The sequence below is a fragment of the Arvicanthis niloticus genome, chromosome 9 (genome assembly GCF_011762505.2).
Source record: "Arvicanthis niloticus isolate mArvNil1 chromosome 9, mArvNil1.pat.X, whole genome shotgun sequence".
In the NCBI taxonomy this organism is placed as follows: Eukaryota; Metazoa; Chordata; class Mammalia; order Rodentia; family Muridae; genus Arvicanthis; species Arvicanthis niloticus.
The window spans coordinates 79435859-79697656 of NC_047666.1; the positions used below are offsets into that span (position 1 = coordinate 79435859).

Consider the following 261798-nt stretch of genomic DNA (forward strand, 5'->3'; position numbering starts at 1 on the left):
TATAGCTATATTCTCAAAACATGAAAATCATAGGGCACATTCTGACTGAATATTCTGGCACTGCCTGGAAAGTGGTTACAAGGACGTAGATGAAATATCAAAACTCTTCACAAATCATTAAAGAAAGCAGAAGGTGAGCCTGTAATCTCAATACCAGGAAAGCTACAGCCAGAGAGCTCAGTTCAAGACTAGTGCTAGCTACGCAGGGAGACATCATCTCAAGTAACCAGAGAAAAGGCATGCAGAAGTAAGCTGCAATTGCTAACTTTATTTGTTCAGGAGCTCCTAGTACAAACATCAAACAAGCCTGGGCTTTGATCTGTGAGCTCATATCACATGTCAGGGAAGAAGCAAACTGTGACCTATGTATAAGGCTGAAGACTAAAGGTTCACAGTCACTTTGGAGGTTTCTACAGCCTAGAGCCTGGCAGTCACAGGTCTTTGAGGTCTTTCTGGATGTCCCACAGGGTGTCCGCACTCTTCCTGAGCTGAGCGACCTCATCATCCTTCAGCTTCTGGTTGATGACGCTGGTCAGCCCCCGAGCATTAAGGATGCACGGGAGACTGAGGAAGACTTCATTCTCAATGCCGTACATTCCCTGTGAGAGCAAAGAAAGCATCTAGTTAGACAAGGCCATGGTAAGAATGATCAGAAAAATTATGTTGGATCCAAACAACTGTAGAAGTTTGATAAACACAAATTCTCTAGTTTTCATCTAATTGGCCCATATGTCCCATAAACTTAGGTTTTTGAGTTCAGTTTTATATTTATAGACTGTGTAAACTTATTCTATGATAAAACTGGTTACAAGAAAGTAGCCAGTAGTTAGTTTTTAAGTCAAATGTTGTTTTCTGCTTACATACAATTTGCTATATGAACCTTTAAATGGTTTCTAATTTATTGCTCAATGGATAACTTCCCATCAACTCATTTTAGTTAAGATTTTATTTTATTTTAATTTTATTTTATTTTATTTTATTTTATTTTATTTTATTTTTGATGCCTGGAGTGATGGCCCATGCCTTTAATCTCAGCACTCAGGAAGGCAGAAGGAGACAGATTTCTTAAGCTTGATTCTGGTCTACACAGCAAGTTCCAGAACAGCCCAGGCTACACAAAGAAACTTGTCTTAAAAAACAAACATAAAAAATATTATATTATATATTTATGAGTGCATGTGTACTACATGAGTATAGTTGTCTCCAAAGGCCATAACAAGGCATCAGATCCCCTGGAAGTGGAATTAGACTATCCCAAGAGGTGCTGAAGAAGTAGTTAACTATTTAATTGCTAAACTATATTTAGTTAACTATACCAAATGTTCTGCAACTTTAAATAAGGGAATTGATTTCCCTATATGACTAGTGGATTAATTTATTTAACAAGTTATCTTAATATTTAAAGTTATTAACCTCAAAAATTTTTGTATATACACCAAAGTAGAGAAAATTAAAAACATTCTGTATGCGCCCCAAACGTCAACAATTACTCACCTTGTAAAAGGTCCATAGCACTCTAACCTAAACATCTGCTACCATGTTGTTCTCAACTACCTTTCTATATGTGTGGTATGCATTTGTGCACACATGTTTCAATGTGTGTGTGTGAGTGTGTGTGTGTGAGAGAGAGAGAGTGAGAGAGAGTCTATGTGAGTGTCTGAGTGTGAATGTTTGTGTCTGAGTGTGTCTGAGTGTGAATGTATGTGAGTGTGTGTGTCTGTCTCTTTCTCTCTGTGTGTGAGTGTGTCTGTCTCTGTGTGATTAAGTGTATCTCTATGTGTGTGTGTATGCATGCATACCTGCATGCAGAAATCAGAGGTTGTCATCAGGTGTCTTTTTGATGGTCTCCACTTTATATATTAAGACAGAATTTCTCACGTGAACCCAGAGCTCGCCAATTTAGTTTGCCTAGCCAGCTACCTTGATCTTGGGGATCCCACACCTACTATTTCCCATCATTCTTTCTCTCACTCTTGACACTGACATGTGGAAAGGACTCACTTGCTACATTTGATGTTTTAATGTAACGTTACTTTTACTCAATAGATTTCATTCAAAGGAGGTAATGTAGCCCAGGTTCATCTCACACTTTCTACATAGCTGAGGGATGACTTTGAACTTCTGATCCTTGTCTCTGTATCCTCAGAACCACACGTGATTTAAACAGTGCTGGGGAATGAAGTCTGGAGCCTCATGCACACTAAACAAGCACTCTCTCAAGTGAGCTACGTCCCAGCCCTCCGCTCAGGTTCTTTTTGCCCCTTTTGTATGTTCACTCCATAGCTTTTGATTTAAACTAAATTTGCTGTGTCATCGGGTGCTACATGAAAGACTGTGTAGCTTACTACATAAAGCTCACTACATAATGAACCTAGTATATTTAATGGTAATACTAGAGAAAAATACTGAATAGGATTCATAGTCAATAGTCTTTATAACCCACAAGGATGACTTCTTAAGAAAAAGTTCAGACATTCTAGCTCCCACAAAATAAAGTTCTCTTATCCTAATCTTGTTCGAAAGAATAAATAAACTTATATAAACCCTGGATGCAAAAGTTACTGTGGACTAGAAGTTTCCCTGTTTTTTTTTTGGGGGGCGGGGGGTGAATCTCTTTACACAGCGTAAGACTAGACATCCTGGTTCTACTTCACAGCCAGGTCTCTCACCTTCACCATTGTAGACACGGGGTGAATCCGAGAGAGGTTTTTCAGCATGGACTCGATGAGGTCAGCCACACTTAGGCCAATGGCCCAGTTGGTGTAGCCTTTTAGCTTGATGACTTCATAGGCACTAGAAAACAGACCAAGGAGAGACCACTGAAACCTGACAGTGGGTGGCACCTGCTCTTTCTCGGTCACCTTGGCCAATTAATGTTTTTGGCTGTAGTTCCTTTCCCCCCCCCCCCCCCATGAGACGAGGGAGGAGAGACGTGGTGGAATTCAAACGTGCGGGTAGAGAGAGAGCGCAGAGGGCCCCGTGCCCTCTGCAGGCCGGCGCCTTACGCGCTGCACCACCGCCGGTTCGCTTATAGTTCCTTTTCTTAGTAAAAGAGAAAATGTACCTGTTTTGTAAGACTTTTAAGAATATCAAGTGAGTTAATGTACAAACAAAATAAATCTAAGGATAGCACAACCGGAGACACACAATGGCGTGTCTACAAAGCCACGGTGGTTAAGAATGTACATTCTCTTTCTTTTCAAGATTTTTTAAAAAAGATTATGTGCATGCATTGTGTGTCTGCATATCTGTGTGCACGTGGTGCATGTGCACATGAGTGTTAGCATCAGGGCACCAGAGGCACCAGAGGCTCATGGAGCTGGAGTTACATGTATCATGGGCCACCTGATGAGGGTACTAGGCACTTAACTCCAGTCCGATACAAGGCCAGGACACACTCTTAATTGATATTGAATCTCTCCAATCCCTAAAAAAAGACATTTTTAATCAACATTAATTTATATTAGAGTATACTTCCAAATATATTAATGAACACAGGAAGTAACGAAAGGCAGGAGAAGTTGTCACTCAAATGGGCACTCATCTTCTCCCTTTAAAACTGAGGCCTTCAGGGAATTGAAAATCTAAGGACCTTTTCAACTTTCAGAGCCTTTTTGCCATATGCGAATCAAATTCTTCGGGAAAAGGCATTCTAAGCAAAACTTCCATATTTGAGGGAGCAACCTTCCTACAGAACCTCTTTGTAAACAGTAACCCCTTACTGAATGCCTGTCAGTGAGCACTGTGAGGCCCAGAGTGTGCTATGACTTCGCACTCTGACACTCACGACTTCATACTGTGACAAGTCTACGTGGCTTACATTTTACACACACTAAAGAGTCCACAGGAAAACGGGCTAAGGGCCATTATGACTTCATCTTAGTGCATCTGGGAGAAACCAGATGATAGAAAACCCTGAAGGTAAAATGACCTCCAGTCGTTATTGTCAGCTTCACTGTCAGGATGTGCATCCAAACCTGAATGATGAGACGTATTTCAAAATGACCTATTATTTGCGGTAGGAAGATCATAACAGAGGATGGTTGATAATAAAAGAAACAGCTCAGAAAAAAAAGATTAGGATGGGAGACATCTTTAACAGGGTAGGGGGATAAAAACAAAACTGATTAAATACTTCCAGAGAGATCTGCCCAAGTGTGTTGTGTGACTAAAGGGGCCCAGGATTCCTTCTGTGGAGGAACTGCGCCATGGTTGTTGACAGGTGGCAAGTTGAGCCCCTCTCACTAGGGAATTTTATATTTGTCTCTCCAGTCACCTGTTTTCTCAGAGAACACACATTTGCATTCTCTAGAGACTTGCTTAGCAAGTCTGACTGGTCTAATCTCCCCACATCTCAGGGACAGACTCATCAGGTGAAGAGTCACCTGAGCAGAAGTGTGGAAACAGCAGCCTAGGATTCCATCTACCAGGACAGGACTCAAACTCTGAGTGGAGTCGCCGGCTCACTCACCTGTCCACCACCATCTTATGCACCTCCTTCCAGTTCTCACTGTCGTGGTCCGTCCCCATTTCTGGATTTAGTTCCTGGAGGGAGACTCCTGCCACGTTCACCCCGCTCCACACAGCCACTGAGAAAAAGCAAGACAAAACCTTTTCCCATCTCAGATCTCAACTCTGATGCAAATTATCCCAACACCAGCTGGTGCTATTCTAATGGCAATTGTTTCTGGTAGAGTTCCCATCCTTTTTGGAGAGATATTTGCTCTGATATTTGACTTCAACTAGCAATAAATAACTTTCTCGGACACAGACAGACAGGCAGGCAGGCAGGCAGGCAGGCAGGCAGGCAGGCAGACAGACAGACAGACAGACAGACACACACACACACACACACACACACACACACACACACACACAATGTATATATGTTTTGGGGTATGTGCAGGTACCCAGAGAGTCCAGAAGAGTGAGTCCAGACACCTGGGGCTGGAGCTGCAGGCAGCTGTGAGCCACCTGATGTGGGTTCTAGGAACTGAACTTGGGTCCTCTCCCACAGCAGCAAGAGTCCTTTCCTGCTGAGCCACTTCTCCAGCCCCTACTTCTGACCTTTTAACTTTAAACAAATGTGGCTCAAAACAGTCAGTTCATCATTTACAGAGAACATGAAATTCTTTCCCAAATCTCTAGTTTGGTAAAAATCACAAGTAATTATAGTCTGGGACCATTCTAAACACTTAATTTTAGAAATGTAAACTTCTTCCCCGGGGACTGTTTGGTAACAAAAACCCCTCTCTTAAGAAGAAAAAAAAAATCTAGGGTAATTATACCCAAATACAGTTATCATTATGGAAGTACACTAATATATAAATGAAGGTCTTCTTAATTTAGGGGAGAATGTCTACAAACAAACATGGGAACTGGCTTTGAAATCCCAGTCTCATGGTCCTTAGGAACTTTTAGAGAACACTGGGTACTCAGAGGGTATGAACAATGGACTAGTTACAGTCCAGGGCAGTTACACAGCTATGGTAGTTAACCTGCCAGTGGCCAAGTAAGACCTCCTTGACCCACAGTATATGCCATGCCAAGCTTGCTAGACATCCTTGAGGTCTTAAAGGAAAACCATGGATCTGTCTCATCACGCCCAAGAATGAATGACTTTTCTCTCATACTGTGGACATGACCAATTCCTACTTAACAGAAGAGGAGAAATACAGTGAGATGGGCAAGATGGTTCAGCAGGTAGGGGTATGTGCTGCCAAGCCGGATGACCTGAGTTTGATCTCTGTGCTAAGTTCAAAGCCAACCTGGTCTACATGGCAAGTTCCAAGATAGCCAGGGCTATAAACAGATACTCTGTCTCTGAAAGAAACAAAAGATAGCCAGGTGGATCAATGGATAAATGTCAGAAAGATAAAGCAAACTGGAATAAAACCCAAAATGTTAAATACTTCTGAACCCTTTCTGAAATATAGTAACCTGTATGCAACTAACGTTTGAAATAAGGAAAAGAATTAAGAACATTCTGTGTAACCCAGAGGCACAAAGGAAACTCTTACCACTGGAGTCGCCATGCTCGCCCAGGATCCATCCGTGGCAGCTGCTGGGATGAATGCCAAGCTTCTCAGCCATAAGGTAGCGGAAGCGAGCAGAATCCAGATTGCATCCACTTCCAATCACACGGTGCTTAGGTAACCCGCTCAGTTTCCAGGTGACGTAAGTAAGAATATCCACTAAATATCACAGAAAGAAGTTAAGAAAGTATATTGGAACCGCTCGGCCAATTAGAAGGTTCTCTGGCTTCTGCTTCCCCATGTGAGATGTGATCAGAAAGATTTTCATAGCTGGGTCAGGCAGATATAATTGAAGCATTTGTAAAGAAGCTGTAAACGTGTAAACATGTGCAAATGTAGCATTATGTGACATAAGGAGACTCGGGAACATTATGAGTCAATTAGCTTTACAATGAAAGAAAAAGGCAAGAGCAGCCTTCACTGTGATGGTTTGAAGACAAAACGGCCCCCATTGGCTCATAGATTTGAATTCTTAGTCACCAGGGAGTGACAATATTTGAAATGATTAGAAGGATTAGGAGGTGTGGCCTTATTGGGGGAAGTGTGTCACAGGGGGTGGGCTTTGAGGTTTCAGAAGCCCATTCAAGGCCCAGGCTCCCCATCTCTGCCTATGGATCAAGAGATAGGTCTCAGCTATTGTTCAGTGTCTGCCTGTATGATGACACGTTCTAGCCATGACGATAATGGACTAAATCCCTGCACCTCTTGGCAGACAAATAAACCTTCTTTTATAAGAGTTGTGGTGTCTCCTCACAGCAATAGAAGAGTGACTAACACCCTCACTCACATTGTCACAGTCTGGGATTGTGATGGCTGTCATCACAATGCCATTCATGAGTTAGTGAGGTGTGCCTGTATACATTTTTTTGAGTGTGATTTGCCCAATAAACTATCATGAAGTCCATGTCATTATCATCTCATGGTTAGATCACTGCTACATGATCTTCATCTATGTGACACAGTGGTAACATTTCTGTGACCTCAGAAGTTACAGGCTGTGTTGGAAAGAGAAGGAAATGTACACCCTGGGAGAGAAGAAGCTGACAATGGGTTAGGAGGGCCCTGCGCTCCTCTGTGGAGCCTGGCGAAGGTATTTTTGGCACACACTCACTGAACAATGCCTTTCATCTGCCAACTTTATGCACCACATGAGCTTCCCTGGAGACTCACACTTTGAAGCTCTACCTTGTAGGTGATGTAATCAGGCCCTTGAAGCAGGATGTGGACACGTGGAATACGGCTAGCTGCCGGCCATCTCTGTTCCACACCTAGTGTGTTTACATACATGGCTGAACCGTTCAGGAAGCCCCAATCCAGGCTCATAAAGAAGGAGAATACGGAAATAATCTCCTATCAGGCCCCAGTACTAAAGGGACTGCCATGACTCCCCCCTACCCCCGGGCAGATTTAGCCACAATCCTCCAGGTGACAGATCAGCAGATCTATCATCTTATCAATATGCTCACCATTACATAGTAACTCTAATGGTAAATGAGAGAGCAAAGATGTGTGACACAGAGCTGGGTGACACGGCTCAATGGCAGAATACTTGCCTACCCCATAGTTCAGTGCCCACCCTGTACATCCCAAGAGAAGGGGGGTTAGTAACGGACACTAGACTTTTAATCATTTGGTCTAGCACATGACAAAAATATTTAGTTACAAAACCTTAATTATTCTTAGAAAACTTTTCCTAAACAGAGAAAGAAAGGCTAAGGAGAGAAAATCTGCAAAGTTACTTTCTTTGCAAGATAATAATAGAAAATCAATCAGTCAAACAAACAAAAAGGAAAAAAAAATGATACTAGGTTATAAGAGATAATTCCATGCTTTAAAAAATGTTTTTTTTTTTTTTTCGTTTTGTTTTAAATCTGCCTATATGTCTGTGTGCTACATGAAGAGTTCAGAAGAAGACATCAGGTTCCACCAGAACTACAGTCACAGAGAGCTATGAGGCACCATGTGGGTCCTGGGAACTGAACCTGGGTCCTCTGCAAAGAGCAGTCAGCACTCTTAACTACCAAGTCATTCTCTCACCCTCTGACTTCCAAGCCCCTTTCAGAAACATGGCTATTGCATCTCTTGTCGTGACTTATTAATTCAAGTGAATGGCTCAGAGGCAGCTTGGTGATATGGACTTTGTGAATTCACTGATTATTATCCTGGTCTGTTAGGATCCAGCAGAGTGCAGGGTGGTGGCGGCGCACGCCTTTAATCCCAGCACTTGGGAGGCAGAGGCAGGTGGATTTCTGAGTTCCAGGCCAGCCTGGTCTACAAAGTGAGTTCCAGGACAGCCAGGGCTACACAGAGAAACCCTGTCTCGAAAAACCAAAAAAAAAAAAAAAAAAAAAAAAAAAAAAGGATCCAGCAGAGGCTGTAAACAATGGCCTTATACAATTTTTATTCATCAGGCTCAAAAGGTAGTGTCAGGCACTGCAGTGCGTTGTATGTGACGTACACACATGGTGTATACACACGAGAGTACATACGTGTCTGTGAATGTGAAGGTCGAAGGCCCATACCGAGTCTTCTTCAGTTGTTCCCCACCTTACTTTGAGAGGGGGTTTCTTAACCAACCCAGAGTTCACCAATTAGGCTAGACTGGCTGGCCAAGAGCACCAGGGATCCTTTCTCCATCTCCCCGGCATGGCATTGAAATTAAAGATGCATACTCTCAAGCCTGGCTCTCTACGAGGATGCTGAGGATCCAAACTCGGATCCTTAGGCTTACACATCATGTGCTTTACCGAGCCACGTCCCAGCTCCACCTACTACCAATTGAAAATGTAAAGCCTTACAACTCTACAACAAACACAGAAGAAACCAGTAGATAAAACCCACGATACAAGGCTTCTTGCATTTTTGAACCTGTGGCCTGGGATGGAGCCATTTGTTTTGCAGACACCATTTTTCTTTACCAGTAACAAAACACATGTGGACTGCGGACTGCCTCGGTCAGTGAACAAACCCAAAACAACGAGATCTCCCAAAGGTTTGGAAGCAGACGGGCCACTGCTACAGTTAAGGCATGGCATTAGTACCTGGGTTGGAAACCACAACGATGGTGCAGTCAGGGCTGTACTTGACGATCTGAGGAATAATGAACTTGAATACATTGACATTTCTCTGCACCAGGTTCAGTCGGCTCTCCCCCTCCTGCTGGCGGACTCCTGCCGTCACTACCACAATCTTAGAATTGGCTGTCACAGAGTAATCTTGAAGAAAGAAAACAAGAGAGTGAACCTTAAATTCAACTCCTGGGCCAAACACACTATCTCTAGTATGTTCTAGAAGCTTCAGCTTCCAGAAGTAATGAGAATTTCTTATATTAAAAGATTGTGTTTTTAAAAGATGTGTGTGTGTGTGTGTGTGTGTGTGTGTGTGTGTGTGTGTGTGGTCAAGGAGGCCAGATGAGGGCCTTAGACTCTCTGGAGCTGGAGTTTCAGGTGGTTGTGAGCTGCCAGACATAGGTCATATAAACCGACATTAGGTCATATAAACCCACATTAGGTCCTCTGGAAGAGCAGTATACACTCTTGATCACTGAGTGATCACCAGCAACTATTAGGAGGTTTTGAACATCAAGCGTCTGCAACTGCATTTTTCTTCCTTGAGTAACAATGACCCAACCTGACATCAAAACTGACAGATTAAGAACCAGGAAAACAATACCCTAAAATATGTTTGTGGCTAAGAAATCCACTGAATTTCCAGGAAAAGCTCAAGCATGTCAGTGAACTCACAGCTCAACAGACAGGCTTTCCACAATCGCCATGAAATGGTGGGTTTTCACATTCCTAAATTAATAACATACAGCATAGAAAATACTCATTTTTAATTCTGTTTTAGCCATGTAATGCTACCAACATCTATGAAGGAAAAGAAAGGCAGTGTTTCCCTTTGATTGTAAAATTTTGGCTTCTAACACTTTGTATATTTGTATTTTTAAAAAAGATGCATCCAAACTTTTACTTCAGAAATAGATTTGTGTTCCCAGGCAGAGATCACACACTAACAATCCCAGCAGTTAGGAGGGGCTGGCCTCAAGTGCATAGTGAGTTCAAGGAAACATGGATTCTATGAAGTCTATCAAAATGACCACAGGGCACATGCTTGGGAAATAAAGCCAACAAAGATAGCACTTGGCATGTGGTGCACAGCACTACATGGATGCTCATGACAAAATGTTCACATGCTGTGTGCACGTGTTGGCAGAATCCCCAGAAAGTGGATTTCTAGAAACTGATGCAGAAAACTGTATCTGTATGAGGAAGACGCAGACGGCAACCACCACCACCATACATCACAATTTGTGATTTTCTCCTGGTGATACGGCCAGAGCTGGAGAAGAATCTCATCTTAAATGATCGTACATTCTACAAAAAGCAGAATTGAGAACAAATTTTAAATTAAAAAAAAAAAAAATAAGGGACCATTTCTAAGTAGATGGAAAACTTGTAGTCTTGGAAATTACTAAAGTAGGTCATGAGTATTTGTTGTTAGCAATTACTGAAACAACAGCCCCACAACTCCAACTTTTTCTAGCTAAAAGAGAGTTATCCGGGCAATGGTAGCACATGGCTTTAATCCCAGCATGTGGGAAGCAGAGACACACAGGTCTATATAGATCAAGTCCCAGGATAGCCATAGCTATACAGAGAAGCCCTGTCTTAGAAAACAAATGAAAACATGAACAAATGAATGAATGAATGAATGAATGAGCAGGGAGAAGTTTAGGACAGAGTTGTCCAGGGTACACTGCATCCTGCAGGACCCTAGATTTTATCTACAGCACCACAGACAGTAACATCAACAAATGAAAAGTGACTGATCAGCTTGTCATGCTAGAGGGTACATGGCAAATATCCATTCATGATAAAAGGACTTTCATGTCAGATCCCTTCGAGAATGCAGAGAAGCAACCTACCTTTATCGGCCACAATTTTGGGGGTCTGGAGGAATAAGCTCCCGTGCTGCAGATCCATCATCTCTCCTTTGAGCTTGTCTTCTAAGACATCCACCAGGGCCAGTTCATCAGCCAGAGACTAGAAACACAAAATCAGGCATTCATTTCTCTTGTGGCTTGAATGTGAAGTGTCCCACAGGCTTATTTCTGGACACATGGTTCCAAGCTAGCGGTGCTGTCTAGGGACACTATGGAACCATTAGGACATGAAGCCTCACTAGATACATGAGTCCCTGGGATAGAGACCCTGAGGTTTACAGTATAGCTGGCTTTACTTCCTGGCTCATTTTCAAAGCCTAATCTAAGAGGATATTAGCAGGTAGCCTTACCATCTTGCTACCATGCTGTCCCTGCCATGACAATCTGTGCAGGAAGATAAAGCACCTCCTCGTTCAAATTGTTCGCCAAGTGTTTGGTTGTCACTACTCTAGCACCCGAAATCATGCAAGGACGGCTTAGCACCAGTCTACCCCCCAGAAGCCTTTTACCAATGGCTAAGCACCCAGTGACCAAAATCCTCAAGACCTTTGGAGTATGATATTCAATCATCTACAACCTAGATGCTAAGGTTGGCTCTGAGCAGCTCAGTGTCTTGGCATCTAAGTCACAGGATGAAGAGTTATGACTTCATGAACCAAATCCCAAGCACAGGGGGGGATGAGAGCTCTTATCAAATATGGACGCTAATTTTTATCTACTTTTTTTTTTTTTTAACTTAAACATGTTTGGGGGAATAAAAAGGTTCTTTTCCTTCTTCTACATGGAGCATTTAAGAGCCCACCAAATTCTTATTTGCATTTTTAAGACCATCTCACTTAACAGCCTAACAGTGTGTGCCGGTGCCCTGCCCCAGGACCTGCATGTCCAGTCATCTTTTAGTATCGGCACACGTGAACCACGGCAGTTAACAGGGCAACACAATTCAGAGGTTAGGTAGGAAACCACATCACAGGATGTCAGGGTCTCTGTGTCAGTGGGTGTGGAGAATTAGCTTGGAAGTGCACGCCTAGCTGAAGGAAAGAGGTGAGCCAACATTTAAAATAAATAAATAAATAAATAAATAAGCAAGCAAGCCAGCGGTGGCGCAGCGGCTAAGGTAGCCGCCTGCAGAGGGCGAGCCTGTGCCCTCCGCTCTGTCTCTCCCAGTTCGAATCCCCCTTTCCCTGTGTGGCTCCGCCCAAGTTTAATGGAAAAAAAAAATAACCAAAGAGCTGCTGAATACAGCTGGCTGTGGGTAACGGACACCCTCTAAGAGTAGTTATACAGACAGACGCATAGCGACGCTGCTGCTGAGTGCCTCACGTGTCCCCACCTACACATCCATAGCTTATGCATTCGCTAAATATAAATATATTATTAAGGAGCAAGGCTGGTTGAAAGCCAAGAGTGTTACTGTAGAAATCTTTTAATCTCAAGTCTCAAAGTGGAACAGATACCATTGTGGATTCTGCCTCTCAGTTAATGAATGACTGCCATCAACGCGTCGGTATTTGAGGCCGGTGGTTTTACATTCGAGTGCTTGTTAAGCATGAGAATTTTGTGGGAGAGAAAGATATAACTTTTCAAATAATTAACCAAATGGGTAAGTGGCATTAACTCATTTGCATTTTGAGCTTTTCCTAACCTAGGGATATGTAGGAAGGTATTCTGGGCGGCAGCAATGAGCTGCAAGATCCAAGGCGGCAGTTCTCTCCAGTGCCCTATGCTGCTGTGGCACTGAGTGGGTTACGCATACTAGACACATTGTTTTGTGGTGCTGAGTACTGAATCCAAGGCCTTGCGCATGGCAGCCATGCTCTCTAATGAGGCATATTTATCTCTGTTGTCAGCTTCTGGGTTATGGTCAGATATGTGGAGGACAGCTGCCTGAGCCTCTCTTCTTTCTGCAGCTGGAAGACACTGACAAGTGACATCACTTCTTTTGCCTCAGTTGCTTTGTCTTAAAACAAGGATAAGAAAAGTTCCTATGAGGAGGATGAGGTGATACAGGCCAAGAATCTCAGCACCAGAAGGTTGATCGGATGCAGGAGGACTGCCAAGATACTGAGGCCAGTCTGGTTTTTAGAGGAGACACCAGAGCAAAACAGTAACAATCACCATACACACAAAAGAAAAAGTTTAAGTCGATCAATTATTTAGAATAAAGCACTTTGTTGCTTTTGAGATTATATATATTATAAAATCTCCATATCACATACTGGCCTCAAACTTGTAATTCCCTCCTGCCCCACCTCCTGAATGTTGGGATTACTGATATGTACCATCATGCCTGACCCCAAACTTTAAATATTTTCTTTAATTTTAATGTATATATATATATATATATATATATATATATGCCTGACCCCAAACTTTAAATATTTTCTTTAATTTTAATGTGTATATATATATGTGTGTGTGTGTGTATGTATATAATATATATGTACATATATTATATACACATATATTTTTAAAAGAAATGTAAGCTCAATTGTTTTTGTTTTAACCAAAGTAAGAGTCAACACTAAATAAAGATCATTTAAAATCCCTACAATTCAGAAAACTATCACATGTCATAGGTATCTAGTCAATTTAAAAGTAGCTAGAAAAACAAGCAAAAGAATACACACTGAGGAGTCCTTTGATAATTGTGTCTCAGTTAAAAAGATTCACACTTTGATCCTTGAGAACTTAAAATTCACACGCTAGAGAGGGGACACAGTGGCTAAGAGCACTGGCTGCTCCTATGGAGGAATCAGTTTAGATTCTCAGAACCCACATGGTGGCTCAAGACATCTGTAACTCCAGTTCCAGAGCAAATGGCATCCTCTTCTGGCTCCCAGAATGGCATCCATTCTGGCACGAATGCACAAACATCCATTCAGGCAAAACACCAAACTTAAAAGTTTAGAGTCAGGCATAGTGGCACATAGTGACCCCAACATTCAGGAGGTGGAAGCAGGAGCAGTCACAAGTTTGAGGTCAGCATGAGATAGACAGACTCTCAAAAACAATAAAAATAAAAGGGGCAGAACTCAGGAGTTTAGTCTAGAATGGCCTAGCATACAAAAGAGTTCCTGGGCTCAATCCCCAACAAAACAACACATTAAATTCACAAACAGAAGGAATGTGCTGAGTGGGAGGAATTAAGCAGCTACCACACAAAAGGGTCAGTGTGCTCTACCAGGGGTGGGGGAGGTATTGCCAGCTTGCTTTTTCTCTCTTCCTACATTTAAGGAAGCTCTTAGAACAAGCAAGTCCTCAAGCCACTAAAACTAAGAGAAACAAAAAGAAATGGTGGTGTGAACTCCAAGGGGTGTCTGTAAGGGCAGCCAGTAGTCTAGACAGGTAGACAGCAAAGAAGGTCAAGCCTGGAGACACCAAAGCAGCATAAAACTGATATTGAGAGCTTCAGATGGAAATGATTATGGGAGAATCTGTCCTGTTCCAAGGAAACAAGCTTGGAGACCTTAGAAGTTTGATCTCGCCCAGATATTCTCAACTGGCTTAAGGAACACATATAAGCATATGCATGTACATATGCAGAGAGAGCAAGAGAAAGGGGGTAGAGAGAGTACGAGACAAAATGAAGCAAAATGCAAGCGGGCTGATAAATCCAAAAGATGCATACGTGGAAGTGTTCATGATTAAAATAATTTTTTATGAATTTCTATTACATTTGAAATCACTTCAGAATAAAGCCAGAGGTTCAAAGTTTGAGGCTAGGAAGCCATTCAACAGTGTGTCTCTACAAAACTCTACAAACATGTTCTAAGAAGGCAGAGGGCGCTGCATCTAAATTTTCCAATCAGTCTTCCAGCCATGGACCTCAGTTTATCACCATGGAAATGAGGCAAGTCACTATGCTATACATTTTAGTGTGGGACCCACCCAACAGATACAACTAGATAAATCACAAGAGGAGACACCGGAAAAGCACACACTGAAAAAGATACCATGAGACTGACCTAGACCATTAAAAAAAAAAAATCAAAGGCTTGCAGAACAGAGAAAAAAATATAGTAAGATATAAAATGCATGTCTCAGATTGAGGCAAAGCCAGCTATAAGAGGTGTCATTTTAACAATATGGAGAATTTTAAATGTGAATATGACAGGAAGACATCACAATACTAAAGCGGTGTTAAAAATCCCTGAGAGTAGTTCCAGAGTGGTCACACAACTCGACCAGAATCCTCCCGTCCATGTGCAAGTACTGAAAGGTAAGTGTGATTTCTCCAAGTTATTTCAGACACCTGAGGGGGTCTAAAGACAACACAGGCCTCAACTGCTCAGACAGACTACGAACTCCTGCAGAAATAGTGACCTACATTGCTATTAAAACATACCTTTCCCAGAATGCTGATAGCACATGCCATACCAACTTGCCCAACGCCTACTACAGTAATCTTGTTGTTCGGGACGGCAGCCTCCTCTTCTGCGACTGGCACAATGAGCTTCTCCTTAAGGGTTGCCATCTTGTCCTGCAAGAAAAGGGTGATGGATGTGTTTTACGTGGATGGGATCTGATGAGAAATAGCCTTTTAAAAGCCACAGCTTCAATTCTGAAGTTAAATATAGCTCAACAGAAGCCTTAAAGGAACCATATCTCTCTGAATGTAGGACTTAATCAGTGCAAAATTCTCCACAAGCCTAAACCAAAAATGCTTCCCCTCCGTGCCACACCCCTCTGCTTCCCCCCTCCAGGTCCATGCAAGCAATTTAGATCCCACCATTACTTCTGTGATGTAATTTACATTACCATTACTTTCTGTTGTAACTGCATACTACTGGCTAAAGATACAGATATTTATACTTAAATAAGCTCTCTTTCTCTCTTTTGTCCTTATTAAGGAATTTATGTTCAACCAGCTAATTTAAACTTGTTTAAAGCCAATATGTATACTTATAATTCTCATTACAAATTCGTGGAGGACAAAGACTGAGTTTTGTACTTTAAATCTCACAAAAGTTACCTCCCTGCCCTCCTTACAAAGGTGTCTTCACAATCCATGTTAGTAATCAATGCCGATTGTTCTAGTTTGTTTCTTTTTAGCAAGGTTTATCACAGCTGAGGTTCCACTACCCGTTCACTTCTAAGTAACAAAACCTGGCTTAGTTGACGTTGACTGTCTTGTAAAGAACCCTTGGTTGTCCAGAGTGAAGTACCTGAAGGCAATCACAACTACTTTGCTCCATGACTTACTTTTGTTATTTTAAACCCTCCCCCTCCGACCCGGCCCATCTGTACCGCTTCCAGGGTAAAGAATCACATCTGTAGTTTTTCCGTGGATCCGAAGATGAACTGCCTTGGGAGGGCTTGGACAAAGCAACGACCTTAAAATGGATTCACACAGGCCCAGTATCTTAAGGAACTTCAAATGAGTAGCTGTATCTCTTTAGTTAGAAAAGCACAGCCTCCCCAAAGCCCGCCCACACCAAGTTTATTTTTGTTAGTTGGCTTAGAATCTGTTAGGTAGGTTCCAGAGAGCATTAGGAAGGCCTGGAATCCCAGCGTTTGGGAGGTGGAGGTAGGAGGGTCAGGAGAGCCCAAGGTCACCCTGCATCATCCTGGGATTCTGTCTGAAAAACTGGAAAGCTAAAGCCATGGCTATCTCCAGCCAGGCTATCCTGAAAACATTTTAAATTAGTTTGGGGAATTTCAAAAGCGACAGTGTTGAAGATCCAGCAAGCACAGGCAGACTTGGATATCTAGACTGAAGTTCAGTTCGTATTCTCCTCCCACCCCCACCTCCCACAGAGATAAAGGAGAAGAAAATAGTTTGCATTGTAGCAGGCCTGTGTCAAATCAGGGAGTTGGCTGCAGGGAGTTAACTGGAGGGAGAAAAAAACAGGGAAACCACCCGAGCTTCAGGGTACCCTCACAGTCCCCTCTCCTGTGGATATGAACCATTAGACATGATCCAGTCATCTAGGTCAGGGACTAAGGTCTACCTACTTCGCAGAGAATCTCCTATGTTAAATGTTAAAGCCCGGGTTTGGCTCCAATTTCTCCATTAAAACGAGTCAGCTCCTCCACCCTACCTCCACCCCAGGTCCGGTCAGAGCTTGTGCAAAGCAGGTCTCGTGGGAGATACCAGCGCGCACACCTCGAATAAGGTCTCCAGGGGGAAGCCTAGGCTTCCACACTTAGCACAAGAAGTAAACAAAATCCTAGAGCATCTAAAGAGGCCCAGCAAGTATCCGGCTGCAGGGCGAGCAGCGTGAGAGTGGACGAAGCCTGGCGTTCGGGGCTGAATTTTCCTTTATCCCCATTGATACAATAGCTGGGACCTTTCTCCATCACCAGGTGCAAGCCTTCCAACCTTCACAGGGACCCACCTAGACCCGGCTTGGTTCTCTGGCACCTAGGCGCGCGCCCCCAGCATGAGCCTCAGCCCTGCTTCGCAGCGGGTGGGTGATGTGCTACCTGCCGACCAAGGACTTGATGAGACCCGGTTTGACTTACTTTATGTTACAAGTCTTTCCATTGATAGCACACAGGCCCGAGACCAGCTTGTGCTCAGGTTACACCAAGGTGCAGACCGAGCCGGGAGCTCAACTGCGCACCTCCGCTCGCTCGACTTGCCACCCAAAACCACAAGGAAGAAATCGGTCAGAGAGCGGATGCTCAGGGGCAAAGGCCCCAGAGAGAGGATGTGTCGCATCTAGCTCCTCCGCCTGTTCTGACAATTACCCCTCTGTACTCCATACTCCCACAACACACACCCTGACGTTCTGTAAGTCAGGCTTTGGGATCTGTGTTCAGACCTACCAGACAAGAGAAGGCTCTGCGGCCGCGCTGATGCAGGGGAACCACTGCAAAGTCAGCAAGCTGCTCTGCGGACGGCCGACTCTGGCTCTAAAGAAGGAGGAGGAGGAGGCGGGGCCGCAGCCCTCCAGCCTCCCAGCTTTCTCTATTGTGATTGGAAACCCGAGCCCGGTCTACCCCTCCCCTCGGCTCGCTCAATCTCCTTCAAGGACAAGGTTGGAGTGTGCACGCGCTCTCTCTGGCTCTCTAAAGTTGGAGGTCACCTTCTGGCTGCCGTGGTATTCTCAAAGCGTTATGGCTGGCCCTAGCTGAAGCACTTATTCCGTAAACCTGCCTCTCTGGCCTTCTGTTCGGTCTCCATCTTGTGCTAAGAGAAATTTATGTCTAGCTTGCATTCCGGATCAACTTTAGAGCAGTTATGAGGTTAAGATGCTGCTGCTGCTGTTGCTGATGCTACATCACTCCAAAAGGCTTCAGAGCTTCTGAACTCTTTTTGAAGGCGCACTAGAGCAGGGTCTTATATGTGCCTGTTATCCCAGCACTGGGGAGGCTGAGTCCTGGGGGAAATCAGGAGTTTGAGACCAGCCTGGGCCTCGCTGTTAAGACTATTTCAAACAAACAAACAAACAACAAGAGAAGAAAAAAAAAAAAAAAAAAAAACAGAAGACAGAATTTTGATCTTCATTTTCAAGTTCCTTCGATAAGACAATAACCTCCCCTCCCCTTCTCCCCACACCTAATTCAACTAATGGCTGCCTAACAAGATCGAAGATGCCCGATTTCTGCCCTTCACAGTTCCTCTGGGAAACTGCAGGGTCCCAAGAAAAGGCCTGGCCCGGAGGGGGAGAAAATAAGGATCCTAAGAAAGGTGTAGCTTCTCTAGGAGTCGCTGAGCTGGTACGGGGTGTGTGTGTGTGTGTGTGTGTGTGTGTGTGTGTGTGCTTCGGAATAGAACCCAGGAGCTCACACTAGGAGAGAACAGCAGCCCAGCCCTGTGTAATTCTGTCTTCCCACATTCTTAGCTCTTTTGTCTCATCCAACCCAGCACCTGGTTCCTTATTCCAGCATGGCTTGAGCAATCAGAAGTGTTCTGAAGATTTAGGGCACTTGTGTTTTCTTAAGATAAAATTGTTTCCCCATCTAGCGGCCTCACTGACGCTGGTGTGTGAGAATTTGCCTTTTGTTTTTTTTAAGTGTGTAGCTCTTGTAAATGACAGCTAATTCTATAAATAGCACTCTCCTCTGCCAAGCACTGAGTAGAAGTACAAGCATGGAGTGTAAGTATGAATAAGTATAAATATAATATAACTGTGTTCTTTGGGTGCTGCCCCTAGTCCCAATTTTACTGAAAATTTGGGGGAGTCTGGGTGGAGCTATCACATTACTGGGGAATAGAAGGAAAAAGCTAGGAACTGAAGAAAAGGAGATGCTGTTATAGAAGTGTTAGGCAGCTATGGGTGGGACTTTGGGGTACAGGCCTAGTGTCTGCCTGGGTTTGAATCCCAGCAGTGAAAAAGAGTATCAGGTACCAGGAGCTGAAGGAGAAGGGGTGGATACTGGAAAATGTTAGGGAAAGAATTCAGCTTTTCATCTGTAAGATAAATGCTTGCTAAACATCTAGGTAACAAGGGCTAAAGAAGTTTAAAGTAAATCATTCTCGAGGAGTGAGATGGGTAATAAAATGGAATACAAATGTAAAAAGGAAACAGTCAGAAGAGAAGTTGGGATTTCCCCCTTGAAATATATGTACTGAGAACGTTCCTATGTAGGAGGATTGCTTCAGGGACCAAGACACACAAGACAAGGTGCTTGCTAGTGGGAGTGTACATACTACTAGAGGGTTGCAAACATAATCAAATGAGTAAAATATGAGACACAGAATGTGACATTGACCGGGCAAGGTGGCACATGCCCTTTGTCCCAGCACTCAGGAGTCAGAGACAGGCAACAGGCAGATCTCTGAGTTCAAGGCCTGTTTGGTCTACAAACATTTCTAGGACAGCCAAGCCTACATAGGGAAATACCAGCTTTAACAGGAAAGAGAGAAAGAGAGAGAGAGAGAGAGAGAGAGAGAAAGAGAGAGAGAGAGAAAATATGAATGTGGATCACGGCACAGCCGCTCTGTGCAGGGTTGTATGGCTGAGGGGCTCACCTCTGCAAGGAACACCTGATGGTTTTATTTTTTTGTTTTGTTTTTCTCTTGTATCTGAAAAGGCTTATCTCCCATTGTAAGGGCGTCATGTTTTTGAACCAGAACAAGTGAATTGTAGAACAGAAAAAGAAGCTTTAGGACTTTATTATAAGATACAATGTAACGAACTCTGACTCAGGGTTGGAGCCTTCAGTTCTCCTTAGATTTCTCTTTTAATCCGGGGTGCCACACACAATCACTGTGTTCTGAACCCTGAGCTACACCCTACACTCTCTTAGGGGAATAGAATCCCAGGCAATCAGCAAAGAGTACTGAGTGTTTAACATCTCAAAGGAACTGTTTTTAGATTCTAATTGTCTAGACATTTCTTGTGAAGGTTTAAAATGAACTAATCTTTTTGTGGGATCATTAACTATATTTTTTGGAAGGGAGGTATTTATAGTGTGAATTATATCAGCAGTTTTGATTTGACTCATGATATTACCTAGCTGTTGAGGTCCAAACTGGGCTGTGGCAGCCCTAATATCTTAAGTATGAATACCTGTCCTTTACTGACCAATTAGAGAAGCAATTAAACGTGGCAATTAAAACAGAGAAAAGAGACTTTCCAAAGGTGCCACACTGGGAAGAAGAACAAAAAAAAAAAAAAAAAAAAAAAAAAAAAAAGAAAAAAAGAAAGAGAGAGAGAGAGAATGAATTCCAATTCCTTGGGTTCCCCTCTCCCCAAATTGTTTCAATGGTCTGATGGCCAAAGAGAGGGACAAGAGTATCTTTCCTGCGACTATGATCAGTCCTTTGAGGACAAGAGGACAGGCCACATCAGGGCACCTAGCTGGATAGAGACTGGTTTGTGCTATGCTCTAGAGCAGAGGTTTTCAGCCTTCCTAATGCTACGCCCCTTTAATACAGTTCCTTATGTTGTGGTGACCCCCGGTCATAAAATTATTTCTTTGTTACTTCATAATTGTAATTTTGCTTCTGTTAGGAACCGTAATGTATATATCTGTGTTTTCCAATGGTCATATCACCCCTAAGGATGTTGCAACCAGTGGGTTGAGAACTCCAAAGTGCTCTAGCAGCCACAGTTTAGAAGTGATGTTGTTGGTAACACATTCCCGGGACTGAAACCAACCAGTGTGCCTCTGGATTGGATTTCTCTTTCCTGAGGGTCTGAAAGCAGCAGACACATCTTTAGTGAACACTGAGCCTTTAGTGGAAAAACCTGTGTAGTAATTACATCCTAAAGTTTGCTCTCTTCTTAGGAAAAAAATATGAACCTTTATTTAGTTTTATTTTCTAATTTACAGGGTTAGGAATGGAACCACGGCTTTCCATGCACTAGACTGTAGACCCCTGTTAGTCAGACTGACCTCCCTCCTCACCACTCCAAAACCTTCCACTCCAAAGGAGGGGGTGGGAGGGTTATGAGACCCTCACCTGACAGCCCAGCATGCACCCCTGTTTCTCCCCTCCCCCTTCCCCCAGCTATAATTAATTCTGCCTGTCTGCACCTGATCTTAGGAAGGGTAAATGAAGGAGACACTGTGCAGCCGGACAGAACTTCCCATGCTGGTGTGAGACTTCTCGGTGATGCAGCTGTTTGGGGGTAACTCCCACTTCCACAAGCACCCTCGACTCATGCTTTTGTAAGTAAACCCAGGGGATACAAGCTGGACCATTCCTTTGGTCATTTATTGGTGCTTGATCTGGGGTGAACTCGCGTGTTTGTTCTCTCTTCCGCAGGGCAAGCGTAACAAGCCTGGCATTCACATCCTTGGAGCCCTGAAGGAGTGAGTCACCCACCAGGCATGAGGTCTTAGTTGTTCTTGAAGGTGAACTCCCAAACAGGTGCGCTCCCGCAGAGCTGAAGGGGAACAACTTTCCCACACACACAGCACATCCACTGTAGTTCCAGTGACCGGAAGTCGGGGGCACTCTCCCGACTTCCATGATTAAGGTGTTCACAGGGTAAAGGTCCTGACATCTTCCACACTGCACGTCCCTAGACCCATAAGCTGACCAGCATGACAAGCTGTTCTCCAAATGGAGAAGAGTTTTTGTTATTTTGTTGTTGTTGCTGCTGCCGCCGCTGTTCTTCCTAGCCTCATCTAACTCCTGTTTCCTTACTCTCTGACCCCATTCACTATTAAAGCTTCATTTTGGCCAATCTGTCAAAAAAATCTTTTTCTTTCAAACATGAATAACCATGATGATTCATAGAGACATAGACTTTGTTATAGATATATAGAGATAAATACATGTATCAACAACAGAAAGTTTTTAAAAAAGTATTTGTGTGTGTGTGTGTGTGTGTTGTTGGTCTTTCCCAGTGGTCATGTACTCTGTGTTGTCTGTACTTTGAGCTGCTCCATTGTGAAGACTGGCATTGGTACCCTACAGGGCAAACCTACAGACTTTGTACAGATTTCTTGGTTTTATGTGTATGAGGTTTACTGAAATAGTTTTCTTATACTGAACAATTTTTGAAACGGGCACAGCATAATTTCTAGGTAAAAATAAATACAAAATGCTTAAAATTATAAAATCTATTTCCCACCCCCTTTTCTCCTATCTTTTTTTCCCTCCCCTTCTTTCGATCTTCTCTCTTCCTCCCTCTCCCCTCCTCTCCTTCACCTCCTGCTCCCTTGTGGTTTAAAAAGCACCTCCTATTGAGCTCCTGGCATCTCTTTACAGCTACTTTTGAATAGACTTGGCAGAAGACTTACACTCCCTTAAGCTCAGGGGGGTGATTTGCATATCAGGGCAACCTGAGACAGGTGTCTCCACAGTGAGTGTTCCACTGGCTGGGAGGAGGAAAGGCCAAGTTCAGGAGGCATTCACACTTACAAATGCACCAAGGGGAGGGGCAGGAATGGCACAGAACTCAGGCTGCATGCCCAAGTGTGAGCCTAGCACTTTGTAAACAAGGTGTGGTAGTGCACACATGCAACCTCAGCCTTCAGGGCAGGAGGCAACCAGATCAGATATTAAAGGTGATCCTTAGCTACATGGCAAATTTGAGGCCACCCTGGGTTATAAGGGGCCCTGTTGCTGCTGTTGCTGCTGCTGCTGTTGTTTTAAAAGAAACAGACCTGTATCCGTTGCTTCTCTATTCCTGCATCCTCAGCACGTGCATTTGTTCGTCTCACTTTATTAGCAACACCTTTTTGTCCCCCTCTTTCCAGCATCCTGAGGGCTGCCCTCTGGCACACTCCTATATGAAAACAGCAGGCTACAGAATTAGGACTTACTTTGATGTTGAAATTGATCACCGTAAACTCCCCCCTTATCCTTCCTGGTTTGGGTGTGAGCTCTTCCAGCATCTGCCAGGATTCACTGTGCAGCCGGCATCTCACCCCCTCTATCCGTGCTGTGTGGGCTGCTGCCCATAACTTTGGCATCAATAACCTATTACCCTTGATTTCCACCTCCTGCCCAGACCCCTCTCCTAAGCCCCAGGTCTCTATTTCCAGCTGCTTCCTGGGTAAATCTGCCTGGAAACCTTATAGATGCCCAACACTCAGCATGCCAGTGGCCACCCAACAAACTTCCTTTTGGCAGCTGTCAAATGCTAATAATACTTCAGCCACTATATATATAAACAAACTCCCTCCATATGTATATATGGGACTACAGATATGGCTCAACAGTTAAGAGCATTTCCAACTCTTGCTGAGGACCTGGGTTCAGTTCCCAGCACCCACATGGCCCCCTCATGATCATCTGTAACTCCAGTTTCAGGGGTTTTGATGCCTCCTCTGACCTCAGAGAGCTGTGTGTATATGTTATGGTGCACATATATACACTCAGGCACACACACACTCATGCATATAAGATTAAATAAAATTTAAACAATATTAAATATTAAAAGTTTAAGATGCCTTAGCTCCCCAGGAAAAACTTGCAGTTGGGACAATGGCTTGAAGAAGAAAACTGAGCAGCTGGGGGTGGGGTGGGGGCAGGGGTGGGAAATTGCTTTTCATTGTGTTGTCTCCATAGTTTTCAAGTTTTACATACATGCCTATTTAAAGAATAATAATTAAAAGTCATGAAGAGTTGAGATGACTGAGTATGTGTGTACATGTATGTAGATGTATGTGTGTGGGGGTATGTGCATGGATATGTGTCTGAGCATGTGTGTACATATGTGTATGTGTGTTGTACCTGTATGTACATGTGTGTGTATGCAGAGGATACCTTTCAGGAGCTGGCCTTTTCCCTCCACCACGTGAGTCCTGATGACAGAACTCAGGTGTTCAGCCATTATGAAAGTGTCTTTATTGGCCAAACCATCTCACTGGCCCTGAAAAATCCTTATAAAAATTTATTTATGAAAACCGCTTGAGTACTCAGCCATACTCAGTCATGCAGGAGGTGTCTCTCTCTTCCTTTATTTATTCATAGGCACTGGCTCCTTCCAAACAAGGCCACTGGATACTATGGGATTGTTCCAAGTTCAAGGGTTTCTAACTAAACTTCCTGAGTTCGCACTCACCGAATGTCCGTGTCCTATGTGTATGTGTGTGGGTATTCACACTTACACAGAGTTCATTTCTGTCATTTTTTAGGTGCCAGACACTGTTTAGACACAAAGAGTCAGAGTTACAATGCTCAGGTTACTTTGAGTTCACGTCACATGAATCCATATGCTAATGAGGCAGAGCCATCTCAGGCACAGGGCTTGTGAACAATGAGACCTTAAGCAGCCGGGAGAAGCTTTTTACCTACAAGGTTGACTTGAATTAGAAAGGAGAGGGAAAGAGATGAAGAGGAACAAAGCAAATGGAATCCTGAATGGTGGGCATGAGCCAGGCTAAATGAGCAAATCACGGGGGAAAGGGGGGGCTGTGGAGGGAGGAGCCAAGGATGACTTGAGGTGCAGATATCAGACTGAGTGTGCATGAATGTGTGTGCATGTGCAAGTGTGTGCCTGTGTGTGCGTGCGAGTGTGTGCAGGTTTGTGCATACTTGCTTAAACTAAGGAATGCCTTCTTGTGTTCCAAAGTTCCTGAAAGATGTGGCTTATCCTCACCGCCTAAAATCACACCCCCTGATGTGCAGCTCCTGACCTTCCTCACCTCCCTGACTTCTGTAATGCAGCCATGTCAGCAGGGCTCCACTACCCTCTCTCACACACGTGCGCACACACTCAAGACACAGATAGTTCTGTGTAACTGATTGTGCTACACGAGCTCTTAGACACACATTCCAGCCATTCCCAGACACTGGCAATCAGTGGACAATGGAAACCTCATTTCACCCATCTGAATACATTTCTAGAGGCTCCTGGTTGTTCAGGTCTCTCTGGGGGGCAGATTATACCCAGTAGATATTGCATTAATCCACCCCAACCTTGGGCTTTGTGGTCACAGAGATACATGATCCCTGGAAAACCTTCTGTCATTGTGTTGTTTCTTAGATGAGGTCTTGTGTACCCTAGTCTGGTCTTGAACTTGCCATATAGCCAAGGATGTGATTCAGTTTCGGATTCTCAAGCATCCATCTTCCACATGCTGCGATTTTGGGTGTGGTTTACTGCTCTCTGTCCTCTTTACTAGACCAGGAGTACCCCAGAAGTCCAAACATTTCCTAGACCTTTTCACATGCAGTCAAGGATGGCCTGTACAAACCCAGCCCGTTAGCATCCTTTAAAAGTGTCCCAGTAACCCTGAGAAAGAAGACCGTGCAGGACTGGTTATGTCAGTTTCATTTTCTTCATGTCATTCATTTCATTGTTGTTTTCAAGGTTAAGGTTTGTTTGTGAATGTTGAAGAGTTGCTAAACCTTTCCTTAGAGGAGAACTGGGGTTTCCTAACATGATATACACACAGGAAAAGAGAAAGGAGAATGGGTTATTGGCAACAAATGATAAGAATGAGCACCTCGTTAATTGATGGCATTTATGCCTTGAGACTCTGGCTAATTTGAGTTAGCTCACTCTGCTTCCTGTTCAGATGTCGCTTTCAGTGCCATGCCTGCTGCCGGCTCCCTCCTACTGTGATGAGAATGGATACATCCTTCCTTCCATCAGTTGTCTTGGTCATGATGTTTCATCACACATTAGAAAAGGAACTAATAGTTACATTCTGCAACATGACTCAAGCATTTCAAAAGTACATGTGGATGGATGGCTGTTGTAAGAAGCCAGGGTGGCGTTCTGATGGAAGTTGGTCAGAGTGGGCTGTCTGACGAGGCTTATTCTCTGGAGACAAGTTTTAGCTATGAAGGATGTTTGCTGTGTGAGGCTACCTTATCCTATACCCGTGATCTGCACCCTTGCAAGCATGTATCAATATACTAAATATGTCCCCCTCTAATTAGTAGCTTTCATAAAGAGTAGCAAGAATGGGGTTGAGATGTAGCTCAGGTGGTAGCCTGCTTGCTCAGCATGTTGAAAGTACGGTAAAATGCTATGGTGTTCCACAGCTGTAATCCCAGCACCTATTTAGGAAGCCGACTCGGGAGGATCGGCAATGCAAGATTGTCCAGGGCTGCGTATTGAGTTCAAAGCCATTCCAGGCACATGAAATTCTGTCTGGGGTGGGGGGGAGGTCTGACAAACTTAACTGTTATACACATCTTTGGGAAGAGTTCTGATTTAAAAGGCACGGGAATTCTAAAGTGACTGAACATGAGCAATGGATAGCATGTTAAAGATGCTCCAAGGACCTCAGATGACTTTGAGTATATAGGATCTTAATGTAGGCTGTGAGTGTAGCTCATGGAAGAGTTGAGGCTTACCTTGCCTAGGCCCTGGGTTTAATGCCCCGTATTCCCGAATCAGGGAACAAGTAAAGACCAAAACAGCTCTATAACCATTGATGGGGGGAAAAAAAGGCAGGATTTACATATACAGAATCTAATTTTGAAAATATTGTTTTCAGGAGTTCTGAGATGCACCGGGAAGTTGAAGACTGGAGAGGACCAATATCAGTGACTACTTTGTAATATAGCTGTTTCTTGAGAGCATCTGCCAGAGCCTTATTGATACAGATGTTTCCGATGCTTGCAGCCAGTCATCGGACTGAACACGGGGACCCCAGTGGAGGAGTTAGGGGAATGAGCTGAAGGCGTTTGCAACCCCATAGGAAGAACAACAATATCAACCAAACAGCCTATCTGGCATCAGTGAGAGGGGAGGGTCTTTGTCCTGTGAAGGCTTGATGACTCAGGGTAGGGGAATGCTAGGGCTGGCTGTAAGGTGGGAGTGGGTGGGTTGGTGGGGAAGCATCTTCATAGGAGCAGGGAAATAGGGTGGGATAGGGGGCTTGCGAAGGGGAAACCAGGAAGGAAAATAATATTTAAAATTTAAATAAATAAAATAATAATTGCTTTTAAAAAGGAGCATTTTGAAAGAAGGTGGGGACATGGCTTGAAACCGGAAGAGTAAATGGGGAGACCAAGGTTACAATATAGCAGTAAGAATAGGTGTGGTGAGCTCAGGGGACTTGCTGCTGTTCAGCTGAGATAAGGATATGGTTAAGTGATTTGTACAAGGCCTGATAGCTCGTGATGGGTACTTACTTGTTGCTAGGTAACAGATACCAGGAGCATTGTGGTCTCTTGTGTGCATTTCAATAGTGGCTAATCCTGTGTTTATGCATGGCCAGGCCAAAACACTGATGATCTAGCTAACACAAAGCAAACAGCAGCGCTCTGAAACTTACAATGCGCCAATGTAGGGAATGTAATGCAACGCAGCAAATGTAGCAAATGCTGTTTCAGCATTTGAGCTTGGAATGCACCATGGCTCAACTGGTCCAGTGTTCACTTCAAATGTATCAGATTTTGGGTTTGTCCTAGCACTGCATTAAACCAAGAATGGTGGCTACACCTACAACTCCAGCCTTCGAGAAGTGGAGGCAGGAAGATCAGACGTTGAAGCTTCAAGTCATCCTTGGCTACACAGTGTGTTTGAGACCAACCTGGGTTACAGGGGACCCTGTGTGGGGGAAGGGAGGCAGGCTGGAACTTGAAACATAGTTCAAGGATCTTACGCAAAATTTCTCAAACAAGGTTAATCAAACTTACTGTAGCTTACTAAAGCCAGTATTCTGGGTCTGTGATTTGAAGGGCAGCCCCACAGGAAAAATTTATCAGCCAATGGTGACACAGAAAGTTCCAAAGACAGCAGTACAATAGCCAGAAAGGCAGCTTTACTCAAAGCTTAAAGGCTCTTGTTTGTTGCCATGAAAGGTGTGGCTGAGTGGTGGCCCTGGCTGGGCTCAACCCTAGCACTAAACCTGGGCATCTGTTTGGAAATTATTTGCGGTGAAGTTGTGGTATTGTAATATTCATAAACACTGCCACCTGCTGGAAGTTCTGTAGACCTGTGCACAATTTAAACTAGCGCTGCTCCCCACCCACCTCTTTTTTTTTTTTTTTTTTTTTTTTTCCCTCTCTCCTCCTCCTTCCTGCTTGTATTGCGCAGTACTGGAGATCTAACCAAGGACATACCGGGTACTCGCTCTACCTCCGCGGCTAAAACCCTGCTCTTCACCAACCTATTATGGTTTGAAACCAACCATGTGGCAGGGGAAGGGGGTGTATAATCATGGGTTCTTTATTATTATTAAATTATTTTATTATATTCCAAAAGTTGGCCCCCCTTCCCGGTACCCCCCTTTTCTAATTCTTCACCCATCCCCCCTTTGACTCTGAGAGGGTGCTCCCCCACCTGCCCACCCACTCCTACGTCACCCCTCCCCCCCCAAGCATCCCTCTTCCTGGGGCATCAAGTTTCCACAGGATTAAGCACCTCTTCTCTCACTGAGGCCATACAAGGCAGTCCTCTGCTACACATGTGCCTGGGGCCATGTATGCTCCGTGGTTTTTGGTTTAGTCTCTGGGAGCTCTGAGGGGTCCAGCTAGTTGAAACTTGTTCTTCCTATGAGGTTGCCGTTCCCTTCTGCTCCTTTAGTTGTTTCTCTAACTCTTCCATATTCGTCCCTAACCTCAATCTAATGGTTGGCTGTAAGGATCTGCATCTGTCTCGGTCAGCTGCTGGTAGAGCCTCTCAGAGGACAGCCTTGCCAGGCTCCTGTCTGAATGCACAATATAGCCTGAGTAAGAGTGTCAGGATTTGGTGTGCACACATGGGACGGATCCCAAGTCAGGCCAGTCACTGGGTGACCTTTCTTTCAGTCTCTGTTCCATTTTTGATCCTGTAGTTTCTTTACATAGGAACAATTCTGGGTTAAAAATTTTGAAGATGGGTGGGTGGCCCCCTACCTCAACTGGGGGCCATGTCTATTTACTAGAGGTGGTCTCACCACTGTTGGGCATTTTGGCTAATGTCATCCCCATTGAGTCTTGGGAGCCTCCTACATCCCAGGTCTCTGGGACATTCGAGAGGTTCCCCCTGCCCCCTAACCCTCACTGCTGCATATTACAATTCATTCTCCTGGCCCTCTGGGCATCCCTCCTGTCTCTTCCCACACATGATCCTGCCTCTCCTTTCCTCTGCCCCCCATGATTATTTTGTTCCCTTCTGAGTAGGTTTCAGGTATCTACCCTTGGGCCTTCCTTCTTGTTAAGCTTCCTACAGTCTATGAGTTGTATCATAGAATACTATTCAGCCATTAAAATTGAGGACATCATAAAATTTTCAGGCAAATGGATGGAACTAGAAAGTATCATCCTGAGTGAAGTAACCCAGACCCTAAAGGACATGCAGGGCATGTACTCACTGATAAGTAGATGTTAGCCAATCATGGGTTCTTTGGTCTGAGGCCTGTTCAGTTCTGTAATAGCATGTCTTCATAGAGAGTAGAGCTACAGTGATCTGTGAGTCAAGAAAACAGAAAGGAATGAGGAAATGGTTCAGGGGTTAGGAGGGCCGGATGCTCTTCCAGAGGACCTGGGTTCAATTCCCAGCACCCATATCATACCTTCCAACCATCTGTAACTCCACTTTTAGGGCATCTAATGCTCTTCTCAGGCCTCCACGGGTACCAGGCGTGATTATGTACACAAACACAGACAAAACACCCCCACAAATACGATACAAATAAATTTTAAAAAGAAAGGATTTAAGGCTTATTTTAAAAATAAAGTCATTCCCTGTTGCTTTGACTCTTACAGGAACAGAGTGAATAAAGCCGTTTTGTATTCTTCATTCCAGATCAACTCCTTGCAATAAAATTATTTCTGTATTATTTATTGGAGATTAGATTCAGACTATGCTATAATATTTTGCTAGGATAAAATTCCGTTTAGAATTGAGGCATTTTATCAGGCAACAGCCCCAGGCAACAGTACCACAGTAAAGAACAAGCCGTGAACATCACAGTAAAATCAACTCCTGGGCCATGCGCTTCAGTCTGTGATGTGGGCTAGGCCACTCCATTTGGCTGACTGTCTTTGCTGTGTTGTTGACAAAGAGGCTTCCCTCTTTGATCTCCCAGCCACAGGCTCAGAATAACTCACTCTCTGATTAACATAGTGTCAAAGGAACAGAAAGAAGGCATCATGCTAGGACGCGTTGGAGGGATCCTGAGAGCCTAGAGGGATCATGCTAGAAGGCATCATGTTGGAGGGATGCTGAGAGCCTCTCTACATGCAAGGCAAGCACTTTCCCACCGAGCTCCAAGCCCAACACCAATCTGATTTTTAACTGTGAATGATACCCCCTTTTCAATGCTGTATAAAATTCAAGCTATAATAAAATGGTACTCTTTATACCCTAAAGATGGTCCAGAGCAGGAGATTTCATCCCTTAAGTTCCTCTGACCTGATTCTGCCAGGAGGATGGATTTTGGGTCATCACTTTTTTTTTTGGGAATGCTCCATGCTCACCATGCCAGGTGCAGTCTGCTTCCCAGTCAGCTGGGAGTCACATGTGGAGCTATTCTGGGGTTTAGGGACTATTGGTTCTTGCCAAGGTGAGGAGAATGGGGACAAAGTCTTATAAAACATCTGTATGACTCAGCGGTACATGTGCAATGTGCCCTTTGTCTTGTCCTGTTTAAGGCCACACTTCTACAATGGGCCTGAAGCATAAAAGTGTATGTGTGTGTGTGCATCTGTGTGTGGCTGTGTGTAAGCATGTGTGTGTGTATGTGTCCCTATGTAGGAACACCTGAGGACACATAGCACACTAGTCTGCAGTTTTCCCTGTTCTTTCACCCCCCAGCCACACATTTCTCAGATCTTTCTCTCTGCAGACCGTTGTTTTGTTTTGTCTAGCCACTGCTTCTGTCTCCATTTGTCTTGCAATAAAACCATTTGAGAACATAGTGCATCTGGGGAACCACGGCGAATCTCTGCTGGCCTTCCCCTCCATCATTCCTGCTGCAGAACACCAAGCGAGGGACTTTTCTGTCTTGTGGGTGTGCCTCAGCCCCAAAGGCTCCACCTGCATTTGCTATTAGCCTTAAAGGCTGGCCTTGTTACTACTGGTGTCTGGGGTCACTCACACAGGGTGACATTGTTTACAGTGTGACTGAGACAGTTTTCTCACTTCAGGCACTGAACCCCAGGGATCAGCTGTGGATTTAAATTGACTTGGAAGCATCAGACCACCATAGACCGAAGTGGACGAGCTGCACAGAGTAGAAAACAGAATCCACAGGGAAAGAATACAGAAAGCAATGGCTTCCTTTCATGTCTGATGCTTTCATAAATTTAGGAAACTTCCTGCTACTATCCCTCAGATACTTATTTTCTCCCCTTGTCTCTGGACAAAGAACTTACTGTATTCATGGAAGAGAAATGTAGACACAGTCTTAGCTCAGATTAGCTAAATCCTGGGGTGGAAGAGACTGGAGAGGTGTGTGTAGACCTGTAGATATGGATCCTGCTTGGTTTGCTGTAAAAATTCATAATTTCTTTTTTGTTATGGAAAAGCCAAAGACATAAAAAAAAATAGAATTGTAGAATATTTCCTAAAAAGACTCATGGACAGTTTAGAGAATTACAAATCCATGTTCAAGCCGTTCCCCTTCACACTTGGCTTCAACACGTGAGATCACATTATGTTACAGTTTTGGATTCTTTTCTTGTTTCTTTTTATTTTGGAGATGTCATTTTTATGGATCCTTCGTTATTACTACAAGGAGCTTTGATTAGTCCGGCCACCATCATAGTCCCATTATAACTCATGCTGATGCTGTGATTACATGCAGATGCGTAATTCATATGTCTGTTATATAAGCTGAGTGTGTGTGTGTGTGTGTGTGTGTGTGTGTGTGCGCGCGCGTGCCTGTGTGTGCGCGTGCACATGCTTGCACACATGTCCACCTCAAAGTGAGCTGATGTAACAATTAGGGACAAAGAATATGTTTAATTACAAAGAAAGGAGTTAGGGGGACGGAGCCTGCATCTGAACCTGGTTTCTTCTCTCTCTACCTTAGTTGAGATTTGCCAACTGTTACATAAGGTCATGATCTCCCATGTCTCATTTTTCTGAAGATTAAAAAATAAGGCTACCCATGCAGACTGCTGAGAGCAGAGGCTGATGGGTGGAAAACGACTTCTATGTATATATAAACTTCTACATCTAAATTTTAATTAGCTTTTGTTTGAGAATTTCATGTGTGGGTCCTGTATTTGCATTCTCTCTACCTCTCCCTCTCATCCATATACACACCTCTGAGTCCACTTAGTGTTGCTTGTGTATGTGTGTATAATGTGTGTGTGTGTGTGTGTATATATATATATATATATATATATATATATATATATATATATATGTGTGTGTGTGTGTGTGTGTGTGTGTGTGTGTATAATGTGTGTGTGTGTCTGTGTGTCTGTGTGTGTCTGTGTGTCTGACCATTCAGCCATTCAGGACTGGGTAACCAGCCTATCAGCTATCAGGAGCTTGTCACTAGAGAAGACTGGTTCTCCTCTTCTCAGCAGCCATCTAGAAGGATCTAGATGCAGGTCCATCGAAGGCCTTGTGACCTTTCCTGCATCTGTGTTGGCATGCCAACAGGTGTTGCCATAATGCAGATCTTGTTTAAGTGGCCACGTTGCTGATGTTTCATGGATATAGTTTCCTGTTTTATAGAAAAGCTACTGTCTTGAAGTGCATGTCCTCATCCTCTGGCCTTTGAACTTTCTTGAGTTTTAAAGTTTGGAAAGAACCCGGGTTGTTGAGCAGAGAGCATACTTGCAGCATGGGTGGGAAGAGGAGAGACGCTGGGCTAGCTGAAGCCTTCTCCTTCAGCTGGATCCTTAACAGTATAGAAAGAAGGAAGAGGGAGATGGAGAGAGAGAGGGTGAGAGAAAGAGAGGAGGAGAAGGAAAAGGAGGAGAGGAGAGGGGGAAGGAGGAGGAAGAAGAGAAAGAGGAAGGAGGGATGGCGGGAAGGAGAGGGAGAAGAGTCAACTAAATCTCCGAATAAATTATGAGTCACTGAGAACCTTTGGTTTTCTCTGCTGAGGATTTACTGTGAACCGAGGTCCCAGAGTCAGGTAGAAGCTTGCTATGAAAGAAGCTTCCACATAGAGAAAGGCTGTAGATGTGGACAGCTTTCTAGGAAACACACCTGAAGAACATGCTCTCAGGTAAGCACGAGAGGAGGCATTTCTGTGATCGGTGTGCCACCTCAGTGTGCCTTTCAACTTTCAACTCTGGAATGATCCTGGGAGGCAGAGAAAGACCATTAAGCATTTTATATGGTTCTTGGGCCTGAGCGTTAGAAACATCACTTTATTCCTGAATGCATAGAAAGAAACAATGTGAATCAAAGCATCTCAAATCCCAGCTGGAGCCAAACTCTAACCACTTGGCCGTCTTTCCTCCCTCCCTCTCTTCCTTCTTTTCTTTTACATTTTTGTTTGTTTTTTTGAGACAGGGTCTCATGTAGCCTAGGGTGTCCTTAAATTCACCGTGTAACTGAAGATGACCTCTGGCTTGCAGTGATGCTCCTGCATCTACCTGCCAGATGCTAGGATACAGGCATGAGCCACCACACCCAGCCTTAATATCTACTTGACATCATTTAAAATAATGAACCTTTTATTGATTGATCGGCTTACTGTGCAGCCTTGGCTGGCCTCCATCTTAGCATCTTTCTGCTTCTACCTCTGAGTGCTGGGATTCCTTGACTGTGCTGAATTCTGTTTTTACTTGATAGTTTTGAGTGCTCAGAGTGTGTGGTCTGTATATCTGTGTTATTGCCACCAGATGGCACCACAAACCCAGTCATTCATTTCCTGCCTGCAGTCCTGGAAATGAGCCAAGGGTCTGAGGAGAGACAGTAACATTTACTCACAGTGTTTCTTATGCGTCAGCCTCCTGGAGTCACAGTTTCTTGTGGGGAAAAAGATACCAACCAGTGGAAACATACACTGAAGTAGACATGAGAACTATAGTTAATAGTGTGTGTGTGTGTGTGTGTGTGTGTGTGTGTGTGTGTGAGAGAGAGAGAGAGAGAGAGACAGAGAGAGAGAGACAGAGAGACAGAGACAGAGACAGAGACAGAGACAGACAGACACACAGGTGGTATTGTATATATACAACTTTTTAAAAGCCATAGTGGCTGGAGAGGTAACTCATGTTTTGCATGTAAGCACTGCTCTTCTAGGGGACTCATATTCAGTTCTTACACCCAAGTCAGGAGGCTCACGACCTCCTGTAACTCCTGCTCTAGAGGCTTTAAGGCCTCTGGTTTCAGTATTCACATGTGCAGCTTTTCCTTAACAGGCATGCACATATACACATAATGAAAAATAAAATCTTTACAAACCCAAACCACCTAGAAGCAGCTGCTGCCACACCCTAGGCACAGTTGCACCAAGAACGAGGGGACAGTGGTATCTAAGGGTGAAGTCGGCTCCCACACTGCAAAGATTTCACCAACACTACTTTTTCTCCTGTAAGTCATTGGCTTCCTTGGTCAGTTTCTCCAAGGTGGGGGGGGGGCGTGGGAGAAAAACAAAACAGAAAACAAAAACAAAAAATGGTCTCTACTGGACTTCTAAGTTTGTCTCTCAGCAGAGTGATTCATTCTGCTTTTAAGAAGTTTCTCCCTTCTTACAAACAACTATGGAAATGTTCTAAAGACTGAGAAATAGCACCTGTGACCACACTGCACACGAAGGTTGTTCAGGCTCCCCTCTGTCTTAATGAGGGCTCTTTAAACAAAACTTCCAAGTGAAATTTCAGGAGATCAGGGAAGGTGGTTTGGAATGATGTGTTTGAGGTTGTTCTAATTTGTTGCACGCTTCATTAGTGGGGTTTGTGTGGCCCATTTTCCAGTGACGAGGCTCATTACTGATCTTTCCACTGAAGCTGCTGAGAATAAAGCTACAGACCAGCGAGCCTGGTTTTTATCGGTGAGAAGTCCTGGAGCGTAGAGGCGTTGTCTTGACCAACAAGGCTGGGTGGAATTGTACACTTTTACAGCTGAGTGTCTGCATGTGGCTTGGTATTCTCATCTCTAAACTGGGACTGATGGTTTCTCTATGAGGAACAACTTAGGGGCTGTGGCATGCATGCAGTATTGAACAGGATAACTGTTCATCACCTGCTTCCTGTTGCTGACTTTGTCAAAATCAGAGGGGCGCAGAAGTTGGAGGTTCTATGAGTACTGTTGTTTATTTAAATAAACAAAAAATTCTTTTCTGAGCTGGGGAGACAGCTCAATGTGTAAATCACTTGCCAAGCAAGCATGATGACCAGAGTTTGGTCCCCAGCTCCCATGTAAAAACTATGTGGATACGACAGGTGCCTGTAATCCCAGCACATCCCAAAACAAGCAGGCTAAACTGATTAGCCAAGATGGCAAGGTCTGGGTTCAGCAAGGGGAGAGTTAATACCTCATTATGTAAGTTGGAGTGTAATTAAGTAAGATACTCAGTGTAAAGTCAGCCTTGCACATACACATGGGCACATGTACTTGTAAACTCACACGAGTATGCATACAAGAATGGTTCTGAAGCCTCAGAATAATCGACCTACTTCAAAATTTCTTTCTGTATCAGCAAGAGCTTCTCTGGAAATGTAGACTGTGCTGTACAAATGCAATAGTTATGATGGTCAGGGCTGGGTCCCCTCTGGAGCAGGATTCTTACATGTGTGCATTACGAGATAGAGTGCCTGCATTTGAATCCCAGCTAGCTATGGAGTTTGGCCACTAAGCTTAAAAATATTGTAATTTTAAATTAAATTAAATAAAATTAAATTAAATTTAATGTCATCTCAACTTTAAAATTAGAATGAGACTCGTTTTTGTGCCATGGAACTGCTGGGAAAATTTAACATATTCGTACATATAAAGTCTAAAGGATTGTGGGGAAAGTGCCTGGTCCGTTGAATGTTGGTCATTATTAGCATTAAAGCATTAACCGTGTGTTTACAAAAGTTTATCTTCTAACCCTCATTTATATCACTGTATAGTTGATACTGATTGTCAACTTGGCAGTATCTAGAATTACCCAGGAGACAAATCCTATACATGTCACTAGGGAGATTTCTAGTTGGAATTAATTGAGAAGCCCCACCCTGAACGTGAATTCTGCTACTGTATGAGCTGGGGTCCTGAGTGCCATCCCCCCATCTCTTGCTGCTTCCAGATACAGGTGTGGTTTGCTGAGGTCCCTCCCAGCTCCCAGATATGTAAGTAAAGCAGATGCCTCCTTTCGTTACTCGCTTTGGTCAGGTTTTATCACAACAGTGAGAGAGAAAAGTTAAATTCCTCAATGAGGTAATTAGATTTAGAGATTAAAGGTCCTTCGATGATTACCTATCCCAAATAACAGTCAAATCTAAGAAGCCTAAATTCACAAAGGTAAGATTATTCACTCCTAATATTCCGGACCCTGGGAGCAATCCTCAGATGTAACCTGTCTTTGTCTCTTATCAGATTGAGGAGAATTGTGTAGTTTAATCATAATCATGTTTACAATTGGCAGAAAATGCACACTTAGAGTAAGTGGTCAGACACTTCATAGTCAGTTTATGTTCCACTCACAAGCACTTTCTTCTGTGGTCCCCATTCCCTGCCTTTCACATTACACAGAACACACAATAGGTCATTTTTTTCATTTTGGTGGCTCTGGGGGCTCTGGAACACCAAGTTTCTTCTTGCATGATGATTTTTATTTTTCCTGGAAGGCTGCCAATGCTGTGTGTTTACCCACCGGCTCAGGGGAATGCATACCACAACCTAGAGAAAGGACTTTGTGTCCCTCAGGTGTTCTGAAACAGCACCCAGGAAGACTCCTCCATGTCTCTTGCTCTCTTTCCTGAAACATAAAAGCTACGACAGAGAACATAACTAGCCAGGTCCTTGGAGGCCAGGTGGAACACTTCATGGGATCAAGTCGACTCTTTGGACTTTGAAATGTCCCGTGCATCTTGCTCATGCCCATTGAACCTGTTTGTGCTAGGGTTTTAAATAGTGGTATCATGGTTTTCATAGTGGAGTTATGAAGATGCCACTGTCCTCAGGATGAAGCTATGGTCATGACCACACTATACAGTTTAAACCCTGCAGCCAGGGTCAGTGCTGGCCAGCTCTCTCACAGTGGCCCCTTACCACTGCTTCCTAAAATCTTCTGTCTGAAATGCCATTCATTTTGGCTTGCTTGTTTGAGGTTGTTTTTTGTTTATTATTTTATTTTATTGGTGACTGGTGGTACAGGAAAAGATTATGTCATGGCTTCCACACCAATATTTAGCATCAAAGAGAAGACAGACATCAGAAGGTTGTGTCTTCAATTATTCAAAACATTTCCATGAAAATGTCAAGCCATAATATAAAAGTGTGCACGTTAGCTAAGTTGTTTATGGGTCGTGTCTCACTCCCCCTTCTGTCTTCTGTACTGTGCTTCTGCTGTCGTTTTACACTGTTAGGGAGAGCATTCCAAGTATTCACTTGGAGACTGCTTAACCACTCTTGGCCCCAGCCTAATGCCAGCCCCGTTCCTGTCAGAAGTAAAGCAAAGTGCCTAAGCTCCTGGCGCTGGAGAGAGGGCTTGTGCTTAACTCCAGCTCTGTCAGCGACTTAGCTGTCACTTCCTTAAGTTGGGTCCTCTATGCCTTGCATTCTTTTTACCTGTAAAATATAGCAAGTGCCAGGTCAGCTAGGGCTCTGTAGTGAACACTGTGGCAAAAATCAAGAATAAATAAGCAAACAAGAAAGTTAAAATATATATACATATATATATATATATATATATATATATATATACATATATATGTCCATATACATATATATGTATATAGAATAGATAAATGATAGATCAGTAGATGGATGGATAGATAAATGGATGGATGATACATGATAGATAGATAGATAGATAGATAGATAGATAGATGTTTCATTTACTTGAAATTGTTTGTTTAAAAATAGAGCAAGGCATAGTGGCAAATGTCTGTAATGTCAGTACTCAGGAAGCCAAGGCAGGAGACAGTGATTTCAGGACCAGTCTGGGCTATGTTACAAGTGCTAGACTTGCCTCATAAACAAACATAGTGAGACCCTGACTCTAAACAGAACAAAACAACAATTGCTTACTTTGCCCTTGGTGTTATTATACATTCACACATTCAACATTAATATGACACAGCGAAAGGGGTTGTCCAGGTTTCCGGGCCAATGTATAACTGATGATCTTGAAGATTTTGCCTCATGCTCCACAGGGTGTGAGTACACACACACACACACACACACACATACACACACACACACACAAACACACACGTGACTGTCCATCTGTGCTGTACTAGTGCAGATGCCAGGAGCGTCAGGTGTCCTTCCTGATTACAGTCCACTTTTTCTTTGGGGCAGGGTCTCTCTCTGACCCAAGGGTTGATGCTTCTGAGGCCAGACGAGAAGCCAGCAAGTCCCAGTGACCCTCCCTGTTTGTTTCCTTGTAGCTGGGGTTGCCGTGCACACAAGACAGCTGCTTGTAATGTAGGAGCTGGGACCCAAACTTTGGAACTCCTGACTATCCCAGTGCTCTTGACCACTTAGTCACCACTCCAGCTCATGGGTCTCTCAGGAAGCAGGTTCCCAGCTTGTTTAGGATGCTGTGGTAGTCTCCGTTTACAGGGTATTCTACCTTATATACAGCAAAATGAAAATGGAAACCCTGTGAGGGTAAGAATTGATCTTGTTTGCTTTCTGTTGCTGGGATGAAACATTCTGACCAAAAGCAAATTGCTAAAGGGAAGGGTTTATGCTACCTTACAGGTTAAGTCCACCAGCAAGGAGAGTCAAAGGAGGACCAGGAATGCTGCCTACTGGCTTGCTCCCCATCCTCTGCTCAGTGAGCTTTCTTACACGGCCCAGGACAACCTGCCTAGGGATAGTATCACCCCACAATGGGCTGGGCCCTCCTGGAGCAATTAGCAATCAAAAAAATATCCCACAGATATACCCACAGAGCAAGTCGTTGGAGGTAATTCCCCCACGTTGAACTCTGGGCTGTGTCGAATTGACAGGTGAAGCTAAAAGAAGCATAGTCTCCTGAAGTCAGTGCAGGATCGCTTCAGCACTGGTCACCCACCAGGATTCTTCTGGGCAAATTGCCTGGCTTCTTTATACAAAGATCTGGTGACAAGTCATTACTTTGGTACATGGAAACATTTATGGAAGAGTCTCCATTAATCTCCCCAGTGTGTGACAGTGGGAAAATAAACCTCGGACCCTGAGCTCATATTGGTTCCTGTCTTCCCTGCAGACTTCTTCCTGCCCCCCCCACCCCCGCTTTTTTTATTGGATATTTTATTTACATTTCAGATGTCATCCCCTCCCTAGAGCCTCCCCATCCCATCCCCCTCCTCCTTTTTGCTTTTATACTATTGTAATTACATGCAAATATTAAGGTCAGTTCTAGGTTGAGGAACTTAGCAATACAATAGATGCAAATAGTCAAAGAACAAGCAAGACAATAAATAAAATTCCGTGAACACTCCCATGATCACTGTTTCTAAGAGTTTATCAGGATAATCTGAGCCAACTTCCCTGTCCTAGCCCAAGGTCATTTTCATCTCTGAAGCCTACTTCCTTGTTCTAGCCTAAGATTTAGATTCCTGCCTGAAATTACTTCTTTGGTCTAGCCTAATGTCTGACTGCTGCCTGAAGTCTACTTCCGTGTCCTCGGCCAATGTCGTATTCCTGCCCGGCAGGAAGTCATCCTCCTGCAAGCAGTCCCACCGAGGCAGACTTGGAGCGAAGCTTTCCTTCGGAACTGACCGACAACCTCTTATTTATTTTCTTCCTCTCCTTAATGTTCTTTCTAAACTTAGATATTTTTCACAGGCCTTGGTCTGATTTTTCCGGCTTTTATAGCCTAAACCATCTGCGGCCATTTTGCGGAGTCTCTTCAGGTCGTGGGAAGGTACTGTGTTTCCTGTGTACTTAGCACACAGGCAGGCCCACCCACCACCACCGCTGTGAGAGGGTCACTCCCCTCGTCTCAGGCCCACCCACCACCACCGCGGTGAGAGGGTCACTCCCCTCGTCTCTAAGAAGCACGTAAATACAATGCAAATGTGTTTCCCATCTGTCACCATGGGAAACACAGAATGCCTTTACATTGAAGTAACTCAAGGACACCTAGAGTTTAAATGGTTTTCTGCACAGGGTTGTAGCATCTTTATGAGAGAATTGAAATTTTCAAATGTCGTAGTGGACAACTTCAGTATAATTATTGAACAGATGCAGAACATGGGCCTAGAGAGAGGGCTCGCTGGTTCAGAGTACTCCCCTGCATTGGCGGAGGACCAGGTTTAATTCCCATTACTTGTGATAGTCACGACCATCTTCCTGCCCCAGCCTCCAGAGTGATGGAATTATGAGCAGGGAGCAGATACTTGATTCTTCTGAGTATGAATTTTACACAAAAGTATCATCTTAACCCTCATTGCTTATTTGATTCGTTATCTGCTGTTGGACTTTGGACTTACTTCTGCTTTTATATCACCAGTAAAAGGTGATTTGGTAGATACACATTCATGTGTGTTCACTCTGGCTTTGCCACTCTGATTTACAGATTCTGATTAAGTATTGCTGATAAGTATTCACATATATAGCTTTTAATTTATTTTTATTAATAGTAGTAGTGGTGGTGGTTTGTCTTGAGACAGGATCTCAAATATAATTTTAAAATAACATTTTTATTTATTCTTTGTGAATTTTATATATGTATACAATGCGTGTTAATAATATCTACCCACTGTTTTTCTTATTAACTCCCACCAGACCCCCAGAACGTGTCCCCTTCCTAACTTTATGACTTTTTCTCTTACTATCTTGAGTCCATTCAGTGTTGGCTACGTGCACAGAGCCAATGCATGTGGTGACATCCATCAGAGCATGGACAATGTACTACAAAAAGGACTCTTCCTCCCCCATCACAGCCAGTAGCTCCTCAACTAGGGCTGGGGTTTCACTACTGTGTCCCCATTTGCGCTTGAGTGGAGGCTGGCTTAATCTTGTGCTGGTCTTCTGTGGGTAACTACAGGAAGTTCACCAGCACAGTGGCCATGTCATGTCCAGAAGACAGCAGCATGTCACAGCACTCTTCACTCTTTCTGGGCCTTGCTAGCTGTGGTGGTGGTGGTGGTGGCGGTGGGTGAGGTGGCTGCAGGAGTGGTGGTGGTCGTGGCAGCATGGGTGGCAGTGGTGGTAGTGATAGTGATGGTGGTGTTGTTTGACATAGATGTACCATTTAAGGCTGACCTTTCAACAGTCACTTTCAGCAGGTTGATCACTTGAGTCTGTGCATTGACCTCTGTCTGTTACAAAAAGAAGCTTCTTTGGTTAAAGCTGAGGGCAGAGCAGATGTGGGGCATAAACATAAATATTTAGGAGGCCATCCTCCTAAATATTATCTTCCATGAGGATAATTTTTAATTTTAAAGTGAAAAGCTGCCTTACTTCCCACCAGATTGTTTCATAGGGAGAGGACCAGCTTCTTCTGCTTGGCAGACATTTAAATTCTTTCCCTCGAGAACTGCTCATTTGTCATCCTCCCCAGCTTAATTTGGTGTGTGACATGTTACTATTAGATACAGGAAAAAAAAAATCACACATTAAAGACATTATCTAAATTGATCTTTATTGGAAATATTTTTTTTTCCATTTTAGTGTGTTAATCCTGAGATTTGCCAGAGAAACCTACTCCACCATTTCAGCCAAATTTGAAGCAAGCTTTATTAAATATTAAACACTGACCAAGAGATGAACTTTACTCAGAACCATTCCCTGGAATTTCTACCCGATGTGGCCTCAAGAACTGTATGTTGCTGGATTTATAAGGACAAGCTTATAGGCCATCATGCTTTCCCACGAGGCTTTGTTATTTCCCAAGAACTACAATTCCCAGCATTCCTCCAAGGGGTTACCTGGTTCCTGAGAAGGTGGGGCTTATAGGTTAATTTTGGGCATTACAAGTGTTTGCCTTTTAATTTGATAATGGCACTACTTGGTTGTTACTGTAAATAATTTACGTTTTTCTTGTCTTTTTCCCCCCTATTTCTTATAGCCCTGCTTTTGCCATATAAGAAATTGAAATACTTAGTTTTGGGGCTGAAGATGGCACATTGGTCCAGAGCGCTGACCTGTGTTTGACTCCTAGCACCCACAGGCAGCTCACAACCATCTGTAACTCCAGTTTAGAGAACCCAATGCTCTTTACTGGCTTTCATGGACACAGTGTGAACAGAGTACCCTTTCCTTACATGCAGACAAAACACTCATATGCATAAAATAAAATAAACACATCTTACAATTAAATAAGTTTATTAAAACGTTAACAGAAGTGTCTGCGGCATGCTTTGTGTTTGAATAAAGGGTTAAATTTTTATCACTTGTAAAAAGCTTGAAAATCTATCTGAAAGTTTCTTTAAACAACAGCAAGGACTGGTTTTCTCTCATCTATGCTTCTTTAGCTATTGTTCTTGGGTTCTGTTCAATTTGTTTGTTTTTCTTTTCCCTTTTCCGGTCTCAATGCATGTGTCCTTGTTTCTGGTGGGAAATCTTGCTCAGTAATATGTGTGTTTTCTCTTCCTTTGGGATTTGAATGATCCCAGAACCATCTTTTCTCTATTTGTTTTCACCCATAAATTCTGCTGCTCAGATGACAATATCCGGGTTTGGTTTCACCCACATCTGAATGAAACCTCCTTGTTTTCTTTTGGAACTACGTATTGGAAGTTCAGTGTGCTTCCCTTTATAGAAACCTACAAGGTGATAATTCAAAGCCTTGTGTGAAGGGTTTTTAAGCTCAGAGCAACTTCAAAAAATGCAGCTTCCTTGATAAAAATACAAATCGAGAACAGCCTCGTCTTTAGAATTTTGTTTTTTGAGTTTTTAATTACACCATGCTTCCCTTCCCTTTCATCTCTCCACATTCTCCCATCACCCCTCCCCATTCCCTCTCAAATTCATGAGCTCCTCCTTCACTAATGGTCATTGAATGCATCATACATGTATATTTCTAAATATAACCTGTTAGGTATATATGATGCTACCCACATGTATGTTCTCAGGGATAACTATCTAGCACTGGACAGCCTATCAGTGTGCTCTTCTCTGGGGAAGCTGCTCCCCTGCTCCTAGCTTTCCTTAGTTTCCCGTAGTTTTTTGTGTGTGTATGGTTGAGGCCTCACAGGCATAACACCTGCCCCTCTCCTCAACCCACAAGCCTCCAATCCACTTAGGCATGGAGAGCAGCCTCTATGTCAGAAAACAGCCCAGTTTGTTTGGGTTTTCCAGTGAGTTTGCTATTTATTTATTTTAATTAATTTTTTTGAGATTTTCTATGATTAAGGAAGATGATTCATTCTTTTCTCTATTTAAGATTGTGTTTCATATGGTCCAGTCTCTTAGGGTTTTACTGCTGTGAATAGACACCATGACCAAGGCAAGTCTTATAAAGGCAAAATTGAATTGGGTCTGGCTTACAAGTTCAGAGGCTCAGTCCATCATGGTCTTTAAGACTGCCTGTCTTTGATATGGAGGAACAGAACAGGCATGGCTATCCTAACAACTTCTTTCAGGAAGACCAGGCTGTGTCATTTAAGACATCATTAGGGACACAATAAATACCATAAAACCACCATAGGCCATGTGTTGCTTTCATCTGAAAAGAAGGGTTCTGAAATATTCTGAATGGATCAATTACAGGCACAGTCACTTGGCCATACTCTAGAGGCAATCACAGGGCAAAGTTAGACAAATGCCAAAAAGTGGGTGGCTAGGAGGAGTCTCCACCAGCTTTTGTTTGTTTCATTTTCATCTAAGCACCTTAAAGAATTGGTACAGTGAACACAGGTGATCTTCTTCTGGAAAAAACTATGAACATACCTGGGGCTCCTGAGCAGTGGTGTTTAGAGTTTGTGTGTGTCTTCTATGCTTTGGTCATTTTCATTGTTTCAGAAAGAAATTATTCAGGTAAAAAAAAAACCCACTAAATTAGGGACTAGGGAGATGGCACAGCTGTTAAGAGCACTTGTTAATAATCCAAAAGACCCAGATTCAGTTCCCAGCACCCACATGGTGGCTTACAACCATCCATAACTCCAGTTTCAGGGCATCTGACAGCTTCTTTTGGTCTCCAAGGTCATGAAACACACATGTTCCAGACATACATATAGGCATACCCATGATATGATACATCTAAATTAAAAATAGTTTTTTATTTATTTTGTGTTTTTGTATGTATGATGTATGTATGTGTGCATGCAGGCACATACGGCATTGTGCATACATGTAGATTAAAGACCAACTTTTGGGAGTCAGTTCACTCCTACCATCTGGGTCCTGGGTATGTACCTCAGGTCACCAGGTTTTGTGGTAAGCACCTTTATTAACTGATCCATCTTGCTGGCCCTTAAATATTAGAGTTTGTTTTCCTCTATCTTAAATACTCAGACGTAGATTAGGCCAAGAAATCGTTGGACTTAAAAGGAACATGATATTTCTTGTATTTCAAAAGAAAAATAGTTAATTTAGCACAAAGGTAAACAAGTAGCAATTTGCTACCATCTGTTTGTCACTCCAGTGATGGTTTCCAGCTGGCAGCTTCCAGCTGGTGGCCTACAGCTGGCTGCCTACACCTGGCAGCTTCCAGTTGGTGGCAGCCTAGAGGGAGGGAAATGCAATCAGACATGAGGTGAGCCCCTGGCCCATGGCACAGACTGCTGAACTGCATGTGATTGATTTCTTAGAGCAAAAAGCAGCCAAAGACTGACAAGAAGTTTTGTGCTCTAAGCAAATGAAACTAGCAAGGTGTAACTTACAATAGGTATTATCAGGGTTGAATTTACTCATTTTTTTTTTAAAATCTTTCCATACCTTTTTTTTCTTTCAGTTTAACAAATCGACAGAGGTTTATCATCATCATCATCATCATCATCATCATCATCATCCTCAGTATTATTATTTTAAAAATGGAAGAAAACAATTTCTTTCAGACGGTAAAGTAATTTCAGAGCTGATTGTTTTTACTAGACACCATCTTTACTACCCTTTGTTCTCAAGTGTGCAGTCAAGAGCCAAAGCCTCCTGCCCGGACAGTTAAGAGTTTACACTCGAGCATACACACTTTGAGGTTGTTATTAACATCTACATAGCAATTGAAGATGAGTCCAGGGAAGTAGCCTGGACTGAGAACAGCAGCAGCAGCATGAGATGAGATGGAGCAGCACTTAAGAGCACTGGGTTCTCTTCCAGAAGACCTGGATTATAATTTCTAGCACCTATCTGGTGTCTCACAAATATCTGTAACTCCAATTTCAGGGGATCCAATGTCCTTTTCCAACTTTCTTGGGCACCAGAGGTCATGTTTGCACAGTGCACAGACATACACGCAGGGAAAACACTCATGCACACAAAATGTTTTTTTTTAAATTTAAAAAAATTGAGTGATTTTGTCATAGAAATCGTAAACCAGGGACTAAGATGACCCGAGAGTAAGTGACAAAAGACAGAGAAAGATAAAAGAAACCTACAATGTCCAACACTGAATGACTATGAGGAAGACCCCACGACAAGACTGAGAAGACACAACGGCAAAGAAGGATGTTGGAAGGGTGTGGGGTCCATTGGAAAAGCAGAGGGGGTGAGGAGTGAGGAGTGAGGAGTGAGGAGTGAGGAGTGACGAATTGCCCAGAACACTGCCAGGTCCAGAAAGATGACATCGGAGACTCCCTCCATCTTTAGGTCTTTGTATTAGAATTACATTGGCCTCTAAAGAAAAGACATTTCAGATTGGGGACAGTAGCTCAGTTGGAGTGTGTCCAGTAGAAAATAAAAGATACTCAAGGAACTGACATGACTATGAACAGAGAAAAGGACAATGGCCAACTCAGGAGTGTGCTTCACTAGACACAGGAAGGACAGTGGGTAGAGCCAGAAGGACAACCTACAGAAAGTTTTTTTTTTCCTTAAGGAGGATCTGCCCTGGAACCAGCATGTTTTTATACTGATTGGAATGATCTCTTGGGAGACAAGTGCTACCTTAAGCAAGTGAGAAGTGCAAGGGCAGGAGCAGCCCAGGTAAGTGTAGGAGGGTCCTGCATAGAACGGAAGGTGAAATCAAGTTCAGGACTATGGATGAAGACTCTAATGAATCATGGCAGAGTCTTGAAGGTTCTCTCCAAACCCATTATCTTCTCAGAAAAGCAAAAGTCTAGGTCGTCACCTCAGAGCCAGGGGCTAGGACAGCAAAGGCATGAGAGTTTCCTGGAAGCACCTGTGGCCCAGTAGAGGCTAAGAGTCATGACAATGAACCCAGTGACCATGGCCATGAATGAATATATTTAACTAAGTTTGGAGTTTCCTGAGGACGTGAGAGCGAGGAAGAGAGTTGAGAATGATTATACTGAACATAAGCAAGTCTATCTATCAGTAAATACAAAAATCTAAACTAGGAGAGAAAGCTGTGAGTCGAAGAAGAAGAGATAGGAGAATCAAAGGTTTAAGACAGTCAATTGTTAGCGGCAGAAAAAGCAATCTGGAAAACACAGAACATGGTAACTAGAAATCGGCAACCTTGAACAGGTTGGGGAATTGTGTGGGATTTCTGGGAAAAAAAAAACCAGAAATATGACCAATCAAGAGCCACCTTAGGTAGAGTGAAGGATATCCACAAACAAAGGAGACAGAAATGAAAGGATTGGGTGGTCGAGGAGTTGGGGACTTGAATGTTGTTGACATTCCCAAGAATTTCTGCAGTAAGTTTTTTTGTAGCATGACCAAAGCTAACACCTTCACGGACAGCTAACGGAATCTCAGCTGTTTTGTAAGAAACAGAGATAGTCCGTCATTCAGTCTGATGGCCTGGACAAGGAGCACTGGAGATCCCAAGAGAGACCTAAACGACTCAGAGAAGAGCAATTCCCAAACTCTGCTGTGTTTGACCATCACACAGGAAGCCTCGACACACATGGATTCCCAGTTCCCAGCGCATATGGAGTGTCAGCAGGTGGGAGCCCAGCGTGGGAATGTCCTTAAGGTCCCTAGATGATTTCAGGGTCATCCGAGTTTGAGGACTGCATGCCACAGAGTCAGCCTATCTTGTGCCGTCTGGTGAGAACTAAGACGATCCTGGCTAGGAGGCACCATCCTGAAAGTATCCTGTCTAAGTGTGAACAGGAAATGACAACAGCACCGGGAACAATAACAGAAACAGCTGCGGGAAGACAGGCGGAAGAGCCAGTGGCTTGTCTAGTTCATTCAGGGCCACAGGGCTCTGTGCCAGGTCCTCTTCCTCATCCTCAGCCTCCTCGGTGCTAAAACGAGGTCAAAATGTGTGCGTTTCAACAACTGGCAGAACACAAACAACCTTGGCAGAACGCCTTTGACAAACACAATTCCGCCACAGAAAACACTTCTGTGTCTTCCTCATGGATGCTCGCACGAAGCTCTTTTATTATAGTACCTTTGCATCTTTTTTCCTTTGTTCATCAATAGCGTGTGGCATATAATTCCCCCCACCCCCACCCCCCACGGGTAGATACATACATAGAAACGTGCTTTTCAACTTCAGTTGAAAATATAGACAAACACCCATGTAATCATTTAACTTGGTAAATATGCTACCTTCCCAGTACAGTTGGCTGAATAAAGTTATGGTGGTTCCTCCTCATAGTGGCATGACTGGCTAGGAGTGTCTGTGGGTGCTCAGCATTCTTTAAATGTGTAGCTCTGTGTGATAGTTTGTATATGTTTGGGCCAGGGAGTGGCACCATTAGGGACTATGGCCTTGTTGGAGTAGGTGTGTCACTGTGGGTGTGGGCTTAAAACCCTCATCCTAGCTGCCTGGAAGCCAGTCTTCTACTAGTTCAGATGAAGATGTAGAACTCTCAGCTTCTCCTGCACCATACCAGCCTGGATGCTGCCATGCTCTTGCCTTGATGATAATGGACTGAATTTCTGAACCTGTAAGCCAACCCCGATTAAATGTTGTCTTTATAAGAGGTGCCTTGCCCATGATGTCTGTTCACAGCAGTAAAACTCTATGACACTCTGCCTGTTGCCGGTTGGGTGAACTTTCATTATTCAAAAATTGGAGCATGGTTTCAACTGGCTGTATATGGCTCTCATGACACTGTAAGGCTGAAAAACTGTAGTCAAACTGTGAAAGATTGAGATTGTCCACATTCAAGAGGTTACAAGCCAACAAGCAACCTGCCTGGCCAAGGTCTACTCCTCTCATAAAGTCATTACATGAGCAGGGTGTGGTACTGCCTCCTGCAATCCCAGCCCTTGAGAAACTGAGGCAGAAGGAATGCCATGGGTTTGAAACAAAGAAGTCATTGACACATGCCTGCATCAACACTGCGGTGACTCTTCCTGCCTTGTGTGAAGACTGCCATTAGTATCTTCAGAGAAGGAAAGAAGACAATGGGCTGTATGGTTTCCCCTTTTGCTCTGTGAATCCTCTTTTAGGGTTGTCGAGATAACACACAGTCCCTGCCCACAGTGAGTGTTAGAATGACTTCAGTAAGTGGTTGTCATTATCCGTCATCAATAGTCACTGGAATTGGGGTTGTTTGTGGGTTTATGAGTCAGTGATATTCCTAGTAGAATTAAAAACAATGTGTAAAAATTCAAGCATTGCTTATACTGCATGATTCTGACAGCTTTCCTGATACTGTTTATGTGGGATTCGAAAGGTTACAAGGACATATTTCATTTCCCCTGATAAAGGCAGGAAGTTGACAAAAGGGACCAGATGGCTTGTTCCTTGGATCCCTTGTTACTGGAGACAAAAAAGGCATTAGGACAGGAACCTACCCAGGAAACGCTCCTCATTTTGCTCTTTTTATACCAGGATGACCCCTTGTCTTATAATTTGCTGACTGTGAATCTGCTGAAGGTGAGTCATGGGGAATCAGCAGCCTCCCACGGTGACAAGCCAACAGAGACAGGTTACAGTACTCCGTGACTGCCATGGCTCAGTGGGAGAAACAGTCTTCCAAAAATATCTTTAATAGGACAGCCTTTCTTGGGGCCCTTTTACTCTGATTTTTCAGACCATTGTACAATAAACATATATAAATCCAATTTGAAAATTTTCAAGTCTTGTCAACAGGCCAGAAAATTTCAGGTCAGCTAACAATAACTGTGCTGAACAGTCCTTTGGCACCCTTCTCTAATACTTAACATCTTTCCCTGGGCAGTAAATTAAACAGAGTTCATAGGATTTAAATAGCTGATGTGAGTTTGCTCTTTGACTTGAACAGCATAAGCTGCTGTGTAGAGGGTGATCGAATGTCTTTTATTTCTCAGAACTATGTGCTATATCCCAATGCTACTATAATAAAAACATTTTCATCATCAGAAACTGATAATGCTCTATCTATTCTGTGATATTTATAAAGGGCCTCTTACAAGTTGTCAGTCACAGCTGATGTGGCTTTAAAGGGCAAGTAACATGGTTTTCACTCGAGCATCTAAGTTCTTGTAGACTTGACCAAAGCTAAGGTCATCTGGGAAAAGGAAAGCTCAATTGAGAAAGTTAGTGCCTCCATCAGACTAGCCTGTAGGGAAGTCTGCGCCTCCATCAGACTAGCCTATAGGGAAGAAGTCTGTGGGGTCATTATCTTGATGAATGATTATGTGACAGTGTGGGCAGCACCATCCCTTTAAGGTGGCTTTTGTTGTACAGGAATGTAGGCAGAGCTGAGCAGGGGATCAAGCCAGCAACTAGCTTTCTCCATGCTTCCTCCCCCTGCTCCTGCTTTGAGTTCCTGCTCTGACTTTCCTCGGCATCCTGGGCTGCGATCAGGATCTGTAAGCCAATAAAGCCTGTCTTTCTTAAGTTGCTTTTGGTCACTGTTTTATCACAGTAAACAAAGTAGGAAGCCACTTTTATTATAATATATAATAAACGTTTTAGAATCTTGTACTTGACATTCATGTGGGAAGGAAAAATTTAAGTTGTTTTCATTGGTTTGTATGTGTGCTGTCTGTGTTCATGTGTGCATATAGTGTGTTTGAGTGTGTGTGTGCACACACGAGTGTGTGTATAGAGGGCAGAAGATAACATTGGGAATTGTGATGGTTTGTATATGCTCAGTTCAGAGCGTGGAACTATGAAAAAGTGTGGCCCTGGTGGAGTAGGTGTGGCTTTAATGGAGTAGGTGTGGCCTTGATGGAATAGGTGTGGCCTTGATGGAGTAGGTGTAGACTTGTTGGAGTAGGTGTGCCACTGTGGGTGTGAGCTATGAAACCCTCATTCTAGCTGCCTGGAAGTCAGTATTATATTAGCAGCCTTCAGATTAGAATGTAGAACTCTCACCTCCTACTGCACCATGCCTTCCTGGATGCTGCCATGCTTCCTGCCTTGATGATTATGGACTGAACTTCTGAACCTGTAGACCAGCCCCAATTAAATGTTGTCCTTTGTAAGACTTGCCTTGGTCATGGTGTCTCTTCACAGCAGTAAAACCATAACTAAGACAGGCAGCAGTAAAACCGTAACTAAGACAGGCATTTTTCTCAAACATTTGCTACCTTACTTACTTTTTTGAGAGAGGATTTCTCATATATTCTGGAATTTTCTGACTCTGTTGGAGAGGCTGGACAGTGAACTCCCAAGATGAGCTAGTCTCTCCTCCCACCCCCAGCACCTCCTGCTTAGGGTTGATCCTAACTCAATCCCAGATTGGCCAAAAATGTGAGGCTGTTTTGATCCATTATACGTGTGGGAGGTTGAGTCTTTAGGACTGTAACTAAAGATGAAGACCAGGATTACAGATTCATCTGATACATGTGCCTCGTGCATATGAAGGTCTGGGGATCTAAGCCCTGGTCCTCACATTTACGTGAAATCACTTTCTCTGAGCTGTCTCCAACTCTCCTCATTTGGTTTTTATAAGAACAATACATTACATCCCTTATCCTTTCCCATGTGGCAATTCCTCTGAATTTTTTACTTATAAGTGGTGTGAAATTGGCCAAATTATCTCAGATCTAAGATGATCTTTTCAGAAAAGCTGCACAGGCAGAATGCCCAGAATTATCATTTGTTTTAAAAAACATCTACCCTCCTCACCTACTTTAGGCCTCATGGGACTAACCAAAATAAGAATAAGGAAGGTGCCTTGAGGGTCCACCTTCCTTATTCTTGTTTATCTTCTGATTAGTTTATCTCCTGTTCAAGCAATTTTTTTTTGTCTTTGTTTTTGTTTTCCAAGAAGGAAAAATGAAAGTGGGAACCTGAGCTTCTGCTCCGGTATTTGGTTCCTAACTCAATCCCAGACTGATCAAAATGCGAGGTTGTTTTAATCCATTATGTGTGTGAGAGGTTCAGTCTTTAGGACTGTGTCTAAAGTTGATGACCAGCATGCAGGCACATTAGACAGTGCCCGTGGAGGAGAAGGTAAGAGAGCACACTGGTGAAGGAGAAATCATGCCCAGTCTTATCCTGGTTTGCTTTCTATCAATGTAGCAAACACCATGACGCAAAACAGCTTTGTGAAGAAATGGTTTATTTATCTTCAGCTTCATGGTTCATCATGAAGTGAGTCAGGGAAGGCGAGGCAGGAACCTAGAGGCAGGAACTGAAACAGAAGCCATGGGGAAATACAGCTAACTGGCTTGCTCTCAGACTCATGTACAGCTACTGTTTTTATACCTACCAGAACAACCTGCCCAAGGTGGCACTATCCAAAGTGGACTGAATCCTCCCACATCAACCATCAAACAAGAAAATGTCCCATAGTCACGCGTACAGGCCTATATGATGAAAACATTTCCTGACTTGAGATTCCAATTTCTTTCTAGATATGACCGGGTGTGTCAAGTTAATGGAAGCTAACCAGCACAGGTGCCAGCAGATATTTTGGCCAACCTCACCAGAAAGTTGCTGACTTCTAACTCACTGTGAGACCAAGAATGATCTCACCTGATTCTCCTTCACTACCATGCCTCTCCCTCTGAATTCTGTAGAAATAACATGCTTGTTTTCACGCAGCACAAGGAGGGTAAGGGTGGATCAAACCTAGGATTTCCTGCATGCCAAGCAAGAATTCTGCCTACTAAGTTACATCCTGAGCCCCTCATCAAAAGTTTTGAAGAGAAGATAGTATCTAGGTCAATAGAGACAAGACAATATATATATATATATATATATATATATATATATATATATATATATATGTATGTATGTATGTGTATATATATATGCATATCAAACAGTTTTTTTTAGATAGATGCAGGTCAGAAAAACAAAACAAACAAACAAACCAAGCAAACAAGAACCTTGATCTGGGCCAAGATGAGGACCTATAGGTCCTTCCATCTTTCCCTCCCTACTTCTTTCCCTCCAGAACTTTCTTTCTTCCTCTTTAGTAATGACATCAGTATACAAAACTGCAGGCTTGGAAGTGACTGTGGGTGGCTTATGTCAATGCTTTGATGTCCTGAGAAAGATGGGCAAGGGCGGGCTGGAATGCCCTGCCCAGGCAGAGGGTTGGCAGCGCCTTGGCTTGAGAGGTCTTCAGTTCTGAGGCTGCTTCCATTACTGTGTCTCTAGTGTGCTTAGGATCACATGCATCACCCATCCTCTCAGCCCGTGGTGCACATCTACCAAGAGATATTACAAACTCAAACACACAATATTTTACTTTAACCCTGAACCGTCATCCCATGGCCTCTACCTTGGCTTCCAGACAGAACCAGTGGATGAGTTTTTCCAAAAATATAAATTTCAGAGTACATTCTGAAAGTTCCAAAAGATGTTTTATTGCCCCCAAAGAGCAGTTGAAAATGTAAACATGCTAGGCAGAAGTAATAAATCGAGGTTATTAAACCCCCAGGACGGATGTCATGAAGTTTGTGAACACCACACAGAACGTGTTTAACATGTACGTTGTTCATCCTCTGAAATTCTTTGCTCACTGATGGTATGTGGACGGATCCTGGCACATTGAGGGCCCTTTGCAGATGGACACAGATCTGTTCCGAATTCTCCTTCCCAGCTAGCATATGAGATCAGGACTGAGGACATTTGAGACCTCCACAAATGCAAAAGATTAAACGTTAGTAAAAATAGCCTATTCGTGTAAAAATATCACGTACTACAAACATTTCAGTTGATGAATATTTTAAGATGTGTTAAGATTTCCAATATTCCTGAATATTTTTGTATCTGACAGAGTCAGTGTGTTTTAACATAAAACAGACGGGACATTCTGGGGAAGATAGTCTCCATCTGTTCACGTGAGTGAGGGCGGAATGTAGAAGATCTGCCAAGAGTAATGTCGGGCCTCGCACACGCTAACAAACACCTACCCCTGAGCTACGTCCCCATTCCTTACAGCAGACAATTTGGTTCATTTCTGTTATGGTTTTAGTAGGAATTATGACCCATAGGCTCATGTTTGGACACTTGGTCCTCAACTGGTGGTAATGTTTCAGAAGGTTGTGGAACCTTAGGAAGTGGAGCCTGGCTGAAGGAAAGGGGCCAGTGGGGGGAGGGAGGGAGGAGAAAGGGGAGGAGCTTGAGGCTTTCTAGCCCCACCCACTTCCGGTCTATTGTCTGCTTTCTGATCAAGGATATAAAATGACCAGCTTTGTCACACTTGCTGCCATGCCTTCCCCACCATCACGGATTGTAACTCCGTGACCTGTGCTCCTCAATAAGCCCCTCCCCTTAAGTTGTTTCTTGTTGGATATTTGGCCACAGCAATAAGAAAAGTAACAAATGCGGTTTTCTCTCGAGGACTGAACCAGCAACAAGGATAAGGTGCTGGGAAAGACTGCACAGGAAGGAAACGTAGCTTTCTTCTTCTCTGTGCAGGGGAAGAGAAAACAGGAGCACATACACATGCAACTCCCACTGAACAAGTCAGAGTACAGAGAAGTGGAGAGAGATGACGATAGGTCAGAGGAGCAAGGGCACATGCGCAGTACCAGAGTAGCCAGGAGATGCTGTGCCCCTGAAAAGATTGTACCTATTAATTATGCCCATTGTTGATTGATTAGACCCTTATTGAGTATCTGCTCTGGTGTCCCTGGGAACAGAACGATCTATAGCATTAAGTATCTGGCACAGGATAGAAGACTGACCACGTACAAGCAAGTGAAGTTCTCATGTAAGTGGAAGTTAAATTCCAAATGCGTGACACAGCTGTTGGAAGGCTTCAAACAGCTACATCTGAGGAGATATTTTTTCCTGCAAACATTTGTTAAAGATAACAGGAAATCCACTTCCAGGAAGAATGGCAGACCGGATCCTGTGAGCACAGGAGGTTGGGGTCAGGGGGAACAACGACAGTATCAGGATATTATATCAAGACCAGAGAGCAAGGAGTAAAGCCAATCAAACGTGCAGTTACAGAAGATGCAGTGGTTTCCCAAGGCTAAGCAGGTCTATGTGTCTGTGCATACGATCAATAATGCCTCTGAGCAAAGGGCACGAGGAAGGAAGCACAGAAGGGAAAATGAAGGACACACCTGGGCTGTGTCCAGGGTCCTTGAGAACACAAATGCATGGAGATTCCATGAGATCCAGAGCCCTGAGAGACCTTCCCGGCTCTGTTTATGTCATGTCTCCTTTTCCTGTGCCAAGTTGTTCTCAGGACCCAACCCTTCACCGGTCTCTTTCTTAGGTACTTACTCTGTCAATTTGTGATTGTGTGGTTGTGGCTGTGTGATGGTGTGGATAAAAGCAGACAAGGCATAGAAAGCAGGGCTGTTTGTGGGTACACTCACCACAAGTGGAGGTCAGGACTATCTGTTGAGTGCCTCCCTCCATTGCTCTTCATCTTGTTTTTAGGGTCTCTCACTGAACCCCACTTTGCCCATATTAGCTGTCCAGTGAGGCCATGGGATCTCCCTATCTCTTCCCTACAGAGGTGTACTTACAAACACCTGCTACAACGCCTGCTTTTTACCTGGATGCCGGGAATCCAAATTCGTGTCTTCATGCAAGCATTTATCCCCACTGGACCATCTCTCTATCCATCCCCGCCCCCTTACGAACTTCTATATATTAAACAATTGTGCAATTTCTGAAAGTCTTCAAAGAACAGTTTAAAATGAAAACATGGTGCTAAGACATAAGTAATAAAGCAAGAATATTAAGCCCCCAGGAAAATTTGTGAACACCCCACAGAATGTGTTTAGCGTGTACATTGTTGATCCTCTGAAATTCTTGAAGAGCATCCCCCAGTGACTTAACTTCCTTCCAGCGGGTCCCACCTCCTGGAGGTTCCAGAACCTTCCAGTACTTCCCTGGGACTATGTCTTTAGCAGAGGGGTCTTTGGGGGACACATAAGGTCTCAATGAAAACACCACCCTTGGATTAGGAAAGCAACTAACCCACCTGGGCTTGGTCACTGAGCTCTGCCCCAGTGAAGACAAAGTACTGCTGTCTTCCAGAGGGCTTCAGGAGCAGCCTGCAAAGATGTACAGGCATGGTGATAAAGCAGACGCAGCACCTCACGTCTGGAAGATTATTAGACTTGTATACTCAAGCAAATTCTTTCCAGTCCACTTTTAGCCTGGCACTGCTCATACCACTAACTTTCAGGGTTGAGCATGGACATGAGCCAATGAAAATGAACTGCAACTCATGGATGCAGGGATGAGAGCTCTCTGCGGGCTCCGCCACCTTGCTGCTATTATGAAAGCTCTCTGAGGGCCAGGGCTAGCGCACCTCTGTGATGCACACGTGGTGAGTGCCTGGGATTTTGTTTCACGTGCATTCTGCCCGTGTGTGAAATACAGAAGGTGAGGTTTTAGGTAGCTGATCACAGCTTTTTCTCACCTCCCGGTTCATTCACTGAATGGTCAACAGAATCATTTTATGACTTTTGCTTGGTGTTTTAGAAAATATATTAGGGGAAGCCCAACCATCACTAAATTTTGCTTGTTTGTCTGTTTGTTGTTTTTTCGAGACAGGGTTTCTCTGTGTAGCCGTGGCTGTCCTGGAACTCACTCTGTAGACCAGGCTGTCCTGCAACTCAGAAATCTGCCTGCCTCTGCCTCCCAAGTGCTGGGATTAAAGGCGTGCGCCACCACTGCCCGGCACTAAATTTTTTAATTTGGCAGAATAGTTGTAAATTTGAGCTCAGGGTAGGCTTCTAATGTCAAAGCTGGTGACTGACCATACAATTTGCATATGACTATTGAACTATTCTGTAATTGTGGGTTGTAGAGACATCTATTTTAAAATCATAATAATCTCATTTACTCTAGGTCTGTGTCTTTCTTCTCTTTTCCTGTTGATTCTTGCATCCCTGATGGCGACTCCCCAAATGCCTCCTTAGTAAACAAGTCATATTTGTTGGACTCAAATAAAAAAAATCTAGTGTTAATTTTTCCATATGTCTGCTTGTGCACTTTGTAAGTCACAGGACTTTGAAAACTGGGTCCTCGTTGTCACTGACATGAAACTTGCCAAGAGAAAAATGTGATCTTGTAGATGCTTGTCGCTGTGACATCAGAACGAGTTTGCCCCAGAAGTAGTTTTAGTCGTAACTACATACACTTAGTTTGGAAATGCAATCCCAGAAAGAAAGGAAAAGCACAGTTTTGGTGGTCTCTCTTGGCTATTTAGTTCTGGAAGCCAAAACTCTTACTTGATTTCTAAATTTGCCTTTCTACTTTAACACAAAACACTGGATTTGGACATCAAAGGACAGCAAGAAAGTTGATCACTCAAGCCATAGTGAGTAAGGACCATAAGCTTGCCTGACTGCAGTGTCCTCTGTGGAGCTTGAGCAATATTTATAGGTGAAAAATAACCTGTGTTAGATCAGTGAAAACTTTATGGGTACTTTTAAGTTTTCTGCATTCCTAAGATCCTGAAATGCAAACTTTCTATAATTATCTAATTATAGTTTTTAAAAGTCAGATTTTTAAAAAGATTTTTTTTTTAGCTAGGTTATAGTACCAAAATCTTTATATTGTTTATCTTTACATGCATATAAATTTATAATGACAGAGTTGGCTTAATGGTTAAGAATACTGGCTGCTTTTCCAGAGGACCTGGGTTCAGTTCCCAGCAATCACATGGTAGTTGACAGTTCCAGAGGGGCCAACGCCCTATTTTTGCCACCTTGGATACTGCACACATGGTCTGCAAAAACATATATGCAGAAAAAAATACACACAAAGAATAAATAGGTGATCCTCCCCTGTCACCAATCATTAGGGATTGGTGGAGTTTAGTTATTGGTTTGACTTGGTGATTTTCTTTTCACATTACTGGGTTTCAGTAATTTCAACTTATTCCAGCAGCTTCTCAAGATTGATACGTTTAATATTCAAAGACTATCAAAGCTAAGAGGGAAAAGAGTATATCATAACACACGGTATTTATTGTATATTAATTATTGCGTGTTTTAACTTAATTATTTCTATATTATTATATAGAGATGTTTAGAGAATGTTTAGTTTTTAATAAATACAAAAATTTAGAATTATGATTAAAACACCATTATAATTTCCATAGCACGCCCAAGCATGTTACAACATATGATTTGACCATAGACCTGTGTCTTGTTCCTCAAAATATCCTAAAATCTTATGTATTTATTTCTTTAGGGTAGGTTTTGTAAGTGTTAGTTTTGCTTGTTTTATGTTAGTTGTTGGTTAAGTGTTTGTTCATTTTTTGAGACAATGTCTCATGCAGCCAAGGTTGGCCTCTAAATTTTTATTATATCTGAAACTGTCTCCAAACGCTTCATCCTCCTACCTCTGCCTCCTGAAGATCAGGATTGCAAGCATACACTGCTCTGCAGGCTCTCGTTAGGTTACATTTTAAACAGTGTTGTTTATTTTTATTTTATGTGTATGTGTGTTTTGACTGCATTATGTTCATACACGCCCATTCCTGATGTCCAAAGAGGTCGGAAGATGTGTCAGATCTCTAGAACTGAAGTTATGAATGGTTGTGGTGCTGAGAAATGAACCTGGGTCCTCTGCAAGTGTAGCCACTGCTCACATTCAGTGAGCCCCTCAGACATGTTTTTATTTCAGTATTCTCTTCTCATGATTACCTGCCTACCATCACATGCTTTCATTGTAACACTGTGGACTTCTCATCCTCTGTCAAGGCTACCTACTTCTGCTGCACCATGGGGGTGTTAGGTCTTGTCATTTACTCAAATGCACTGACTTCTGTTGTCTTTTTTAAAAATTTACTTATTTTTATTTTATGTATACTGGTGTTTTGCCTGCCTGGGTGTCTGTGCACTACATGTGTGCTGCATCTGGTTGTGTCCAAGGAGGGCATCAGATTCCTTGGAACAGGAGTTACAGATGGTTGTGAGCCACCATGTGAGTAGTGGGAATTGAACCAGGTCCTCTGGAAGAGCAGCCAGTGCTCTTAACCACTGATATAGATCTTTCTAGCCCAAAAGTATCAAGGTTTTCTATTTTAAACTATCTGTCTGTCTGTCTGTCTGTCTGTCTGTCTGTCCATCCATCCATCCATCCATCTATCTATCATCTATCTATCTATCATCTATCTATCTTCTATCTATTTATTGGGGTGGGGGTATATATACAAGTCAGAAGATAACCTGTAGAAATCAGTTATCTCCTTCTACAGTATGAGTCCCAGAGATCAAACTCAAGCCATTCGCCTTGGAAACAAGCATCTTTACCACTGAGCTATCTCCCTAGAGCCCAAGGACCATTACCTTAAAACACCTTTGTGATAACTGTAGCATCTGTGGATCTGTTCCTGCTACCTGTTGTTTGGCTGAGTTGTTAGCATCCTGTCTTCTGATGTATCTATGCTGGGCACCTATTTTTCTATGTAGGCCCGCCCTGTGTTACAAACTGCCTGCTTATGTCTTTGCAAGGTTTATTTGCTGAACTTAGAATCCCCAGTAGCAAGCATATAATATTACTAGATTGGGTCAATGAGACTTGGTGAGGTTATGATGATGGAGCCTGAACTGAGATATCTTACATTTGCAAAGTATTCATAGAAATGACTGAAGACCCAGGGTGAGGCTTCTTCCTGCAAGGACTTGCTTTTATTTCTATAAGGTAGGATTTACTGACAGCATACATTCTTACTGCCCAGTTCTAAACACTGAAAATATTTAAAGCTTCTTAATTTTTCATTCACTCTTACTTCCAAGAGATTCGGCCCCTGGGAGTTATGGGAAACATTTTCTGAACCCTTGACCTTCTAGGGGCTCTTCTCACATTAGAATGCCTGCATAGGCTTAGTGAGCCCTCTCTCTGACCCTTCACCTCTCAGTGGATCTTATCGATACCTTATCAGTGTTCTTATACTTTGAAGCATGGCGAGAAAGAAGAACAAACAGCTCCTGGGTGAAGTTCCTGCTGTGTGAGTTTGAGGACCTGAGTGTGGGCCTCCAGAGCTCACACTGAAGCCAAATTGAGCACCTCTGTAATCTCACACTGAAGCTGAATGGAGCACCTCTGTTATCCCAGTGTTCCTCTGGTAACACAGGAAGCAGAGAAAAGAGAATCCGCAGAAGCAAATGGGCCATGTAGTTTGGTGTAGAGCATAGTGAACAGCAGATCCTGCCAGGATGGAAGGAGAGAGCCACATCTGAGGTTGTGACCTCCACTCATGCATGTGCCTGCACACACACATACACACAAACACACACACACACACACACATGCACATACACGCACACACACACACACACACACGCACACACACACAAACACATACACACACGCACATACACGCACACACACACACACGCATGCACACACACACACAAACACATACACACACGCACACACACATACATACATACACACACACACACACACACGGGGTAGGAGGAGACAAAGAGAGAGAGACAGAGACTGAGAGATAGAGACAGAGAAAGTGAGACAAAGACAGAAGGGGAGAGAAAAATCTTAAAAGAAATGTTTTACTATTTTCCATTTTTCTCGTTCTACACAGGAATATGGTTCTGCATTAGTATGTATTATTCAGAGACAGAAGACTTCAGCTGCTTCTCTGCCTTTCCATTTACCTAGTCTGTTTTATAAAACCGTCTACAGCATTCATACATAACTAGTCCTAGATGCATAAATACACTCACTTTAAAAGTGTGTTTAAACTTGTTTGTTGGAAAGGCACAAGAGGCTAACAAAACTCTCATACCTGTTGACTAAATGATTTTATTTTGTCCGTGTGTGGGGTGGGTTTCCTAGAAATGAGCCTGATGCTAAGATTCTTCCCCATGGTTTTTGTTTTTTTATCGAGGAAATCATCTCAGGAGAGAAGCCTGTGAAAACTAGGGGAAGCAGGGCCTGGAAAAGACAGACAACAACAGTCAAAGTGTGGCTTCACCTACTGCATGCATCATTGTTCCGAATGAGGGTGAGGGAGTTTCACTTCTGTGCCCTTGGATCATTGACCACAGGCTGTTTCTTCACAAATGTTGAAACTTCCTAGGCAACTCTATACCACAAAGTAGCTCCTTTCCAGTCATGGAAATCCCTGGGGAGAGGAAGAACTTTGAGCCTTTAGCAACAGTTACAAAGAGGAGACGGGCGGACTCTCTTAGTGAAGAACTTCTGAATAGAAAGCCAAAGGTATAGTCTACAGCCCCAGAGTTACCTGAAACATGAAGAAGTGGTGTGTGTGTCTGTGTGTATGTGTGTGTGTGTATGTGTGTGTGTATGTCTGTGTGTTTATGTGTGTGTCTGTGTGTGTATGTGTGTGTGTATGTCTGTGTGTGTGTCTGTGTGTGTGTATGTGTGTGTGTATGTCTGTGTGTGTGTCTGTGTGTGTCTGTGTGTATGTATGTCTGTGTATGTGTGTATGTGTGTGTGTCTGTGTGTGTATGTGTGTCTGTGTGTATGTGTGTGTGTATGTCTGTGTGTGTGTATGTGTGTGTGTATGTGTGTGTCTGTGTGTGTATGTGTGTGTGTATGTCTGTGTGTATGTGTGTGTGTCTATGTGTATCTGTGTGTGTATCTGTGTCTGTGTGTGTGTCTGTGTGTGTATGTGTGTCTGTGTGTGTCTGTGTGTATGTGTGTGTGTGTGTGTGTGTGTGTGTGTATTTTGCTGGGGATGAGACCCACAAAGCAAGCACTTCTACCACTTAGTGACATTCCAAGCTCATTATTATTTTATATAATGTACTTTATTCTCTGAGAACAATAGTGTTTATTTGAGAATATGAAAATACATTTAAATGTTGGGTTTGGGATACTTCTCTCTCTCTCTCTCTCTCTCTCTCTCTCTCTCTCTCTCTCTCTCTCTCTCTCTCTCTCTCTCTTTGTCAGTCTCCCCAATCCCCCCTGTAGAAGGTAACAACTTTCCCACACTTCTGATATGCTAGGCAGAGAAAGAATGACTCCTTCAACTCTAAGCCTTGATGCTTATTCCAAAAGACTGACAGAAAATGTCTCAAGAAGAAGATGACAGACAAAAGAAAACCTTAAAGGGTTAGATAATACATTTATCTGTGCATTGTGATGATCTGGAGAGTTAAAAGCTTTTTTTAAATTCTACTTTATCTTTTAGTTTTGTTCCTAAAACTTTTAGTTTTCTGGCACTGTGTGTTCTAGTGACATCTTCACTGCCTCCAGAAAACACCCTGACATAAAGCAACTTAGGGAAAAAGGCTTTATTTAGGCGACATTCTAGATTATAGCCCATGAAAGCGAGATGGTAGGAACTTAACACCACATCATAATCAACGGTAATGAATCCATGCTTGCTTCCCACTCTGGTCAGTTTCTCCAATCTCATGTAGTTCAGAACCCCCCTGCCTTGGGAATGGTGCCACCCCAGAGACCCCACTCATCTATTAATTTAACACCACCCCTATCCCCAGACATACCTAAAGACCTAATATGATCAATCCCTGATTGATGTTTTCTTTCTAGTTGATTAGAGGTTGCACCAAATTGATAAAGCTGACCATCAAACCCCACCCTTGTCCACTTGACACACAAACACATCACTTTTAAACCATGATTTTCCACTCCTTATCTCCAGGTTTCACGCTTTGCCTACATGTAAAATATAGTCTAATTTTAATTATCAGAAGTATAACGGGCTGGCAGATCTTAGCATAACTGACATCGTGATGGGCGTGCCATTCAGGCCTTGGAACCCAGCACATGGGCAGCAGCAGCTGCCAGGAGGACAACAAAGGCCTAATCCATCAATGTCCATTTTTCTGGAAAAGTCCCTAAATATACTAAGTCTGCCTTTTGGCTTCTGTAGTTCTGCATTTGGCTAACTGCTCTTGCTGACTGAGTTGTATCAGCACAAGACATGTTTCTTGTGCTTAAAATATCACCCCGAGAAAGGCTTGGAACTGCCCTGGGACCCTGAACACCCACTGCAGTTGCCAACCAGCACTCTGTTGGCTTAAACCCATGTCCAAGTGGTCTTCTCTAGCAGGTACCTCACAAAAGAAGTCTCCTTAAAAGTCAAAAGTTCTTTAACTGTGATTCCTTATACAATAGAAATCGTTTATATCCTTCCACCACATGATGTTGCAGACTAACATTCTTATTCCAAAATGAAAGAATCAGGGCACCATAACAATCAAAACCAAATCAAAATCCAACATGGAATCAAATATCACAGCCCAGTGTCCAGTGTATGGGACTCATTGTCTGGTTCTGAAGGGCCTGGCACGCCACTACCCCTCTAGATTGTCCATGCACAGCTCACACAGGCTCTCTCTTGCCCTCAGGTTGGCCTGTTCCACACGTGCAGCTCCCATTGGCAGCTCTGCCATGATCATGGCATCTCTGATATTCTTGAGTTTCCATTGCAAATGACACTTCACGTTCATAGCTCCAGGCAATGATCTTTCAGGAACTCTTCCCAGTAGTATATGACATGCTGTGTGAAATACACCAGGTCTTGGTTGCTCTCTCACCCCTTGGCTAGTGTCTATTACTCTTTGGCTAGTCTCAATTACCCCTTGGCTTCTCTCTATCACCCCTTGTCTAGTCTCTATTACCCTTTGGCGTCTCTCTATCACCCCTTGTCTAGTCTCTATCACCCTTTGGTTGCTCTCTATCATCCCTTGGCTAGTGTCTATTACCCTTTGGCGTCTCTCTATCACCCCTTGTCTAGTCTCTATCACCCTTTGGTTGCTCTCTATCATCCCTTGGCTTCTCTCTATTACCCCTTCAATGATTGTCTCATGCCTTTATAATCAGTACCACATGGACAGCATTTACACTGATAAACTGCCATAGTTTAAGATGTAGCCTGGCCCCTTGTACCACAGCTGTACCATCTTCAGTGGACTGACCCTGAGGAAACACTTTCCTATTGTCCCAGTGCCAAACAGGTTTTTATGGTGTTGATCTCTGAACAGACACAGATGTTTCTCCAGATTGATTAGCACAAACAGAGCCATAACTAAAATATTACACAAATAACTCCTACCCCTGTTCCTGACAGCCCTTATTCTCCTCTATGAGCTGGGCTTCCACTGTTCATATCTCTGCATAGCCAACTTCTAAACTTCATGCAGAATGACCCATTAACCTCCTCCCATAGTGATCAGTGGCTTTACCAGGTCAAAGTTCCAGATCCTTCCACAAAAGTCCAAAGGCATGAAACCCACATGCCTGGGTTTACTGATTCACTAAGTCCACTTCCTCAGCACCACTTTCTGTTGCTGCAATAAAATACCCTGTCAAAAAGCAACTTAGAAGAGAAAGGGTTTATCCAAGCTCAAAATCTGGTTGTAGTCCATGATATAAGGGAAATCAAAATGGCAGGAACTTCAAACAGCTCATCATACAACATCCACAGTCAAGACCAGAGGGCAACAAATGTATACATCTCTCGCTTGCTTGTTTGTCATACTTAGTTTGAATTTTTCACTCATATATTGAGGAGTCTTTTGGTAGGGAATGGTGCCATCCACAGTGGGTTGTGTCTTCCAGATCAATTAACAAGGTACTTTACCCAATGGGCACACCCATTGGCTAGCCCACTGGGGACAGTTTAATGGGCATACCCATTGGCTGGGCCAGTGGGACAGTGTACATTGAGACTCTCTTCCCAGGTGATTCTAGGTCATGTCATTGACATTTAAAGCTGCTACAGTATATAAATAAAATTATTTGCTCAATGTTCAAAGAATCTCACAAGCTTAGACCCAGGGTTCAAACAATTCCTGAGCTTTTTTTTACACTGTTGGGCTTGTCATCTCTGTCACCTCATGCAAACAGTATAAATTGTTTCTCATGGCTATGAAATGCCTCACAGAAACAACCTAAGGAAAGGATGACTTATTTTGGTTTATAGTGTCAGAGGTATAGTGTCTCCATGTTCCTGTCTCCACTGCTCATAGCTCCCTTCTGAGACAATGGCAGTGAGACTTGAAATTGAAGGAACAGAAGTTGAGCAAGACTGCTGTTGGGGTGTAACTTCAAAGGCAAGTCTGTATTGACCTACCCCTTAGAGTAAGCTCAACCTCCTCAAGTTTCCAGAACCTTCCAAACATTGCCACTCACTAGGAACTAAGCATTCAAACAAGAGTCAAGGGAACATTTTATATCAACGTACAACGTTCTACCTCTGGACCCCAAAGGTGGGTTCTTGGTCATCTCATAATTGAAAATGCATTTAATCAATCCCTAAGAGTCTTAAAGTCTACCTGACACATCCAACCTGTGGTCTGCAGGTTACATGCATTTTAGAATAAACTAAATATGAATGAAGTTAACACATTTGCAGAAGACAGACAACACCATGTCACAGGGCCAAAGGCCAGATACTATTTCCATTATTGAAAAAAAAAAAAAAAGAAAGAAGAAAAAAGAAAGAGAAGAAAATTCCAGGTCTCCTGCAAAACAAACTCTTAGTTGAAGCCTACTGAAAACAAAAAAGTAAATTACCGACTTCCATTATACAACAGTACAGAGTCTGATCAAAATCTACCAGGGTAATCCTTAAATCCTGCAGGTTTGTGTTCAGCATGTGGACAAATGGTGTTATGATATCAGTCCCAAAGGGCTTGGGCAGTACTACCCTAGTGACTTGCTGGTTTCAGCCACAGCTCCTGTCTCTGGGCTGCCTGGGCTTTCCACCTGTTGGTTTCTTTAGTAGACATGCTTGCTCCATTCCGTCCTCATGGCCCCACACAGCACTCGCTTGGGAACTCCCTACAGGGAATCTTATTCTGCCACACAGGGCCTAGCTTTCTGGCCCTTTTGCATCTTTCCTGTTATCCAGCTGCAGAGTCTGAGCTATATCTCCAGTCTTTGGCAGTTTAGATTTTTCACCACTTTTCAGACAGAGCCTCACCATGTAGCTCAGGTTAGCCTGAAACTATGCACTGGGGCAGGCTTTGAACTCTTGACCCTCCTCCTCAGCCTGGCAAGTACTTGGGCTATAGACATGAACTACACCATCTGTATCCTTGGCTTCTTCCATGTAACAGATTCTTCAGAAATCAAGCTTGATTTGGCTTCAAGTTTATATGATCCTGTTAGACCAAACTAAACTTTTTCATGTCTTTCTGTTGTTTGCTCCTGATTCTTGCTTATACCATTAAAACCAGAGAGTGACAACCATGCTACTGCCTGAATGCTATACAGTCTTCACCTTCAAACTATCCTTCCTCAAAGTCTCAGGGCTTAAATGTAGAAAAGTTACTTTCCAGAATGTACATGTGTGTTCTTGTCTAAGTCAGCAGAAGGATCCCTGTTCTAGTAGGAACTTTATGCATGTTCAGCACTATGTTCATCTTGATTGACACTCTGCTCTTGTCATGTTTTCAACTCCTAACAGAATTACCTATTAAGCTGTGTGCAGAGCATGTTAGGTTGTTTTAAGCCTCCATCTACAAACTGTCTATTTTGTACTCATGCAAACCATTTCCCAAGGCATCTGCCAGGAATAGTCGAAGCAATAACCCAACTCCTGGTACCAATTTTCTACTTTTCTCATTGCTGTGATAAAATACCAGACCGAACTAATTTTTTCTCTTTAATCTTAGTTATCTCAATTACATGTATCACAGAGATTATACGATTGAAACCACAATATATATGTGAGCTGTTATGTTTTTATAGATTTTTTAAAAGATATTCTAATTTTATAGGTTATACATGAATTGGGCTTCTAAGTTTCACAGATTTTGAGATCAGATCTCTGAGATGATGCTTACAGAGTCTCTTGTTCTTTTGTTATACTGTTCAGTGACTCAGGGCAGGTGGGAGGACTTATTTCAGTTCAAGGTTTCACAAATCTCTGTCTGTTGTCTTGCACTCCGGCAGAATCCAGGCAGGGGAGCATGTGGTGATACAGTTTTATACTTCAAGGCCAATTGGAAGCATAGACTGAATAATTGATTTGGACCTGGCATAGCCCTCACAGTCTCTGGTGCCTCTGCTGGTCTACTTCTTCTAACCAGTCTCCATTTGCTAAATGTTCTAGCCCTCCTAAACCAAGCATCCAACACATGATCCCAACGGGGGTGTTTTCCCCATTTACACTGTAAGAGGAGCTGCAAGTAAGAAGGGATGAAGGGGTTTAGATAGCTTTGAACAATTCTGTTTTTTGATGAACAGGAATGGGGATGGCCAAGGAGGAAAGGTTAAAATTTCAAGACCTTTGTTCATGAAGTACGTGAGATGATGCTTGCTGAGTATGGGCTGCAAAGTTTGGCTTTTCAGACACGTTCTAGAGTAAAATTCCATAGTACAAAAAGCTTTTCTGGGTTTTGAGATGAAAACAAGGTCATTTTCCCAGGGGAGTGACCCTTCAAGAGAGCTTCTAAAATAAACAAACTGCCTGACTTTTACTTGAAACAAGCAACAGTTAACTAAGATTTACTGCAATCAACTCTGGATCCCATCCAGATGTTGAATTAATGCAAACTTCTTAATGACCCAAACAGAATCTCACTTTTGGAGGATATGGTACAAAAGATCCTCTGCTAATTCCGGAAGCCAACGGACTGCCCTCTGACCTCCTAACCCTGCCCTCTGACCTCCTAACCCTGCCCTCTGACCTCCTAACCCCGAGTCACTGAACATTATAACAAGAGATCAAGAGTCTCCAGTCTCAAAGCTTGTGAAACTTGGAAGCACAACTCATTTATGACATGCACAATTAGAATGGCCTTGCAGATAAATATTTAAAAACGCGACAGCTCACATATATAATGCTATTTCAATTGCATGACCTCTGTGATAGATTTGAGATAACAATGGTATGGTATTAATGTTTTTGTCTTTTTTCCCAAGCATTTATATACTACAGTATAGACAATACATCTCCTTGTAAACAAGGAGAAAGGGTTGGACTCTCTTCTATCAACTTCCTCTTAAGATCCTCTCTTGGAAAACGAAGAGGCTTGACTTATGTTTTGAGTCCAAGTAAAGGAGCAGAAGTGTTGATGGATGACAGCTTGGGAGAGGAGGAGGGGTTGGCAGGTTTCTCAAACAAGTTGATCGCAGGCTAGGTTAAAGGCAGGCCCCAAAGATCTCAGCTTTAACAATCACATCTGAAGCCCTGTGTTGTGACAAAGGTGTTTCTTCCCTGGCTATATAAATACGACAGTGGTTTATATCCTGCCACCTGGCTCTCCATTGCTAAAGCAGCCTTATAGGAAGGCTCTGGTTACGATAGATCATCATTTAGGGACTCTCAAGGAGCTGTACCTGCCCCTTAACACATGACCCTAGAACAGATCCTTTTCCCAGGCAGTTGTTCACAGGAGGCTTTCTAAAGCTCTGTGAGGGGCCCTAGCTGATAACTACTTTGCTGAGAGAATCTCTAGTACAGGATTATATCTGTCATTCTCATTGCTGTATAGAATATCTGGCAAAGACAAAGGAAGGAAGACAGGGCTTATTTTGTCTCATGATTTGAGGGGATAGCCAATCATGGTGGTATATCATGGTATCAGGAGCGTGAGGTAGCTGGTCATTTGAATCCATGGTCATGAAGCAGAGAGATGTGGATGCAGATATTCAATTCTCTTTCTCATTTATTTTTCTGTGGCCCCAATCCATGAAACAATGTTGCCCACATTTAGAGTACATCTTTCTTCAGTTAATTCTTTCTGAAAATGCCCTCACAGACACACATAGGTGTATGTTGCCAAAGTGATTCAGATCTGGTTAAGTTGACAGTGAAGATTAGCTGTTACAAATAACCTGGTTCAATCATATCTGGATTTCTGAACCCCCGAAACTGTGGGGGTAAGGAATTAGCATTCTTAAGTCAGTGCCTTGTAATGATTTGTTACACAGACAGTAATGACATAGCCCCTGCTAAAGGATGAGCAGAGAGACAAGGAAATGTTCACAGGTTGGAATGCACACCTATATATCAGTAAAGCGGAAATTACACCAATGCAAATACATGCATGTCTGTGGATGGGGACCATGACAATGGCAGAGGCCACCAGTAGCATAGAGAAGCACAGTGGGCTCTATTTACAAAGTATAGTTTTAAGATTTATCTTATTTTTAATCATGTGTATGTTTGTATATATCTCTGTGTGTGGTATTCCACAGTGGTCAGAGGACAGCATGCTGGAGTTGGTGCTCTCCTTCCAGTGTGTAGATCTTGGGGATCAAACTCAGGTTGTCATGCTTGGTGTTAAGTGCCTTCACCCACTGAGCCATCTCAATGACCCCTAGAATGGATCTTGAATTACATATCTGCAAGTCTACTAGGGAACAGAATCATTTTAAAATAAACTTGCAAATAATCACAGTGACTTAAAGAGATTGATTTTTCCCCTTGTGTTTTATAATGCTTCAATACTAAGTGTGCCTGCTAGTTTTATGCCAACTTGACATAATCTAGAGTCATTTTGAGGAGAGAAAGTCAACCCACAAAATTTCCCATCAGACTGGCCTATAGGCAAGTCTGAAGGGCATGCTCTAGTTTTATGATTGATGTGGGAAGACCCAACCCATTGTGGGTGATGACACCCCTGGGCTTGTGGTCTTGGCTTCTATAAGAAAGCAGGCTGAGCAAGCCATGGGAGTGTAAGCGTTCGAAAATGCCGAAAATGCCTTCCTTCCCCCACCCCATGCTATAAAAGACCCTTTAACCCACCACTGGGGCCAAAACCTTGCTCTTGGAGCTAAAGAGCTTGTTGTTTTGACCTCTGGCTTACTTCCCTAATAAAGCCTCTGCTGATTGCATTCAGGTATGGTTTCTTGTGATCTTTGGGTGGTCTCGATTTCTGGAGGCTTGAGGAAGGGTCTCCTGACTATGGGGGTCTTCAGGAGGAAGCCAGTAAATTTCCTGGTCTTATGGCTTTTGCTCCAGTCCTTGCCTTCAGGTTCCTGCTCTCATGCCTTCAGTGGTGGACTGACTTGCAAGTATGAGACATCAAGGCTCTTTCTGCCTTTGGGCATGGTGTTTTATCATCACAATAGAAACCCCAACTGAGAAGACACCACTAATCCCCACACTGTGAGAGACCTGTCCTTTCGACCTTCTGTGATCTATTTTTCTGTTTTCCTGATTATCTCTGTCTTCTTTCAAGATGTTTCCTCTCCCTGGCTCTCTGAAATTGAGCAATTTTTTTCTGGACTCTACTTAACATTCTCTATTTTCCCTCTTTCCCCCTGTCAGGCTATCTATTTCTTCAGTTCTTCGGAGTTTTCTGTGTAGAACACACACACACACACACACACACACACACACACACACACACCTACACACACACACACACACACACACACACACACACACACACACATGCGCTCACATAGACACACACATATACACATAAACAACTGGCATGCACACATATACACAAACATGCATACACACACACAATGATGACACTGTCTCATTGATTCTAAAGTAAGATTGGAGACTCTTTGTGCTTTGCCTCTCAATACACAATCCCCTACCACCCAGGCACATGCCTTTGTCCCACTTAGCACATAGACTGTTCCTTAAACAAGTCTGTCAGGGATTTTGCCTTCTTAACACCTCTGTCTGGCTACCTCTTGTCTAACTGGCTTCAATAAAAGCACACATTTTCAGAAAGTCTTTTGCATAACTTCCTACCTAAAAGCTTGCTCCTGTCCCCCACATGTGTCCTACCAACCATGACACTTGTTTATTTCTTGCATCTCATTCTATCTCTGTCTAAGACAATACAGTGATTTCAAATTTTGCTTCTGGGTTTGTTGTCTCTTTCTCTTCCATGAGATCATGGAACTTCTGCCTCGTTTATGTCCATCTGGTCTACCACTGTCTTCCCAACTTTGTACACAGTGTCATCCTTTACTTAACAAGTAACATTGGATGAATTAAGGAATCAATGTCTCTTACTCTGCTTGCTTTTTAAAATGTGTGTGTGTGTGTGTGTGTGTGTGTGTGTGTGTAGTTGTGTGTGAGTGTGTGTGTGGTCTACACAGAAAACTCAGAAGAAACAGTGATCACAATTCAAAGGTCATCTCAATGTCTTCTCATTCTTTGACCTTTGTATTTGAACATTAATCTTATTCTAAAAGCTTTTTACAAATTTTTTATATTCATGTGTATGTGTGCCTATGTGATGTTATGTACACCACATGTGTGCAAATGCCCATAGATTCCAGAACAGGGTGTTGGATCCCATGGAACTGTAATTACAAGCATTTTGGAACTTGCTGGTATGAGTGTTAAGAATGAAAACTACTTTCTTTTTAAAAGCAGTAACCTCTGAGCCATCTCTCTGTCCCCATAAAGCATCTCATGTCATCTTTTGTCTGCATACTACTGTGATACTCGTTAAGTTGTACTTCACTATTTTAAATGTTTCATTACCCCTTAGACTATAATTTTCCTTATAAATGGGTTTTTATTAATTCATCTTTACATAAGATTACTGAACCAAGAAAATGTAGTTGAATACATGTGTCTCTGATAAGACAAACTAAAAGGTAAAATACCACAAGAAGTAAATGTTTAGGAATTCCAAATGGATTCTTGTCTTATTGGACTTAAGACCCATGAGCTGTCATTGTTGCTAAGGCTAGCTATTGACAGGATTTATTTGATAATTTCCACTGTACTGGTGAATAGTTGCAGAAATCAGACAATGCAAAGCAGGTCAGTCTATGTAACACTCAACATTAAAATTTCCCTTTCTACTTTTAGAGGAAAATAAGTGGCTCTATGTATGTGTATTGGCTCTAACGGGACTCTGGGAATGGTCACACAAGGCAGACTTGAATGCAAGTCAAGAAGTAGATTTTGACCACTACAGTTCGAATTAACAAATTCTGAACTGTTTTCAAGTCTGACTTGTTACATGCCGCCAGAGCCCATATTCAAGACGTGTCTCTTATATTGATGCGGTTTCATTTCTGCCATTTCTACTTGGATTTTATTGTTTAATTATTATTTTATTGTTTTACGTTTTTGGATGCTTACTTGTATGCATGTATTCTCTCTCTCTCTCTCTCTCTCTCTCTCTCTCTCTCTCTCTCTCTCTCTCTCTCTGTCTCTCTGTGTGTGTGTGTGTGTGAAGTGTGTTCATGGAGGCCAAAAGGGGAAGTTCCATCCTATGGAACTAGAGCGTCAGGGTTGAATGCTGCAGAAGGTATTGGGAATAGAACCTGGGTCCTCTAGAAGAACAGCACATGCTCTTAACTTCTGAGTCATCTATACAGCCTCTTTATCTGGATTTTAAACTCATCCCTGCCTCTTTGTAGTCCCCTAGTTGTCTGGATACACCCTATCATGATTGTATTTTCATTTCTCTGTTACTGTTTTCTAGTTCTGTGAACTATAATCAGGAGCCCTGTGATGACTTTTTTGACAATGAGCCACAAGTACAGCGGATCCCAGGAGATTAGGAGGGAGCTGACAATTCTTGGTGCCTAGAGACATGTTGCAGTTCCTTGGTATGTCTTAATGAAATGTGTTGGGTGTGTTAATGCAATGCACCAATGCATTGCTCACATGTTTGTAGTGCTGCTACAAGCTAATCATGCCATCTAAAAATACAGTGCATGCAGCTGTGTGCAGCACATACTACCAGGTGACTCTCTAGTTTAGGCACACACACACACACACACACACACACACACACACACACACACACACACAGGAAAGCAAGCAGAGTAAGAGACATTGATTCCTTGATTCATCCAATGTTACTTGTTAAGTAGAGGATGACAATGTGTACAAGGTTGGGAAGACACTGTAAGATAATGTTGTATGATTTCTCCTAGGGAGACATGAATAAGTGACTATTCACCCCAGATATGGTATTAACAACAAAAAAAGAGAAAGGATTCCATCCAAGTCTAGGTTGGTGAACCAATCATTTTATTGAGATTACTTATTATATGTGGGAGGGGCTTATTATTTGCTGAAGCATGTGGAGGGGCTTCTTACAGGAACACGGGTGACTGAAAAGCCCACTTCAACGTGGATGAAGACCCAATTTGAACCCAAGTGCATACAAAACCACTGACATGTCTCCTTGGCAATGGGTAACAGCTTGTAGAACCTTGGGAAGGGTCTTTGTGAATCTTATAATGTGTATCTTTCTTTACCTTCTTATGGACTTCTCTTCTTCATCCAAGAAGAAATGTTTCAATTCAGAGGGAAGCACTGGGCGACTAACATGCTGAGCTGTGCTGTGACCACTCGAAGCTGGGGTTGACCTTTGTGGTGGATAGCCCTAGCCTCTTGTTGTCATGGTAACTCCACTCCTGGGAGGGGCTGCGAAGGAGGAGTGAATCTTGTAAACCTTCTGTCCAATCAAATTTGTTAAATAAAGGCTACAGCCAGTGATTGGGCAGTAGAAGAGGAGTGGGAGGAGCCAGAGGAGATAAGAGGAAGACCAGAGAGCCGTGAGGAGAGGAGAGAGAATCCGCAGAGTTGGCAGTTGATCGAGGCAGAGGGAGTTGGCGGAGAGAGAGAAGACAAAGAAGACCTAGGAAACCGCAAGTTGATAAGAGCTCTCATAGCCCGGGAATAGTGTAGTTTAATGGTAAATCTGCCCAATCTAGGCGTGCAGCATTCATTTGATACTTATTGACTTGTGTCGTTATTCTATGGACTCCCTATGGGCAAGAGATTTACCGCAACAGACCTTGGCTCTGCTGATTAAGAGGTCATAGTGAGGGACTGGAGCACAGTTGTGCAAACAGAAGAACCGCACTTGTCAAAGCATGTCCCCTTCCTTTACTATCACATAACTCTGTCTATGTGCAAAGTTATTACTGTAGGAGTATGAATATCACAACTCTTTCCTAGGAAGTCCCAAGAACAGATAGTAGTAATTTCTCTTCAGTACAGTGTCTTCACTATAGGCATTAATGCATTTTATACTGTAGCCATAGTTACCACTACTAATATTTTATTGACTGCAACAGGTGATGTCCTTCCAGCAATCCTAACCAACAGGTAGAAAGGAAGGACTCTGTAACAGGTAAGGCACCAAGAGTCTAATGACAGGAAGAGCCAGTGAGTTTGTTCTAGAATGTCCATAGATCCCTAAGATAATGATGGTGCCTACACAAGAAGACCATGAAGGCTGGACCTCAGCTTCTTCCACTGCTGCTGACCATCGAGTCAGTTCCTGACGTTCCACTCTTGCTTCAAGTACAGTGCCCTAGTCTTCCAACAACAAGAATGTCTTAACACCAAGTGATTTAATGCAGGGAGAGAAGTTAAGGGAGAAGGTGCCAGCCCCCCATTCTCTGATGTTACTCTTTCCAGTTATGTATCATTAAGCAGTTTCAACTGAGCGAATCAGAAACTGTGGGAGATTCGGAGTAGAATCCCTCACTCACATGGGCTGCAATGGCTTTATCTGACCCTCTTGCATCTGTAACAGTCAAAAAATTCCACTCCACATTAATTTCCTGTAGCCTTGCATTGTTATTTTTTTTAAAATTAGTATAAAAGAAATTCTGAGGAATGCCTGGAAAGATAAGGAAGATAAAAGGAGTTGTTGGAAAAAGAAATCTAGGCTGTCTGAGATTTGTTACCCAAACTCATCCAAGAGACTTGGAGTGAGATGATTGATGGCAACAGAGCTCAGGAAACCCCCTGTTCAGGGATGGGTAGCAGGGGCAGACATGGAGACAGGGCTGTCACAGAGCCCTGGGTTCAGGGATGGGCGGCAGGGGCAGACATGGAGACAGGGCTGTCACAGAGCCCTGGGTTTAGGGATGGGCGGCAGGGGCAGACATGGAGACAGGGCTGTCACAGGGCCCTGGGTTTAGGGATGGGTGGCAGGGGCAGATGTAGAGACAGGGCTGTCACAGGGTCCTGGCATCCTGTGTTCTTTCAGGTTTAGGCAGTGATTCACACTGGGGGATTCTTGGACCTCCAGATTCTAGGAAGGCTTGTGGCTTCAAGCCCATAGATATTGCAGGTCACCCAGAATGATGCAGAGCAAAAGCAGAGGGCACTGGTGGACTGAAGCATTGCAACTGAAGTTGTATTCAACATTCTTTTAAAATTTAAGTTTAATTCAATGTTTGTTTTTAATTTTTAAAAATAACTTTAAAACTTTTTATCACATTTATTTGTAATTTGTTTTCAAATTGCATATGCTGGCATATTTTTTAAAAAAATGTATCTGTGTTTTTCTGTGTGGGTTTGCACACATGCATTTGGATACCCATGGAGACCAGAAGAGAATGTCAAATTTCCTGGAGCGAGAGTTACAGGCAGCTGTCAGTCACCCAACATGGGTGCAGGAAACTGAAGGCAAGTCCTCTAAAAGAGCAGGAAGCACTTTTAACTCTCGATCTACCTCTTCAGAACTTTGGCATACAAATTAAAATGTTGGCATTCTCAACTTTGACATAAGCGTCAAATACGATCAAAAAAAAAAAAAAAAAAATCCAAACAAACCCGGAACACAATTTCAATTATGAAAGTTCCATTTCAGGCAAAACTAACCCTAGCTAAACACAAGCTCTTGCACACTATGGGCTTTTCTCTTGGTTGCACTCTGCACTTAGAAAACAGAGGGTGATTGCCAGAACAGAAATAAGCAGTAGAGAACATCACAATAAATCTGAAACTATTACCTAACGGAGGCAACACAGAGAAAAACACACAGAGAAAGCTTGGTCTGTGATGCAGGAGGCTAAACAAGGGAACTACAACTAAGGAACAAGCATTTAAGATTTACTTATTTTATTTGATTTTTTGCCCGTATTTGCAGGTATTTTGCCTGCATGTATGCAACTGCGTTAAATGTATGCAGTACCCAAGGAGGCCAGAAGAGGGTGCCAAATTCCCAGGAACTGGAGTTACAGATGGTTGAGGGCTGCCATGAGGATCAAAACCCAGGTCTTCTGCAAGAGCAGCAAATACTCTTAACACGGAGCCATCTCTTCAACCCCCAATCAGATTCTTAGTACAGAGCAAATTCATTACACTTTTTTTCTCTAGGACAGAAATAAAATATCTTTCAAACCTAATTCCCAAATCTTTGCAGTGGAGATAGTTTATCTGCCCACTTCACTTGCTTTTTCTGACCCTTTGGCCCTTGAGAGGTACGTGTCTTTGAGACTGTCATGTGTGAAACAGACATGAGGCAGTTTGCATACAGTGGAGATTTTTGTTCTGTGTGTCTATTTATCCTTTTAGTGCCTTAAATGCAATAGTTACTATTTCTGACATTGACCACTGACCAAAAAAATAATCAGGTATGTTTGTTTTCCCTAAGAAAAAGCTGAGATGTGACAATTCTACCCCAAAGAGATCGGATGGAAAATTTGGGACAGAAAAAATAAAAATAAACAAACAAATAAACAAAAACCTGTGCCGCATTCCAGAAATGAAAAGGGAACACTTTCATTTCAAAATCGAAATCACACCCGTCCCCTAGTTACTTAGGCATAGGAAGACAGGGGCTGTGCCACAGCCATGACACCACTGCCTTGCCAACTTCTGGGATAGCAAGCACCACACTGCCCACCCTCAGAGCTGTTCCGTTTTCTGGCTTTTTTCTCTCCCCACCACACACTGTTAGTCCACAATTCCTGGCTATTCTTTGTCACTTAGTCCAAGGCTCTTTCTGAGTGAAATTCTAGGATCTGAGAGAGCGACTCAGAAATCACAGTCCTCCAGTGGCCCAAGGAAATGACCTCTGGAGAGGACATTGTCACCAGTAAGCACAGTGAAGTATTGCCTCCCCTTGTTGATTTTATTCTGTGATTTGCAATTTAGAGAGAGAGAGAGAGAGAGAGAGAGAGAGAGAGAGAGAGAGAGAGAATTTTCCTCTTTGATGAATAAATTAATCTCAGATAAAGAAGAAAGAACGAAAAGACTTCTGTATCTACGTCTTTTCATTACTTCCAGGATGTAGAAGGCAGAGAAAGGACTGAAATTTGTGTCTCCAAGGAGCAGTGTGTGAAAGTATCCACAACAAATCCTACAGGCGGCTCAAGAGGAAGCTCTGGGGCCACGCGCTTCCCAGGATCTTTCTACACGATTCTCATCAAATGTGATGGGAATTCCCCAGAGACCTTCAGAGGATGTGACTCCAATTACACTCGTTGGTAATTTACTGCAAAGATTCAAGTTCAAGTTTGTGAAAATCCTAATCAGCCTTTAATGTCAGGTCAAGCTAAGTCATTGGAGCCAATTCTGATTAGAGGACTTACATCTTCATTAATCCTCTTTTGCCAAGTGGCTCCTTCCCCCAGACAACTTTGCTATCTATACTGTAAGCCATACTTCTGTCCCTCTGATGCTCTCTGGGGTAACTGAGGTGAAACTGTTGTATCAAGAACAGTTTGTTTTACTGATATAAAAATGGATACTCAGCAGTGAGGACATGGCTCACTGAAGGGGGAAGTTCTTGCTCTGCAAGTGTGCAGAACTACGTTTGGACCCAGAACCCACATGAACGCCCGTCACAGCTTCATGCATCTGTAACTCCAGTGCAACAGGAATAGCAGCAGGTGCTCCCTGGAGTTGTTGACCAGCCAGCCAAAACACAGTGATGAGCTCCGGGTCAGTCAATGAGAGATTCTGTCTCAAAAAATAAAACAGCAAAGAATAAGGTACCTAGTATCAGTCTCTGGCTTCCACATGCATACTGACACGAGTGCACACCTACCATATGCACCATCTTCACACACAAACATGTATGTATGCACACAGACTGAGGATAAACATCTACACACTGCTGAACTGCTTCAGTGTGTATTGACAAAGCAAAGGACGAAATGATTGTATGCAAAATTAAGTGCACTATGCACTTCTCAGGTAACAGTGCTGCAGATCAGTGGAGTTCTCAAAAGGCTTCAAGTATTTGACGAGAAAACCTTTTCAGGAATGACAGCCAAGGCTTTTCTAGCCCGACTCCAATGTGACGTTCTGGGTTCATTTCCCTGCTTCATTCCCAAGACTTAATATCTCTTCAAGTTCACCTCGGACTGCATTTGTCTGTCTGTGTCATCTATACCAATAAATGTGTAGTATAAATGATGGAGATATAAATGATATAGATTATTATATAGATATAGATTATGGTATATATATATATATATATATATATATAGGCAGAGATAAAGATGGAAATGGGGGGAAGAGAGGGAGGGGGTATCACACAGAGCTGTATGCTACTGAGGCTAAAACTCTCCGCTTTTACCAAACTGCTCTTATGAACCATTTCAAACCTCCCATCACCCCACTTATTGGTATTTCATAATCATTCATAAATTGAAATCATAAATCATTTCAATCCCCCTGCTCTTGTCTCCGAGCTATTTATCATAGCATTTGCTTAAACACTTGGTGACAGGAGGCCCTCTCTTCCCAGACCCCTTCTTTTAGTTCATAGCTACAGTTTTTGCTTTTCTGGGAATGTGACCATTCGGCTATAGACGTGACATTCTCCATCAGCCTTTCTGATGGCCATGTGCTTAATTTTAAATGAAAAGACTTTGAACAGAAGCCAATACTTGACTTCCAATCCCTGGCTCCAGGACAATTTTCCTAGGGGCTGGAGAGGCAGCTTCGTGGTAAGAGCACCTGTGGGCTCTCCCAGAATTCATCCCTCACGTGGCAGTTCATAGCCACCAAGAACTCCATCTCCATGGGATCCGATACCTAGGTCTAATCCCTGTGGGCACTGCACTCATGCGCATACACATGTGTGGATGCAAAATGCATATAATTAACAGGATATACTCCATCGTGGCGAAGAAGGCACGGCAGTAGCAACAGGACGTGGCTGGTCAATGCATCCACAGTTAGCAAGTAGAGAACAGACAGGAAGTGGGACCATGCTCTTAGACTTCAAGACTGGCTTCTTGTGACTCACTTCCTCCCACCGGCTGTACTTTCTAAATGTTCCACACCTTCCAACTCCAGCTAGGGACCCAGTATTCAAACACATAAGTCTGTGGTGGACATTTCACATCCAAGTCACCACCGCAGGGTAACAGACATAAAATAGCCACTGTTGCGCCGTTATTGAGGCAAGTGATGAGCACATAGTATTCATGATAGTGATACCTGCACTGTTGTGCCTGTTTGAACTTCTCGGTGACAAAAGGGTAAAAGGAGCAGAAAGCAAAAATTTCCCCTAAAGACACACAGTTGTTTTTTAATGATTTCCAAAAGGAATCCAAACACAAGACAGGTTTATTGGATAATCACATGGATTTTTGTCATTCAAGTGGTAGATGTGTTGTTTAAGTATCTGTTGGTTTCCTTGCTTACTAACGATAGCTCCTGGAGCTGGAGAGAACAGCTCAGCAGTTGAGAGTGTTCACTGCTCTTATAGAGAACCCAAGTTCCCAGGACCCACGTGGGGACTCACACATCTGTAACTCTAGTTCCAGGGCTCTTAAAACCTCCTCTCCCCTCCTTGGAAACTACATACATGAAGAAAATTGCTGTGCGTCTGAAAGCCAGCGAAGTGAGTCCCAGGCCAGCAGAGGCTACACACACACACACACACCACAATCACAACCCCCCCCCCCCCAAGAACAGAAAGACATGTGCAGGTGAAATTGCTCATCTTTAGATGTAATGCTTTATGGACCTTGGAAAGAATTTTCATTTTCATCCTGAGAAAAAGGGAAAGCCATATGGGTCTTTTGAGAAGAGTTATGGTGTGAGGTAACCCAGACCCAAAAGGACATGCATGGTATGTACACACTTATAAGTGGATATTAGCCATAAAATACAGGACACCCATGCTACAATCCACAGAACCCCAGATGCTAAATAACAAGGAGGGCCCAGGGGAGGATGCCTGAATCTCACACAGAAGGGGAAATAAAATTGTCATTAGAGTGGATGGAGGGAGGGAACTGGGCCGGAGAAAGGATGGGGAGGGGGAGAGGGAGGGAATCAGATGGATGGAAAGTGGTTGAGAGAGGACAGTGGTTGAGGAGGGTGGACAGAAACCAGTGGCTGGCAGGGCCAGGCTGGGGAGGACGTCTTTAGGATGTGCCAGAAACCTAGGATGGAAAGACTCTAGGAAGTCTATGAGAGTGACTCTAGCTGAGACTCTGAGCAGTGGGGAATATGGAACCTGGGTGGCCACCTCCTGTAGCCAGGCAAGACTTCTAGAGGAAGGATGAGGACACCAACCCATCCACAAAGCCTTTTACCCAAAATTTGTCTTGCCTACCAGAAGTACAGGGACAGAATGGAGCAGAGACTGGGGGAATGGCCAACCAAACTGGTCCAACTTGAGACCCATTCTGTGGGCAAGAACCAACCCCAGACACTATTAATGGCATTCTGCTGTACTTGCAGACAGGAGCCTAGAGTAACTGTCTTCTGAGAGGCTCTACCAACAGCTGACTGAAACGGATGCAGAGACCCGCAGTCAAACATTAGATGGAGCTCAGGGAGTCTTTTGAAAGAGTTAGCAAGGAGGATGGAGGGACCCACAGGGAATAGGGACTTCACAAGAAGACCAGCAGTGTCAACTAATCTGGACCCTGGGGGTTCTCAGACACTGAACTAACAACCGAAGAACATAAATGGGCTGGATCGACCCCACCCGATGCACATTTGTAGAAGTACATAGCTTGGTCTTCATGTGGGTCCCCAAACAACTGCAATGGGGCTGTTCCTGACTCCTGCCTACCTATGGATCCTGTTGCCCTAACTTGGCTGCCTTATTTGGCCTCAGTGGGAGAGGATGTCCTTAATTCTGCAATGACTTGATGTGCCAGGTAGGGTGGTACCCGGGGGGGGTCTCCCCATTATCAGAGAAGGGGAGAGAGAAAAAGGGGTGGAGCTATATGGAGAGGGACTGGGAGGTAGGTGAGTCTGCAGTCTAGATGTAAAGTGAAGAAAGAAAGAAAGAAAGAAAGAAAGAAAGAAAGAAAGAAAGAAAGAAAGAAAGAAAGAGAGAAAGAAAGAAAGAAAGAAAGAGTTATAACATGATTAATGATGTGGAAAAGTATGGCTGTTGTATGAAGACTTAAGTGGAAGGAAAAACTTAAATATTAATATAATTTCTAAATATATTAAATATTTAAAATTATAAATATAGTTAAACTTAATATAGAAGTAAGATTGTGTATGCATAAGTATATAGAAAAGCATACACACATACAGAAAAAGAGAGCAAATGTGTGTGTGTGTGTGTGTCTGTGTGTGTATGCTCTCCCATGTTCAGAGGCTAGAGGACACCCTTCAGAGTTGTGTGTTTCTCAGGCACCATTCACCTTGTTCTCAAGACAAGGTCTCTCACTGTCCTGAAACTCACCAAGCATAACCAGCTGTTAGGCTGTCTGGCCAGTGAGTCAGATATCTGCCCACTACACCTCCCAGCCCCCTGGGATTCCAAAAGTGTGTTGCCATGCCTGATGCTTTCTGGTCTTGATCCCAGGTTCTCAAGCTCTTTACAGAGTAAGCTGTCACACTCTATGATATTCTAGTTGCCTGAAATAAAGGGCATTGTTCTCCAAATCACTAATACAGTGGATATAGTTCAGCAAAAAAGAGGCCACAGGGTCTCATTAATTCTAAAGGGTTTGCAGATTTTAGAGGTTGTTTTGTGAGCTTCTGATTGATGTGGCTGCCATTCTCTAAATTGCATCATATTCTAAGCTATGACTTGCCACAGAGAGCCCCATCAGACCCTTCTGTTGACTCCCCCATTAATATGATCGCCATTATGTCTTTGGTATCCAGCAATGACAAGTGATCAGAAGAATTGACCACTGTTCGTAGGAGATTCTGTATCACCAGGCTCAGAAATCCTACAGCACACCCTCACTGACTGTGGCCAGCATTTCCTACCCTGCAGCCTGTGCCCTCCCAGGGACACCTGCCTTTCCTACAGAGCAGGTGGCACTGTACATATTCCTGTGGCCAACGTGGCAGCTGCTTGCTGGGTTTGCTTAGCTACCTTGGGATATCAACATGACAAACCTTACCTAGAACTGATACAGAATCTGCAATTGCTGTTAAAGACTGTTTTATAAAGACATTTTCTTCAGTTACTGCTAAAGAAATGTCTCCATATTTCAACAGTTGTCAGACTTCATATGCAACCTGTGGGAAGCAGGCCTTACTGGACCAGGAAGGAGGCAGTACAGGGAGACAGTTGCACTCTGGATATATTTACCAGCAAATGGCATAGAAGCCATGAAGCAGACATCAAGGCTGACCTCTAAATATTGGTTTGAATGACCTGAAAGCTGGAGAAAAGAAGGGGTGTTTGGGTGGGAATAAAACATTTGTGGGGTTGTTTTTGTTGCTCATTGTCTTCCTTTCCTTTACTTTTCTTTTGTGGGTGGGGTGGTCCAGGCTGGCCTCAGATTTGATTTGTAGCTGAGGCTTACCTGAGCTTAGACGCTCTTCTTCACCTGCTCAGGCTAGGGTAACAGGTGCTGCAGCAGCATATGCTTGGCTCATGCTGAGAGGTGCTGGAAACCAAACCCAGGCCTTTGTGCACACTGGCCTCTGAAGACACAATAGTAGGTTTTGAGTATTTTATTAGGCAGGCAAGCAGAGCTTCAAGCCCCTGTTTGATCTCTGAGTCTAGAGTTCCAAGTCATACATTTTTTTTTTTTTAAGGAATAATTCACTTAACCCAGCAGGTGCTATTTACTTGGTTAGAATCATGTGTCTTTTAAGGTTAGATTTGAACATATTGGTGATGACCCATGTGATTCAATGACTCATATAAGAAACAAATTCAAGCCCCAAACTCTGAATAAAAGGCTTTCCAGCTGCCCATGTTTTACCACACCACACACTGTGTCAACCAAGGACATTTCTGTCCTCTGCCCTTCCTTGAAGTTGCAGGCATTAAGGATGATAAAACTGGGCTTTGGGAGAAGATCTCACCTCTGCTAAGTGACAGAAGCTCAAACATGCAGGCCAACTGAACCCGACTGCAGAGATTGCTGGGAAGAAACCCAGAGTTTTAAGATGAGAGGAGAGTCAGAGATAAAGATCTCAGGTTTCCCTGACATCTCCAACTCAGAAAGACATGCTGAAGAATGTTTCAAACCAAAATTCAAATAAACAGCAAAGGGAAGAGAAGGTCTGTTGTCTTCGGCAACAGACCTGAGCAGGAATTGTAGAAGGTGCCATCATCACTGTGTGACTCCATGTCTCTCAAAATGTCTGAAAGTGTCACCTTGGAATGTAGCAAGTGTCCGGGTGGGAAACAAGTGTGAACCGTGAGTCCTCTGCTTTGTGTGTTATTGTTTATTAGTACAGGAAGTTTAATTTCTCCAATATGAATATTTTTCAGTGCATTAAAATATGAATACTGTGTTCCAGCCCTGAACTGGTGATGAGTCCAATATTTCTGTCATCAGAACTCAATGAACTGTCTCAGGATTGTCAGTCATCAGGACTCAGCGAGTGACTGTTAAAAGGCTGTCAGTCATCAGAAGTCCCGCCCTCATGACTCTGATGGACACTGGTTTCCTTCTGGAGTCATGAACTGCACCTTGGGCACCATGAGAGAAGAGTTATTTCTCCGGATGGAGTTGCTTCTCCTCATGGAGTTGTTTCTTCTCATGGAGTTGCGCTTCCTCAGAGAATTCTGGTGTGACAGTTCACTCTTTTGGAGGGTCTGAATCAGAATGGAAGGCTTCTCGTCTAGCTCCCGGGCACTGCATCTTGGCGCAGCCACCCTTACAGTATTACCAAATTTAGAGTAGTCCACAGAGTACACTCCCTCCTCCTCAGTCACAATTGATACGAAGCGGTGTCCCCACTGGATCTCCTCTGCAATGTAGGAGGTCCGCGCCTGCGTGGTGATGCCTGTGGTTTCCACCACGCCCTCGAGAATCACTATGACCTCCAGGTCTTGATTGGCAAGGTCGGTTGCTGAGATATCATACAGGGGGCTACGCTTATCAATCACATGGCAGATGATCAAAGGGGCCACTAGGAAGATATTATTGCTCTCGAGGGGATTATCGACAGGAATGTCCTGCTGATGGATAGGCACCACCTCCCCTTCTGGTGTTGTGGTTTTCTTGACCACCTGGATGCGCACTGAGGCGCTAATGATCATGCTCTTTCTCAGGTCACCCACCCGGAACATGAAGCATAGCTTGCCATTGCGGACAGCAATCACAGCATGGCGGCTGAAAATCAGCGTCTCTGCCCTTCTGTGAGCCTGCGCCGTTTTCATAAAGATGCAGCCCAACATGACCGCGTTGATGATCAGACCCACAATGTTCTGCAGAATCAAAACCGTGATGGCCAGAGGGCATTCCTCAGTCATCATTCTCCCTCCAAACCCAATGGTCACTTGAACCTCAATGGAGAAGAGAAACGCAGAAGTAAATGACCTGTAAGGAATGATATCAGATATAATGCCAGGTCAGCGTGTGGGTGGTGAAAAGAGCCCAGGAGGAGCCATGCCTGACACTACAGCCTAGTGATTCCGGAAAGACTAGTTTTAAATACAAGCATCCTCTCTGCGCCTGTCTCCCTCCCTCCCTAATCCCGCTACCTTCTGATATCCTCCTCTCCCCCTCCCTCCTCTTCATTTTCCATTTATATCTATATATGTACCTCCAGATTTGGGGATACGATTTCACTAATGTTTTCTAGATCATATACTGTGTTAAGACATTCATAAAATAAACAACTAAATATAAATTGTAGATATAATTTCATTTTTTAACAAAGCCTAACTTTCTGGAATTTTCTACCAGGTAGGTGTTTTTTATTTATCACCTAGTCGTGTTTGAGAGACTTGAGTCACATGGAAGCTACTGAGTACTGGCTGGATGTTTTATTATTTACTGCTTCTAGAATTATAGTCATTATCTAGTAATTGATTGTTCTGTAGACAAAATTTAGTATAACGGTAAAACACGGTATAAAACACGTCATCCAGAAAACAGTATTTTAATAAGGAGAATGTTTTTTTCCATTTGGAGAAGTTTTTCCTTGATTATCTTGTTTTCCATGTGACCCAGAAAACTTAGAAACTATTGAAGGAGATTCAAATGTCGATTAGTAAATGACTCTGTCAAGACTCTATGTATAATGACTACATCCGTGAGTCCTGTCAGATCTGGCCTGCTGTTCTCAAAGGAGCAAGGGAAAAGAGCCAACCAGAGTCAGGATTTTCTTGGGAAGGTGTTCTTTGTGGTTGCACGTCTCCTCCCCATCTTAGTGAATAGATAAGGGTTTGGAGGGCTCCTCCTGGATCTGAGTGAGTCTCAGAAAGTTGCCTGGGCAATTCTGCTTTATGTCTGGCTGGGAAGAATCACATTTTGTTATTAGCAAATTCTTCACCTGGCTGCATACCCAGTACTGCTGTGGCTTCTTCACAGCCCCTATTCCCAACACTCACCCCAATTCCACACTTCTTTGACTTCATAGAAGAGAAACCACACATTAGTCTGTCAAAATATTATCTATGAATGTCAGGCACAATGAGCAAACAAAACATTTGAACTTTGAGCACTCAATACACACTGCCCTGAGGCAGGAAGCCAGGAGAGTGTGTGAGCCCACACACATCCATCAGCTTTCAAGTGGAGGGTAGGAAAGGAACATTTTTTTCTCTGTTGTGGCTAAAACAGTTTGTGCAAAACTGTAAGAACTGCAGGAGTGATAGCAGGACTTTGTTTATCGCCTTTCTTGTTCTTTGACTATTTGTGTTTATTGTCTTGCTTGTTCCTTGACTATTTGCATCTATGGTATTGCTAGTTCCTCAACCTAGAATTGACCTTAATACTTGCATGTAATTAAAATGGTATAAAAGCAAATTGGGAAAAACAAAACTATAAGAACTGACTTCCGCCCTACCTACACACCTTGAGATATATAGCATGGGTTGAAAATACCACCAACAGTAGACAAGGGTCTCAGAAGAGGGCACACGTATAGCACTGAGCTCTAACAATGGATTATATGTTAGAGAAGAGGCCAATGTCTGTCTATGGCTTGGTAGATGGTTCATGAACTGTGTTTTTATATGGTTTATTTTAAAATGGAATTCAATTTCTCTATCCAGTATAAGAGTTAATCTTTTCTGGACACCTGTCTTGCTAAACAATCTCAAGTGAAAAAAAGTCTTCACTGGAGCAGGGCTGAGGGCGGGGCATCAGCTGAATGATAATAAGAAAAGTAACATAGTTTCTATTTTCTGACTCACGTGGGAAAGTCATCTGTGCAAAGGAGAAAGTGAGCCACCCTAAAGTGAGAGCAATTAAGCGATGTTGGAAATACTGGTGGACAGTGGCTGAGGAAAAAAAGGTGCTTCCAAATTTGATGATTTGCCTGGCACTGAATTTATAAAAGAAACGAAAACACAAACAATTAGACATGCTGCCCATCTTTAAAGTTCTCTAGGAAGAGAATAAACCTTTGTGATAAGAAGTGAGATTTAAAAGCTGGCACTGTTATGTTGATAAAGTCATCTTTGCTTCACTGTAACATTGACACCATTTCTCACGGCTCAACACCATTAGGGATGCATCTAGGAGATAAATATTCTTCAGAATATCTTGTTTGGATAAGAAGTAACAAGAAGCAGATTTTAGGAACCAGTGAATGCTATAAAATTCTCTTCCTAGAAAATGTCCTAGAAAGAATAATCTCTTGATGATATACATTTAAAGTTACTAGATTATTTTTCATGAATAGTGACAATAGATCGTGAGTAGAATTAGTTTATTTTCAAGGTTGTCATGATCATTTTTTTTCTACTTCTCTTTGTCAGGGCCTTTTTCCTTCCTGTTTACTGGACGCTTGTTTAAATGTGAATACCCTCCCCAGCCATATCAAAAGCAGTAAGTCACTGAGAGATACAGTATTAAATAGCATATTAACTTCAAATCTCTTAAACACATTTGAAATGTTTAAACACAAAGAGGCCTTTGTTCTCTGTGTCCCTGATTGCCTGCTCACCTGGGCTTCTTATTCATATTGTTTTTGAGCCAAAAGCTTGAGAAAAGAAAGTTCTATCTGCCCAGTGGTAAAGCCCTAAATCAATCAAGTACATTGCTCTCTTGCAAAATCTGAGCTGGAATCTGTGTGTGGTCTAAGGTGACCTCGCTCCTTGGCATGATGGCCTGGCAGTTACTTGACCAAGTGGAAGAGTGAGTAAGATCATGAGACGCTTTGCCTCCAGCTGTGCCATGCTCCGCTACTTTTATAGAGTTCAGGACCACTGAAAGTCTCATTCTTAACAGTTTCCTGGCTGGATGATGCTTCTTCAGTCTCTCTGCTTTATGAATTATGTGAATTTGGAATATGACTCAGAAAATACCCTGTGTTATTACTGTTTTATTTTTATTTTTTATTTGTATTATTTTCACAATTGGTATAAATTATGTCTCCACCCAAAGAAACAAATTAAAGAAGTTGCCCCATTGCAATGTTTGGGGCCTCATTGGAATACAAAAGAGAGCAATGGGAACCAAGTGCAGGTTAGCTGTCTTTGAAACATCCCTAAATGCAGAAGTCAAATTTAGGTCTTGTTTCTGATCTGTGGAAGCATTGGAAGGAGACTTCAGTCTGCACTTGCTGTTACTCAGCCCCCTTTGTGAAAACCTGGACTAATTTTCACTAAGACTGTCTCTTCTAAATTTTAGAATAAGCTTTAATTTTTAAATCTAAAACAATCTGTCAGAAATGCTAAAATAAACTTAATAAAGAAGGGCTTTTATTTATTTCAATTATTTCAGTTTTAGTGTATTTTAAAATTAAGAATGCTTTCCAGAAAAAAATGTTTCTTGTATTTGCACAATGCTTTTGATTGACTGGAGATACATTCTGGTGCACATTGGGCATCCTTGTGGTAAGAATGAACTGTGGTTTTGGGAAGTCAGGAATTCTTTGAACCCATCCAAGGTTAGCACAAAGAGGCAATCGCACGTTTTCAGAAACCTACCCATAAAACTACATTTACAAAGACTTTAATGTGCTAGCCTCATCCACGCATCTCATATTTGCTTTTTGTTTTTGAATTGTCCAATGAAAACCCTTTATTTCACAATTGACTAGATGAAAGAGCATTTTATTTCTACATTGATGGTAACCGCTGCCTCACCCCATTTCATTCCTACCTGACATTGGTCACACAGACAGTGGACTCCAGGCCACTCTTTTCCAGGGTGCTTTTCTCCATGTAAGCATAGATGTCCCCGTGGGCGAAGGCCACCAGCCACCACATGATAGCGAAGAGCAGCCAGCTGCAGAGGAAGGACATGGTGAAGATGACCAGCGTGTGACGCCACTTTAGGTCCACTAAGGTGGTGAAGATGTCCTGCAGGAAGCGACCTTGCTCTCGGATGTTCTTGTGCGCCAGGTTGCAGGCTCCGCTCTTGGCGATGAAGCGGGCTTTGGGGAGGCGGTCTCGTATGCGCGGCTTGCGCAGGTTCTCCGCTGCGATGCGCGCCAGCACGTACTCCTCCGGGATGATGCTCTTCCTGGCCAGCATCTTCCTTGCACCATAGCCCGCCTATGCACCTGCACGAACCTGTGGCTCCTTGCCTCCACACGTGTCCTCCTAGACTACAGAAACGCTTATTTAGAACTGTCAACTTCATTTTCTCTTCTCAGGTATTTGTACAAAGAGATGCTGCTTTACACACATACTGAATTAAAGACGTGATCTACACGAACGAGACCTAATTTGTGTCTGAGGTCTGGGATCCCAGAGAAAACTTTTGATCAGAACCAGAAGAATCTTCTCATCTTCCTATTCTCATTCATTCATTCATTCTCTCTCTCTCTCTCTCTCTCTCTCTCTCTCTCTTCTCTCTCTCTCTCTCTCTCTCTCTCTCTCTCTCTCTCTCTCTCTCTCTCTCTCTATCTCTCTCTCTCTCTCCTTATCACCCTGATTAAGCATTTTCTCTATATACAGAAAGACTCGGAGAGAATCCTCTTGTGTCTCGGGATTAGTTAGGGCAAGGATACCTACAAAAACCGCTGAGGGAAAAAAATTAAAGCCAGCTGGGTTCACCATCTACTTGCTAAACTATTTAGATAAAGTATCAAGGTTAAAAGTAAAGATGGCGGGATTCTTATTTTTAGTAGCAGCGAAGAAACTGCTTCCTGCTCATTAAGAAAATATTAACTGTGATTAACAAGGTACCAAACAATGCGTTTTCAAACTTGAAAATGATTGATTTTAAATTGGAAGGATTTAACGAGATGCGTTTTAAAAGGCAACGCAGCCTCCCCTCCTCCCCCCTCCCTCTGGACCTATCATACTATATCCTGGAAACTAACTTGCGACATGGGGAATCAGAGACCCTGCTGAGGACTGCAGTGGAGTTGTAAAGCTTGAGCCGAGCTGGGTACACCTTGGCTGTTTGGCTTTTGGCTGGGCTGTAGCCGGCTTCCCCTGTTCTCCCCGGAAGGCACAATGCAACTTACAGACTCGGGGTTGTGCCCCGGCGGCGGCTGGAGCTCCGCACAGGGCGGGCTGGTCCCTGGCTCTCACATCCCGGGAGCAGGGGCCTCCCAAAGTGCAGATCCGGGGGACGTTGGTCCTCCAGAACTGAGTTAAAACTCTAGAAGGTGCAATCCACAACGCACGCCGGGGAGGAGGGCTGGAGGATGAGGGATGGGTTTGTCTTTTCTCCTCCTGCTGATGGGCAGTGGGGAGGGCGGGGTAGGAGTTGGGGATAGTGATGCTAGTGGCAGTGCTCCTCCAGCTCCTCAGCCGCCTAGCTGGGGCCAGACCTCCGAGCGAGCCGTGGAGGTTGAGGCCAGTCCGGGGGAGACAGGGAGCCGGCCAGAAGGGAGGGACCACTGGGGGAGGAGGCACCAGCCAGCTCGGTTCCCAGTAGCCCGGACTCTGCTGCCAGACAGGCACACACGTCTTTAAAAGGCTTGCTGCTCAGAGAACTTTGTGAGCCCAAGTTCACTGACGCAAAGAGATTTTAATTTATTATTTTTTAAGTGTAACTTGGGGCTATCACTGGGTTACTTCAGATGGAATAAAACCAGATGGAGAGAGTGTAGGTGTTTTGGGTGGGGTGAGTGTGGGGTGAGTGTGGGGTCCCTGAGCTTGTAGATCTATTCACGCTAGAATATAGAAGGGGTGGGAGGGCTAAAATCCTTTCAAATAATGATTTCACCAACTAAGACCTGTTTTCAGGAACTTAAAGACACACAAAGAAACAAAAATGAAAACAAAAATAGAGAATAACATCAAAAATCCCATCAATAGTCTCTTCCAATAAAGAGAATTTACACCCAGCAGAACGTCTGTCCACAGCCCAGCACCGCACTTGCCTTGGGGCGGGCAAGCACAGTCAGGGCTCGTATGTCTCGTAGCCACAAGCCTCTCCCTTGTCTAGATTTGCAGAATGATATGCCTGCTCATTTGCGCACAAGAGAGATTATACAGTAAATGTCTTTCTATAGCTTTTGAGAAGGAGCCACGGGGGACAAATGTGCTTTCTCCAGCAGGTCAAGCCTCTGTTTTTGGCACTTGTATTAATGGAAACTTTAATTCTTGGAAATTTTATGTGTTTTCCGAGACTTGAGGGTCGAGAGTATACGAAGTATAAACAACATGTTCATTTACTAGAAAGACCTAAAATTAGTCTTTAATGAAGGAAAATGAGGAGCCCCTCTCCCTTCCTTTTTCCACTGTGGGTAGACCTGTTTAACCCCTTACATGCTGGAGGTACTGTCCTGTCTGTCTTTTCATTTCTTTTGTTTTCTGCAGTAATTCATGTTGTGGCCAGATGGCAGCCACATAGACGTCATTTGTGTTGTGAATTCCGCCACTGAAGTGCAGTTTGAAGTGCACCTTGCTGTGCAGTTTACTGTCTATTAATTTAACAGCAAAAACATTAAACTTTTTTCAGAAGACAGGATGTCATATGTTCTGGGCTGGCCTCAAACTTGCAGGGTGGCCAGCCTATGGTAACCTTGGACTTCTGACCGTCCTGCCTGTGTCTTCCTTGTCCTAGGAGTGCAGGTGTGTATCATCACGTCTGGTTTTTGTTTTGTTTTGTTTTTTAAGAGCTTGTGCGTGCTAGACAAGCACTCCACCAACTGAGCTCCACCTCTCCTCCTCTCTCTTATGTGATTTTATCGTTGTCCTTTGAAATAGTGCGTTGTTGTGTAACCCAGGCCAGCTTATAGTTTACTATATAGCCAAGACACAGCTCAAATTCAAGGCAGTCCTCCTGAGCCAACCTCCTGAGTGCTGGGATTAAAGAGTCAATGTACTATGCCTGGTTATTAAACATCTAGTTTGTGTTTAGATAGCCAGGGTTATATAAATATGTGTCAGTGTTGCTGATCTTACGGGACAGTGATCGTAGAGATGTGATACTGCTAAGATCTGACACAATGATGGATGTAATTAAAAAGGAAAGGAGGGCCTGGAGAGACGGTTCAGCAGTTAAGAGCACTGGCTGCTCTTCCAGAGGACTTGGGTTCAATTCCCAGCACCTACAGGGTGGCTCACAACCTTCTATAACTCCACTTCCAGGGGATCCAATATCCACTTCTTACCTCTGTAGGCATCAGGGATGCACTGGGTGCTCCGACGTTCATACAGGCCAAAAAAAAAAATGTTAAATAAAAAAAATACAAAGAGTTCCATGATAATTCAGTTCAAAGCAGTGAAGGCTCAGATACTAGGAGGATATTTGTGAATTGTTTGGTATCCAATCTATTAGTTGAAAAACTTGATCTATTTGGAGCACATTGAAAAGTAGGGGAAAAAAGATATTTCATAGACAAGCAGAGAACTGCGAAATGTGGGCAAGAGCCTTGGCATAGCAGAAATGAATCTAACCAGCATCCAGGAAGCGCCCCCCCCCCCCATAAACCAACAGGCGACAGGCTGAGCGTGATGCTCCTTGCACAGCCCAGCAACATAGTTCTTAGCAACATAATTGCCAATGTCAAGTGAGTATCCTCCAGGTTCTTTGTAGGCATTGCAAGCTATTATTTACAAATAGAGTTTGGTGGCTGGGTTTAATTGTTAAATTGACTGGATTTAGAAACACCTAGGAGACACATCTGTGGCTGTGTTTGTGAGCCAAGGAGGAAAGACTCATCCAGAGGATAGACGGTATCTTAGCAGTTGGGGATCCAGACTGAGCAAAGAAAGAAGAAAGGAGAAAGGGAACTGAGTTCCAGCACCCATGTCTTCTGCTTCCTGGCTGCAGGTGCAGTGTGGGCCACTGCCTGGAACTCCTGCCGCCGCCGCTGTGCCTTCCCTCCATGAAGGGCTGTGTTCCATAATACCAACTTCTCCCTCCACACAGTGTCCCTCAGGTATTTTATCTCAGCAACAAGAGAAAGAATGAATACAAGGAAGTTCTTGAAGTCCCTACTCTCTAAAGAAATAAAGTTTGTCAGGTGCTTTCAGACACAGGTGTGTGTGTGTGTGTGTGTGTGTGTGTGTGTGTGTGTGTGTGTGGCTGGTGGTGTCTTTCTCAACTGTCTGCTGTTTTGATTACCAAATAGAGATTGGAGAGGCCCCGAAAAGGACTTCTGAGATGCAGGGTGGGGTCTTTGTGTTTGATGACTTTGACCTGACTTGTAAGCTTTTAGGCATCAGAACTTAGAAAAATCTTCCAGATGACAGCTGGAGAACTCATGTCAATAGCAGGGATGACAGTTGGCCTAATTTTTTGGTGTGCTTCTTTATTCATGTCCTCATCTAAACCATTTGGGAACATATTGCTTTGGAATCGGCTTAATAAAACATTACATAAACTAGTAATCAAAAGAGCATGTTAGAAACTCACTTTCAAAGTGTTATCATCAATTGAGAATGACAGTTTAACTCTTCACAGTTTTCTCTTTCATGAAGTTCAGAAAATATTTTTTTTTCAGCTAGGTGTGTGTGTGTGTGTGTGTGTGTCTGTCTGTCTGTCTGTCTGTTTGTGTGGCTGTGTGTGACTGTGTGGTGTATACACATACATAATAAGTATTTCGCTTCTTTTAATTAGGTCATTTATCTTGTCAAAGCGATCCATCAGAATTGCAAATTAAAAGAACTCACCTCCAACTTGTGCATTCAACTCAAGACGGAGTGGGAGTCAAAAAGCCATGATGGGAAGTGGTTAATGAAAATCAATCCCTTTTAATTATATCTAAGTGGATAAAAGAAACTCTGCTCTTTCCTAGCAAGCAAGAAAAAATATTATGAAACATAAGTGCTTATGAACAATCAGCCTCAGTCAGGATGTTGGCCTTCAACTATGAAGACTAAAATTCAATACTCATGTAAAAATCGAAGCTGTCCTGGGCTATATGTAACCCTAGCACTGCAGAGGTAAGAAACCCTGGAGTTCATTGATCAGCTAGCCTAATCTACCCTAATCTGAGAGCTTCAGGCCAGTGAGTGAGTGGTTCTCAAAAAACAATGTGAGCTCCACCTGAGGAAGATATGTGTGGCAAACCTTGTATATACAGGTACCCCCCAGAACCCATATGGTGGTGAGCAGTTCAGGGAATGCAAAGACTCTTGGGTAGGCTTTACATAGGAAATAGCTTGACATGCTTGAAGACGACCAACAAGAGCAGTGTGGTTAACTGAGGTGAGGAAGGGTGGAGAAGACAGAGATAAGATGCATCAGTGGTCCATCCAGCCCTTCACTTACCTAGTAAGGACCAAGGGTCTGACAGTGACGAGGCTGTGACAACCATCCAGTGAGAACTGGCTTATCTTTCTTGTGTTATTTACAAGTTTAGAGCACAGTAAAATAACCTACCTAAATTAACACGCTTAGTGAGTGAAAAGGTACTGCAAGCTCAGAATGTCTGTTCTCGTGTCCGGTGTTTTCCCACTGTGTACTCTTTCTGAGGGACAGTTTTCTGTCCATGGTCCAGCTGCATGAAAAAAAAAATGCCTGGGGATGTGGTTTTATGCTCCTCTGAGGTTTTGCTGGGCAAAGATAGAACATGAATAAAATCCTTGACCACAAGTTAAAATGTCTGTAATGAGAAGGCATAAATTCTTTCAATAAGATGAAACAAAAACACACTATCCCAGAGATATGAGAAGCCTCAGACTTATGAGGAGAGTGTTGTGCTTTGGATTCAGTCTGTATGTGTCCTGCAAGAGTTTCTGGGGCCCAAAGCTGGCCTCGTATGGGACAGTGTGAGAGATAGTGAAATACTTTGTGTGTGTATGTGTCGTGCTTATGTTGTGTGTGTACACATATATGTGCAGGTGCACATGTACATGGGTATGCATGTGACTGGAGATCAGAAGTTAATTTCAGGTGTTGTTTCTCAGACTCAATTCACCTCATTTTTTTTTTTTTTTTGAGATCCATCTCTCAATGGTCTGGAGCTGACCAATTCGGCTAGACTAGCTGACAAGCAAAGTCCAAGGATCCTTCAATCTTTGCTTCCTCAGCACCATGATTGCAGCCTGGCCTTTTAGCCGGACACTGGGACATCTGACACAATCTGCATCACATTTTCACCAACTGAGTCATCTCCCTAGGCTCTGAGAGAATGGAAATTTTAAGAGGTGAGTAAGTCATGCAGACATAGCCCTCAGAAGTTATTAATGTTGGTCATTGTTCTTAAAACTTTTATGACTGCATATTCATTGTACAAAGAGATGGGTCTCACAATGGCATATTCACTCTCATCTCTCATATGTTTTGACCATATTGCCCTCTCTCTATGCCCCTGTTTTCTGGGTGAGAGAGCAGGTGGTATTTGTTTTCCTAACTCTGTTTTATTTCACTCAGTATGAAATCTCATTTTTACCCATTTCTCCCTCTGTAGGACCGGAGAAAATTTCATCTTGTGTGTACACTATGTCCATCCATCTGCTGACAGACACAAGGCCAATCTTGAGGAATAAGTTAGCTCCCAAGGGAGCAGGTTGTTACGTCTGAATCACTGGCTTCCTGTTCCATGTGATCTCTGGCACTCCTTGCTCCCTTCCGTGAAGTCCTCTCCACACATGAGGGCAGGAAGTAAACTCCAGCTTCTCCTTTCAGTCACTAAACCAAATAAAGCCAAATAAACCTCCTCTCCTTATAAAGTATCTAATCTTATGTGTTTTGCTATAAGAACAGAAGAAGATGGACGCACTCAGAGGCAGGACAAGTTATGCTGCATACAGTGCCGAGGATAGTGCCTACTCTGTGATATGCACTTATTAGGAGCTCTCACTAGTATGGGAGGGTTGGTTTTGACCAAGAAGTCAGAGCAAGAGGTGATCACAAGAAGAGGGGAGATATAGCCCCCAGATTACCTTACTTATTACCCAGCTCGCTTCCTAACCTAAAATAAGGGATCCATGTCATCCTTATCAGAGCTGAGTGTTAATTCTGAGACCTTACTAACCTTCAGAGTATGGTACATAATCAGTATAGTCATATTGGTGTCTGTTCAGCTCTTAAATCTGGCTGATACCAGATAATGAAAGGGAACCAACCAACACACTATTGCTGCAACAAGAATTCAGGTAGCCTACATCTGTTTTACTGGAATTGTTGAGTGTCATCAAGAGAAAAGTGACTCCTTCTACAAAGGAGAGAGTATCTGGGAGCCTTTTCTACAACGAAGCTATAAAATTCTAGTTCTGAATAAAACAGACAACCACCATCCTCAAGATATGAGGAATAGATGCTGTTAGCTGCTGGTTCAGGACCTGAAGTTGTTGGGGGTGGGGGGAGAGACAGAGACAGACAGAGACACAGAGACAGACAGATAGAGACAGAGACAAACAGACAGACACAGAGACAGAGAGTGAGAGAGTGAGATAGAGGAAGAGTGAGATAGAGGAAGAGAGAGAGAGAGAGAGAGAGAGAGAGAGAGAGAGAGAGAGAGAGAGAGAGAGAGAGAACCCAGTCTCTGCTCTATTGCTGAGTGCTTAGGAAGAGATTTCCAAAGATGTCCTGCTCTATCCTGTGCTTTGAAAGGTCCCTGTGTTTTGCAAACTCAGTGACTCATGCAGTGCTTGGAAAGAAAAACCTGACATTTCCCAGAGCTCTTTGTTGAGTGGTTGCTTTTTACCACCTTTCAAAAACTGCCAGCTGCAGAGGGATTATAAAGGTTGAAAATTTCCTACCTCATCCTCGAAATGTCCCCCAATTCTAGTTGTTCTTCCCCCCCACCCCATCTGATCCAGCCTGTTCCCAACCCCACCTGCCCCCAGTCCACCTACAAAATCTATTCTTCCCAGGGAGATCCTTGCAGCCCCTTCCACCCCTCCTTGTTACTTAGCCTCTCTGGGTCTGTGGACCTTAGCATGATTGTCTTTTACTTTACAAAATTGAGTGCATACCATGTTTGTTTTTCTGGGTCTGGGTTGCCTCACTCAGGATGATATTTTATAGATCCATACATTTGTCTGCAGATTTCATGATGTTTTTAACAGCTGAGTAGTATCCGATTGTATAACTGTACCATGTTATCCATTCTTCAGTTGAGGACATCTAGTCTGCTTTCAATTTCTTGCTGTGATGAATACAACTGCCATGAACATAGTTGAGAAAGTATTCTTGTGGGCTGGTAGAACATCTTTTGGATATATTCCCTGGAGTGGTATAGCTGGGTTTCGAGGCAGATGGATTTCGAATTTTCTGAGAAAATGCTGTATCGGGGAAATGCCATATAGTGACTATATAAGTTTGCTCTCTCAACCAGCAGTAAAGGGGTACCCCTTGCTACCCATCTTCACCAGCATGAGCTGTCACTTTTGTTTTTGATTTTAGCCATCTGACAGGTGTAAGATGGAATCTCAAAGTCATTTTGATTTTCATTTCCCTGGTGGCTAATGATATTGAACATTTCTTTAAGTGTTTCTCAGCCATTTGAGGTTTTTTTTTTTTTTTGAATTCTGTTCATATTTGTCCCCATTTTAAATTGGATCATTTTATTGATGTCTTGTTTCTTGAGTTATTTATATATCTTTTGGAAATTAGCCTTCTGTCAGACGTGGAATTCTGTGAACCTAGTGCAGTGGAAACGCCCTGGGCTTTATGAGAGTGATCCTACCAGAGACTCCTTGTAATCGTGGGACAAGGAGCCCGAACCAATCATCTGTAACCAGGTGAGGCCTCAAGTGGAGGGATTGGGACACCAACCCAGCCACAAAACCTTCATCCTACAGTTTTTCCTTCCTGCAGAATGTTCTGGCCTGGCAGAATCATCATCAAAGAAACCAGAGCGACTTCATCCAGCAACTGAGTGCAGATGCACTCATTAGGTGGACTCACGGGGGGGGGGGGGGGGGTCCAAGAGACCAGGGAGCCTGTAGGGGTCTAACCTAACTCCTTGGCATATACACTATGGATGAGTAGCTTGGTGTTCTTTTGGAAATCCTAACAGTGGGAGTGAGGTGTTCTTTTGCCTACTTATGGGGGGACGTTTTCCTCCTACTGGGTTACTTTGTGTAGCCTTGATGTGATACACGCCTGGTTTTATTGTAGCTTGTTCTTTTAAAAAAAATTTGAAAAATTTAAAGCGACTTTTAGATTTAAGCCCGAGGAAGCTGGAGGGTTTCTTTTCTATCATTAAAGCAGTGGTCTTACTTCAGGTAAAGATTACCTGAGCCAAAACCTTTTCACAGGGTCAGTTTTTCTTTTTTCCTAAACAGGTTCACACTGGAATTAAGTACTTGGAACTTGTTTCTAACTTAAAATATCATAAAGCTTATTTATTTTCAGAAAAAAAGGAATATAACCGCTGCCAATCCACAGACGCTTTCTATGCATTTGAATGGGATCTTCTCTTTTATTTCTAAAACAAATGAGTGAATATGAAACTTTCAGGTAAAGTACTGATTAAGTTCACAGAGCCTTATGGGGGAGAAAGATTTGTAGGGATGGTGCTGGGAGTATAGCTTAGTGGTAGAGCAGTTGCTTAGCCTATGTGAGGCCATAGGTCCAAATCTTAGCACTGTGCTAAAAACTCAATTCTGCTACTTCCTTTGGAGGCTAAGCATCACATCCTTGAACATATCTGCCTCTTCTTGACAGCTTCCTAGCTCTTTCTCCCTTTGCTTTACTTGTTGAGCTGTGTGCATATGGAATCCCAATATAACATATGATGTAAATACATATTTTGCCTTGGTAGACTCTTCCAGATCCTAAATCAGCTATGTCACTTCTCTTCCTTCCACTGGTACCTTGCCCACTTTCTTGGTAGGTAGTTATTATTGCTTGTGTTTCTGATGAAATGTGTTGAGCACATTTTTATAAATTCAACAACAAACACTCATGCTTTTAAAACCCCCCCTTAGAGGTTATTATTTGTGTTAGTTCTTATGCTAACATTTTCAGCTATTTATATATTTTTATTAATTATTTGAGAATTTCATACATGAAATTTTGTTTATATTCACCTCTATTCTCTAACTCCGAGATCCACACCCTCATTCCACACCCATTCAACTTTGTGTCCTCATTTGTTCCTTCTTTGTTTCTTTCTTTCTGTTTCTTTGTTTCTTCCTCCCTCCCTCCCTCCCTTCCTTCCTTCCTTCCTTTCTTCCTTCCTTCCTTTCTTTTTATTTCATTGTTTCTTTGTTTCTTTCTTGCTTGCTTTCTTTGTTTCTTTCTTTCTTTCTGTTTTTTTTTTTTTTTTTAAAGCCAATTTAATCCAGTTAGAGCTACCTATAAACTCTTGGCTATGTCGTCATCTACTATTGTGGCTGAATTACCACGAGCCATACTGTTGATGAAAAATAACTTTTCTGCAGCATTTATCAGTTATCAAATGCCATCTTAGTTAGGGGTAGGAAGAAGATGCTCACTCTTCCCCTTGACACTGGTGTTTTGGCTGGCTTGACCTTGCATGGCTCTTGTGTATTCTGTCACAAGCACTGTGACTTTATATGTGAAACTAATGTGTCTGAAAAACGTTGCATTAAAATACACATTTTTTTTTTAAAAAATTAATCTAGGTTTTTAATTTCCTCAAACAATTTAAATTTGAATGTGTGATAACATTTTACTCTTTTAAATTTCATTAATGATCTACACTTTACTGTAACACAGAGATATTATTTGTCTTTACCAAAAACTCAAGGGTCTTCATTTTCTGAGGTTACAATTATACAATTTCTCATCTTGAATATATAATTTCACCATTACAGAATTAGAATATCAATTTATTTTTAAAGGGAGATAGATCTTGTGATTTTTAAAAAATATGTAGTATACATAAGATGTGGCATTTGTCCTAAGATCTCATTACAAATATTTCATACTGGAGTCTGTTTTGTAATCGTGTAATCAGTTTTCTTCATTTGTGGTGAAAAAAACTCAGTCCAGCATAGAAGCAGTTTGTACTGGGCCTGTGTTTGGCTTTTTACATATGAAGAGACAGGAACACATCACTGAGTGATGGATGCTAAGTGTTATACAGCCCAGACTTCTAATTCCCTTCAGTTCCTAGTCAGTAACATCCCAAATATAGTCACATAGTTCTTCTTTTATTGTACACAATATACATGATAAATTGCTTATTCTCCAGAGACATTAACTCACCAGTCTGGTCTTCAGTGAATCTCACAGTTAAAAACACAGCCTGGAAGTCAGCTTGCTTAAATTCACCTCGAAGGTCCACTGAAGCTCAGGTAAGTTGGATTCATTGGCCCTCAATTTTAATGGGAGATAAAGAATTTGCTTCACAATTTTTTAAAGATTAAAATAGATCATACTTGCAGTGATTTCATCATATCCTTAGTGTATGTCAGCCCTGGAGGAAAATTTTAAAGGGATGATTTTTATCATATGTATTCTATTAACGTGTGAACTGATGTCATATTATTTTCTGTTCATTCTCCCAATGATTTTATTTCCCTCCTGTTGTTTGATAGAAGATGATACCAGAAGTTACAGGGGTTATATAATATTTAAACCATAAATCATTATTTCATCCCGATATTTTATTGGCAGGCATAGTTAAGCTTTATTAAAATACCATTTGAGCCAAGAATTCCTCATGAAATATTAGGCTTGCTAATTTCCCCCCTACATTGTTGGACAAAGTTCTAGATGCCTTGTGCTCCTAATATAACCTTTTTTCACACTGACTATATCCTAGAATTAGGAATCAAAAGGGCAGTCCCATTATCACACACATCACCTCCTTTCCACCGTTTCCTCTTTTCTCTGCCAAGGACACAGACATGCAAAGTTTGGGTTAAATGTTTGGCACTGTTGAGTGTCTAGGCTTGAAGGTTGCTGTAAGAAATGAAGGATACATGTAAAGTCTATGGGTCTGAAACCCTAACACGGCCGGTGAAGACAGCTCTAGATGAATGTTACTGCTTGCTTGAATGGTTGTGAGAAATGTCTCCTGTAGACTGTGTGGCATTAAAGTTATTTCTGTGGGAAAGTAAACCATGGGCTTAAAAGGCACTATCAGGAGGTGATTCCTTATAGCAGATTTTTGTTTTGATTTCTTGTTTTCAAACAAAAAAACCCCACCATCCTTCTTTGACTTTTCCTTCAGCCATGGCAGAGGATGGCTGGGAGACGTTGGAACAAAAGTTTTGTTGGCCAGCTTATTTGGTCATGCAGAAACAGAACAAGAAAGATTTTCTTTCTCAAATACCCCTCCCCCTAAAAATAAAAATAGTCATTGTTCAATATAATGCATCAGTGCCCAGTGCAGTGCATCAGCTCTCAGTGCAGTGCATCAGCTCTCAGTGCAGTGAATCAGCGCTCAGTGCAGTGCATCAGTGCCCAGTGCAGTGCATCAGTGCCCAGTGCAGTGCATCAGCTCTCAGTGCAGTGCATCAGCTCTCAGTGCAGTGAATCAGCGCTCAGTGCAGTGCATCAGCTCTCAGTGCAGTGCATCAGCGCTCAGTGCAGTGAATCAATGCCCAGTGCAGTGCATCAGCGCTCAGTGCAGTGCATCAGCGCTCAGTGCAGTGCATCAGCTCTCAGTGCAGTGCATCAGTGCCCATCACATTGCACTAGTGCTCATCTCAGTGCATCATCTATTGCAGGACTTTTTCTGCCCATTGTATTAGCAGTAGAGCTCTGCCATTGGATGGAGAAGAGGTGGGCAGAGCTAGGAGTTGGGAGGAGGAAGGAACAAGGAAGAAGAGAAGGAGAAGGAGGAGGAGGAGGAGGAGGAGGAGGAGGAGGAGGAGGAGATGGAGAAGGAGAAGAAGGAGGAGAAGGAGGAGGAGGAGGAGGAGGAGGAGGAGGAGGAGGAGGAGGAGGAGGAGAAGGAGAAGGAGGAGGAGGAGGAGGAGGAGGAGGAGGAGGAGGAGGAGGAGGAGATGGAGAAGGAGAAGAAGGAGGAGAAGGAGGAGGAGGAGGAGGAGGAGGAGGAGGAGGAGGAGGAGGAGGAGGAGAAGGAGAAGGAGAAGGAGAAGGAGAAGGAGAAGGAGAAGGAGAAGGAGAAGGAGAAGGAGAAGGAGAAGGAGAAGGAGAAGGAGAAGGAGAAGAAGGAGGAGAAGGAGGAGGAGGAGGAGGAGGAGGAGGAGGAGGAGGAGGAGGAGGAGGAGATGGAGAAGGAGAAGAAGGAGGAGAAGGAGGAGGAGGAGGAGGAGGAGGAGGAGGAGGAGGAGAAGGAGGAGGAGGAGGAGGAGGAGGAGGAGGAGGAGGAGGAGGAGGAGGAGGAGGAGGAGATGGAGAAGGAGAAGAAGGAGGAGAAGGAGGAGGAGGAGGAGGAGGAGGAGGAGGAGGAGGAGGAGGAGAAGGAGAAGGAGAAGGAGAAGGAGAAGGAGAAGGAGAAGGAGAAGGAGAAGGAGAAGGAGAAGAAGGAGGAGGAGGAGGAGGAGGAGGAGGAGGAGGAGGAGGAGGAGGAGGAGGAGGAGGAGAAGGAGAAGGAGAAGGAGAAGGAGAAGGAGAAGGAGAAGGAGAAGGAGAAGGAGAAGGAGAAGGAGAAGGAGAAGAAGGAGGAGAAGGAGGAGGAGGAGGAGGAGGAGGAGGAGGAGGAGGAGGAGGAGAAGGAGAAGGAGAAGGAAGGAGAAGGAGAAGGAGAAGGAGAAGGAGAAGGAGAAGGAGAAGGAGAAGGAGAAGGAAGGAGAAGGAGAAGGAGAAGGAGAAGGAGAAGGAGAAGGAGAAGGAGAAGGAGAAGGAGAAGGAGAAGGAGAAAAGGAGAAGGAAAGGAAGGAGGAGGAGGAGGAGGAGGAGGAGGAGGAGGAGGAGGAGGAGGAGAAGGAGAAGGAGAGAAGATGCCCGCAGATCTTCACCTGTCTCTAGCAGTCTAACATAGTTAGAATATCAAGGTTAGGTAATTGGATTAACAATTCTAATTGTGTGGATATCTTGTGTATTGAGTATTTGCTAATGTATAAATCTATTTGGTTAATCTTAAACATTAAGAGTCTTATTTCTACCGGGTACTGGGTATTGTTATACCTACCACATGGGTGTGGTGGAGTTGGCCCTTGAGCCATGCTTAGAGCTGTGGACTCCAGGGAGCTGACTGAAAGAGGTAGCATAGCAGTCCTGCCAATGTCTTGTTTCTATTACCTCCCACTACAATCATCTTTTTCTGAAGATGACTGCTTATGGTTTGGGTTTTCTGATATTGTTTCTTACAATGTCACCTCTAATTTGTGTTAACTTCTCATTATCAAATTTTACATCTTGTAAAAGGAGGTTTATTTTATTTCTAATTAAGTGTACACGTGTGTGGCAGAAAAGCATATGTTCACATGAGAGTACGGCATCTCACGGAGGCCAGAAGAGGAAGTCAGACCCTGGTGTTGTAATTATAGGTGAGGGTGAGTCATCCAACATGGGTATTGGGAACTGAACTTGGGTATTTTAACCACTGAACCACCCCCAGCCCTGACTCCAGACTTTACTTCTGATCTATATGTACCACTGAATCACAAGCTTTGACTTCAGAGGCAAATCCTTGACTTAGACTGATAAAGGACAAAATTGTCCTAGGCACCCAGAAAGAGCTGCTGGAGGAAGCTGACTACTCACTCACCTGATCCTTTGGGCAGACAACTTGAAACACAGACATGGCTTGAAAATTATCTCTATAACCTTTCATAAAGGCTTCATGGAAGATGAGAGCACATGAAGTCATTCATAAAGTCTATGTGCAAGGTAAAAAGGCAGCAGAGAAGGTCGTGCAGTAGAAGGAAGATGAAAACTTGTAGAGAATGAAATGGAAGGAGCAGCCTGTTCCCAGTCTGACCTCTAGATTTGTCCCCTCCATCATCCTGAGCCCTGATGTCCCCCCAATTCCAGTACTGACATGCCTCTCCTAACCCTTGGTCTTTGAGAAACAAAGTATTGGTGACTGTAGTTTGAATGGCCAGTAGAAATTTGCTACAGAGCATATAATTAAAAAAATGGCTTAAATCCCATGTAGAAAACACAGTGTGAAAATGTCAACATAGGAACATGTTTATGATATGAACATAAAGAAAAATGTGGCAGTGGAAAGAGAATCAGTATCATGTTCCTTCCATTTCTTCAATGCTGGAAAACATCAACAACACCCCTCCCCCCAACACACACACACACACACACATGCTCCCCATACCCAGGACAGACACATACAAACATGGTTTACATCTGGAAACGTATACGGCACGGGAAGTCTATGTTTGTAACTCAAACTCAGCAGAACGCCATGCAAACAATTTGATAACTAACTCAGATGTGGAAAGCACACATTGCCTTCTCATGAAAAATATTCATGCTTAGAATCACCACTGCTGGTTAAATGACAAGACAAAAGAAAATGATACTTCAGTATCTTGGCCGTCTTCTAAAATGAGATCCAAAACAAGATTGCATCAGTAAGGGACTCAAACAATGTATCTCATGACATGAGTGTTGGAGTAACTGAGGGTAAAGTAACATCAGTGACTAAGAGAAATCAGTGTAGCTAGGCTTGGTGCTGCACACATGCAAACCCAGCACTTTGGAGGCCAAGGCCAGAGGATCACTTGTGAGTTCAAGACCAGCCTTAGCTAAATCGAGAGCAAGGAGGGAGGGTAGTGGGAGCAGATTGAGGTCACTTAACCCAAACTTGGCTGATTATAATTCTCATCTGAGGCACTTGCTAGAAACATATAAAAATTACTTTCGTGGTGAGTGTGATCCAGGCGAATCCTACCAATACTTAATAAATCAATGGAATCAATGACTTGCAGTCACCGAATTAAGTTTCAGGTGCACTCTTTCAGCTGGTTTTTTTTTTTTTTTTTTTTTTTTTTTTTTTTTCTCTGCTAAGAGGTGGCGTGTAGTTTTGGGGCATTTGAGTTAGTCCTTTCAATGGAAATAGACCTGGAGTGTGTTCATAAAAGTGACAGGACACATATGTGACACTTGGAAATCACGAAGGCAGGCAGGCCAAGTACTGCCTGGCAAGTATATTGATTTATAGCTGTTGACTGGTTAACAGTGAAACTGTCTGTGGAAGAAACATCACTCACTGTAATTGAGTTAACAAAAAGACTAATTTATTGTATAAGGTAAGCCAATATGTTCTCATGTACTATAAAGAGTAACCACACAGTGTGCATAATAAACAAATTTAATATACTGAGAATAAATAGGATAAAGATAACAAGGGGGAGTAAAGAGTAACCATAGTTACGGCCCCATGACCAGCAGTAAAAAAAATAAAAGAAGTCAGTGGAGAAATCGCTTTATTTGTTTGGAGCTATGCACTTATTCTAGTGCTGAGGGTACAAAGATGGACAAGACATGACCCTAATCATAATACCAGATGCTTAGAAAAATCTTTCAATACCTAACCTAGATCTAGAAGAATCATGAGAAATAGCGCTGTCACAACCTTTGAGGAAAACAACCCTTACTCACACAGTAACACCAACAACCCTGTCATCTTGCTATTAACGTTTTGCATTTATTGCTTTTTACAGACAGGATAGAACAAATATGTGTGAAGTTGATTTGGTTATATCAATATAGAATTTAACTCAGTTGAGATTTTTTTTTTAACAGTTTTACCTATAGTAAAAATGCATTTCTGTCATCGGAGGTAACACAAGCAAAGCAATGCCCGATCAACTGACTGAGATGTCACCCCTGATGTCATTTGGTAGGTTTCATTTCGCAGATTATCAAACACTTTCTCAACTCAAGTAAGTGAAAGGTTCAAGGAACCAAAAGTCACTTGTGCACACGGAAGTGTAGTGAGCTACACTGACGGGCTACTTCTGTAGGTGAATGTCGTTTCTATGTGAGAAGGAGGGATTGCTTGATGACAACATCGTGGTATTCAGCCTCAACAGAACCTTTTCATACCAGTAGTATTTTAGTAGATTAGTCAATTTTTTATCAAGTACTTCTGTGTTGAACTTATTGGTAATGGTTGTGATCTACTGGATTAGATATAGAAGAAAAAAAATGACCATGTAAGCTAAGCAATCGGAATCATTTCTGTCCATCTTTATGAACGTTTTTCTTACACTACATTCTATATTTATGAAGGTACCTTGATATATCTTGATGCACAAGAACTGTAAGTCTTGAACCAGAATAAGCAACATAATAAAATGCGTACAGGAACCATGGGGATGGAACTTGTGTTTTCTGTGAAGTCCCTCATGCGGAATTCAGCAATGCTTATATCTGATGGTTAAAGGTTACGGAAACCGTGGAAGCTGGAATAGCGGGGAAGGGAGCTTTAGTCCATTTGGCTTTATTAATTAGCATTTAAATGAAACACGACACCAATACCATACAGAATTCTGGTACATTCTTTAAAATTAGAATAGGACAAATGGCCTCATGTGTGACATCAGTGTCCGTTATTGAAATCTGCCCAAGTGAAAATAAACACTTGCTACCTATGTAATTTGAGAGTGTGAACTATTTCTATCTTTCCACAGAGATGTACGGTAGGGAATACCTGGTACCTTTGAGGAATGTGCATATGCTAAGATCAGCATACAGTCAAGATATAATGTAAAAATGTGTGTGTGTGTGTGTGTGTGTGTGTGTGTGTGTATGGCAGATAAGGCCATTTATCTATATTCTTTTGGGTCCTAAATAATATAGCATTTCAGGGCTCAGAGTCATTGCCTGACTGATACAGAATCAAACTCTAGAAAGCTTAGGTGGCCTGTCGCTAAAGGACTGGGGCTAACTTGAACTTTCTCATTATTGGACAGAGGAAAATGGAAACAAGTGTAATATTTTCAAATATTCAGTCTCCTTTCATGATCTTTCTCTTGTCAGGGGTTGGCCTTTATAGAGGTATCAAAAAAATGAGATAGCTTCTTGGTGACAGGATTAAGAGGGGAAAAGTTAAAAACAAACAATATTAATAAAGTTAAATGCATAGAAAATCCTCTCCTACAGTAGATCATGGATGTGAGTATTTTGTTAGAAAATGAATCGTCTTTTGTCCTCCTCCAGCATGGGCACGTCAACAGCATGGCGATGCTAGTCTTCCAAGTAAGAGTGTGGTAACACAGATTACCCATTTCAGTACCCATGCTTGACAGACAGCTACCTGGCTTCACTCAAACTGATTTACCTCTTAAGGTCGCTAGCATGTTTAGTGCGGCCTGATTGTAGTAAAGTACCCACAATGAACTTGCAAGAAGTGTATCTCAGACACCGTCAGACCCAAACAGGAAACAGAAATCTCTGCTTCCCCTACAGAAATCTGTTGACGTTCATGGTGCCACCCTACGAAGGCAAAGGTGAGGATCCCTCAGGTGGGCCGTGGGTAGGCACTGAAATACACGAGCTGTCGCGAGACAATCCTGTCACATGTCTGCACGGACAAATGAGGCAAACACTCCGTCTTCCTGGGCCAAGAGGCTTTCCGGGGTGTCGTATTCCAAAATATTTCCTCTCTTCATCACGATAACCAGGTCTGCAGTCAGAATGGTGTGAACCCGATGCTGCGTGAATGTGAAAGACATCGGCATTCATTGTGAATGTGAGCACATGAGAGCCAAAAAAATGAATATGAATATTTCACAGACTGGTCATGCATTTTTACTTTGGGTGTACCAGGAAGCACCCTTTTCTTGTATTAATTCATTCATTCATTTAAATGCTTTTAAATACCAAGCAGCATGGCGGGGTTTTGTTTGCTCTGTCTTAACTTTAGTGTAGCCACTAGTTACTGTTTTACTGAAACTTGACAACTATACACACTAATAAATGGGTCTCAGTGAAGTGCTAAAGGGAGCCAATGTGAACCAGCTGGCTTCTATTTTATTTTTGATTACAGTTATTTCACATGTGAGCCCGTTAAATCCCTGGATTAACAAATAATAAGAAGGACCCTTGAGAGACTCTGATCTGGAAATCTGGAGTTCATTCTGGCATTCAACATTTGAATGCATTCTCCAGGGTTGTTGACCTGTAGTCTCCTATGGTGTTATTCAGGGTTGCTGACCTGTAGTTCCTTATGGCACCCTTGGAATAGGGGATTTGTTATTTATTAACAGTAATTATAACTGCCGTTTATCAAGCATGCATCGTATGTTAGTGCACCACATACATAAACTTGTGAATCATCAAAATTTTCTTCAGCTGCAAGTCTCCCCTCCCTCCATGTTATCAGAGATATAATTAGGGTTCAGGTAGATCAAAAAAAGTAGAGAGATGGCACAGATAATTAACAGCAGAATTATCCTCAGGTTATTATTGAGACAAGCTTACAAGCTTCAGAGGGCAAAGTACTTCCCCTCTGCCCCTGCGTCTGGCTACCTCGGGGATGTTCACCAACCACAATGACTGGTATAGTGACATGTATGAGCAGGCTCTCATAGCAGACCAACATACATTAGCCACCCCACCTGTGACCTGTGCAATCTTCATCAACAGTCTCACTGTAGATGCCCAGCTTTGCAGCTGTAATGATGGTGGTGCTGCCTTCCAGCATGACGTGAGATATATATATATATATATATATATATATATTTTTTGGAAACTGCCACCTTTTCTGGCACTCGTAAGTAAATGATAAACAGTAGCTGCTGTTAGAAATTCTCTTGACGGCTTAGAAAGGAAAACCACCATGCTGTTACTCTTGCTGAGATCGGTCTAGTTAATGAAAATCTAAAGTCAGCCTCGTACAGTTTTAAATTTTCTGGGATACATGTTTTAAAAGTATCAACTCTTATCAATGAAGAAATTTATTAGTGAGAAATAACTGCCTTAATGATATTTCTATTGTCTGCAGGATGTGGTTCTATAGGTTGTTGAAGAAACCTATCAACTATTTGATGGTTAAACTAATTGTTGGTTAAACTTCCCTGTTGGGTGTTTAATAGAGTGCAGATGACCAAACTAAAACAACAAGAAGCAGTTGAAAGCATGTGTGTGTGTGTGTGTGTGTGTGTGTGTACGCACAGCGTGTACATGGTCTGCTCACTGTGTTAGCATTTTGATGTGTAACTAATGTAAAAGTCTTCATGAGAAATGGAAAAATTTTCCATTCTTCTGTCCTGGCTGTTTGAGATGCATGATGTGCTTGAGACCTGAGAGTGACTCTCACATCTGACTAGACACTTTCAAGTTCTCAGTGGTCACCCACATCTAATTTTAGAAATTAGCCAGAAGTTGAGGGGCTGTCCATCTTTGAGAAAAGATCAGAGGCTTTTGTAGCCTCCCACACTTCAAAGAAATAAACTGAACAAATTGCTTTACAACAATCCATTTTTCTCTTCAGAAAAATATCATTTCTTCAATAATCATTTCAAAGGTGCTTTAAAAAAAGAAATTGGCTTTTATATCTATGAAGACAGTTTTATAAACATTACCATGACAGTCTAAAATCATGCTTACTAAAATAATGTAAATACTGAAAGATTTTAGCCAATAGAAATAAATACAGCTGTGTTTATACCATTAATTCACATTATTTTTGGTTGTTGTTGAGGAAGTGTGAGGTCAGTTTTAATAGTGTTGAAGAAAATTTCAAAATGCTCCAGAGAAGTTAATCCAATTAAGAGTGAAGAATAAATCACTTCCGTAAATAAATACCAGGAACTAATTTGGTATGTGATGACTCCTTTTAGAAAGCTGGAAAAAAATGTGTATTTGAAAGATATTTTATATCATTCAGTGGCAGTTAACCAAGGCAACAGAAGAACTTTTAAATAGAGAAAGAAAACAAATTTTAGCAGTGCCATGGATCATTCTGCAAGAAGTCTATGACCAGTGTGCTGGTTTGTCTTCAATGAGCCACTTGTGAAGGGAGGGCCTTTGTAGAGTCTCTTGGACATGCCTCATCCCTCTGAGCTTTAGGTGTGTTGGGTATGTTGGGAGTTTAATGTCCTAGACATTAAGGGTCTAGAAGACTGCACAAAAGATTTACATCAAGTATTCCTCAAATACAGTTAGAAATTAGGTAAAGGAATGCAATCCTTCATTTAAAGATACAACTTATGATCAAGTGACCTTCACGATAAATACTCCATGGGACTCCCACCACCACCGTGCTACATGCAAAGTAGAGCAGAGACTTGGTCTCCAGGGCCAGCAAGGGTCCAACATGCCTCTCTCTTCCCTGTCATGAAGGGGTAAAACAGGGAACTTTTCCTGCCCCAAAATATCTCCCTACATGTCTCTAGTGAGGCAATTCTTGAAGCATATTCAAGAAATGTTTTTCCACATTAGCTGCTTCTCTAGCTTCTTAAATTATTTACTATGGTGAAGGTGAACTTCTGAAGCTCCACCCTTCAGGAAGGAGAAACTACAGAGCTTAAGAAAATTAGAGAGAGTGGGGTTTCCTTTACCTGGGGCCCCATAGGAAGTCATTTTCTGGCGCTTGAGAAAGATGCACTTCAAAGAGTGGTCTATCTCCCAAGAGTAGCCAATATGCCTCAAATCACAGGTATCTTAACAGTTACACTAAGTAATCCCTTAAAACCATCTTTGGGCAGGTAACACACATGGCAATTTTAAGGGTGACTAGAAAACAGCCTCAGATTAACTGGTCCTTAGGCCAGAGGTAAACTTGGTTCTTGCTTCTTAAATGCTTTCTTTGAAAACATAAGATGCCACACTATGCAAGCACTCGGGTGAGCTGACTTGTGCAGTTAGACCCCTCGTGGTTAGTTCCTTCCCCAGCACTTCCTCTAATCACAGCCTGCTCTCTGCCTTACTCAGTGGATTCCCACTATGACAACTACCAGAGAAGGAGACACTTGATGGAGCAGATCATGCTGGTCTACTTGTTGGTCATCACCAAAGTAGAAAAGAGGCCATTCTTGTGCTGGAGCAGGTTTGGACCAGTATCACACTCCACTAAAATACCCTCAGAAAAGACTAAAACAAGGCCTGCATCCACAATAGAAGAGACACGGTGCTGGAGGAGAGAGAGGTGGAGAGAGAGAGGAGAATCAGCATGAAAAATGGACAAGTGAATCATTAAACAAAGTCTTCAGTGGGCAGCAATGATAACAAATATCCAACCAAAAACAAGAGGAAGAGACAGAAAACTAACGTCCTTGCAAGCAAGAAAATCGGCAGGGGGCTAAGTGACTCATGGACTTGATGGCTACTGAATGTACGGCTATCACCTTCCCCTGCTGTGAAGGGTCTCATCTTCTGTTTTAAAGCAGACAAATGGATAGAAGCAGAGAAAATATACATAAATATTAGATAAATTGGTAATGGAACTTAAGAAATTCCATTCCTGAAATGTTCCTTCCAACCATTATGCTATTGAAAATTAGCACAGACACTTAGCATGTGATCAGCTGGTGTCTTTACATTTCAGATGAGGTCATTGAAAATATATATAATGTGAAACAAGAAAGAAATACACAATTCAACATAAGTACGTTTTACCTTCTCAGATGTAAAGCTCATAGACCCTTATAATCAAAGCTACAGAAGATTGAGTGGCCTCCCCTCCCACCCCCCAATGCATGTCACTTACAGCTATGGTTACAACAGTACGGTCTGCAAAGGCTGTCATGACTACTTTCTGCAAAATGTTTTCCTGCCAAAAGAGAAAAGAAAAGTTTAAAATTTCAGGGGCCTACTTTCTCTTGCTAAAACATTTTATACCCCAGGATAATACTTCCACTGTCCAGTTCCTTCTGAGCATGCTTACTCCAAGCCTTCTGTGGAGGTTGACAGAAAGTGTAGTTAGTGTCAGGCTGGCTTTTAGAAATGTCTTCAAAATGCAAGAAATGTCAGTGGTCTTAAGTAAGAAGGGACCATGAGAATGGAGGAAGAGATTTTCTTTCTTTTTTTAAAAGATTTATTTGAAACAAATTTAATCTTGTGTGTACTACCTGAATGTATACATGCCATGTATATGCAGGTACCCACAGAAGCCAGAAGAGGGCACCAAACTCTCTGGAACAGGAATTACAGGTTGCTGTGAGCTGGCTCAGGTCCTGTGCTAGAGCCTGAAGTGCTATAACTACTGAGCAGCTCTGCAGTCCAGATATCTTGGGGATGGGGAAGTGATGGGATACAAGTGCCTTGAAAGCAGGAGGGAAGTCTAATTTAGAGGAGAGTAAAAGGAGGGAGGGAAAAGCCATTTGGAATGGAATGAATAAGAAAGCACAGTGTCATTAACATGAAAGTGTCATGATGAACCCATTACTTTGCATACTAGTGAAAGTGTCATTACTTTGTATGCTAGTGAAAGTGTCATGATGAACTTGTTACTTTGTATGCTAGTGAAAGTGTCATGGTGAACCTGTTACTTTGTATGCTAGTGAAAGTGTCATGATGAACCTGTTACTTTGTATACTAACTGAAAAAGAAAACTCAGTGGTCGATCTCATGGGCAGATTTCTTACCAGGAACCTCAGAGGGGCAATGCACCTCATGAACATGGACGTGCACGCTCTTGTTAGACCACAAGCTGCACATGATGGAAGCTAATCAAAGCCTGGTGCTGACCTTTAACTTAGCAAACTATGAGAACTGAAGTCCATGGCAAAATTTGGAATTTTGACCCAGACAGAATGTTAATGAAAAAATACATTTCTTCACATCACAAAATATGAATATCATTATATTGAAAATCTGAATAGTCTGCCTCATTCCTTCAGGAAAATTTGCTCACTTAGGTTGCTTGGCTCATGTACTCTCACTCCCTCTCTTCTATACTAGGTAGAAGCACTTATCTTTGAAATGCAAAGTACTTCCAACCATAGGCCATTTTGTTATTTTATACAATGTTAGCTGTGATGTCATATAACTTGGTAATATACTTGATTAGTCTTAATGTGTTGGGGGCTGCAGGGAAGCCAGGCATAGTGGTATGTATCTGTAATTTCTAGTGCTGAGGAGAGAGATGCCGGAGGATTGTAAATTTGAGGTAAGCTTGACATGACAGTGAGTTTCAGGCCAACTAGGATTACATCAGAATAGTCTTTCTTAGAAAGTGGGGGTGGAATTGGGGAAGACGAAATCAGGTTACCATCTTCATATACAGTTGGTTCTTAACAATCCTGAAATGGTTTCACTTGGCTTTAATTTTACTCAATTTGAACCAAGCAATCAGAAAGCAGAATGGAATTAGGCGTGTAAAGTCTCTGGTCTTTTCCCATGAGTACATGGGGAAACCCACTCTTAGTTCAAGTTATTGTCAACCTTAAAAAAATACAAATTGCTGTAGATGGTAGATAGCCTTAGTTTTCCTGGTCCGCTGAAAGGACTGAACATTCCATAGTTTGAAGTTCTCTTGATCTGTGGACTTATTCCTGAGCACAACATACTGCTGTGCCCTGAGTGTATGAGATCTTGAAATGTATCAGAAAATAAGGATCTGGTATAAATGAATAAAATTTATTCCTCCAGATTAAGACTTCTGCTGAACAGCCTCTATCCTTCCTTCCTTCCTTCCTTCCTTCCTTCCTTCCTTCCTTCCTTCCTTCCTTCCTTCTTTTCCCCACACAATCTCCACAAGCTCCACAACAGTCTTTCGGCTCCATTTCCAGGATATTAGACTTTTTTTTTTAAAAGATTTTGTAAGGCCATGCAGGATCTGTCTTCTTGTGCTAACTTGGTTCTTTTAGAACAGTACCTTACTGTTCCAATCACACAGTCACCAGTGGCAGAGTGTCCCCTTCTTAAAGGCTGTGTGGCATTCCCTGATCTCTACATACCACATCCTCTTTATCTGTCTGTCCACACACACTTAGGTATATGAATTAATGTCAATAATGCTGAGGGAAACAAGGCCATGCAGACTCCTGTCTAGTAAACAGAGTCTGATTCCTTTTGATATGCACCCAGTAGTTGGCTACTGGGTTCACATGGTGACCCATTTTTAGCTTTTGAGGAATTTCCATATGTCTTCCAAATCATCTGTATTACTGTATTATTTTTACCAACAGTGTACCTTTGGTCCCTTTTCTCTCTGTCCTCCACAGTGATCACTGCATGCCACAATCAGCTCAGTCAATTATAATTGTCACATACTGCAAAGGTGTTGACAGATTTTCAACATTTCCACTACATAGAAGTCTGATAAACTACTTAGGTTAAAAGTATGTTCATTTGCTTGATTGACTCTTTCTACAATGTGTAATGTGGATGGTGACTTCACTTTGTTCTCCTTCCATGTGTGTGTGTGTGTGTGTGTGTGTGTGTGTGTGTGTGCTAAGAAGACAAATAGGAAATCTACATTAAGGTATCTGGTGTTCATTTCACATTTCCTCTCAATAGTTTTAGAAGTTTAAACTCATTTCAAGTGAAAATGTTAAGGTGAGTTTAAGAGATCAAATGGCTTGTCCAAGGCCACACTTAGTGTGTAGTAGGGCTTGAGAGGACATCGAATATTTCAACTTCAATTTCACTTCTCTTTCTGCTATACCATCTTGCTAGTCTGTAATATCCCAGTGGATGAGGGCTGACTTTGGTTTTCTCAGTGCATCTCTAGTCCTACTGTACCTTATTAAAAATGAGTCTTGGTAACAGAGATCCTTTTGGATGATCAAGGACACTGTTGGGAGTCATTTGCAACAATAGCATTGAGGATTCAGAACCCAGCCAGAAGAATACATCGTCAGTGACATTTCCAACACACTTGTTTTCATACCTGAGATATAAACTCACCGTGGCCATGTCGATGGAGGCTGTGGCCTCATCCATGATAAGTATGCTGCTCTTTCGAACAAAGGCCCTGGCCAGGCAGAACAGCTGTCTCTGTCCAACGCTGAAGTTCTCACCACCTTCAGTGACAGTGGCATCTGAGAAGATAGCAATAGACTCCTTGACCATAGAAAGTAACAATTTGGGGGAGGACAAATTTGGAAGAAAGAACATGACATGGGCATGGTTAGCATGGTGTGCTATTGAAGAGATGTCTCCTCAGGGAGCAAGGATGGTGCTGGCTCATCTTATTTTTGACAACATGTGGAAAATTATGCCCTAAGAGCAAGTCAAGAAATACCGCTAACCATTTACAGGACCAGAAGACCTTGGGAATTGTTGAATTATTTAATCCAGTTCTTCTGGGTTATTATTTAATATATCTACCTACCTACAGTCTAGGAAGATTGAGTGACTTGTCTAAGGACATACTTGTGTAGTAGAGCTTGAAAAAAAATAGAATATTCCAATCCCAATCCCACTTCTTTTTCTGTTATATTACCCTGTAATTTATCAGCCATGTTAATCTGTACTCTCCCAGCGAATGAGGGCTTAGTCTGTTTTTATATATGTATTTCTATTACTACTGTAGCTTTATTAAAACAAACAAACAAACTAACTAACTAACTAAGATGAGGGCTGAGAGAAAGCTGAGCAGTTAAGGGCACTGGCTTCTCTTGCAGAAGACCTGTTTTTTTTCCCCTAGAACACACATGGTGGCTTACAACCTCCTGCAACTCTAATCTGATGTTCTCTCCTGGCCTCTGTGGGCAGTGCACACACATATTACACATACAGATGAACAGTTACACAGACACATGAATAAAAACAAATAATTTTTAAAATAAGGAAATCAGTCCTAGAATTACATAGTTCTAGCAGAGCGTGGAGCTAGAGGCACGTGGAGTGTGTGGTGCTAAGTAAACAATAACCAAAGACTGTACCTAAGCCTCCTGGCAGAGATTTGACCATATTCTTCAGCTGGGCAATTTCTAGAGCCTCCCAGAGCCTGTCATCTGTGCACTTGCATTCAGGATCCAAGTTAAATCTGTAAGGGAGTATCAGTCGATCGTGAACACAGAACAATATAATTAATATTCAGAACAGGGCTCCGTTCATAGCAAGCATGGAACCCAAATACAGTCTAGCAAATATCCCCACAGAACTGATGCTAAACACACAAATCTATATAGGACCATATAATACACAACAGAAGTATTTGGAGTGTATCAGAGATACAAGTTGAAACAGTACTGCTAAATAACTTGATTGATGCATTTAGGACATTTTCAAAATGTTTTTATTTTAAAAGTGAAATATAATTATATAATTTCTCCCCTTCCCTTACCCCCTCAAACCTTCTTATGCACCCTTTCTGCCTCTCAAATTCATGACATATATTTCTTTAATTGTATGTACATGAATGTGTACATGTATATGTGTATATGTGCATATATGTATGAATACCATTATATAAATTCAACCTGCTCAGTTCATATAATGTTACTTTCATGTGTACGTCTTTAGAGATGACCAGTTCATATTGGATAACCAATTGATGTGTTCTTCCCTGGGGAAGACGACTTTTCTCACTCTTGCCATTTTTTAGTTACCTGTAGTCCTGTGTCTAAGATTAGAATTTTTAATTAAAGAAATCTTACAGGTGAATAATGAATGATATTCCATATGTATTTTTCTCCACTACAAATAATAATTCTTGAATGGAGGTAGCAAATTAAGTAGTAGTTAAGTGACAGGGAATTGAGAGAGAGAGAGAGAGAGAGAGAGAGAGAGAGGAAGACAGAGAAAGAGAGAGACAGAGAGAAGTAAAAAACAAAACAAAATGACATGCAAAAATGCACACACACACACACACACACACACACACACAACACCCCTTTCCTAATGTTTTAGTAGAAATCTGGGCAGCCTTTGGACTTAAACATTCTACTATTGGAACAGCAATTCCACCACTTGGAATACAAACTTGGCAAAGCCCCAACAGCTTTGAGTTTCAAAATAATCATTCATAAATGGAGATAATAACATACCCCCAAAGCCTTTTCTGGGGATTTAATCAGACTATGTATTGAAGGAGATTACTGGGAGAATAAATATCTTGTTATTTGTAGTTTTTACTGATTTACAGAAAACCACAAAGAGGGCACAGAGAGGAATGAAGCCACTTTGTCCAAGTGATTTGAGAGGAGAATAAAAGCCATGAAAGGCAGGGAAGCAGATAGAGAGGGTCTGTGGTATCCGCTGAGCTCAGGACTGACACAGGAGTCAAGCAGGGTCTGTGGGGCGGGACTCCTCAGAAACGTTGCCGCTCACTGTGGGCTTTATAGAATCAAACAGAGAGCTGAAGACTCATGTCTAGGTTAGCAAACCAATGCCAGGAGCTCCCTCTCTACTTGTGGGGCAGCATGCTGTATTTGATCATCTCCATGAAGTTGTGACATTAGCCCACTCACCTGATAGAGCCGCTGAACAGGATTGGGTCCTGGAGAATGATGGACAGTCTGGAGCGGAGCGTGTGCAAGGGCAGCTTGGAAATGTCTATCCCGTCAATGACTATCTTTCCTGTTATAGAGAGACAAACACCTTGTCAGGCTCTGGAGCTAGGACAGGAAGTAGGACATGTGAATATTTCTTCATGGGGAGGAGAAGGAGAGGAGGACAATACAGAGGTGACAATACAGAGGAGAGAGAGAGAGAGAGACAGAGAGAGAGAGAGAGAGAGAGAGAGAGAGAGAGAGAGAGAGAGAGAGGTGGAGGCAGATGTTCGGGTGTCTCTGCCAGTCAAAGATAGTTGATATATCTATATCTAGGTTGGGTTTTCTGATTGATATTGAGCATTACCAAACTTATAAAGCCTTTGATTAATATTAAAAAAAACTTGTATAAAAGCAAAAAGGAGAAGGGGGCATGGGATAGGGGTTTTCTAGGGAGGGGAAATGGGGAAAGGGAATGGCAACTGAAATGTAAATAAAAATATCCAATAAAAAATTAAAAAAGAAACACAAACACCACAGACATGTAGTAAACTCATGAGAGAAATTTTTATTCATTTAATAATTTAAATTTTGTCCCCTCCCTTCTCTCACCGTCACCTGGTCATGAGGTCCTGGCCTCTATCCCCCGTTCCACCAACTATGAATTAATAAAAGATTGTTCCAAGTTCTGGATTGAAATACAGAATGCAAAACTTCCCATTTAAGTATTAGAAACATCTGTCTCTAACAAAATGTACATTTCTGGTGAGATTTCTCTTTCTCATAACATTTTTTTTTTTTTTTTTTTTACTGGAGGGAATGTTATGTTATTATTCAGTATTTGGTCATGTAAGCCAAAAATCACTGTTCTCCTTTGGGTCGTCTGTCTTCTAGAATGCCTTCATCCTCCCTTCCTGTTTTATTTTGCTTTGTGAGATTTGTTGGAATCAGACATCCTGTATATATAGTTTGTTGTTGTCTAGAGCTACCACACATATGAGTTTCCTGAAGACAGGCCCTGTGGCCAGTCACCCACAGCTGTAATGAATAGCACAAAGCACTGCAAACAGGAAAGCAAATTCTGAGGCGAGGTCTGACTTTATCAAGGTTGCTGTACTGCCTACAGACTTATAGGACTATGTGTTCTTCATGTTCCTTTACCTCGTGGATAAAGTTCCTCATCTCTGTTATGCAAAGACAGTGTTCCTGGTGAGCAAGTGTGATGGTCTCAGAAAAGCCGCTACAGCTCACTGACCTAGCAAGCAGGGGCTTGTTCAAGCACAGGTGAGGAAGGTGAACTTAAATGGCTTCCTTCTGGATAGCCCATCATCTGTTAGCATGTTAATAGCCTCCTGCTACTTAAAAGGCATCAAGTTGGTTATGGTTCTCAGAGCCTGACATCACCTTTGTAGATGCCTACAAATCAGGTTAACAACAACAAGAACAAAATCCAAACTCAGTGATAACCACAGTTTTGGGCATGTAACTGCTCTGAGACACAAACTTTGTTGAAGGCATGCCCATCATGGAAAGAGCAAACCACTAACAATTTTAGTGGTTGATGCTATCAATGCTACTGAATTTAAAGCCCCCATTCTGATTGCTATAGTTCAGATTCACACACACACACACACACACACACACACACACACACAATCTGCAAGCACTATGTTCTTTTGTTATCTTTCAGGTTCCTGTCTCAACCAATGTACAGGATTCTAAGTCCTGATAAATACTTGTAATTGATTTTTACAGGATTAAGTACGTTGATTTTGCTTTATTATTTTAAAAGAACTTTCTTTCATGTGTGTGTGTGTGCGTGTGTGTGTGTGCACGGGTATGTGTGTGTGCGTGTGTGTGTGTGCATGGGTATGTGTGTGTGCGGGTATATGTGTGTGTGTGTGTGTGTGTGTGTAGGTGGGGTGCACACAAGCTCAGGTGTATACCCCATAGTACATGTGGAGGCTAGAGAACAATCTGTGGGGGTCAGTGTGTCCTTCCAGTCTGTAGGTTCTGAGACTGAGTCCAGGTTGTCAGTCTTGGTGACAAGCACTTTTACATGCTTAGCCACAAGAAGCCCCCTGGATGATGAAATCTCAGTTAACAGCTCACCATCAAATATGTCGACCATTCTGAAGAAAGCCAGAGACAGGGAGGACTTCCCACTGCCAGTTCGACCACAGATGCCCACCTGAGAAAAACAGGAGCAAAGGAGATTCAGTCAAATGCACGAAAGGAACTGAGGTATTTTTAGCTTTGTCAAGGTGTCATGGGAAAAGTATAAATCTGCTCAAACAATTGTGGTACAATGTCCTTCTTAGATCTCAGGAATTATGATAAAAGTGAAGTCCCTGCTCAACCCCGGATGATTGCAATCTGATTTTTATTTTTGTGTGGCTGTGTTGTTCTTTATTTCAGTACCAAGTTACAGCTGGACCTTTATACAGCTATCCAGTTTTAGCTGAGTGGTGATGGGTTTAATGTGTCCACTTTCCCTCACTTCATCTTTTTTTTTTAAAAAAATATGAGTTAAAAGAAGTCATTTTCAGAGTAGATCTGGAATGAAGACAACAGTCACCAAGAAGATGTCTCTGTGCCAGAAATCAGAAATTTTAAACAGTTGCCTGCCTGGTGTTGACCTTCCTTTTTGATTTTGATGTGAGGTTAATGAAGGGCAGAATAACCCAGGGGCGTGAGTATCCTGCTTGGATCCTCTGTCTCCCCTTCTCTTTCATGCAGATGATTTTGCCCACAGCATAGGTGGAATGTGAGCCTGGACACCCAGAGTAGGTGCTGACATGGTGATGTCTCTCTTCTGTGGCGATGGGGGCTCCACCAAAGACCTATGCAGACAAACAGTGGGATGGTGTGAATCCCATACCTTCTGGCCTGGTTTGATGTAAGCCTTGACATGTTTCAGAACGGGCTTCAGGTTATTTTCATATCTGACACATAGGTCGTGAATCTTGATCTCACCTTCCTGTGGCCAGTGCTCCGGGACTTGAGAAGGATCTTGGAGAAGCAGAATCGACAAACAGTAGTTAAAAGAGAGATGAAGAAAGGAACACACACACACTTAAATATATATACAATTTCTAGGAGTTACTTTAACATATACATGTATATATAACTTTCCATATATTCATTGTAGTTCTGAATCAAACTGTGGCAGTTTATTTTCAATTAAATAACATTCAGAGTAAACAATATTGATTGAAGATTTTAAATTTTTTGAGTCTTTTTTTCCCTTAAAGTTTACCTCTTGAAACTTCCATGCAGATACATGATGTACTGTGACCATTCTTTAGCCTGACCCATCCTCTCTTAGCCTCCTTCCACTACTGCTGACCTCTTCCCTCTTCTAATTAACTCCCTCCTACTGTCCTGTTTTTTTTTTGTGCGTGCTACAAGTTTAACCTGGGGCTGGGGGCTGGGGGCTGGGGGCTGGGGGTTGGGGGTTGGGGGTTGGGGGCTGGGGGCTGGGGACTGGGCATTAACATCATCCTGCCCCTCCAGCATCCCAGCCTTCAATACTATTCAAGCTAAGCAAAGACAGTCCATTTCTGAATGGTCTCTAGGAAAATAGATCCTCAAACAAACAAAGTTTATAATGTGAGTGTTTCAGTTATTTGAAGATAGAAGATACAACTTGGGAGGCAGGCAAGAAGTCTGCACCTGCAGTTCTAAGTGGAAAGGTGCATGGGGATGTAAATGCAAAACACTCTGGGAGCACAGAGGTTAGAGAGCTGGGTCATCCAAAGGGACTTAAAGTAAAAGCAGTTCTTGAAATGAATCTTAGGGAATTGATCTCAAATATGTATATGAGAAGATTAAAGTTGAAAAGAAAATGTGTCATGCTATCCTGTCTAGGGAAGAAGCATGTGGCTGAGTGAGAGATGGGACTGGGCAAGAGGTGAGAGTTCACTTAGTGGCCTCAGCTATAACCAGGACCACATGCTTTTCCAGCTAGAAAGCCATTGAATGACTTAGGCGAAGAAATGCAGTTTGGCTGAGATTTGCATCTAATGAAGGCCATACTGTCTCTACCTTCAACTTTCCTGGCAGTTTTATTCTAATACACTTGAGAATCTTGTTTAGTACTTTCATGTTTCTTGAAATTTAAATTATTAAAGCTATAAGAAAAAGAATCCATTATAAGTCCCTAATACATTTACAATTGTTTCTACATAATATTGAATAGAATCTACATGTGTCCAAGACTAAATTTTTGCTTATTCTCAGCTGCTACTATCACACAATATTTATATAAGAGTGGGTGTGTCATGTACACACATACTCTCAGCACTCAGGAGGCTGAGGCAGGAGAATGAGTTTTAGGTCAGCCTGGGCTACATAGACAGAACCCCAAACTTAAATAAATAAATAAATAAATAAATTCAAAAATGTAAATAAATAAAAATAAGAAACGAATGAATAAATAAATAAAAATAAGGAAGGGGGAAAGTCAATCAAGAAGAGAAGGGGTTCTCTTGGTATTATAGTGACAAAACAAAGCAGATGGCAGGTGCCCGGAGTGGGCATGTTCACGGTACCCATGGTGCCTTCATAGTTCTCAGACTCCATAGTCAAGAAACTGTTCACTTTCTTCACTGCACCCATCTGGACTTCCAGGTCGGCCAAGTTTCTTACAACCCAATTCAGGTAATTGGTTATCTGACAAGGTGAGAAAAACAGTCACACTTAAAGTAAGCAATCAATTCTCATGTTCACTGCACACGTGGGGACAGAATGACCTGGACAGTGTCCATCTCATGGTTCACAAGTACTGCAGGCTAGCAGGTACCAGGGAGAGCATCATGAGACAGCTGTAGAGAAGGTGTGTGCTCTTCAACACGTGTCTCTCATGTCTCTCCTTCACGAACTCTTCTCTCATCTCCCCTCACAGTGGAGAACTCAGTTCACTCATATGTGTGCTCATCTTATTTATATCCCAGCTCATTTTAGTGCCTCAGTTGGGATGTAAAACAAAACAAAACCGGGATCTCAAACAACACAGGAATAGGATGCCTGAGGGAAGTTGGGAAGTTTTTGGAAACTAGCTACCGGTATCAGAAATTTAATAGGCTGGGAAATTCTTCAGTCTGCAAAGAGATTGCCACAGAAGCTCCAAGACCAGAGTATGGATCCCCAGCACTTATGTGAAAAGCTGGGTATCGAGGTGTAAACCTGTGACTCAAGCACTGGAGACACAAAGGCAGGAAAATTCCCTGTCTCTTGGCTGGGGCCTGTTGGCTTGCTGGTCTACCTAAATCAGCAAGCCCTGGGTTCAGTGATAGAGCCTTTCTCAAGTAGTGATAGAGACAGACATCAACCTTTGATCCCCACAGGCAAATGTGCACACACACATATGTATACCCACTCACACACATGAACATATACACACCCCAAAAGAAAATACACAGATGGAGAGATGGCTCAGCTGCTAAGAGTGTATGACGCTGAGGTTTGATCCATAACACTGATAATGAGTGATTCTCAACAGCCTGTAGCCCCAGCTTTAGGGGATCTGACATCCTTTTCTGGTCTCTGAGAGCATCTGCAACCGTGTGTGTACATATGCATAGGCACACATGCACACATACAAATACACATAATTAATTTTAAACTAAAAAGGAGAGAAATTAATCTAAGCTGTCCTAAAACATTAGCTTTAGGCTCAGATCTGCTATCATATGTAAACATCATTTTGTTTCAAATGTCAGATTTCACTAGTGTCCATGAAAGAAGGTTGATCTTTTCTATGGGAAGTCCCTCTGTCATTGCATGGAAAGAAAGGTATTTTCATCGATACCCACCGTGAGGGCATACAGAAGGCCCAAGCCCACTAGTCCAGAGCTGGAAGAGCCACTAATGGATGCAATGGAGGCCGTCAGAACAATGCAAGCTCCCAGGTAGTCCTGTGAAGAGGAGAAGCAGGTTAAAAGACCTGAAGATTCCCAAGTCATTATGCCAAGCAACTCAGAGAGAGTGAGCGGTCAGTGGGATGCACACCATTGCATGAGTGTCTGGTCAAGCTTCACACAAGTGACTCAGAGACAGAGTAAGGAAGACCAGTGAGTAGGCTGGGATGAATGGCAGTGTGCTGTCCCAGGGAAGATGTGGCTTACCTGAAGGGAAGCTGTGGTCGCTGTCACAACCAGGATCAGATTTAGTGCCCCCCTTCTACATACATGCTTTTTTTGACGGACAAGCAACTATTTCATAGCTTAGACGTCATACACGCCTGCGTCAAGTTGACTATTGACCCCCTCCATGCTGTAACAAAGCCTTGCAGAAGTGTGCTTTCTGAAATCTCGAGTGGAACATTTTGTCACCTGTGTTCATGTCTGGGACACAAGACTTGCAGATCACATAGTAGAGAAAACAGGCTGAATTTGCTTGTAAGTTACAAGTATTATAGACACGCCTTAAAGCACCAGACTTTTCCGTGACTCAACAATAAACTTGTACAAAACTTAAAAGAAAAATCCACAAAGGCCAGCCTTGGAGTGAACGAAAAGACATTTTATCATCTCTTTGTACCCTTTCTAATCCCATTCCCCAACTGTGTGAGCATGGTTTCTGCTTTATTGTGACCATGTGCCACTTGTCCTAGAAACAGACTTTCAGACGTGATCATCTCAAGTCACAAACAATTGGTGAACTCCTACAGCTAGAGAGAGCTACAGTCTCTCTAAAAACATCTCATCATTGGAAGACAAGATGATGATGATGATGATGATAATAATAATAATAATAATAATAATAATAATAATGATATCACCTAATGTGCTAAAAACAAAGAAGGAAGTGTCTCCAGTGGCCCCCTGTGTGCACTGGTGCCTGTATCAAACATTAACAAACCTTCCACTGCTGCAGAGCTCACCATGAATCCAGCCTTGACATATGAGATTTTTCTAATACTGGCTTTGCCAGTTAGTAGCTAGTGAGCTCAGATAACTAATTTAGATGCCTTTGTGAAAAGTAGAAATAATACCTAATTCACAGAAACATTAAAAGTGACAAAGTCATAATTATGTTTCCCTGTTCTGGGAATTGATATTACTTGTGGATAATTTTTCAGATGCTTGAAGCAAGTTTTAAAAACCAGTGTGCATCATAGAATATTAGAGGTCAGAACAGGCGCTAAGATAAAATTCCCCATCAAATTGCCTAACAGTTATGAAGTAAACATCACTGAGTAGTAAACTATTCTTTGGTCACTGCTGCTGATACAGCCATTCCTAACAGCACATTCCGGTCAGTCAGGGCTCCCTTTCCTTCCCCCACCCTTTGCTCGAAGTGATGACTGCACAGACGCATAGCCCTTCTGGTGTAGGCTCTTCTATTGTTTGTAAATGCCAAAAAAAATCCCAAATATGTTGAAAACATTTGTAGTTACAGGATTCCCACCCCCACCTCAGAACCCTCTATGTTAAACTTCATAGTTTCAACTTGACGTAGTATGTTCACAAGTTAGTTAAGGGGTTGGAGCTGAGAACACTTGCTACTCTTGTGGAGGACCCAAGTTCAATTCCCAGCACCCATGTGGTAGCTTCAGGGGTCATAGGCCCTCTTCCTGTCTCTATACTTTGTTCACATGTATGTATATGCGCACATACACACATATAATTTTTTTAAGTTTTAAAAATAGAATAGAAGGAGCCACAAAGAGTTTCAATGATATGTTTCATAAGTTAAGGTGAACCTACAGTAAAGTTCCAGCAAGATGCACTTGGTGGAATTTCAAGACACCAGGACTCAGTTCCTAGGAAACTTCTGTGGGTCATGCACACTAAGGGGGCTTGACTCGGGCAATTTAATTTCTGGTCTCTGCCTCCTGACAGTTGATGCCTTTGAAAAGAAAAGCCTCACTCATATTTGTAAATACACTCTTTTGAAGTATACATCAGCCCATATCCTTTCCTATATGGTATTATACTAATCAATGCCTCCCAGTTATATGGATAATAATTGCAAGCGCTCTAACACTATCCTCTGACTTCTGTATGCTGCCTGCTCCACCTAAGCGGTCTCTGGGCCCTGACTTCTTCTCATCAGTTAACAGTCAACTCAGATACCACCTTCTGAGAGAGGGTCTTCTCTCTTCGCTGCTGGCCCCAGCCCTAGGGTTGCTCTCTGTCATAAGGTCCTGCTTAGTTTTCTCAAATGCTCATGGTGCCTCTACTGTCAGTGGAAGCAGAGTTCTGGAAGTCAGGGTCTCTGTGACTGTCTGACTCGTCACAGGCAAGGAGACTGATGCCAAATGCATCCAGAAGGTCAGTTGCTCTTCATGGAATAAGGCACAAGGTAAAATCACCCTTGATTTAAAAAAAAAATGCATCCTCTCAATGAAATTATTTTCAACCATAAAGGAGATCAAAGAGAGGTCACTTTCACAGGCAGATGCAAATGTAATGTTAAGTAACCCCAGGTAGTCTCAGAAAGGCAAGCATGCTTTCTCTCATTTGCAGTTCTTAAATTTAATATAGTCACAGAAAATCATGCATGCATGTAAGTCTGTATTTTTATATTCAAAGAGGATACATACATATATATGAAAACTTAAAAAACAAATAAAGCAAAATATTTTTTAAAGAATTAGAAACATTCTGGAGTATGTAACTAGAATGCTACCTTGATCTGCGCAAGAGATGCCTTTTTTGTGCATCCCACAGAGACTTGCTAAGCTTCAGGTAATTCCTTTCGAACACACATGTGAACTAGAAAGGTGAGACTTAGCAAGTATACAGACGGTTACGTCGCCTCCCTGCCTTCCATACCCTGTGCTATTAACGTGAACACACATGATGGATTAGGACTTTACCTCCCTTCCACTTCTTCAAAGTATTTGTGAATAGAAAACCAGTTTAAAGGTAATAAATTGAGAAAACAGAGGCAAATGACCTGAAAAATTTACACAGAAGACAGAAGGTGCTTAGGGATCAGGACTAGCACGTCTTCTGCTGAAACCCAACACATCCTAACCTACCTATTTGGTGACAGCAGACACTCCTCACAGTGAGATTCCATTCAGGAGATAAACCCAAGTACGTGAATTAGCCATTCTCAAGGGACAGCTCAACCACACCAAATCATTTGTATAGTGCTGAACTATAATTCTGTGTGCATGCAGGTGTGTGTGTGTGTGTGTGTGTGTGTGTGTGTGTGTGTAAGCCTGAGGTCAGCCTCAGGCACTCTTCCTCAGGTTCTGTCCACTTTGTGTTTTAAGACAGGGTACGGAACTCACCAAGTAGGCTTGGCTATCCAGCCAGTGAGCCCCAGGCGTCTGCTTGTCTCCAGCTCCTCAGTGCTGGGATAACAAAGGCATACCTCAGTGTCTGGCTTCTTGTGTGTTCTGAGGGGCAGGGACTGAACTAAGTCCTTGTGTTTCTGAGGAAAGCTCCTCAGCTCTTCTGAACTGTAATTTCTACTGTTTGTGTAAATCCAATGGTCCTGGAAGGGAAGCCCTTGACTCCTATTGGCCATAAAGAAACCTCTGGTCCAATTTCAGTGAGCCCATGATATCTATCTGTACTCGAGGTTATGATGAAAACTGTAATTCTCTGCAATCAGCAGCAACTGAAAACTATCGGCTCTGCTTTTCTCCACTAGTCCTTAGAAACGTATCTCCTCTCTAGCACTTAGGAACAGGAAAAATATATTGGGGACTCAGGTTACAGTGTGATTGCAGGCCTGTCTTCTGGGGAGCTGGAAAGCTCTTGGCAGTCTCACCAAACAGACTGAAGACAGACTAAGCAACTGTTTTCACTTCCGCATGGCGTGCCTACTGACTTCTCGGGTTGTTTGTTTGTGTTGGCTTCTTGATACAAATCTTCTTTCAGCCTCCTACCACACAGCACGACAAAGCCCTGGAACCTCAGGCTGTGTGTAGATAGACTTACACAATTTTTGCAAATGGATACACCGATGCCAGGGAACTGGAATTGTTTAACATGGAGGGATGAAGAGAGGACACAAGTAAGCTGTGTTCAAAGGCCAGGCCCTGGGGACAGACACAGAACCCTGGCCACTTCACTCTGCACTGATAGGAAAACAGTTCCTTCCCCTGCCAAAGCAAGCAGGGTGGCCCCCGCTCTTGCTATTAGCCTGCCAGTCAAGTCCCTTTATCCCTTCATTTACCCCTTGGATGTGTTAAAGCCTTTGTCATGCTTTCTCAATCCTAAGCGGATGGGAATTGAATGTGGTCGGCAAGATGAACTCAATCTTCCACACAGAAACCATAGAACCAATGAAAGATAATAATTTAGATGGTCTTAACTCTTTCTAGCTCTCATTTTTGTTTTCATGTGTAGATGTGTTGTGTGTGGTATATGTGTGTGTTTGTATTCGCATATGTGTGCCTGTGTGTGTGTGTGTGTGTGTGGTGGCATGTACCTTTACTGTGGCAGAGTCCTCCAGAGCTGGCTAACTTGTCTTGTCTAATTAGCTTGCCTGGGGATTCCTTCCCCCAGTGCTAGGATGGCAGGTGGTCCCCCAAACCTGGGGGTCTAGGATCCAAATTCTTCTCCTCTGATTTATGAGGTGGCGCTTATCTATTGATGTGTCTCCTCAGCCTTGGGATTTTCTGAACCCTTATTCAAGATGAACGGGGAAAGATGCAACCATCAGGAGTTTACTCGACAAAATTTTAAAGCTGGATTGAGCCCAGGGATCTTTTACCCGATTCAACAACCTCCATCTGCTCCGATTTCCCTCCCTTCCTTTGGTGGGGATTTTCTGCCAGCAGCAAGGGGGTGGAGTGGGGGAGACTTTGAAATCAAGAAGTGTTTAAGAAGAGGAAATGGAAGACTCTCGGCCACAGGAAGCTCTGAAGTCAAGCTTTCTCCTTTCCGCACTAAGGCTTCCAGCCCTCTTAGTGGCTTCCAGAAAAGCTGCCTGACTAACATGCCCAGTGCCATGACCCTCCTTCTGCCCTGCTAGTTGTATGTCTGTTCTGAAAACGTGGGGAACGGATATTCCTATTGATTTCCTGGACACTGTGGCTAATGATAGGGTCACAGAGGGCTGTGTGAACAGCGCAGATAAGATCAATGTAGATTTTTTTTTTTTTTGGAGCCAAGTAAAGCCTTTCCTTACTTTTTTCCCCACCCTCAGAGGATTTACAAAACAAAGCATGTCTAAGTTGTGTGTCTGAGAACAATTTACACTCTCATCTCCAAGGTCCTGATTTCAGCATTTATTTTCTGCGACAAAACCCCTCTTATGTGAGGCTGACGTTGTGGATGCAATGATGAAGTCCCATCCACAGATGGACACAGTAATGAAGTGGGCAAAAAAAGCTTTTTTCCCCCTAGAATTCATTTGCTTGATTTATGGTACAATCCACCTGTGACATACACTTCCAAACTATAATATCTAGTATTAAATAAACTTATTTTGTTTTAGGTGTAAGGGTGCTTTACCTGGGTGTGTATCTGCATACCACACTCATACCTGGTACCTGAGGAGCCCAGAAGAGAGTATCAGACTCCATAGAACTGAAGTTGCAGGTACTTGTGAGCAGATATGTAGGTACTGGGAATTGAACCCATGTCTACTAGAAGAGCAGCCAGTGATCTCAACAGCTGAGCCATCTCACTGGTCTCTGCATTAGTTTTTGAGGGGTAATTCTACTCATGAAAGTGGTCTGGTGACTCTCTCAAGCCTTGTGATATACAAAATGCAAAAAGAAGGTAAAATAACAAATGTGTTTCATGCAGTGTCTTCCAACATGTCAGGGAGTTGAGGAATGAAGGACAGAGTCTGCCCTTCCTGTTTAAAATGCGTTCTCTTCTTTAGTCTTCAAGGAAGCTGAATTCTTTATTCTCAGGTAGATTTGGTTGCTTTTTCTTGTGGGGCTTAAAATACTGGTTCAGACGCAGCCACTCTGAGCTCGGCTGCTTCTCTCCAGTTCGCCCTGCCCTTCCCTTTCCTGGCACTGATATCTTGGTTTGGCCCGAAGAACTAAACATATGGTTTGCATGAAGATTCTTGTCTTACACTTGTCTGTGAACCTGTCATTGGGAAGTGCTAAGGGCAGCAGCCCTAGATATCTCCTATCTAAGGCAAGTGGACTTACCCCAAAAAGGTCACACCTGATCTCCAAGCTAAGAAAGACCAGACTCAAGGGATTACTGTTATTGTCTCATTACAGTTTTGAAAACCCAGAGAGATATTCTGTTAGTTTTACTATTTTAATATGATATTTCCCCTCAGAGAAAAATGGGAATCTTTAAAAGAAGAAAGAAAATGGAAGCTTAAAAGTAAGAATAGTGGTCTAGATGGAGTCTCATAACACTGCTTGGGTTTTGTTATAGATTTTATGCAACAATGTACCCAGCTTTCAGGAATCTGTAGTTTCTAAGTAACTCTGTCCTGATTTTTCCAATCTTCTCACCCTCCTGAGAGATTATTTATTTGTTGTCTTTGACAACAAATTTTTAAAAATTTTGTGTAACACAATTGTGTTCTATTGATCAATGAGCTCTCTATAATCACTGACATGGTGGTAAAGAGTCTTTACCACTGGTGCTGAAGAGTCTTCATCACCTTTGTCAACCAGTGAGAAATCATAGTAACTAACAACATAGGTGGTCTAAGACTGTCAATCCGTATCAATCCATTAAGACCACTCTTGAACTTGGGAGCCTTCATTTTGAGCCCATTAAATTTCCCTTATCCTCTACCTTCTCTGGTTGATGGGCTTTAAAAGAAAATCTGCATCTGGTTGGGGATACAAATCATCTACAGCAGGGACTTAGCTTAATTTTCAACTTGACAAACTCTAGAGTCACCTGGCTAGAGAATTCCAGTGAGGGGTTGTCTATACTGGGTAGTCCCTGGGCATGTCTGTGGGAAACTGTCTTCATTAAATTCATTGATGTGGAAAGTCCTGTGCCACTGTGGGCAGCACCAACCCCTAGGCAGGTGTCCTGCAATGTGTAAGAGTAGAGGAAGCAAGTTGGACACAAGCAAGTTCATGAGCTGGTATTGCATATACAAGCTCTTGGCAGTGGACATGATGTGAATAGCTCTTTAAAGTTCCTTCCTTGACTTCCCACAATGAGGGAGGGTAGGCTGGAATTGTAAGCTGAGAAAGGCCCGCTTCTCCCTTCACTTGTGTTTTGATAGTATATTTTATCACAGGAACAAATCAAACTAGAATAGCTTATTAGGGCAATTATGTTGTTTTCATTGTTATTTTAGGGACATGTCCGTGAGGTATGTGTTTTTATTCTTATTTTAAAAATGAAGAGGGATCTGGCACAGCAAGAAATTAAACTGGTACATGAAGTCTATACTGTACCAATCTCTGTGCTTATTCCTGTGCGTCACACAGGACAGAAGACAGCAAATAGATGACTTAGTTGCTGACTTTTTGTTCTAGCACAACTCTCTGTTGGCTTAAAACAAAGATATTCAGCATCCCTTACAGGCTTGTCTGGGTCAGCGAAGGACATCAGTGTATGTGGTCACTTTTCAAATTGTCTTTTTAAAAAAAATGGCATTATATAAATATTTACTATTCCTTGAACTTAGGTAATTCAGATAATATAAGGAACACAAAATGAGTTTTTGTTTGGGGCTATTTTTCTTGTGATTAGCTGCAACATTAAAATAAATCTCATCTGGAACAAAACCAAACCTGATCTATTTAAAGTCCAGTCAATGGAGACCTGGTACTGACTCTCCGTAGAAGGCTAGTTCCACCAAACGTCCACCTCTCTACGCTAAGCCTCTTGTCTGTTTGGTTTCCATTACGAAATCCCACAAGGAACACAATGAACGTACCGTCCTGACCTCCAGCCATCTGTTGGCTGCTGAGAGAAATAAGTAGGCAATGTTGTTCGTGTCTGTCAGCTCAAGCATGCGTTGCTTGAATCTGGTTTCATGCCTGCAGAAAACAAAGACACCGCGATGTTAGTCTCCTTACAGGAGGGTTAGTAAAAGCCAGTCACAGTTAACTACTGAACAATTTGTAACAGTGACACACGGATGGGATGTGTGACAGGCGAGTGGACTCCGGAGTCACTCTGCTGAGTTCTGGATATAGACCAAGAGGGAAAGTGTTTGCTCTGTTTTCACGCTACAACTAGAAAGAGAAGCCATTGCTATGACAAATCTTTATTAAAGGTCACTTTGTAATACCACAATATTGGAGGATCCATACATAGGAGACTTGGCCTATGTCATTTGGACAGAAATCACATTATGTTCTACCTGTCTGTGAGGCATTTATTTTATTTTTCCAAACGATGTTGAGCTGGGCTGGATGAAAACCAATGGAGACAGAAAATCATATATTTATAACAGGTAAATATATTCCTTCAATATCCTTTTTGTTTGTCTTTTTTTAAAACCAAAGAAAGAAAGTAGGGTGCCAACAAGCAGGAGATTGAGAGATCTCGCAGAAGTCTGGAACAGCACAGGATCTGCTTACAGTGACCCTGTGAAAGCAAAGACTTACTTTGGGTGATGGGTGAACTGAATAGAGACAGAGGGTGAGGAGAGAAAAGAATAGACCAGGCTTCCCAGACCATAGAGAAGATTGTTTGGGAGTAGCTTTTGGGGTGAAGCTGAGTTTCTGGGGTGAACAAGGCACTGTAAATACTCTGAGTGACATCAGAGGATATCCTCCATCTTCCAGGGTTGGACAAGTTTCTCACCCTAATGGTCATGGTGATGGATAGACTGGTCCATGGAAAAATTAAGCTCATCCTTGGTGCTCAACATGATCAAATACAATTCTGTGTGGCTTGTTTTACTAGCAGAACTAGGAATAACCCTCATGCAAGCATACATCCTGTATGAGCATGTCTCATCTTATACCTCAAATCCCTTGCCCTATTATGTAAAATGAATATATGCCATAGAAAGTCCTTTTCAAAAAATTAGAAGATTCTTACGTACTTGAACATCATAGGTATGATTTCACACATGCATGCTGGAAAAAAATCTTTTCTATGTGACAAAAGTGTCCTTACTTTGTCATCACTTTCTTTAAATAATGATAAAACCGAACTGCAAAACAACTGGTTTGAAAGTTGGTTACATTACCCAGCTGAGTTAGTTTCTTTCCTCTCTGTAGCCATGGCTGTTCTGACATAAACCATTTATAGGTCATTTTGTAAGAAATTACTGACCTACTAGTGAGCCCTATTGGCTAAAATAGCCCCCCCCTTCCTGTAAAATCTTCCAGTAAAATTGCAAAACTTTTAAATAACTCATCGCTTGTATCAAAGAACGAAGAAGTCCTGGGTGGGGTGCCTTTGGCCCACCATCAGAGTCCATACAGGCCAATATAAAGCAGATACTTGGTATCTCTCCAGTCCATCTGATCATTGCAATATGCCATGCCAGAGAGATAATTTGGTGAGACAGAAGTGTCTGATCTACAACAATCAGAGAGTTTAGCAGTGAGAGCCAAACCATTACTTCGATTTGAGTTATGCAGCCTTGAACTAAATGCCACGTCCAGGGGGACCTGTGTCAAAGAATGGCAGCACCATGGCTTGGGACTGAACAGTCTAAGGAGCATGTCTGCCTTCCATGTGGCCTTAGGAGGGGTGACTCTGGTCAAGAGCTGTAGCAGCCATCGTGAGAACAAACTGTGATGGTCTCTGTACGCCTCACATTTCTATGTTTGCCAGGCATGGACCAGGTAAACATGCTTGCTAGAGGAATGTCAGCTATATTTGTATCTAAGCATCCTTTCTCCAAAGCAAGGAAGATGCTGTGCTAGCTTCTGGAGATATACAATGAACAAGATGTGTCTTTCTCAGGGTGGGAGAAACTGGACTGGCTAGTGAGTCTGAGGTAGCCCAGGACTTCATTTCACGAGACTAAGAGCGTAAGGGGAAAATGTACATTGAAGGGTCTGAATAGAGAACCAAGTAGAGAGGGTGGGGAGATGGAAATGGCTAACCCTAGGTTCCTGAAGCACAGGAAAGATGGTCTGGAAGTAGGTTTTTTTTTTGGGAAGGAGCATGTTCCTGGGGTGAACAAGGCATTATAGGTGCCCCAAGAGGAAAAGGAGTGAGAAGATCCAGGGCTGTTCTGGACAGGTTTTCTCAGGACCCTGGACAAATGCATCCATTTGTGATCCTGACAGTGTGCTCTGTCTGGGACCTGCTTCCCAATGCTGTGTTTGTGGAGCTCCGTTCCTATCACTCCACATTTGTAGGGAACTGGCAACAGCCTGGAGCAGAGGGAGGAGGGCTGAAAGTGCAGGGAGCATTCCTCTGTTTCTGTTTGGCAAGAAACCTTCTGTTTTCCTAATGGAAACTTTGACACACTCAGCCTGTATCTTTTCATCCACATCCAGTTCATCTTCTGAACATTCTTAGACCTTTATTCTGTCACACACACACACACACACACACACACACACACACACACACACACACACATGAAGCAGCGGCAAAGGTCACTGACAACGTAGTCTAATTTAGCTGTGATACTTTCCTTGTAAATGACTGCGGGTTTCCCTGAGTGTGCCCTGAGCCCTGGGTGTAAATGGAGCACAAGGTACAGTCCGAGGAGGGCTTTCTGAGGGGCCTGGCCCAGGGGACACTGAATGGACATAAGAAAGGGACAGATATGGCAAATCACATGCTTAATTCTTTTCAAGTATTTTTCTATGATTTGTCTTAATTTTAATTATGTGTGGGTACATATTTAGGTGCACATGAGTACAGTTGCCTGTGGATAACAGAAGAAAGTTTTAGATAAGCTGTTGTGAGCCAGCAGAGAGGGGTGCTAGAGAGGAGTGGTGTATCTTAACCACTCACGGTCTTTTCAGTCTGAAGGACATGCTTTGTTCTTGATTGTGACTACCAACCCCAGTGCTTCTAGAAACTTATCCACAGCAGTTAGCCCACCAGTATTTTAAAAATACTTATTATCACTGATAAATGCAATAAAAATGCTATTGTTTATAGTATTTAATAAACAAAATAATTTTAGATGGAAGTTAGAAAATCCTTGTTTTGCACAACTATTATTCAAGCACAAAAGGCTAAGGCGTAATATTCTGTGTTATTCTTACAGTTATCTAGAGCTTTTTTTTTTTTTAGAAAATAATTTATCTATTTTTATTTTATATGGTGTTGGTGTTTTGCCTGTGTGTATATGTCTTTGAGGGTGTCAGATATTGGAGTTACAGACGGTTAGTTGTAAGCTGCCATGTGGGTGCTGGGAATTGAACCTGGGTCCTCTGGAAGAGCAGTCAGTGCGCTTAACCACTGAGCCATCTCCCCAGTTTGAGCTTTTCTTAATGTACAATTAACTCTATTTTACCCACGTGTCTAGTGTAGGAGGAAATGAAGAAGTTGGACCTTGCCCCAGTCTATTTTCTCTCTCTCTTTTTTTCTAAACCTTTCTCACATTCTTCAAGGTGTTCTCCCTGACTCCCACCTTTGGCAGTTTCAGATGACCCACGTTGTTCTGCAGCTAGAAAGTGAAGGTTCTGGTATGTTGAGTCCTCCTGTCCATCACCAGCTTTCTGGACGCACCCCCCCACATACCCTCCATGCTTTCTCAGAGGCACACTGTTCAAAATCCCCTTCAAGAAAAGCCGCCCCTGTGACCAGCCACATTCCTGTCAACTTGCTACTAAAACCTGCTCCATCCACTGCCCCGTCCTGCCTACACCTCACATCTTCCCACCTGCAATTAAACATATCTGGCTCATTACTTTTTTTTCTTTAATATAATGCCACAAAACATCCCCAGGGTTGAAATACTTCCTATGCCAGCATTTCTAATTAATCCACCAGCCTCTGACTTCTGATTTCATTCCTCCTTCATCAATTCTATCATTGTTAAGGTCATAAATATTATTGTGATTTCTATATTCATAGGACAACTTTAACTTCTTTTTTTTCTATTTTTATCACTGTTGTCCATTCGATTTTTTAACATGCTTGTCAGTGTAACTTCTGTGACAACTCCATCCTTGTCCAAGTTGTATAATGCCTTTCTGATACATATCTTTACTCTTGTGAAATTCTCAGGAGACTAAACACAAAGTCTCTCTGCTACCCTAAGCTTTTTCCTCGTTACATGGTTTAGTTTCTCAACTGGTATGAATTCCTCTCCTTTGGTTGGAAGACAAGGTCTTCCTTGAGAAATGGGCTTGATGTTATTTCTTCACTGAAGCCTTGGGGAGAGGAGGACCAGTCTGAATTAAGGCCCCTCACAATGATGCTTCTTGTAAGGCTGTGGCCCAACCCAGCTTCCTGGCATCTTCCTAACTTTAGCCTCACTCATCCTGACTTATCCTTGATGAGTCAATTGTTCTAATTAACACAACTGGGATTGTGTCAGTTTCCTGTTGAGATTCTTCAGTGACTCCACAATACAGAAAGAGCGAAATCCAAGTTGCACACAGAGAAACTCACTCCTTCTCTGTGAGCACCAGCCTCCATGTGCTCAAGCTTCACTGTGATGACCTCCACCTTGGACTCATTTAGTACTGGCTTTGACTTATACACAAAATAGAAATCTTCATGCTTTTTCCTATGAACTCTCTGTCCCCTTTACCTTTCAACCCAACTAGTCTTTATTCAAAGGTCCATTGTCCAACAAGTATCTCCATCTATTTTTGAAATAAGGGGCCACCCAACCCTCTGACACAGCTGTCCATGTGATACACCTCCATAGGTCTCACTATACTGTCATCTTTATCCCTCAAACCCTTTCTCCTATGTGGTGACACCCCCCCCCCCTTAGGACAGAGCCTATACTAGCTCACGAGTCAAGCATCATAAGTATTTCCTAAGTCAAGGTAAACTTAGTGAGAACAAGTGAGAACATAATCCTGCTCTCAGAACTTGTATTCTAGTTGGAAGAGATTAAGTAATTAGCATGCAAATATTTTAAATAAAACAGATAAGAACCACACTCATATAAATACTCATAAGGGAAATAAAATAAGATCACACACTAGCTAAAGACTCTGACTTGTAATTGGGATGGAAATAAATGGCCATGTATATTCAATCTTTATTTATCTACAAAATTAGTGCTTGGTTTTATTATTATGTACTATTCTAATAAATATCTCATATATAAACTAATTGGAAAAGACTAGCTTGGTGGCCACAGTAAACTTCAATATGCTATATTTACTAATGGTCCCTGTTGTGTACTATTAGCCTCTAAATTTATGCCAATAACTATGTGTTCAATACCAGTAATTAATGTTGAAATTCCCAGTAAGAAGCTTTAAACTCCATGTGAAGAAAACATGCTAGGATGTGAGGTATAAGTTCGGTAGGTGAAACTCACATACATTTAGGTAGAAATCCCTTGATAAATGTTTTCAAAAGTTTCTTCTTAATAATCTAGTCTGTTAGCCATTCCCATGTTCTTAAAATAAACTTTAGGCTGGGCAAATTTCTGATTGAAATCAATACACATTTGTAGTATGGTTTGTTAGGAGCTGCTGCGAGCGGTGATAATATTCGCCATTACAAGATGGCGCGGTCATCCGGTGCTCCCACAAGTAAACAACTAAACTGTGCAGGTGCAAGAGGCGAAAGCACGCCAAGCCACTTCCCATCCCGGGGCGTAATATGGGGTGACGAGTGAACAGCCAATCAGAAGTGAACACGCCACTCTAGGGTGCATATAAGCAGTGCCTTTTCTGGGCTTGGGGTCTTCCGCTTCAGCTGATACAAGAATAAAGCCTCGCTGTAGTAACTACCTGGAACACTGCCTCCCGTGTCTCTCTTGCGGGCGAGGGGACTCAGAAGGGGCGCGGAACAATCTGGTGCTGAAAACCCAGGAACTTCAAGGCGCCGCGGAGACCCCCGAGACTCAGGGTGGGTTAAAAGACTACAGGATCGAGGTACGTCTCTGAGAGGTATGTTTGGGGTGGAAGCCTTGGTTTCGAGCAGATTTTCACTCATTGCCGCCGCTGCACTAGTTGGCCTCTTGTTTGCGTTGCTCTCGCTTTTAGCTTATTTGTGTTGTGAGGATCCAGCTTGCAGCACAGCTACTAATGCAAGTCAAGAGGTTTTAGAAGAGGTCCACCCCAGGGTATCAGAAACAGAGTGTGTTAGCCAGCATCAGGCCAAGGAGCCTGGGGAAAAAGATCAGGCCAAGGAACCTGGAAAGGGGAAGCAGGCAAGAAGGCCTGGACAAAAGAAGCAGACCCAGGAGTCTGGTAAAAAGGGAGAGTACTCAAAAGGAACAGAGACCACTGCAGGGCCTGTTAAGAATAAGGACCCTTCACTGGCTGGTGAAGAGAGAGTGGAGGTCAAAAGGACCCCCCTTTACCCCAGTAAAAAGCTTGCTGCCATAGACCTTAGCAGCTCCGAAGAAGATCTAACGCAAGGAGAGGAAGAAAGCCTAGAGGAGGGGGCAGCCGCCTATGAACAAAACAGATATGGACAAAAAAATAACCGTCCTGAGATAAGACTAAGAAAGACCTTGAGTCCCTCGGCCCCGCCCTTGCCTCTGGCCTATGCCCCGGGCAGCGTCTCTAATTAATTTCTCAGTCCAGGAGATCGGAGACAGCTACAGCTGGCATTTCCGGTCTTTGAAGGGGCAGAGGGAGCCCGTGTTCATGCTCCAGTAGAGTATAGGCAGGTCAAAGAATTAGCTGAGGCAGTACGTGCATATGGAATTGGGGCTAATTTTACCGTATCCCAAGTGGAGAGATTAAGTGCAGCTGCTATGACGCCAGGAGACTGGCAGGACACAGTGAAGGCGGTACTTACCAATATGGGCCAATATTTGGAATGGAAAGCACTCTGGCAGGAACAGTTACAAGCACAAGCCAGAGCTAATGCAAGCATTGAGGGTCAACAGTTATGGACTTTTGATATGCTGGCTGGAGTTGGCGTACACGAGAATGACCAGACCACTCATCCCTGGCAGGTCTACGCACAGATAGCATCAGCTGCAATAAAGGCATGGAAGTCTCTCCCTAGGAAGGAAGGCAGTAACCTTTATTTGTCCAAGATAATTCAGACATCTAATGAGTCTTTTTCTGATTTTGTGGCCCGTATGACTGAGGCAGCTGGCAGAATCTTTGGGGATTTCAGATCCCAAAAATTTCAGAAATTGGCTCTTTTCTAGGAACGGTTATTTATCCAGAAAAAATAGTTCCTCAAAAATTGGAGATTTGTAGAGACCATTTACATACTTTGAATGATTTTCAGAAATTATTAGGTGATATAAATTGGTTAAGACCATTTTTAAAAAATTCCCTCGGCCGAGCTGAAACCTTTATTTGATATTTTGGAAGGGGACGCTCATATTTCCTCACCAAGGGCCTTAACACCGGCTACGAGCCATGCTCTACAAGTAGTAGAAAATGCTTTACAAGATGCCCAACTAAAACGCATAGATGAAACCAAAACCTTTGACTTACGTGTTTTTAAAACTAGACACTTACCAACTGCTGTGTTATGGCAGGAGGGGCCCTTGTTATGGATTAATCCCAATGCTTCTCCCGCAAAGATTATTGAATGGTATCCAGATTCAGTCGCTCAGCTTGCCCTTTGTGGACTAAAAGCAGCCATTACCCATTTTGGAAGGGAGCCTAAGGTTTTGATAGTGCCTTATACTGCCCATCAAGCCCAAATATTAATGGCGACCTCTGATGTTTGGGCAGTGCTGGTTACTTCCTTCAATGGTCAAATAGATAATCATTATCCTAAGCATCCCATCTTACAATTTGCCTTAACTCAAGCTATCATATTTCCACATATTGTGTCTCAGGAGCCACTCCCAGATGGAATGGTAGTTTATACAGACGGGTCTAAAACAGGAGTAGGCGCCTATGTGGTTACTAACAAGGTCACATCCAAACAATACCATGAAACCTCACCTCAAATTGTGGAATGCCTAGTGGTGTCAGAGGTTCTGGAAATCTTTCCAGGTCCCTTAAATATTGTTTCATATTCCTTCTATGTGGTTAATGCAGTAAAAGCATTAGAAGTTGCTGGGTTAATTAAGACATCTAGCAGACTTGTAGAAGTTTTTCAAAAGATTCAGCTTACCCTGGCTAAGCGAAGATTCCCTGTCTTTATAACTCATATCAGGGCTCACTCAGGCTTACTGGGACCTATGTCCCGTGGAAATGACCTGGCAGATCGAGCCACAAAGTTGATTGCAATTGCCCTTTCGCCAAAATTGGATTTGGCTAAAGCCTTTCATAAAAGGTTTCATGTGACAGCTGAGACGCTACGATGTCAATTTAACATCACTAGAAAGGAGGCTAGAGATATCGTGACTCAATGCCAAAACTGCTGTCAATTCCTACCTGTTCCCCATACTGGAATTAATCCTTGGGGAATTAGGCCATTACAGATCTGGCAAATGGATGTTACTCACATCCCATCCTTTGGCAAATTACAATATGTGCATGTCTCCATTGATACCTGTTCTGGAGTTATGTTCGCCTCTCCATTGACCGGAGAAAAGGCAGCCCATGTTATTCAACATTGTCTCGAGGCTTGGAGTGCCTGGGGAAAGCCTAAAATCCTTAAAACTGACAATGGACCAGCCTACACTTCTCAAAAATTTCAACAATTTTGTTGCCAAATGGAGGTGACACACCTGACGGGTCTTCCTTACAACCCTCAGGGACAGGGCATCATTGAGCGTGCTCATCGTACCCTTAAAACTTATTTGATAAAACAAAAAGGAGAAGTTGAGAAAGCTCTGCCCATGGTGCCACGGGTTATTGTCTCTCTGGCACTTTTTACTCTTAATTTTTTTAATTTGGACAGTCAGGGCAACACGGCGGCTGATTGCAATTGCCTGAAACCAACTAGGCCAAAAGAAATGATAAAATGGAAAGATGTTTTGACTGGTTAATGGAAAGGCCCGGATCCTATTTTAATAAGATCCAGGGGAGCGGTTTGTGTTTTTCCACAGGAAGAAGACAACCCGTTTTGGTTGCCGGAACGCCTGACGCGATGCTTCACAGTTGTGGACGATGATTCTTCAGCGGGTTCCCCTACAAATGCTTTTGATCGCTACATGGATTCTCCAAGCTTGGGTTCCTAGTATATATAGTGAATTTAGATGGGCTATCCTATCTGCTTTTCCAAAACCTATGCCCGTGCCTTCTTAAAAGGCGCCGCTTCTGCTAAACAGAATTTCTCCTATACCTTTAACTATACTGAGCGAATTAATGCCTCACTCCAGTTTGTGTGTATCCTCCATTTCTTTTCATCTTATCCAACCACTCCTTTAATACTTGTACCAATGTAACTTGCTTTATGTCCCAGTGCTGGTATGCTCTTGTCTATAAACAGGCCCTAATAGCCAGAATACCACAATGGATCGCTATCCCCGTTCAGACGTCTGGGACCTTGACTTTATTTTGACAGAAGAGAGATTTTGATATAACGGCAGCCATTGTCACTGCTATTACCATCTCTGCAGCTGCAGCTGTGACAGCCAGCATAGCCATGGCTAATCAAGTTACAACAGCTACTGTTGTTAATCAAATTTCAGAAAAGACTTCTGAGGCTTTGACCACTCTACAGAAAGTGGATGCACACTTGGCATCAGGCATTCTGTTGGTCAATCAGAGAGTTGATTTGCTCCAAGCCCATGTGGAACAACTCACAGATGTGGTTCAGATGAGCTGCGTGTCAGCAACCCCACATCTATGTATTACACCTCTGAGATTTATGAACGATACATTTATTCAAAGCCATAATCTTTCTGCTTATTTACAAGGGAATTGGACTGGGGAGCTGGACCAGATGCAGCAGCAATTGCAGATCCGGATCTTGAGCCTTGATGGAACACGAGTGGACCCTGTTGCCCTTGGCGACTTTACTTCTTGAATTTCTTCTGCCTTTTCTTTCTTTAAGGAATGGGTGGGGATAGGCCTGTTTGGTGCAGCCCTATGTTGTGGATTGGTGTTCATGTTATGGTTGGTCTGCAAGCTCAGAGCCCAACTAAAATGTGACAAGGCTGTTATCGCCCAAGCACTCGTAGCCTTAGAGCAAGGATCTTCCCCTGAAATTTGGCTATCTATGCTAAGAAAGCAACTGATGACTGAGACCGTCAGTCGATGCACCCCGAGGGTTCAGCCCATTGCACTGGGTCAATGAGAGGTCTAAGTCTGGCCAGCCCTTGCCTGAATAACTGTGGTACCTGAATATTTAGAGGTGTTTGCGAGTGGGTACTCGACAGGGAATGTTCCACGAGTTTGGATAGATTTCCCGAAAGTATGCCTGATTGCACAAAGGTTTGATGCCAAGAAACCTCCTCCCCTGGTGGCGCCCCAGGATGGAGGCTCCCTTTCCCCGACAAAAGGCAGCGAGATGGGTATGGGAAGTATTACTCATTGCACGATGACAAGAGAAGAAACCCATTACAATATCTCATTTTGCACAGGGGATCAGGCCTCTGCTTTCCCTCACTGAGTTGGTGCCGCGCTTCATAGGCAAAAGGCTGTTCCATCTTAATAAAATTGAAAGGGGGAGATGTTAGGAGCCATGGCCAGCGGTGATAACATTTGCCATTACAAGATGGCTCGGGCATCCGGTGCTCCCACAAGTAAACAACTAAACTGTGCAGGTGCAAGAGGCAAAAGCGCTCCAAGCCTCTGCCCATCCCGGGGCGTAATATGGGGTGATGAGTGAACGACCAATCAGAAGTGAACATGCCACTCTAGGGTGCATATAAGCAGTGCCTTTTCCGGGCTTGGGGTCTTCCACTTCAGTTGATACAAGAATAAAGCCTCGTTGTAGTAACTACCCAAACACTGCCTCCCGTGTCTCTCTTGCGGGTGAGGGGACTCGGAAGGGGCGCAGAACAATGGTTGAAAGAAGACACAATGCTTTAACATATCAGTTGCTTTAACATACCAGATTGAAGAAAATGGCCAGTAATGCCACTTTTATGATCTAACTTGAACAGGAACTAGAACTTGGTCCATGGAAGTTTAGTTATTGCTGTTTACAAACATAGAGAAGCATGGATTGTTTTTTTTCTTTCTTTCTTTTGTTGTATTTTTGAGATAGGCTCTCATAGACTCCAGGCTGGCCTTGAACTTTCTCTGTTGCCTTGAACTTTCTCTGTTGCCTAGGCTGTCCTTGAACTCTTGACCCTCCATTCAACACTTCCACCACCACAATCACCAAGTGCTAGGATTGAAGGTGTGCACCACCATGCCTGGCTGGACTCATTTCTAAAATAACTTTATTGTAATGATATTCTGTTGGTTAGTATCTTTATTACTATCACAATCTATAGATTTATTTTAAGTATTGTATTGGGATCTTCCACAAATTCCTTTCCACTGTGTCAATTCACTCTGCACTCTTCAATTTTCAGATGAGTAACCCTAATCAATGATGGTCATTCTTATTCTTGCCTTGTAGTTCACAATGAGCAAGATAGTATGCTAGAGGTGTCAGTTGGCTATTCTTTGTTGATAGACACTTGTGGATGGATTTGCCCCTCACCAGCAATCTGAAGATGTGTTACTCACCTGAAGGCCCGGATAGTGGTGAGCCCTTCAGCTGTTTCTGAGAAGTGACAAAGCAGGGGGAGCTGGGTGCTGTCATCAAGTTCCTGGAGATCTCTAGAGCAAAGAAAATGGTATGAGTCACCTGCCTACAGTTTCTGAGACCATTGAACTTGCAAGATCTCAAACTCCAATGTTGTCCCTTGTCATTCATTCATCTGAACTCTGCCGCTTATCTGTTTCCCATAAGTCCTCATGCTTAAAACCTTGAACTTCTGGAGGTATCACCATCCCTGATTTCAGCTGTACTTCAGATCAATAGTAATAAGAACCACATGGTATTGGCATAAAGACAGACAGGTTGATCAATGGCCCCAAATTGAAGATCCAGATGTAAACCCACACACCTATGTACACTTGATTTTTGACAAAGAAGACAAAACTATACAATGGGGAAAAGAAAGCATCTTCAACACATGCTGCTGGTCTAACTGGATGTCTGCATGTAGAAGAATGAAAATATATCCATATATAGCACCCTACACAAAACACAAGCCCAAGTGGATCAATGACCTCAACATAAAACACAAGCCCAAGTGGATCAATGACCTCAACATAAAACTGTATACACTGAATCTGATAGAAGAGAAAGTGGAGAATAACCTGGAATGCATTGGCACAGGAGACAACAACATGAACAAAACACCAACAACTCAGGCACTAAGATCAACAATTAATAAATGAGATCTCAATAAACTGAAAAGCTTTTGTAAGTCAGAGGACTCCATCAATAAGGAAAAAATGGCAGCCTACAGAGTTGAAAAGATCTTCGTCAACCCCACATCTGACAGAGGGCTGATATCCAAAATATCTTGAGTTCTTTATAGAACTCGAGAAGTTAGACATCAACAAACCAAATTTTAAACTGGGATACAGAACCAAACAGAGAATTCTCATTAGAGGAATCTCTAATAGCCAAGAAGCACTTAAAGAAAGGTTCAGAATCCTCAGTCATCAGGGATGTAAATCAAAACAACTCAGATTCCATCTTACATCCTTCAGAATGGCTAAGATAAAAAAAACTCAAGGGGTAGCACATGCTGGTGAGGATGTGGAGAAACATTCATACTCCTTCATTGCTCGTGAGAGTGAAAACTTGTACAACCACTTTGGAAATCAATTTGTCAGTTTCTCAGAAAATTAAGGAGAGTTCTATCTCAGGTCCCAACTATACCACTTCTAGGAATATATCCAAAAGGTGATCCACCATATTACAAGGACACTTGCTCAACTATGTTCACAGCAGCTTTATTGGTAATAGCCAGGAACTGGAAACAACCTGGATGTCCTTCAGCCAAAGAATGGATAAAGAAAATGTGGTACATTTACACAATGGAATATTACTCAGCTATTAAAAACAATGACATCACGAAATTTGCAGGCAAATGGATGGAACAAGAAAATATCATCCTGAGTGAGGTAACCCAGACCCAGAAAGATAAACATGACATGCATGCACTAACTTACAAGTGGATATTAGCAATAAAGTACAGGAGAAGCATCTTACAATCCACAGACCCAAAAAAGCCAAGTAACAAGGAGGGGGCCAAGAGAAAATGCTTAAATTTCACCTAGAAGGGAAAATAAGATAGACACCAGTGGTGGGGGTAGGGAGAGAACTGGGTGGGATAGGGGGCAGGGAGGGGATCAGAAGGGATCAAATGTGGGGAGCACTGAGGGAGAGAGAACCAGGAGAGAGAGGTAGAATGGGTGTTGAGGGATCTCTGGGAAGAGTTAAAACCCCAGGGCAATGGAAACTCCCAGGAATCTGTGAAGGTGACCCTTGCTTAAACTCCTAACACTAGAGGATATGGAATTTGAGGTGGCTACCTCCTGCAACCAGGCAAAACTTCCACTGGAGGGATGGGGTCATCAACCCAGCCAAAAAGCTTTTGACTCAAAATATTTTCTGCCTATAAGATGAGCAGAAGTTGGAGAAATGACCAACCAATGACTGGCCTACCTTGAGACTTATGCCACGAGAGAGAGTGCCAACCTCTGACACTATTAATGATATCCTGCTATACCTGCAGACAGGAGCCTAGCATAGCTATTGTACGAGAGACTTCATCCAGCAATTGATGGAAACAGATGCAGAGAACCACAGCCAAACATTAGGCGGAGCTCAAGAAATCTTGGAAAGAGGGGGAGGAAAAATTGAAGGAGCCAGAGAGGTCAAGAACAACACAGAAAACTTACAGACTTAACTAACCTGGGCCCATAGAGGCTCAACAGAGACTGAACCATCAACCAGAAACCATGCATGGGACAGACCTAGTCCCTCTACACATATGTAACAGATGTGCAGCTTGGTCTTCATGTGGGTCTCCTAACAACTGGAGCAGGACTGTCTCTGACTCTACTGCCTGCCTTCGGATTCCTTTCCTCTAACTGGGCTGCCCCCTCTTGCCTCAAAAGAAGATTCACCTAGTCCTAACTGCATCTTAACAGGCCAAGGTGGGTTGATAGCCATGGAAGTCCCCACTTCTCTGAGGAGAAAGGAAGGGCGATGGAGGTAAGCGGGAAGGACTGGAAGAAGAGGAGGGAGAGGAAGCTGTGATGGAGATATAACAGGAATAAATAAATCAATAAAAAAATCTTGATCAAAATGTTTCCCATTCAAGGATGGTTTACTTGCTCATTCCATCATCCCACAGCAACGAATTTTCCCTGTGACAAAAGACTCGAAGTTCTGCAGACACCTTAAATGAAGTGTGGACCTGTAACCCTTGCACACATGCCTTTCCCTTCATCTTCAAAGTGTGAACTGTTGAAGGTTTTGTTGAGTGCTGCAGTAAAAACGTTACCATGGTAAAATATAAATACAAGTGCAATATCAAAATAACCTTAATTTAGAATGTGTGACTAGGTGGGAAATAATTGTTGAAAGGGCACGGTCTTGTTATTGTTATTGTTTGGGAATGACTGTTGGCTTTTGAGGTGTCTCTTGTAACCCAAGCTGGCCTTTAACTCTCTATGTCACCAGTGATGACCTTCACCCTGATCCTCCTGTCTCCACCTCCCAAGTGTTGGCATTACAGGCATGAAGAACCATATCTGGCGCAAAGGTATAATAGTCGCTTAAGTGTCACACTGGACTGTAGAGGAGTCTTAAAAGAATGATCACTGTCACTGAACAGAAGAAGCAAAATAAGAGAACTGAGCCTCGTGGGTGACGTGAAGAACAAGAAAGTGGCTGAGAGGGGAAGAGCAGTTAGGACAGCCTGGGGAGGGGAATTTTAAAGTTCGGAATTCACAAGATGCTCATCACCTTAAAACAAGAGGATGGGAGGTGACGGCAGAAAGATGGCTGCCAGGAGGTGCTCCGTGAGCTGCAGTGATGCAGTGGCTGTACTGAAGCTCACGTGGCTGTTTCCAGCACACGGGACTTTACACCACTGTAGTTTACCACTGTTGAAGGACACACAGAGAGAAGACATCAGAGGGAGAGATGCAGCCATGGGTTTGGCTCCAGCCACAGTGACTTGAATCCCTGCCTCCGAGGAACTTTGAAGGTTCCCTCAAGGAACTAACGCCCACCTTAATACACACACATATACATCTCTGCACAACCTACTTAAAAACAGAAATACCTTAATCTGTTTGATGTAACCCTCCTCATAAAGCTGTGTTCATGAATTTTTCTTTTAAAATTAGTTTATTTCTTGATTGATTGATTGATTGATTGATTAGTTGATTGATTGATTGACTGATAGGATGGCACTGTGAATCCCAGGATGACCTCAGATTTGCAGTGACTTTCCTGACCCAGCCTCACAACTGTTATAAAGTCAGACACTCACAGCCATATCCAGGTTAATGACTTTTCTTTATGTCATATAAGCCTGCCTTTCTAGATGATAAGTTCTACAACAACTGTTAGAAAGCATTTCTCTTTTCCTTCCCCTTCGTGCCCTTTGTGAGGTCATGGAGATTGGGAAGGTAAGAGAGGTAGCCCTCCCCTTGACCTTCGAGCATCAAGTGAGTTGGATAAATGCTGTCACATAGCATAGAACATGGAGGCCAGTCTTGACTGGCTGTGTAGTCCCACAAACAAGTGTGAAGTCTTTCCGTTCTGAGTTTCTGAGATGAACTTGGCTCACTTCACAAAGGGCAGATGTGGGGAGGAGACACAGGGGAAGGTGGTAAGCACGGTGAAGGCATCCAAGGAGCTTCCTTGTTTCAAACTTTAAATGTAAACAGGTGGCTATTGGCACGGATGACAGCAACAACAGATGGCCGCTCACTGAAGTCAGGGCCGAAGCAAACGTCACAAAGAAGCCTCTGTTTACAGAACTGTCATGTGTGAGCCCAGAAGGTGATTGATGGAATAGCCCAATCTGCGTTCTTGTAGGAAGGGATCATACAGCTAAACACCCATTAGACCAGTGACTTAGACATTCAAAAGTTTGCGTTACTGCCTGCCAGGCCCCCACTTCAATTATTCCCAAGATATGAAAAAAAAAAGAAAAAACAGTCTGTTCAGCAGCAGGAGCAAGATCCTTGTGCCTGTATGGCTTCTCATCACTGGGTCATGCTCCTGACTCTCACATGAGAACGGGTGGACCGGATGGCTGTTAAATGTCTTATCAACCCTAATCCCTTTAAAAATAATAGCTGTCATGTTACAGTTGGCTCTTCTTTTAAAAAAATTCTATTTTGTGCCCCCACTTCACTAATATTAAAAATAAAAATGCTTCATGTAATAATATTTTTCAAAGATCATACTCTGTTACAGTCACTATTCATGTGGACCAATGAGTCTGTGTTTCAGGACCAGAGCTCACACACAGTTCACATTTGTAGCGGGGTAGAAGTCTTTGCCTAACTCTTGACACCCAGTTTATCTTAGTAATGACAAAACGAGGTTCAAATGAGCTTGTGGTTGCAGTAAGATAACAAAAGTTTGGTATAAGTGTTGAGAGGCAAGGGCTGGTTACAAGTCAGCTGGTGGTCACCAACCAAGTCAGAACCTCTTTGCCCTGCACCACAGAGTGTTGGTACAAACACAAGAGGAAATGGGAGTGCGAATCTTCCTGCTGTCCTTCCTGGTCTGAAAGGAAAGAAGGAAGGAGGAAGGGAGGGAGGGAGGGAGGGAGGGAGGGAGGGGAGATGAAGGGAAGGAGGGAAGGAGGGAGGGAGGGAGAGAGGGAGGGAGGGAGGGAGGGAGGGAGGGAGGGAGGGAGGGAGAGAGGGAGGGAGGGAGGGAGGGAGGGAGGGAGGGAGGGAGGGAATAAGTGGAGATGAAGGGAAGGAGGGAGGGAGGGAGGGAGGGGAGACAAAGGGAAGGACAGAAGGAGGGAGGGAGGGAGAGAGGGAAGGAGGGAGGGAGGGAGGGAGGGAGGAAGGGAATGAGGGGAGATGAAGGGAAGGAGGGAGGAAGGGAGGGAGGAAGGGAGGGAGGGAGGGAGGGAGGGAGGGAGGGAGGGAGGGAGGGAGGGAAGATTGCCAGATAGATTCTGAGGAAGAAAAACCACTCAAATATAACCCACATCTCTGGTATGTGAAGGACTAACAGCTCTGGGGAGAAATCATATGAAGTGATTGATGTGAAGTTGTTTGCCCCAAGGACCTCGCTAGCACCTTTTCCCTTTCTTCTCCCTCCCCCTCCCTGTGTAACTTCATTGTCTCTGCACCCCTGTCCTGCGAAATACGCTGTGTGCTATGTAAACACACCGGCCTTTCATTCTAGCCTAATCTGAGTGTTAAGATTACTTTTGATATGGCTTTATCTTAATAAGAGATGGGTTTCATTGAGAACAGGTTTGTATCACCCACCACACGGCAACACAGCTATTAGTGACAGAGCGAGCATTTGTTGAGTACTGACACTGAGTCCCCACAATAATAAAAAGCTCGTCAAATTCTTCAGGACAGCACTGAACGTAAACTTTCAAGTTTACAAACACTGACAATCATTGACCACTAATCATTCAAATTCTTGGGGAACAATAAGTCATATATTAACAGAAAATCTAAAATTAATGATGACCCTTTATTTATTTGACAGTATTATCAGGTACATGGAAAATTCTGTGAGCTCAATGTCTCCGGTCTCTTAAAAGTGATGGTTGTGCCTCTCAGACACTCAAGATTATCCTACTACGTAGTAGTCATGGATAATGTATCTCCTCATCTGTCACCTTCTACTATTTCATACCATGTGTTTGAAGGGTTTCACGATTTTAACCTGCTTTCATGATTTTCCTGCTTTGGGATACAGTGCCTCTAAATTGTTCACTCTCTAGGGCCATGTTTGGGTTTGTGAGATTGGGTTTGTCAATGTGAGATTCAGCGAAAGAACCAAAGAACACAAGAGCTGGCACACTTATGGACTCACAACTCAATAGACAAATTGTCAACAAACCAAATGGTATGTTAACATGTGTCAATGGTATGTTTACATGTGTCAAGATCGAAGAAGAAGCAGCCACTTGTAGAAAGAATGATGGTAGAACTCACATGGAAACATGAGGAGTTCGCAAGGCCAGTTGCCTTCTCCTGTAAACTCTCCACCTTAAACACTAGAGCAGAAACAGTCCCCAATCAATCAAATGTACAGAGAAGTCTCACGTACTTAGAGGCAACCCGGAAGTACTTCTGGATGAAATAAAAGGCGACACCCAGGGGTGCAAGGGCGACGAGAAACACGGGTGTAGCATAGGAGATCATCCCAATAGCAGACAGACAGAGCAGGGTGGAGCGGGTCAGCGACTCCAAGGTCGGAGGGATATGCTGTGGGGAGAGAGTACCAAGGACAAGGCATTTAGCTCATGTACAATATCCATGGCAGTGTAATAATAACACTACAATAACAATAACACAATAATAATAACTCACATCTATATTAATGTTAAGTAATGGGAGCCATCGCCAAAGCAAGCCATAGGCCTGTTCACAGTAAACAATTCCACATGCGTCCACCTGCTTGTCTCGGATACTTTAGATAGATGGTTGTACTAGAAGTTTGGTCATCCCTGTGTTTGCTTTGCTTTACTGTTTCCACATCAATGTTTTCAAATATTCCTTTTTAATGGATATGCACTATATTTAAAACTCACCTATCCATTCACCGTAAAATGTGTAGACTATTTTTTTCAGTGGTTGGTTGTGCCCTTTGAGGATCTTTGATTGATTATTTGCCTTCTCCTTGTTGAATTTAGATGCTCTTTATATATTATCGTGTTTACCTGACTTCTTTTGCGATTTAAATTTGCAGTTGGTGTTTCCAGCTCAATCAAAGTCCAAATTTTTTTATAGTTCTGTTACAACTTTTCTAATTTTTCCTAAGGTCTGTCTTACTTCAAAAGACCTTTTGCAGTTCATGGTTCCAAAACCATTCAGCCTTCTTTTATTTCACCATGTTATGGCTTTTTATGGACATCTTTATTTGATGGGCAGTTGTTTCATATTTTATGGATAATTGTCTCAGCATCTTTTATTTTAAAATTAATGATTCTCACAGGTTTAAGAGCAATTGGAGAGCAATTGAAGATGTCTAATGTCAACCTCTGGCTAACACACACACACACACACACACACATGCGTGCGTACACACACATGCACACAAACATAACACATACATACACATACACATGTGTACACACACGTATGCACACACACGTGCACACATGCACACACACTTGCACATACGCACACCCATGAAAGTGAGCATGGGCACTTATATGTACAAGTGTACACACTCACACAAGCACCTACATACAACACACATAAACAGAGATTTTATCATAGAAATCATTTATTTATTATGCTATGAGGTCAAATGGGCCCCAATTTAAATTTTAGTAATTCTCTGTTAAGAGTCATCTGTCTATGTTTGCAGTGCTGTTTAGTTTACACTGAGGAATTTATAGTAGAATTTTGAAGTGACTCAAATGCTCACCTGGTCGATGATGTTAGTATCAGCAGAAAACCGATTGAGAATCAGTCCCAGTGGTGTGGTATCAAAGAACCTAAGCAGGGAACAGACCAAAGAATACAATGATGTGGACCTGGGCAAGAAGCACTGCTGAGGGGACATTTAGAGCCTTAAAGATGAGGTTTCCACATTCATCACATCAGTGATGAAATATTTTCCTTTAAACTTTCACATTTTGTTTCAATTTTTTAAATGCATATTTTTTATTACTACATGCATAAGGGCAAGAAATAACTCTTCTCTCTCTCTTTCTCTTTCTCTCTCTCTTTCTCTCTCTCTCCCCCCTCTCTCTCTTCTCTCTCTCTCTCTCTCTCTCTCTCTCTCTCTCTCTCTCTCTCTCTCTCTCTCTCTTTACCTTATTGGCCCAAGAATTATCTTATTGAGGAGGTTGTGGTGGAGGTTCTTGGCGGCTGTGAGGCCCATCCATTCTACAGTGAGGGAGGTGACGAGGCAAAGGAAAATGCCCGCTCCGCAGAGGATGCTGAAGCCAGCCACATAGAAGGTCTAGGGAGAAGCAGCACAGGAAGCTGACATGAGACAGTCATCTGGGCTTCTCCTAACTAGGAAACGAAGCATTGAAGTCAGGCAGACTGTTAGCATCCTTGTCTGGTGTGCATTTAGAAAGCTAAAATGTGGGTACCCAGGACAGGATCCCCCATCAGGTCAGTCCTGCATGCCCAGCCAACCACACTTGCTTTTTTTTACACTCAAAGTTTGGCTTTAGAACTGCAGAATTAGTTTATCTTCCGGGCTGGGGGCAGACTCCTGGCTTTCCGCCTGGTCAAGCTCATGCTTTGCCCTTTATTACAGAATGACACCTCAGTGTACCGATCCAGTATGAAAACTCTTCCTTTATATGTGCTTAACATATGTAATAATAACCTGCAGTGCATATAAGACAGAAGTACTGAACTACTGAACTATGAATCTAAACATAATGTCTAATGTTTCTATGGCAAGAATTGTAAAAACAGGACTGAGAAATGGCTCATCCATTAGGAGTGCTTGCTGCTCTTCCAGGGAGCTGTATTTAGTCCCCAGAACCCACGCTGGGTGGTTTATAACTGCCTGTTCTGGCCTCCATGGCCACTGCATTCACATGCATGTACCTACATCACAGACACATAAAATATAATATTTAAATATGTAACAAATGAAAATAACGTAATCGAATATAAAATGATAAAGACAGTAAGGGACAGCATGTTTAACACTGTCGGCAGTTTACCCAGCTTTAAGTCTTTCCTGCTTCCTAACACACTGGACTTGCACCAGATTCCTCTGGAATTTTGGATGTAAGTGAGCAGAGGCCTCCCTGTCCACCATTTGAGTGCTTTATACCTGGTCAGCTTTCCCAGGACGGTTTATACTGTACTCAGATGTCCACGTAGCCAGCCAGTAGTCTATAGCCACAATCACCGAGTGCTTCAAAAGCTTGGAGAAGATCATGAGGAAGAGCAGAAAAAACCCTCCTGAAGTGAGGTACCACCAACAGGTCTTCCAGGGCATCTTCGTCCTGAGCCTCATTACAGTTGACATGTTATCATCCTCCTCTTCCTCCTCCTCTTCCTCTGCATAGACACGCACACAACACAACTTGTGTAAGCTTCAGATGAGAGCCACAAATAATTTTTATTTCTAACAGGAATGCAGGTCACCTCATTTAACTTTAGAGAACCAATGGTGTTAGCCTTGTACATCTTAAATACTTTAAGTAGTGCATGCTTCAATTATTTAATAATGGGTTGAAAATTGTCAGACATGGTGACATCCTCCTGTAAACCCAGCACTTGGGAGGCAGAAGTGAATAATCAGGAGGCCAAGGCCAGCCTTAGCTGTAGGCTACATGGGGAGTTCAAGTTTAGCCTGGGCTACATGAGATCCTGTTCAAAGAATGAAAGGGAAAAGAAGGGGAGGGGAGGGAAAGGGAAGGGGAGGGAAGGGAAGGGAAAGAAAGGGGAGGGGAGGGAAGGGGAGGGAAGGGAAGGGGAGGGAAGGGAAGGGGAGGGAAGGGAAGGGAAAGGGAAGGGAAGGGGAGGGAAGGGGAGGGGAGGGGGAAGGTAGGGAAGGGAAGGGGAGGAAATTTCTCAGCCCTGTTTTTACAATTTTTGCCATAGAAACATTAGACATTATGTTTAGATTCATAGGGAGGAGAGGGGAAGGGAGGGGAGGGGAGGGGAGGGGAGGGGAGGGGAGGAATGGGAAGGAAGGGAAGAAAAAAGGAAGGGGAGGGAAGGAAATAGGGAGGGAGAAAAGAAAGGAGAAGTAAAGGGTGAATGAATGAACACATAAAACCCCACATATAGACCAGACTGCTGATTTCTAAATTGAATGCATAGACCAGTTAGTGAAGGGATTGTGTTGCCAATAAAAACATGCTCCTGGCTGGCAAACATCTTTTTTTTTTTTTTTTTTTTTTTTTAAATCGATGTCTTTCTGAATTTGGAAATCTGCACCGGGGGAAAGCAGCTGTGGAATTTGTGTCTACTCTAGAAAAACACCATCCATCACTTTCCTGTTCTGCTTTACATACGATCATAGAGGAAAGTTGTCAAGACAGAACATTCCAGAAGGCAACGTCAGAGGCCACATGAAACAATGGGCAGGGTTATCCTCTCAAATTCTCCTTAGAAACTCTAGGACCAATTGGCCTGGGCACATTTCCCACAGGTATGGATTTTGATTTTCTTTTTGGCATAATGTGGTTATTTGCACAGTCCAGTGACTGTGGGATCTCCTCTCTGCTCCTTCTCCAGAGACAGTACCACACATGAATATTGTGTTCTCCACTACTGCGGTAGCTACAGGTATAAGCTTGTAGTTTGGAAGGATGAACAATGTGTCTTCTGTCTACAAATCATCAGAGCAAAGGAACCCAGGGTAGATGTCACCAGCACTTCAGTTTCAACTGGATCCTGTAACAAACTGAGTCTTGGAGGAGCCTCTCTTTGGTTCTGAAAGCTTCGGTTAGATGGACCTGTGTTCTCTGTCTTATAAGTACCTTAAGTACAGGAACAGACATGTGCACAATGAAAGTGACAGAGCCTTAAAGACAGTAAGCTGTCTCCCCAGGATGCACCCCCCACTTCTATACCAGATGAAAACTTAGCCACTCTATCAACACCGTCCAGCTAAAGACAGTGTGCGTTCACTTTCTTGGTACCTAATCTGTCCATGCAGTGAGCTGGCCAACAGTCAGTAGAAATGATGCATGCCACTTTAAGGCCTCTAAGCGAAAGGAAACATTCTCTTTCTCCCATCTGCCCTACCTGGTGGCTTCAGAATGTTAGGGCCAGGGACAGCAACCATCCTAGATGGTAGCGCATCTTAGTAATGCAACTAAGCCGCATTACTGCTCAACCATCCCCCACCCCATAAGGTAATGACTGTTCATTCACACTAAGAAGGATTTTAACCCAGCAAGCCCAGAACAGAATCAGTTTCTGCACTGATCAATTTTCTACTGCAGATTTTCTTTTTTCTGTGAGTCTTAAGGTAGTTGAATATGACTCTACACTAAAATAAATAAATAAATAAATAGATAAATAAATAAATAAATAATCGGTTTAGAATGCCAGAAGCCTGTGTCTGCTTCCAGAACAAACACTCTCAAAGAATTCAAATGAAAGAATTCATCCGTTGTCCATTGTTGCTCTTGGTTATTGTTTTTTCTTCTTGCTCCCTCCACCTTCCAAGGTTCCCTGTTTCTTAGTTGGTCAGTAGAAAGGAGGAAATGGCAAATAAAGACTATCTAGGAAGTGAAGCCAAGAGACGGATTTACTCTGTGTCCTTAAACGATTTATTTTAAAATGTTCTTGGTGTCCCGTGTCAAGACAATGTAATGATTTTAGGTGATTTTTATCAAACTTCCAGTAAATCTTTTTTTTTCTTCTTCCTCGGACCAGAGTATTAGAATGTGGAAAACTGAAGTGGAAACTTGACTCTCCACACTTTTTGTCTAATATCCATTTATCACTAAGTGCATAAAATGCATGTACTTTTGAGTCTGGGTTATCTCACTCAAGATGATATTTTCTAATTCATCTATTTGCCTACAAAATTTATGTTGTCCATGGTTTTTTTAATAGCTGAATAGTATTTCATTTGTGTAAGTGAACCACATTTTCTGTATCCATTCTTCAGTTGAGAGACATCTGGGTTTCCTTCAGTTTCTGGCTACTATGAATAAGGCTTCTATGAACATAGAGGAGTATCTGTCTTTGTGATATGGTAGAGCATCTTTTGGGTATACGCCCAAGAATGGTACAGCTGGGTCTTCAGATAGAACTATTTCAAATATTCTGGGAAATGTCAAGATTGATTTCCAGTGTGGTGGTACAAGTTTGGGATCCTACCAGCAATGGAGGAGTGTTCCCCCTTTCTCTAACATGTGATGCCACTTGAGGTTCTGATCTTAACCATTCTGATTGGTGTAAGATGGAATCTCAGGCTCATTTTGATTTTCACTTCCCTGATGACTAAAGATGTTAAACGTTTCTTTAAGTGCTTCTTGGACATTCAAGATTCCTCTGTTGAGAATTCTCTGTTTAGTTCTGTATCCCATTTTTAATTTGGTTATTTGGGTTTTTTTGGAGGGTCTAACTTCTTGAGTTCTTTATATATTTTGGATATTATCCCTCAGTCAGAAGTAGGGGTAGTGAAGATTGTTTCCAACCTGTAGGCTGTTGTTCTGTCCTGGTGACAGTGTCCTTTGCCTTACAGAAAACTTCCAGTTTCAAGATGTCCCATTTGTCAATTGTTGATCTCAGAGCCTGAGCCATTGGCTCACTTCTGTTCAGGAATTTTTCTCCTGTGTCAATGCGTTCAAGGCTATTTTCTATTTTAGTTTCTATTAGATTCAGTGTATCTATTAGATTCAGTGTATCTATTAGATTCAGTGTATCTATTAGATTCAGTGTATCTGGTTTTATATTGAGGTTCTTGATCCACTTGGACTTGAGTTTTGTGTATTTTGATAAATATGGATCAATTTGCATTCTTCTCCATGCAGACTGACAAATCAACACCATTTTTTGAAGATGCTGTCTTTTTTTCCCCACTGAATGGTTTTGGTTTCTTTGTCAAAAAACAAGTGTCTGTAGGTATGTGGGTTTATTTCGGTCTTCAATTCTATTCCATTGATAAACCTGTATCTGCACCAATAGCATGTGGTTTTTATTACTATTGCTCTGTAGTACAGGGTATTACTGTTTGAGGTCAGGGATAGGGATTCCTCCCAAAGTTCTTTTATTGTTTAGGATTGTTTTGGCTATCCTGTGTTTTTTGGTTTTCTATCTGAATTTGAGAATTCCCCTTTCAATGTTTAAAAGGTTGTGTTGGGATTTTGATGGAGATTTCATTGGATCTTTATAGAGTATTTTTGGTAAGAAGCCATTTCTCTGTTGACCCTACCATGAGCACAGAAGCTCTTGCCAGCTTCCAAGATACTCTTTGATTCCTTTCTTTGGGAAATTGAAGTTCTTGTCATACAGATCTTTCACTTGCTTGGTTAAAATTACACTATTATTTATATTATTTGTGGCTATTGTGAAGGGTGTTGTTTCTCTAATTTCTCTCTCAGACTTTTTATCATTTGTATAAGAGAGGACTACTGATTTCTTTGAGTTAACTTTTTATCCTGCCACTTTGCTGAAGTTGTTTTCAGTTGTAGGAGTTCTCTGGTGGAATTTGGGGGGGGGTCACCTATGTGTACTATCATATCATCTACAAATAATGACACCTCGACTTTTCTACCCTCTTCATTCTTCATCACTGTGTTGTTATGGAAACCACATGCAGATCGGCTGGATCAAGTGTAGGTACAGTCTTTTATTATGTTTTCATTGTTCAATGATTATTGATGCTTAAAGAATCAATATTTTAGTAATAACCTGACCCAGTCATTATATTAGACTTTTCCAATTATTCTGTTTCCAGACCCCTGCTTTCCATCCTCTGTGACACATGCTATGAAGACATAGCCAGCCACTGACTGTGTTCCTCACTGAGGCATGCCATTCAGGAACATAAGCCTTACTCTATCATGTTCAATATTACTCATTTACTTCCGCTGTGTGCTTTATGCAAAGTATCTAGTTACCTGTGTGACACACAGGCATAAGTCTCTGAGACAAACTCTGATAGTATACTAATCTATATGAATGTTTCAGATTAAAAGACAAGCAACAATACTTACCTTCGCCTTCATCCTCCATCTGTGCTTTGGCCTCCCTTGAGTACATGGCTCTTCGGAGAGTCTTCCTCTCTAGCGTCGTTTGGTCTGCTTCCATGTCCTGTGGAGAACAATATGCTTTTCTTGAAGAAGCTTCTGTCTGATGAAGGGTTTAACTTACCCCTGGATGACACACTGAGTGGTTTTTAGACCAGTCCCAGCCTCTCTGTTCACTCTGGATACACAGAACTTCTGTCACAGGAAGAGTTAGGAATAGGAAAGTAATGCTGGGCATTTGTGGGCAAGGTTTCTCTGTACACAGATGTGCAGGATGATGGGAAGCCAGAAAGAGTTACAACATCAGGGACCTAAACCTTGAAGCACAGCTCCACCCCTGAGACATCACTTGTCTTTACATCCATTTCAAACAATTATTTTAACCTAAGGACTCTCTTATGTTAAATATCTTCTTTTAAATATATTCAAGCTAGGCATGATGACAAATGCCTGTCATCTCAGCCCTTGAAAGGCTTAAGCAAGGGAATTACTAGAAATTCCAGGCTAGCCGGAACCACATATGGATCTCCCACTTCGAGAAGCAGACAAACAAAAATTTCATGTAGTTCTGGGCTGGATGGTTTAGTATCATGCATCCACTGTGACTATAAATGGGTAAACTATAAATGGATTATTTTAACATATCACAGAGGGAACTATACAAGGGACTTTAGTGGCATTGGGAGGAAACAGGTCATTCCAAAGAAAATATAGGCAATGGTTTTTTTTTTCCCCATGCTTTAGGAGACTCACAGCACACTGTCAGAAAGAGATATAGAGGAAAAAGAAGGGATAGTACAAAGTCAAATTGCCATGTGTTCAGAGCTGTGTGGGCATCACCTGCACAAGGAAGGGGGAATGGGAATCCCAGCCTCACACCTGGGGCAGCAAGATCAGTTAAGTTTCATGGCATGGTGCTGGGGGACCTGCTTCTGCAAAGGAAACCAATCTCAAACACCTAGGCCAGCATCATTGTAAATAACACTGGCCATGAGTGGCCCCTAGTGTGGCCCAATACACTAAAACCCACAACCAAACAAGCAGATTCGAGCATCCACCAAGAGAACACAGTTCGGTAGCCACAGCATGAAGCCAATGAACTTTTGGTGATCAGTCCCTAAGTATTGCTTTTTAATGTTTTTTCTCCTATAGTATGTGTTTTGGAAGGTTCACCATCCTAGAAAGTTCCACTATTTCTGGATTCATCATCAAGAAAGTGATAGCAATCCCCAGTGTATTGGGATTAGTCTACAGAGGCACTAGCCACAGAGTTGCCTAATGACGTGAAGACCAGCCTGTCGGGGGACTACATGAAGATCAACGGAAGGGCAGTCCCTCTCCTTTGTGAATGTTAGAACACAATGGGATAAACCCAAAGAGGAAAATGGACTTGGTTCCATTCCTTATGATAGCATGTGTGAGCCCAACACTCACGTTGCTTTATTTAAAGAGACCTCGTCCCATACACACCCACACACAAAAATTAAAGCAAATGTTCTTGAAAGTGTTCACAAAAGAACGCGTTACTGGCTAAGCATTTGGAATTGTGTTAGCATTGAGGTTAAGTAAACAGAAATCCATCCTCACTCACTCGGTGGGGATTTACCAGGCCTACCACAGCGAGAGAATGGGAGTATCAAATGACATTCACGAATCCAGGCAGTCACATAATAACATGGTGCAGAGAAATTGCCACCCCAGTCAGTTTTCAGTCTGATTTGAATCAGCCAAACATGTGATCTCTTCCTCCACTGCAGCTTCCATTGTCACCGTCTGACAGAGTCCTTCATTCTTTCCCCTTAGTTCACACCGACAGCTCTTTCTGAAGCCCAGTGCCGGGCTTTGATTGACATGTTGTCCCACATGTTTTCTGAACCCATTTCATTTGGTCTGTATACATGGGCTAGGCTTTCTCAGCCTTGACATGGCTGAGCTGGGGCTGAAAGGCTGCTTCAGTGGGATGGGGTGGTCACACACGCAGCAGCCAGAGTAACATCTTCATCTTTTACACACAGCATCCATGGGCCACCCCTTTGCCTAAGCTGTGATAAACACAAATATCTCCCAGTGTGGCCAAATGTCTCCTAAGAAGCAGAACTGGCCCTGGGGGACAGGTAACACTCCCTCCTGACATAAAACACTCAAAGTGTTTGAGTTTGCTGTTACTTCAGAACCAAGTAATTTCATGTGTGCAGGTGTATGTGTGTGTGTGTGGTGTGTGTGCAGGTGTTTCCAAGCAGGTGTGTGTGTATATAGCATGTGTGTGTGTCCAGATGTATATGAACGTACACATCTGTGTGAGTGTAGGTGTGTATGTATGCAGGTGTGTGTGCACAGATGTGTATGTGCAGGTGTATGTGTGTATATGTGTGCAGGTGTGTGTGTATGTGTTCAGGTGTATGCAAATGTGAGCGTGCAGATGTGTATGTATGCAGATGTGTGTGTGCAGGTGTATATGCATGCAGATGTGTGTGTGCAGGTGTTTGTGTGTGTAGGTGTGTATGTATGCAGGTGTGTGTGCACAGATGTGTATTATGCAGGTGTGTGTATGTGTGCAGGTGTGTATGTGCTCAGGTATATGTGTATGTGAGCGTGCAGATGTGTATGTATTCTGATGTGTGTGCACATGTATATGTATGCAGGTGTGTGGGTGTTTGTATATGCAGATGTGCATGTACACAGGTGTGTATGTACACAGATGTGTATGTATGTAGGTGTGTATGTATGCAGGTGTGTGTGTAGGTGTGTATGTATACAGGTGTGTGTGCACAGATGTGTATGTATGTAGGTGTGTGTGTATGCAGGTGTGTGTGTTGTAGATGTATGTAGGTGTGTGTGCAGGTGTGTATGTATTCAGGTGTGTGTGTGCACAGATGTGTATGTATGCAGGTATGTACGTGCACAGATGTGTATGCATAAAGGTATGTCTGCAGGTGTGTATGTATGCAGGTATGTATATGCACAAATGTGTGTATACAGGTATGTGTGTGTGCATGTGTGTCTATAGGTGTGTATGTATGCAAGTGTGTGTGTGTGTGTATACATTTCCATGCATTCATGTGCAGGCCAGAGGTCATCATGGGGTTCCCTCTATTCCTCTCTCTTTTATTTTTTGAGGTGGGGCCTTTCATTGAGCTTAGAGCTCACCAGTTTGGTTAGACTGGCTGGGCAGTAAACCCCAGGGATCATCCTGTCTCAATCCCAGCTCTGGGATTAGAGGCACACTGCCATTCCTGGCTTTTTATGAGAATCCTGGGAGTCGAACTCAGATTCTCATACTTGAAAAGCAAGCACTTTACCTCCTACACAGCCCCATGGGCACCTTGCTTTTCCTTAGATGGCAGAAATCTCTCTCCAGCTTCAGATGGTAATTCCAAGCAGGTACTAGATTCAGTTTGGTATTTCTTGGCCTCCATCCCACTTCCCAGCTGGCTTCACCATGGCCCTGCACTAGCTGGTTCACATGTCTGTCCTTGATGGAAATATTGTATCTGTCTTTGATTAGGAAGCCAGTGTTATCTGAAGTGATTACTTCATCTCTAAATACAATTGAATAGATTTTCTTCCTGGCTCTCTTAAAGGACATCACTATCCCACTCAGCCAACTGCATTTTCTGTCTGTTTTGTTTCCAGACCCTTTTTTCTAAAGTAAACGATAATTTGTCCTGCTCCCGAAGCTAGCATCCTATTATTTTACTCCTGGCACTTAGAGCACTAAAAACAACGCTACTTGGAGCCACTCCAGGATGCTTCTCAGCATCTCTCCCTGGTTCTCTGGGCATGGTATTGCCCACTGTAATACATCCCCTAACATCTTGATTGGGAGGATTCTGTGATCTCTCTCATTCTCTGCATAGACTTTCACATTTGTTTTTCTTCCATGGGGGATTTGCTTTTGAGATCTTCAGAAAGTCATAGGACAGAAAATTGTTGATACCGGTGTGGCTTTTCAATCTTTTTCCCCCCCTATGGAAGTGTATAATCTATTTTATCTCTTAAAACAATACAATTTAATTTTCTGATTTAAAAAAAAAGCTGGCTCTCAAAGCCACCATAGCTTTCATGGTCATGGCGATGACCTGATTGTTGGCAATGCATGAAAATGATCTTATCACACGTGAGAAAGAAAGAGCTATAAACCGGGAAAACAGTACACACTAAGGAAGTCTCAAGCCTTGATTACAATTCATTCTATGTGTAAATGCAAATGTAGTTCCAAATGGCTCAGAGCCAAAACAGACATAGCCTTTCATCCAAAGGACAGCAAGGGATAGCCCAGGCTAGGGCCTGGCTAGACAGTTCCATGGAGAAGATCATTTGCTGTTCAAATGGGGGCCTGAGACTCAATCTCAGCACCCACATAGAAAGTTAAGAGTATACATTCACACCTGTGACGCTGGGGCTGTGGGGAAGACATGGAGACAAAATGATATGTGTAGTCAGCAGTCTAAATCTAGGCTAAGTGAGAGGCCCTCTCTCTAGGGAATAAAGCGGAGAGTCACAGCAGTCACCCAGTATGATCCTCTCGTTTCTACATATGTCCATGGGTATGCACACCTGCTACTACTGCTACTACACACACACACACACACACACACACACACACACACACACACACACCATACATACTCTGATGGTTTGTATATGCTCAGCTCAGAGAGTGAAACTATTAGAGGTTGTGGCCTTGTTGGGGTAGGTGTGTCACTGTGCATGTGGGTTTTAAGACCCTCATTCTAGCTGCCTGGAAGTCAGTCTTCCACTTGCAGCCTTCAGATGAAAATGTAGAACTCTCAGCAATGCTTGCACCATGCCTGCCTAGATGCTGCCATGCTCCCACCTTGATGATAATAAACTGAACCTCTGAACCTGTAAGCCAGCCCCAGTTAAACGTTCTCCTTTATAAGACTTGCCTTGGTTGTGGTGTCTGTTCACAGCAGTAAAACCCTAACTAAGACACATACACACCAGTCACACAATAAGTAAACAAACTAGCAAAAATACAAACAAAGAAATAAGTAAATAAGATTTAGTAGGTTCAAAATGGCCTCCTCAATTACCATATGCAAAGATGCAATTACCTTGGGCTTCTGGTGAAGGCGGTAATAGAGCATCATGCATGCTACGGGGCACAGCTCGTTAAAAAGCACCCCTAGTAATTATGTAGAACCCTCCAACACTGACCTTTTCTAGTTCTTGATCTTGTCTATTCATGAGGGTTTTCCAGTGTTCATAGAGCTCCACGTCTTTGGTCTGAATGTCTTTCAAAGTCCCTTCCCTTAACACACTGCCATCCTTCATAGCTATGATCTGAGGAAAGAGCACAGGGGCAGAGACATAGCAAAATGTGGAAGTAGACAAACAATTGAACCTTATCTCGGGAAGTATCTCATACTTCTTGTCTGTAAGAAACCACTGTGACAACAGACACAGGAAATCTCACCCAGTCAGCGTGCGTCAGGTACTGCAGTTTGTGAGTCACAAGAACAACCGTCCTCTTGTCATCCTGGAGAAACTTCAGGATTCCTTCCTGCATCAAGTGATCGCTCAGGTGGATGTCCAGGGCAGAGAACGGGTCATCCTGCAGTGGGGAGGGATTGGAAGGGAGATGAGGGAGAACCAACTGAAAAATGGAAAAATGAAACCCAAGCTGTCATGAAGAACCAAGGGTGCCCAGAACACGTCTGCTTTGCTGTGTTGATTTCTATGTTATTCTCCTGTTTCTTTAGTATGCAAACAGGTGTGTCTACATATGTGCCTGAGGAAGAAGTGGCTGGATTCTCATTTCATCAAGTCTACACACTATGGTCCACACTCACACAAGCAGAAATGATAACTCTGAGAGAATTCTGCACAGTCTCATTCTCTACACAGATAAGATGTAGACAGTGAAATAAAGCAATTATGTTCAGAAGTTGGAGTCAGTTTATGTGCATTGCCATCACAGCTAATATAATTAGCTTGATATTTATTCAGCATTCAGTTACTCTCTGCTCAATAAAGAGAAACAATAGTAATGTTTTTATTAAAGTATTTAAGAGAAAACTTATGAAAAATATTAATAAAGTAATTGTACAGTTACTTTGTAAAGATATCATAGTTTCAGATAAATGGGCAAATTAATAAATGTCCTTAAATGGCTTTTATATAAATACATTTAGTAGTACAGATAAGAATGCAGTAGCTTATTGAAACCATTTAAGTACATAGATATTCTGGATAACAGAATATTTAGCAATTGTCATTGTGTATGGATATGTGTGTATACAAATATCTAACAAATATAGACATAAATGTATGCTATCTGAGTTTATGAATGTATTTTAGAAAGTAGTAAAATGAAATTGATTACTGTTAGAATTTTCCCTCCAAATTTTTTAGTATTGAAATATTTCAAAAATCTTTCTGAACCTTTGGGTCATTTTTACGATCACCAGCTAGTTCTAAGTCATTCTATGAAACAGGACATCTAAGAGATTAATCTGTCTTTTTACTGCCCAATAATTTGCTTTTAAAAAATGTCATAGATGGATGTGGAGAGATGGCTCAGGGGTTAAGAGTCCTGGCTGCTTTTCCAGATGACAGATTACTTTAAATTGAAAGTATGTGTGAGTGATATAAATCATCCCAAGATACACAGTCCCCATGCTGGAGTAGGAGAAGGACTTAAACTGTCTTTCAGAACACCACTAGCAGGGTCACCTTCTTGTCCCAGCACCAATGCAGCAAGAGTTTAATTACAGGATTTACTAACCAATCCCTGGCTTGGAGAATTCAGATAACTATTAGAGAGGATAAATTGGCTGCTTTTAACACTAATTCTGCTTCTGGACACTAAAAGACCTGAGGCATGTTGTTGTTGTTGTTGTTGTTGTTGTTGTTGTTGTTGTTGTTATACAGATCAAATATCCCTAGTCATTTGTACAGGAAGTTTTTTTTTTTTATAAACAAAAAGATACAAGTCAGAAACAAGATTTTATAATAAGTCAGGTCAATTTTCCACAGAGTTCTGAACTGTAATGCCAGAAGACAGTAAGCAGAGTGGTGTTAATGAGAGAGCTGAGATGCATTTATAACCATCTCTCCCTCTTCTGGGCAATGTCTAAACTGTTGCTTCATTTGTAAAATGAGGGGGATGCTAAACAGACCGGTCAGAAATTTATCAGACTGATGCGAAGATCCAATAAAATAATATAGTGTTTCCTTCAATCACATTAAAGTGCTGTTTTACTGTTACTGTCTTATAAGTATGGCAGTGGTAGGCTGCCACTGTGTCTCTCTAAGGTGTCAGTGACAGCGTCATGTCTCCCAGGACTCACAGGAGATCACAATGATTCAAACTTTCAGCTCTTGTCAGACAGGAGTTCAGGCAAGCCATCCCAACTATTTAACAAGAAATCCAAAGCTTGTTTGGTCCATAGAATAAGTGCAAAGCTAACTTGAGTAACTTAGTAATAGTTTGATCAAAATAAAATAAAAACATTGAGGCTTTAGCTCAGTGTTAGAGCACTTGCCCATCATGCACAAAGCCATGGGTTCAATCCCAGGACTAGGAAATAGATGAACTACAAAATCAAGCCCCCAGATCTATATTCCTATTTTAGTAATTTTTATATGACCTTGGAATAATCCTTCCTCCAAAAACATGGCGTTCTCATCAACAAAAGTCAGTAATAGCAGTAATTAAAAATTAAGTATTTAGGGTGTGTATTAAATGAACTAGCATGTATACCATTTTGTGCTCAGATATTCCATGGTGTGAAAGGAATTGACAATGACTACTACCACATACTTGCCCTGGCTTGGTACTGGGGCAACTTAATGTTAGAATCACATGCAACCTTTTATACAACCTGATTTAATCACAATTGACATTTAATAGATTGAAAAGCATGCTTCATGATTCAATTTGTTTAGTAACATGCTGAGTAGGTACTTTCTCCAAAGAAAGCAAAAAAAAATTGTGAAATGGTAAATTAAATGAATTGTCTATTTTTCATTTTCAAGAATATATTATTTATTAGCTAGGGATATGGCTGAGTGTGATATGCATTTGCTCTCTATTCAATCCCCAACTCCTCAAGGAAAAGAATATATTTGTATATTACTTCCATATACATCTACATATCATTTTTGGTGTTTCATTTGTTGTTTGTTTTGTGAAAGTCCCACTCGTGTCTATGATGTACCAAACTCCTACCGACCCTTCTCTTTGGTTTCCCAAGTCCTAGAATTACAAGGATGAGTGTCTGTGTCTGATCTATCCAGTCTTGATAAGTTGATTGACTATCTTGTATAGTCAATGAATTTATGTGTGATTATTTGTTTTAATGTGATGTTAAGGTTAGTATGAAAAAGTTTATTTAGAGAAAAATAAAAAACATTCCTGTGATTGTAAAACTGCATACAAATGAGATGCTTGAAGGTAAGGTGATGAACTTTTCTTCCTTGCTTCTCCACCCAGCACAAGAACTAGAACTCTGGGCATTAGTGATAGATGTGAAGGAAGAGAGGAAGGGAAGAAGGGAGCAAGGGAGAATAGGAGTGAGGGCAGAAGAGAGGGAGGGAGGGTAGGGGGAAGATAAGGGCTTATACCCTTACATCAGGTCATAAAAATCAAATCCTGTAGCATCATGTTAAGAGCCCTTTGTGAATTTTTAAACCATGAAATGATAAGCTATTACCATTTTTGATGAATTTCTAAAATACACCAATAACATTCTGCTGCTGCTATCTGTTGTTCAATTTTAGTTTGGAATGATGTATAGTATCTAGAAAGTAAGTTACCCTACATGTTTGGTTTAACTGTCAACTTGACACAATGTAATAATAGTCACCTGGTAAGAGAATTTCAGGGGTGGAAGTTGTCTAGATCAGATGGGCCTATGGGCCATTCTACAGGAATTGTCTTGGCAATATTAACTTGTATGAGAGGACTCAGTCTACAATGGGCATCACCATTCCCTATGTTAATCTTAGCAGGATTAACCTGAAACAATTCCAGTATATCTCTATTCTGCTCTATCTCAAATGCATTCAAATTCAGCAGGAAACTCTAAAATCAACTTGTATTTTGAAGTTTCAAGAAATGCAGGGGAGTGAATGTTTAAAGGCTCTATGAACATATTTATAAGTAAAAATTAACAATGTCACAGGAGAGGGACACATTTGCATTCTCTGCTGGACTCTAAAATTCCCATTCTTTGTATGTGCTGCTGTTTTGGCTCCTGCCTCGTGTAGACTATGAACCAGATAAAAATCACAACCAATGCCATCCGCAAAGTTCGTGAATACACGAAAACCACATGAAGCCTCTTCAAGACATGGGTTCTACTCATGTTGAGCAAAGATTGCTACCATTTTAGGAATCATTGAGGCTAACTCTGATCTTCAGCCTGGGCCGCACACCATGGAATGGAATATCTGTTTAAGTGGCCCTGTGCCCACCAACAATCTATTCCCCAACCCTTACCACTTTGCCATGAACTGCAAAGGAGAAAATCCTGCCCAATTATCTATCACCATCCACACCCCCTCCATGATTCTCCTGGTCAGGGAACCCAGGTAAATCTCCAGGAGGTGGTTGGTACATGGTTTTGGAGGCTAAAGTTGATTGCCACCAAGCTTGACAACCTGAGTTGGATCCTTGGGACCAAAATGTTGGGAGAACCAACTTGTTAATTTGTTCTCTGACACCCCCCCCCACACACACACATAGTTCACCATGGCAAGCAAGCCCTGCCTCCCCTTCCCACACAAAATGAATAAATAAATGTAGTCAAATTTAAAAAGATACTGCTCAGAGCATCACAGTGGCAAAATAGCAGCATGTATAAAGAATGAGAATTTTAGAGTCCAGCAGAGAATATAAACATGTTCCTCTCTGTGACATTATTAATTATTATTTGCAAATATGCTCATAGAGGCTTTAAATATTCACTCCCCTGTGTTCTGTTGAAACTTCAAATTACAAGTTGATTTTAGAGTTTCCTGCTGAATTTGAATGCACTTGAGATAGAAGCAGAATAGAGCTATATTGGAATTGTTTCAGGTTAATCCTGCTAAGATTAACATAGGTGTTGAGAACCACACTAGTCCCACGTTTGGGCACCAAAAATGTTGAGGCCTGGGCTGCCCCACATTTGGGGCCGCCACTGTATCCCCGCCCAAGCTGCCACTCAGGTCCTAGGGTCGGAGCTCAGCAAGAGAGAGAGTGAGGATGGACTCGAAGAATGGAGACCAGACAGAGTGTGTTTCAATCCCCTTTATTCTTCAGTCTCTCTTCCTAGTCCAAGTCCCAAGTCTTGAGTTCCTAGTTCCTAGTTGTACTCCTCCTAGTTCCCAGTTGTACTCCTGTTGTTCTCTTCCGAGTGTCTAATGTCTACTCCTACTCCTAGTGTCTGATTCTCTGATACTCCAAATTGTTCTCCCTAGAGCCAAGTGTCTTCTACCTAATGTCAAGCAATCTGTTTCTTTCTCTGTCTGCCTCTAGCCTTTCATATGTCTCACTTCTAAGCCATGCCTTTTGGTCACGCATTTAAGTCATGCCCTTAGGTCTTGTCTCTAAATCTGATCTCTAAGTCACACCTTTAAGTCACACACCTTTAATCTCACACCCCCAAGGAAAGTCCTGGGTATCTAAAGCAAGATGCTATCAGAGTGTGCTCAGCTGTTGTAGGCTATTGTAATACAAGTCTCATGTCAGGGTATATGGCTCAAGATGGCTGCAAAGCTGATAGCCGCTTTCTGCCAAAAGTCGGCCCCCAACACATAGGGGATGGTGATGCCCATTGTAGGCTGAGTTTTCCCATATCAGTTTTATTGTAATTTCCTGACACCAACCTGGATCCACCAACTCAGTCTGTGAGCATTTACTCACTCTGCACTCTGTAATTTCACAAATTAAGCCAGCTTTTCTTCAGTCATCTAACTTGGCATTGTAAAGACCCATTTGTCCAGAGGTGGAAAAAACCAAATTATAAATAAAGTTAAAGTTCATATTCTTACCAAGAAGACAATGTTGGTGTTTTGGTAGAGTGCCCGTGCCACACAGATTCTCTGCCTCTGACCCCCACTCAGGTTGATTCCCTGGAAAGGAAACAGCAGAAACACCCATTTTCATCACTAAGAAGGGACCTGGTGGTAAAGATTACCTTTAAAATATAAGCATCTCTAATTTTTTTATGCAACACTGGCGACTCTCTCAATGCTGGGTGTATGTCAATAATTCTTGACCATTCACATGACTCCTCCTTTCACACTGGCTGAGAGCTTTACCATACAAGAGTACTAGTCACCAACACTCTCGACGAGTGCCAAAGGCAAGCAATTTCAAGTTTGTCTGTTTGTTTTCTTTTTTACTTTTGCATTGTCTGTTCTTTGGCCTATACCTCTTTTCATAGATTTAAACTTATTTTTAATTCTGTGCGCACGTGTGTTCCAGTGTGTGCATATATGCACTCGAGTGTAAGACGCCTGTGCTCAGAAGAGGGAGTCCGATGCCTTGGAGTTGGAGTTACAGGAGGCTGTAAGCTACGTTAAGTGGGTGGTCAGACTGAACTTGGCTCTTCTGTAAGAGCAGCGAATGTTCTTATTGGCTGAGCCATCTCTCCAGCTCTCAACACATACCTGTGCAATATGATGTTATACGCTATGCCAAATACATGTCATGATAATATTCCTTCATGATCAAATATGAATGATAATTAATAATTGACACTAACTTAGCACCTAGCATGTACCAAGCCTGTGTGTGTGGTTTTACAGCTTTCTGTGCTCTATTTCTCAATAGACCAGGATTGCTCTCATTTTACACATGTGGAAGCTAAGCCTCAGAGACTCAAGGAATGCCTGGAATAAGCCAAGATGCTGCATCAGAAAGTGGTTGATAAGAAGACTGATCACAGACAGCTGAAACTGAGTTTGGGAAATATTCTCTGTTCTTCAGCCATCAAATCCTCAGCTGTGCTGGGCAAAGAACAAAATTACTTTCGACACAAATTTGTTATCACAGTGGGTAACACGCATTAGCCTCCCACCTAGCACAGCTTTGGATGTGTAAGGGTTACAATTTTTGTTAGTCATTACTGTGGTAAAGATGGCATGTCCAAATGCTTTCAGCTGTTTAGGATAGCTATAGCATGATGTCAGCATAAAATAGGGGTGTGTAAGGATAAACTATACATTAACAAAATAAGGAGACCTTGATGAGACTGAAAGAATTTGTCAGAAGCAATCTGAGTTTCCAAAGTAATTCAACAAGACCAGTAGGTAAAAATATGCTTGACCAAAGTCAGTAGTAGTGGTTCACTCTTCTCAACCCCCTCCCACCACCACAAGCCCTGAGTGGCTAAGCACAGTGTGACACACACAGTAGTATCTCGTACATAAGAGACAGTGATGTCAAAGGATGCCTGTCCTTACATTTTGGCACTTGCCGCTGGGTCAACACGGAATTCCTAAGCCCCCAGACATCATTATGTTCTTCTGAGGATTAAAGACAAGCAGAAAACTTTTCTCAATTTGTATGCATTGCTCAGTTCAACCATACTCAACTCACCCTCTCTCCGATTTCAGTTTGGTCTCCAAATGGTAACAAATCAATGTCTGGCTGCAGAGAGCAGGCATCGGTGACAGCCTTGTACCTTTGGGAGAAATGAGATTCGGTGTCTTTTAGAATACAGATGTTCCCCCAAGTGTGTTATATACTCTGACCATAATCACACTCTTCCCTTGCTCTCTGCCCCCTCCCCTCCTCTGTGTCCTCTTTCTTTTCCCTTCCTCCCTCTGTTCCCTTCCCTTGCCTCCCTTCCCTTCCTTCCCCCTTCTGACCCTCTCCTTCCCCCATTTAGTTTAGGGGCATCACTTCTCAATAAGTGCATTGGTCCAAACTCATGGCTCCCAAGTGGTTGTTTCGGTTGTAAAAAACTGTACATGCAAAGTTACCTTTGTCTGTTGAAAGGACTTCCAAAAGTGATATTTTCCTCGACTGTAGCATTTAGGAGCCAAGGCTTCTGGGCAGCGTAAGCCACAGAGTACCTGCTTCTGCTGTGAAGAGGACACACCCAGGTTACACAAAGTGCTGAGATGAGCATTTCTGTGTAACTAACGGAATGGGAACTAACGGAGAGAGAAGAGCCAGAGTAGACATCCAGAGGAGAAGGAAGAGGCTGCCATCCTTAGAACGTGATCACTACATAAGCCACCTCAATTACAGGGATCTGGATCTAATTAAAATGTCATATGACAAGTAAAATTTGATTCTCCTGTGCTGAAGTGTTTAATGCTATAAATCGTTAAGAGAAAATTTCTTGTCTAAATTAAGATTAAGGGTTATTAATAATTCACTCTCTTTAGCAGCCACAGATGTTTTGGTTTGTATTAAACTCCCTTTATGTAATAGCGGATTTTTTTAATGGTGACCTTTAAGAAACATGAATTGAAACTAGAATCAGAGCATTCGTTTGCGGCTCAGTCACATAAATATATTTTAAAGCCATAGGTAGCATATACATATTTCAAATTGAAGAATGATTTCTAGAGGAGTCTGTTTCAATGTTAAAATAACATTTAAGTTCCATATTCCTAACATATAAATATTTTTAAAGAGAAAAGTTGGGAGACCGGCGAACATGTTCCCAATATGTTGTAAAAAATTTTCTAAGAACTAATAAACGTCTTTAAAAGGAAGACACAAAATAAAACTAAACTGATAAATTTCTTCTCTCTCTTTTATTTCTTTAGCTTATAGATTTTATGAATACTTGTACATTAAAATTTAACTGGCAGCCATTTCTGAACATGTGGGAGCTGAAGAACCAGAAGATGATGGGACCAGGCTGGGGAAGGGAATGGATGAGCTTCAAAGTCAGATTTCCACAGTTAGTTCATGATGTGTCAGTTATGACAAAGGGATTGCAGTTAACAGAAAAGTAAGGTTAAAGGCAAGAATTGAGAAAAGCCAAATGGTCATTGGGAAGCAGGGCATCTTGGGGCTTTAGAGGACATTAGGGTCTAGTATGACAGTCATCTATTACATAACTACAGATGCAGAAAAGCAGTGGTCCCCAAGTCTGGCATGTCTGCCTGCCCTTCCCCTTACTCTGGGGATTATCTTTTGATGCTGGGGATCAAACCCAGAACTTCATTGAGATTTGGGTTTGAGTTTGGTTTGGCTTTGGTTTTTTTGTTTGTTTGTTTGTTTTTTGTTTGTTTTGTTTTGTTTTGAGTAGCTAAAGCACTGGGCTCTCCATCTCAAGACTATACTCAAATATCGTTGGAGGCACAATCAATGCACGGATTGATTATTTGCATTTTTATTTAATGAGCCCTCAAACTACTAAAGACAGTTTGCTTTTCAGCCAAAATCAAAAGGCACAAAATCCATGAAAACAGAAACAATTGACACAATTTGTTTGCCAAATTAAATTTTTTTTTCTTTTGTGTTGAGACAGACTGTCACTGCAGCCTGGACTCATCTGGAGCTCAGTGTGGAATGCAGAATGGCTCAGAAAGCAAGCCTATTCCCCTGCCTCGGGCTTTATAGTACTAGGATTACAGGCATAAGCTGGCCAAACAATTCCTTTTGTGAACCACTGCTGTTGAAAATATTGTAGGCATGTTAAAAATGACTGTACACCATCACAATGAAGAGGTAAACTGGAGCGAGAGATTAAAGACTGAGGGGGAAGTTATTCTTATTAAACTTGGGTGAAAATAGAAATAATACCTTCGGGTTGCTTCAAAAGAAGGCTCAGATTCATTTACACTGTAAGTACGGCAAACAACGTTCATTAATGATGAAAGGTAGCCACGAGTGGACGTGTGTGCAAATTGTTTAAGCAATAAACAAGCACCAGAAATACTCTCTCAGTTTATTTCAAAGAAAAACCACATAAATAATTTTCTTTTCTCTCTTCCTTGAGCAGGAAATATGCTATCACTAATAATATATCACCACTATCATCCGGATGATAGCAAGCCTGGCTGTCACCCACATAAGTTTCTGCCTCATGTTACAGCTTGTACCCTATGTCCCATTCTGCTCCATTAGCTCTGGAAACTTGAATCATTTTTCTAAAACACAGTTGCCTGCAGTTCTGTACTTCCTACTCCTCACTATCATTACATGTTAATTTTAATCTATTTAAATTTCTCATTCACTACTCTGAGAAAGTGTCAGAAAAAAATACACTGAGAACATAAACGTGGAAGGCATTCAAAGCCCAGGTGTCTCACTCTGAGGATCAGATAAGAAAGCTAGACATGCAGCAGGCTCAAAGGACAACATCTAGACACAACGATGGACTGGTGAGATTCATGCCACAATGGGACTGGACTAATTACATGTAGTTATACCCCTATTATGATGGGAAGTAAAGCATTGAAGATCAATATTTTGTATTTGAATTTTGTATTTTGTATTTGTATTTAGACCCGCCTGAATTAAATTATTTTGAAAGTTCTATATTCAATAGCTTTACACAGTTGATCTAATAAAAAGTAACTACTATTTTACTTCAGGCAGTGTCCTATGCTTTTTTTGTGTGAGAAAATGTATGCAATTACATCCTCTAGTGATAAATTTGTCTTAGAACTGTTAAGGGTAGATTTGACTATTACACATTGCTAATGACATGTTAGCATGTTTAATGGAATCAAAGAGCCATAATACCACTAAATACTACATATCAAACTAAAAAGTCCCTCAGTAATTAGCCCCTGATTTAAGAAACTCATAAATAGCAAGTACAAAAATACTTCATTTCCAAGTTTTAGATACCAAGACATCTGACCTTAATGTTTTAGTAGTAACATTACTTAAGTCATCTGTGGAAGAAAAAGCAGATGTGTTGGAAGTCAATGGACTTGTGTGTATTCATCCTCATGGAAATGTTCATCACACAACTGATTGTGTCATCCCACACGGAGACCTTGGAAACCATCAACTTATCCAAATAATGATTGAGTAAATTTCCAATATGTTCAATAGCAATCCGAGTTTTTGTTGGAGCTGGGAAGATAACTCGTTGGGTAAAGTCCTGGTAGCCAAGCCCAACAGACCTGTGTTCAAGCCCGAGAACCATGTGGTAGAAGGACAGATGGAGGAGGGGGAGCAAGAGGCACAGGAGGGAAGTGCCTGTGATTGGGGGAGGGGGATCAGAGGTTTTAGCATCAAATGCCGTCAGTTTGAGGTGCCTAGGGAATTTCCAAATGACCTTGGCCATGAAGCAGAATTTAAAGCCCAAGGGAGATCCAGGAAGCAAATAAGGACTTTGGAGTGATTTCCTGCCTTGACAAATGTGTTAGATAACCAAGTTCCAGTTTCCATTCCCTTATTACTTAAAAAAAAATCAGTAAATGATTCCAACAACCCTCATTTGTTTACAAGAGGACAAAAGACCAGGAGCAGAGAGTAGAAACTGAAGCGTTGGGAAGACGCATGCTGAGATGGGTGCTTCTGTAAGTACAGAAGTAGAGGAGAGAGAAAGCAGAGGCTTGAAGAATACCACAGAACAGATTGACTAAGGAAAGGAAATCTATGGTTGGAGCTTGGTTGCTTGATTGGATTCTTAGATAAGGTCTCATTATATAGACCAGGCTAGCCACAAGGTCATGCTCCTTCTTCCTCAGCATCCTGGGACATGGGATCACTGACATGTGCTACTTTGCCTTACTACATTCTTAAGAGGAGGGCCAGAGTGCAAGTTCTACTAGAAACTAAACCAGGAGGTCATCTGAATATGGAAAATATTAGTTTAGTATCAAGTGACCAGGAGACAGAGTGAGATAATGCCTAAAGGATGCCCAATGCCTTTAAGGATGCCATGCTGTAATTTATATACCTTACGTATTTGTGTGTGGACATATGCATGCCATGGTCTAAACAGTGCAAAACTCTATCCAAGGGTGACTGTCTAAACTCTAACTTCATTCTTGACTTCTTTATCACCGTTTTCCATCAATATACATTCTTTTTAAGGAATAAGATGAAGCATATATGAAGCATATATGGAGCATATATATATGGTCTATATGCTTTGAAACAACAGAATGTATTTCCACAGTGTCATGTGGTTAATTTATTAGATAAATTATAATAATCATGAATGCTGATGCCCAGAGTCAGACCAACCAGAGCGCAGGCCCAGAGAAGATCAGCGCTCTGTGGAGGTGTGAGGAGGAGACCTCAGGGTTCCTCCACCACCTCACATCCTTCCCGTTTTTTATAACTCAATATTAAAAGAGAGCCAAGAAATTAGATTCTGATGGCACCGTCACATCACGTGACTTAGTCCAGTAGGATATGCTTCTCAATCCAGAACAAAGAATGAAAGTTGGAGGACAAACACGGCTTAGTATCTAACTGAAGTGATCAACACCAAACTGAGGGGTGGTTATATCCTGAGCTTTCCTCTGAGCACCAGAAAACACGGCTACTGCCTTGTGATTTATCCAAGGCAGACAAAACAGATACTAAACATTTCTCAGCTTCCTTCTCTTGCCAGAGATAACTACTGCAAGCAAGAGTGCTAGGTCAAATTTGACAGCCAAACCTTTTCTTCTCAAGATGCGTATTTCAAGCCCAGTGTATTCTAAAGGGCCCAGAAACAACATTTCCCCCAGAAAAACCTGGGTACATGAACAGCTGGCTGCACTACATGGAACATATTCAAAACTGGGCCCTTGCTCAACTTTGGCACCACTGACCCATGCAGCAGGAGGACTCTTGTTTGTGGGGCTTCATGATGCATCTCAGGTTGCTTAGTAGACTGAAGTCCAGACTAGATTTACTTAGTTTGGCCTACCTAGTTAAGTCCTCCTAGGCAGAATATGAAGCAATGGTTGTAACTTTCGTCAAATAAATAAATAAATAAATAAACAAATCCTCTGGCCTCTAGCAACCAGAAAAACAGTAGCACAGTTTCTGAGCGTGTCTCCTGCCATAGCTGTGTTCACTGGGGAAGAATCACATCTAGACATGAACTCCTAGACAGCAGTCTTATTTATTTGTTTGTTTGTTTGTTTGTTTATTTATTTACTTGGCTAAAGTTACAACCATTCCTTCATATTCTGCCTAGGAGGACTTAACGAGGTAGATCTTAACTAAATAAATCTTAACTTAACTAAGTAAATCTAGTTGCCTTCAGTAGTCAGTTCTGTACTAGTATAACCCCATATCACTTCATTGCACAATGTGTTCTGAGGACGCCCTGCCTCCCTTCTCTGACTTAGTGACCTCTCTCAGTGTCAGCTGAGGTGTTTGCTCCTTACGAACCCTTCTTTTAGTGCCTCAGCACTTGAAGAGCACCAGGCTAGGTACCTTCCTCTTCATGTCTTTTAAGCAGCACATTAGGCTGCCCTACCTTTGCATTTCTTAATACCTCTAGTGGGTGGTTTGCATTCAATGTGGAGAGGAATTGTTGCTTTTCAGCCCCTTAAAAAGACTTTAGAGCTGGGCAGTGGTAGCGCACGCCTTTCATCCCAGCACTCGGGAGGCAGAGGCAGGTGGATTTCTGAGTTCGAGGCCAGCCTGGTCTACAGAGTGAGTTCCAGGACAGCCAGGACTACACAGAGAAACCCTGTCTCGAAAAACAAAAAAACAAAACAAAACAAAAAAAAGACTTGAGAAGATTGTCTGATATTGGTTCCCCAAACACTGAACCCTTGTTGATCTGTTTACATTTAAGCTTTATAAATAGTGTGAATTTCCCATAACTCGAATGACTTTCGAGTACTCCCTATCTACATTTAAAACTGTGTCTTCACCACCCCCAGCTTTCATCTTAGCATGCACTAGTTTATACGATCATAAACTGTCACAGTGAATTATTTTATAATTTTATGACATTTGAGGTTTCTATTGGGTTTTGATATATCTGTGACTTATGCTTTTATGTCTTTACATATTTCAAAGGTTCTTGGTTCATGACATGGAGAATTATTGTAGTAGTCTTCTCTTGGAAGATTTTTAGGTGTGTGAAGAAACCAATTTAAAGCACTGTCCTAGATAGTGCCACCTGCCAACTTACCTAGAGTCACCCGAGGAAGGGATTCTCTCCATTAAGAGATTATCTAGATCAAACTGATGTATGTGTATGTCTGTGGAAGATTGTCTTCATTGTTAGTTAATAGAGGTAGATCCAGCCCCATGCCCTGAGCATGCAGCTCTGGGCTGTACAAGAGAGCTAGCTAAGCGTGAGCTAGGTGAACCAGCAAGCAGAATTCCTCTGTGGTTTCTGCTACAAGTTCCTCCTTCATTTCCTCCCTGACTTCCCTCAAAGATGGTGAGAGACTTGGACATGTAAGCCAAACAAAGCCTTCACTCTCCTAGCTACTTTTGGTCTGAGCGTTTACTACAACAGGAGAGGCAAGCAGAACAGACATACTTACTTGTTCCAGTAAACTTTTCCTTCCAGGGTCTGCATCTCACCGAGGATGGCAAGGAGAAGAGATGATTTCCCACAACCCACTTGGCCTACAATCATAGTTAACTGGCCTAGAGAAACAAAGCAGAAGATAGGAAGACTTCACTTAGCTACATGAAACTAAAACTCAGTCTGGGGAGCATGCTGGGGGACATCCTAGTTATTAGCACTAGGAACATAGACAGCTGGGAAGATTGGTGCAAACGCAAGTCCAGCCTGGTCTACATAGAATGTTCTGGGATACTAAGAACCACATAGTGAGATGCTACCTCAAACACTAAAAGCAAAACAAAAAAATGGGAAAAAATCACTAAAACAAATAACCTAAGTTTAAAAAAAAAATAGATGCAATTCCAGGTGCAATGCCTACACATTTAGACAGGTCTAATGTTTTGATCCCTAGACCTGTTTGATTTCGAGCAGTGAAGTAAATTTACCAATCCTTGTTTTTTTTTTTTGAAAAAGAAAAGAAAAAGTAAAACATATAGGTCTTGACTTGTTATTTTAACTTTTTTTGATAGAAGATCTCATGTGGCCTAAGCTGTCTCTGACTTGCTGTAAATTTCTGATACTTCTCCTGACTGAGCCCTGCTGCAGACCCTTGTTTTATTATTTTGTAAATGGAAAATTGCTCATCTGACTAAAGATTAAAAGAAGTAACGTGTTAAAAATTCAGCATTAGTTTTAACCTTCACCATTGAATTGACACAATAAAAGGTCAATTATGAAGAAAATTGGTCATTGGGATGAAAGTGATTTGTGTTGTCATAGGACCCTCTAATTTCCCACATTGACTTCCAGGTATGATAGAAAACATTCCAGCTACTGACCATTACACCAGGTTGAGTGAATATTTCTATTCAGTTATTCAACCATTTTAAATAAAATTATCGTGACCATACATATCTTGTTCTTTTTGGTGCTGTTATAAATGCTATTGTTTTCTAAATTTCCCTCTTGGTTTGTTTGTTGTTAGCACATCAAAATACAGAAATAAGACTTAACCAAGGAAGTTTCTTCTGTAGTTTCTTCACACTAGAAACTACAGAACAGTGCTAAGATGTATACGAGGGGTCAGAGTGATAGATGGAAATATACCCCAGGGTTATGTGTTTGGAAAACCGACATTATTAAATGTCCACACTTCCCAACACAATTTACAAATTGAATGTAGCCTTACTCAGCATCCTATAACAAAATGTATTATGAAGAACACATTACAGAGCCTCAGTGATCACTGTGGTAACAACTCATAGGGTGATGACAGAATGGAACAGAGAGCCCAGAACTAAACCCTCATGTGTAGTCAGTCACTTAATCCGCCATAAGTGTTTTAAGACCACACAGTGGGAAAGGAACAGGTGGCGATGCACAAACTGAGCGTCCACTTGTGAAAGAGTAGAATTCGAATGTTACAGTCTTGGGCACTCCAACTCCATCTCACAATGACATCAAGACCTAACAGATCTTTATGGAAACTTCAAAACCCTTGAAGATAGCATAGGAGAAGAAATTCTTCATATTGATCTTGGCAATGAATTTTTGGATTTTAAGTGGAAACAAAATTCAATTTAAAAAAAAAAAACCCAGCAAAAATGGGAATACCTCAACATATAAGCATCACAGTAAAGAAAATGATGAACAGAGAGGAAAACGACAGAAAACGCTCACAAACCTTCTATCTGATAAACTATGAATCCTCCAAATATGCAAGGATTTCCTACAACTCAATAGCAGAAAAGTAGAGCATGAACATTTAGTATGAAATCAGTATGAAGGTGACTCACACATTACAACCAGAGCTGCTACATGGCCCATTAAAATCCCCATAAAGTTTCTGCACAAAATAACCAAAATTCAGAGATAGTAAGAGATGTCTCTGCTCCCACACCCACTGAAGCATTTTCAAACATCAAAGCAGACAGAAATAATACAATGTCCGCTGATGGTAAGAAAACATGCTACATACGTGTAAGTCTAAAAGAAGAAAATTCTACTGCTTTCAACAATATAGAAGTCCGTTGAGGGATTATGCTTAGTAGGACAGACAAAGAAGAGAAAATACTACATGAGTCCATGATTGTGTTTTACAATGCTCAAACTCACAGAAGCAGAAATTGGGAAGGCGGCTGCTTCTTCTGGATGGGGGAGGGGCGGGGAAGGGAGAATTTTTGCTTAGTGGATAAAACATTTCCAAGATGCTTCAATGCCTGCTCAACAGAATATTTGTGGCACTTCAATATCTGGCAGGATAGCTCACGGTATGCTCTTCTCACAAAGGTAAGTGAGCAAGCAAACAAACAAACAGAGAAATAAATAAATAAGAAAGAAAAGGACAGGAAAGGAAAGGAAAGAAAAGGAAAGGAAAGGAAAGGAAAGGAAAGGAAAGGAAAGGAAAGGAAAGGAAAGGAAAGAAAAAGAAACTCTTGGAAGTGGCTGTATATTAAGTTGACTAATATGCTGGACCCAAACTCTTGAAGGAGATAGAAACACTATAGGAGACGTAAGTGCTGGATGTCTTCAAGGAATCTGTTTTCTGGGCACAATGGGGAAGCGTTATATATGAATGCATAGAGGTTATAGCAGCATGCACAAAATCTGCACAAATTCAAGCTAGACAAAAGTTCATGCATGGGATGGGGAAGCAGACATAAAATTTCACATGTAACTGAGGAGCTGTCATCATTCCATAGCTGCTGGGAGAGGAGGAGCCAGATTTATTTACTGGTGGGACCCCTGGTAGATCAACCATACTCCAGGGCAGGTCTCTCTCCCAAGAGTTAGGGGACTGAGTTAGGGGAATAAGGACATGGGGATGGAGTTGGGAGATAGAGATGAAAATGGTCAAAATTCACAATTCTGAAGAGAATTAATAAAAAATACTAGTGTAAAGAAACTCAAAATGAAATACTAAATAGATACAGTGACTGTAGACTGGTTGCAACTCAATAAAAGAGTAAGAAAATTAATAGGCAAAGTCATCAGATCCGTGATCCTGGAGCACTTGTGAGCACCAGCAGCATTTCAGGGCCTTGGGTGTTTTCACAAATAGTCTTTCTTCAGAGTTGATCTTAAGCACAATGAAAAACCAACAACTCCAGTTTCTTCTCTTTTTCTTTATAGGTAATTCCAGTTTACTGAAAGCTCTGGTGTTTTGGGTTTTTTTTTTGTTGTTTTGCTTTTATTTTTTTATTATCAAATCATAATTTTTACTTTTTAACACAGGGGTTATAAACACAAAAATGCAGGATGTGGAGAAGGGGATGACACAGGAGCATAGGTGTTCAGGGGGAATACAGATATGTTTCAGAACAGGGTATCAGCTGGGTGAAGGTTCAGGGCACAGGTCACTATGACTCTGCCTATGATTCACTTGTCCTTATCTAAGTTGGTACTATCTGCCAAGGCTGCCTATTTACAAGGTCTATGACTACTCAGGCTGGTAGATTTCCACAAAAGCTGTCTGTTTACAATAGCTTATAGCCATCTGTTCAGTGTTTTTCCACAGAGACCCAGACATGGGTCTATTAGCAGGCATGTATGTCAGACCTATTGCTGATTTTAGGCTTATGGCTGATTTTAGGCCTTCAGTGTATAAGCAAGGCTGTCCCTGACATCTCCTCCCTTCTCCAAGTATAGAAGGGTCATGGACAACCCCAGTTTCTTAAGTACCACGAATTTCCAAGTGAACAAGAAATAGCTTGTCCAAAACCACACATTTTTAATGACAGTCCTGTTTCATAATTTCTTGTTTCCAGTGATATAGTTGCCTTATGAGGAGCCTGGTGCATATCAGTAATAGAAACATAGGACTGTATTTTTAAAAACTCCTTTAGAGGGCCAGGAGAGATGGGAAATAGGTCAGTGTTTAAAATTATGGGGACCAGAGTGTAGAACAACAAAGCCCAAGTAAGTGGCAGATGGGCTTGTTAGCCCACCTCTAATTGCAGTCAGCCCTGGAAGATGGAGACAGGGCATTCCCAGAGCAAGCTGGCAAGCCAGGCTAGCCATATCACTGAGCTCTGAGTTTAACTGAGAGTCCCTGGTTCACTGAATAAGGTGGAAGATAGACTGAGTAATATTCCAGGCCTCAACCTCAGGCCTCCACTTCCATAAACTCAACACCCCCCAACACATATGCACAAACATATAAAGATGTATGCACATATTCACACAGCATGCACACACACACGAAATGGAAACTAAATAAACATAAATAAAGATGTTTTATTTTTTGTCATGCTTAATTATCTTGTTAAAATACAAGAATGCTTACTTAAGCCATGAGCCTTACCTGTTGGAATTCGAATGTCAATATTGGATAATGTGGCTAAACCACTCCCCCATGAAAAGTAGCCATTTGTCACCTAGAAAGTAAGAACACAGGAACTCAGTTAGACATGTGGTACCAGTGAATAATCAGAGGGCAACTCCTTTCAGAAGTTTAAAACTATAACACAGGATACAGCCCAGTGGCAGAGCCTAATCTACGTCCTACGTGTTTGGTGGTATAAGTGAGAAGCACTGGATGTGAGGTAGGAGTGACGGCTCAGCAGTCCAGTGATGGCCGCTCTCCTCTCTGACAGCTCCTCTGTTTGGTTCCTAGCATTCACATCAGGTGGCACACAGCCAGCTGTAACCTCAGCTCAGGGGATCCAATGCCCTCTTTTAGCCTCTGCCAACATACACATGCAAACACACACACACACACACACACACACACACACGCACACATACATGGAACACATAAACTCACACAGGAGCATACACATAAAAAATAAAAAGTAAATACACACTACATACATCTCTATTAATTAAAAAAGGAATCATATTTACTTCTCAAGTACCAGACATCAAACAGTAACTGCACATTTCTCACAGGCCAGACACTGGACCCCACTGCCTTGGACTGGTCTAGGAAGTGCAGGGGGCCTGGATAAAGAGACTTCCAAAAGGGAATGTTCTAGGACCCTGTTCCTCTGGTGACCAGCTCCATTCTGGAGCCTGTTTTCCATTGGCTTCTCCCTGAGATTTGTCCCAGCCATCAGTCCCCAGCTGTGCTCCCAAGACTGCCATTTCTACTTGAGTTCTACTTAAGCACAAGAGGCTACAGAAAGTATAAAAGCAAACTCTGAAATTATTTGAAGTGCACCAGGAGAAGTTGATGAAGCCATACAGTACCCGTATTCATGTTGGAACCAATTTCCTCCAGACAAAACATTCTGTTCTGTAGGAAGCTTGTCAAGACTCAGGAACTCCAAAATGGAGACCTCTTAAGACTTAGGCAATAAGCAATGCACAAGTATCAAGAAGTACCTGAAATGTACAAGATTCACAACGCCTATCCATCCCTCACAGCATATAACCAGTAAAGGCTAAGGAGGAAACTCTCTGACCTGTCAAGCTCCCTATAATTTGTGCAGAGAGACCCTGGGTTCCAGCTCTCCTGAGCCATCACCCATGCTGGGATGGATGTAGTTGTTTTGAGTCATCCACGATCCTATAGGTAACCCCTCACCCACGCTCCCATAAGTAACTTCAATAGACTCATTGGTTCACCATGCTGTACTTTAGCGGTATTGTTATGTCAGTTTCCTATTTGTAGTGAGCACACATTTGTTCATACCCTCCTAGGGACAGCTTCATGGAACAACTATTTTCCTTGAAAAATATGATTTATAATACTGGTATAATTTCTGGTAGGATGAAATTCTCTTCTCTGGGTACCAAATATAAGGTTGAAACAGAAACTGTGTCCAAGAAGTGAAGAAAAGAATGATAAACTCATCTGGGCAGTGGTGGTTCATGGTTTAATCCCAGCACTAAGGAGGCAGAGACAGGAAGATCTGTGCGTTTGAGACCAGCCTGGTCTACAGAGTGAGTTTCAGGACAGCCAAGGCTACACAGAGAAACTCTGTCTCAAAGGAAAACCCAAAGACAAAAAATAAACAAAAGGACTCACCAGAGTACACTTTAAAGATTGTCAGGGCTGTGATCACAGCAGAGAGACTCTAGATCCACATTTAGACACTTGCAGACCTCAGCCTAGAGAGTAACAGAAATGCTCCCAGGCAAGTAAGAGCCTAAGAGATGAGCTAACCTTTATGGAAATATCTTCAGTCTCAGCAGGCCGAAGACGCCGTGCTTGCTCGTAGCTGTCCAGGTGGAATCTTCCGGGCTGCTTCCTGTTTATTGGTTTTGATTGCTGTATTCCAAACAGACGAGGACAGAAGTTGAAGCGTTATAAAAACATTGACATTTTACCAAATGCTCGATCATATTGCTATTTCCCTTCAAGTCCAAGAAAAACAAACAAAGCGAATGTCAAATTTCAGTCTGCTCTAGGCTTCTCCACAAGAGCAAGTAGTGAAAGATATTGAGCTTACATTTTAAAGCTAATTAATTGACCTCTTGGGAAAATGCAAAGGTGAGGACATAAAACTTGCAAACAACGGTGAGGAGGGGGCTGATCACTGATGCTTGCTGGCTTCAGCCCAGCCCAGAAAACCTGAGCTCCTTGCTCAGTGAAAGACCCTGCCTCAAAGAATAGGCAGAAAGTGAGAAAGGACACAGATGCCCTCACCAAGCCTCTCTGTATACACATGCTTGTGCACCAACCTCAACACACACACACACACACACGAGAGAGAGAGAGAGAGAGAGAGAGAGAGAGAGAGAGAGAGAGAGAGAGAGATTAGATTAACTGAGCAAATTGTATCCATCTGGGAGAGCCATCAGACTCATAAACAAAGCTTCCAGGAAGACACTGACTGATCAGCTTGGATCAGGAGTTTGAATCTGACACACACACACACACACACACACACACACACACACACACACACAAATCAGACTGAATTAGAGTGCACCTGAGAATCTATTGTGGACCGTCAAAAGAAAAAGATGTAGGAATTATTTTTTTACACAAAGATGCACAGTGTATGACCAGGAGATCCATGGATGATAGAGTATGATCTGGTCGACTTAAAATGTTGTAGTGCACTTCTTTGTCAGCAGACTGACCTGTCCACTGCAAGGAAGCCAGCTGCAGTACATTGGGCAGGGTGGTCTTTGTCTGTAAAATGCATTCAAGCAAGTATATAGATATAAGATACTAAGAAGAATATAGAAGAATATAGATATAAGATACTAAGAGACTCTTGAAAAACAAAGTGGTTGGCACTCAAATAATGACAGATAATGTTGGCTTTTACACACAGGAGCACACACACATACACACAGAGAGAGAGAGAGAAAGAGAGAGAGAGAGAGAGAGAGAGAGAGAGAGAGAGATATGCACATGCATTTATACATAATCACCTACATAAATTCACACGGACTATAGAGACAGCTCAGTGGTTAAGAACACTGGCTGCTCTTCTAGAGGCCCTGGGCTCCTAGCACCTACATGGAGGTTACAACTGGCTGTATCCCCAGCCCTCTTCAGGCCTATGTGGGTACTGCACATATGTGTGTGCACATACAAGCAAGCAATATACATAAAAAAGATTAAAAACATAGAATGAAAAAGCTCAAAAATTGCCTATAAATTTAGCAATAAATTACTTCCTTATAAATAATTATCTGTGTCATTTAAATACTCAGTAGAGGTGATTAAGGTTAAATTGTAACAGTTCAAAACTATTTACCTGGAAAAGCAAGTGATTCTAGAAGTATGAAACTGTTAAAAATATTTTTGTCTACAACTTCAGGTTTAACATCTCTTAAAAAATATCTCTTCTATAAGAACTAGCGATGTCTGAAAATAATCCAAACCAGATACTGCCTTTCCAACTCCTATTAACTGGTGTCCCCCAAATCAACCATCAAATAGTACAATGCCAAGGCTTCATGCAAGAAACACAACCCAAAATCTCAGTAAGAAAACTGACAGCAAAGAGCTAGCCAAGGCTAGTCCAACTAGGAAACACTGTGCACACGTATCTTGCATTAAAGGAAGAGAAGTTGTGTGTGTGGTAATGAGATGTTATGTTAGTTGTCTGTCCTTCCACATCCCTCACAGATAACCCTGGAAACAGTGCATGGAACATTCTTGAATTACTGAAACTCTTTAGGATGGATCTATCTTGTACACAAAGTAGATCTATACCTATATTCTAACATCCTTGTCTTCTGGGGTCCTGACTACTGTACTGGTGTCACCCCAGAGACTCAGAAGAATGACATCATGCCCTTCATGAAACCAGGGCGAGGTTGGGAAGAAGAGTGTGTTGACAGGGACTTGAGTCGCAGCTCCGCTCATGTAATTTGAAGACGCTTTGGCTCTAGAACATAACCAATTCTCTGTGGCAATTCTACAGCCAAAACCACTCAACTCTAAGCTCTCACAGGATAGATAGCATCCCAAGTTCTCTCAAGGAGGAGTTTCCACTAGTGTTGTTTTAAACACACAGCATTTTAAAAAGCTTGTCATTTGTGGCTTGGGCTGTCCACACTGATGAATGACCCTGGAAGACACCAGAAGTCCAGACTGGATCCAATAACTGAAGATATTGGACACTGCTAAAGGAGATTCTTTTTTTCTTCCAAAAAATCTTTTTCAGTATAAATTTCCTCTTCTACCTCGTCTCACACAGAGAATAATTCTTCTGATACCTCCAACTCCGTGAACTTGACCTCCGCATTTTTTGAGGTTGTCTTGCTCTGCTCACTCTGCCTCCCTGGAAGACGGTCTAATGTGTTCTTTGGGAGATAGAATATCATCAAAAGTGTGAGGGGCTGGTTATAATCAAAGATTTGACTTTCTTTTTCTTTAAAAATATAAATATGCTTGAATGCAATTTAAAGATTTATTTTTATTTGTGCACATAGATGTGTGCGTGCATGCATGTGTATGTACGTATGTGTATGTACATATGTGTGTTTGTGTGTACATGTGTATGCCCACAGAGGTAGAAGGAGAGACAGACAGAGACAGAGACAGAGAGACAGAGATAGTGACAAAGAGACAGAGAGACCAAGAGTCAGACAGAGACAGAGAGACAGAGATTAAACACTGAATTCCATTCGTTCTTCACCATATTCACAACTGCAATAAAATTCTAATCCTACCCATCATCTCTTGCACATGTTACTATAGTCACCTCTACTCATCTCTCTTTGGCCTGCTGACCTCACTCAGTAACCAAAGTTAACTTTTGAACAATAAGTAAAATTATACTGTGCTTGTAATTCCAGCATTGAGGATGTGGAAGGAAGAAAAACAGGGATTCGAGGTCATTCTCAGCTACATAGTTCCAGGCCAGTCTGGGATACATGAGACACCGTCTCCCAAATCCAAAATAAACAAAGTAGATGTTTCCAATGGCCTTTCTACTACATTTCAATAAAATTTAAACCCTTTCCATGTTCTACAAACCCCTGCGTCATTATTGTAACTGTGTCTCATTTTTCTTTTTGTCACCAGGCTCTAAACATACTGCCCTTCTGTTCTTTATATAAACCAAATCAATCTACCACTCAATATCTTCATGAGGTAGTCCTCTGAAAAACTGCCTTTCTGTTCCCCAGTGTCTCTCCAAATGACATGCATCTGTGAGATTTCAGCCCAAATGCTGGCTCCTCAGAATTGCCATCGGGCAGATGGTCACCCTAATTTAGTAACCCTGTTATTTTGTCATGTCTCCTTCATTTTTTCACACAAGAAATGGCCTTGTAATTTCAAACTAATTTATCATTTGATACCTTACTCAAGAAAACAAACCATGCTGGGAGAGAGCTCACACACCGGTTCAGAGCCACAGCCTAGCTCTTGACATCAAATACAAGGTAGTCCATGCGCCTGGAAGCCTGGTGGATCTGTGACAAGTGCTTGCTTTTTATTGCAAATGACACGCGTCCAGACAATACTGACTGCTTCCAGACCCGTTGCAGCTATTGAATAAATGTCTGTGGCCAGGATGAGTGAACCTGCTGGTCTACAGGTGACAAAACTCAGGTTTAAACTCTAACTCAGATCCTTCCTAATCTTATGGCTTTGCTCAAGCCAATGATGCATACAAAGTCAGTGTGTTGAGGTGAAAATAAAAACAGGTAATGCACTGTATATGTTAAGCATATCGAAACACTTAATGTACTGGTGAGCATGTCTTAAACTAAAATGTGTATTGCAGCTAAAACACATCCTAAGAATGTGGGTAAAAACAAACCACTTAATTCCTTTTTAAGTCAATCAGATGGTCATTCTCTCCTGATTTATAAAGGCAATATTTCTATATCTGTGTACCAATTTTAGATGTGTGAGGATTTATTTTTGTAGATGCAAGTAGCCATTTTTCTTCACATAGATTTAAACAAATAAAGCTTACAGTTTCTTCTGACTGCACCCATATGAAAACATACAATTTGTTTGGATTATCCTTTGTATGGCAAAAAAATAAAGAAACCAAAACCCACTTACCACTCCAGTGTGCTTCTTACAGGACTCAAAGGGCAGTGTGCTGTCCCCGGTCCTCCAGCTGTCCTCACCAATCTCATCGCTCAAGAGAAACTCATTCAGCTTTTGAACACTGCAGAAAGCAACCAACAAACACCATGTCAGGAAACCCTCTGAGGTAACTCTCTAAGGAGAGCATTGGCTTGTTCACTACAAGCCTTTGTTACCAACATCTGCTGCCTGTACCTGGAAAACCACAGAGGTAGAACTGTCTTAGGAAATGGTGTTCTGTCCATCTTGAAGGACAAGCATTCCTTTTTTAAAAAATTAAAGCAGGCTGTAGCAGCCATGTGCTTTCATGTTTTAAAATGTGGGATCTGAAGAAACACCCTCATCACCTACAAGAATATCCCTTGAACACTCTCATTCTGAACCTCTGAACACAAGCCCAAGTGCCAAGAGCAGAGTCAAGAGTCTGAACCTCTGAGTCTAAGAGTGCCTGGAACACATTGCTATATGGATGCTTGTTCAGTGACTCAAGGATAAACCGTGACTCACACAGTCTATCTGGTGGATCCAGTTCTCCGTTTCTCCTTTCTAGTATGCACACAAATCTCACTGAAGTTTTTACGGAGTTCATGAGCCCTAATGTTGCTGAGCGTCAAGAAGCCATGAGTCCTCAGCTATGCTGGGAGTAGAAAGAACTTTCTCCTCTCTAGGTAACATCCTGTCCTCCTAGCTTTGTCAACCTGACACACCCTAGAGTTAGCTGAGATTGGCATCTCAGTTGAAAGATTTCCTAGATCAGGCTGACCAGTGGGGATTGTTCTCATTGTGAGTTGATGCAGAAGGGTCCAGCCCACTGTGGTGACCCACCATTCCCCATGGCAGGTATCCCCAAGCAGAACAAGAAATCCAGGCAAGCATAGCCCCCCAGTTGAGCCAGCAAGCAGCATTCCTCTATGGTTGATGCTCCAAGTTCCCGTCTTGACCCCCCTCAATGATGGGCTGTGATTTAGAATTGTAAGCTAAAAGAAACATTTTCTTCCTCTAAATTGTCTTGAATCAGAATACTTTATCATGGCAACATAAATGAAACTGATACACATCCAATTTGGTGCTTCCATTTACTATGTAGAGAGATGGTGCCCAATGCTAAACCTCTGAGCCTCCCTGTTCTCTTGAGAGCACCTTTGAAAGCAAAGCTCTCAGTGTTTTGGGTCTTTCACAGTGTGTTTGTGATTCCTCAGTGATGTTGGTGAGAGAATAGTTGTTAATAAATAGTTGTTAATAAATAGTTGTTAATAAATAGTAAAGACACCCTGCTTATATGAGGTCCTCGCAGGAACCACTGAGGCAAATAACTATGGGAAATGCACAGATCTTGGCCAGAGGTAACATCGGCCTTTCTACTGGGGTTTTCCTTTACACTACAAAGCTATTAATGTGAGGCACCTTCTGTGAGGTATAAGATGGCACCTCTTTGCTGTGCAGCATCTTCCCCATCATCTTCCAGACTCATCCCCTGATAATTCTGGTGTCAGAATCATCTCTTCATCCACACAAAACCACTGTTGGTCCCCCAAGTACACTCAGACCTCCCGGGTACTTACCTCTTCCTTCTACAGACTGCTCCCTCTGATTGACTTCCTTTTCCCTCTTTCTCCCACTAGTCAAGAGCCACTTAGTCCTTTAGAGTTATCGAGCACAGCCATGCCCTTAGACCATCAGGAACCCAACTGCCTCCCTTTCCTTTAAATGAACTGATGGCCATCTCAGGCCACACCATTCTGTGTATGGGATTCATTTGCGTCCTGGTCTCTTAAAGGCCACAGTGAACCCTCTGCTCATGTCCATCCATCTCTCTTATTTGTGATTACTAAGGCAACCGGTCTACTTGAAGTATTCATCAGAGAATGTAGCCCCGTGGAAGATGCTTGGGCATTAAGTAGTAAAGATGGTGTCAAATGAGTAAAACTAAGATTCGTGCAAAAACCCATTGTACTTAGGCTGTTCTGGGCCATTTCTATGCACTTTCTGGTTTTCATCAATCTTTAAAAGCAGATGAGATTATTCTATTCACTTGGTAAACAAGAAAACTGAGCCTCAGATACAACCAGGCAACAACACACATATAATTGAACAAGTACTTTATGCCTAGCATTTGAATGTAGACATGCCTGATATGAGTTTGCTAACCTGCCTTCACCGCTGTTAAAGTTCAGTCTTTTGCTAATGTCTCATCTGTTCAGATGATTGACAAAAGTGCTTACAGTTGTATTTATACACATTCACCTGTTCACTTCTCAAATACTACTTTAGTTTTTAAAATATGTATTCTGGTTTTTACTATGCGTCTGTCATGGCTGTGTGTATGTGTACCAGGGAAACCAGAAGAGAGTATCAGATCCCCTGTAGTTGAATTAACTAGAAATGGTGAGCTGTCTAACATGGGTTCTGGGAACCTAACTTGAGTCTTCTAGAAGACCACCATATGACCTTAACCACTGAACCATCACTTCAACCCCTTGAATAGGACTTGAAACCCTCGGACAGGTGTTACATTAATCAGAATAACCGGTTGTGTGACCCATAGTTGCATGTTTTTTTTTTTTTTAATACGGATTATGAAGCCTTGTCAATTGGAATAGAGAGACCTGGCCAAGGTATAAGCATGCCTGATAATAAATATTAGTGACTTTATTTTACAGATGGAGATATGGGAGACTCGCCAAGCAGAAACATCTCTGAGAGACACACAAGAGGAAAGAGAAAGTTTTTTGTTGTTGTTGTTTTGTTGCTAACTTCCCCCTGGAAATGAGAGATTTTTTTTTTTAATAACAATTTTCTCCTCTGGCAAAAAACCATCTTTGGTCATAGTTACTGCATTACACATCAAATACCAAATACCTACAAGGAATACTACATATTCTACTCCAGAAGGGAAAACATAAATTATTTCTAAGGAAGTGGAGAAGTGACTTTAGCATTGTGGGAAAAAAAGACTCCTATTCAACTACTTTTTGTTTTTAGAGCAGGATCTCAGGTAGCCCATGATGTCCTAAACTCAGTATGTAGCAGAGGGTAGCCCTGAACTCCTGCCTCTACTTCCCAAGTCTGAGATTATGAGCACATGTCACCATGCCTGTTCTTTTTTATAAGAATTTTATGTGTATGGGTGTTTTGCCTGCATGTACACCTATGTGTCACTTGCATGCCTGGCACCTGCAGAGGCAAGAGGAAGGTGTTGGATTCCCTGGAACTGGCGTCAAATTTTAAGTAACAAGTGACTTCTCTTTAGTCTGTTTTATAGCACTTTACCCTAAAACTCAAGCAGGGTGGGAGGTTTGAGGCTGTGCCAAGACAGCCTGTACCAAATAAAAAGGCAAAATTTGCTTTTTTCACAGGGCACCTGGCTACTTATCTGAATTCTTTGAAAAGAGAGAGTAGGACTTAGCCTGGATCAGGGAGCTCTGTGTGAAACTGTATTTCCTCCAGCAAAGAGCTTCTGAGCTTCCACGTGCACACAGAGCAGAACTGTATGAGTTTGCTTCAGCCCATTCTAACCTACCGCATTTCTGAATGCACTGAGGAGTCCAGTAAAGAGTGCATGACTTCTCAGATCCCTGAAGAGGAGATTTCAAAATCAGCTGACCAAAGTCTCAGTCTCCAATTATAAACAGGCGGCTCAGCTCACTGCTGGCCAACTGGCATTTGAGACTAGTCACGGGTTCCCAGGCGCTGAAGCAAATGCAGAGGCCAGTCAACACTGGGAAAATGCTCGTTTGGGTTCCCAGAACCAGTACCCAGTGGGGAAAAAAAATCTGGCCACTTCTGTTGACCCACCACCTCTGTAGGACATGCAAATCAATTCAGAACGTTATTTTAGAGAAGTGAGCTTCTAGAAGCACACTCTTTGGCCTGTGGCTTGGGAAATCTGGCCCGGGGCCCTGAAAGTATTCTGGGCTTTATCAGACTGGCAAACGCCTTTTCCCTGAGAGGGATAAAGAGAGAGGGCTATGATAAACTCACAGAGGGTGTTACCCACCCTCCACCTCACTAGGATTTACTATCAGGACTGTACACTGGGGGTTGGAAGAAGAGCCTTTTATCTTTCTCAAATCAACTCTCCAAGTCCTTTTAATGCTCGGCAAGCTCCTTCTTTCAGAGGCATGGTATGTTCTCAGTTATAGACTGCTTTTCACTTCAACTTCTAGCGCAAAGTCAAGTTTCGATTAGCTAAGACTGCAACCCTGGAAGGGATGGCTATGAAATGGAGAAAATGAAAATAAGGACCAAAATAGAGGACTCTGGCCATTTATCAATTTTATCGTTTGAAGCGGCTTCTCTTCCAGAGTGCTGCCTAATTTGGAAGCATGACTACGGGACTGCAGTCAGTGATCTATGCAAGTCATCTCCTAAGGCAGAACGAGGAGAGCAGAGAGGAAGGTGGCTGAGGCCAGAGGGTCTGAGCTCTAATGTCCAAGAGCTTCCAAACAGTTACCGAGAGTCTGGTTCAGAGAAGGGGACTGAAGCTCTGTTAGGATACCATCCCCCCACCTGGCCCATTCCAGTCATGATGTTATTGGGCATCTAGTCACCAGAAAGTTAAAATACACTGTTGCCACAATCAGTGTGTTGAGCATCAAACTCTAGGATCCACAGTTCTGAAATGGTCTACCTTGTTGTTGATGGTAGAATGCACTGTTTAGGGGCACTTAAGTGTTCAAGTGTTCTTCAGTGTCAAGGCATGTAGATATTTCTTTCAAAACTCATATACAAATGTGGCAAAGGCTATCTGCAATGCAAGCTGGGATCCTATAAACTATGTCAAGATATCAATGTGAGAATAAAATACAACTTTTAAGATTGCCTTGTTTATAAGATGGTTTAGGACAACAGATGGTGGCACAGAGAGCACAGTGTGGCCTGTCAAAGTATTTGTGTCTGTGGTAAAAATGTAAGAAGTGGTAAATGGTCACCATCACGCAACACCTGCTTTGGTAGCCATACGCCATGGCAAATTATAACAAGACAAATCTACCCTGGCTGTAAGCATATTTAAAAGAGAAAATGAACAGTTTTCAAGTCTTTCTTTTTTCAATGAGTATGAGCTGAGGTTTTTTTTTTCTGGCAAACTAAACTAGAATCAAAGCAGCCTATTCTGTTAGTCTCCCATCACTGCTGGGATACCTATAGAGTGGGTCAGCTTCCAATCACACATTGGAAAACATGATGGTCACATTCATAGACATAGTAAACATACATGCAAGCTTTGATCTGTGTCAAATCAATAGAAATCATAGTTACCATCTTCATGAAGAACCTTTAAGGTACCACCATAACTATCACCATCACTTACAGAAATCTGACCTAACCCAACCACCAGATTGCCTTGATATTAAATATGTTTGGGAGGGGGGTAAAATAAGACATTCTAAGTGTCCAGTAAAAAGCCAATTATTCAATAAATGTGATTGTTTCTAAAGAGTAGACCGTGGAATAGCCAGTAAGAAGCTTCCTCCTGCTGTAGACGGGAACAAACAGAAACCCACAGTAAGGCATTATGCAGAGAAGGAGAGATCTCGGAACACAGCCCCAAATGGAATGTCTCCATCAAATCCCTCCCCCTCGGAGTTCAGGGAACCCCAGAGGAGAAAGAGGAGGAAGAAAGGGTGTAAGAGCCAGAGGGGATGGAGGACAGCAAGCAAACAAGGCCTCTACATCAACATGAGCAAAGCTCATATGAACCCACAGAGACCGAGGCAGCAGGCACAAGGCCTGCACAGGTCTGCACCAGACTCTCTGTGTATGTATTAAGTTTCCAGTGTAGTGTTTCATGGGATCCCTGAGTATGCAAATGAGGGGCTCATCCCTGAGTATGCAAATAAGGGGCTCTCTTCTGATGCCTTCTCTTGGGCTCTTTCTCTTCTGTTGGTTTGTCTTGTCTAGGTTCCATGTGATCTTTTTGTTTTACCTTACTGTATTTTATTGTATTATACATATTTTTAAAACAATAGAATGAAAACAGAGCCACTGGGGTAAAGGTGAATGACTGAGCTGTCATTTATACCTTCTGAGGGAGGGAAGAATCAGTGTCCTCCAATAACATGACTCTGGGTATATCAACCATTCCAGAACAGGTCTTATGTTCACTAGTTGACCAACATATAAGGGACTCCACAGTTCTTTCTGTGTGTACTTTTATTTGATCATGGTTTAGTGCTTTGGGGGAGCAGTGATTTTATTTTATTTTCCCTGGTTTGGATGGGGGTGGGAGGTTAGTGTAATGAATTTTTGGATCTGGAAGTTCTTAGGGAAGGGGAAGAATATGATCAAAATATATTTAAATTGAAATTTGTTTTAAATAATGAAAATATAATAATAAAAAGGAAACATAAAGAACAAGAATTTCATAGGAAATAAAAACACTGTGTGTTGACATCATCCAGTTTCTACCAGTGGGAATCTTTGCACATCGTTTTTATGGCTTCTTTCATACTTTTGCAAATTTATCAGCAAAGACACATACTGTACATAGCATCAATAATCAACAGAAGCAGGATAGTTTAGGGCATACCTGATGATGATGGCTTTGACTGTGAGTCTTACCTGATGATGATGGCTTTGACTGTGATTCTTACCTGATGATGATGGCTTTGACTGTGAGTCTTACCTGATGATGGCTTTGACTGCAAATCTGACCACCGTGGACAGCAGGAAGAGCGGTGTGACAAGGATGTGGAAGAGAGACAGAGAGGCAAAGGCCTCTGCAGGTTTCAGGTTGTTTCCACTGGCATATGCATGTGTCACAAACGTCTGCGCGCACACACACACAAGAGGGTTTATTTAGAAAGCTCTGGAGAAAGTGATATACATGTTGACCTTCAACTTGATGAACCTAGGATATTCTACTGTGCTGGCATGTCCATTGAAACCATGAGAAGGAATCACTTCAACCCAAACTCAGAGCAAATATTAAATACTAAAACAATACTGGCCATTGGAAAAGACATGATCCTTGCAGTAAACTAGAGAGACAGACAAATCGGCTTATTTATAGAATAGGAAAGTGACTTCTATCAAATACTATCCATGTAGGGAAGAATAAACTGGACAGAGAACTCAGGGTCCCCTACACTCAGCAGGTACTTCTCAAGCAACCCAGACTCTTTATTCTAAGCAAAGAGAGTGGTCTAGCATTTAAAGGTCTCTACTGTGCATCTGTATTAACGCTTCCACATGGAGTCCAGCGAAGACATGTTCACATTTGTAAAAGCCATGTGGCTGAGTTTGCCATGTTAATGAGAAGCTGGCTCTTTTAACGCATCCTGGTTTCTAATATCAGCTACTTTGTTATAGAATGTATGAGAACCAGGTCACTATGATCAAGGTGGATACTTCAAAACCACTGTTAGTTTTAGTTCCAGAGAGACATTAGCCTACATTTGGAGATAATTTTTAATGTCATGGATAGGAGAGGTACTGATATTTAGTAGAGTAGAAGCCAGGGATGCCACAGTTTATACTAACGCTAAGGGTGTCTACCTTCTTACAGCAAAGAATTACATCCAAACCCAAGTATCCATGGTGTGATGACTGAGCAACCCAGTCTAGAACCATTGGAAGGAAACTGTGGAGAAGGCAGAGGCATGGGAAGTAATAGCCACAGCCACCCACATACTCTCTGCCAGAAGTTATTTGTGAGCACTGAGCTACCTCTATTTCTAAAAACAAGAAAAAGTATCTTACCGCAAGAACAGCTGCGATGGGAATTGCTGCGTTCATGAAGACTATGGGAAGAAATCAAATGTGTTATGTCATTGACTGCAAAACCATTCTCCCCTGATCCCTGCATTATCACTGACCTGGAAACCATTCCTCCCCAACCCCCCCAGGGTTCTCTGCCTGGAGTCACCCATATTCCCCGAGTGCTTCCTCCTCATATGTAGTCATACGAGCTCGCACATATACATTTTTAAGCAGAAAGTGATTTTCTTTATTAAAGGATTATGAATTTTTCTTATTAAATGTTCCAAATAACAAAATTCAGATAAAATAATCCTTTGATGGTGCAAATTACTAGAATATGTAGAAATGTGCATTTTTGAGAGCATTTATAGATATTTATAAATATATTTATATTTTCTTTGGTCCACTGAACTGATTTTAGTTATGAAAATCTGTTTAATTATGAAGATAAAATATAAGAATTTGACATTACTTCATGTTCAGAATCCAACAGGGTTTATTTTCACTTTTCAATTTGTCTTTTCAATTAATAAATAATTTCCTATCTTCCCCCCCCCCCCTTTAAACCACAGTGCAAAGGCAACTCAGAATTTTAGGCTTAAATCCTAGAGGATTTTAGCATAGTGTATTTTTCTTTCGTTTGTTTGTTTTTCTTGCTGTTTTGTTTTAAAGATTTTGTGATACATTTGTAATTTGAATGTGTGTGTGTGCTTATGTGTATGTAATGTGCATTATATGTATGCAGTTCCCTGAGGAGGCCAGAAGAGGGCATCAGGTCCTCTGAAGCTACAGTTACAGATTGGTGTGAGCCACCTAATGTGGGTGCTGGGAACTGAACCCAGGTCCTATACAAGAGCAGCAAGTCCTTTTAGCTGCAGAGCCATCTTCCACTTTGTAGCTGAGGCTAGACTGGAATTTACTATGTAGCACAGGCTGGCTTGAATCTCAAGGCTACCTCAGGGTCCCAAGGGCTGGGCTATAATTGTATACCACTAATAATAATAGTGTTTGGGTCATAGTGAAACTGGGTGGACGTTTGTAAGATCCTCTTTGGAAGCCACAGGATTTTATCAAATCTGGTACCACTGTTCTGAAGAGACAAGACCCTGTGAGTGTGGAGACTTTTTCATGGCACCTAAAATAGAGCATGTCCTCAACATTGACTGCAATTCCATTTCAGAACAGAGGTGCATAACATCACAAAGATCTAAAGTCACTTACAATTCAAGAAAAAAAAAACAATACACAAACCTCCAAAAGATTGTTAAAGATCTTTGGGAACAAAATGACCCTCAAATAAAATCAAATATGAATGGGTGACATTTGACTAGGTGCATGGGAATTAAACTAATACAGGTCCATAATTGTAGAAAATGCTGAGTCTGTACTCAGAGATGGATACACAACACCTGAATATTCTTAACAACATACTAGAGAAGCAGGTTGTGTGTCCATAAAGTTTAACTTCTTTCACTTGAAGATATTTTTCCTTCTTAACTTAATCTTCAGGAAAGTCTACCAGAAGTACCCTCTGAAATAGATAACCAAACCAAGAGTGTGTGCTTTTAAGAGTTTTAGAAGTAAAATAGTCATTGGTGTGGTAATCAAGTCAATTTAAAGAAATAGTTGCCTTTCTACTGGGAAGCAACTGAGTTCCGGTTGTAACTGAGAAGCATTTCATCTGGATCTACCCCCTGCCTCCGCCATCCTCAGACCAAGTGAGACAGCTCAGCAGGTAAAAGTGCTCACTGTACAAGGCTGGCAACCTGAGTTTGATCCCCAGCACTCACATAAGGTGGGCAGCGAGAACTCACTCCACAAAATTGTCCTCAGGCCTTCACACGTGTGCCACTAGTGTGCACGTCCACACAACCATCAAAATAAGTAAAATCAAGTTTTAAAAAGTAGCGAGGATCTCAGTATATAAAGTGTCACAGCCAGAAACAACATGCAAAGTCACCTTCAGATCTCCCAGACGCTGGCCCTGTGATTGTGCTGGTCTTTATCTTTGGTGTGAAGACCATCATGTGACTAATAGACACTGGGTAAAACCATGTAGACAATAATGGGCTTCTGCCGAGGACTAGAGCGTGGCATTAGTTATAAGCCGAACTTAGTCCTGTGTACACTGGTCACTCGGCATGACAACAAGACTCACTGGAAAGTGAAGTGTAGAGTGCGAAGGTTTTGAGGCTGGAGAGCTCCTTCATTCTAGTCTCTTCCACGCTCTTGCAGAAAATGTGCTCCCAGGCATACAGCTTAAGGAGCTTGATGCCTTTCAATATCTCATTTGTCTTCTTCAGCCTCTCGGTGGAATAATCCTAGAAGACAGAGGAGGAAATTTCAATGCAAGATGTAGCCAATAGCACTAAAGAGGCAGGACCCAGAGATGCTCACACCTTCGGGAGGCCTTGGCTCTGATCGGCACAGCCAGGAATCACATGAGACAATCCCAGGGGTAGTTCAGCTCAGTGTGATGCAATCTCAACTTCATTCATCCTGATATTTTAGGTCAGCATCCAAAGTAATGGTTTCATCATGCCCTCATCATACATATGTGCACCCTGTTTGGTCCCCTCCTTAATGTTCTACCCATGTCTTCTCTCCCCTCCTACTGGATTCTGTTCCTCTGCCAATTGATCCCACCTTCTGCTTTCTTACTACATGTTCTATCACACTCTCTATTCTTTCTCCTTTAAGATACCTTCCTCTCCCAATATATTTCCCTTTTAGTATTGCGACACACACATAAACGCATAAATACTCATATGCATGCATACACAAATGAGCACATACAATTACACACACACATACACACCAACATACACAGAGATACTTTACACAAATACATGAGCACACACAAATGGACACACATGCATAGATACATTACACATACACCTGCACAAGCACATACCTACACACATATACACATTCACATATGTACATATGCCACTCACACATGCACACGGGCACACATACAAATGGACACACATGTATACACATTGTGGGGAGCCGACAGAAGGCGGCTATCATCCTTGCAGCCATCTTGAGCCATATACCCTGACAAGAGATTTGATTACATCAGCCTACAATAGCTGAGCACACTCTGATAACATCTTGTTTTAGATACCCAGGATCTTCCCTTGGGTGTGTGAGACTTAAAGGTGTGATTTAGAGCCGAGATTTAAGGGTGTGACTTAGAGATCAGATTTAGAGACAAGGCCTTAGGGCATGACTTAAAGGTGTGACTTAGAGGCATGGCTTAGAAGTGAGACATATAAAAGGCAAGAGGCAGACAGAAGAGTTCAGTACAACTTGGAACTAGGAATAAGGTTAGAGAGTACAACTTGGAGTAGGAATTAGGCATTGAGGAAGAAGACATTTGAACTAGAGAACTCAGAAGAGATTATTATTAAGTATTAGGCACTTGGAGTAGGCATTTGACACTCAAGACAGGCAATTAGGTATTAGGCACTTAGCACTTGGAGAAAGAACTTGGAATTTGGAGGCACTAGGGACTAGGAACTAGGGACTAGGAACTCAAGACTTGGGACTTGGAGAGGAGAAGAGAGACTGAAGAATAAACAGGATTGAATTACACTCTGTCTGGTCTCCATTCTTCACATCCATCCTCACTCTCTCTCTCTTGCTGAACCCCAACCCGTGGACTGGAGCAGCCTAGGGAAGTGTGGGCTCTAACAATTTAGCCCCCAAGGCTTTTGACAGAGTAGCTCTCAACATTTTGGGCCCCAAGCGTGGGGCAGCTCGGGCCACAACAACACACAAATGCACACAAAATATAAAATGCTTCTTCTGAATCATGCCAACTTTAGTATGTGTTTTGCCAAAGCAAGAATACTTTTTGGCTTTAAAATGAAGAAATGAAGAAGGAGATTTTTCTAGAAACGCGCGTGCTTCTATTTCTTCAGTTTATATAAAAGCGAATTTTTTTGGCTTCACATTGTATCCTTGAGTAACAGAGCGGGTAAGAGGAGAATGAATACTAACACGTGATGGGCTTGAGATAGCCCCTGTTGACTAAAGTCTGCCTGTGATGGGCTTGAGATAGCCCCTATTGACTGCACTCTGCCCTCAACACCACCACAGAAGAAGGAGTGTGACCTGAAGGCCCAGGCTTTGCTTCTTCTTTGGAGCTGTGGGGGGCCAGTGTAGGATGAGTTCATGTTTTTCCTCAGAGTCTTTAGTGGAGCCCCAGCTTACTCAGCATGTTCTTTGTATGTTCTTGTCTAAGGCTAAAAATCAGAGTGACTTCAGAGGACTTTGTAGTGGATTTAAGGTTCCCAACTTGATCATTAGATCATTGAGCTGCCTCCACCAACTCAATAGTATACTAGAATAGCCGACAAGACACAGGAGGCCCCACTACCATCGAAATAGACAGCAGAGTGAAAGGCAGACCAAAGAAAGCAAGGCAGCCATTTGGCTGTGTTTTGTTTGTCATTTTGTCTCTGGTGGCCTTAAATGCCTACCAAATGATTGCTTGTGAGCAGCAAAATGAAAGATAGATGTTTGATTCTCTGTCTCCATTTGTACTGCCATTCCGTGTCTTTCTGTGTTTGAATGCTACAGTAAAGGGGGAGATGGCTCAGAGCACAGTGAGGACAGACAGACACAGGAGGCACCTGAGCGGCAGACAAATGAGGGGGGAGAAACAGTTCCCCACTTGTATAACATACAACTTCCTTGTCATGGTAGAAATGCCAACTGAAGGGGCAATGCTGTGGGTGGGCACATCCCTACCTGTGACGTCTGATTTACACACAGCGTCTCTCTCATCCAATCAAGCTTTATTTCTCAACATGCTGTCAACAGTGTTACTGTTTGCAAATGGTTATTTGCAAAATGCCAATGCTTGCTCAACTAAAATGATGTAATGGTAATGACATTGAGGCAAAAGAATCAATAAGGACTGTCTATTCATGTCTATTCATGACCATAAAGACACTCCATAGGATTCACTGTCACCAATAGGTTTCAAGCAACCACACATCATTGGAGGGAAGTGAACTTCAGATGCACTGCACCTGATCTGCAACTCCTGCTCAGTTCATTTCTTCCTGGTCATAACTGACAGCTAAGGCTTAAGAGTCATTTTTGACAAGTTTCTTTTTCTTTTCAAAGATTCAGCCAGATGTGGTGGTTCACACCTCCAATCTCAGCATTGGAGAGGCAGAAGCAGGCAACTCTCTGTGAGTTCAAGGGCAGCCTGATCTACATTAGTGAGTTCCAGAACAGCCAGAGCTACAATTCCAGGACCTTGTCTCAAAACATAGCAAAAATCCCAAGGGCTTAGCACCTGTGATTCTCACAGTGAGAGACAAAAACTCAAGTCTCAAGTTTCCATTCTAACTTTACAAGCTTTTCTTGCATAGCTGCTACAGAAACCAGTGTGGAAATCCTTCAGAAAGATTCACACTATAGCTATCACATGGCCCAGTTATAACATTCCTGAATACTCACACAAATGACTCCAACTGAACACATCACAGAGACACTTGCACACTAATATCAATACAACGTCAGTCAAAGTAGATGAGTTTTCCACCAGCAGGAGATGGGTGGGGAAATGTGTGGAGACACACCATAGATGTCATTCCACCATGAAGAAGAACAAAATTATGGTCCTGGTAGGACAATAGGTGCAACTGGAGATTATCATATTAAGTAAGTTAGATCAGACTCAAAGTGGCAAATATCATGTTTTCTGTCTTCTGTGAGTCCTAGATTTTTCAGAGATGCGTAAGTTTTATCCATGTATAGATTTTACAGAGATGCATAAATTCACCCATGTATACATGACATGAAAGTAGATGTAAGACTGTGTAGACAGACAGGTTGATGGGAGATAAGGATGCAGCACAGGTCATATAGACAGAATATATTCAACATATACTGCATACTTGAATGAAATCTGCTATGGAGGTTGAACAGATGCTGGATTAAAAAATACTTTTGCAGTAATAAAAGTAGATATTCACTGGCCAAGAATATAAATAAAGCCAGGAACGGTAGTGCTTCAATCCCAGTATTCAGGAGGCAGAGGCAGGCAGAGATCTGTCAATTCTGGCTCTCCTGGTCTACGAAGCCAATTTCAGGCCAGCCAGTCTTAAAGGTTACAGGTTTGAGGGGAGGAATAATAAATGACATACAATGATTTTGAAATTATCCATATTGAGATGGATTGATTTCTTATATTATAAAAGTATAAAAATCAAGCAATATAGCTCAATTCCCTAATAAAATTCCCAAGGATGCAACTTACCAGAGTGCTCTTCTGAGCCTCCGCCAGCTTTGTGGCAATGAAGTACTGAATTGGTGCGAGGAGCACAATGACCGCAGCGCCAACCAGAGCACTGGACCCGAGCAAATTATAGAGCAGGATCACCCCCATTATGATCTAGGAGGGAGCACAGGGACAGGAGAGTGAGCAGGGCTGCAGAAGCCAGGAGTGGGACAATGCTGTCATCTAGAATGAATATTCTTAATTACCATGCAAAGTTTATCTAGGAGTCAACTCAACTGTGACAGTTGAGTTTTGCTAAGATTCCTTTGGGACGGGCAAAGAATGTATTTTTAGTATGTTAATGTGTACAACTGGGTCGGACCAGCCTATTGCATACACTGCAGAACGGCCTCGTGGTGTTTCTGGCCTTAAAATGAAGCTCTAAACTTGAAAAAAAAAATAACATCAAGAGGCTGAAAATTTTCATCACCCACTATGAACTTGATGTTTTAGGTTCTCTTTGAGTTGTACCAAGTTTTCCAAGTTGTAGAAATAAGCATATTGGCAACATTCTATGGGAGCGTAATAAGACTTACTGGGGCCAAGGGCTCCCCACTGGTGACCCCCAAAGCCACTTAAGACAACAAAGCTATGAGTAACCAAACCTTTGGAGAAATTTGGATGTGGTAACAAAACCTCTAATTCCAGCACTTGGGAGGCTTAGGGAGGAGGATTGCTGTGAGTTCAAGACCAGCTAAGACTGCAGAGTCAAACTTTAAACCCAAACAAACTTAAACAAAACAAACAAACAAAACCAACCATGTATAAATTCTCCTGAACTACTTTATCACACGGAATTTTCTCTTTTTATCAAGTTTTTATTGTTTGTTTCTGAGACTGGCTTCAAACTTGCCACATAGCCAAGACTGGCTGAACTAGCCAAGGCTGCCTCAAGCTTGTTATCTATTATGTTCAAACACGTGTATTTTATGAATTCGAATTTCCACTCAAAACAAACTATAGGTAATACTTAGAAGAACTTGCATTTTTAATATTTATACAATTTTAATAAGTGTAGAGTACAGTGTAAGTTTCAGCATAAAGATGAAAAATTTTGAGATAATGAAAAATACCCAGCATGGCAACCCAGAAAAATAACTGTAAGTGCTTCTTTGGCCATTGTTACCCAGTGGGATGAGAAACCACATCTTTCAAAAACCACATTTAAATTAATAGTTTATATAATATATAACTAAATAGCACTGTGGCTCATCACGGTCCAGCCATCTTATAAAGCTTGACGTTTTGCACTCTGCTGTCAAGTGAGGCCATGGGCTAGTTAAAAGTGACCACTATAGATCAGAAATGCTGTGGGATTTCTATAGATCAGAAATGCTGTCAGAATGAATGGGTTCAAACCTGGATGTGGATCTGGACAGTAATGCTAACAACTGGTGGGTGGTTCCCAAGTGCCATGGAATGCAAGGCCGTGTTTTTAAAGGCTTCGGACCTGGTGACTTGTTTAAACCTGATGACTTCCACAACTGTATCAAGAAAATATAGGTACTATTCACAGTGCAGTTAAAGAATTACCATGTAGAGAGGCTCGGCTGCAGTGCACGCAAGGGGCACCATAAGCATTGGAAATTAAGCAATATAATCCCACATCATACCTTTTAACCTTCTAACATCCCTTTGTCTCACATTCCTTGTCTACAAGGATCTAAGGGAACTAGAGTATTCCAACACAACATCCCTCCCGGAGCCAAGTGTCCACACCTCTGCTTGTTTTATCCCCCTGCTAATAGACATAATAATCTTATGTCTATTGATCTACCTGGACAGGCATGGCCCACAGATTGGGACACAGGAACAAGAACCACATGAGCTGATTGGTTTCTATGGCAACCAGGTTGTTGATCTGCCCCAGGGTCATCTCGCCCATGGATAGGTTAGAAGTGGAGAGCCGAAGGATTTTATTGTATATCATAGCCTACAACAGGAAGAGGTAAAGATGAAGGCCAGGCTGCAAACTCACAGTACTAATCAATTAATAATGTCTAACTAATAATTGAGACAGTAATTATTAATTTTTTGAAAATTTACAAGCTTCTCTACCTTCTTAAAGTACTCGTAATCTTAAATATGAACTTGTGTTTTCTAGAATTATGACGTACCCCCAGCTTTAAGCTTTATGCTCAAAAGTAAACAGTCATGGGAATGGTAGATGCAAGATTTTTAAAATATCTTTCTTAGTGCATTATTTCGAAAATCCCCTACACATTAATCAGTGTTTCTCTCATTAGGTAGAAGCTACAGATCTGAAAGCCAAAAGGGGGATAGGAGAAGGAAAGGGAGTCCAAAGTTGAGGTAATAGATGATTGAATAAATGTGACCCAAAAGCAAAAGGAGGGAGGACTATTTGCAGGGAAGGAAGAAGGAGAGAGGGGAAGGGGAGGGTAGGGAATGGAGAGGGAGAGGGGAAGGAAAGGAAAGGGGAGGAGAAAGAGGAAAAACAATGTATAGCAGAATATATGTATGAAAATGTTTCAAAAATTCATTATTTTAAGTGGTAATTTTTAAAGTAGATTCTAGTAACTCATGGCTACAATATTAAAGTGAACACAGCATGGCGTAGGGGGATTCTCTGGCTGGCTGGTATTCTTATCAATATACAGTGCATGTCATTTATAAGACACAAAGGTTCCCATGTTCTGCATACCAGCAGAGCCCCACGGAGGTTGATGCCAGTCTCTATGGTCACATAGTAGGAAGCCTGCAGAAATGTCCTCTGTAGGATAAGGGCCAGGAAGAGCAGGACAGCCAGCACATGGGCATTTTCCAGAAATTCCTTTGATGAGAGTGTCTCTGAAAAATCCTAAAAGGGAAAAAGGAAACAAATTTAAGCCAGTCTTCCCATCTGCCAGTTGTTTAGTTGCATTTATTAAAGTATACATGACTCTCAACTTAAAACTCAATGTTTTTACAATGCAGGCATCGATCTTCCTTGAGATGGGGGCTTTCTTGGCCTGAAGCTCACCAGTTGGCCTGGAGTTTGCTTGGCTGGTGGGTGAGCCCCAGGGGCCTTCTTGCCTCCACTTCCCCTGTGCTGGGATGGTGATTATAAATCACCCTGGGTTTACTGACGGGGATAACTTTTTCCCAGTTTCTATGTATCTTGATTCACGTGAATAAAACAAATTTTAAAATTTCATTCATTTCATCCCTGTGTCACTTCCAGGGAGAAAATGTGACTCCTGAAAAGATATCTTAGTAGAAAACTGACTGAGTCCATAGGAATACAAAGCATTGGCTCAGCCTTGCGCACAACAGTAGCATGTGCTAACAGTCAATGAAGTGTGTGGCGCTATTAAAGGCATTCTTTGCTTTAATTATTGAAATCTAGCACTGTGAAGGAGTATATAGAACAAATGGGTTTGTAGGTCTGGCTGCCATAGTGGTCTCCTCCTCTTCCTCCTCCCTCCCCCTCCTCCTCCTCCCCTTCCCCTCTTGTTCCTCCTCCCCTCCCCCTTCCCCTCCTCTTTCTCCTCCCCCTCCCCCTTCCCCTCCTCTTCTTCTTCCCCCTTCCCTTCCCCTTCTCTTTCTTCTCCCCTCCCCCCTCCTCTTCATCACCTCCCCCTTCTACTCCTCCTCCCCCTCCCCTTCCTCCTTCTTTTTTGATAGTCAAGTGAATAAAAATGTAATCTACTATGAAGTGTAAGACCCTAAGCTACTTTTGTGGCTTCAGAATAGTCATTCTAACTGCATAGAAGCTCACTGAGATGAATAATTCAGGACTAGCAAATGTTTGTTGGAATAGCTAATAACAACAACAATGACAGTAGTAATAATAATAGATTGTGAATGCATTTCAATAGGATGTGTTTTTTTAAATCTAATAAACATATGCTTCTGTTTCCTTCCTTATCTGTCTTGAGTATGCATTTGAACCTCCAGTCCTATCCCATCTCTTTACTCTCCTAGCCCTGCAGTTCAGGTGCAGACTGCCAATCATTAATTTTTGCACAAAGTTACTCAACACAATGGTGCTTATTAAATATTTATAAGATTCAAATCTTAGGGATAATTTCTTGGACAGATACATTCGCTAAACATGTCTGTGTGTGTGTGTGTGTGTGTGTGTGTGTGTGTGTGTGTGTGTGTGTGTGTGTGTGTTGTGTAATTTCTCCTAAAATAAAATTGTTTTTTTACTTTAAAAACATTTAATTTCTTGATAAATAAGCATACTTGAATTTCTCATACTACTACATTAATAAAAAGTGACAATTACTGTAGCAGGACACTTATTCTGCTACATTGTATTTGCAGTGGAGCTCAGTGATTAGGCAGTAGAAGAAGAGGTGGAGCTGGGAGAAAAAGAAAGGAAGGGGAGGAGAGAGAGAGAGGAAGGGGAGGGGAGAGAAAGAGGAAGGGGAGGAGAAAAAGAAAGAGACAGGGGAGGAGAAGGAGGAGGCTATGGATCATGAAGAACCACGGTGGAAAGCTGTCCTGGGTAGCAACTTTTATCAAAAGGTTAGGTATTGGGTAACAACTCTAATTGTGTGGGCATCATGTTGATTGAGCATTTCTAAATATATAAATCCTTTAGATAATCATTAAGCTCTAAGAGTCTCATTTCTACTGGGTATTGTGAGGATGGCAGATATTGTCTGGGGTTCAGTCGAGCTTTGTGGATGCAGCGTGTGGAATGGCAGAGCCATCCCGAACACTGGTGTCTTGTGGATGCCAGGGCCTGGCATCTAGCTATCTGGAGCCCAGAGGAGCAGCGGGAACATGGTAACTGCCCAAGAACAAACAGGAGCAGGAGCCATTTTCTAAATATCGCCCAACAGTTACAATATAATCTTCCAATAATATGTTTCTTTTCAAAAGTACCATGAACCAGGCAGGCAAGTTGGCTCAGCAGGCAAAGGTGCTTGCCACCAATCCGGATGAGCTGAGCTCAATCTCAGGGCCCACAGAGTGAAAAGAGTGAACCTGCTGTACCCCCACAAGTTGTCACTGACCTCCTCATATTAGCTATGGCACCCACATGCCCACACATTGTCATGATTTCAGTAACAGTGTTGCCCATAGGCTCATATGTTTGAATAGTTGACCTGAGTTAGTGGAACTGGTCAGGAAGGATTAGGAGGTGCGGCCTTGCTGGAGGACGTGTGTCACAGAGAGCAGGCTTTCAGGTTTCAATACCCCATGTCGTTCCAAGCTAGCTCGTTCTCAGCCTCATGCTTGTGGATCAAGATGCAAGCTCTCAGCTACAGCTCTAGCACTATCCTGCCCACCTGCTACCATGCTCCCCACCATGATAGTCACAGACTCACCCTCTGACATGGTATGTCTACAATACATTCACTCTTCTATAAGTTTCCTTGGTCTTGGTGCCTTCACAGAAATACAGATGTAACTAATACAAACATAAATCAATTTTTAAAACCATGCACTTACTCTCGTTGTGTTATTCTGCGTTTCGTTCACACGCTGGACTATTCCAGAAATACAAAGAGGACCAGCAAACCCCAGCAAGTCAGCCAAGTACCGGAATGTGCTGCTCAGCAGGATCGGTCTCCCAAAAGCTCTGTACATGGCCAGCCATATGGAAGGAGTCCGATTCGGATGGTCAGCAGCCTTTTTCTGAAACAAACAATAGACTGAAGTAATACCTTAGGACAGCAGCTGACCTTGGCAGCTGTGATGTGCTCTCTGAAATCCCAATATAATTGTGGAGATTTCAATGTAACATAGGAATGTCTGCATTCTTGCATTTTATGCAAATGGTATCTACCAGACCCACCAAAATGAAACTGGTACAAAGTAGTGTACAAGCCAGTTCTACACCTTTGTTCTTAGTTGTCAAGGGACGACATGGAATTCTTTTTTTCCCCTCCCCTTCTCCCTCTTGCTCTGGCCCCCACTCACTCCAGGCCCTCACTTACTCTGCCTGTCTTTGGACACCCCATATGAGGGCATTAGATCTCATTACGGATGGTTGTGAGCTACCATGTGGTTGCTGGGATTTGAACTCATAATCTCCAGAAGAGCAGTCAGTGTTCTTAACCACTGAGTCATCACACCAGCCCAGTCATAGGATTCTTAAGGACAAATTCATACTGTTATGAGGTTCCAAACACATGCTTCCTTTCAAAAGTACTGTGGATAGGGCAGACAAGATATCTCATCGAGTAAAGGTGCTTGCCACCAAGCCCAGTGAGCTGAGATCAACCCCAGGATCCATGTGGTGAAGAGAAAGAACCCACTCCTACAAGTTGTCCTCTGATCTTCACGTATAAGCCATGACATGCACATGCTTACACACACTATAGTGATTTGAATAAAAAGGGTAGGATGATAGTAACACTGGTCCCTTGTGCCTTTGATATAAGATCTACATAAATGTTACAGTCACTGAGGAACTTTTTTTGGGTAGCAGTCCCTCCCACCCCTTATCATTTAAAGAAAGTTGATGTTAGGCCTATGTCCAGGTGCCATTTATTAATGTCCTATGTGGTTTCAATGTATGTAACCTTATATTCTCCCATATCTGAGGCAGTAACAGCTCAAAGGGATTCTATACATTGGTATCGTGCCTTCTGGGTGTATGTAGACTATGTGTGTGTTGTCCCCTCCAAAGCCAGAAGAAGGCATTGAATCTCCTGAGAATCGAATGTCAGATGGTTGTGAGCTACCCTATGGGTGTTGAGAGTCAACCCCAGGACCTCTGGAAGAGCAGCCACCGAGTCATCTCTCCAGACCCTGAGCTTATTTTTAATGTGTACTTGAGCACATGTCCCAGAGAAAACCAGTGCCCTCAGAGTCCTTCGTTCTGTAGCAACAACAATCATGACATCTCTTTACTTCATTAACCCTTCCTCTTTGTCATCAGTGATGGAATTAACAAGAAGCCAACCTACTGGGTGAGACAGATGGAGAAAACCTACTTTCCCTTGACGACAGATATAATTTGAGCTTTATACTTTGGTATGTAATGGACCTGTTCTGTGTGGTTAGGGGTGTAGAAGACAAATGCTGCTGTTACCTTTTGCTCTTCATAGGCATCCTTCAGGCAAACATAATTTGTCACCGCCCTCATCGCTATAGGCAACTTTCCAATCGCCTTCAGATCAATAGGTTTCCTATGAGCTGATATGATAAGCGTGTTCATCCACCAGTAAGTCGCTTTGGACAGTAAATTCACAAATGGCTGGAGGAACCTCACGCCTAGGTCCTGGAGGTCTTCTGGAGGCTTCACTTTCTGAGGATTCATGAAGAAAACATATCTCTGCGGGTAGGAAGAATTCCACAGTGTGACCATTCAGCCTACTTCTCTCTCCCCAGATTAAAAATAAAGCCACAACCCAGTCTACATTTTCATTTAAGGCAGCCAAAACTTGTGTTTTAATTTATGGTTCTTTCCATTGCGCTCTGAAATATCCTTTGCAATGTTTCTTCTTTGTTTTCCTTATTTTAACCAGCTAGATGCCAGAATTCCGAATTGAAAGCACTTGGAGACAATCCTGAAAAATTAATTAGACTTTTAAAAGAGCTTGTCTTTATCCTATGATAGGGTTAAATTAATGAAGATTGTTCTATTGTTGAGATTTTAACACCACTGTTGAATTGTGTGGTTTGGCTGATTTAACTGTCTACTGTCCAGTTTCACTGTGATTTATTTCTTTCTACTTGTAAAGTTATTGATAGAAATAAATATTGAAAACCTGCTAGTGCTAGTAGAGTCTCACACTGTGACTGACAGCATTAAGTACAAACATATTGAAAGCACAGGCATCACGTCTCAGCCATGACCCTAACGACTCTGATTTGGACACGGACCTACAGTTACCACTAAAAAAAACTTCATCAGGGAAATGAGCAGAGTAGATGAACTTATCTTCTCTATAATGATCAACTTCAAGATCCGTGTTTTGATGAACCCAGATTTACCTTTGCCAAATCACGGATGAAGAAATCTATGGATGAAATCAATCACTACCTGTGATAACATATAGTTTAGGTTCACATGGATACTGAAAAGTGAGTGGTCTGGTGGGATAAATGGGAATGAGCACACATACACACATGTGTGCACGTACTCACACATACATACACACACACACATACACACATACATACATACACATTCACATGTATGCATATTCACATGCATACATACATGTTCACACACATGCACACATATCCACATGCATGTGCACATACACACAGAGAGACACACAGAGAGAGAGAGAGACAGAGAGAGAGAAAGAGAGAGACTTATAGAATTGAATACTTGGTCCCAAAGTGGTGGAACTACTTTAGAAGGATTAGGAGATATGGCTTTGTTTGAGGTGGTGTGTCACTGAGGGTGGGCTTTGAGATTTCAAAATACTGGTGCCATGTCCAGTCTCTGTCTCTGTGTCTCTGTGTCTGTCTCTCTCTCCCTTTTTCTCTCCCTTTCTCTCTCCCTCTCTCACCTCTATCTTTATTTATCCACCTATTTATCACTATTTCTATCACTTTCTGTTGCATGATTGTGTATCAACATGTGAGCTCTCAGCTACTGCTCTAGAACCATACTAGAACCTGCCTGCCTGCTGCCTGCCTGCCTGCTGCCTGCCTGCCTGCCTGCCTGCCTGCTGCCTGCCTGCCTGCCTGCCTGCCTGCCTGCTGCCTGCTGCCTGCCTGCCTGCTGCCTGCCTGCCTGCCTGCCTGCCTGCTGCCTGCTGCCTGCCTGCCTGCCTGCTGCCTGCTGCCTGCCTGCCTGTTGCCTGCCTGCCTGCCTGCCTGCCTGCTGCCTGCTGCCTGCCTGCCTGTTGCCTGCCTGCCTGCCTGCCTGCCTGCTGCCTGCTGCCTGCCTGCCTGCCTGCTGCCTGCTGCCTGCTGCCTGCTGCCTGCCTGCCTGCCTGCCTGCTGCCTGCCTGCATGCCTGCCTGCCTGCCTGCTGCCTGCCTGCTGCCTGCCTGCCTGCCTGCCTGCCTGCCTGCCTGCTGCCTGCCTGCCTGCCTGCCTGCTGCCTGCTGCCTGCTGCCTGCTGCCTGCTGCCTGCTGCCTGCTGCCTGCTGCCTGCTGCCTGCTGCCTGCCTGCCTGCCTGCCTGCTGCCTGCCTGCCTGCCTGCTGCCTGCCTGCTGCCTGCCTGCCTGCCTGCCTGCCTGCCTGCCTGCTGCCTGCCTGCCTGCCTGCCTGCTGCCTGCTGCCTGCTGCCTGCTGCCTGCTGCCTGCTGCCTGCTGCCTGCTGCCTGCTGCCTGCCTGCCTGCCTGCCTGCTGCCTGCCTGCCTGCCTGCTGCCTGCCTGCCTGCTGCCTGCCTGCCTGCTGCCTGCCTGCCTGCTGCCTGCCTGCCTGCCTGCTGCCTGCCTGCCTGCCTGCCTGCCTGCCTGCCTGCTGCCTGCCTGCCTGCTGCCTGTCTGCCTGCCTGCCTGCCTGCCTGCCGCCTGCCTGCCTGCCGCCTGCCTGCCTGCCTGCCTGCCTGCCTGCTGCCTGCCTGCCTGCCTGCCTGCCTGCCTGCCTGCCTGCCTGCTGCCTGCCTGCTGCCTGCCTGCCTGCCTGCCTGCCTGCCTGCCTGCCTGCATGCCTGCCTGCCTGCCTGCCTGCCTGCCTGCCTGCCTGCCACTGTGTTTCTATCATGATGGCCGTGGACTCTCACCCTCTATATTTAACCCTAATAAATCCTTCCTTCTATAAGTTGCCTAGGTCACAGTGTTTCATCAGAGCAATGGAACAATAACTAAGGCTATTTTAATTTTATGTTTACACACAGAGATCGCATATCTCCCCCTCCCTCTGGTTAAACACCACTTATTCCTGGATGGCTATAATCTTTAATGCTGAGGTCTTCACTGGGAGTCATCGAACAAATGCATTTGGTACTCACTCTGACCCGGATGACATTGATCTCCACAGCCATCAGCAGCCCGTTCAAGATGACCATCACTCCTGTGATGCAGAAGCGCAGGTCTGACACTCCCCACCCCAACTGCCAGTATTTGACCAACTTTATCGTCTTTGTAATAAAGGCCATTACCCAATACAGGAATAAAGCTGCAGAAAGAGAAGGGGGAGAGAAATGGAAAGTTTCACTAATAAACACAAGCACATTTCAAGTATTTCATTTGCAAACAATTTCTTTAGTAAGAAACAACATGAATGTTTAAGTGGGTGTCATGGGTTTTGAATTGAAAGTACAACACAGGACGAGACGTAGGGGTCAAGGTTCAGTCTTCCGAGTGTGAATATCCAGTTTCCCTCAGCTCCTGTTACTGAAGAGACTGCCTTGCTTCCAGTTTTTCTGTACCTCTGTGCAGTCATTTGGTTGTAAGAGAACAACATTGTTTCTGAACTTGATATCTCTCTTCCAATGGCCTATCTCTTGTGAAACCAATGGCATGGTGTTTTGATTACTAGAGCTTTGTGGCATCTTTTGAAGTCATGTGATGTCCCTGCCTTGCTTTTTCTCTCCTCAATACTTATTCAGTTATTTGATATCTTTTATTTAGTCAGATGTGAAGAGGACAGCCTAAGGGTTTTGACGGTGGTTTCATTGAATCTATAAATTACTTTGGAGCATGTCAACACTTTGATCATGTGTTCTGTGAAAGTATGAAAATAAATTAGAAATATTGAGGGCTTCTACTCCAATCACATGTGATAGGTGGAAGCCAAAAGGAGACGTAAGGATAAAGCTCTTGCTTCAGATTTTATGTGACTCCGTGGTATTGTCTTTGACCTTGTTTCTCACGACCTTCAGTTATATGAAGAAATAACAAGTTGGTATCTGTTAGGTAATTTATTAGTTAGGGGGGCTCATTGTAGTTCTCAGTATGTGGGAATCATTGTTTGCATGAAATCATCATAGGATTTACCCAGCTGTTCAGTAGGGCTTCTGCTGTGCAGCTAACCTTCAGGAGGAAAGTGATTCTTCTCAAGCAAGTAGTCTTAACCAGCACAGTCATTTGCAGGACACAGAGGAGAGCAATGACCCGAATGTCATTGTCCTTGACTGGTCATACGGAAGATGGATGGAACTCTTCATTTCTTACTACCACAGCTAGCATTGTGCCATGAACGTGAATTACAAGCAACAAGATCCCTGCACCTCTTTGGAAAAGAGCGTAGTCCACTCTGTATGGGTCATTACAAGTGAATACAAGATAAAAATGGATCTAAAACACACAAAACAATCCAGCTGGGCAAGACTTGGCAGAAACAGAATGATTGAAGGTGCTCTACCCTCCTCACTGAAGCAGAACTGAACATTCGCATCAGACCTAAACGTGTATCAGGTTATATTTTAGCTTAAGATATATAAATAAGGTTAGACTCGGGGAAAAATAGCAGACGAAATGATCCACTGTCTAAAGAGATCCACCTTAAATACTGGAGACAGGTTAAGAATAAGAGATGAAAAAAAGTAACGTGAAAGCAGGAAAAGTAAGACCCTGGAGATGTAGTGTTAATTCCAAGCCAAGTAGACTTCAAGGTGGAATATTAGCTGGAAGAAAAAAATGTCTCTAATAATGACCAAAGGGCCCATTTTTCAACAATCAAATTGTGAATGGCCGAATGGAAATGCAAGACCTGGACACTAACAAGCATCTCATATTAGTTGATGTTTGTAAAATTATTTACTATTTGGCATTATAAAAGCCACTCACTGACCATGGAGTTGGTAATTAGGAAATGTGGCATAATAAAATTAAACTGGGAATGAATAGGCAGTGGTGAAGGCGATTCTTGCACAAGCAGACAGTGCGAGTTCTGGGCTTCAGATTCCCAGAACCCTGTGAGTGCTAAGAGGTTTCACTGAACCCGCTGTCACTCCAACACCCAGGAGGCAGAGACGGGGAACCCTGGAGAAAGCTGGCCAGCCAGAGCAGCTGTGGGCATGAACTCCTGGTTCACATAAAAGCCCCTATCTCAGGGAATAAGGTAGAAGAACAAGATGGTTCCTAACATCCACCCGAGGTACCTACACATCTGTATGTGCACGCTTATGCATCTGTACCTGTACACACGGGTACCCACACACATATGAACTTGCATACACACAGGTATAACATACAGACAGGCACATGAAAAGGAAATGAAACAAAACGGCCGAAATCATACAGAGTATGATTGTATTCAAGTCATAACATAATTGACTTTTAAAAACAAAGCTAGACATGATGGTGCATACCTGCAATCAAGGAACTTGGGAGACTCAGACAAGAGTATAAAAACTTTGAACTCAACCTGGACTACATGCTAAGACCCTGCCTCAAACGCAAAGGGAAAAGGTCAAGAATGAGACTGGAGAGACAGCTCAGAAGTTAATAGCACTGGCTGCTCTTCCAGAGGACCCAGGTTCAATTCCTAGAACCCATCTGGTAGCTCACAACCATCTACAATTCCAGTTCCAGAGGAGCTAGTATCTTCTCAGATATACACACAGTACATAGCATGTGTCACCAAAATACCCATACACATAAAATTTTAAAACAGAAATGTTACTTTTTTCCTAATAAGTCAAGATCAATGTGTGTCACCTCTGAATGGGCTTAGTGGATGACAGAGTCTTAGTATTTTAAAACAGTTTCCACACTTCTCATCTCTCAGTTTCCACGTGCTTTGAGTCCAAGCATGGGTCATCTGGATTCTCTCGCCAAACAGCAAGCCAAGTGATGACAGGGGCTGGAGGGTCAGCCCAGGACAAGCTGACTTTGAACTTCTATCCTTGCCATTTTTGTTGGATTCTCCTTGACCCCAGGAGAATATGACAAACTAGGCACAGGCACAGTATAGTCACTTTTGAGATTCTCTATTCAGTCGGCTATCTAAATGTCCCCATGCTTAGAAATTAAATCAAATGTGTCTAGCCCATGTGAAAGACGAGTTCCTATATACACTATCCCAACTGAATTATAACAAAAATTCTATTACCTTATGCAAAAGTTAAGAAAAAAACTAAACTAAGAATAAATATTATAATGTTAGATGTTTAGTTCTGGGGAGGTCCCATATCAATGTTTCTACCTTAAAGGTTTGGGAAAAGAGGACAAAGAACAGAATCTAAAATAGAAAGGCAGTCGACCATCGACCAACCAACCGAGAGTGGGGAAGGAAACCACCCACAGTGAACAACCAGTGAAAGGAGCACACTCAGGGGCACAGACAAAGCTGCCTCTTCCAAAGGATTGCAGCAGACTGGTTATTCTCTGGCCAGGTTAGTAAAAGAGGGAGAATAAACACCCTGTGTTGGGAATGGAAGCAGCTCTGTCTCTGTAGTCTACATCTGTGAGGAGGATAGCCAGAAGCAACTGCATAGGACATCTGATATGAAAACTTAGATCAAAGGGAATTGCTTAGAACCAATGGGTGTGTGTCTGAAATAAAACAAACCTTGTGCTCTAAAGGCATCTTCTACAAAACTGATTTTAAATGGATCATGGTTCTAAATGCAAAACTTAAAACAATAGACTCATCAGATAAAACACAAGGTAGGAAATGTTTCCAAAGACACAGAAAGCAATAACAATTCAAAAATGCTAGATAAACTACAACACAGTCAAATTAAAATTTTCTGCTTAACAAGAGACTCAGTTAAAGAAAGGAGTTTGGATGCTCCAAATTAAGATCTCAGAGGATAAATTCTACAGCCAAAAGATTAAAATACAACTGTCTAAAAATAGAACAAAACATATCAATGGCCACTTTAAAAAGATAATGGGGGTGACAACTTGACACCTTACAGAGATGTGAGCCAATGAGCTCATCAAATGACACTGTGCACCAGCAGGCAACAGTAAGATGCTCATTAAAGCCACAGTGAGGTACTGGTGGGCACCTATCAGTGTGGCTACATTAGGTGGACCAAGCTCACCAAGGCTGTGCCCATATAGAACTGAAGAGGCCACATACTGTTAGTGAAAATATAAAGTGCTTTGGGTCAACATCCACTGGCCCAGCAATCTCTTCTGTGGTTTATACCCTCAAGCAATAGACTCCTGCATTCACAAACAAACAAACAAACAAAAACAACTCTTGATAACAGCCATTTTACTTTCACGATAGCCCAACTCTAGACACAGCCGAGGTAAGCACCAATAACACAAGGGAAAGGTGACATGTTTGTACAGAGGAATATCACACAACTGTTGATTCCAAGAACAAAACCCAACCCAAGGTAACTATTAATGACCCTCACAGAATCATGCCGAGAGAGAGCAGCCTAACTTACAGAGGTTAGACTGATTCAATCTGTGTGACACTGGAGAACAAGCCAGTCTCCATGCAGTGGAGGAAATCAAGATAGATATTTCCTCTGTGCAGATGGAGGGAAAGTGAGAGTGGTCTGAGAGGGACAGAGGGTATGTGCATGGCTGAGGGCTATGCTGTGGCAGGCTGATGGTGCTCACATCTGACAACTCAGGGCCGACTGGTCTCAAGTATGCAAATTTTAGTTCATGAGAACTGTAGACAAAGATCTAATTCTAATTAGAATATATGTAAGAATAAAGAATAGAAAAATATATAGATATATATTTGAATACATGGATAAAATGAAGATTTGTCTAAAACAGTATGCAAATTTTAGTTCACAGTAACTGTAGACAAAGATCTAACTCTAGTTAGAATATATATATGTATATATATATATATATATCATACATATAAATATACAGTTAGTTTTATATAGTTGGTTATTTAGTTAATACATATATATGAATAAAGAATAGAAAAATAAAGATTTGCCTAAAACAGTGTACACATTTTAATTCATGAGAACTGTAGACAAAGATCTAACTCTAGTTAGAATATATACATCATATATACAAACTATACAGTTAGTTTTATCAATATAGTTAGTTAGCTATAGATAGACTATATATCTACATGTATACATATATATGGATAAGGAATAGAAAAATAAAGATTTGTCTGAAACAGAGTAAGACCTAAATTGAAACTTTTTAGGTAGTGGGTAGGTGAGTATTTGTATAATTCTTTCAATTTTCTGCAGGTTTGGAAAACATCATAAATTTGTAATTGAAACAAAATTACAAATTCAGGATTTTAAAATGAGCATTTCTTTATGATATTAAGTATCTCTCTTATAATAAGTGAAAGCATCTTTTAACTCCCTCAGTGCTTCATTTTAGTAATAAATGCAGGTCTCAGACCTGCATAACAACTGTGCTCCAATTTTGACTTCAGGCCCTTAGGTACATTGCTTAACTGTACATTTTCTTTCCATTTTTATTCTGTAACTTAATTACATAGTTTGATTTTTTCCTTTTTTTTTTTGTTGCCAATTAGAAAGTCAAGGTTATTTAGAGGTCAAAGGAGCTGGGAAGGCTAACTAGAGAACCTTCGCCCTGTTGCAGGGGGGAGGGGCTGAGCTTTAAAACGCTGTTCCTCAGACTGTGACTGTGGACTTTCCCACAGGCTACAATGTTTCTGCTGCAAGGAGACTTGAAGACTCGCAAGCAGGTCCAGAGCAGTGGCATCCTATGACACCAACAGAGGATGGGAGAGGCCTTTGGAAGGGGTCTCAAGACTCCAAGGCAAAGGGAGACAAGGAGCTATGTAGAATGACATGCTTGTGGGGCCCCTAACGTGCAAGAGCTCTGATTGTTAGAAAACATTTCCTGGTGTCCCTAAGGCCAGCACATCCCTCTCCTTCTCCCCAGAACAACATACTACAGAGGCATTTATTGGAGAGATCATGGAATTGTCATGGCTCAGGCCACCTTAATGTATCTCCACCCCCACATTCACTGAAAGACTACTGAGAATTAAGTTTTTCCCATGCTTCTCACTATCAGCCTTCTTCAGTATATATTTATTTATTATGTGGGAAAGAAACCAGATAGTTCTTTGGGGGAGGATGATGAGGAAAAACCTATGAGAATATTTACCTAAAAGTAACTTAGGGAAATTTGATGTTTCAATGTTATGATAATAGACGATGGACGTCGTCGTGGCGACAAATCCCATCACAGCCGGCATGAAAAGGTGAAGATGCCTGGATGTACGCTGCCTAGAAAGAGCAAAACACTGTTAGTGTCTGAAGCAAACTGTTCTAGAGAGTTCTTCATCCTGTTTGCAATCTTCGCCTGAGAACTTACTCAGGTATGCTTAAAGCCAGAGTGCAGTAATAGTTGCTTAGAGAACATGGGAGCAAACACATCATACCTGTGTGACATAATTTTGCTGGAAGTGTTTAGCCTAACAAAAACCACATATTAAACACAATGAAACGATATCTTCAAGTGCTAACAAAAGTAAATGTATTCCCACTGTTCTACATGTGTAGATATATACATTGATATATAAGTTATGCATCAAGGAAGACCTGCTGAAGTAATTTAATGATCAGATCAAGTGAATGCTTAAAGAATAGGGAAAATGACATATTTGAGAAAGATACAGAAAAGATGCAGCTGTCCTGGACCTCACTATGTAGATCAAGCTTGCCCCTGACAAAGTTCTGCCTGCCTCTGCTTCTCCAGTGCTGAGACTAACGGCATGTACCTCTCTATACATGGTTCCACATCAATATTTTAATAAAAGGTATACCATGACCTAAGCACATGATCAATATTTTCCTATTGCTTGAATTTATTCTCTTATTATGTAAGATAAAAATAGACTACATTTGCGTTTATAAGTAAAACTCATTGTATTTAATTTCCTAATATAGACTTCTTCTGTGAGAAGGACAAAATTCTGTTAGAAATATGACTTCATGTGAATTCTGATTCTAAATTTCTCTCATCTATCACTTGCATTTCTTTTTCTTGCTGGGTATCAGACTCCCTTAATGCCTTCCTCTCTATCTCTATTTCTTTACAAAATAAAGGAGAGCGTCTGAGAGCTGATGACCGTATTAAAACATAAACACATAACTTTTAGGGCTAGATTCAGTTAACATCAAGACATATATATATATAACGATATTTAATATCAACATAGATTCTATATACCTATTTTTAAAGATAAAGTACTCATTAAAATGTGTCAAAGGACATAGCTTTCTGGTTAAGAGAACAAGGAAACATGAAAGCACGTGGCTGAGCACAAGTCACAGAGATCTAAAATTATTTGTCAGATCAATTATGTAGCGAGACGACAGAGAAGGTGAAGCCCAGAGGGACCAGGGAGAAGGTTCCCCAGGCAAAGGGTTTGGTGTGCAGGTGTGAGGACCTGGTCTGACTTCTCAGAACCTGTGTAAATATCCAGTCAGGGTACCACACATCTACATCCCCACTGTCCCAGCGTTCACAAGGAGCGATGTGAATCGGAGACAGCTCAGGGACCAGCTGGCCTGGCAGAAGCAATGTCGAGGGACTTGAATATCAACATGGTGGAAAGTAAGAACCAACACTGGATGTTTTCCTCTGACATCCATGTGCACACTCCACTCACTCACATGAGCACACATATGCCATACATAATTGCACAAAACAAAAGCAAACCCACGTGGTTATCCTGTATGATGAATGACAGTTACTGCTGCTAATAAGTCACGATCTGACCCCTCCCCCACAATAAAGTCTGGCAATGTGCTCTTGGCTACTGTCTGTCTATGCGCCGAGTGCCACACTGTAAGATACTGGCTGAGCTGAGTCACTCACGAGTCTGAAACGATGCCTTCTGCTATCTCACAAACGTGTACAAACAGGAGCGCAAACGTCAGGATCCATCTCAGGTTGTGTCCGGGAAAATGAAGCCATGTGTTGTGGTGAATTTGCACTTTGGAGCTCTGGCTCCCCCATCCTGAGAGACAAGGAGTGCAAGAATGTGATTAACATAAAGGTCAGTATAGCCACCGGCATAATTTACATTGTCATATGTTGCAAGCTTTGGGAACTTCCTGAACCCTGGTGCCTCACACCGATGGAAACTCTGGTCTATTTTCATTATCTTAAAAATAACTACTTACACTAGATTCACAGCACCAGGGAGAAGCACATTAACTCGTGTGACATCATTCAGAAATGATGCTCCACCTCTGAGAACATGATCTTAACTGATGCTCTTACACCCTTGACTCACCAGACAAGACAAATGAATAATGACAATAATCAAAGGAAATCGGCAACTCTAATCTTTTAAAACATGAGACCTGCAGGGGACTAACCAAAAAGACATATTTGGTGGTACAAAATGGGACATATTTGAGTCAATTCTGAATTACATGCATACCTGTATGTGTGTGTTCATGTATGTGTTCACATATATGCAAGAGCACATGCATGTCATGATGTGCATATAGAAACCCGCACTTTCCACCTTGTATAAGACCAGGGCTCTTCTTGGTCACTGCTGACCTGTAAGTTTTTGGAGATTTTCCTGTCTCCCTCTCGTCTCCCCATAGGAGTGCTGAGAATATAGACATGTGCATATTCCTTTATGTGGGTTCTGGAGATTCAGACTTGGGTCCTCATGCTTGCACAGTAAGAGCTTGGTGCACTGAGCTGCCTCCCTAGACCTGTCTCATCCATACATCATATGAGAAAATGATCCCCTCTGGCCGGGCCAGCACTGTTTAACAAGTGCTTTTCTCAAAGAAAGCTAACACTGATCTGTAGAGATGGCTCAGCAGTTAAGAGTACATACTGATGTTGTAGAGGACCAGAGTTGGTTCCCAGCACTCCAGACAGGCAGCTCACAACTGCCTATAATTCTAGCTCCAACTGATCTTCTGGCTACTGTGGGCATCACCTACACATGGGTGTGTACACGTATACACACAATTTAAAGTAAACTAAGAGAAAAATGTGTAGTTATTCATACAAGCCTTGGGAAGGATTGAGAACACTACCAGCTCACCCGAAGCTCACAATGGAAGGAAAAATGGTAATTACTTCTTGGTCAAATTTTAAGATTTTCCTTCCCAAACTGTAGGTGAGAGAGTACCATCACTTCATTTGTGATATACTACAAGGGAACACCACCTCCATTGTTTCTTCTTCTCTTCCTTTTTCAGTTTTGACTACGGAAATATACAATGTACTTCAAAAACAAATGAGGGCTTGTTCCACAAATACTGCCAGGGAGAAGCTCTGTTTACATAAGAGGACCCCAGCAGCGCCCCAGTAAAGAAAACCAACTCGAGGCTTGGTGCTTCCAGATGAAATTCACAACTAGAAAGTAAACTTTCCTAGCACGTTCTGTGGTTTATGCTTTCTTTCTCCTCCTTACGCTTTTTTTTTTCCTAACAGGAAAGCTCTGTGTGTCTCCTGTGATGTCATGATTTCCCTAGTATGTGGCGCTTCTTTGATACTGACCTAGGTAAGAAGCCAATCTCATAAATAAACGTCCCATCATGTCCCATTGCCAGTGTCCATTCTAGTCCTCCTATTTGAATATCCCTGTGTCCAACCCCTGTGATGGCATTTAATAGGGGGGAATGTTAGAGGCTAAGGGTCTGTCGTGATATGAATTATTAACTCTATACCTGTTACAGTTACCACTACATTAAAAACTGAGTGGCATGTATACTCTCTGGTCTTACAATATTCAGTCTCTATACATTTATTCCACATAAACAGCAATGTACCAAGAGTGATACTGGTCTCCTTGCATACCTTATAACAGAAATTCCTTGATCACTGTTGAAATGTTAGTATGTGGTACCTATGTAGGTTTGGTTCACTGTTGCTACAAGAAACACTACGACCAAAAGCCACTCGGGAAGGAAAGCATTTAGTTCACCTTACATTTTGTAGTCCTTCATCAAGGGAACCCAAGACAGGAACTCAAGGTAGAAGCTTGGAGCACAAGCCTTGGGGGAATGTCACTTACTGGCTTGGTTCCCTGGCTTGCTCAGCTTCCTTTCATGTAGAGCACAGGCCCGCCTGTCTAAGGATGGCCCACAGTGATGAATTCTAACCTGAAATAGTTAACCAGATAAGCCCCATCTCTCTTACTTTTGTCAAGGTACTTAACCTTACATCAACCTTAATCATCTCATACATAGAAACATTGTTTAATGTTTAACAAGTTAACAGGTCTATTTTTTCCTGATGTGGTTGTGATGCCTGTAACCCCCACAGCTTAGGAGACTCAGGCAGGAGGACTGCAGGATCCAGGGCAGAGTGGCTGCATATCCAGATATGCATATCCTGCATATCTGAGCTGTGTAACAGAAACTTGCCTCCAGAAAAAATAAAAACAAGAAATTAGTAAAATGATCTGTTCCGGTTGTTGGCAGGGAGTTTCACAAATCATATATAGTTGCCCTGAATAATTGACTTGTGTATGTGTATAAATGGTTAAATGATGTATATTTATAAGCTTTTTTGTTTGTTTTGTCAGCATCACTATGTAGCCCATGCTGGTTTAGAACTCATAGCAATCCTCCTGCTGGAATTACAGGTATTAGCTGTACATCCAGCTAACTTTCCAAATGGTTTTCATGAGAATTCTTTCTACCTATGACACAATCCACCTCTCTCCTTCTTTTGGGGACCAAATGGATTGTCACTTTGCAATCTTTCCCTCCTGTGACCCCAAGTCAGCCACTCTAGCAGGTGAATGCTCAGGGTGATTTGCTTTTGCTTTTGCAAATGGGCTGACAAGATGGGGTTGTGCTAGTTCCTCTGCTCCTGTGGTCTGCAGTGGGGAGGGGGGAGGTTCTCTGTCTCACCCAGTTATCCTGTCTCATAGTGTAAAGCAAACGCTCCCCAAATGCTTTAGTTCTGCCTCACAGAATGGTCTCCCTGCTCTTTTTTTAAGGAGCTGCAGCAGGATGGATGGTATGGACAGTCACTGACCAGCCTGTGGAATATTCTACAGCAAGTACATACTATCAAAACATGCAAAACAACATTACCCTGTCCTCACAAACCTACACATCATCTTTTGGGGTGATTTCACCAGAAATGCAGCTTTCACATAGTGTTATGTAGGAACTCAGCCACCAATGAGACAGAAACATGAAGTGCTGTACACAGGACCCGCCATGACTCACCAATGAACAAGATCGGAAAGGTGATAAACAGAAGGAAGACGTGAGGGACCAGGTTGAGTGCATCCACAAAGCAGGGATTTTGGAGAACCCCATCATAGATGTTGTAGGAGGAGATGTTGTTCCCACAAAAAGAAAGGCTCATTTCTTCTTATTTTATTACCCTAAAATAGAGAAAAGACCATCTTAGTATTAAACTTTCCTAAAATGGTGGCTTTAGCTAAGAGGTTCATAGCTTAAATTTAATATTCCTTAATTTTGTGGCTGGGGAAACAAAAATCATGTCAAGTAACTTCAGGTTTTCCATAACGTTCTAGTAAATCTCTTTCCATGATTTAAAAACAAACAAACAAACAAACAAACAAACAAACTTGTGCTAAGTAGTACCTCAGAGAAGCACATCTGCAACTAAGATAAGTCAAAGAAGAAAACTGGTGATATGTGCAAGGAAAAGAAGAAAAGGAACTAAACTGCTAAGGGAAATGTCAAATTGATACGATATGAAATTTCCCCATGCTCATTCACACACCCAAAAAGATTCCCTAGTCATGCCATCAGAACAGAAATGACTGAAACATCTCTCTCTTCTGTTGCAAGGACTAGTAACAGAGAGGCACAAGGACTAGTTACAGAGAGGCACAAGGACTAGTTACAGAGAGGCACAAGGACTAGTTACAGAGAGGCACAAGGACTAGTTACAGAGAGGCACAAGGACTAGTTACAGAGAGGCACAAGCAGCTGTGAACAGTAGCTGCTCTCTCTGAAGAAGAAAGATGTCAAGCAGTTAAGAAACATTGAATTCAGCTCCTGACGAGTTAAGAAAATCCTAAGATCTCAGTCAGACATCTTGGGCTGTGTGCAATTCAATGGCTTCATTACAGTCACAGAGTAGCAGAGCTGTCAGCAAGCTAATTTTAGAAAGGTTGTTCATCTGCAAAGAAATTTAGTATCCTTTAATCTACCTCCTGCCATCTTTTCCTCTTCCCTCCTTAAGAAAGAAAGAATGTATTTTCTATTCTTTATTTTTTTTTGCAGAGTCTGTGTGTTTTGTGTGTATATGCGTGCATGCATGCGTGTGTGCGTGTGTGGGTGTGTGTGTTTTGTGTGTGTGTGTGTGTGTGTGTGTGTGTGTGTGTTACAGCAGGCATATGGAGGCCAGAGGTCAGCTTACAGGAGTCAGTTCTCTCCTTCCACCACCTGGGTTACATGTTCAATCTCAGGTCATCAGGTTTAGCAGCCACGGGCTCTACTCCTTCTCCCCAGACCTAATGTACTTTCTCAGCATTATCTAAGCACTGAGGTGAAGGCTTTTCTATGGTGCAGGCTCTACCACATTTGTACATCTTTTCATCAGTTGATGTGCATTTGAACCCTCTGGCTGTTATGAAAACACCACTCCTAAGTTCTGCAGAAGTTGAGACAAAAGCTAGCAGCTGAGTTGGAGACCAGTGTCTCAGTGCAATGAAAAGAAACATACGGGACTTCATGCTAGTCACTGAGAGGACTTCAGATACTATCGTGTATATGTGCATGTTTGTGTGTGTGTGTTTGTATGTGAGTGTATGTGTGTGTTTGTATGTGAGTGTGTGTCTGTATGTGTGTGTGTGTGTGTGTGTGTGTGTGAGAGAGAGAGAGAGAGAGAGAGAGAGAGAGAGAGAGAGAGAGAGAGAGAGAGAGAGAGAGAATACTATAGCTGCTACCCTGTGTGCACGTGAGCACAGACCCGCTCTGGCTTTGGTTTTTAGTAGCAGATCTTTCTCTCTGCTGTGCTGAAAAGACAGTAGAGCCTCAAGGCTCTGCTCCATCAAAGGAAGACCCTAGGACCCCAGCTTGTCTTTCAGCCATCTAAAAGCTTTTGTGTGGAGCCTACTATTTAATTGGCATCTGCTTAGTTCTGGATGCAGCCCATGTGCTATCAGAAGTCCTCAGAAGAAGCATGTAAAGGTAGTGATGTTTTGGGTATTTTACAGTACACTGCATTACTCTTCAGATAAATTCACTCATTTGTCAACCAGTAGACAACTTAGGATCCACACCCACATGTCAGATTCATAATCTGTACTTTTTATTCTGTCAGTTGCCCACCCATCTTCCTAAATAACTGATCTTATATATTCCTATTAAAACAAATAGCAGTTTAAGAGTTTAACCTTGCCAGATTTTCTTTTCTATATTTATGTTGGATTCTGGGTTAATTAAAAGTTAGTATCACATCAACTCACAGTTCCTTCTTTGTCATTCTTTTCATTGGTAACTAATTTAGTAATGGACATAATATTTTTCTTAAAAATAAGACCAATAATGTGACATAGTAGATAATAGTAGAGAATAGTAGATAAATTGTTGGGAAAATCAAATTCCCCTCAAATGTTTTAGAAATCATTGCTTGAATATAAATAACTAGTTGGAAAGATTCTATATGTTTGTATATAATCCTTTATACATGTTATATCTGATAAACCCATTTTTGATAAGCCACTGATAAGCTTTCTAGTTGAGATTTTTTTTTAAATCACATTTTAAAAACAAACTCAAGATTCAACCATATATTTGATATAAGGAAATTATATTTTTTAAAAAAACTCAAGATTTGACCATGGATTTGGCAAATTATTACCACTACATAAAACTCATATGGAAGAAAGAATTGAAATTTTTTTAAATAATGGCAAAATGAAAGCTATATATGTTCGTATATGTAGGTTAGTAGATGTCTTGTGATAAAGATAGAAAACCAATTAAAAAAATAACAGTTTTTAAGGCTATTCACTTGTTTAGTGAAAATGACAAAATGAAACATCAAGTCATTCACTTGTTTGTTTGTTTGTCTATCTGTTTGTTTCTGCAGAGCAGGAGACCAAACCCAAGGCATCGAACATCCTGAGCCACTGCACGACACATTCTATCCCCAGCCCTATGATGACATTTCACAAAAACATCTCGATTTTGTTCCCTCTGATATGACCTCTGACCCCTGCCCTGACTCCCACCCGCTCTGCTCCTTACACAGATGTCGATGTTTCCTCTTGACATCTCTTCTACTCAAACTGCTTGACCTTCAGATTCCTTCCTCTAAAGCCACTGTCCAGAAAGAAGGTTCTAATAGCCAGCTGCATCACGAGCCAGAAGGAGGGAAAGAGGAAATTTACTGCGGATGCTATAGCAGCTGCTGTGTCCATCAAAGATTTTGAATCAACATAGTGTGTGGTGTGGTGTGTGTGTGTGTGTGTGTGTGTGTGTGTGTACACCTGTGAATGTTGTTCTGGAATTTGAATCCAAAGCCTCGTGTGGTGTGTGTGTGTGTGTGTGTGTGTGTGTGTGTGTGTGTGTGTGTATGAACACCTGTGAATGTTGTTCTGGGATTTGAATCCAAAGCCTCTTGTGTGTATGTGTGTGTGTGTGTGTGTGTGTGTGTTGTGTATAAACAGCCATGCATGTTGTTCCAGAATTTGAATCCAGATCCTCATGATGTCAGACATTGACCCTACAAACCAAACTATACCCCAGCCTTCTAATAAATCCTTAAATTTCCACACATTATCTGTGTTTTCCTTCCAGACATCAGGCTGTTGTAAGCATTTGAGGAAGTCCATACACTGATGCTCTTGAGGGCCAAACTGTCACCTGACATCCATTGCCAGTGTCCCTCCCCCTGTATCTGTTTAGGCTCAGTTTGTGCACAGAAGTGACAGCAGCAAGGAGGAAAGGGGTCATAAGGGAAAGCAGAACATTTTCTCCCAACGAGCATAATCCCTCTGAAAGACAGTCAAGTGTTTACAATAGTCACCAGGGATGGGGAATTGGAAGGAGCCAACTTTAAAACAGATCAAAAGTGAAACTTTGGCTATGGTGGCCTGCAGGATCAAACACAAAGGAGAGAGGAGAGAGGAGATCTCCATGCCATCTTGTTTCCTGCAGAGAATCACAACAGCAGGGCTTGGCCCTGGACCTGCACTGTGAGAAGTTCCCCAGCCCCCTGGTATTTATAAACCATGGTGTCAGTTCAAAACTCTAGTAATTCGTCTATCAATTCGTGTGATACTTCTACAGAAGAACAAAGGCTAACTGACTTAATTTTTTTAAAAAAAATGCTAAAATATTAAAACGTATCAGGAACCAATTGCCAGTTACTTTTACCAGCCTCCAGCTTCCAACTTAGACTCTGAGTGATAGAGAAGCAGCCACCTCCCTGACCACCCAACAGAGGCTGTCAGTTGTGACCCATTGACAGCGCAGCCAACCCCAGGCACTGGACACTTCTAAAGCAAACCTGCACGGGGTAGCTTTCCTTCTTGCATTTGGGACAACCCACCCCTGGGTTACTCAGCACTTAGCCAAAGCATCCCAGATGGGAAGCACACCCCTTAAAGACACCTAAAGCCGCTGTTACCCATGGCACTCACAGGTTGCCCATCAAACACCAAAGCAAAGGCTGCAGTCATTTCACTGAACTTGCTTGGTGGAGAGCTCACAGAAATAAGTACATATGTCTGACTTTCTAGCTAGTTGTCTGGCTGGTTCTGTGCAGATCCAAGTAGGAAATTTCCTAGCAAAAATGACCGATGACTTGATTGATTTTCTAGTTCTAGTCTATGCATTTACCTTCCAGGGGCTATGACATTCTATGACACAGGAAAGACAATGCTGGGACCTCTCCACAGATAACGTTGTTCTTAGACACTGCATTCAACACGGGGCAAATAAATAAATAAATAAATACCTTGGCTTTGGCTCCTGGACTTAGTCCCCCTAGTGGTGCGCTAGAGCTACCATCCAACCAACCGTCTGAAGATTTCAAACTAGTACGCAGAACACGCAGAACTCCTAAAGAGCAAAGAGTAACAAATTCAGTAGACAGAAAAGTTGCTGTGTGAATTGTTAAGGGAATGCCTAGGAAAGTCTATATATATATATATCAGTGACATCTTTCCGTTTCCAGTAGATTTAGGCTCCAGCCGGCAGCATTGTGTAAGTCAGACTGGAAACCTGATCCCCACCTCCTCGCCAGCAAGTTCCCTGAATCCTAGAAATAGCGAATGCCTTTACTGAGGAAATACTAGATCAAAATCAACAGCTTACAGCCAGTGACTCCTCAAAGTGGTTGGGGATCTCTCTGTAGCAAGCCGAGGAGCTCACGCACGCCATGGGACGACAAGTTTTCCTCCCGGGTCAGCAGCCTGCCAGTGGATTATTTTTAGGGGTGGTGGGAGGCCAGCTGCTGCCTCCTATCGCGTTTCTCCTCTGCGCTGCGCTGCGGGCCAGGGCGGACACTGCCGCGCCCAGGCAGGAAATTGCAGGAGCCCAGGACGCATCGCCTGTGGCCGGGGACCCTCCCCATCCAGGACCCTCTTCACTCCAACCCTCCTTGCCAGGATCATCCCCACCTGGGACCCTCTATCACTCTGGCCATCCTTACTCAGGACAACCCTCCCCCAGACCCTCCCCCACCCCTCCCTACTCCTCCGGAGCTGCTCCTATGGGTGAGCACAGCGAAGATGTGCCAAACCCTCGCCATGCGTGGCGCCCCCAAGACTCCACTAAATAGCAGAACTTGCAAAAACAGACTGGCACTCTAGAGAGGAAGGTTATCAGACATGAAAACACGCAGAGCACCAGCTCTGCAGGCAGCCTTTGTTTTGGCCACCAAAAAATAAATAAATAAATAAATAAATAAATAAATAGGTTTAGAAGTGCTATTCATTCTCCCAGCTTTGCCCCCAGCGGGAATGAAAACTGAAGAGTTCACTCTAGGCAGAACAAGCCGCCACCAGGCTAAGAAAGCACGCGTGTCTCCTTAGGATGGGCAGGCGCAGGGCAGAATCCTCCAGTGACCCGGGAATATGCCTGCTGCTCCAGACTGATGGACCAATGGCACTTGTCTGAGCATCCCAAAATTTGAATTTGATTCCAAATTGATTCCAAGCACCAACAGTACTTGTTTTTGTTTCATCGTTTTTTCGAACTACAGATATAATTAACTCTTAAAATAACAAAACTTGCTTAAAACAAGGTCTATTGAAGGCAGGGGATGGTGGCGCTCTGCTGAAAGGCCAGCATTTGAGGAAAAAGATGCAGGGAGTTCAAAGTGAGAAGCAGATACATAGTGGGTTAGAAGCCAGCTACACACACACACACACACACACACACACACACACACACACACACACGCGCGCGCGCGCGCGCGCGCGCGCGTATGTGCATAGTTTTGATATAGATATGCATGTATATGTGACACTCCACAATAACTTTCCCTCGGGCAGTAAGGGGTGAATTTTAATTTTTTTAAATTAATTTTAATGTTTTTTTTAAGGGGGTGAAGGTTTGACACCCTGGCTTGGACTCAAACTCGCAGTAATCCTCCTGGCTCAGCTTCTAAATTGTTGCGATTACAGATGTGAGCCACGGTCACTCTGGGTAATTTTTGGCCCCAGTAACTCTTGAATAAACTCTCGAAATTCCCAAGGGCCGGTTTTGAGTCCTTTGCAGTAATCAGTGTTTGTAGCAACTGTCCTGATCAGATAAAGGATCTTCAGCCCTGGCGGGCTGGTGCCTTCAAGGTTCCTCATGCTATCCCTAAAGGCACTGGCCGCTGAGTTGAACTCAGCACCCCATGGCCTCCTGACCTCCAGAAGTTGGTGCTCAGAAGCTGACCCCAGCACAACATGCCCCAGAGGAGATGAGAATGAAATCACTTTCTGGGAATATTCTTGCAGCCTTGGCCAGCTTCCAGAGGCAGAATGTACCACTGCCAGAGACCTACAAGGCCAGAGAGAGGTGGCACCTAGGAAGATGCTGGGACTGATTTTACCAGCCTCAGAATGACATGTAACTGCACCCTATAGCAATCCTTTGGGACAGGAAAAGTATGGGTTTGAGAACATGGAAACTCCGAATTGTGTTCAGAATGTGGAAACACCAAGTCGGGCAGAGAATTGGGAACTAGGAGACAGATAAAGTCAAATATACAGTTTGAATGGAAATACACAAAGGGAAATTGTGCTTTGGAGTTTTAAAAATTTTATTACTTATATTGAGCCTGGAGTCACAGCTTGGTGATTCAGAGTGCTTGCTGCTCTTGTAGTGAACCCCAGTCCCAGAACCTATGTCGGGGTTCACGAGTGTCTGTAACTCCGTTTCCAGGAGATCTGATGAGTTTTGTTTTGTTTGTTTGTTTGTTTACCTCTGATGGTACCAGGTACACATATTGCACCACATACATATGTTCAGGCAAATACACATAGAAAAATAAAAACAAATCTTTAAAATGAATTATAACTAAAATATCTCTGTTATTAAGGTCATATATCGTAACTGAACATGTTCACTGTTGAAACGTTGGAAGATATGAACAAGTAGGGCAGACCAAAGCCGCCACTTAGAAGACTAAGTAAGTAAAGCATGTGTCAGACCATAGGAAACACAAGCAGTGTGCTGTATGGATGAAAGAAGGGCATGGAAGGAAAGCCTGCCAGGCTCTGAGACAGACCAGGAACCAAGCACATAGAGGCTGATGGGCAGGGTGTTCAATCAAGCCCGGGACAGAATAACATCAAGATTACTAATAGGTAGGTAGGTAGGTAGGTAGGTAGGTAGGTAGGTAGGTAGGCAGGCAGACAGACAGGATGGACAAATGATAGATAGATGATAGATTATATAGACAGGTGATAGATGATAAATAGATAGGTGATAGATTAGATAGATGATAGATGATAGAAATAAATGAGATGATTGGTGATTGATAGATTGACAGATTAGATAGGTGATAGATAGATAGATAGATAGATAGATAGATAGATAGATGATAGAGATAAATAAGATGATAGACTACAGATGATAGATAGACTATAGATGATAGCTAGGTAGATAGATAGATAGATGAGACACCAGATGAGTGGATGGATAAAGATAGATAAATTTTATAGTTGGTAAATGCTGAATGGATAGATTATATATAAACAGATAAACAGATAGGAGGACAAGGACAAGATCAAGCAAGAGAGGCAGGGGAGACTAGCTGGACTTCTGATCACCACTTCTGCTCACTATCTCAATGACTGGACAAGTCTACCAGCTCCTCCTTTTTGTTCTTCAGTGGAACAAATCATGGTTCATGTGTTACAGAGTTAATGTTAAGGCATCAGACTCTCTCTCCTGAAGTAGACATTAATAAGTGTGTTTATCTCAAACCATTTTTGCTATGCATGTTTTGATTATTGGCAACACAGCATAATCTGCCTTTTTTTACAATAATTTTTCTCCAGCAACACTTAAAACTGCTCATAGAAATAATTTAAATTATGGCGTAAGATTTCATTGTGACTTAAACACATCTCGCGATATTGAGCTTACAATTCTGAATTTTCTGTAGTATCGTTTTCTAAATATAATTTTAATTAATTCCAGTAGAAAATTTAGTTAAAATCTACCCTCAGGGGTCAGATATGGTAGTACACACCTCCATTCCCAGCACTCAGGAAGCAGTGGTAAGTTACAGGCCAGCCTGGTCATTCCCAGAGCAATAGAGCTATATAGTGAGCTCCTGTCTGTCTCCAAAAAAAATCGTTCTCTGAAAAATGAAATAATAATTAATTGAATGATTACAGAATCAAAAGTGCAAGGCTATGGGAATTAATGCCAAACTGCAGAGAGTGTGTTCTACAACAAAGGAAGCATCCAATATTTTTATTTTTTTTTTAATTGAAAGGAACTCACATTTTTCAGACCCTTTAGTACAGTCTGGAACTCTCTATGTAGCCAGCATGACTTAGAACTTTCTGAGTTAAGGAATTGTGCTGGCATACCTAACTTGGGCAGTGCTGGGTTAGAACCCAGGGTGAGCAGTTTACTCACTGAGCCAAGGCCCACTCCCCTACACACTGCTGAGGAATGCTGGCTTCAGTTTGCTGTTGTTTTCCCCATTGCAGTACAGTCTGAGGCCTTACATAGTAAACATGGCTGCCTTGTATATGTGTTATGAGTGCTTTTATCTCATTCCGGGATTCATTTTGCCTTGTGCTGTGGGATGAGAATCAGCATTGGTATTTTATACATTTTACCAGCACTGCTCCCCGCAGGAGCTTTCTCATTTTCTGCTCTTGCCATGTGCACGGGACAAATCCTTAATTAGTTGTTTCTATGATATTAATGCTTTTTAACTGATCCAGTTTCTACTCTTATTCCCTAGCTATGATTGGATTGACTCTGTAATTGTGCTCACATACATGTGTGAATTTTAAACCTTGCCATACCAAATTCCCATTTTATCATCATCTCTTACTCTCCTGATGTGATCGTCTTGGATTTCACTGAATCTAAGAAGGAAATTACTGGAAAGCACGGTGATGTTTCCGTTGCCCCCCCTTCCATCCTTCCATGCCATTTCCCGGTTCTCTCTTTCTCCCTGTTAAGTCTGCACATCTCCTGGGAAGCCCGTGGCTTCAATATCACCATTTCATTTTCATGCTTTGCCTTGCTTGGATCTTCTGTATTTGTCTTACATTCTAGCACTTGGGTAAGGTTTCCTAACAACCTGTCCCTATAGTCTCTCAAACACACGCTTACTGCCATTTTGTCTCTAGTTTTATCACTTCCACATCAGCAAGAGATAGGACATGATTCTGTCCAAGATGTAGTTTATAGTATAGAGATATATGTGTGTGCATGTGTGGCTGTGATGTAGTAAGACAGGGTCTCACTATGTAGCCCAGGATGGCCTTAGACTCACAGTAATCCTCCTGCCTCATTCTTCCAAACAGGAGAATTACAGTGAGTGAGAGAGCCACCACACCAGGTTATAGAAAGAATTTAGGGGTTTTTTTTTCCCAAGATATTTTTTCTAAATTTTTAATGATGTGAATGTGTGTTTGTGTGTCAAGGAGATGTAATGTACATGTGAGTGCAGTGTCCTCACAGACCAGAAGACAGCACCTCACCCCCGAAGCTGGAGTTATTGGCAGTTACTAGTCACTTGATGTGAGTGCTGGGACCCTAATTTCAGTTTTTTGCAAGAACGGGATGTGTTCTTAACCACTGAGCCATTTCTCCAGCCCTATAAAATATGTTTTAAATTAACTTTGCCGAATACAACTACTAGAAGATAAAGATCATAATGCAGATATAATACAACGTGTTTGACATAACCATGAGGCCGAAGATTATGGAATATTTCCATCTCTCTGGAAGCTCTCTTGTGTCTCTCCCTCATCAGTCTAACTGTTGCCTATCTAGTCTAGACATTTACTTTATGGTCTCTCATGTCTCTCTTTGCTTATCCTCTGTGTTTTCTGGACTGACCACAGAGACCTTGCATTGTTTCCTGATAAATACACAATAGCATAAAGGCTGTACAGCCCAGGGCACTCAACACATATCCTTGTCAATCAGCTTCCCGTCGCCACGACAAGGACCTGAGACAAACCAGTTTAAGAGGAAGAAAAGTTGGTTTGGGGTTCATGGTTTCAGGATTTGCCCTTCTACTTTGGGCCTGTGCTGAAGGAAGTCTGTTTCCCTCATGGCATTTGAGAAGCAAAGAGAAAGAGAGGGAGGGCCCAGGATCCCGATGACATGTCTGCGTATTCCTGGGCTCTCGTGGGTCACTCATGCCATTGCTCTGAAAGTTTGCTTCAGCTCAGTAGACCAACCAAGTTCTACTACTTGCCAGGCAGAACCCCTCACCCCATCACCTCACTATCCTCAGTTTTGTTCAGCCAAATGCCTGGACCATTTGATCCTGCTTTTCCTTCTCTGAAATATCTGTCCTATCTCAAAGTGTCATACAGCTATGCTTGGAACACTCTGTCACCCATACTACAAAGCCGAACGGTTCTTCCAACTCTGTTCCTGTAATTACACCTGCTGCCCCTCCTTCCTGGTAGTTGGTAAGGCTCTAGTTAAAGCCATGTGTGCTACTCTAAGTCAGCCCCAGTGGCCTCTGCTCCTCCTCATCTCCTTCTTAGTGTTAAGATCACCCAGGTGTCACAGAAGAAACCGAGGACCCTACCCCGTCACCTCAATCCACTGGCTGCCACTAGCAGGAGCAGCTGTCATGGAGCCGCCATGCTCTCCTTCACCTGAGAGTAGACATTCAAGTGGGGAGAAGGGTAGAGTTGAAGATACTGCTAAAGAGTTATTGGGGGGAGGGGGAAACTACCGTCTGTAGACATAATCTCCAAAGAATTCTGAACCAGGTAAATCACTTTGAAAGTAAAGAACTTGGTTCTGAACCAATGCTATAGTCAGTTACATGATTCAAGAACTCGACACTTTCTCCAAAGAAGACAGGTGTGAGAAAGACAGATGCTCAGAGCACTAAAGTCCCATCTCTGCCTCATAGTGCAGCTGACAAACCTGCAAATCCAGCCTCACGTCAAAGCATTAGAAAATGGAACATGTGAAAGGTCCTGTTGAGGATGTGAATCAGAGGAACGGCTTCGGAAATGGTGTAAGACGACCTAAGGTCAGTGTCAAACATTGCTGTTCCTAGAAGAGCAGGTCACAGAGAGCGATGTGGGGTTTGGCTGATCCTCCAGCCTTTAACAAGCCAGATAAGCACCGAAGATTACGTTTGCTTTGCCACAAAGTCACAGCTTTCACTCGATGCAAATATGAGCCACTTAAGATTTCACTTCCTTCTTTCATGAGTCATGTGGGAAACAGGGGTCATGACAGAAGGGGTCTGGCTGATAAGAATACAGTGGAAAAATCAACAGGCTGCACTTGCACCCATCAGCTTTGAAGCAAGTCTTTTCTTGTTCTGTTTTTTGGTTTGGTTTTGTTGTTGTTGTTGTTCTCTTTGTTGTACTAGGGATTGGACCAAAGGTTTCATACCCATGTTCTACCTCTGAGCCGTATCACTAGTTTTTCTTTTCTTTCTTTCACGTGTGTGTGTGTGTGTGTGTGTGTGTGTGAGAGAGAGAGAGAGAGAGAGAGAGAGAGAGAGATACAGAGAGAGATAGAGAGAGAGAGAGAGAGAGAGAGAGAGAGAGAGAGAGAGAGAGAATAGCCCAGACAGCTCTTGATCTTGCAACCCTCCTGCCTTTGCCGCTCACGTACATAGGATTAAGAGTGTGCACCATCACACCTGGAAAGCATTTGTTTTATAGAACAGAATATTCAGGCTACTGTCAATTTGTTCTTTCCTCAAATATTTATCAGGTGTTAACCACATCCCTTACCCCTAATAGGAGGACTAAGCACTAAAGAGAGGCAGACACGCTGGATTTTCTCTCTACAGCTTTAGTTCAAAGAAAGGAAAAAAACTTGAATGCTTAAGTTGTAATGGAATTGTAAGGGAGAAACCCAGAGTATGTGGGTCTGGGAGAGGACACAGGTTCAGCGCGCCGGCTGCTCTGACAGGGGACTGGAGCTTAGCTCCCAGCACCCATGACAGGGGGCCCGTGACCCCTGCGTCTCCAGCCCCAGCATCTGATGCCTTTTTCTTGCCCATATACACAGAGTGACAGGAGGTCAGCAAGCTGCTTGGGGATGGCGAGTCCCTTTTCTTTAAGAGAGAGGCTCCTGCAAAGTCAGCCATGCACCAGCTGAAGGCCGCACAGCTCAGAGTGGATGGACAGTGCAAATAGGACTTGGTGACGTTTTTTGGTTTTGTTTGTTTGTTTTTTAAGAGGCACAAGGTTAGGAAGGTAGGAAATGGGAGGGGGGAGATCTTGGAAGAGCAGAGCAGGATAATATGATCAAAACATAAGATATTCTCCAAGAATTCATAAAAGTAAGGACAGGGAACTTCAATGTCAAAATGCCTCATAGGATTTAAATCGCAAAGCCAGTGGTAGGGATGAGGAATCCAAGTAAGGAAGGGACAGAGTGAAGAAAAGCCAAAGGTGGTTCCTAAATGTCCACCCTCAGTAGAGACGCACAGCACATTGGCTACAGCTAAGCATACCCCCTTCTAGAAGTCACGATCCCATTATCTAGCTGTGTGTCTGTGCACACAACGTAACAGCTAACAAGTGTTTGCTAAACATTTCAATATTAACTAATAAATGAATACGTGCTCGAACATGTTGAGAAAAGGGCTGGGGAGATGGCTCCCTGGTTAAGAGCACCGGATGCTCTTCCAGAGGACGTGAGTTCAGTTCCCAGCACCCATATAAGGCAGCTCACAACCATCTGTAACTCCAGCTCCAGGAGATCTGATGCTTTTTCTGGGCTCCTCAGCATCTGTACACAAGTAGCACATATCCACACACCTACACCCTCCCACACACTAATAATAATAATACATATTTCAAAAGTGTCATAGGATGGTCTCATGAGATGTGAAACTATGTAACACCAGGTTGACTGCTAAAGGCTAGTCCATCCATTTTGATGGAGGACCAACTCTCTTGCATACACTTACCTGTGCAAGCAGTTGCGGGGGTGGGTCTCCAAAAACATCTATAGAAGGCCATCAAAGTGGAAGTCTGACTCAGGCCCACAGATATCAGATCTCAAAGCGAAGTAGAATACTATGTAAGTTTGGGCTTTAAAAAAAAAACAAGGCACCCCAAACCATTTGGATAACTCTTTTAACTCCTGTGGTCACTGAAAGAAAGGTAGTCAGAAATGATCCCTGAAAGAGACTTGTGAAGAAGAGCCTTTAAATAGAGTTGTCCCCCAGGAAAAAGGCTGGAGAAAGTTCCTTTAACTGTATGCCATGAGAAGGGGGTTTAGATTAGAAGATGATCATATGAGACTGTATGTCAATTGCAGGGTGGGGAACAAAGGTCATAAATGCTGAATCATCCTTGATAAATCTGAAGGATGAGGGGCCTGGTTAAGAGGTGAAGTTGGAGATACTCCATAAGTTCACTCCACCCAGGGGAGCTGTGTTACTGCTCTCAAGTCTCCCATCCACCCGAAGTAAGGAAGACAGTTCGTGGGTGTCTGCTGCCCTTGGATTCTACTGCCCCCACACCTATGACTCATTTCCCACAGTCTGCTTCCCTGATGATGTACACTGTAGAATATGAAGATGCTAAGTGCAGCACCTCAGCCTTGGGAATCTTTTCACACAAGGTCGGCATATGATAAAGCCCTTGGCACATGGCCATCCACCATAGAATCATAAGACATTGCTTCATTTGCTGTTTGTGTGTGATACAGATATACTAGGGGGAAACAATCCCTTCTTCCACACAAGAACCTTGACACTGTTTCAACCAGGTCCTCTTTGTCCCAGGTTAGCTTCTGTTTACTATCCAGTTAAGACTTCATGGTTTTAAACTTGGCCAGGAAAAAGTTTAAAAGTCTAAAACAGCCTAGTTCTTGTAGAACATTTTCCAAAAGGCTCGTCTTCCCTCCCCACCCCCTCCCCAGTTGTTTTGTCTCTTTGGGAAAACGCCAAGGAAAATATTTAGAGTGATTATTTTAAAGGACAAAGAGGAAGTTATATAAAGCTAAGCTTCTTTTTAGTATTTATTTATTTATTTATTTATTTATAGAAATAGCTAACAGCACAATGGATAGATGCCACATCTGAAATTAACCTGTTAATTAAAGAGATCTGATGCGCCTCCTCACTCAGAAATAAAAGCAGCAGTTGCAGTAAAACTTAGTCAAAGAGCATGAAGATACACAAGACTTTATTTTTCAATTTATTAGCTGTTCATTTTTTTTTGGTTCCCTTTAGAGTCAGCTATGTCTGCTTTTAGGTGAGGAGACGTATAAGGACCCCTTTAAACGCTGGCTCTGCTCTCTACACACGAACTTTCCCTTTAATTCAAGAGACTGACTGGGACTGTCTGGGAGATTTACCCGGGTGCTGCTGCAACAGTAGTGTCCACGTTCCTACCCAATGGTGAATTGATTGATGGCTCAGACTCCAAGGAAACTAAGGCTCTTGTGAAGGAACAGCTAGGTTTTACAGTGATCATTCTGGGCAGAGGTAGAATTCAAGCTCAGACTAGTCTGAATCTAACACTGGGTCTCCTTTCATCTCCTTTCCTCTGTCCTTTTCTTCCTTCTATTTCCTTTTTTCTTTTCTTCTTTCCTTCTTTCTTTCTTTCTCCCATTGTTTACATCCCAACCACTGATTTCCCTCCCAGGTCCCCTCTCAGAGTCCCTCTCCCATCCCCCTTCCCCTCCTCCTTGACAGGGTGCCCTCTCCCATATACCCTTACACTGGTGCTGGTGCAACAAGTCTCTGCAGGGTTAGGTGCATCCTTTCCCACTGAGGCCAGACAAGGCAGCCCTTTTGAGGAATGGATTTCACAGTCCTGAATCAACTTTATAGACAGTCCTTACTCAAGTTGTTTGGGGACCCACATGGGGACTGTGCTACATATGTCCTGAGGCCTTGCTCCAGCCCACGTATGTTCTTTGTTCTTTAGTTGGTGGTTCAGTCTCTAAGAGCTCCCAGGGATTAAGGTTAGTTGACCCTGTTGGTCTTCCTGTGGAGTGACTATCCTCTTCAGGGCCTCCAGTCCTTCCCCCAACTCCTCCATAAGAGTCCAATGTTTGACTGTGGGCATCTGCATCTTTTTCAGTCCGTTTCTGGGTAGAGCCTCTCAGAAGACAGTTATGCTAGAGTCCTGTCTGCAAGCATAACAGAATATCATTAATAGTGTCAAGGATTGGTGCTTGCCCATGGGGTGGGTCCGACTGTAGGTTGACTATTCCTTCAGTCTCTTCTCCATTTTTGCCATGGTACTGACTCGAGTATCATCATAAGAAGCGATGAAGAATGCAGGCTCCAACACAGAAGGAAGAACTGAATTACGTGTGGACAGAGCACTTTCCTTCCTGGGTGACAGAGAACACAGGTGGTGAGACATACACAGAGACCCTTCTCTTGTAGAGTAAGTAGCATACTGAAAGGAAAGAAGAAGGATTGTCAGCTTTGACAGTTTGGGCCTGCACAGCGGGGAGCTCTAGCACAAAACTGTCCAATGCTAAACCCTTGCTCCTTCATCCTACAATACTCATCTCTCAGTCTCTGGCTCACAGGACACACAGAGAAGAGCTAAACTTCTGCTAAGGCATGACCTAGAGATCCAACGACAGGACACCCTCACAGGGTGGGAAGCTGTGTTGAAGGGAGATCCTAGCAGCTCAGCTCAGCATCTGCAGGAGACATAGGGTGTCACCAGGCTTGGATGATTCATGGAGAGAGAGCAGGACATTAGTTGTCTTCTGACCTTGCATAGGCCCCTACACTTTCAGAGCCCAGCAATCTGGTTTAAAACAAGGTTACAGAAGAACTGTTTTAGAGGAAAGAAGACCTGTGATCATTTCTGCCCACTTGTGTTGCTTATAGCACATTACCACAGGATACGTAATTGATACAGGAATGAAATGGATTTCTCACAGTTTTGAGGCTAGAGAGTCCAAGGTAAAGTGTATGCACCTTGAAAGCTTTGATGGAGGCCTTCCGGCTGCTCTTCTGCGTGGTGGTGAGCTTCATGTGGTGAGAGGGACCAAGCATCCTAGTTTGTCTTTCCTTTGCTTGTAAAGCTACAATGACACTTTATTGAGCCCCACCATGATGGCCTCGTGGAACCTTAATTACCTCCCTAGAATCTCTCCTCAGCTTAAGTTACTACTTTGTCAATACCTCATATTGAGAAGTGCATTTCAATATGGATTTTGGTGGGGACATTCAAACTTTAACTATCAAACTACTTATTTCTCAAGAAAACATGACCTCCAGAAAAGCTTCTTGAATACATTCTTAATGGGTGTCACACATGATAACCTTCTGTGCTGGCTGGAATGAGAAATGCCTCCCAAGGACTCACGTATTTGAACACCTTGTCCCCAGCTAATGACACTCTTTAGAGAGGTCATGAAACTTCCAAGGCGTGATGAACGTTGCGGAGAAAGTATATCTTCTCTGCTTCCTATGTGAAGATAAATATGAGATCTCTCAGCTTCCTGATCCGGCCACCATGCCTTCCCCACCAATAACAACACCAAGTCACCTAGGGCATGAAGGCAAAATGAACTTGCCCTGTAATGGCTTTTGCTCGTGGTATCGTTCCCAGCAATAGAAAGGTGAGTACCACAGAATGACATGCCAGTGTTCTCATCACCTGATCCTCATCGTCAAGATAAGATGTCTAAGTGTCCCAGTGTTCAGAATGGCAGCTATGGTCCCACTGATGCACGACCACTAAGGCTGCTAACAGCCCAAGACTGAAGTCTGGTTTCTAATCAGGCATTTTGATCTATGTCGTGGAACACTGGAATTGGAGCCTAAGGCCATGCCATGGTTGAAAAGCATTCTGTCCCTAAGTTATACCCCTAGCCCTTTCCTTGTTTTAGCTATCTTTCTAACTAGCTATCTAGCTAGTTAGTTAGTCAGTCAGTTAGTCAGTTAGCTAGTTAGTTAGTTGTTGTCATTAAAGTGCTCAGATTAACCTTATACTTAATCTGATGCTCAGACAGACCTTGAATTTTCAATCTTCCCACCTCAGCCACCCAGGTATCTGGGATTGCATCCAGATAACCAAAGGTACTGAATGTAGAATTTCATTATTCATGTCACCAAGCAAATGTTGACAATATCAATATCAATATTAACCCAATTCTGTCTCTAGTACTTCCATTTCCAAGAGGACCCAGTGGGCTGGGGAGATTACACAACAGCAGCTTCTTGAGATGCTCGTTACTTACCATGTATGTGTTCACGTTAGTGTGCAAGCACACATATATGTGCCAATGCACATTCCTGTGTATGTGGAGGCCAGGCCAGAGACCAACCTTGAATGTTGTTCTTCTTCAGGACCCTTTGGTTATGTTTGTTTATTTGTTTAGGGGTGTAATTTTCCTTTTTTTTTTTTTTTTTGTTTTTTTGTTTTTTGGGGGGAAGGTCTTTCTCTGAACCTGAAGCTTACCAGTTAGATTAGGTCAGGTGGCCAGGGAACCAGAAGTATCCTCCTGTCTCTCGCCCCCTTGCTCAAAGATTGCAAGTGTGTGCCTCATACCCAAGGTCAAACTCAGATCTCTGTGCTTCTGTGCTAAGTGCTTTGCTGACTGAGCCATCTCTCCAGACTCTTGCTTGCTTCTTCTGAACTACTATGTTAGGAAGAACCAGCATTCAATAGTAATATAAATGCCCTTAACATGATCTATTTGGTTTTGTTGTGCCCAGCACTAAGAACAACCTAGAATGTCTATAGCCGGTCCAGCCACATGCATTTAAGAAAGTCAGAGTCAGTGCTGGAATGCTGGTTCTCAGGTAAGAACACTTTTCCAGAGAACCTTCATTCTGTTCTCAGCACCCACATTGAGCAGCTCACAACCATCTGTATCTCTAGCAACAGGAAACCAGATGCTATCTCCTGGCCTCCATGAACCCTGCATGCATGTAGCATTCTTACAGAGAGATGTGTAAACAAGACACTTCTACTGATTCTTTTTTAGCCTACTAAATTAGAATGTATCTGTCAGTTGTGGAGCACGCAGTCACTTCAGCTTCTGCTGAGAGCAGTGAAGGGCCCTTCCTGTTTATCCTTCTTGAGGACATCAACTTTTCTCCACTTTAGTTCCTGGAACTCTTTCATCTCTCCACACTCCCCACACCCTCCCTCCAGCTTTCCTCCGTCATTGAGTTGGACACTATTTAATGTTCACTCTGAACCGCCAGGATCCAAACCAAGACAAGAAAGACAAACATCTTCTGGTTTTAACTTGAAAACCCTTATCTGTGAGGAAAAAAAAAAGAGACAGAAGATGCCAAATAGAAGAATTATCTAAGCAGAAAAGCAAATCTGTGTAAAAGGGCTCCCATGATTCTCCAAACTTGCCTAAACGGGGTGTGTGTGTGTGTGTGTGTGTGTGTGTGTGTTAATGACATTTAACAATCTTTGGTAACAGTTAGTGGCTGAGTATAGAAGAAAACAAAACAAAACATAGAAACTGTAAGAATGTCAACTGTCATTTAAATGCCAGGCCAAGCAGAGATGAGGATCTCATGAAATTCAGAATTTTCACTGAGAAAAGACCATGAGGATTTCCTCAATTCCCATCATTACAGAACTGACTGTCACCCAAACACTTGGCTAACAAAACAGCACTCAAAGGAAACAGACCAACATGAGCAGATGTTTTTGCCCTTGCTTTTGTTTCTTGTGTTTTTAACCTGTCATAGAATTAGAACAGTAGCCAATTAAGTTTGACAGGTGTCTTAGGTAGGGTTTCATTGCTGTGAAGAGACACCATGACCAAGACAACTCTTACAAAGTACAACATTTAATTGCGGGTGGCTGACAGGTTCAGAGGTTCAGTCCATTCATTCATTGTAGGAAGGATGGCAGTGTCTAGGCAGACACACATGGCACTGGAGGAGCTGAGAGTTCTATATCTTGTTCCAAAGGCAAACAGAAGACTGGTTCCCATGTGGCTAGGAAAAGGGTCTCCTGCAGTGACATACTTCTTCCATCAAGCCATACCTACTCCAACAAGGCCAGACCTCCTAATAGTGCCATTCTCTAGACCAAGCATATTCAAACCACCACAACAGGTATACTGGCTGGTTTTGTGTGTCAACACAAGTTAGAGTCATCAGAGAAAAAAGAGCCTTAGTTGAGGAAATGTCTCCATGACATCCAGCTATAAGGAATTAGTGATCAATGGGGAAGGCCTGAGCCCTTTGTGGGTGGTGGCATTCCTGAGTTAATTGTCCTGGGTTCTACAAGAAACCAGGCTGTGAAGTCATGTGAAGCCAGCCAGTATGTAGCAGCCTTCCATAACCTCTGCATCAGCTCCTGCCTTTAGGTTCCAGCACTGCTTGAGTTCCTGTCCTGACTTCCTCCCATGATGGACTATGATATAGAAGTGTAAGCCAAACAAGCTCTTTCCTCCTCAACTTGGTTTTTAGTCCTGGTATTTTATTGCAGCAATAGAAACCCCGATGAAGAAAACAGGAGTCCAGGAAGATCTACAGAGAAGTAGATGATACTCAAGAAAATAAGTGAGGTCCAAATCATGAACTTGAAGCAGCAGACTAAGGAATTTACTATTTCATTAGAAGTTCGATCAGAAATCATGAAAGACTTGAAAATTTGAAGACTCATAAAATCAGGGTGATGGAGGTCATCTAAGCTGTGTTTGAGGTAGATGATGCTGAAGGCAATCTGAGGACTGGTCAATGGAGAAGAGACTGGCTTATGTGTGGATGCCTACCAGCCACAAGACCTGTGCTTGGCTTGAAGTGAGCAGAAGGGCATGAGCTGAGAGACAGAGAGAGGAGACTCCTGACTATGGACCCAATATCACTTGATGCTAACAGATGTGAAATAGCAAGGAAAAAGGAAAAAAGGCACCTCCCAAGGACTTAAGCCATCATTCTGTGGCAAGGTTCTAACTACAGGGAGGTTCTGAAGCCCATGAGAATGTTAACAATAACATACCAATGACTGAAGAATGTATGAGAAAGTGAAGGTATTTAGTCATTAATACCCATAGCTAAGCACCAAGCTACACAAGTTCAAGAGAATGGGTCTATTTGGCCTATATGTCTCATAGATTGAGATTAACACAGAACAAAAGAAAAATATCATATATTGTGAAATAATCCCCAAGCCAAAAGGCAAACATAGATATTGACCCCCATCTGGTCACACTCTGGGTGCCAAGTGTAATCAAACTTGTAGTCCTCCTGAGGACATGTTGTAGCTGAGAGTGGCCTGACTATGGCTTCACCCAGCTCCCATGAGCTCACTCTTTACACATTCCTGAAGGTAAATTTGAGACTCTTTCTTGCCTGTCCAGTAGCCAGTACCCTTTTTAGGTGAACAGTTCTTGAAAGGCACATAAACACACATACACACACACACACACACACACACACACACACAGGGAGAGAGAGAGAGAGAGAGAGAGAGAGAGAGAGAGAGAGAGAGAGAGAGAGAGAGACAGAGACACAGAGAGACAGAGACACAGAGAGAGAGAGAGACAGAGACACAGAGAGAGACAGAGAAAGAGAGAGACAGAGAGACAGGGGGCGGGGGACAGAGTATCTACAAAGGAATAAGAATTGAAGGACCAAGTTTGGTATAAATAGAAACAACAGAGTCCACAAATGTAACTTCAATTTTTTAGATCCTATTTTTGTTTTTTGTTGTTGTTTTTTAAGTTTAAATTTTTTTTAATTATTTTATTTATTTACATTTCAGATGATACCCCTTTCCCCATTTCCCCTCCCTAGAAACCCCCTATTCCATATCCCCTTCTTCCTTTTTGCTTTTATACCATTTTAATTACCTTCAAGTATTAAGATCAGTTCTAGGTTGATGAACTAGCAATACAATAGATGCAAATAGTCTAGGAACAAGCAAGACAATAAACACAAATAGCCAAAGAACAAGCAAGGCAATAAACAAAGTTCCAAAAACACTCCCATGATCACTGTTTCTAAGGGCTTATCAGGATGACCAAAGTATCTGAGCCTACTTCCCTCTCCTAGCCCAAGGTCATTTTCATGTCTGAAGCCTCCTTCCTTGTTCTAGCCTAATATTTAGATTCCTGCCTGAAATTACTTCTTTGTTCTAGCCTAAGATTTAAATTCCTGCCTGAAATTACTTCTTTGTTCTAGTCTAATGTCAGATTCCTGCCTGAAGCCCACTTCCTTGTCCTTGGCCAATGATATATTTCTGCCAAGCATCCCATTTCCTTGTCCTCTGCCCATGTCAGATTGCTAGGACAATCTAGCAATTTGGGCTAGGACAGAGAAGAAGGCTCAGATATTTTGGTTATCCTGATAAGACCTTAGAAACAATGATCATGAAACTTTGTTTATTGCCTTGCTTGTTCTTTGATTATTTGTGTTTATTGTCAGATTAGGGCTTGCCAAGCAGCCCCCAAAGCTCTCTGCCTCTCCCCTTTTTTTATTTCATAAACAAGAGTGAGCCTGTCTTAGGTCATTCTGACAAGAATGTCTTCCTTACCCATCATAGAATATGCATTGTCAAAAGCAATGCACTTCTGTCTTAGGTTGGTAAGGCTCTGTGAAGAATCTTTCCCATTCTTGGCTTGCCACCCTGTTAATTCTGTCTGGGGGTCCATTTTCAGTTTCAAGCCATGTACTTTGGCTGCCAAAATGTTGATGTTGTTAAAGACAAGCTTTAACACGATGGGCAGGAATAAAAGTGTTCCCAGGACAAAAAGGTCTAGCATGATCAAGCTATATATGTCATTCTTGACGCTTGACCAAAATAGAAATATTGACCTCAGGCCATGGATAATTTTATCAGCAGTATCTGCCACATCAACGCTCAGCAGAGCAGCATTCTTTAAATTCATAAGCTCACTATGCAAAGTGAAAACATCCAGAGAGGTGTTGGCATTATACCAAATACCCTGCAAGTGTCTTTAAACTTTTTCCTAATTGTAATGACTGCCCCTGTAAATTTTAGAAATAACAAGAATCCAATGGTATTTGACATGACACTCGATATGACTCCTTACTCTTAAACTCTGACCCTCTTTCTAATAATTTGAATAGGATAAAGAGCATCAATCCATTGTTCCAAATGCCTATCTAAATTCTCTTGTATATCAACACATTAGTAACATTTTTTTGCTAAATGATTAACAAAAGTAACTGTCTTAACTTCTGTGTCACAGCAACTGAAGAAGCAGTGGTGCTAGCACTTAATGTAATTAAAGCTGTTATACCAGCAATAATCAAGCCCACTACCCTCTTGTTTCTGCTTAAAGCCTGACTCACTTCTTCCAGTACTTGCCAACTTTTTCTGAATACCAAGGTTCTATGATATTCGGGGCACTAAAACAAGAGCTAGTTGATAGACCTCTGTAACAGGCATAATGGGTTTAGACCTTATTTTTAATGATGGTTCTTAAATGCTTTAACCTCCTTTGTAGCCTACCACCCACCAGAGGATACAGGGGAAGTAGACCTATTTAGAAAGGTTCTTTGGAGCAACTCCCATCTGTGTTGTCTGGTAATCGGCAGTTCAGTTCAGTGGTCAGCAATGGCAGCTTGATTCACTCAGAAACAGTTCACCAACAGTCCAGTTTGGCAGAGAGAGGATAGCAAACAGGAATCAGCAGTGGTAGCACCACCTAGCACAGACAGTCAGGCCCTCAGCCTCAGCTCAAGTCAACAGCAGGGACCTGGAGGGATGCCAGGAGTTCTCAGCTGTGCCTCTCAGCTAAACAAAGACTGAGACCAACAAGCATTGTACAGCTAGTTCTATAAGCAAGGCAAGCTCAACCTCTATCACTGTCTGCCACCATCCTATTTATACTCTCTCCAAACCTCATGTGTCCTCTATGTGTCAGCATGTGCATCTATCTCAGCTGACATCACTCTGCCAATCAGCTGGAGTCTGGAGAAGCAGCAAGAAACTGCAACACACCATCAGAAGAAGTTCTTTGGTGCATAACTCTCCAAAGAGTCCAGACAAATGCAGTTCAACTACATAATGTAAGGTGGACCAATACATGCATGTTGTTAGCAAAGAATCCTTCATCATGAGCCCTTTCAAGTGTTTGCCTCAGCAAAACACCCTTTATCCTGTGTCTGCTTCAGCTAAACATTCCTTTACATGTTTGCCCCAGCAAAACACCACCCAACCGACTTTCCAAAGAACCCTTAAGTTTCCACTTCACACAAGACAGTGGTATATTTAGAGAGTGGAAGATAATTGACCCTACAAAGAAGTACCACTCCCAAGAAGAAAACTATGTTTAAGGTGTTGTCTGATGGTGGCTAAAGTATTTTCACTAAGGAAATAAATTGACTTCAGAAAAATAGATTTGAGGACTCAAGAAACAAGGTGAACAAAACCAACAAAAATGAGTGAGCTGCACTGGAAAGATGGCTCAGTGGTTAAGAGCACTTGCTGCTCTTCAAGAGGACTCAGGTTTAATTCCCAGCACCCATATCTTGCTTCACAACCATCTATAATCCCATCTCTTCCGGGAACAAAAGTTAATTTAGTAAAAAACAAATAATGACTCTGAGGGGGGTTTGTAGTATTAAATTAATTTAAATAAATCTCTGTGGTGCAGTCCTGCTCCCTGCAGCACTTACCCATGTTGCATTCTGGGACTTCACTGCAGCCTTGGTTGGTTCTGAACATAAACTGTGTTCTGCCACATCAGGTGGTACCAATGGACTTCACACATCTGGGCTTAGATCCAATACTATTTGGTGTTATAATCTGCAGTGTTTTCAGTATATACACAAAGTTTTCTGTTCTGATAGGAACAGATTAATGTTTAATCAAAAGACTAATTATAGAAAAAGACATTTAATTACTTTCTTATGTCACTTCTCATGTTAAGTATTAGCACCATGTTTGTTTAAATTGTACTTTGTCATAATATTTGGTTTGAAAATTGTCTGAGTTGCTGGTTTGAATTTAACAGTCTTTCATAAAAGATTGTTAAATGAATTTTGGCTTGGGATTATGACAGAATACCCTACAATTTCTGAAATGGCCTAAAACATACTTTGGACATTTTATAGCACATACTTATGCAAAGAAGTGCTCTCAGCATTGACAATTATAAAATCAAGATATTGATCAACTCTTAAAAATAGTGAAGATGCTCTATGTTCTGTGGTATCAGATGTTCAGCCCAAGATTTAGTATCTTATGTGGCAGTAAATAAGTACATCACATCATTAGTAAATTCACTTTCATCTCTAATAAATAGAATAATGTGTATACCGCATTTATCTATTAGGAAATAGTATGAATATTTCATCTGTCCTCAATGGTTTCCTATTATCGTTTGAGCCAAAGTTTGCCACATCTCACTCCCCTATCTTCTTATGGCTTTCTGGTTTCTTTCTCTCCCTGGAGCCTGCTTTTTTTTGGGACCTGGGTTGGCACTTGCTGTCTCTTTGCCTGGAAAATATAACCCTTACATTCCAGTCTGCTCTGTGTTTGTACAAAAAGTGTCTGTTGAGGATCAGTTTCATTCTTTGCCTTTTCTTAAGCGCTGAGAGACAGTGATGGATCAGAATATACCAGAAAAAATAAAACTGCTCTAATGAACTTCGTGTTCTTGTAACTGCTGTCACTCAGTGAAGCCTTCTCTGCACTGATGGGGTATTACTGTCCCTTCTGCTTTATCTCCTACTATTCTTTTTCTTCCCAATATTGTGTATTCTGTGTTTGTCTTGTCTGTCTTCTCCATTGTTACTCCAAAGGCAGCGAGGTGTCTCAGGTATCTGTTTAGGGGATATTTTACAGAAGAGTAAAAGGAGTGAATGAGATTGGTGAAAGGTACCCCAGAGGAGGAAGGATGTGATTACACTTTAGATGCAGTGTAAGACATTCCCTGCAGTAGTGTGTGTGATGTGTGTGTGTGTGTGTTATGTGTAGTGTGTGTGATGTGTGTGTGTGTGTGTGTGTGTGTGTGTGTGTGTGTGTTATGTGTAGTGTGTGTGTATGTGTGGGGTGTGTGTGGTGTTGTATATGTGTGGTGTGTGTGTATGTGTGTGTGGTGTGTGCGGTGTGATGTGTGTATATGTGTGTATATGTGTATGGTGTGTGTGGTGTTGTATATGTGTGGTGTGTGTATGTGTGTGGTATGTTCAGTGTGGTGTGTGTGGGTGCCATATGTGTGGTGTGTGTGCATGCAGTGTGTGTGTGTGTGTGCATGCATGTAGTATGTGTGGTGCATGTGTGTGTGTGTGCATGCATGTAGTATGTGTGGTGTGTGTGTGTGTGTGTGTGTGTGTGTGTGTGTGTGTGTGTCTGTGTTAAAGCCAAGAGAGCAGATATGGCAGGACAGAGGTCATCAGGTCTGGTAGGAACAAGACATAAAGAGCAAAGCACAGAGCAAACCTTCAACCCTACAAACAGACTGCACAGAGAACAGCTGTGTCCATCTAAGATGCAAAATCTCAAAGTCTTGTTGAGATTTTGTTTATAGAGTGGCCCTATTTTATCAGAAAACAACCCCCACAAAAAAAAGCCGGACAGTGGTGGCCCACGCCTCTAATCCCAGCACTTGGGAGGCAGAGGCAGGTGGATTTCTGAGTTCGAGCCCAGCCTGGTCTACAGAGTGAGTTCCAGGACAGCCAGGGCTACACAGAGAAACCCTGTCTCAAAAAACCAAAAAAAGAAAAAAAAAACATCTGGTTATAATTACTTATTTTTAAATTTTATTATTTTAGGTATATGAGTATTTTCCTAACTGTATGTATGTGCACCATGCATGTACCTGGTGCCTGAGGCGGTCAAAAGGAAGTATCAGATTCCCTGGTTCTATAGTTACAGAGTGTTGTAAGCTCCAAGGTGGGTGCTGGGAACAGAACCTGGGTCCTTGCGAAAGGAACAAGTTCTCTTAACCACGGAACTATCTTTCCTGCCTTTATAATTACTTATTTTTATAGCCTGGTTTTAAAGGGCATAACATCCTCTGATCTGTACCCTACACTTGGAATTCATGTTCAGTGAGATATCAGTCGTCTCCTCTGGTGTGGGAAACCGTGGAGGTGATGTGGGATTTTCTTCCTGGTGCTGTCCATGGTCAGACTATTGTTTGCTCACTCCACCTTCTTCTCACTGCTTAGCAGCTCACGGCTTTAAGAGTAATGTACTCCAATTTCCTGCACTGTCCTTAAAGCATGGGCTCCACTGAAGATCTTGGTTTGTTTTTCTTGAAAAAGCCTTCTGCTCTCCAAAAGCATCCTTGGCTTTTGCCATCTAACCTCGAAGGGAGGCCGCCTCACTAGCAGACCCAAGCCTCTCTCTGGCTGTGATGCACCCCCATCTTCTGGCAATTCTTTCTGCCATTTTGAAATGTTCAGCCTTTGTTACGACCGTGAAGCTCCAGTGTTGGTAGCTCTTTCCCCTACATGGCACTCCATCTGCTGCTGACTTAAGAGATGTTCATGACTTGCTTAGTTTTGGGCTGGTTAAGCTGATAGAAAAGTTTATAAGAATCACAACTTTATATACTAGAAGTGCATTAGTTACTTATTCTATTGCTGTGGTCAAAATTATGGCAAGAAGCAACTTAGGGGAGAAAGAGTCTGTTTGGGCTCCTGGTTTGAGGGTCCTGTCTATGCCAGCCATGCTTTCCCATATCCTCATATTTGGGTGACACAGGAAACAGAAGGAGGGGGATGCTTGTACCAGTTCTTAATTCACTTGCTTTTTTTTTTACCTTCTTAGCCAGCTCAAGAGTTCGGGTCATGAGACAATGCAGCACATTCAGGGTGCGTCTTCTCTCCTCAGTTGACCAGCTCAGTGATGCCTTCATGGGCTCATTCACGGGTGTGCCTCCCTGGGACCCTAGGTATTTCTTAACCCAATCACGTTCTCAATCAGAGTTAAAAAGAGTTTCACACACATAGCCATCTCCCGGTGAAAACCCTTTCCCCACTTTTTAATTGTTTGATCATTTTATATTAGATGTTTTCAGCCCAAATACCCTCTCAGAGCCCACTCCCTCTCTCAATGGTACCCTTCTTAGACAATCCCCTGTGACTACCTAGAATTCTTGCTCAAACAGAAGTGTCCTTCCTGGAGTAAGAACTGGTTACCAGCATCCACACCACTGAGGAAAATGATACCCTTCCCCAGCACCCAAGACAAAACAGAGTGGTAAAGGACATTTTACAAGTTCCAAAATTATCAAACACACAATTTGTCTTTGATGGTCCTGCCCAAAGCTCTGTACACACTCGTGTCACAAATAACATTATTTTGCTAGCTATCAAACGAAATCATGCATTCCATTTCCTTTTAACGTTTTTTAAAGCATTAGACACACAGTTCAGAGACATAGAAAGAACCAAGTTGGCAACTCCTAATTTAGCAGTGACTGACGTATGTTGTGTCCTTGGGCTTTCTGGTTTTTCTCACTGTTATGGGTGGTACTTCTGGGTTTCTGGCAACCCCGTGGTTCCTGGCATTGGTGAGGGCTGTTTGCCAAGTGAGGTCTCTTAGTGACAGCTCGCCTAAATTATTTCCTCCGTGGTCTGCTGTTGACTGCAGACTTGTCTTCACTGTTCACCTTTCCTCTGTCCACATCCCCAAGTCCATGAAGCCCCATCTCAGAGTGAACCCCACTCGATTCTGATTCCCTGGTCTCCAGGAGGATCCTCTCTCTATAACCTTCACTTCAGGTCTGGAGAAGGACTCTTCACTTCAGTAATAGGAATAAGAACAGGCCTGGCTGAATTTAGAAATAAGAAGTCATATACTAGTCAATGTAAGATACCTACATCCTTTAAAAAATATATTTATAGGTGGTTTGTTCTTGTTATTGGGGCTGTAGGGAGGGTTGTTTTGTTTGTCTGCTTGCTTGCCTGATTGTTTGACAGGGTCTCATTTTTAGCCCTGGCTGACCTAGAACTCACCATGTAGACCATGCTGGCTTGGAACTTGTATAGCATCCCCCTGCCTCTGCCTGTTGAGTACTAGGGTTAAAGGTATGAGCCATATGCCCATCAAAACTTTTGGTTTTATAAAACCATCTACAAAATGTAAAGTTTGAAACAAAATCACTTTAGCTGGAGGGAAAACTGAAGACATTCACCTGTGTCCTAGAAGGCCTTGTCAAAATCCCCAGAAGTAGAGTGGCCTAGAACATTTATGTATGGGCACATGTTTTCAATAAATGAGGAAATATGAATCTAATTTAAATATCCCAATGAGTCATAAGGCTTTAATAAGATCATATTGGTTTCTATAGGGCAACTCAAGGAACAGTTGATTTTGGATTGCAGAGGGCACAGTCCATCATAATGGGAAAGGTGTGGAGGCAGGAGCATGAGGCAGTTGGTCACATTGTATCACAAGTCAGGAAGCACAGAGACGAACAGTGGTGGTTTGGGTACACTTGCCCCAGGGAGTGTCACTATCAGGAGGTGTGGCCTTATTGGAAAAGGTGTGTCCATGTGGGGGTGTGCTTTGAGACCCTTATCCTAGCTGCCTAAGGACAGTCTGCTCCTGGCTTCCTTTGAATGAAAATAGTAGAACACTCAGCTCCTCCAGCACCATGCTTGTCTGGATACTCCCATGTTTTCTGTCTTGATACTGCACTGAACCTCTGAACCTGTAAGTCAGCCCCAATTAAATGTTGTGCTCTATAAGAGTTGCCTTGGTCATGGTGTCTGTTCACAGCAGTGAACCCTTAACTAAGACATGAACTCGTGTACTCTGCTCCTGTTAATTCAGGCCAGGACTCCAGTCTGTAGGATGAGGCTGGCCGCACTCAGGATGGGTCTCCCCTCCTCAGTTAAATCTTTCCAGAAACATTCTTGCAGACAGTTAAAGAGGTATGTTGTCATGTTGATTCTAAAATCAATCAAACTAACAGTGCATGTTAATCAACAAGAGTTTAAGAATGACAACCTAAGGTGCACAATCCACTTTCTGAAAAGATTCGGTTTGGGCTGTTGATTTATAAATGCTATGAAGTTGCTACATGACCCCACCCTTCCTTTCCATGTTTTTCCTATTTCTCAATCTCTTGTTGGTTGTGTCCTACTAATATCATTTTTCTCTGAATCTACAAAGATAAAACTGTGCAGACAGACAGAGATTGTATTTCTTAGGTCAGCAAAGGTTTTAAAATATCTAAGAGCTCGCAAGCATTAGATGGCTCTGATTCTTCATGTACTTGTGTGTTCACAGGGGTAGAGAAAGGAAATGAAAATCAAGATTGGAGTCTGCCATGCCGTGAAGGAGTGTTTGCTGATTTCACTCTGGGCTTTTGGCATCTGTTTACATGCGGGTTTGGCTTCCGACGGCTCTCTAACTTATGGACGCAAACCATTGATCCTCAACTTTCCCTTGTTGAGTAGAAGCATAGCATGGAGAGAAGCAATGACTTTTTGTGGATAACTGGTATCCTGTTGGAACACCGTGACCTAGAACAACTTGGGAAGAGGGGTTCTATGTTGCCTACACATTATAGTCTATCACAAATAGAAGTCAAGGCGCGAAGCTAGATGAAGTAACTGAAGCAGAAGCCGTGGGTAACTGGCTTGCTCTCTGTTGCTTGTTTGGATGCTTTCTTAGGCAACCACATCCTCTTGCTCAGGGATGATACTGCCCACAACTGAGTCCTCCCACATCAATGAGGAATCAAGAAGATGCCCCCAGACTTGCCCACAGGACAATGTGATGGAGACATTCTTTCGGCTGAAGCTCCCTCTTCTCAGATGCCCCCTAGATTGCATTGGATTGATTTAACAAAAAAACTAACCAGTACTATTATTTTGGATTTTTGGAGCTATTGTTATCAGTGTAGCCTCTGATGTGAAGAGGATAAAAAACATAAGACCAGATTCGCTTGCAATGAGTTGCCTGCCCCTGCCTTTTGGGTTAGTGATCTATAAAGAAGAATTAAATGGGGGTAATCCTATGAGTTAAATAAAATAGATGCTAAAAATGTTACAGTGAGACACAAAGAAGGATGCTATTTCTAAATGTTTGCACTTTAGGGATGTTTATGTCAATTTTAATGGCTCTATTAATTAATTCCAGAGAATTTTCCATTACCACTGCACCACCTTATACATCCCAAGGTTTTGAACTGGGCACTTTGGTCTATACTCACAGTCTCAGCACTTGGGAGGTGGAGGCGGGAAAATTAGAAGTTGACAGTCATTTTTGGCTACATATTGAGTTGGAGATCAGCCTGGGATACATGAGACTGTTTCTAAAAAAGGAAAAATGGTAACATCTCAGAGGCGGTATGGTGTAGCATAACCCAAATATCTCTACTCAAATAGTCACAGCAGCTACCTGATCCAATGTTCTGGGTTCCTGAATGAAAAAGAAACACACACACACAACCTTAGATATTAATATGCCTTAAAGAACTCCATGGTTGGGCCACTTCCTAACCTCCGTGTGTTCCACATGGCTGATCTACTTTCTAATAATCCCAACTCATCACTTACTAAATCCTGTATTCCATCTTGGCTGCCCCAGACCCAGACCTACAACCCTCCTGGGCCATGGTCCTTGGCTCTTCCATGTTGGCTGTCTTTCTGCCCTGCACTTCTCCGGTGTGGCAGCTACTCCTTTTCTTTCCCTTCCTAATCCTTCAGTCCCTTGACTGGGAATCCTAGAAGTTTTGCCTGGCCATTGGCTGCCAGCAACCTTATTTACCAATCGAAACCAACAGGGGCAGGGACCCTCAGTATCTCACGTGCAGATTCTCTCATGCAATTTTGGGGACCCAACTGACATAATACAAGCATTAGAGCAAACTCGCAACAGTATGGTCCCATCTGTGAGAATAAAATAATACAGTATGATGAACGTGTGACCTTAACAGTTCATCCTTTTGGGTGCATATGAGAAAGAATCTTTGCCCACACTTCATTTAATTCTCTGCCTCAGAACGTGGCCTGTGTTTAGAACACTGCTGCCAGTTTCTAGTGGCTTCTAGTTCTTGAAAGTGCTTGCCTTTTTAGAGAAGGAAAGAGTGATGATATAACACTGGGTTTCCTAGTCTATAAAAGACACTAAGACAATACTGAGCTCACAGTACATCAGAGAGTGCAGTCCAAGCTGAGGGCTGTACAGTCAATTATACAAACCACACAGACTCTCCGGACTGCCCCATCCACCTGCTGAAAAACCCATCACCCACATCTGTGTTTCGAGCTACAGGAAGGAGACAGGAACTGGGGCAGAGTTGCCAACAAGTGCATACAAGCTGGTCATCAAGGAAATGTTCCAGAACTTACACATTTCCACTTTCATTCCTTGATGGTTCTGGATGTAGTCAAGCAGAAATAGAGACCACTGAGCCAACAATCAGTGAACTCTGTAGGGCTCTGACTTTTTGGATGGATCGGTCCCTTCATAAATTCATGGTTTAGTGGGCTGCAGGTAGGTGGCAGAAACTTTTGGTAAAAGTGGGTTAACGGAGCAAGGTTTGGAAAAGGGGGATGATGGCGCATGCCCAAATGTACCTTGAAATCTCCAGGTGAGTCATGGGAACATGCCATGGAATGAACACAGCAATGGTGACCTCTCCCTATAGAACATGAGTGGTGAGTCCCCTTCCATGATCCCTGGGACAATATGCAAAGATTGTCACTCCTGACTCTGGGCCAGGCTCGTGTCATGTTTGTCTTTCTGTTTCTGGATCACCTCACCCAGGATGGTCTTCTCTAGTTCCAGCCATTTGTCCGCAAATGTCATCATGTCGCTGTTTTTAAAAGCCTAGTAATACTCCACTGTGTAAATATATCCCATGTTTTTTACCCATTCTTCCCTTGAGGGACATCTCGGTTGTTTCCAGTTTCTGGCTATTATGATGGAAGCTGCTATCAACATGCTTGTTGATCACAACTTGCTTGTGAGCAAGTGTCATGAGGTCATCTTTTCTGAACCCAGTTCATTCAGGGCTCTTGCATCCTTAACTCCTCCAAGTTCCCACTCTTTGGGAAGTCAAGGGTTCTATATGTGTCTGGAGTTAGGACATATGTATATGAAGCTAGGAGAAGGCTGGGTAAAGGAAAGAAAAGAGAAAAACACCAGGGAAAGGAGGGAGAATTGGTGAATCCAATTGGTGAATCGTTGGTTCATAATCCATGCCTGTGTTTCAGCGACCTTGCTTGTGTAGAAAAGTCATCCAAGCTTTTGCTACTGTGGGAACGTTTCGTTGCTGACAAACAGATGTTAATGACAATTTGATTGCAATGAAATGTTAGGAAGTCAAAACGGCTGTGGGAAAGTGTGTCCATACTCCTTGGGGTTTGAAAAATAGAACCGCACTGCACTGACACACTTGGAGAGCTGATGTGAAATGCTTCCTTTGGCTGTCTATGCATAGGAAGCTGACTGACAGCCATTTGTACACGTCAATGGACATTTTCATTAAGGGCAAGCTTTTGGAATTGTCTGGGGAAATACCAACACTTTCCCAATTGACTCATGGTTCCCTCGCAGTTGCCCTACAGAAGCCATGGCAGAAGGAGCAGAGCTACATGCTGGCTGATGCCTTAGGATGAGCTGTGCAAGACTCTGTTTTTCTTTCTAAGATGCCTTTGAAAAGCCTTTGTCAGATATCTATCTGCCCGGTCAGCATGGAGACAGTCAGGGGCTGTGTCACTCCTCTAGGCCTTCTTTGCTCAGTGCCATGCATCCTCCACTAAGATAGATACTGGTTTCTGCTCTTGACCTTCTGGGATGAATTCACAGACTTTCCTTGGGGCATCTTCTCCTTCATTCGGCTTTTCTCCAAGTGACAGGGGTTAGGAATACTCCCTAAGGTCTCGTCACATTTGTCCTGGACAACTGTGTACACAAAGAATCTCCACTTTCTGCCACTGCAAAGGAGAACTGTTGAAATCTACACCCTACACGGTATCACACACCTTGTCCCTCACGCTGCTTCCCTGGTGACTCCAGCTCTGCTCGTGAGCAGTGGTGATTACTCATTACTCGGCACACTGTTCTTAGTGAGGTGCGGGGGGGAGGGGGGGGGGGACTGAGTCCCGAGGCCCTGCACCCCTGCAGGACCTTAATTTACAAGACCCAGAGGGAGCTTCCCAGGAAGGTGAAGGAGAGGATCCAGAAGAACCCTGAAGCACTGAAAACTCACCTGGGAGATTATCTTTTTCTAGGAAATGGTGACAGTTCGAGGTGACCAGTTAAGTCTCCAACTTGTTCATTGTTAGCTCTTATATAGGAAAGAATACCAGCAAGTCTGAATTCTAGAATATTCCACTTTCTTCTTTATATAATCCCTTGAGTTTTAAGAAATAAATTTATCCCAATTTTTCATAATTTTTTATTTTAAAATTATGATTTTTTTATATGTGTAAGTAGACTGGTATATTCCGCAGTATACACGTGGAGGTCAGAGATCAAAGGTCAGAGGTCTGGGAGTTCATTCTCTACTGGCATTATGGGTTTTGGGCATCAACCTCAGATTGTTAGATTTATGAGGTGAGTGCTTTTTACCTGTTGAATAGTCTCCAGCCTCATATCTAAAATTTAAAACTCACAAATACCCAAAAGTACAAATCATATGAATTAGTAAATACTATATATTGTATCAAAACATACTCACTTTGTTTCATCACACTGGTTCCTTCTTAATAGCAGGCAAAAATAGTATATAAAGAACCAACCCTGAGGCTGGAGGGATGGCTCAGTATTGAGCGATCTAGACACCCCAGCAGAGGCCATTCAGTTCCCAGAACCCAGATGTAGCTCACAACCATCTGTAACTCCAGTTCCGGAACTCCAGTGCCCTCTTCTGGCCTCTGCAGGCTCCTGACAATGCACAGAGATACATGAACGCAAGACATTCACACTCACAAAATAAAAATAAATCCTTTAAAAAGAAATAAACCTAGCAGTGTATTAAATTAGGATATTGCTACATGCTAAAAACATTAACTTTTAGAAAAGAGCAACTCTAAAGCCGAGAATTGTAGCTCAGCTGTAGAGTTCTTGCCTAGCGTGCAGTAAGCCAGATATTTAATCCCTACCGTGACAGAAAAAAACTCTTTAAAAAAGAAAAAAAAATCTTACAAGACATCGTTTGTCATTTTTAAGTTAATAAAAGAGTAGAGTTGACCAAAAGGAAGATCAAGCAATTTGCATTTCTCTGAACACCTATTTATTTTTAAACAGAAGGCATTTAAGTTCTCCTTTATGCTGTCAGTCTCTCATGATATTCTGATCTTGCTTGCCAACTGGTTAAAAGACAATGGTTATAGAACCTACTGTCTTTTTTTTTCTCAAAATACCCAAACCAAAATCATGACAAGACTGTTGAAGCCAGACCCCCCACCCCACCCCCAGCAGAGCTACAGCCATTTTGTTCCACGCCCACCAGCTATTTCATATTGTTCCTGTAACAGGCCTGCCAGTCACTGACACAGAAAAATGACTTGACTCAGAGCAGGATCATGCTGACCACATACCCTGCTATGATCTGTAAGTTTTGAGGTTTATAATCTTGTTAATCTTCATAAAAGAGTTGACCAAAAGGAAAATCAAACAATTTGCATTTCTCTTTGGACACCTGCTCATTTATTCAACAGAAGGCACGAAAGATAACGGTTGTTAAAATTACAGACTGCCACAACTGTAAGCTTCATAGAGGACCCACCAAATTAAAGGTCAATATGAACTGTTATGTCCAAAATGGCTTGAATCTTCCTTCCCTTCCTGAGAAGAAAAGCGGACAAAGACTTTCGAGGTTGTTTTATGTGACCTTAAAATTGGTCCCTTAGAGCCTAGGACTGAACTAAAAGTCTGACATGTGGGAAGTGTCACTCCCGTGGGACTTGGGGTAGAGCAGTCCAAATTTAAACAATATATCTAGGGAAATTAAAGAGTGTGGGAAAAGTAAAGGTCGCTCTTGTGTGTTTGTGTAATTTCTGCCTCGGGGCCAAACGGAGTCATATGTAATCAATGGTTTCACATTTTCTGGGACTTGGTCCAGAGCCAAATTGAAAAATAGCTTGTCTCCCACTGACGATGATCCCCAGGCTTTGAGTCCCCTTTGTGTTGTGAGAACCACAGCCCAGGATGTTTCCCTCGTTCCGAGAGTGGGAGAGAGCGGAGAGCGGACGTGCAGACCTGAACGCCTGGGCCGGCCCATTAACACTCTCCAGCTGTTTCAAGACATGCAATCCCAAAATAAAAGTGATGCAGAACATCCCTGGGCCTAAAAAGTCACTCGAGGAACACCGGGGCATGAGAGAGGAAGGGACTTTGTGTGACTCCGAGCTACAGCTCAAGTACCGAGGGAAGGCTGCTTTCCCCCATGGATTTGCTGCAAAGGGACCATGGGGTGTGGGGGTAATCTGTGCTCTGTCTCATCATTAGCTGTCTCCAGAGACCCAGGTATGAAAGCAAGTGTGTCATTTCATCCCCAGACAGTTTGGACACTAATGGCCTGACTGTGGGAGTAGAGGAAAAGTCATCTTCACACACAAGTTTTTGGTTCCGTGCCGATGATGGCTCAGCCAGGGGAAGGTGCTTGCCATTAAGTCAAATCCCAGGGACTTCAATGGTGGGAGCATTAACTCCTGCAAGTTATTTTCTGACATCCACATGCAAGTCATACTTGTACACACACACACACACACACACACACACACACACACACGATACATAGATGATAGATAGATAGATAGATAGATAGATAGATAGATAGATAGATAGATTTTTAAATGTAATATTTGGTTACATTATTTTTCCATCCAAATTTAGGGTAAGAAAAGAGTTCCTTTATCATGGAAAGAAAATAGCTGTCTCCTATTAAAATAGTGTCACTGTGTGAAAATTGCTGTCTTCACGTAGGGATCATGATGATGTGAAATAATACAGCTTCACATGTCCAGATCTAGGTTATGCAGAGGCCCAACAAAAATACTTATAATCTTCTTGTTTTAAATGAATAAAACCCGGGTGAGCCAAGATGCCTTAGAGATGGACGGAGAAGCTGAGCTGGATTATCTGATTTGTCATGCAGTTGGTTCGGATGCAACAAATAAGTTCTGTTCAACATTTTAGTGTATTTCACCATGAGGAGGCACGTTATGAGTGTCGGGAGAAGACAGTGTGAGCCTTTCAGAGAAAGGGATAGCTCACACATTGGTCTGGACATTGGAGTGTGCTGCTGTGTGTGATCAAGCTTCAAAGAGGCCGAGATAGCTGAAGTGGAGAGAAAAGAGGAGAGCAGTGAGCTCCCAGAGGTCACAGCTCCAGCCCGGCGCTGTCCCCAGCCCCGCGCTGTCCCCAGCCCGGTGCTGTGTGGCCGCACCAGAAGCTGGACAACTGTTTGTGATCAGGCAGAGTGTTGAGTAGAAGTATGGTGCAATCTGCTGGGTGCTGAGCAGAAAGGTGGTGTGACCTGGATTCATTAGGACAAGGTCACGCTGCCTCATCTGTGCAAGGGAGAGGGATGGGAACGGCCAGACTAGTTGGAAGGCTAGCTGGATGATTTAGGCAATAGACGATGGACTCGCAGGTGATCCTGGCAGCAGTCAGATTCTGGACACGTGTTAAAGACCCGGCTAATGGAATTGTAGGTGGGCCAGAAATAAATGAGTCAAAAGCTTTCTGCATTGTGGCCTGAACAATTGCAAAGGCAACGTTGATATTATCTGAGATGACGAGGAAGGAAAACGTGGAAAACATCCAATTTGAGATTTTTACAGGTGGTTTAATTATATGTCTGGAATCTAGAGAGTTTGAGGCGGACGTATCAAGCTGGGCACTGTCACTGTACAGATGGTACATAGAACTCCAAGCAGTGCACCCCGTGGCTTTGTAGAACAGCAGGATAACCGGGTTACCTGTGAGTTTTCTTCTACACCAGCTTACCTTTAACTCACTGCAGCAGGTCCTGTAAAGTTAAGTCTTGAGGACGAGGCTCAGAACATGGAAACAATCCTCACTTCAGCTAAGGGCATGGGAGGATACAACTAAGATGCAATGTATAGAGAAGAAAAAGAAGTCCATAAAGGTGGTTCCCTGGGACACTCCCACAGGTCAGGGACAAACAGAAAAGGAAGGAAGGTGGGCAAAAACAACAACAACAACAAAAGAATCTACGGAGGAATCCAGAAGGAAGTGTTGTTTGTCCGGAGAGCCAAGGACATGCCAGTACACCACCTATCCAAAGGAGACCTGTGGTCTGAAACCCAGTTGTAGAGTGGGACAAAATTAAAACTAAACACCACTGAACAAAGCAAAGACAAAATCCTAAGCCACATTCAGTGATGCCCACCTGTAAGCCCAGTTACCTGGGAGGTGGAGGCAGGAGGATCACAATCCGATCAGCCTTGGCAACTGTGACCAAAGCTATAGGTTCAAAAGTAAATAAAGACAGGGGTTGTAGCCCAGCGACAGAGTGCTTGTCTAGAAAATAGAAGGTCCTTGGTTGAATCCCTATTACATATAAATGAATAAACCAATACACAAATAAATAAGTGAGCAGACAAGCTTAAGGGAGACAAGCAAAATTCTGTTTTGAACACTGAGTCAATTGTGATTTTGAAAATATTGGTCTTTCAAAAATACATTAAAGATATAACCTGTTGGTTAGTTCTTGAGGAATGGTCTGTCTGCAGCTTAAATAATGTGGCACTAAAGTGATGAATTTATTAAGTTATCACATAAAATTGAATGCAGACATGTGGACCTAATTATTGGGGAAAAACTATAGGTAAGATATAAACAAAAACATGCATTTCACAAATAAAATTTTATTTTAAAAATTCCGAATAAGTCACAGCATAAGAATATACACTGAATCTTTCACTTTGGGGGCAGCTTTAGACACTTTAAGTATTAAATCTAAGTTGTGTGATGGTGTGCCTTAAAAACCTGGGCTCTCACGAGTGTGTGCTTACAGCGCCATCTACTGTCCCACTTGACAATTTCCTTTCTGGAAATCAGATGTTTGTGTGATTCGTACTTCATTTAGAGAGTATGCTGTACTGCGTCGCTAGGCTCCATTCTTTCTATATCGCAGTCCTAGCTTGTTCCTCTGTTCCTGTGATAAAACATTAACCCAGAGAGACTTGTGAGGTGTACTCAGCTTACAGGTTTCCGTCTGTCATCAAGGGAAGCGGCTGAAGCGGAACCGGAGACCACCGAGGAGTGCTGCTTACTGGCTTGTTCTCCAAAGCTGGTTCCCTTTGCTTCCTTATGAGCTCCTGTGGACCCAGGACCAGCTGCCCAGGGCTGTCAATGCCCGCAGTGGGCTGAGCTCTCCCACAGCAATCATTAATCAGGAAAATTCTCCCACAGACAGACATGTCCACAGACCAATCTATAGAGCCAGTTCCTCTACCGAACGTTCCTTTGCCCAGGTGTCTCTAGTTTGTTTTGAGTTTTATCTAACAATATATAGAATTGAAATGTTACTAATCAACCCAAACCCTGCCAATTTTTACAGTGTACAAACACCAGCTAAAACACATACAAACACAAAAGCTACTGTGTTACAGTACATGCAGTTAAGGCATTAAATTCTGATGACCATGTGATGCAATTAGTTAATAAAGCAACTCTCTCAATGCAGTGGTGATCAATTTCCACAAAAGCCTGCGAAGGATTCTAATGTTACTTGGTATAAATATTCAAACTATTTCTCCAATCTTTTTATTAAATGATTGTACTTAAAATGCTACCACAGACTTACACCTATGTATATATTTAAATGAAAATAAAATATGTATACTCCCATCGTTTATTTAGGAAAAGTGAAAAAATAGAGTATATGAGCATATATGTAAGAGTGTGTATGTGTGTATATGTGTATATATGTGTATACAAGTACTCATATACTTATATGAGTATATGAGTATATATAAGAGTGTGTGTATGTGTGTGTATGTGTGTATACATGTATATATGTGTGTATGTATGTGTGTTTTTGTGTGCGTGTTTGTGTGTGCACATTCATATGTGTGTATATGTGTGTGCATATGTGTATATATGTGTGTATATATGTATATGTGTATATGTGTGTATGTGTATATGCTTGTGCATATGTGTGTATGTGTGTATATGTGTATATATGTGTGTATGTGTGTGTGCATGTGCATGTTCATATGGGGGTATATGTGTATGCATGTGTATGCATATGTATGTGTATATGTGAGTGTGTTTATGTGTGTGCATAAGTGTGTGCACATGTGTGTGCATGTGTGTGTGCATGTATGTGTGTGCATGTATGTGTGTGCATGTATGTGTGTGTGTGTGTGTGCGGCATGCATGTGTGTGCTGAGTACTATCTTACAGAAAGCAGAAGAGACTAAGTGGAAGAAACAGGACCAACAACAAAATTCTTACCGTGTCTTTCACGTGGTGGAGGTGTGGCTCAGTTGGTAGAGTACTTTTCTGGTATGCACAAAGCCCTGCACCGCATACGCTGGACAGGGTGGTAGCCTATAGGCCATTGCTTAGGTTTAATATCAGGGTTTGAGGGAAAGATACAAGAGGATCAGGAGTTAAATCATCTTCGGCTATGGCTATGTATAGCAATCCAGCCTTGGCATATATATATATATATATATATATATATATATATATATATATATATATATATATATATCCGTTAAGCCTTTGACATCTCAAATTAGTCAGCTAGGAGAACCACAGAATGGGGTTTGATTCCAGGTCTATCTTCAGTACAAATTTGTTCTACAGCCAAAGGGAAAGGCAACTGAGAATCAAAGTCCTTTCTGTGTATCAAGAATTATTTCACGTAGGGGGCTGGAGCGATGGCTCGGCGGTTAAGAGCACTAGGTGCTCTTGAAGAGCGCCCATGTTCTGTCCCCAGCACCCATGGTGGGTGGCTCACAACTCCAGCATGAAGAGATCTGATGCCTGCCTTCTCCTGCCCTCTGCAGGCACCTGCCTTCATGCACACATAATTTAATATAAAATAAACATTTAAAAAATTATCTCATCTCAGCAGTGTTAACAGCATGATGCTAGGCAGGTGCTTGAAGAATTGACTTAGGCAGAGCCAGGGCCTTGGCTAGTTAGTCATAGTGAGTCTAGGAGTGAGATAAACCAGTCAGGCTCAATTCTCACCCCCATTTGTGACAAGAGAAATGTCTATGTCAAGCCAGTGAGCCTCTGATTCAAATCATAAAAGAAAGTCACAGCCGTTTGTTCAATCCCTATATTTGGGCCAGTTTACAAAATCAAAAACTTTGGAATGAGAGAGAAAACCTTTGTTCTCAGTCCAACATTTTTATATGGTTAATATTTTCCCAGCCTCTCCCTAAAGGGATCTCTAGCCTTTAACCAGGCAGAGTACCTTTACACAAGACAAAATCAATTGCTCAGAACTTTGGGAGACTTCCAGGTGCTGACTACGAAATGACAATGGATGTAAGTAACCATAAGTGCTACTGAGACTTACTAGAGGAGAGGCTTATAGAGGCCAGGGACCACTCTGTCCATTTCACAGATCCCCGAACCGAACCGACCCTGTGTGATTTTCACAATTTCAGAACACATAATCGGATTAACATTTAACAGCAGGTGTAATGTCAGCAAGCATTCCTTGATCCATGCCACTCAAATGATGATGGTGGGGAAAGCCAAACAGGCCCATCAGAGCTCCTTCCATTTAAAAGCCATGGCCATCTGAGTCAACGCCACATTCCTGGAGAACTGCCAAGGTTAGAGCCATGAAAAATGCAAGAGGGGTCAAAGAGCTCTGGCAGGCCTGAGCATGGCAAGCTTGGTGCCTGCCAGCAGGTTTTACCTTTCTCTCTCCCCCTGGCTAAACCATACATTGCATCCCTAAGGCTAGCCACCAAAATC

The 261798-nt window shown here is 42.5% G+C and overlaps 3 protein-coding genes, 1 long non-coding RNA gene and 1 other non-coding gene across 12 annotated transcripts; 1 reads left to right on the forward strand and 4 right to left on the reverse strand.

Annotated features, from left to right (window-relative positions):
• Window positions 1–248: 248 nt before the first annotated feature.
• Ldhb (lactate dehydrogenase B) lies at window positions 249–17893 on the reverse strand. Of its 2 annotated transcripts, none has more exons than XM_034511443.2 (8): window positions 17755–17893; window positions 15329–15463; window positions 10963–11080; window positions 9077–9250; window positions 6021–6194; window positions 4472–4589; window positions 2670–2793; window positions 249–599 (listed from the first exon to the last, which is right to left on the reverse strand). In XM_034511443.2, exons 2-8 carry the CDS (start codon window positions 15455–15457, stop codon window positions 432–434), a joined length of 1005 nt encoding a protein of 334 aa, XP_034367334.1. In that variant the 5' UTR covers window positions 15458–15463; window positions 17755–17893; the 3' UTR covers window positions 249–431. The 2 variants fall into 2 exon arrangements, with proteins under 2 accessions (XP_034367334.1, XP_034367335.1); XM_034511444.1 differs by having other exon boundaries at window positions 17449–17775.
• Window positions 17894–17994: 101 nt separating this feature from the next.
• LOC117714783 (uncharacterized) lies at window positions 17995–26872 on the forward strand. Of its 2 annotated transcripts, XR_004607594.2 has the most exons (4): window positions 17995–18648; window positions 21425–21549; window positions 21647–21751; window positions 26788–26872. It is a non-coding gene; the product is annotated as an uncharacterized LOC117714783 (long non-coding RNA). The 2 variants fall into 2 exon arrangements; XR_004607593.2 differs by lacking the exon at window positions 26788–26872 and having other exon boundaries at window positions 21647–22070.
• A 55296-nt stretch (window positions 26873–82168) lies between these two features.
• Window positions 82169–89224, reverse strand: Kcnj8 (potassium inwardly rectifying channel subfamily J member 8). 2 transcript variants are annotated; one of them, XM_034511804.2, is made up of 3 exons: window positions 89060–89224; window positions 87745–88192; window positions 82169–84006 (listed from the first exon to the last, which is right to left on the reverse strand). In XM_034511804.2, exons 2-3 carry the CDS (start codon window positions 88116–88118, stop codon window positions 83106–83108), a joined length of 1275 nt encoding a protein of 424 aa, XP_034367695.1. In that variant the 5' UTR covers window positions 88119–88192; window positions 89060–89224; the 3' UTR covers window positions 82169–83105. The 2 variants fall into 2 exon arrangements, with proteins under 2 accessions (XP_034367695.1, XP_076796907.1); XM_076940792.1 differs by having other exon boundaries at window positions 82957–84006; window positions 87745–88187; window positions 89060–89204.
• A 14781-nt stretch (window positions 89225–104005) lies between these two features.
• On the reverse strand, window positions 104006–225974 carry Abcc9 (ATP binding cassette subfamily C member 9). 5 transcript variants are annotated; one of them, XM_076940793.1, is made up of 41 exons: window positions 225659–225973; window positions 225300–225403; window positions 220583–220743; window positions 217242–217383; window positions 215523–215644; window positions 209498–209664; window positions 206669–206911; window positions 205081–205266; window positions 202337–202492; window positions 201452–201607; window positions 199654–199788; window positions 195529–195691; window positions 193371–193411; window positions 192295–192437; window positions 185643–185751; window positions 181323–181427; window positions 179517–179589; window positions 175188–175293; window positions 170524–170562; window positions 168741–168842; window positions 168355–168439; window positions 166803–166883; window positions 161239–161376; window positions 160980–161105; window positions 155766–155862; window positions 150911–151140; window positions 149925–150073; window positions 149534–149603; window positions 148208–148365; window positions 141595–141687; window positions 129915–130017; window positions 121937–122038; window positions 120674–120794; window positions 119002–119132; window positions 118233–118311; window positions 116100–116208; window positions 114570–114673; window positions 113590–113723; window positions 110447–110509; window positions 109695–109870; window positions 106307–106448 (listed from the first exon to the last, which is right to left on the reverse strand). In XM_076940793.1, the coding sequence occupies exons 3-40, from the start codon at window positions 220722–220724 to the stop codon at window positions 109733–109735; spliced, it is 4641 nt and encodes a 1546-aa protein (XP_076796908.1). In that variant the 5' UTR covers window positions 220725–220743; window positions 225300–225403; window positions 225659–225973; the 3' UTR covers window positions 106307–106448; window positions 109695–109732. The 5 variants fall into 5 exon arrangements, with proteins under 5 accessions (XP_034367842.1, XP_076796909.1, XP_076796911.1 ...); XM_034511951.2 differs by lacking the exon at window positions 109695–109870 and having other exon boundaries at window positions 104006–106448; window positions 225659–225971; XM_076940795.1 differs by lacking the exon at window positions 170524–170562 and having other exon boundaries at window positions 225659–225974.
• On the reverse strand, window positions 116187–116288 carry LOC117715924 (small nucleolar RNA SNORD22). Its single transcript, XR_004607705.1, has one exon. It is a non-coding gene; the product is annotated as a small nucleolar RNA SNORD22 (small nucleolar RNA).
• Window positions 225975–261798: the final 35824 nt, after the last annotated feature.

Coding starts and splice junctions, on each gene's coding strand:
- Abcc9 (XM_034511951.2), bottom strand. CDS start 220,724: ATGAGCCTTTCTTTTTGTGGGAACAACATCTCCTCCTACAACATCTAT. Junction 192,438..193,370: donor CCATCGCAGCTGTTCTTGCG/GTAAGATACTTT, acceptor GTGTGCGCGCAG/ACGTTTGTGACACATGCATA. Junction 155,863..160,979: donor AAGATCAAGAACTAGAAAAG/GTCAGTGTTGGA, acceptor TGTTCTCCACAG/GACATGGAAGCAGACCAAAC.
- Kcnj8 (XM_034511804.2), bottom strand. CDS start 88,118: ATGCTGGCCAGGAAGAGCATCATCCCGGAGGAGTACGTGCTGGCGCGC. Junction 84,007..87,744: donor GTCTGTGTGACCAATGTCAG/GTAGGAATGAAA, acceptor CATTCCTTACAG/GTCATTTACTTCTGCGTTTC.
- Ldhb (XM_034511443.2), bottom strand. CDS start 15,457: ATGGCAACCCTTAAGGAGAAGCTCATTGTGCCAGTCGCAGAAGAGGAG. Junction 11,081..15,328: donor CTATCAGCATTCTGGGAAAG/GTATGTTTTAAT, acceptor TTGTGTTTCTAG/TCTCTGGCTGATGAACTGGC. Junction 6,195..9,076: donor CGTTGTGGTTTCCAACCCAG/GTACTAATGCCA, acceptor TGTGATATTTAG/TGGATATTCTTACTTACGTC.